This window comes from Pinus tabuliformis, chromosome 8 (genome assembly GCF_031772625.1).
Source record: "Pinus tabuliformis cultivar Carrire ecotype Pingquan chromosome 8, CPIR1, whole genome shotgun sequence".
In the NCBI taxonomy this organism is placed as follows: domain Eukaryota; kingdom Viridiplantae; phylum Streptophyta; class Pinopsida; order Pinales; family Pinaceae; genus Pinus; species Pinus tabuliformis.
In genome coordinates, this window is record NC_142294.1 from 2,060,424,107 (window position 1) to 2,060,712,464 (window position 288,358).

Consider the following 288,358-nt stretch of genomic DNA (forward strand, 5'->3'; position numbering starts at 1 on the left):
TCATCCACCTATTAGCAACCAATAGTCTACTTAGGAGGATCAAATGAAGCATGGGGGGCATGTACCTTTGCAGGTTATGTTTAGGGGACATTAAAACTTATCTCATGCATAGTTTTCCTCTGTTTCAAGCTTGTTCAAAAATGAAACCACTCCTCAAGCTTTCAAAAAATAAAAATGAAAGCTCTCAAGAATGTTTTTTCTTTGTTTCAAGCTTGTGTAAAAATGAAACCCAATTGGAGTCCATTTTGGTTATTCTTTTCGTGCTTGTAAAACATATGAAAATGTCGATTTCTTTTTGTCTTTTCCTACTCATTATTTAAATTGAAATTTGGTGATATGAGTACATTTTTTATCACTTTTTTCAACTCGTTAAAAAATTACGAAAAAGTGAAACAAGGAGTCCTCTTTACGCCCTTTTCAGACTCCCGAAAAACGAAAAGATCGTCAAGTACTTGACTGTTTGAACTCGTAAAAGTAAATGAAAAATCATATATTTAGTATAAATTTACCCATTTTACGAGCTGAACTAGACTATTTACGAAAAAGGTATACGTTGACTAATCATGGTCAATAGAGTTCTATCCTGCATTATTTTACCCTTTTTCGGGCTTGAGGGACTCAATTTACGAAAAAAGGACAATGTATAGTTTACTTATGTTTTACTCCAGACTCCCTAAAATTGAAAACCACCGAGCTTTACTTTCTCTAGGCTCTTTAAAATTTACGTTGAAAGAACTGAACGAGCTTTATTTTTTTGTCTTTTCAAACTCTTTAAACATGAAAATGACATCGACTTACCCATTCACTGGACTTGTAAAATCTAAGCAGTGCAGGACTCATTAAGCATGACGAGACCGAACCATTGATTCTTAGGGTTCGTTAAAAATACTTCGAAGGACTCATCCAAAGGATGAGCTTACAGGACAAGCATATGTTATCCTCCTCAAGCTTGTAAAAGATACAAAGGTACTTGCTAGTAATCGTGGGGGGAAACTGGGAAAGAACCTTGTTCTTTTTTATAAAAGGCAGTATGTCACTCATGAACATGACAACCCATCATTTTTTGTGTCTGGGTTGGGAAATTTGTTTGCCTCTCAGTTGACCATACCTCATTGAAAGTATTCAGTTGGTTTGGGTATTATTTTTTAGTTAAATGTTTCCAAGTCATCATGTCGTGTCTCTGATATGTTCAAGAGAATTCCAACCTCAGTAAAATTACTTTTCCATTCATAGCCTTCAGTTGTGTTATCCATCCCTGAGTCAGTCATGGATTACTCTAAATTTTTGTTCTTCAAAACTTGACATGAGTTTCGTTTCGTAGGTCCTCCTGTGACGGGTCACTTCCTATCGACTTCAGCTCATTATCTAAGAAGTTGATCTAGGAGCCTTCAGTATTTTGAAGCTTGCATGCCTTAATGGCAAGTTTCTCTCCTTCAACGATAGGTTCTCATCATTGACCTTGGATTGAATGATTCTACGAGTGTTTGACATCAACACATCTATTCGCACTTCATAGATTGTACTGGAAGTACCTTGAGAGCCATTGTCAGTGTTGGTGGTTTCTCTCACACTAGTTAACGGTTCACATCATTGACCGACAATTAAGTGGTTTCTACCATGTTCGACTACGATACATTCACTCGCATGGCTAGATTTGTACTACGGATCGAGATATGGGGATCAAGACCATGGATCTAGTTTCATCCATCCAGGTTCTGTGGAGTTATTAAATATTCATGATTGCAAGCATAGATCCATTGATGGTTGCATCCATATTATGTCTTCTGTTGATATGGATCTTCAGATATATTTTTGTATTAGTTCTTCGAGACATTTATGTTCTTAGTATGGGAATGCCTACCTCAGCGATGATTATATATTGCATTGTAACATTTGATTGATTGTTTTAGGTCTTCGACTGCAGTATCTAACCCAAAACTTGGCATGATAAAGTGCTTCAGTCATCAAACATCTCTTTTGACTTTGCACTTTAGGGGGCAATCTGTTACACGTCATTTTGTCGCATTAGGAAAATGACCATTGGTTTGGATCTTTTGCTATCCATAAATGTGTTCCAAAGTATTCCCCTACAAAGTTAGAATCCAAACAATCCTAAAGAAAGTGGAATTCCTGGATCCCAAGGCTCAAAACCCTGTTTTTGGCTTCCTACACAGTTCTCTAGTCAATCTATGTGCATACACAAAAAATTCCATTAGAAATTGTGCATAAGTGCACTCTATCTTACACTATGACCTGCGCACATGACTTAACGGATGTAAAAATAAAAAGTAATGTCTAGAAGAATTGTTAGTCGAATCTATCCCAACTAACCAACTTCGAATGGATGTCTATTCATCCTTGATCCCTCCCATCATGGAGCTACTCCCTTTCTTTTTGGAACCCCTATCCCACCAATAGTAGATCTCATCCCTTGGGAAATAGATCCCAAAATTCCCCTTGACCTATAAATCTAACCCAGTCCTGAGGATTGAGGAGGAATGTTGGAAGTAAGCTTATGTTGTAGAAATAACGTTGGAAGGCTATTCATTCAAAGAGAGGGTTGGATATTGTGGGAAGGGACTTGCAACATCAAGGCTTCAATATTGTATGTAACGATCGAAAGTCGTATATGCAATGGAAATATTTAAAATACTTCATATACAAAGATATACATCGTAGGATAATAATTGTAAATTGTATACTGTATAAAAGAATTGATGTAGGATGATTACAAATGAGAATGAAGGTATTGTACATATAACCAGGTAAGTACCCTTTCACAAACAGGCATGTCTCTAAGACATGCCTTTTCATTATTAACTAACTAACCATTAGTTAATTTACTTATTATTTATTATTATATTTATATTATTATGATTATTATTTATTATCTATTTTTATCTACTTTTACATAATTTATGTTCATAACATTATCTTCTCCTTCAAAAAGCTTTGTCCTCAAAGCTTACTGATGAAGGATCAGATCTCATCTATCGTTCAGAACGTATTCTTATTTCTAAGTTTTTATCTTTGTTTATACAAGACAATATGATGTTCTGAGCGATAGACAGAATTGTCATACTGAAAACAGATCAAACCATCCTAAATTAATCTTCTGGGAATCTTCTAATCCTTGGAGATGTGTGGTGAATAGTTATCGTATGACTGGCTTGATTTCACTTCAATATTCTTCGGAACATAAGTTTGTTGATGTTCTACGTGATATAGATTTGTAGATTGATTAAGGTATCTACTCTTGTGATTTAGATGTAGATAAGGAATTTTTCTTGTTTGAATTTCCTTAAGCGTTTTATGGGAGTTTCCTGATTTCCATCAGGAATTGTTGTTGTTGACTTAACTAATGAATCCTTATTTGGGATGTCCTTTGTTTGAACGACAACCTCTAAGTACATTTTTACTTCAATAGGGTTTGGAATTGTCTGAACTGTGAGATTAGTGGTATTGATGTTTGTTTCTTCAGTTTGGACTACTACATCTAGAGATTTTGATGCTTCCTTTGCAACAAGTTCTTTGAATATATTCGTCAATGATTTCTTTCCCTGATTCAGCTTGTTTCGTTTCTTCACCCTCGCTATTGGCTTCCTCTGCATAACTTTTATTTAGACATTATGTAACTTCTGCACATGATTTTTCTAATCGCTGAAATGCTTCTTGAATTTTACTAAATTGCTCAACGCATTCAGGACGTAAACATAATGGCCTATTGTGCAGTGAAGATGATTCAAAGACTTGCATGATTATATTGTGCGCCATGGCTCTGATACCATTGAAGCATCAAAATTGATAGCTTGTTGGCTTGAATTATAAAAATACACAAGAGGTATTTGTAATAATAATTTATTATATATAAAATGTATAAGTGATTTATTTGCATCCTTAAGTTTTTTAATCTATTTGAGCAGATTTTGATTATGATTTTTATAACGTAAGCATTCCTCATTCTCTGGGTCAACTTTATTTTGGCCTTCACGATTCTCGTTTTTTGAACACTTGATTTATTCTACTAATGTTTGGTTAAGGCTCTTTAAACGTATATTTTCTTCTTCGTGTTCTAATAAAAGCTCCTTGAGTTCCTTCTTTGTTTCTTTAGCTTTCTTGACTTGTTTGAATAGTTTTTCTTGGTGATCTCTGAGGCGCGAAATTTCTTTTTCTTTGTCTTTGCTGTAGATGACTTCTTTCTTCTTTGATATAGATTTTTCGTTATCTTGAAACATCAAGTCTGAGATATCTTTAAGGTATTCTAATGAAGTAGTAATGGCGCCTAAAGAAAGGACCCATCTCCTATCGAGTAAGTCAGCCGCCTTCAAGATAGATCATTTCCAATGATTTGATTGATTTTGAAATTTTACTTTCTATGTCTCGAAACATGACCATCTTCCCTTTATAAGGAAATTTCAAAACTTGTTTCTTCATGTTTAACATGAATGTACCCAACTCCTTAAACCAGGGTTGAATGAGTATGATGTTAGTCTTTTTATCCATCATTACAACATGAAATTGAGATATGTAGTCATAATGACCTATTGTCACTTGTAGATCACTAATTTTATAGTCTTTTTGGTCAAAAATATTTTTCTTTACACCAATGCTTAGCTCTGGAATTAATCGTTGATTTGTCAAGTTCATGTTGATATGATTTTTATCGTTGTTTGTGTTGATGGCAACATTAAATTCTCTTCCTTGGATAATTCCTTTTAATGTAATTACTCTATGATCTGTAACTGAAAGACCATTATAGGAAAACCTTTTTTCTTTCGTCATTTTAGAATTGAGCTCCATCATTTATTTTTCAATGATTGATCCCATTTGTTTTGTCGCAATGAAATTAGGGTTGATAAAGTAACCCTTTTTTTATAAACCTTTAAAACTTTTAATTTTATTTCTCTTTTTTTTTAATGATAATTATTTTGCTTCCTTTTACTTCAAAATATAATAAGTCCCTCTTAATTACCCTTTTAACATAGAGAATATTATCTTATAACTCTTCAATTAATAATGTATCCCTCTTATTGCCTTTTTATTTATTTTTAATAACTATCCTTTATAACTTTAATATATGGATCTTTCAAGTAACCTTTTATAATAATACCCACTTCGTACTTATATATTTTTTCATGAACTTTTCTTTAAAATACCCCTTTATAATATAATATTTCTCTTTATATATCATTTTTTTATAATCTTTTCTTTTTCTTTTTGAAAAGTTACAACCCTAGTGTAAAATTGCTATTCACTTCTTTGGGGTATAATATAAAATATATGTCCACTTATGTGCTTTTGACTCGGTTAATTTTCTCCACATAAAAACTTACCATTCACATAAAGAAATTTTGTATTCATTTTGGTTTTCTTTTACCTTGAAAATATCATGGGCAATTACCATGGGTTTCTAAAATCACAAGCTTGTAAACCACTTAATGAAGAATCAAGATAATAATATCTACTCTTCCTTCTCTTACGTATAGTTTTATAGATATTTGGAAAGATTCTCATTTAACTTTATCATACACTTTTTATCAATAATGTAGAACCTTTATATATATATGAATGTTCTCCTTCAAAATTTACACAAGACTATATATATATCCTTTTTTTAATAATATATTTTCATATGAATTTTTTTCTTTAATTTTTTTTTTAACATTTATATGTATTCTTTTTCCCTTTTTTTTCTTTGACTATCTTTTTTTTCTTTATTTTTTTTGTTTAATGGCCAAAGGCCTCTGATGAATTAGCGACGGAGAAACTCCCAAAAGTGTAGCGAAACGCTTCAAATTCGACAACAAAAATGTTGACGAAACCTGGATGGCCAAGGGCCTGGATCGTAGAGCGTAACTCTCTGCAGCGATGGAGCGACTAGAGGATCGAATTGCTCTGATACCAATGTAACGACCCAAGTCGTACGCAGTGGAAATATTTAAAATACTTCATAGGCAAAAACATCCATCATATGATAGTAATTGTAAATTGTATATTGTATAAAAGAATTGATGTAGGATGATTACAAATGAGAATGAGGGTCCTGTATATATAGTCAGGTAAGTACCCTTTCACAAACAGGCATGTCCCTAAGACATGCCTTTTCATTATTAACTAACTAACCATTAGTTAATTTACTTATTATTTATTATTATACTTATATTATTATGATTATTATTTATTATCTATTTTTACATAATTTATGTCCATAAAATTGTAAGTCTATTCTCCATTTTATTAATATAAAGACAATTGTTCTTTCTCAATTATGTCATTGTTGATACAATTTGTAGGATTCTTTGATCACCTACAGAGATTATTGTTATAGAAATATTTGGGCACTGCAACCCCCATCACATATGTCCATAAACCAAGGGCTTCTAAAACACTAAAAGTGATGTTTCATACCCTAAAGGAACAAGGTCAGCTGATTACATCATCTCCCAGAAGTTTTCCATGAAAAACTACTCAGAACTGGTCAAAACAGGACCATATAGACTACTCCAGGCATAGGGTGCGATGCATCTCACCTATTACACACGGGGGGTGCGATGCATACTGGAAATCCCTTCTGTAAGGTGCGATGAGCGAGAGCAGAGAAATGGCAAAAGCAGTTTGCTAGGTGGAAACCCAGAGAATATTCTAGAAACTGCTCATATGAGACTTGCCTCTCTGAATTTGCCCAAGGATGAGTAAAAGATCTAAAATCTCCAAGTGGAACCAAGAACTATCAGTGAAATGACACTAATCAAAATCCCAAAAGCTGACTCACTCTCCTATAAACATCTATATATGGATCCCTCATCCAAGAGATACAAAGGCTGGAATTTTGTAATTTGCAAGGAAATGTTGTTGGTTTCTCTTTGAAGACATTGTTGCGGGATCTTGCTTTGTATGAGGTGAAGAGGGCTTTCATGCTGGGAGGATGATGCTGGATCAGACAGCCTGGTTGTAATCCTCTCTTCTACTACTTCTATCAATAAAGCTATTTGAGCTTTTTTCCATATGTTTGTATATCTATGAATCTTGTATCTGTATAAGCATTTGTATGGTTGATGTGCATCTGATCCTACATTATTTATGGTTATAGATCTCTATGCTTTGATATTTTTCTGCCTTGACTCTACAGGTGTTCTTTGAAGCAGGACAAGCGAGAAAGGAGCAGCGAAAGCTCTATCAAAGGAGAGAGGAAACAAGCCAAGAGACTAGCGAAAGACTGAAGTTGGTACTCTCTGCTTCTCTCTCATCTATTTCTCATAGAGGAAAACGCAAGTAACTTTAGTTTGTTTGTTTCTAAGATAGCTACTCGTCTTAGTGGGACTAGCAGCTCTGAATGGCCACTAGTTTTCCTGATAACAAAATGGCGACTCCACCTCCAGCAAATAACCATTGTGATCGCATGACTATCAACTTTTGAATCTTGGTCATGTTCTTACCATCACCTCCACTCTTTTTTAGCCGATCATACGCCTCCATTTTATTGTTTACCCTTTTGAGGAACAGCTACAACGAGTGATTCTATTAGCCACCTTCATTACACTGTCGTGATTGAAAAATTTCCAAACCTTACCTGGAACCAGTGGCTATCCAAAAACATCACTCGTTCCTCAAAAAACGAGTCTCCTTTAAGATCTTTTCATCTGACTTGTAAAATATGAAAAGATTGTCGAGCAATTGGCCTCTCCAGCGCGTTAAAGAGATCGGAAGTGCCATCCCTCCTCTATATTTTAATCTTTTTGGACGCGAGGGATTATTACACAAAAATATCAAGCACTTGTCTTGTTCGGCTCGTTAAAACTATCGAAAAGTCATCCATTTTTTATTATTTTACAATTTTTCAGACTTAAGGGATTACATTACGAAAAATGACCACTGGAGTTTCCTTTCTGTTCCTTTTTAGACTCTCTAAAATTGAAAAGGACTGAGTTATCTTTGTCGTTAAATTTGTTAAAACAATAGCGACAAACATGTCCATGCAGACAACAGTGAGTTTCACTGTCGCTAGGCTCATTAAAACATAGCGACAGGTTTTCCTGAAGGGAAAATTATAGAACAATCATATGTTATCCTCCTCAACCTTGAAAAAATAAAGAGGTACTGGTCAGCAATGACTGGGGAAAAAGGGAAGAAAACTTGAATAGCTTCATTGGTAGCAGGTCGCTCTTGAACATGACACTTTCACTCTGTCACCATGATTGAGTCAGGTTGGGTTATTCCGTTCACCGGTCATATCACCATTAGTCCACCGTACCATCCATCTTGGGGTTAACGCTACCAATCCATTTCAGTGTCGTCGATATGTTCAAGAGAAGTCACTCAGATAATTCACCAACCTAGCTAACATCTCATCCGCTGCAATACCTTCACTTTCCATTTTTCATGACCGCCACCCTAAACCTTGTATCATCAGATCGTTTTCACCTCCACAAAATCATTTGCTCCGTTTCGTGTCGTAGATGTGGGATTCATTAAGGCCCTTCTATAACGGGTCGCTTCTTGTCGACATCAGCTCATTATCCAAGAAGTTGACTTAACGACAACCCTTTTTTAGTACTTTGAAGCTTGCATGCATCAATGGCAAGTTTCTCACTTCCGGCGACAGGTTTACATCAATGGCCTTCGACCGAAAGATTTTACGTGGTGTTCGACATCAACGCACATTCACACTACGTGAATTGTACTGCAGTACCTTGAGGGTCATTATCATTATCGGTGATTCCTCTCGCGCCTGTTAATAGCTTACATCATTGGTTGGTAATCAAGCTATGTCTTTCCATGTTTGACATCAGAACATATTTTCACATGGATCGACTTGTACTTCGGGCAAAGATTGAACGAGTTTGAAGACCCCAGATCTAGTTTCATCCATCCGGGCTGCGATACATTCAGGAAAATAAATACATCAAATGTACATCACAGCTGCACAAATAATCATCCAAACTAAAGGATGATGGCTCTACCAGAATCATCAATCTGACACACAGACGATTGTCTGTCTTATGTACATGAATATGAATTTATAAAGCTGAGCATGGGAATGCCCGCCTCAGCTAGATCATGAAAATGTTATGAAGATAATGTACTGTATTTTATCTTATTGCAGGTCACCTTCTAGTTCGAAAAACCTTGGATCCTCATTATAAAGCATTTCACCCGACATCAAAAGATTTACGACCTCATGCTTTAGGGGGCAACTGTTATAGACATATTTGGGCACTGCAACCCCAATCACATATGTCCATAAACCAAGGGCTTCTAAAACCCTAAAAGTGTTGTTTCATACCCTAAAGGAACAAGGTCAGATGATTACATCATCTCCCAAAAGTTCTCCATGAAAAACTACTCAGAACTGGTCAAAACTGGACCATACAGACTGCTCCATGCATAGGGTGCGATGCATCTCACCTATTACACACACAGGGTGCGATGCATACTGGAAAGCCCTTCTGTAGGGTGCGATGAGCGAGAGCGGACAAATGGCAGAAGTAGTTTGCTAGGTGGAAACCCAAAGAATCTTCTAGAAATTGCTCATATGACACTAGCCTCTCTGAATTCGCCCAGGGATGAATAAGAGATCTGAAATCTCCAAGTGGAACCAAGAACTATCAGTGAAATGACACTAATCAAAATCCCAGAAGCTGACTCACTCTCCTGTAAACATCTATATATGGATCCCTCATCCAAGAGATCCAAAGGCTGGAGTTTTGTAATTTGCAAGGAAGTGTTGTTGATTTCTCTTTGAAGACATTGTTGGGTGATCTTGCTTTGTATGAGGTGAAGAGGGCTTTCATGTTGGGAGGATGATGCTGGATCAGACAGCCTGGTTGTAATCCTCTCTTCTACTACTTCTATTAATAAATCTATTTGAGTTTTCCTCCATATGTTTGTATATCTCTGAATCTTGTATCTGTATATGCATTTGTATGGTTAATGTACATCTGATCCTACATTATTTATGGTTATAGATCTCTATGCTTTGATGATATTTTGCTGCCTTGACTCTATAGGTGTTCTTTGAAGTGGGACAAGCGAGAAAGAAGTAGCAAAAGCTCTATCAAAGGAGAGAGGAAACAAGCCAAGAGACTAGCGAAAGACTGAGGTTGGTACTCTCTGCTTCTCTCTCATCTATCTCTCATAAAGGAAAACGCAAATAACTTTAGTTTGTTTGTTTCTAAGATAGCTACCCGTCTTAGTGGGACTAGCAGCTCTGAATGGACACTAGTTTTCCCGATAACAAAAACGATTGCATATTGATGATTTTATGATATATGATTGAGTTAATTAGTTCATTTATCTCTTATGCTATATATTGGTGCTTTGATCTTGTGTATATTTATGTCTATGCAGATCTCCTTTAGGACATCATGGAGAAACTGTGGGAAGTGATGGGAAGATCTCTAAAGCATCGAGGAGAAGCAGATGGTCAAAAGCTCTGAATCGGGCCTTTCGATTAAATGGTAATTGACCTCTATCATAGTGTTTGTTTCAGTCAATCACAATCTAAAAAAAGGTAGCAGATCCTCGTTGTTTGTTACTAGATTTATCTGAGGTCTAGGGAGATTGCTCTTGTCCGCAAGAGGGATAAGTCCACATAACACCAGGGTTTCTGCCACCATTTAACAAGTTCTCGTACAGTAACTAACTGCCTGACTTCCATCTGACACAGTGCCATCATGCATTCGCCACTATTGTACGTTGCTCCCGCTCTTTTTCGGCAGCTTCAAGTCCTTGCTATACCATCTGACCAGTCTGACATTAAACTCACAAATCACTTTCATTACTATCATGCCTGAATAGACATATACGTTGCCACCATTTCAAAATAGTCATGACCTTTTAATTAATCAATCCTAGAATCGAAAGGTTATAAAGGTAGTATTTTGTTCAATCCCTATGGGGTCATCAAAGTTACATAATCTTGGGTTTACCCTAGATGGAATCACTAGGATTGTTCATTTTAAATATGAAGAAAAGTTTCTGACATTTTCTTACAAGAAGAAAAAAAACAACGATATAGGACATTACATTGAAACCAAATTAAGTGGCACCAGAATACATAAAAGATATCTCAAAGATAGTCCTTCAAGAAAGTCAGAAGTCAATGCAAAATATGTAGAATGAAATTGACAATATTATGACAAACAAAAAAAAAAACAAAGAAGTTTCTCGACTCAAGGACCACAAGGAGAAATTACCTATCCAAGTTAAGAAGCTTAAAAAAAAGTAGAACTTATCACGGAAGAAGCATCAAAGTCTTCAAACGAAATATTCCAAGTCGAAGAAAAATGTACGAATATTGATCCATTCAATATCACAACTCAAAAAGATGGCGAAGCAGTGGAAGTAAAAACATATGCAGATGTTGCAGTATAAACAACAAAAAATCCAAGTGAAAATTATGTAACCAAATCAACATCAGTACCTGAAATAAATGAGGAATTTGTCATGCACATGATAAGGGAAAATCAAATCATAAGAACTCCTTATCGACACCGAAATTATAAAAGCAAACATCTCTACCAGTTTGCAAATCCATATCATTCATACCAGACACAAGTGACATATATTCCAAATAATATTGATGCCACCATAATCCAGTCTTGTGATAACAACTCATCTCAAGTTTCCAATAACTATAAGATTCCACAAAAGATTGTTTTAAGATGGTTAGATTCCTTCTCAAAGCGACAATTTAGTTTATGAGGGCCCTATCATCTTGTATTGTCAAAGATGACAAATCAAAGAATTCTAAAAGATACAAATAAAAGAGGCAGATGACATGCCTTGTCAGCAATAAGCTTTGAGGACAAAGCTTTCTGAAGAGGATGAAAATGTTATGAATATAATTTATATAAAAATAATAATAATAATAATAATTAACACTGAAGAGGCATATCTAAGGGGACACGACAGTGCATGAAGGGGCACCTACCTAGGTATATAAGTGGGCATGAATTTGTAACAATCACATCTCATATCCCACATCAATTCATATATACATCATTCAGTATACATTCTTATACTCAATAGATGTCTTTGTGTACCAAGTGTTCTGAAGATTATTGTGAAGCACAAACTTTGTTTGTTATAGGTATTATAGTAGATCCATCGAAAATTTTAGTAAGATAACCACACCCAAGTTTAAACTATATGTCAAAGCCAAAGTTTTATTGAAATTCCACTGTCAAACTTCTTTTGAAACTATCAAAGAAAACTTATCCACAACACCAACTTTAAGAGGACTTAATGGTATTTACCATTTCACATCTCTACATATGCATCTGATACTATAGTTGGGGCATCATTAGGTCAAAAAGAAGATCTTAAAACCTATGCAATTTATTTTATTAGTTAAATTTGACCCCTGCTAAATTCATTTATGATGTCACTAAAAAAGAGATGTTAGCAGTTGTGTGTGCAATAAACAAGTTCCAACATTGTGCTACTGATTATGAAATCTTTATCCATAGATAATTCTGCTATCAAATATTTAATGAATAAACTTATTACTAATGGTAGGCTTTCACGATGGTTGTTATTGTTGCAAGAGTTCAATACCACTATCATTGATTTTCCCAGAAGGGGCAGTAAAATAATAGACTCTCTCTCCTTAACAACCTTGGTGAGATTGTTCCATTTTTTTATGATTTTTCATATGAATATCTATTTGTTATCTCAATTAAAACACCATAGTTTGCTAATGTGGCAATTTTTTTATCTTTAGGAAAATTACCACCTTATTTCACTTCAAAAGAGAAAAAGAAAGTAATTAAGCAAAGTGTTAGATATGGTTGGATTAATGGAAATGAATGTTTTCCACACAAGATTTGATTTCGTTATCATACGATGTGTTAGAGAAGATTAAATATTTCATATCCTTAAGGTTTGTCATAATGAACCTTGTGGGAATTTTGTAGACAAAAGAACTGCCTATGAAATCTTTAATCAAGACTACTATTGGTCATCCTTATTCAAAGATGCAAAGCCAATATGTTTGAATTTATGATAATTGTCAAAGCATGGGCCAAGTAATAGCATTTGATGAAATGCCCCTACAACCACAAGTTCTTCTAGAACCATTTGAAAAATAGGTTCTAGATTTTGTTGGACCAATCAACCCTAAATCAAAAGGGAAGAGGTACATTTTGGTTTGTATCACCTATGTTACCAAATGGGTAGAAGCTAAGGCATTAGCAAGAGCTTACGAGTAGTCAATGGTCAATTGTTTCTTCGAATACATCTTTGTCATATTTGGAATCTTTTGAGAGGTTGTCACTAACCAAGGAGCACAATTCACCTCCAAGTTGGTGCAAGAAGCAGTAGAGAAATATAAGATCAAGCACAGAAATACTCCTTATTACATGCAAGCCAACAACCGGTAAAGTCAACCAATAGGATTTTAGAAACAATCATGAGTAAGACAATACAATTACATAGAATGGACTAGGCGTATAAGCTTCCAGAAGCCTTGTGGGCATATAGAACCACTTGGAAAAGTGTTGTTAGTTTTACTCCTTATGAACTAGTATTTGGTAAGTAGTTTCTTCCTTAGATTTTTCTCTGTAGCCTTGAGTGCCTATTTCCTTTGATGGAGTTGTTGATTCCAATTTTTGTTTGTAGCCTTGAGTCTATTTCCTTTGATGGAGTTGTTGATTCCTTCCTTTTGGTTGCTTATTTTCCTCTTTGAGTTTTTTAATTTCTTTCATTAGAGCCAAATTTTATCTTGAGAATACTTCATTTTGTGCTTTGAAATTTTGAGGTGTACTTCCTAGAATTTCACCAAAGATTGTGATTTCCTTTAGCATAGGAAATAGAGTTGCTAATATTTAGCATAAGAACTCCATTGATGATTTGTTGTTGATAATCTTCTTGTCTTTGATAGGTAATGATGTTATTTTCTGATAGAGCCTTGGAGGAACTTATTATCTTTGATCAACCATCTACAAAATTCTTTAAGATGGACAAAATATTAAAGGTTAACATCCTTGAATGTGTAAAACCCACACAATTCATAGAGTGTAGAAGCTAAAACCCTTAAATGTGGTTTTGGTTGTCTACTTGCTAGTATGTTTGGGGTTAGTAACAATATTTGTATGCTTCCATCTCCTAGCGAGCTTTCTCAGTGGGTGATACCCTGCCTTGAGCCATTGGATTTCACATTGCCTAAATGCTCCTCTGCACTAAGTCTCTTTTGGATTTGGAAAAGAAAAAATAATGCTTTGTTTCATGTTGTTATAACATCTCATAAATTTTCTTTGTAGGACACAACAATCAAATGTTCCAACTTGCTAGTTCATATCACCATGCAAACAAGGAAGATACCACTAGATATGGAGCATCTCCAACATTTCAAATTTGGCATTGGGCCACATGTACCATGACCAAAGCGCTTCGTAAGCCGTTGGCTCATCTAGATTACCTATTCGACATGGGCCACCTTCTCGACCTAGCTCAACTAGGTCACAACACATCATGCCCTTCTTCAAGTGAAGGGTCAAGTTGGAGATTACTAGAAGTGCATCTGCAAAGTGAAAGTTGAACCACTGCATGATTAAAAACAATTCTCCATAATAGCACTTTGTATCTTAGAGAGCCTCAAACCCCTTTAAGTCACCCATTAATGGGTAGAACTCTATAGTTCTGGTTGAATCTAATCATTCAACCACTAAATAGGGAAAGACCTCAAAAAACCATGACCAGCCACCTTCTACAATGAGTTGGATTTAAACTAAATCTTTGTTTCAAGCATGTACATTTTTTCTTTATATTTCTTATAACCATCATTAAAACTTCATAATAAAGATCTTTAGAGTAAGCATGTACATTTTTTCTTTATATTTCTTATAACCATCCTTAAAACTTCAATTTAATAATAAATGATAGGTTAATAGTACATCCTTTTTTCTATGTTATAAGATGTCCATATTGCCAATTTAAATTTAATATTTTAATTCTATGTTATAATATGTACATATTATAACATTATATTAAATTCAAAAATAAAATAATTTTAAATACTAATTTTTACAATAAATATACAATCCATACTTTAACATATCGAATAATGTTGAAAATAATAAATAAAAAGTTTTACAAAATAAAAATTTTAATGTATTTCTCAACAAATTTACTGAAAATTTCTTCCTCGAAATTTTTATTAAGATTAATTAAAACATTACCTTACCTTCTCTAATCAAAAGTTAGAAGTTGCTCAAGGATCATGTAAAAATATAACCATCTAAATACAACACAAATTTTGAAATGTAACTGTTAAAGGGCACTGAACAATTACTCTCTTCGTCCAAATAAAGAGTACAATGTCATTAAAGTGAGATCGTATGGGATGAATTATACCGTGTGATATTCATATCTACAATAATAGTGAATAAATAACAAATATTTAAATCAATGCTGAAAAAGTATAGTATTGAAAAAACTACTTTCTCATTACAAATTTAAAATTTTGAAACATTCGGGTGCATAAATTTATTTTAAGTTGTTAAATAATTTGTATTATTATTTTTTCATCAAAACAGTTATGAGATTATTTAGAGATTATTTAGTAAAGCTCGTTTATACAGATTTTTTCACAATTTTCACCGAATAAAACATATCTCCAGAAATTTAATCCCGCCACAACCAAAAACATAATATATATCTCTACCTGTTGAGGTCAACTCATAATATTATTCAAACATTATATATATCTCTACCTGTTGAGGTCAACTCATAATATTATTCAAACATTATATATTTTACTTATTTTTAAGTATAAAATACTAACTCTATTTTCATTTATTATTCTCTTCATTTCTCGAATTTTAGAAGTTACGTCTCCTTCATATCAATTTGCTTTAGTTGAATAGAAAAGATATATCATCCCAACAACCCTTCACTTTATACCCAAGTTAAGATATCTCCCAACAACCCTTCACTTTATACCCAAGTTATACCCAAGTTAAGATATCTCATCCCAACAACCCTTCACTTTATACCCAAGTTATTTGAATTAGAATAACTAAAAATTGATAAATTAGTTAAATATCTAATTTAAAATCCACATTATATGTAAATTAAAACTGAAATCAATCCAAGATTGAACATTGAATAAGCCACTAGTTTATAATTGCTTTCTATTAAATTTGCTAACTTATCTCATTGAACAGGCGCATTATGTACTAAAAATACATTTAGAATTTTGGCAGAAAAGCCGCCAAATTGGATTTCAGCTATGCCCATCTTTTTCAAGAAAAATACTTCATTTCATTATTCTTGGAGGGAGGAGAACCCTCCATAATGGACGCCCACATTATATAATTGGTTGCAGGTCTATAAATCGTATCTGCTTACACAAAACCGATTACGGTGCTCTCTATATATGGTTTAGGTTGCCATATATGCTTCTCGCAGTGACAAGTCACCTTGAGAGGAAATTGAATTGTTCACAAATCACAACATGAACTCCTAGCTAGAAAATTGGCACTCTACCTTTATTTCCTTATGGTCAACATTCAGTAGAAATTAATGAATTTTCCTTGGGATTTACAGCGACTTTATATGCCTATTAGGGGTGGAAACGTGTGAAACTTGGAAATCTGCAAAAACACATACAGCACCATAGAGCTGAAACCCATGGAAGGGTTCTGCTCCAAAGAATGGACCTAACTAAAACCTTATGATACATGGGTACCTGCCTCGAAAGCCACTCTGTTGAGAGCACCAAAATGGTTAGTATAAAGAAGGAAGCTCGTTAACTGCTCAAGAGTCGAATGCAATTTCCCACAAAAATATATCACAAGAGTTTGCTCGTACGACGCTTTGAAGAGCCTCCTGGAAAAAGCTTCATTATCCACCCCAATACTCTCTCAACTACCTGTGAGCACAATGTCTTAGAATTAGAACATAAGTAGATATCTATCAAAATCGGTGTTAGAACAGGCATGTCTATGAGACTCAAAACCATTGTATGTACAAAGAAAACAAACTTTCTCAAACATCATGCTTGCAGGTGCTTGTGATTTTTATAAGCAAATGAAAATAAGCTAACACTCACTTGAACAGAAGCTCGCTATAGCTGTGCATGAGGTTAATATGGTAAGTTAGCAGTAAATAAAACATTTCAACTTTCCTAAGGACTTGAACCCAATTACATTTCTTAAATCAACAACGCCATGGATAAAGAACAGCACTACTTTTCAAGTTAAATAAAGTCTCAACAATGAAAAATGAGTTAGCCAGACTATGCAATTCAATGAGTGGAGGATAGGTATCCGATCATAGGAATTAATGACTTAGGCACAAACCTGGTACCTATGATTCTGACAAAATCCAGTACAAAGCTGCCAATTGCACATTGAAGGTGCTTATTTTGTCAAAAAAGAATGATTGAATGCAATAAGTCCACAATAATTCTATTCCTTTTATACCCTCCACAATATATCATGCCTCACATCGCAACTAACAATCATCAAGAGACTCTAATAAGTTCTTGATAATATGTGTACATGTGTATATCAATGTCCAAGTCATACTCACTATTTTGACTACGTATGATTTGGACTTGTTATCCATTCACATACATGGGTAACCTTAGCAGAAATTTTCTCTCCTATGATGCAGCTTGACAGCCAGCAGCCCCTACCATGATCCACAGAGTTCTTCTAAGTCAAAATTCCATGAGGACCTAGAGTTTTGATGGAGGATATTGAGGCACTTTGAGGAGAGATGACCTTGAGGATGACTTGACACAGTTGATGATAACCTTCCCAGGCCTCAAGCCCTTGGGCATTGACTTTATAGGCTTGGACGTTGGCTTGAAAAGTGGGTGCACCCCTAAGATGACAAAACACCCCTAGGCTGGCATTGTACCTTCTTGATGGATGTTTCTATTATCTTGATGGTGATTGATTATTGTAGTGATCACTTGGGAACATTCTACCTGATGATGTCATGCCCTAGCTTGATGACATCACCCTAGCACTCTTTTTGTGCATGACATGGGGCTTGAGACAGCTTTTTGGTGATAAGGCTGCCTTTGGATGGAGAGACATGACTTATGAGATGAGATACACCCCATGAGCTATTCACTGCACCTTTTCATGGACAAACATGCATTTTTGATGATGACATCACCCTTGGAGGAGATTTTGTTCACACAAGTTTGCTCTAGAGGCTATTTTTCATGTTGTTTTTAAGGCTAAATTTGGGGGTCAACTTGATAACCTATCCACCTTGTAGCATGGATTTAAAAAAATTTGGGGCTTTTGCCCTAAATTTTGAGTTAAATGATAAATCACTTGGTTACTATAGTATAAACAAGGGAGCGACTTATCTCATTGTTCATGGTTACACTTGGATTTCTCTTGATTAGTGATTCTCCTCCCTTGTGCACTATGGAGGCCTAGTTCAGTGACTTCACTTGGGTGGAATTGTGATGTGATGTGATCTCTTTTCCTGGATGCTTATGGTGGATCTTGGATGATGCATGGAGAAGCAAGTGGAATACATGAACTTAACAATTGACAGCCATGATAAATATTTTATTAATAAATGAATAGATGATGTTTATATTTTGTGGGAGGCCCGGGCTATATAATGTTTTGTGTTGATTTGGGGTAGCATCGGATGTGCTCTAGCCACGAAATTTGGTGGAGAGGTTGGGGCACATGAGATTTCCAATACTCAGAAAGGGATTGGGCAGATTCTAAACAGATCAGGAGATATTAAAATAATTAATATTTTTAATGGAGTCTAAGTCTAAACTTAGGGAAAATAAAATATTAATGTGTATTAATATGAATCTGTGTTAGAGTGGTCCAAAAGACATGCATCAAGCCAAATCTAATCTTAGCCGTTGATTAAGGACTTAATCTCGGTCGTTGAGATGTCAACAGGGAAAGTATAAGAGGAGGCTTGAGGGTCACTTGGAGAGACACCAGAGTGATCAGTCATTCTATTCTCTAGAGCGTGGTTTGCTAAGAGAGATAGAATCAGTGATCAGGAGAGCAGGTGAGGGGCATTGAGTACAGAGTAGTTGTGGATAGATTCAGCAAAATATGTATTTTGATACCTTGTAGTAAACAGATTACAACTGAACAGACTGCAAAATTGTTCTTTGAACATGTATGGGTTCATTTTGGATTACCCACTTCCATTGTATCTGATCGAGACACCCGATTTGTGGGGAAGTTTTGGTCAAGTCTATGGGAACTGATGGACACCAAGTTGAAGAAAATCACAGCTTTTCATCCACAAACAGATGGCCAAACAAAAGTAGTAAATAGGACAGTGATCCAGTTACTAAGAGGATATTGCAGCAAACATCCTAAGCTTTGGGATGAACACTTGTGTTATGTGCAGCATGCTTACAACAGAGCCAAACACTCTTCTACACAGAGATCTCCTTTTGAGACCTGTTTTGGTTTCACACCAAGGTCTCCTTTGGATTTTGTCTTTGGTAAAGATACCATGGTTGATGGACACAGTGATGTGGACAAGGCAACTAGGTTCATTGAACAGATCCAGGCTAGGCATGACAAGCATCGGATGGAGCATAGTTTTCAAGTTGGAGACCAAGTCTGGTTGTATATCAGCAAGGACAAGATGCAAGGTGAAGGTAAAAAAGCTAAAGCCTATCAGGTATGGACCTTTTAGGATACTTGAGAAGATTGGGGAAAATGCTTTTCGCCTTGATTTACCAACTTACATGCACATCTACTCAGTCGTAAATGCAAATTGCTTGAGATTGTTTGAACCTTCAATGATTGAGGACCCTTAAGAGCAGAGTCAATTGCCTTCTATTGATGACCTGCTACCTGAATATCTTAATGAATTGCAGGAAGACACAGTGCTAAACAGGAAGGTGAGGACGACGCGCAGGGGAGATGTTGAATATCTCAGAATTGGGCTCAAAGGTTCAAAGCCTAGCAGCGCAAAGTGGATTAAGATTGGACAAGTGAGAAAGCAATATCCTCACTTAGTCGATGCTTGAAAACCAACTTTTGGTGGTCCAAAAGCTTTTTCAGTGGGAAGGTCGTGATCCGAATTGGATCCATAGAAGACTGTCAAAGAACCATGACAGTATCAGGTCGGAACAAATCTCTAAAGAATCCAAAAACAACGATCAAAAACACCCTGAACCAGTGGCAATGGCAGCCAGCGTGGAATGACGAGGACCTCGATCAAAGCGCGCTGACTGAGGCCCATGGAGACTGCGCAGGAGGTCAAAGTAGCCCCTGGGAGCCTCAGATCGGGAAAATAAGGAGGTTTTTGATGCGTGATTAGCACTTAGCTGGGCAAACAGGGTCGTGAAGGAGGAAGCGCGAGCACACGGACGCATGGGAAGCCGGAGAACCGTGGGCGGAAAAGGCAAAAAAGCACTAAACGTACAAAGGCAGGACCCGTGCTCTAGAAACCAACGGTATTGATCAGGGCGCCCTCAAACAGTAAGAGGTTTTGGACGAGAGCGGACCGATTCCATACATCGATCGTCATGTGGCAAGCAGAGGTGAGAGAAAACTGCCGTTGATCGCGCGCTAACGGTCGAGCAAGTAAACCGCGCGAAACGTGCGTATAACGTTGGATCTGGGGGAGCCAAATAGGATGGCTGAGATTGCGCCCGATGGAGGAAGCGGAATCAACGAAGGAATATGCTGCGTTTTAGAGGGATTTGGAATCCATTTGACTGCCACGGTGGAGGAAAGATTCATCCATGACGTAACTGAAGAAACAAACCGACGAAGCATGTTGGCGTTGTTTAGAGGAGGACATGTGGCCACTCCCTGAGCGCTGATGGTGACGCCTAACAAGGAACTCCAAGCGCAGCGATAAAAGGTGAATCGACAGAGGCGAAAGAGGAACCGAACAGGCATTGGAACGAATGGCTAAAAGCCATGAACAGGGACAAAATACATAGTTAGACAGTTACTGAGAGAGTCAGTCCGAGAGACGAAGACAGAGAGACCAGAATCCCGAGAGGAGGACGGAACACAGAGAACAGTGAAGCAAAGTAGAAGAGATAGAGGGCTGAGCTTACCAAAGGCAGCATCGAGCACCAGAGAGCTTGAAGATTCGAGCCATCCCATAGAGGATCTATCCGGGCTGAGCACCACATTGGGCTCTTGCCATTGAGGACCAGAAGGTCACAGAGCTGGTAGGAAGACGAAGAGTCTATGCACTCCAATGGCTTGGGGAATCCAAGAACCACCCTGCCAAGCAAAACCTGCTTCAGGAGAACTTATATTGAGTCCCTGTATTGTAATTCTCTGCTTAAGGCACAATAAAACAAGGCCACCACTGGGAGCTAGACCGGAGATGTAGCCCTGGAGAATAGGGTGAACTCCTTATTAATTTCTTGTGTCTTTGTGTTTGCTTACTGTATTTCTCTGTTGTCTTTCCATTTATTGTTTGTGTATTGGCAATCTGATCGATCCATTGTTTCAATAACACAGAACGCACACCATCACATGAATCTATAATACCTTTAAACAATAAATCTTTAACTGATGTCACCCATACGGTGAATATCAGATCAGCGGGAGAGAGCCTTTTGCAGGTTGAAGGAGCTACGAAGAGGAAGCCATGGCACCGTATGGAAGCTGGAGAAGGAGAATTTGGGCAATAAGGAGATGAGGACGCAGAGATGAAGAGAAGGAAAACAAAAATGCAGGCAGCAAAAAAAAAATTGGATTTTTCCATAGAGGAGAAAAATGCAGCAGAAAAAGAGATGCTCATCCTCTTTGTTCCTTTAAATTGTTGGCCTTGATGATAAGACCTAAGAGCAAGAGGAACATAGTGAAAGGGGTCATTGGTGGAAGGGATAGAAGGGGAATCTTGAATCTCAAATCATCATCCCCACTCTATTTCATGGCTTGTAAAATTTCCTTCTTCCTTGCAATTTCTTCTTGGATAGCCTTCTCCCTAGCCTTATTCTCCTCAAACTTCTCAAACTTGGCAAGGTATTCTGCCCTAACATGACCTATCACTTCCTTTGGTGCATCACATGGCTTTACTTGGCCTCTTATCCCAACGAAGTGTTGTTTCAACCTGAGAATACCCCCACCTCCAATAGCTTTATTGCAAAATTTGCATATCATTTTTCCATCAATCAAAGATTCAAATCACAGTGAGCCCATGCACTGTCCTTGGCTTTTGGAGTCACAATGGCTAGAATTATTTGAAATTTGCAAAGAAATATGCCAATTAAAAAAAAATTGCAGCTAAGAAAAATGGAAAACCTAAGATAAATTTGGGAAAAAATGGGCATATTTAGCCTACAAAATTTGATAGCATAGAACTAGAGATTTGATAACAATATAGCATAGAACACATAAAAAAATCAAATATATGGACAAAAGTGAAATATGGATTTTTCCAAGTGAAAATCCTTACCTGGAAATGCAAACTAGCTTCCTTAGCCTCCTCTTGAAGATGTCAACTCTACTAACAACTCCAAACTATCTCCAAAATAGCTCCAAGCCTCCAAGATGACTACTCCAGCAAAAACTCAACACTCTCCAAGCTCCCAATGAAACTCACAAAAACTCCAAATGAGATGTGTGAGGCAAATGAGAGGGGAGACCTCTTTTTATTAGCTTGGAGGGGGTGTTTTTGGAGTGAAACAACCCTTAGTTTCCATCCAAACCACCTCAGGAGCTTCAAAAAAACCGCTCGGTGGATCCGCAGTCGACGTGGCAATGAACCGGCCAGTTTACCCATAAACCAGCCGGTTCCATCATAAATCTGTCAATTAGGCCCAGTTTTTCTGAAGAAAAAAAGTTGGAACATGCCTCTAACCGGGTTTTTTGGCCGGTCTGGATGGAATAGGTGGTGAACCAGCCTATTTCACTGGTTTGCGGTTCAGACCGGCCGGCTTTTAATACTATTCTATAGATATTAATTTTAACATATTAGTATGGCATTTGACTTATGGCTTACAATTGCCATGATAACCTAGGCAAAAAATATACCACATAAGGGTTTCACTGGTTCAGTTAGGTGGGATTTTTATAGGATGGCAAGGGACAAAAAGATGGCTGGTTGATTAGAAAAGGTGAATAAACTAGGAATGATTTTTTGGGAAAAAGGTGGATATATATGTGTGCGATGAAGGGAGTGGACTTGGATGTACAATCCTATATTTTTAATATACAAGAAATCTAAGGATCATGGGGAAAACATAATTCAAAAGTGGAGAACATCAGCAAGGAATTTGCTTAAAGGGTGCAAATTTCAAAGTGAATATATGTTATGTATGGAAAGATGGATGTTCATTGGTTCCTATATTGTAGAAAACACTCTTCAAAGCACTCGCTCATGATGACTATATCTCAAGGACTACATATACCATGGAGGACATCATCCACTAGTGCATTCGTGATTTTAGTCATTGATGACTCTAATGAGGAGATTGTCTCTTGCTAACTATGCTTGTCCTCTACAGTCAGCTCCAGCACTTCTTGGCACCACATCTTTTGATCAGCTTCAAATGTCTTTATCAGATTTGTTTGGTTTTGTCCCTCTGGCATCTTCTTAGCACCATCATCCTCTCATTTTTTTGTGTAGCCAATCTTCACTCCTTATGTTTTTTTTATTAGCTTGAGTAAACTTTAATAGCTAGATATTTAGTCATCAGTTATGAGCTATGTTTTTCTGACTTTAGCTTCAATCTAGGAGCTACATTTACACTCCTGCATTGTAATCTAGTTTATCTATGTCCTTTTCAGTCCCACTGACCCACTTTTGTGGTCATTTATTGGACTAATAAATTATCATATCTTAACTTACAGAAATCTATCCTGAACATGAACTGTTATGTGAAATCTAGAACCTACCCATTCAAACAAAAAACCGACAAATATAATAATGTTAATCTAGGCATTGCGTTGTGAAGTTTTTACTTTCAAAGAGAATTTGTATTCAGGGTACCACTGACATGTTGCAAGCAGACCTTGATATGATCACAAAAATAAAAATGTGGTTTATAGTGTATACCTCATCCCCTTCATCCACGTACTCTATTTCTTCATGCATATTGTGAAAATTCCTTGGCCCTACCAAGTGACCTTCATGGGCCATGTTCTGAGATATCAGAAGCTCCAGTCTTTGAGTTTGGGCCTCCAATTTCTGAGAGAACTCCCGGTTTGAAGCCTGCATAATTAAGATTTGGATCAATAGAACAGCTATGTCTGATCATAGAAACAAACTTTTTCACAAACTCATAATTTTTCCACCCAAAAGTGATTGCAAAATTGCAAAATAAAATAATTATACAGGAACTCGTTCCATGTTTATGATGCAAAATAAGAAAACCAAAATAGCATTCCATAATGAAGCCCACTAAACTGCTCCATAATTGAACGAAGCCTTAAGATGTTCAAAAGCCATTATCTTTTAGAACTTGCTTCCCTGTCCTGATAAACAAGTCAACCACTTTTATTACATTACTTACCCTTAGCATGGCAGCTTCCGCTGATTCTACTCTTAGAGCCCTTGCAAGTGATTCTTTTTCCAAAGCCAACTGCATCCATATAACAACTTATTGAAATAAGAAAGTTCAAAAGCATTATTTTTTGTTGCAAGCTACTTAAATTAATAAGCTTTGGATGTTGCTTGAATAAAGGAAGTAATATCTTAATGTTTAAACTATAGAAGAACTAAACCAATTTCTTTTCTAGTTCTTTAATTTCATAAGATATGCAGTTTTGCACTCTCTTCTCGATTCTCAAACGTTGATAGCATGATCATGTCTCAATGTGAGTAATGTTTTTCTTAAGATGTAATGTGGTAGCTGCATCCTTGCATCGCCCACAAGACAATGCTATGGGTGAACTTTGAAGCCTTAAATTCCAAGCATCTGAAGGTTGCACTCACGTCCCCAAGTCCCCAATGGACTCTCCAACAGTTTGGGGACATTTCTAAGTGTCCAAAAGTCCCCGGAATGCGGGGACGCAGGGTACGTGAGCATTTTTGGGGGGGATGGGTCCCGTGCAACATATATATATATATATATATATATATATAGAGAGAGAGAGAGAGAGAGAGAGAAGATATGGTAGGGAAATGGAAAAGACTATATTTATCTTACCATATCTTATCCAGCATTTTCTGAAACTATGCTGTTTCTGTTTTCTCTCATACATATATAAGCAAGAAAATTCAGGAATTACCAGACATTGTGTATCACTGAGCAGTGCTTTCAAATATTGTTCTGACAATAATTATCAGGATTTCTCTCAAACATGCAAAGATAACAGCTGGAAATGTATTTTGGGAATCGAAAGGAACTAAAAAGGAAGACCTACCTTTTTCTGTATGCATACTAAGCCCAGTATTAGAAATTAGGATCAACACAACTTATATTACTGATCTCCAGGGGAAGTTTACTATCATGGTAAAAGGAAAATGACATTTGCCTCATCCAGGGAGAGCAAAATTTGTGTTGCTAGATGTTTTAAGCAAGTAGATGGTGAACAAATGACCTTTAAATTAAAAGTCTAGGAACAGAACAGGTACAATTTTTTCTAACTTGCACTAGATTTGCAAATCTGTAAGAGAAAATTAAACAATCAAACAAACAGCAAGAAAGCATGTCAAGATCTAGACATTAAGTATCAATAATAATACATTTTATGCTAACTGACCATAATACTTCCTTTAGGTATTTTGGGTTCTTCAAAAATTTGTCATGTTTTTGGGGCCAAAATATGTCTTTTTTTGGCCAGATACATTTCCTAAACCTTGAAACATTGAAGAAATCTGCTTGAAAGTTTGAAATGGCCTGGAAACGTCATTTCCAGAATATATCCTCAACTGCAACATAACCCCTCCACTCGAGTATCTGTCATGTTCAACAGTGTCTCAGGCACCTCTGACAGGCATTGCAGGTAACTAGTTTTACTGTTTACATACATTTCTGCATTGTTTTAGTCCTTTTTTACACAGGAGAATTCCTAAGCACTCCCTATTTCATTATTGATACTGGATGTACACTTGAGTCCCATTGACCTGTCTTTCGTCACTAGTGAACATTAATATAATTTCTTTCTATGTCTTCTTTCTTTCTGCATCCTCCATGAGGAGTATCATAAACCTAATATAGACAAGTTGATTATCTAAGCAAAATATCTAACCATACCTCTTCGATCAAAGAGTTGATGCTATCAACCATTCTCTTCTGATCACTGGGAATTGTAGTGGGCAGATGCAGCAGATCTGTTCTCTGGTCTGAATTCAGACTGTTTGTAGCTTCAGTAAAGGATGGCAAACTGAAGCTTGTGGAAGATGTGGCACCTCCTGATTGAGCATCTGACACTTCCTGAACATTAATAGATTGTAATAATGCTTCTGTTGTAGGTATTCTTGTGGGGACATCATCCTGTCTAGCCAAAAATAAGCCACCCATAGCTGGAAGATTTAATACTTCGATGCCTGCAAGAAGTTAGCAGTATTCAACATAGAATCAAAAGAACAAGGGTTCAGAAAGGATATTGAAATGATCCAAAAACCGTTTTCATCTTTACTTTGAAAATCCATTAGAAAGTTTTGAGAAAGAAAAGACACCTTGTGTACATTCACAGAAACAGGAGTAACAAAAACAAAATGAAACGTAAAGCAGAAGCCTACCAATATCTTCCGTTGAAGTACATGCATCCTTTAAATCTCTTGAATTTTTCGAATTTGAGTGTACATCAAAATTATCATTCACAGCTATCTTTCGAAGCTTAGACTGCAGTAACTTTTTCTCTGATGTCATATAAGTACTCACAAATTAATACTCATGTAGAAGACATCTCAATCAACTGATCAAAACATGAATTATCTTCAATAATAAAATGCAAAAAGGTTAAAAACTTCCAGTGCTTCAATGTGTATACCTTCCTGCAATGCATCAATAGTGGATCGTAAATCTGTGCGTTCCTTCTCCAGACTAGAACAATGTCGTCTGTGAGGTTAAAAGAACAAAATGTTTTCAATTAATTACAAAATGTTTTCAAAGAAAATGTTGGAATTATGGGTGTAATCTTCACATGTAGCAATAGCACAATCATGAATCAATAATGTATTTGTAATCATGGCTAAGGCCATCCCTTGAGAGAAGATTGAGGGTGTAAAAAATTCATCTCTCCCTGTGAGGATATTGATGGTGTCCTATATTCATCTCTCGAGAGAGGAGATTGATGGTGTGCAAATTTCATCCCTCCCTGTGAGGAGATTGATGGTGTAGTATTTTCATCTCTCCATGAGACGAGATTGATGGTGTATTCTTTTCATCTCTCCATGGGAGGAGATTGATGATGTATTGTTTTCATCTCTCCCTTTGTGAGGAGATTAATGGTATTTTCATCTCTCTTGTTGTGAGACCTGTGGTATGGTTGGGGAGTTTGATGGTGTGATCCCTTCCTTGAATATTCCAAGAGACCTATGATTTGGGCGGGAAGGATGAGTCATCTCTGTGAGATATTGGACTGTGTTATGGCCTCATGAACAATGTCGTTTGCTTTGATGCTATTAGCTTTCCTTATGTTAAGACTGATCTCTCCCTTTAGTGTTCCATGAGACCTCTAATATGGTTGGGGAGATTGATCGAGAGAAAGAGAGAATGAAAAGTACCACCCTGGCTAAGTAGCCAAGGTCGGTATTTTCATCATAAAAAGAAATTAGAAAAATTTGAATTTAATTTTGCCTCCTTAAAATGACAAATCGGCTCCACTAAAAGTCATGTCAGTTGGGCCCCTAGAGGCACCCATTCGACCCCCTATGATGACTATATATATGTGTGACAATTGCTCCTCATTTGGGCAATTTGTGGAGCATCTTTTCTCTCTGTTTTCTGCGAGCTACAGAAGGACAAGAAGGATGAAATAAGGAGGCTTGTCTATTAATATTGATCTGTTATCTGTTAGGAAATTTGTTTCTAGTCTCCCATACTGGAAAAACAACAAAATGGTTGCACTGTGATAGTACAAATGCTACAAGGAATTAGAGACTAGTAGTATATTGTTAGTATAATGTTTTTTCAGAAGCGCTTATGGAAGATATTGTCCGAAAAAAAATAAAATGAATGCTTTCAATGTTTATCAAGAGTTAAAACCTACAAACTAGACAATGAAGACAATGTATATCACTATTGAAATATTAGAATTCTATCAATTTGGGCTGAATAACTTCCAATCCCACAACAAAACAAACGTATTGAAATATTGAATAAGAATTAAATTTGATTAGATAATAATGTTCACTAAAACAAATATATAGAGCAAATAAAATAATAACTACATTGGAGTATTCTTATATTGAAGAAATACCTATTGGAAGTAAGGTCCCCATTTAACGTCTCAAGTTGTCTCTCCAACTTCAACTCATTTGATCTTAACCTGAGTGCCTGTCTAAGTCATTTCAAAGGTAAGCAATTACAATGTCCCAAAAACATCCCAGTAAGATGGAAAATAATTGCAGACTAAAACACTCACATATTCATCGCAAAGCATTTCAAACCTTCAAGAACAAGAGAGAAATATAAGACATAAATGCCCTGTTGTTTAAAATGTTAGTGTGATTAATTAACTAATGGTCATCTAGTACATATGTACTTACGTTATATTAACTTAATTGTAATGCACTGGGTTATTAATAAAGTACTTAGGTGATAGTTAAATAACAAAAAAAAGAGACGTTATGTAACCTCTCGCTGGCATCTCTCACGTATTGGAAAAAAAGAACATTTGAAGTATGGAATGATTTAAAAATAAATGATTCATATATTTTCTCTCGCCTATTTTCCCCATCTTTTCTTCTGTGTGTAACTATGATATAAAATAAGAAGGAAGACACCAATATTCAACAGAAATCCTGCAGTTATGGAATTTTATAAAGCAAATGTAAAATTTTCCATTCTAAAGTAGGTAATTCTGCATTGGTAGAAATCTAGTTGAGCCGAGAGGCTCACTCTACAATCCAGTATGAAGGTGATGTGTAAGTTTGTCCATGCTCAACTTGGAGTTGACACATGTACCTTAAAAAAAATTAAATGAAAAAACATTTTCGGCTATAATAAAAACATAAATGATTATACATATTTGCTTTGTTTTAATTAAAAGCATTATAAAACATTAATAATCATATTTTCATTGTGCTCACTTGATATTTCACTTTCACTCTTCAAGTAATAAATAAAATATTTCAATGTCTATGTTAAATAACATAAGTTTATTTAATTTTATATAATTTTACAGAGATAAAGCCACTAAAAAACAAATTATATTTCTCTTATAAATATTTCAATATAGAACTTTAACAAATTATTTGAATATCCATATTGACTAATATGTTTCAATATGAAGTCTATATATATATATATATATATATATATAGAGAGAGAGAGAGAGAGAGAGAGACAGTATATATGTGTGTGTGTGTGTTAATGCTTAAAGAAAAAATAATTAAAGGTATAATAATTTGGTTACTTCTTAATAAGAGGAAAATTTGTAGCTCATTTAATTTTTAATATAAAATATTAATAACAATAAATTATTCAAAAATACAATTTAAACAATGAAAAAATTCACATTATCTATATAGAAAAAGAGAAAACCACTATAGATCTATCTTAATCATGAATTTATCAAGCACTGAAAGGGATTAAAACTCTTTACGTGTAAATCTTTTTTCCAGTTTTGCATTCTAAAAAGAGGTTTGCATATGATGAGATTTGATCCCTCTCAGCTCTTGGTAGATCCATGGTTAAGATGGATCTATACTGGTACTTTAATTATCTCTCATCTCTTACATATTGAAAAGAAACATTTGAAGTATGGAATGATTAATAAGTATATTTTTTCTCTCACCTATTTTACCCATCTTTTCTTCTGTGTGTAACTCTGATATAAAATAGGAAGGAAGATACTAATATTCAACAGTAGTCCTGATGTTGTGGAATTTTATAAAATAAATGTAAAGAAAGTTCCATTCTAAAGGAGGTAATCCTACATTGGTAGAAATTAATTACAACCATTAGAAAGGAACCCATTCGATAAAGAATTACTTTCAGTTTCAACCCACTTGATAAATAATGTGTAATAATGCATAAACTCAACAAAATATTCCTATCAAGTCTCAGGCTCATATGTTGTTAAATTTCCAATACCAGTCCAGATTTATGTATACCTCAACAATTTTCATTCTCATAAAATTATTAAATAAAATTCTAAATTATTATGAAAAAATCCATTGGTATTTAACTTCTGAAATAAAATATTTGCAACGGAAAAATAAAATCAGAGAGATCAATCACATCACAACAGTAAGTATACACCCATAACAATTTTCCTTCATTAAATTCCTCGGTAAAATCTAGGCCTAGACACACAGACAAAAATACACAGAAAAGTGCGTTGTTGGAACCTATAACTCGGCCCAGGGAATTCATCCCACCAGAAAACCAGCTTTGTGAAGAATTCTTCCCTAGAGAAACTCAGCCTCCACCACCAACAAATCAACCCTCTCCTTTCCTCCCTGTATGACCCATGCTCACTCAAGAAAAATCGGCCCACTGGATAAAACGGCCTCTCCAAAACTCAGCCTCCTCTACGCTTTAGCTACTTAACCTCTCAATTTCCTAAACTCGGGCTCCTAGAAATACTCCCAAAATTTCCTTGCCCTATTCCTCTGATCTCTTCAATATCGCTGAGCCTTTCACTCTAGAGAAAATCACTTCCTCCATTTGTATGTCTTCACCTCTCCCTTAAGCTTATTTTATAACTTCATTAAGTCAAATCCAACCCTAATCTCCTAAGTGATTGACAGTCGAGATTACATCTCGCCTCACTTAAGATCAACAGTTGAGATCATATTTAATTCACTTAAATAATTTTATTATTTATCCTTAGTACTTTGGCTTAATAGTCCACAATAACTAATTGACTTTAATTAGTGTATTTTTCCTAAGTTAGACTTAAAAAGGAAGTCATAAATCACTTACTCAACCAAACGAGTACCTAAAGAGGCAATCAACTATCTCCTACATGCTAAGACACCAAGCTCATGTAGAAGACCTTTCAAAGTTACCAAGAACTTCAACACTCCCTCCTAGCAAGGAAGGGATTCTTCACCACCACCAGCTTGTCCTTATAAAACACGAACTTCCCTTTCACTGGAGGCTTGGTGAGAATATCTGCCACCTGCTCCTCTATGGAAATGTACTACAATCTCATAACACCTCTCTAGACCGTCTCTTATGAGGTGATATATGATGTCTATATGTTTGGATTTGTCATGAAACACAAGATTTTCAAAGAGCTTAATGCAACTCGAATTATCATAGTGAATCACAGCGGGATCCAACTCAAGACTAAATAACCCTATGAGCATCTTGCCAAGCCATATGGCTTGACACCTCGCCAGACGTTCTACCATATATTCTTCCTTTGCTAAGCTAAGTGCACTCGACTATTACTTCCTACTACACCACAAGATCACAGTTGATCCAAAGCTAAAATAACATCAAGACGTCGATTTTTGTCTACAACACTCCCATCCCAATCAGAATTTGTGTACCCCTGCAACTCTACTCCACCAACTCCAACGTATCTCAATCCAAAGTCCATTGTACCTTGCAGTTATCTCAGCACATGCATTGTTTCCACCAAGTGAACCTATCTTGGCTCCACCATGAGTTGGTTGAGAATGTTCACAGCAAAACAAATATTCGACCTAGTGTTGACCAAATACATCAAGGACCCAATCTACTACCTATACAATGTGGGATCCACCAAATCTCCCTTAGAAGCACTTAGCTTCTTCAAGTTGGTGACCATAGGTGTAGACATCGACCGAAATCCTCCATCCAAAATCTCCTTAGCATCTCAACTGCATACTTGCCCCGCCTTAGGAAAATCTCTCATTGCTGCTCCCACACCTCCAATCCCAAAAATTAATGCATCAAGCCAATGTCCTTCATCTCAAACTCCGAAGAAAGGTCCTCCTTACACATCCTTATGAGCTTCTTCGATCTCATCAAGAAGAGATCATCCACATAAAGGACCAATGTTGAAAATAGTGTAGCATGGTAGGTACTCCCACAAATCATGGGTATTTGACAAGGAGATTGTTAAGCCAACAAATCCAAAGGAGTTGAATGTTTGAAGAGTTTGATGCGAAGGCCAAGTTGATCATTCTTGATGGAGTTAAGGATCACCTAATACCTCATCTCACCAGGAAGAACATTGCACGTGATATGTGGAAGGCTCTTCAGGATTTGTTCTAGAATAAGAATGAGAACCGGTTGATGGTATTGAGAGAGAAGCTTAAGAGCACCAAGATGATGGATGGCAAGAATGTGGCTTCATATCTCACGAGGGTTTCTCAAGTTCGTGATGAGCTTGTTGCCATTGGTGATAACCTTCCAGAATTTGAATTAGTGAGGACTGCCTTGAAGTGATTCACCAAGGAATGGAAGCCATTTATCAAAGGAATAGTTGATCGAGACAAGTTGCTAGATTGGAACAAGTTATGGGAAGATTTCATCCAAGAGGAACTTTGGGACGAGGATCTTCATAAGAAGAATTTTGATGGAGAGAATTTGCTTCTCACTAGTAAGATGAATGGCAAAGGGAAGTTCGACAATGGCAAGAAGAAGGATTTGAGCAAAGTGAAGTGATTCCCTTGTGGCGAGTTTGGTCATTATGCAAGTAAGTGTTTGCGTCCAAAGGAAGGAGATAATGAAGAAAGAGATTGCAATGGCTGCTACATCTACAATTGAGCAGGATGATTTTGTGAGAAGGTTCAAAGAGGATTTTGCTCTAGTCTCTCATTTCCCTGAGGGCACCATCGATGAGGGTGCATGGTTCATTAATAGCGGAGCATCGAAACATATGACTGGATCGCAGAAAGTATTTGAGATCTAACTGAATGGGACTCTAAATTGTACATGGATGTTAGCGATAAGAATCAAAAGATTGTCAAAGGGTCAAGTGTGGTGCCATTCAGGATGGAGTTAGGAGGGTTGCTACAAGTTCAGGATGTATTGTGGGTACCGAAGCTCAAGTGCAGCATGTTGTCTGTCTTAGCGAGTGAGACTAAGGGGTTTGAAGTATTGTTCCAAGATGGAAAGTTGATGCTCAAGCCCAGAGGCTCCAACTCCATGGGAGCAGTTATTGGAGTTAAATAGAATGGTCTATACAAGTTGAAGAGCAAGCCTATAGATCAAGGGAAGAAGGAGGTTTTTGAGACTCAGAGGGAGTCAAGTGAGAGTCAGAGTTTGTAGAGTCAGAGGAAGATTTCACAACCCAAGAAGAGTGCATGGTTAGTAGGAATAAAGAAGACTTCTATAGTTGGCAAGAAGGAACCTTGGAATGGCTTGAAGGTCTATCAAGAGGAGGAGAAGTGAGAGGCTTCTAATGGCAGGGACACTTTCGAGGAGAGTGTTGTTCATATTGTAGGTTATGTAGCAATGATGGATGCCATGAATGGAGATTGTGTTCTTCATGAGTTACTTCTATTGAATGGAAGAAACTCCCTCACTAAGAGGGAGTGTTGAAAATAGTGTAGCTTGGGAGGTACTCCCACAAATCATGGGTACTTGATTTGTGAGGAGGTTACCCACAAAATGAAGGATTGTGGGAAAAGTACCTAAGTCTTGGTTTCTAACCCCAAGTGGGTGGGTTTAGGACAACAAAATATTTTTTATTAAGGATATTATCAATGTTCCACGGGGACTCGCCCCCCCCCTTAGGGGTCTAGTTTCCTCGCTCCCCCGCGCTCCGGGGACTTGGGGACGAGTAGGGGACGTTTCCCCACGCTCCCAAAATGGAGGAAATTCAGGGGGACGTGCCAGGGAAACGTTTCCCTTCCCTGAGGGGACGTTTCCCCACGCTCCCAAAAAAATGGCCTTGCTTATAGTTTATGATTTAATAGACCTAAAGTGGTACAAAGCTACTCATGTTCTGTATGGGGATAACGTCTTGTGCTGTCTTTTGGTTTCAACAAGCGTTATTTTAGAGGGTCAGTATCATGGAAATTTGTTGGACCATATAGCACGTACATGAATTTTCCCTTTTAAAACTTCTCCTTTTTTTCTCAAGTGATGGCTGGATTACAGTGGGGAGATAACTGGAGTGACAAGCAAAGAATATGAGACATTCAGTTTGTGTTTTTAATTTGCATGACATTTGACATACAAACTATGGAAGCAACACCTATGTCATGTGGGAAATAATTGGGTGGACTATAGACTAACATGCGTTTATTGCAAGCATGACAAAATACTATGGGCAGCAAGAAATCTCAGGAACTGTCATTATATATGAATTTATACAGTTACAAAATTTACACAGACCACAGTTGCTCAGCTTGAATTCTCAGGTCTGAAAATTATTTTCACCCCTGAAATACACTGCTAGTTTGAAGTTTGAACTGCATGGCATTGCTCTAATAAGGTAGACAAATTATCCATGCCATCGTTGGTCGCCCAAGTTGGTTTGCAGATGGTCATCCTGCAGTCAATGTCATTTGATAGTAAACTGTCAGAAACTCTTTCATGTGATCTTCTCATCTCTCCTGGAACTAAAACTCTTCTTTCGGCATATGGTGTACTGTCTATATTATATATAATATAACAAACTTTCTAGCTTTTGGATCCAATACAGCTGGACAACCCATTGTAGTTGCCCCTTCTACTGCCAATGCAGTGTTGCTGATCTGTTCATTTACCTTTTCACAGAATTCAGTGGCTACCTTATCAAGCTGAAGCTCTCCCTCTGTCTGACCAAAATCTAAATTAGAATTTGACCAAGCTGAATTAGAATTTTAAATTTATTATTTTATATGATATTATAAATTTGGATAATGTCAAATGATATTCATATCAATGATCATGCTTTAAAGCTTTTCAATTCAAACCAAATTGTCATAGTGGACTCAATTAATAAATTATATTTTATATTTATAAATTTTTAAGACCCTGACGCTCCCCCACGTTTCCTAAAAAATGGTAGGGAGCTTTTGCATAGGTCGCTCCTGCGCCCCCTCGCTCCCTCGCCCCCTCGTCCCGGAACCTTGGTGGAACATTGGATATTATTATTGTTTGAGTATGGAGGCTGAAGCCGATTGGGAGCCAAGTGACATGAAAAACAAGCTAAGAGGAGTCGTAGATCAGCAAGCGGAGGACGATTTTTCTGTGATTGTAAGAGGGTTCTATCCTATGAAGGAGGTCAAGTATCCTCCTAAGGTTTGGTTTGTTGGACAATGGAGAGAAGGTTGGACATTAGTATTTTTGTTTGCTATTTAGAAGGTATTTGTGGTCAAGTTTGCTCTGCCCTAGGAGGGGCCAAAGCCCGAGAAGGAGGACTCATACCTCATAATTTCTGAGCAGAAGTATAAAAGGAGGGCCACAAGTAGATCAGTGAAGGTTGTAGGTAGAAGACTATAGGCGCAGCCCATCTGAGATAAGTCGCGAGCAAGAAGAGGTGGGGGAGAGACGTCAAAGGCCTGTGGAGAGGCCAGCGAGGCAACGAAGAAGGGTTGTTGCTCATGTTAAGGGTTGTTGTTTTGAGAGAGAAGGGTTGTTGAGTTGTAATTGTGAAGTATGTTCAGTAATGGAGGTTTGAACATGTTTACAAGCTGATGTAAAGTACAATGACTAAATGAAGTGTCAACTATGAATCATTGTACATACAGGGCATAAAAGAAACTATTCCCTATGACATTTGTCGCCAAAGGACTGTTAGGATAGAAGTCAAAGGGATTTCATGTTTCATGGATAACAAGACTCAAAGGGTTGATTGAAAGGGAGCTCAACCAACAAGTAAGTTGTGAGTTTTTCCTTTGATTTGTTGGGTAGATTGAAGGTCTTACGAAGTAGACCTCAAGCCCTAGTTGCATATTGTGTATATTGTGTCGTGTATCAGGGTTTGTAAAGGGCCATGATCCCTGGTACAGGAGCCCTATGATTGTTTTTTGAAGGACTAATATAACAAGTTTTGGGCCAAATATTATTGTGTAATTTATTGTTTGATTGTTGTTATATTTCCGCCATGCAAAGTTGTTTTGGTTCAACACTGCTAGTGTCTTTGTGTGCTAAGTCTAGCCATACACCAAACCTAGGGTGTAAGGAATTTCAACAACCAAGATAAGGGGTTCACCCTCAACAAGTACATAATACAAGTTGGAGTTTGCTTCACTCTTGGTGAAACACAAACCAAGAAGATGTCCATCAATCTTGTCATACCATGCATGTGGAGCTTACTTCAGCTCATAAAGGGCCTTCTTCATCCTACATACATGATACTCTCTCCCATGCACCTAAAGCCTTGAGGTTACTCAATATACACCTCTTCCTCAATCACCCTATTGAGAAAGGCAGTCTTCACATCCATCTGATGTATCCTCCACTTCATCTACAAAGCAATAGAGATGACCGCCCTAATAGATGCATATCTAGCGACATGAGCATCCTCATAGTCCAGTCCCTCCATCTGGGAGAAACCTCTCACCACAAACCTTGCTTTGTACTTCTCGACACTACCATCAGCTACATGCCTGATTTTGAAAATCCATCAAGTGACCATTAACTCCTCATTAGGCACTGACACTATGTCCCACACATCACTCCTCATAATGGAGTTATAGTAACTCCACCATGGCAACCCTCCAGACTTACTCATCTACAGCCTCCTTAAAAGTGGGAGGCTCGAACTCACTGATGCTACTCGATAAGGCCAAATGGCTAGAAAATCTCACTAGTGGTCTACTCTGCTTGAAAGTGTTACTATGTGCCTCCACATGCTCCTCAACATCTATCAAGGTTTGTTTGACCCATCTCAGCCTCCTCCTAGTAAAGCTCAAAGGAACATCTCGCTCCTCCAGATCTACAAGTTGTGTCCCTTTTGCTAGTGTTGTTGGTCCCTGCTCAACCTTAGGAGCCTCTTGCTCTTGATCCTCTACCCCTGTTGGCTTCATATCATGAGAACTCCCAAAGGTGATGCCCTCCTTGAATATAACATCCCAACTAATGATGCTTGCTCTCATGATATGAAGCCCAAAGGGGTAGAGGATCAAGAGCAAAAGGCTCCTAAGGTGATGGCCTACTAGAATATAACTCCTTTGTCCTAGAATGTAGACCTTGTATGCCTTTGAGACCTCAATATAGCCAACAAAAATGCCCTTCTCTAATGAGGGCTCTAACTTGTCCTCTTCTCTATAGGAATGCAGACATAATCTAGACAGCCGAAGATATGCAGATGACGCACCTTCGGTCTCACTCTTGTAAACATCTCCTCAGGAGTCTTGTCCTCCAATATTCTATGAGGAATCATGTTCTACAAATAAATAATTGTATTGCAAGGCTCCGCTCACAAAAACGTAGGAAAGCCTTAACCATAGCTCATTGCCTTTGTTGCTCCCACTATGGTCTTGTTCTTCCTTTCGGCAACCCCATTCTATTGAAAGTTGTAAGGCCCTATCAGTTCCTTCTTGATACTCGCCTCCCTACAGAAAGCTCGAAACTCATTAAAGGTATACTCGCCCCAAATATCAGATCTTAATACCTTAATCTTCTTCCCAATCTGGTACTCCACAAGAGCTTTGAACTCTTGAAACCAATCAAAGACCTCACCCTTGGTCTTCAGGAAGTAGATCCAAGTTTTCTCGAAATAGTCACCTATGAATATCACAAAGTAGCTAGACCTTGTGATTGATTCCACTGACATAGGACCACATATATCTGAATGCACCAAGCCCAACATCCCCTTTGACCTAGTCTCACTATGAGGAAATGTTGCCTTGACATGCTTTCCAAGCGCACACCCTTTGCACACTCTCTCCCGCTCCACCCTAATATCTGGAAAACCTGTAACCACCCTTCGTAACACAGGAAGAGCCTTGTAGTGTAGGTGTCCATCCTCCTATGCCAAAGCTGACTCTAGCTATCACTCTGATGTACAAGAGCCTTCAACAGTTTCCCTCTCAATAGATATAGATGGTTCTCCCTACTCCCAATTACTCGACTTGTGTTGGGATCAACTCTTTTCAGCCTAACAGCTACTTCACCTCCCGTGAAGTTGACCTCTAGTCCTCTATCCTCCATGGCCAAAACTGAAAGGAGATTCTTTTCCAACCTTGGTACAAACATCACTTTGTTCACCTCAGTAATACCCCTGATTCCATCTGAAACTCAATGTTTCCAATGCCCTATATCGCATACTTGGCGTTGTCTCCACACTCCACATGTAAGTATCTAGGCTCTTTAGCCATGTTGGTGAAAATATCTCAAGATCTCATGATGTGACGACATGCTCCACTGTCCACAAACCACACCCCTCTCGTAACGATGCCAGAAAGGCATGACACAAAGGCAAAATTCTTCTCAAACTTCTCAGCCAACTCATCCATCTGTGTTGTGGTCCTCGTAGATATCTTTCCCTTGCCCTTCTTCCTATTTGGACATTGTCCAACAAAGTGTTTGAACTTGCAACATGCAAAACATTTCACTTTGTTCGTGTCCTTCTCCCTTTTACTTTGTGAAGATCCTCCTCCACCCTGGTTCTGCCTGGCCTTCCCTTTTCCCTTCATCACTTGCATAGCAAGAGCAATTTCCTCATCCCCACCACCACTCCTACATTGTCCACCAATTATTGAACTCTCCCAAATTTATTTCTGGATCAATTCATCCCACAACCGGCTCCAAACAAGAAGTTATTGTCTAGAAAGGATCCCCTCCACAAAGGTGGTCCATTACTTAGTGCATCCCTTCAAAGTGACCTTCACTAGTACTGAATCATTCACATCTTCTCTTGTTGAGATTTCAATAGGGCAATAAATATGTTAATTCTCTTTAACTTGATAACTGTTTGTGTTACCTTTTTCCTTATTATCTTTCTTCCTTATTATTACAGTGTGAAATACATCAAACAACTACCAACACAACAACAGCGACACAGTATATAGGTTGCAAGCCAGGGCCAAAACCCCTCCTCTTGAGGGGAAAACCTTAAATTTCTTCTCTTCTTATAGATCCTTTAATTGACGAATACCATGACTTAATGACTCAAACAAATACCCTCCAAGATCAAGATCAACTTGGCCTCCCGTTGCAATGACCCGGCCTTCCACTGTAGATCCAAAATTCTCTCTCTAGGCAACTATTGCAATTGTTGTTGCTCCTCTTAGAGACTTCGATATCCCTCATATAGTCTTCTCTTCCCTTTGCTTGCCTTTCCTTGAGACTTAGGGCTAATGAGATGCCCTAAGTGACCTTCGCTTGCCTTTCCTTCTCTCTTTCCTTCAAGATCGAACCAGAGATAGTTCCAGCGCAGAAACCCTAACTTTGACTTTCACAAGAGAGAGAGAACTAGCCCAAGTACTTTGACTTGTTCGACTTCCTCTTTGTACCTTCTTCTTCGACCTTTCTTCTTCCTCTTCTTCGCATAGAATAAGATGAGTGAGTGTGTCTAATGGAGGACGAGTTCCTCTCTATATATAGGCTCTTCCAAGGGTAGACATGGCTCTTCATGTAGGTCGACTTGACAGCTCCTTAGGCCGACTTGATCTTGGTTGTATTTTGACACTTTAAAGACAAAAAAATTTTTTTTCTTTACAAGATACAATGTGCCCATAGGGACTTCGATATAAGACAATGACTCTTAAACCTAGGACAAACCCTATAAGCACTCAATGGGTGCTTGACCTATAAAATAAAAGAACTTGAGCATGAATCCCATGCTCCAATAATAATTTCTTTTCATTTTAGTATTTACAAGAGTACATTTGATACTTATGAAGACTGAACCTAGTTACACATTTTTCAACACGCCCTCTTAACTATGGAGGTATTCATAAGAGGTACATGGTCGTTCTCAATCTGAAGAGATCTCCTAAAAAGAATCGGATTGGTAACCCATCTACCTAGCATCATTTAAACCAGCGTTTTTATATAGCAAGGCCTTGACTAACAGCTCTATCCACATGATCAAAGCACAATGCTGGCGAGACTAATGATTCATAAACACCATAACCATTGTCTCTCAAGGTACATACTCCACCCAGGTGTTCATCGAGTATGACCTTCCTTTGGACTATTCTTATCTTGGATAGCTAGTCCTCAAAGAATATCGGTCAAAGACTACTCTCTTCGTGAATGCCCTACCACATTCTCAAAGAGCATCGAATGCCAGATGGTTACCCAATCCTCCATTCTTTCTTCCCAAATAAAAACAATAATGTAGTGTCTATCTCTCCCTATCAATTAGGGAGGATATATCGACCAAACCAATCTCATCTCTTAAATATACAAGCTTCTTGTTTGGAAGTGACTTTGTCAATATGTCAGCTACCTGCTCATCAGTGAAGATATAATGTAGCTGCAGCACACCATTTTGTACTAGCTCTCGGATATAGTGATTACTTGTGGTTTATATGCTGTCTTTCCATGAAACACTGAATCTTCAAACAAACGTATACAGTTGGTGTTATCACAAAGTATCACTGTAGGGTTCATCGGTCCTTCAAACAGGTCAGATAACAGCTTCCTTAACCATATTGCTTCTCTGCTTACTTCACAGGTTGCAACATATTCAGCTTCAGCACTGCTCAAAGCAACTGTGTCTTGCTTTCTGCTCATCCATGAGACCATGGAGGATCCCAAACTAAAACATCCTCCCGTAGTGCTTCTTCCATCTTGCTCACTGCCTCCCCAATCGGAATCTGTATATCCAATCAATTGGGCATCATTCCTTCTATCATACTTTAGACACTAGTGGATGGTTCCTTGCAAATATCTCAAAATATGTTTTGCTGCTACCCAATGATCATGCTTCGGCTCCACTTGGAATTGACTGAGAACATTCACTACAAAGTATATGTCTGGTCGAGCATTCACCAAGTACATCAATGAGCCAGTGAGTTGCCTATACTTGGAAGAATCCACAGGGCTAGATTCAGAACTCCTTAGTCTCTTCAAGTTTGTGATCATTGGAGTAGTCATAAGTTTGCATGTTGATTTTTGGCTAGCATCAAATGTGCTCTAGCTCTGAAATTTTGTGGAGGGGCTAGAACACATGAGAGCTCCAAGACCTAGAAATCGTTTGGAGAAATTCCACCCGAAGTGCATGTTATTCAAATAATTAATTATTTTTAATGGTGCCTACATTAAAATTTAGGAAATCAAAATATTTAAAGTGAATTAATGTAAATATGGGTGAGAAGCTTCTAAGAGACAAGGATCAAGTCTAATTTAATCTTAGTCGTTGACTAGAGATTAGATCACGGTCGTTGATATTTCAACAGAAAAAAGTATAAATGAAGACTTGAAAGTCATTTGGAAACACACCAGGCAAATACTCCGTAACCCGAGGGAAGTTGATTTCAGAGGGAGAGTTGCAGGGTGAAGGAAGAGGAGGGTATCAACATCAGTCGGGACTGAGGAGGAGGGACCCAATGCATCAGAGGGACAGCGCAAAGGGGCAGCTCAGAGAGGTGGCGCAGCAAAGGACGTAGTCCTCACGCAGAGATGGCACGGAGGTGACGCAGTGGAGGCTGGAGGGTCTCTTGAGTGTCAGAATTTCTCCAGAGGTTGGAAGAAAAGTATCTCAGGTGTTTCCACAAAGGTTTCTCTATGTTCTGCAAATCATTCATTGTAAAGAGATTGTTGCTGAAGAATATTAATTGAACCCTCATCTGTTGCACTGGTTTTCCCGCATTGGGTTTTTCTAGGGACTATTGTCCAAAAACAATTGTGTTTATGTGATTGATTCTTGTGCTTGTATTTCACTATTTTTTTCTCTGTGCTATTATGTGACAACTGCAGTAGAATTTACTTTGATGTTTACTTAAGGGTTTTGTAATTAACTTATTGTGTAAAATAAGTAGGAGAAATAAATTAGTTACTGCAGTAGAATTTATGTTAGAAAAATTCACATTGCAGCCCATCATGTCAAACCTTTTCAATATCTCGATCATGTACTTTCGTTGACCCAAATAAACTTCATTAGGTCCTTGACATACTTCTAGTCCCAAACAATAATGCATCAGCCCAAGATCCTTCATGTCAAATTCTGTTGCTAGGTGCTTCTTACATTCTTCAATTCGACCTTCTCCACCTGTCAAGAGAAGATCATCTACATACAAAAGAATGATTACAAGTTCACTATCTACAACCTTAATGCAAAGGTTTGAATCAACAGATCTTTTTGTGAAGCCTATTCTTTGAAGTTATGCATCCATTCTAGCATACCATGCCCTTGGTGCTTGCTTGAGGCCACATAATGCTTTCTTTAGTCTACAAACATATGCCTTTCTATCTTTAAATTTGAATCCCAAGGGTTGCTCTATGTAGACTTCTTCATCTATTGTGCCATTTAAGAGCCCAGTCTTGACATCCATTTGGTGGATGTTCTATCCCATCGATGCTGCCAGAGAGACTACTGATCGAATCGTTGTATATCTTGTTGTTGGAGCAAATGTCTCTTCATAGTCGATGCCTTAAAGTTGAGAGAAGCCTCTAGCCACAAATCTTGCTTTATATTTATCTATACTTCCATTAGTTGCACGTTTGATCTTATAGATCCACTTGGAAGTAACCACAGATTTGTCTTCGGGCCTAGGTACGATCTCCCAGACTCCATTCTTCATTATAGATTGATACTCTTCATTCATGGCATCCTTCCATTCTTGATTATTTACAACCTTTTAAAAGGAGGATGGTTTTGCTTCTATCATTTTTGTCATGTATGTAGCATATCCAGAATATCTCTTGGGTTTCTTTCTCTCCCTAAATGAGCTTGTCGCTGCTCCATGACCTTCTGCATCAAGTAGTGTAGATTTCAACCAATTAGGTCTTTTCCTTGTTTAAGGGATGACCACAGGTTGAATAGGTTCACAAGGACCTTCTTCTTCATGGTCTAACTCTTCTTTCCCTTGGTCAACTTCTTCCTCAAATATCGGAAGTTCTTCATCATTAGAGACTATGGAAAGTTCCTTTGATTTCTTGAATGTTACGCTCTCATCAAATATGACATCACGACTAACTTCTATGTGATTTCCATCTTTCATGTAGATCCTATAAGCTTTTGATGAGTTGCTATACCCAACAAATGTTCCCTTCATGCCAAAAGGATCCAGCTTCTTTCTTTTGTCCTTTGGTATATGGATATATACAGGACATCCAAAGATCCAGAGATGATCTACGGATGGCTTCTTTCCAATGAACGCTTCCTTCGGAGTTTTGTTGTCTAGAGATTTGTGGGGACTTCGATTCTAAATGTAGACAGTTGTCTTTGTGGCTTCTCCCCACAAAAACTTAGGTAGATCCTGATCGTGTAACATTGCTTTTACACTTTCTTCAATGGATCTATTTTTTCTTTCTGCAACTCCATTTTGTTCGGGATTATATGGGACTAATAGCTCCCTCTTAATCCCAGACTCCTTATAGAATGTTATAATCTCTTTCGATATATATTCTCCTCCATTATCAGATCTTAGTATCTTGATTCTTCTTTCTGTAAGGTTCTCCACTTCATCTTTGAATTCTTGAAATTTTGTAAATATTTCGTCCTTGGTTTTCATTAAGTAAATGCAGGTCTTTCTTGGATGATCATCTATAAATGTGACATAATATAGATGACCTCCAAATGATTTAGGAGTCATATGACCACACACATCAGAGTGAATGAGATCCAAGATTTCTTTTGACCGTGAAGCACTACTTCCAAATGGTCTCTTCATATTCTTACCCAATGCACATCCCTTACAGACACCTTCATGATCCTCTTTCAGATTAGGATTTCCATCTACTATGGAACTTAGAGTTGGAAGGATTTTGAAATGTAGATGACCAAATCTTCGATGCCAAAGTTCACATGGGCTAATTTCAATGTGAACTAGGGCTTGGGCCATAGGAGATATCAGTCTGTAGAGTCTTCCTTCTCGAATGCCAATAACTTTGGCTTGATCTATATTTGAGTCATTTCCCCAAACAATGACCTTTCCATCGATGAAGGCTATTCTATCCCCATTATCTTCTAGACTTGAAATAGAAAGTAAATTCTTGTGCAAACTTGGAACAAATAGAATGTTGTTGAGGTGAATGTTGCTTCTGTCTTCCAGCTTTATGGAGGTTGATCTAATGCCTTTCACGAGATAGCTCTTGTTGTCTCCAAGTTCCACTGAATAAGCGGATTTTCCTTTTGATAAGGTCTTCAATCGATTGGAATGGCCAGTCATGTGCCTTGATGCACCATTGTCAATTACCCAAATGTCTTCATCTTGAAATGTGCCAGAGAGAGCCGAGAAGAGACCTTCATCCATTTATTTGATTGATACTTTCTTTGTAGAAAATAAGATATGTTGCACGAAACTTCTAGGAACCTGACGTTTCGGGACGTACTCGTACCCGAAACTCGACCGAAACTTTACCATTATTTAATCATCTATGAGAGTTAATATAGACTTGGTTTTCCTTCTAAATTGTCATCTATGGGTCTTGTTCCCTTTTTTCTTGAAAGATAATGTGTTATTCACTTAAATATATATATATATATATATATATAAACATATATGGTGTTTCAACCAATGTTTCCATTTTTGGGAGGTGACGTTTCTAAACGTACCCGTTTCGGAAACTTCGAAACGTTTCGACGTTTTGTGCAACTTATAAAATAAGAGATTCCATGCTTCCTTAATACCTTTCTTGAGATGGCTTGCAATATTCTTGATGAACTTCTTCACTGTAGAGGAGACCTTCATGATGCCCTTGGATAACCTTAGCTCTGATACCATGTTGAGAATTCAATAGGGCAGTAAATATGTTAATTCTCTTTAACTTGATAACTGTTTGTGTTAACTTTTTCCTTATTAGCTTTCTTCCTTATTATTACAGTGTGAAATACATCAAATAGCTACCAAAACAAAAAGATCAATGATACAGTATATAGGCTACAATCCAGGGCCAAAACCCCTCCTCTTGAGCGAAAAACCCTTAAATCTCTTCTCTTCTTATAGATTCTTCAATTGACGAATACCATGACCTAGTGACTCAGACAAATACCCTCCAAGATCAAGATCAACTCGGCCTCCTATTGCAATGACTTCGACCTTCCATTGTAGATCCGAAATTTTGTCTCCTGACAACTGTTGCAACTGTTGTTGCTCCTCTTAGAGACTTTGATCTCCCTCGTATAGCCTTATCTTCCCTTTGCTTGCATTTCCTTGAGACTTAGGGCTAATGAGATGCCCTAAGTGACCTTCACTTGCCTTTGCTTCTCTCTTTCCTTCAAGATCGAACCAGAGATAGTTCTAGGACAAAAACCCTAACTTCGACTTTCACAAGAGAGAAAGAACTAGCCCAAGTACTTTGACTTCTTCGACTTCCTCTTCGTACCTTCTTCTTCGACCTTTCTTCTTCCTCTTCTTCGCATAGAATGAGATGAGTGAGTGTATCTAATGGCGGACGAGTTCCTCTCTATATGTTGTAGGAATTTACAGGGTAAGTTCCACAGAAAGAATACCAAAAGGACACCGCTCACAACCAGATCTCAAATCAATACACCAGTATTTTTGACGTGGTTAAAACCCTCAGAGTGCAAGGAGGGAAACAGTCCACGGCCTGTCCCAACGTGGGTACTACAGGCAATTTATTAATCAAAGAATGAAAATTTACATAAGCTTCTCTCATGCACGGATTGCCCGAACAATGACCCTCCATGCGCTTTAAATAGAACTCATGGACCAATCGGGTGTCAAGCCACGGATCAAGTGTCGGTAATACCGAGGTGAGAGTGAACCGTCGGATCACTACATATCGTGACCGTCGGATTGTAAGTTACAAAATGTACAACGGTAAAGAAACACACTTTACCTAACTCTAACCTAACTCTATACTAGACCAAGTTGAACTTAACTATATCCTATGCGTCGGAATATCCTAACATCCCCCCTTAAGAACAACTTGGGATAGGATTGAAGGATTTACAAATATGACACAATAGGAGAAGGAAGGAGGCACTAGAGCCTATCCCCCCTTAGTGACAACTTCCTGAACTCCAAGCATATATCGAAGTTTAGTGAACTTCGCCTCTGTGAGAGCCTTTGTGAAGATGTCTGCAACCTGATCATCTGTTGGACAATATTGCACTTCAAGAACATGGTCATGAATGAGCTTTCTGATGAAGTGCATGTGTAGTTCAATGTGTTTGCTGCGCTGATGCTGGACTGGATCTTTGCATAGCTGAATGGCACTTTGATTATCACACCAAAGTGTGGTTGAATGCTGCTGCTCAAAGCCAAACTCTGATAGGATCTGACGAAGCCACAAGGCTTCCTTACTAGCTTCCACGGCACCACGATACTCTGCTTCTGCTGACGAAAGAGAAATGGCAGCCTGTTTCTTACAAGCCCATGTAATAGGTCCTGAACCAAGAGTGAAGACATAACCGGCAGTAGACTTCCGATCATCAGGGTCACCAGCCCAATCAGAATCAGTGAAACCAACTAACAGAGGAGCTGCTTTGGCACTGTAATGAATCCCAAACTGTACTGTACCTCGAACATAACGAAGTATTCTTTTAGCTGCTTTCCAATGACTTTCACGGGGGTTTTGCATAAAACGCGCAACAAGGCCAATAGCAAAGGAAAGATCAGGACGAGTATGGGTTAAATACAGGAGTTTTCCGACAAGTTGACGGTATAAGGTAGCATCAACTTCAGGAGAGGTACAAGAACTGAAAGTTTGACTCCAGACTGAAAGGGAGAAGGGGCTGGCTTACAGTCTTCCATGTGAAAATGACGAAGAATATCACAAGCATACTTGGACTGGGAAAGGAAAATACCCTCTTGGGATTGCAAGACTTGAAGACCGAGAAAATAGTGTAAATGTCCTAAGTCTGTCATTTCAAATTTCTTTTTAAGGCTGGACTTCACATGGTTTATAAGGTTGGGATCACTACCAGTAAGAATAAGATCATCAACATAAAGAACAAGGATGATAAGAGAGTTGCCCTCTTTCTTGGTGTAGACAGTATTGTCAGAATGACACCTAGAAAAGCCAGATTCTAAAAGAAAGCTATCCATTTTGGCATACCAAGCACGAGGAGCTTGCTTGAGGCCATAAAGGGATTTCTTAAGTCGACAAACAAGGCTGGAGTCTGTTTGTATGAAGCCAATGGGTTGTTCCATATAGATTTCTTCCTGCAAGTCCCCATGCAAGAAGGCAGATTTAACATCCATCTGATGGACTTCCCATTTTAAAGAGGCAGCAAGGGAAAGAACAAGGCGGATGGAGTTCATTTTGGCAACAGGAGAAAAGGTTTCAGTGTAGTCAATGCCTTCAACCTGTGAAAAGCCCTTAGCAACGAGACGAGCTTTATGTTTATCAACTTTCCCATCTGGTCCATACTTGGTTCTGTAAACCCATTTACATCTAACAAGTTTGCGTCCCTTTGGTAGAGGAACAAGATCCCATGTATCATTTGTCATCAATGAATGATATTCTTCATTCATAGCTGCTTCCCAATGTGAAAAATAATTGTTGAAGTAGCCGGCAAAGTGCGCGAATGTGCGGGAATGAAAAAAAAATCCGCCCCCACAAAATGGAGACTTGAACCCAAGACCTCTACTCTCTTAAAATAGCTTTGAACCAATTGATCTATACAAAAAATTTGAGAGAGAGAGAGAGAGGGGGGGGCCTCGGTTTGCGTGCTTGCCTTGAGAAAGCTCTTTTTCCCTACAAAACACAAAACACAAAACCCAACACGAATATGCAAAGAAAAACGAACCTTGCGGCTCGAAGTTAGCTTTAGCCAAAAAACTAGAAATTTTAAAAAAATTTCAAAGTTAGCTTTAGCCGAAAAACTAAATATTTTTCTCAATGTTTCTGATTTTCCGAGATCACACTAAGGTGCAGGGAAAAGAGCATACACATGAGAAAAATCCTTCCTTTCTGTTTCTGATTTGCCCAGATCGCACAGAGTCGCAGGGCAAAGAGCATACGCAGAAATGAAAGGTATAGATCTGGTTAAAAAAAAGGCTAAATAAACTGAGACCGAAATAAGCAGAGAGAAAATAACAGTAAACTGCAAAAAAAAACACTGTATACCTCCCGATCTGAAAAATGACGCAGCTAGGGCTACCGGAAACCTTTTCGCGTGAAACGAAAGGGGTTTCTCACTGGAACAGATGCTCCGAACGCAACAGAGCAGTCCTCTCGGCCCGAAAGCAGTCAGAAACAGCAGATCTAGGAAACGATAGCCGCATGCAGTTCTACCGGCTTCAGATTTGGATCACCAACGAACGCGGCCCTCAAATAGCTCTGATACCATGTAGGAATTTACAGGGTAAGTTCCACAGAAAGAATACCAAAAGGACACCGCTCACAACCAGATCTCAAATCAATACACCAGTATTTTTGACGTGGTTAAAACCCTCAGAGTGCAAGGAGGGAAACAGTCCACGGCCTGTCCCAACGTGGGTACTACAGGCAATTTATTAATCAAAGAATAAAAATTTACATAAGCTTCTCTCATGCACGGATTGCCCGAACAATGACCCTCCATGCGCTTTAAATAGAACTCATGGACCAATCGGGTGTCAAGCCACGGATCAAGTGTCGGTAATACCGAGGTGAGAGTGAACCGTCGGATCACTACATATCGTGACCGTCGGATTGTAAGTTACAAAATGTACAACGGTAAAGAAACACACTTTACCTAACTCTAACCTAGCTCTATACTAGACCAAGTTGAACTTAACTATATCCTATGTGTCGGAATATCCTAACATATGTAGGTTCTTCCAAGGGTAGACGTGGCTCTTCATGTAGGCCGACTTGACAGCTCCTTAGGCCGACTTGATCTTGGATGTATTTTGACACTTTAAAGACAAAAATATTTTTTTCTTTACAAGATACAATGTGCCCATAGGGTCTTTGATATATGACAATAATTCTTAAACCTGGGACAAACCCTATAAGCACTCAATGAGTTCTTGACCTATAAAATAAAAGAACTTGAGCATGAAACCCATGCTCCAATAATAATTTCTTTTCATTTTATTATTTACAAGTGTACATTTCATACTTATGAAGACCGAACCTAGTTACACATTTTTCAACATCTCCCACAGTTGACAATTTATCACGAGCTTGTTGGATCATGGTGAGATATGAAGTTACGGTCTCTAATCTGTTCATTCGCATGTTGTTCAACTTCTCTCGCAACACCTTTATCCTATTCTTATTTTTACTTTGATAAAGATTGGTTATGGTTTCCCAAATCTTACATGTGTCCTTCCATGTTATGTGAGGAATTATATGATCCCTCACACCATCCAAGATAATACCCATTGCTTTCACACCCTTCAAATTGTGCTCGGGTGCTTCGGCAGGGTCAGAAGGATCCTGGATCTTTGTGTTTGCAAAATCCCACAAACCATTCACTTTCAAAACAATAGTGATCTACTCCTTCCGTGGAATAAAATTAGCGACCCCATCCAACCTGTTGACCACTACGTGTCAACTACCCATAGCAAAAACCCCCCTTTTCTTCACAAAAGGGATAGCGCTTGATCGATATGTCCGTGCCATTCAATAGTCATCGTCGACTTGATCATATTATGTTGTGAACCCAGTCTGCATGTGTAAATTGTAAATAATCTTAGCAGATATGAGTCATGTATGTAAATTGCCTAGGTGGACCTAATTTTCTAGTGATAATCTACGTTCCATAAGGTTTTTTGTCTCACCGATCCATGATCGGCAGAGTTTTCCTTCAGCCTAACCCCAAAGCCGGAATGAATTTTGTCATTAGAATCTTAGGGGAATCCTAGTGCGTTGATCTGCTAGATTATAGTTGTGTCGCAGAACTGGGTGGTCTATGAGGGTCTATGTCAAATGGGTTTTCCCCCTTGAGATGTAAAATTGTAAAGGTCATGATGTAAAGTGTCTTGAGGGTTAGAGAATGTTTTAATCCCCTCCTAAGTCCTAAGTCCTAGGTCCTAGGAAATTTTTCCAAAGGCTAAGTTCGAGGATCCAAAAAATAAAAATTAAAGAAATTAAAAAAATTAAAAAATAGATAAAAATAATAATAAAATTAAATTAAAAAAATAAAATAAAATAAAATTTTAAAAATAAATAAATTAAAAAATAATAATAAGTCAAATTTTTGAATAAATAAATGCAGAATTTTAATTTTTTAATATATTAAAATGCATTTAAAAATTCGACGGATGAGATTAAAAGAAATATTGATCCTCATCAACTGTTGAGATTAGTTTGACATGGATCACTCGAACTAGTTGTTGGGAATTTTTCCTTTAAATAGGGTGTTAGGGGTCATTTGAGATCAGATTGGATCTGAGAGTCTGGTGCTAAAGAAAGCTCTCTTGTAGTCATTTTTTGTGCAATAAAGAAAGACTTTGGGGTTAAAAATCTTGCTGGTGTTACTCTTCTGGAAATGTTGTAAGATCTTTTATTCTTTCTGCATAATTTTATTTTCAGCTATTGATTTTAGCTTGATGAAGATTGATTCAGGCACAGGTATCTTGTCTGATCTCTAGGGTTTGAATGATAGTTTAGATTCTGAAATATAATGGCAGGTATCTCCATTTGATCTGGATTTCACTATCGTTTTTTCCCTCTATGTTAATGGTTGATTTTAAGTTGTGCAGGAAATCTTTTTTTTTAGATTACCGGGCGTTAGGGGAAGTTCTCTGCTGAACTAGCCAACTCCCAGATTGTGTTTTCTGAAAGAGCCCAGCCAGTTCTTGATTCTGGGCTTATCATTTGAAATTATTTTTTTGTATGAATGCATGCAGGGTTTTCTGAAGCACCTCACATTAAGTTTGAAATTCTAAAAATATAATTGTGGATTATTGACAAATCTGGCTACTAAAGAGCCTTAGATCTGTAAATACTGTAAATTCGTAGCTGGTTTGTAGGGTTTTATTTTTAATCCTTGCATATATTTTCTGGGTTTTTGTTTTCCATTTGCAGGTTGCAGGTCTGAGAAGAAATTTTTTGTGTGTGAAGCTAGATCTGGCCCCAGAAAATAGCCTTTGCAGGTGCATCTTTTTTGCAATCCAGGGTTTTAAATTTTTATCTGGAGAAAAGTCTGCAGGGATTTCATAAATAAATCTGAGACAATTTAATCTAGAGAATTTGGAGGGTTTTTTGGTCCCTTTTTCTGCTGCTGCCTGGAGTCTTCAATTTTCGGAGAAATTTCGAAATTTTTTAAAGGGTTTTCACTATCCAAACCCTCACGCAGCTGCATGTTGTTTTTATTTCTCTACGCTGCCTCCTCACTCCCTGCATACGAAACCCATTCTCTCCTCATCCCCTGCGTCCTCTGCTCCCGTGGCTCCATCTGCTGCTCGTTCCTCCTCCTTCACGCAGCTTCATCGTAGTCTCTTCTCCTCTCACCGCAGCAGCCTCCTCCACGTCCAGCCTGCAAAAAACATAAAAATAAAATCAAAAAATTGAAACCCTCAGTTCACCCGCAGCCCCATCTCTAAGCTGCCATCTCCTTTCCGCCTGCATAACCCTCAGCAAATCCACGCTGCCAGAAATTTGTAACCGTCTCTCTCTGCCTGCACGCTGGTTGCTCCATACTTCTGCCACAAAACATTGCCACAGCTCCCTACGTGCATTTCTCTTTCACGTGCTGCTCACCTTCGAATGCCAGAGCTCCATTTTGTTGTTGTCGAAGACCTGCGATCACCATTTTTTATGCGTGGGTAAAAGTTAGTATAGATTAGAACGTATCTGAGATTTTAATTTAGCGTACTTTCTTTGTTCAGATTAGATTTTAATTTAGCGTACTTTCTTTGTTCAGATTAGATTTTAATTTATTTATTTTTAGTTAGATTTTAGTTTTATTTTATTTTGATTTTAATTTCAGAACTTTACAATTTCATAAAAAAATAATAATAATAATAAATTAATAAACCATAAAAATCGATTTTCATTTTTTGTTATATTTTTTGCGTTTTATTTAGTTTAGATTTCGTATAGTTAAGGTTTAGATTAGATTTTAGGTTTTTTTATTTAGATTTTAAATTTTAGTTTTAGATTGGTTTAGTTTTGTTCAAATTTTGACTTTAAAAATAACAAAATAAATAAATATATTCAAAAAAAAATCATAATTTTTTTTTATAGAAAGTCCCAAAAAATTATAAAAGTTTTAATCATTAGTTTTGTTTTAGAGTTTTGTATAGTTACGTTTACATTTAGTTTTGTTTTTTTTTAATGAAAAAAAATCATAAAAACTAAAAAAATATATAAAAAAATAAAAATCATAAATGTTTGAAAAAATAAAAAGATTTTTGATTTGTTCTTTTTTCAGTTTAACTTTTGAATTTTTTAAGTTTTATTTAGTTTAGGACTTAGTTTTTTTTAGAGTTAGATATTTTTCTTTGTTCATTTTTTGTTTCATTTATAAAAAATATATATATATATATAAAATCAAAAGGTTCCTTTTAAAATTTTAGATTAGATATTAGATTTAATTTAGTTTTATTGCATTTTTAGTTAAAAAAAATAAAAAATTTTTGAAAAAGCTTAAAAAAAAATTGAAAATTTCATTTTTGGCGATTTTTGCAGTGTTTATGTTCCATTTCTCTATAGCTAAATGCACTTAAATGTTTAGTTAAAGTTAGCTATGTGAGAGTGGTAACTGATCAGCGTTTAAATTTTATGATCATTTAAAGCATTTAATTTTTCTTTAAGTTTAATTGCTGGATCACCGTTAAAGCATTGTGAATTTACTGGATATCTTGCATCGCTCGGGTTATTTGATGATAAATGATTGCTCTACATGGTTTATATTTCTGCAACATTTAGTAAATAATCATTTAATCATTAACTCCATAAGGCACTGGTCTATTAACTTAATAAAATCAATTAAGTGCTTGTTTCCCCTCGTGTCTCCCAACCCAACTGTTTCACAATTGGTCATTTATTTTCCCATAGGGTCTACCCCCCTTAGCCGCGGGAGACAGGCTTAAACGGAGAGATCGAGGATCAGAGTGATAGCCCCCGATCTGAGTGTTGTCGTGACAATCTGTGCGACAACACAACCTATATTCACATCTCAAGCTCATTGATGACATTTCACAAATCGACCTTGGCCACAAAACCCTAACTGCAAAATAAAAAATTATGCTCCCATAAAAAGGAACAACGTGTTGTTGTAAAACCCTTGTGATCTCAGATCTCTCCCTCAAAGACTTTATAGCTTTGATACCATGTTAAACTTCCAACACCAATCTAGATTTATTTATACCTCAACAATTTTTATTCCCAGAAAATTATTAAATAAAATTATGAATTGTTGTGAAAATAAAATCATTGGTATTTAACTTTTGAAATAAAATATTTGCAATAGAAAAATAAAATCAGATAGATCAAACACACCACAACAATAATTATACACACACAACAATTTTCCCTCATTAAAATTCTCGAGAAAATCAAGGCCTAGACCCATAGAGAAAAATACACAGAAAAATGCATTGATGGAACCAATAACTCAGCCCCTACTGGAAAACTCAGCCAAGGAATTCCGCCCACCAGAAAATAGACCCTAGAGAATTTGGCCCTAGAGAAACTCAACCTCCACCACTAGCAAATTGGTTGTCTTCTTTCCTCCTTGTACGACCCCTGCGCACTCAAGAAAAATCAGCCTCTCCAAAACATAGCCTCCTCTACACTTCAACTGCTTGGCCTCTCAATTTCCTGAACTCGACCTCTTGAAAATACTCCCAAAATTTGCCTACACTCTTCCTCCCTTCTCTTTATCTAGTTTATCCTCTTGCTCTGGAAAAGAATGCTTCCTCCACTACTATGTCTTCGCCCCTTCCTTAAGCTTATTTTACAACTTAATTAAGCCAAATCCTTAACCCTAATCTCCTAAGTGATTGACAGTTGAGATTACATCTCACCTCACTTGATATCAACGATTGAAATCATATCAAAGTCACTTAAATAATTTTATTATTTATCCTTAGTACTCTGGCTTAATAGTCCACAATAATTAATTGACTTCAATTATTGTACTTTTCCTAAGTTAGACTTATGAAAAGAAGTCATAAATCACTTACTCCACCAAGCAAGCACTTAAAGAAACAATCAACCATATCCTACATGCTAAGACACCAAGCACATGTAGAAGACCTTTCAAAGCTACCAAGAACTTCAACATTAACTCAAACCCCACTGGAAAACTCGGCCAAGGAATTCTGTCGGCCAGAAAATAGACCTCTTGAAGAATTCGGCCTTGGAGAAACTCAACCTCCACCACTAACAAATTGGACATCTCCTTTCCTCCTCGTACGACCCTTGCACACTTAAGAAACTTTGGCCCAATACATAAATCGACCTCTCCAAAATTCATCCTCCTTTGCACTTCAACTACTTGACCTCTCAATTTCCTGAACTCTACCTCCCGAAAATACTTCCAAAATTTCCCTACACTCTTCCTCCCTTCTCTTCAGTTTAGTTGAGCCACCTGCTATAGAGAAAAAGGCTTCCTCCACTTCTATGTCTTCACCCTTCCTCAGGTTTATTTTATAACTTCATTAAGCCAAATCCCTAACCCTAATCTCCTAAGTGATTGACGGTTGAGATTAGATCTCACATCACTTGAGATCAATGATTGAGATCATATCTAAGTCACTTAAATAATTTTATTATTTACCCTTAGTACTTTGGCATAATAGCCCACAATAATTAATTGACTTCAATTATTGTACTTTTACTAAGTTAGACTTAGGAAAAGAAGTCATAAATCACCTACTCCACCAAGCAAGCACCTAAAGAGACAATCAACCATCTCCTACATGCTAAGACACCAACCTCATGTAGAAAACCTTTCCAAGCTACCAAGAACTTCAACATATGTCAGGCTTTAGCTTATTGCAGTATTTCTATAGAGTCTCAAGCTAATATGTCAGCCTTTTTAGCTTATGTAGGCTGGGACTTTCCTAGCATTCCTGTGGTCCACATGTAATTATCTTGAATCCTCACATATTTATTTGTTCTCTGATGTAATACATAAAGCATTTACCTAAAAACTATTGTTATTATAATGATTCATAAATATTAGACATTATTTATCAAATGGATTGAAACTTGAAAGTAATTCGTTTAGACAGTATCCTTCATTGATTGCTGAAAATTTTGTTCAATATTTACAGTGTGTAAAAGTTCATGTTCGAGAAAATAAGCATCTGTTGTTCTTAACTATTCTATCAACAACACTGTAGCTATTATTCCCGACTGCCAATAAGAGTAAAACCATTCAAAAATAAGCAAATTAGATAACAATATCCAATTTCAAATATATTCAAACCATTCAAAAAGAACCAGGAAAAGGTACATGGAAATAAAAATCACAGAAATACATCCAAAACGGCAAGTAATTACCTTTTCTTCTAAACTAATGACTTCAGAAGCAAGCATCTTTGCCCGCTCATCTGCAGCACTGCATTCAAGATGGGCATTTTCGGACTCCATTTTCAGCGTATTGAAAACCAACTGTTCCATGCCATAAAGATTTAGATCCAGCTAAACATGAGAACCTAGGGTACAACTACCTTATACTGAAAACACACTACACAATTAAGTTACAGCCTATCCAATTAGCGGTGGTGCACTTTCATTTAGACATAAAATTAGACAAAACAAAGGTCAGATTACAATTTCCCAAAAAGAAAAATCAGTGCAAACAACTGTGGCCTTAAAACTGCATGAAACACTGGAATTTACTAGCATAGCAATGTCACACATCCAAATGGTGACAATTGCAGTTGTGATTTTATTTGTTATTTGCAGCGGCAAATAAACTGCACTGAATTTTTTATTAGTTATAAATAATAAGAATAATTTCCAGATGCTGCAATAGAATTAAAAATTTCACAGGACCCCATGTCCACATTTCACTAAGATGGACAAATGCTCATGCATGGCACCAGTTGACTACATTGCTTAATAGGTCATATTATATGACTTCTTCCCATGTTATGATGATGAAACATGCCAAGGAGGATGAAATGCAACGTACCTAGAGATGATAGTATGGAATACCTATATAGCTACCCAAGGGGATAATGAATGGAATCTGGCTATAATAATGAGTAGTTGGGATGAACAACTTGGAATACTCATGAGAAAGTATAAATACACATGAGAATCATTGTATTGGAGGTGTGTTAGATTGTATTATCTTGTAGTAAACATGCATTATGGACTGATTCCTTCTATAGGAGTAATTGATGATGTTACCCCGCCTTAAAATTTGTTCCCTCTATATTCTTATGTTGTTCATGGTGAATCTTTTGGATATCTTTGGTGTTCAAGGGTTTATCTTCTAAGTTTTATGGTTTATTCTCTCTTATGTCTATCAAGGTTTACTACCATATCTCTCTTTTTACTACTTTTAGGATAGAAAATTTCTGATGTCAATTTCTAGTTTGTAGGAAGTACCTCCAACATTGTATGGAAAAAAATACTGAAGTAGTGAGCCACTACTGTGGACATGGTTTCCGAGGTGCAAGCCACAGTTAGTGTTGCTTGTAATGTTTTTTGTGCCATTTTAATATAAAGATGGCTAGCTTACAAAAAAGAATAGTGCATAAATGTAATGGAAACCTTATAAAAAGAGTAGGCTCCTCCCAGAAAAAGGTTAACGAGGGGAGCCAAAAGTGGTAGCTATAATTAAGTATAATCTTTAAGCCTCGTCAAAATATTTGAGACTATTATCTCTATTTTTAGCTTTTGATTGATGAATAGTATTTTGAAGTTGTTTCTGTTTCAGATAACATATTCATGCAACTCATGTCTGCCATTAGTATGGGACACACATAATCTACACCCACTTTGTAGACTGACGTTCCATTTTTAGTGACTTTTAAGGATTTGTAACCTCAATTTAGATGCAACTCTATTGAAGAGACTTGAAAGCATTCTATATTACACAAATGGCATCAATATAATCCCAACTATTGACTCAATATTTTGATGCCACTATGCCCTGGCCTTCCTCTAAGCTAAGCCACCAAGTTCGAGTTCATTTTCAAGTTTGGAAACCCTGAAGTTAACAAAAATCAGTGAAAAAATATGTAATAAAATTCAACATTAAGTTTGGAATAGTATAAAATTCAAAATTTTCAAAATTGAAGATTATTTATAATAAAATTCAATGTCCTAGAAGTTTGAGGCTATAACTATAATAAACTCAATTCAACCTAATAAAATATAAAATAAAAAGTATAATAAAAATATAACAAATTCAAGAAATATAGAGATTTAGGAATGCTGCGCTATGTAATGTTTTTAAGCATAGAAATAAAATTCTAAAGGAAACCAAGTAATCCCTTATCCTTTTTTTTCTTAAGGTCCAATGGACTAAAGTCGGTCTTAGTAGCATGTTATTGATCATCATCATCATAATAACAAATTCTATGTGAGAAAAATATATAATAGAAATATCATAATTCAATGTAATAGAAAAATATATGTATTGAAGTTGAGTGTCAACACTGTTACTCTAGTTGTTTCCATCGAAGTCTGTGAATAGCCTCAAAATTTGTACCCACCATTGGACTATGATTGGAGTTTGTAAGTTGACATCACCTGTTGAGGTATGTAAGAGCGTATAGCCACCACCAGATTATGATTACAGTTCGGAAGTTGTGACTCGAGAGAAGTCACTGACCAAGGTACATCGAAGAGGGTGGGACTTTAGAGAGTAATTAGAGCCGAAGGAATGATCAAACGGATGAACCAGGGTTTACATTAAGGGTTTTTATTTCAAGATCTTAACCTTCAAAACATTTCAAACTTCAGCGAACCTGACTGAAGGAAAACTTGAAAGAATTAGTTTGAAATTACTTGAGATTCAGAGAATTTCAAATTTGAGCCTTGAAATTCACTGAACACAATGACTTGTCCTACCAATTGTTTCTCCCAAGAATATCTGAAATGTTCATCATCTACACCGGCAACACAAGGCTCCTACCATCACAAGATGAGCAAGCTGATATGATGTTCTCAACCCATCATTTGCAAATTTTATTCTAGAACTAACCAAGCACGAAGAGTCAAATAATATTGCAAGTATAACCGTAAAATATTTGCAATCACATAAAGAGAATCAAGCCATGGAGAGTAGTGCATCTTTGGGTGCCAGGTTTAACTTCATGCAAACGTAAAGTCTTCTAACATATTGTAAAGGTGTCAAATGTCCACTGTCAACCCACATGGTTCCAGTTCACTGACTAATTCTTGTAAAACATTGTACATATAATATAACGTACTATATAAAAAGACCAGGCTCCTTGTGTATAGGGGAGAGTTGGAAGATTCTAACTGTGAAGAGTATCATGAGCTTAGTTCAAAATTTTCAAAGCTGTTTATGACAATCTACATATATGGTGCTTGAACTCCTATGCATGCTTATAAGTTATGATGCTTCAGTTTTTGCAAGGCTAATTTACTACAAATGTTTGATCAACTGGATCACAAATACAACAGATATTCTTTGTTCGAACACTGCAAAATTTCAGGTTAGGAGAATTTGGCAGAAAACAGCAGGTTATTTTCTAACTTTCGTGATGCTCATTTACTAACGGCCGGGGCATAAACTAATCCTATTGGAGCATAGAAAAAAACCTAATCCTTTATATTTAACCATTGAAAACTTAACAAAATCATGAAATATCATGGAATATACAAAACACATAAAACATTCAAAATCAACGACCAGAACCATGTAACTAAAGCTTACCAGCTGAGCCCTGATCTCCTCTTGCTTCTTTTCCAAATCAGCTTTCAATTGATTGACAACAGCACCCTGTCACATCCTATCAAAGTATTAAAAGAATGTTATCACAGGCATCTTATTTGCAAGTTCATTTGGTTAAGTAGACTGTAGGACTCCAAGAATCATTTTAATATCATCATCAGAGTCCAGTAACTACTGCATAGAATACAACTAGACTCCACAGAGATTCTCCCAGTTTCCTCAAAGATTAAGGCCAAACTAATACTGCACACAAGTAAGAACTGTGAGAAGACGTTCAAGATATAAGCACAATACAGGTTACATGTAATTATTTTCACACCAGCCTTTAGAACATGAATGTAAATAAAAAATTAGTTCATTATGGACATTTCCCAGCACTAGTTGACATGTGTGTACTATGGAACTGTACAATGATATCTTTAACAAACCCTAACCCAAGAAGAATAAATAGCAGAAATGTAACAGCGTGTGCCCCTATGCAAAAGAATGAATGAATTCACCTATGATTGCAAAAGAGGTGATCGGGGTGTATTTATATAAATCACTTAAGGTTTAGGACACTAGCTCTCAAAATAAGACTAGGTCGTCCATCAAATAAAATACAATAAAGTGTAGTAATGGGTGTAACAACACACAACTACTCATTGGTCATCCCATTAAGGGCCTAAACTACACGGATTGTGGGCTGCCATATGGCCACCAATGAATATTACACATGATCATCTTGTTGAGTGACAAGCTTCTACCAAATAAAGCCATGAGATGTGAGAAATGAATAGAAGTTGTCAACAAAGTGTCTATCCCCATGATCAGTTCTGATAGATTTGATTCTATGATCGCAATGATTTTCCACCAAGTATTTAAATTCCTTGAACTTCTTGAGGGCTTCATCCTTGGATTGAATAATATATCCAAAGCAAGCAAGAAAAAACGTCAGTGAAGTTAAGGAGATATTTAGCCCCACCAAGAGAGTGGTTATAAACCCCCTGATATCACTATGAGCCAGCTCAAGAGGACAAGGAGCTTGCCCTGCTTAACTTCTGAAAAAGGAATCATCATGATGTTCTCCCAACACACATTCTTCATAGACACCATTGGGTAGTTGAATTCGTGGGAAGGCAATCCACAATCCATGGATGGATAATGTGACACAAAGTCCCAAAGTTGGTATAACCCAAGCATTGATGCTATAGTTTGTTGGTGACATTAATATTGGCAACCACTGCAGAGAATCCACTTCATTTTGAAGTGGATTAAAATTTCCCCAACTTATGACTAGAGATTCAACCAGTGTTCCGCAGGGACACACCCCCCAAGGTGGGGATTACGCCCCATCACTCCCCCATGTTCCCGAGACGGGGAAACGTTTCCCCACATACCCTTTTTGGGGAAACGTCAGGGGAAAAGTTTCCCCAGTGACGGAACATGTTTCCCTTGTAGGGGGGCAGGGGGACGCAAGGGGGATGCAAGGGGGACGAAGGGAGGCAAGCGGGATGTAGGGAGACGCTGATTTTGTACATTACCGCCAAGGATCCTTTGAATGGAAAAAATTTTCGAAAAGGTGATGATTTATGACAAGGGAAGCCTAGTATATGTCCATATTTCCCTACTAGTATTATGCAATTCATGGTGATGTTAAATTCTTAAAGTAAAAGGATGAATTTCATCCTTTTACTTAAATTTTTAACATTATCATGAAATGACTCATGATGTTTGAGAGTGGTTCTGACCTCACTGGATTTCATACGAAGAAAATAGAATTTTATATCTCACTCAAAATCCAAACTTGACAGTTTTTCAAGATTTCAAGATTGGGGGAATTGCAACACTCCATTGGACTTTGTCATGTACGAGGGTATGGAACTAGTATTTAATCAAGAGCATCAAGCCCTCTATGTACCTTGATGTTAGTGGCATTGGTTGTCGAACTCCTCTATCATGAGCCAACTAAAAAAATACCCATCACTCAAACAAAATCTTGACTTAACATTCTATAGCTTTTCTATCTTATTTTAATGCTTAGAGGGTGATATTGATGATGAAGATCCCAATATAGGCAATGATTTTGATGACATGTAGGTATTTGTTGCAGCATGATTTTTTTTTATGCTAGAGGCGATGTGGAACTTGTTTGTTGATGTATTTTTGGTTTAGAGATGGATTGCACTCAATACTATTTTGATTATGTGCACCCTTACATGTTATATAAATGAGAACTTTTGCTTATTTGTGTATAAATGGTTTGGATTCATATGAATGCACATGAATATAGATGTTTTTCTTTAAAATTTGAATATTTTGTGCGTTTTTGGTTGACCACTTTTTTGGTCCAGTTTTTTTACCGATTCCAACCTAGTTCTGACCGGTTCTCGGTTTGGGGTGTCTACTGATTCGATGGCCAGTCCGGTTATGATAACAATGTGTTATAATATAATTCATATAAAAATAATAAATATAAATATAAATATAATAATAATTAATTAACTAATATTTAGTTAGTTAGTAATGAAGAGGCATGTCTTAGAGACATAACAATTCATGAAAGGGCACCTGCCTAGGGTATATAAGCAAACCCTCATTCTCATTTGTAATCATCTCATATCTTCAATCAATTCAATATACATGTCTTACAATGGACATTTACGTCTTTGAAGTATTTTTAAGATTTTCGCTGCGTATACGACTTTTGGTCGTTACACAATGTTTTAGACTTCAACATATTGTTATACGATGAATTTATTTTTAGATGTGCATTGCATAATTTCTTTTATCAAATGATGAATTTAATTTAGATGTACCTTGCAAAATGCCAAATTATGAAATTAGATGGAACATTGCATAAGTTCAAATGATGGATTCATTTTAATTTTAGATGTACATTGCATAAACAATTCATAATAGTCTAATATAAAATGATTAATTTCAATTTAGATGTAGATTTAATAATTATTAAGATTTACTATTTAGTTATTGGCATATTGTTGGGATTTTATTTTTTATTTTTATACATTAAATTTTTAATAATTTTATAATTTTTATGACTTTGATGTCCCCCGTGTTTCCCCGAAATTTCCTTAAATTTTGGGGTTGCTTATATCCATCCCCCCATGTGTGTATCCCCACTCTCGTGCTTCCCCATGCCAGAAACTCAGTGGAACATTGGATTCAATGCAATAATCAGAAGCAATCATCTTAAAATAATAATTTACATTGATAACCCATCTATCTAGCTAAGACTCCACAGTTTTGTTGTTGTGGATAATATGATAAATAAAAAGATGCTTTGGTTGTTCTATTACCATGAAGAGTCATTTGACGTTGGACCATCCATACATCACACATTACTAGCACTACCCTAACAAAAATATGCAGTAGGTGTTAAATGAAAAATAATGGGATTAAGGGCGAGGCAGGAGCGGGAGGGGTATTATATAACCATGACAGTAAAAACGTATCACAATTTGCTTGGGGTCTCAGCACAGCAACCAACAATAATAAAGAATATCTCACATTATGGAAAGGATTGGAAATGGCCATCGAAAACAAAATCACATATCTATCAGTATTTGGACATTGGCCACGAAGGTGAATGGTCTCGACTTTTGGCCCTTTCCCTTAATACTTAATGGTCATTAATTAATTTAAATATTTGATTAATTATTAATATTATTATTTAATTAATATTTTTATGAATATTTTATTCATAACATTACCACCCCCTTTAAACATGATTTGTCCTCAGAGCATAACAAGAAGGGTTTTCTTTAGTTGAACACACTGTTATGGAATGGCATCTTTTACTTTGACTTTGTTTGTGCCTTGTGAGTTGGTGAAGTCCTCATGTGTATTTGCACCTTCCTTGAAGCTGGAAGCGTTAACACCATATAATTTATAATGTCGTCCTTGCCAGTTAAACTCCATGAATTGTTCTTCAAGGTTTGTAGTATAGCTTCCTAATTGTATTAACCATTCTGCACCTAGCACTATATCCATTTCTTTGAGTGGTAGGGCAAATAAATCTGTTTGTAGCTCTAGTTCTTGTATTTGGATTGAAACCTTATGACATTCTCCTATCTCTTCGAACTTTTGCTCAATGGCAACAGTCATGGTCAAGTCCTTGCTTGGGCATACAAAAATATCAAGTTGTTTAGCAAGATCAATGTTTATACAATTGTGAGTACTGCCAAAATCTACAAGTATATTGACATTTCTGCCTCTTATGATCCCTTTAAGCTTTAGGGTTTCAACTTTCAAGGTATAATCTCCTCATCATGTATGTTGGTGATGTAGTAAGCTTAGTGTTCTTTCTTCTTGGAGACTAATTTCTCTGCTTTCAAAGGTGTGGTGGAAGGTATTTTGCAGTCGCTTTTTGTTTTGGTTTTTTGAAGAATTGCTTCCTTCATCATGATTTTATTGGACACATGAGATTGCAGCTAATGATGCTTCTTGTGATGGTTCTTCAGAATCTGAATTCTCATTGTGCATTATAGTGATTTCTTCATTAGGTTCTTGTACTTCAACTTGCCTTCCATCTACTATCTTATAGTAACATAAGGACATGTCTTCACATTTATGTCCTGGTGTCCAATTTTCTCCACACTTGCGACAATTATTTTTCTTCTTTATCCATTTTTCTGACTCATTACTTGAAGTATCTGACTCTTTCTCAACTTCATAAGTATATTAAGACATCTATGTCCTAACGTCCATTTGTCACCACAATACCTACATTTGTTTGTCTCCTTTTTACCTGGGTATTGTTGTTGGTTTTCGTCTTCCTTGAATGATGCCATGTTGAGCTTATGTTTTTGTTCAATAATTTTTGTTGCATGTCTGGCGTCTTCAATAGTTTGGGGTTTGTATAATTTCAATTTCGTACAAATATAACCTTTAAGTCCATAACTATACATTTTAAGTAGTTGTTCATTAGTAAATCCTCTTTGTCTTGTAGCCAATATTTCCCATTCATGGGTATACTCGCTTATAGACCCTTTTTGCTTGAGATGAACAAATTTTTCATAGACATCATCTTCTTCTTCGTCGAAAAAATCTACAAAAGTCTTCCAATGAAAGGAACGAGTGTCACATTTGCCAAACCACAATATGAACCAATCATATGCCTCTACTTCTAAATTGTTGGAAGTCATCATGATTTTCTCACATTCACCTAATGGTGGGATGGATTCAAAAATGGTTTCCATTTTAATAACCCAAACAATAGCACCTTCATGATCTTTACCGTCGTACTTGGGGAGCTCCTTTTTAATTTTTTGATAGTCTTTTTCTGGAAATTTTGTATAGTACTGGCTACATGAGAAGTGTATTTGCGGAATTTGCGGAATTTCATGATTTGGGGGATCTTCGCTATCTAGAGTTTTGGGGCTTTGTGTTGGTTCTAAGGCAATTAAGGGGTTTATAAAAAATGATTTCATTGTTCCTATTAATTGATCCATTCTTTCCTCTTGTTCCTTAACTTTACAGGTTGCTTCACGTTTGTCTTCATCCCTCAACTTTAAGAATGCCTGTCAGTGATAATCAAAATCTTTTTTCTTGATTCTACATCCCTTGCAACATTTTTCAATGTTGTCTGTCTTCTTTATATCAGTTGTTAGTTCCTCTTGAGTTTCAATCATATTCGTTTGCCCTTCCCCTAGCTTTATTTGTCTTTTTCCGACATTGTCAAGGCGATGACACACTTTATCAAGTTCTTCTCGATATTTGGTAATGTCGGCTTCATCATTATTCCCCATCTTGGATTTGTTTTTCTTCGAGCAGGACGAAAAACAATGGACGAACATTATCGAGATGTTGGAAGACAGTGGTGAGGGGTCAGACGACGGTGAGAGATCAAACAGTGACCAAGCAAAAAAAATGTGGCACAGAGCAAGCTCTGGCCACGATTCGTGATGGTTCACGGTAACACTACGCGTGGACGAGTGTGGACAGTAAGTTTGCAGGGAATAGGGCGGTGGATAGGCAACAATAGTGAGAACGATGTATATGGAGTCGATTTGGATGTGTATATGGAGTCGGTTTGGACGGGGTCAGAGTGTGAAACGGTGATTGGCAATGGAGTGTAAACTGAGACGTGTATAAACAAGGCGGTAGTAATAGCAAGATGATATGGATGATGGCACACGAACAAATGAACAATGCTCAAAATGCAGAGAACGCAGTAGATGATGCAGTTGTGGAATAAAATGATTGTTTGTGTAGTTGATCCGAACTTAAACAGGAACACAACAAATTACAGATATAACCATAAATACAGAGATGCAGCAGAAATAACACTTCATTTCATTAATATCAAATACTAAAATAAGCTTACAAACAAAATGGAAATAAACTAGCTCGAGCGATGGTGGCTTATCTTTGAGAAGAGATGTGGCGGCTACATGCTCTCAACTATGTTAGAATGAGGCTTAAGGACCTATTTATTATTGAACAACAAGGGAAAACCCTAAACAACCAAAACCCTAACCCCAGGAGATGGAACGCCAAGAGTTTGTGGGCCCCGTTGGAGTTAGTTGGGCAGCCAATTTCCCGAGGTCGTAACTTGGTCATATTATCTTTGTTTGGCGCGTGTGATACCTTGTTGGAAAATCTCTCCGAGTACTACAGGATTTGCAGAAGGCCCCTACCTATGGCTACGAGACTGCTGCGGACCTCAATAAAACGTCGTTTAGGGGGTCAAAACTGCTCAAAATAGTAAATGTTGCAATAAATAAGGAAACAGATGAAACCGACTAGAGGTCTAGGTGGAATACGGGGGTGACCACCAATATCCACCTGGATCAGTCCTCCCTCCTTAGCAATCAATGGTCCCCATTGCATGCAAAGCCTCCATGAGGTTAGGAATTTTTGGCGAGTGTTCTTGATCTGCACGTCCATGATCTAATCAGTTGTGGCATGTTCCATGCAATCTGGGTTTAGCTATGTTGGTGTTAGTTGTTCTGCAATGTCGGATGTGTCCAACAATGGTGGAAAGTATGGCCAAAGGTGGTCTACATTGAACACTGGGTGTAGACCAAGGAACAGTGGAACACAAAGCTCGAAGGCATTGTCCCCTATAGCCTTGGTGATGGGGTATGGCCCATATCGGAGCGGGCGAAGCTTACAATGGGGTCCAACGAGGCGCTCCTTCTACAAATGTAGCCAAACTTTGTCATCCACCTGGAACTTGTGTGACACCCAATGTTGATCATGGCGTTGTTTATACTTAGCATTAGCTTTATCCAATATATCATGGACCTGTTGGCGAATGTGTTGAACTCACTCAATGAAGTTAGCCCTATCGGCTTCAGACTGGATGTGATCTGAATCTGCCTGAGTAGCTACAAATGGTATGGCCACATCAATAAGAAATAATGGTCGAAACCCCAGCCTTACCTGAAAGGGGTTGTGGCCCGTTGAGCTATGGAGAGTTCTTTTGTAGCTTTGTTCGACATAGGGGAGGCTTTCATCCCATGTGAATGGATGCTTCGAGTTGTGCATGTGCAGAATGTGTACGATCATCATGTTGATGACCTCTATTTGGCTATCAATTTGGGGGTGAAAAATCGTGGACTTAGTAAGTTTGGTATCCAACATCGACTAGAGACTTAATCAAAATGCACTTAGGAATCCGTTTTCCCGATTTGAGATAATGGACTGTGGGATCCCAAAGTGTCCCCACACTCGCTCAAAGAAGAGCTTAGCAGTGGTCTCTATTGTGATACTCTTCTTGCGGGCTGCCATAATGGCCATCTTAGAGAATTTGTCCACAACAACAAAAATGCAGTCGTTGTTGTGCTTAATAGAAGGAAGGCCCGACATGTAATCTATGGAGATGGATTCCCAAGGTCGACTAGGAGTAGGGAGAGGAGTATATAGGCCTTGCTTTTTGATGGTTGGTTTGGCAATGGCACAGGCAGTGCAATATCTAATGTATTTCCCAACATCTTGACGAAGGTTCAGCCAATAAAAATACTTCTGCAATACTACCACTGTTTTCTCTACTCCGAAACGTCCAACAACCCCACTGTATTGTGCCTCCCAAATCATCTTGGCACGCTCGCTTGAAGGAACACAAATGTGTCCCAGGTGGCATAACAGTGCATCTTGGAGGTGAAAATTTGGAACTTTCTTACCTTCCAGGAGTGTCTGGTATGTGTTGCCGAATTCTGGATCGCTCTTGTAAAGATGTGGCCACCCCGAAGTCTCGTGCCCACAGGAGTCAAGCACAGTGATCAGCGCCATGACTGGTGGTCGGCTGAGGCAATTTGCAACATTATTGGTGTTGCCCTTCTTGTACTTAATGTTCAAATGGAATTGTTGCAAGTATGTGGACCATTTCTGATGGCGATCGTTCTGCAACTTCCCTTGTGTCTATATGAACTACAGGGGTCGGTGGTCTGTGTGGATGATCGTTTCCTTCCCCAAAATGTAATGCTTCCATTGACGACAGGTTTGCACAATGGAATATATTTCTTTGTCATAGGTAGGATACTTTCAGACTGTGTCTGAAAATGTTTCACTATGGTAAGCCACAGGATGCCCCTACTGAGTAAGAATTGCACCAATAGCATTGTTGGAGGCATTTGTGTCAATCTCAAATGGTTGTTGCAGGGCTAGTAATGTGAGCACTGGTGCAGAGCAGAGGCGATGCTTCAACTCAGCAAATGCCTTCTATTGGGTTTCGGACCAAAATAACTTTGTTTTCGCTCTGCCCTTAGTGACTTGACATAAAGGCCTAGTGATATGAGAGAAGCCCAACACGAACCTACAATAGAAATTGGCAAGACCCAGAAAGTTGCAGAGCTCTGTTAGAGTGGTTGGGGCTGGCCAATCCCGAATGAATTGTATCTCAGTTGGGTCCACATGCACACCTTGCTCATCAATGTACCCCAGATATTGAACCTGGGTCATGCCAAAAGTACATTTCTCCAAATTGGCACACAGCTTGTGTTGTCGTAGGGTTTGATGGACCCGTCGAATATCGTGGAGGTGCTCTTCGCAACTCTGGCTAAAGATCAACATGTCATCTAAATACACCATCACGAATACATTGGTGAAGGGTCGCAAGATGTCATACATCAATCTCATGAAAGTTGTGGGGGCATTCGTCAACCCAAAAGGCATGAACAACCATTTGAAAAGGCCCTTCTTGGATTTGAAGGCAGTCTTCCACACATCAGAGGGTTCAATAGGCACCTGGTGATAACTAGACTTCAAGTCAATCTTGCTAAAATATTTTGCCCCCTTGAGCTGGTCAAGAAGGTCATCAATCTGTGGGATTGGGTACCTATTCCAGACAATGATCTTGTTCAGCGTCCGAAAGTCAATATAGAGTCTCCAGGTCTCGTCGTTCTTCTGTACCAATACAATCGGGCTCCCATAGGGTGATGAGCTTGGCCTGAGGTGCCCTTTCTGCAACAACTCCTGAATCTACCTCTTGATCTCATCATTCTCCAAAACAAAGCGTCAGTACATTGGTCCATTGTGTAGTGGCGCACCCAAGGTCAGATCGATGGAGTGCTTGACCTAACAGTGCAGAGGTACCGCAGTAGGTAAGGCAAAAATGTCCCTGTACTCCTCCACAACCTTGTCCATATGTTGTTGATGTGCGAAGGAGCCCTGTCTAGAAGTCATGGCCACAATCTTCTTCTTGCCCGGAGGGTGAATCATAAGGAAAACAAATTTTCTGGTTTGTGAAATGATCCTACTATATTACTTTGCAGAGATCAAGGAGATGGCAGTAGGCAAGGCTACTCATGTATCCTGTACAACTTATTTCCCAAAGTAATAATTATAGAGCAAGGTCTAGACTCATATACAGCATGCCGCTTCCACAAGTATGGTTGTCCTAATAATACATCACAAGCTTCAAGAGGAGCAACATCGAATAGTACCTCATCCATGAAGGGCTTGATGCTATAGGGAAGGCGGCACAGTTGACTGACGCGGAGATTTCGTCCTTGGTGAAGCCACCCAATGGTGTACGGCTACGAATGTGTTGTAGTCAATAGGCCCAGCGGCTTCACGACCTCTGCTGAAATGAAGTTCTTTTGGCTCCCGCTGTCGACAATGAACTGCAGCAGAGAACCCTTCACCCACATCTGTGAGTGGAAGTGGCATTCCCCCTCCTCTAGATCTTCAAGCTCATTCTTCTGGATCTTGGTGGTGGCCATTGTGGCACTGGGCTCTGCATTAATGATCTACTTCCCTTTGTCATTCCTTTTGTTGAGTTTTGACTCAGAGTCAGAACATGCGTCTGATTCAGAAGCCTTCAACTCGGCCACTAGTGACTACTTGGCCCGACACTCACTTGTGTTGTGAGTGGAGATCTTATGGAACTCACACCATTTTCCCGTGTCCTTCTTTGTATTCGTGGTGTTGTTCTTTGCTTGTAGCTTCGACGGGTTGTCCTGGGTCGCCCCGCCTTGGGTTTGTCCTTTGCTTTGCAGTTTGGGGGCGCCTTTCCAAAGTCTTGCTTCTTCTGTTTAAACCTCTGCTCAATCTTGACAGTGTATCGGTACGTCGTGTCGAGCAAGTAGATGTCCAAGAACTCCATCTCGTCCTGGATGTACCTATGTAGGCAGTGGCAGTACTTGAGTACCAAATGTTGCTCAGAATGCTTGATACCTAACTTTGTGCGAAGGGCATGAAAAACACTGGTAAACTCTGACACGTCTTAGTCCCTTTCCTACCGCAGCGTGGTCCACTTTATGTATTTATCTTCATAACCCCCGACAAGGTAGTACTACTCCTTGACGGCGTCCAAGAACGAATTCCAAGTGGGTGCAGTTGAAAATAGTGAGGGCGTATTTTCGTCCTTCTTCTCATGAAGAGAAAAATATCCTTCTAGCATATTTAACCATTTATCTACAACATCCGCATCTACCTGACCTTCAAATATGGGGATGTCAAAGTTAAATTGTACCTTAAAGGGTGTGGCGCTTCCAAAGTGGCTACTGGAAGGAGATGCGTCGCCTTTGCGTAGCCACTGAAGGATCTGGACAAAGTTGTCCATCATCGCATTCCTTTGTTGCTCGAGAGCTTCTTCAAGCAAGATTTTGAAAGGATCTCCTGCCCCCTCGTCTTTCTTCTCTTCCGCCATGAGAGGTCGTCGAGATTTGCAAGACTAGTCTTGCAAAGGTTTGTCCAATTTGAACCCTAACTCCTTATATCCTGACCTCGTTGCGGACATGCAAAGAAAAACAGAGAAAGAGTAGACTGCTCTGATACCACTAATCTGAACTTAAACAGGAACGCAACAAATTACAGATATAACCATAAATACAGAGATGCAACAAAAATAACACTTCATTTCATTAATATCAAATACTGAAATAAACTTACAAACAGAATGGAAATAAACTAGCTCAGGCGATGGTAGCTTATCTCTAAGAAGAGATGTGGAGGCTACATGCCTTTCAAATCTGTTACAATGAGGCTCAAGGGCCTATTTATTATTAAACAAGGAAAAATCCTAAACAACCAAAACCCTAACCCCAAGAGATAGAACGCCAAGAGTTTGTGGGTTGAGTTGGGGTTAGTTGGGCAGCCAACTTCCTGGGGTCGTAACTTGGTCATATTATCTCCATTTGGCGCAGTCGATTCCTTAAGCCAAAAAAGGCTCCATTATAGCACAAGGAAGTTTGGAAATGGACAATAGCCTTAGATTCGCCCCAATTCCCTAATGATAATTGAAGGTTTGAATATTAGTCAGATTAGAAGGGGCGCATTCCTTCCCCTTTGTATTTGTTTCGGATTAGAAGGGACGCATTCCTTACCCTTTGTATTTGTTCTAATGAGCTCTTCGAGAAGTAATCATTGGATACATGAACAATACTTGCAAAGGAAACCTTGTGGATATGAAACATGGTCAGCTCTCTTCATATTTTTTTGTTATGTGGTTTGAATCCAAAATATGTTGGGTCTCGAAATCCAGCGGCTTGATTATTTCGTAATGCCATCTTTGGGGAAGGATCACTGACCTTCTCAAATTCAAGGATAAGGGCAGTTCTAACAAGTAATGGAGTTCGTTCTCCCTTCTTGCAGCAGCCCTGGTTAAAGGAGAAATGTTGTCGCCTTCATGTAAACTAGCGGTTTGGACATTGAATGGAGAGGCATGCTTGTAGATGTCATTAATGAATCAATTCCTCAATGATTCACTAGGGAGGTAGACCTTCTTGCTCCTCGATAACAGTGCCAAAATGTTACCGCTCAAACTAGCAGGGGGTCCTAGAGGGGCACTTGCTAGGTTAAGAGCAACAATGAAGCTAAAGCCCACTATCACCACAGCTAAAGCTTCCTACTCTTTACGAACTTTCACCAATGGGAGGAGACTCGATATATAGAGAATCACTTATGAAGGATAGATCAACTAAGATGGATGTGAAGTGATCTCGGGGACCCTTTCCTAGGGGAGGCTCAAGAATGGGACTTGCTTGCTTCTTAAGCAAGGTACAAGGCTTTCTAGGAGAAGGGGATGAGGATTTAAGGGCTAGGTTTAAGGAGTGTGAATTGTAAAGGAGCTTCCAAAACCCTAAAATCCTTGTTGAACTTGGTTTCCCAAGTGGTTTTTGAAGAGTTGACTTTGACAAGGTATGGGACCACACAGGACCAAGTGGACCCAAGTTAGGTCAAGAGGAAAGAGTTTAGCAACCAATGATAGATTTGAACTACACAAGGAGTTGAAGGGGATCAAAGAATTGATTTTTACTCAAAGGTTCAAAATGATCCCTATGAGGGACTATGGAAACTTAGGGCAAAAATCAATCTCAGGGCTAGGGCTTGGGGTATCTTACAACCCCCCATTGAAATTCCCTCATATTTGGAGAAGGCCTAGGAGAGACACCAGAGCAGTAGAGGCCAAGAGAGCTAAGTTTTTCTATGGGTGGTTTGTCAGGAAAATGATGCCCTAGGAGCCATAATGTGGCTAAACCTAGAATAAAGGCGAGGTGTAGAAAAATGGTTCTTTAAGTGGTCACTTTATGGTAGACTAGTGCCTAATCCTTTGGGGAGATTGGAGTCAAGAAGAATATGAAGATGGACTTCGTTTCTAGGTCAAGGAGGGTTCAAGGACAACTTGTCATTAGGGCAAAAGAGAGTGACCTCAAAGCTTTTAAACTTCGTTTTGCAAGGTAAGATGGCTTGTCAAGATAAATTCAACCACAAAATTAACCCTAGAAGAATTCGTTCAACATACATGGCCCACACATAGAGATATGCTATATAGAGACATGATTCCACAATTTCGCAGTAAATGCATGCAGCAACTAGCTGTAGTATAGCAAAAATTTTATCATCAATGTATGTGACAAAGTAAAGAGTATATAGCATTAAATTTGTACTTACATGTAAGAGAATAATCCAACAACCAATAAACTTGCCAATCAAGAAGCTCCAAGATAAGAAAAGATAATCCATACATCAAAATTCATCCATGCTCCAAAATTTCGTCCACCAAGAAGGAATAACAAAAATCTCAAGAGAGGTACAACTCCAAACCAAGTGATGATCAGAAATGAACTCTCATCATTTGTATTTATACGCCTCTAAGGAGTTCAATTTAGATACTTGAGCCTACATTAGCCCCTAAAATAAAAATATTGTGCAAATAACCAACTTTTGGTGACAAGCCCACCAAACTAGCTCATAAACAAAATAACAAGCCTCTCAAGAGGTCGAATGATCAATAATACATGTCGTTGGGCTCTCTAGAAAACCTAATAAAGTCCACAAGTGTTGTAATGATGAATAAGACTCCCAAAAGTAATGGACAAGGGGTTGGCCTCTTGTTCTCCACATAATAAACATGTGGTGCTCCCAATGGGTGTGAAGGCACACAAGGGGCCTCATGGGTCTCCAAGTAAGTCGAAAATGCATGTAGATCATCTGTAAGGGCTCAGATGATGGTGTAAGTGATACCACATCATAATACAAGTCCTGGGTCATCTGCCAAGTGCATGGTACAACTGTGGGCCGGCTGGGCAAAGGTGAACCAGGTGCATCTTCGTCCAATAGGTGAATCTCGAGCAATCTCTAAACATCTTTGGGGATCCATGGAGAGATGTCTACTGTTGTGGAGGCCCATGGCTCTCAACACACACCGTACATGTGTCAATGCAGCGCTCTGGAGGGTTAGGACCCTGTATAGGGAGACCAAACCCAAAATGGAGGCCACCTGCAATCCTGCATAAGATCCAATGCGTCCCCTAGACTTCCAGTACAATAAGTCATCAAGGAAATCAAGTAGAAGAGCTTACAAACCATGGACAACTAGTGGGGACTTCATAATGGCATGCCCTTCCATAATGGGCTTTGGCATTTGCTAATGTCTCCAAGCTCCAAATGGGGTTAACCAAGTATCTTATTAGGTGGCTTTTACTTCTAAAGGGGATAGTATGTCCAAGGTACATCCTTTAAAGGGTGGTGGCATGTGATAAAGAGATGAATGGAGTAGGGAATGAAAGGGGCAGCCCTGGGTCACATGTTGGGGTACAAGGGTAGCTAATACAAGGGGAGCCCACATTTAGGTATATAATGTGTAGGAGGGGGCAATCGTGGTACATGAGGTGCCCCGGCCTTGATTTTTCCACCCTTCTATGCCTTTTGCTTTTTATGGTTTTCTTTAATTGATTGTTTGGGGCTCAAGGGGTAAGAGCATGATGTGTGAGATATAGCAGTGGATAACCCCTTAAGATAAGGTCGGCCATAGCCCACCAGCGGTTGGGACAATCGTGGGTTCCTAAATGATAAAAGAGGTTCATCTAGGGCCTGTACGAACCAGGGTGATGGCCATGATGATAGGGTAGAGCTCATGTATTGGCTTTTGCCCACGTGCTAAATGTGTTTGTCAAGGATACCTTTTGCATTTTGTGGTACATCTTCCTATTGGATGTGGCCAATTATGCTTTTACTTTTCTTTTCAGCTGCATCAACCTCTGGGGCATCATTCAAGGCCCGATCCAAAGTGTGAGGAAGGGAAGGGGGCAGGCTAACCCTATGTGGACCCAGTGGAGGAATGTGGACCCAGGTGAGAGAAATGATAAATGGGGTCATAATTAGTGGAAGGGGAGTGATATATGTGGATGAGGGAGTGGGACCACGCAACCAAAATCAAGGTTTCCCATGTAGTACCATCCCTAAAGCCCATGGGTCAGTAAAAGAGATCCCACGGGACTAGGGTCCAAGGTTAACATCCAAAAGAGGTCTAGGGGACAAAAGCACAGACCTAGCCCACTCTTTCCACTAAATCCCCCCCATTAATCCATGCCCATAAGTGTCCATGATAAGAAAACCGCGATACTCAATTATCAAATGACAAGGCATACCTTTAGATTCGGGAGGTACACCTTCAAACATACAATCATAACAGATGGATAAGGGACCACATCGCTGGCTTAGGTGGCGAAGAAATGGCAAACGAGCTAGTTGGTTGTTATGAATATAATTTATATAAAGATAAAATATAAATGAATGAATAATAATCATAATTAATGAATGATTAGTTAATGAAGAGGCATGTCTCCAAAAGACATGACCATTCATGAAGGGACACCTGCCTAGGTATATAAGCAGGTACTCACTGCAACATTTCTTATCCTTGTACATTTTCATATATATTAATAAAATATTATTTGCAAAATACATTTATGTATTTCACATTTTAAATCAACAAGCTACGGTTTTGTTGCTTCAGTGGTATCAGATCTATGCAAACCTTTGGATGTTATCAGTTGCACAATATGCCATTGCATTTACGTCCTAAAATCATTGAGCAGTTAGTAAAATTGAAGAAGCATTTCAGCAATTACAAAAATCATGTTCAGGAGTTACGGCGTGTCTAAAGAAAAGCTATGCAAAAATCCATAATAAGGAAGACGATTGTGATGGTGAAGAAACGAAACAAGGTGAAGCAGGAGAAGAAGATTTTGATCAGAATGATGATAATGAAAATGAAGAGGTAATAGATAATGATGAATATGAAAATGATATTGACCAAGATGAAGATCCAATAATTTTTGATGTAGAAGTAGAAGTGAAGAAGATTTCAGACTCTATAGTACACAATGGAAAAGCGAGTATAGTGGATGCTACTAATGACAAGACAATAATAAAAATGCATATGGCTACTACAACTGTTGTTGGAGCCACTAACAAAAGCGTAAAACTAGATTTTGACTTAAATGATGGTTTTTCTATGGAAAACACAAATCAAGATGATGCAGCAGCTTCTGTTGTATCTATGTTGTTGATTTAGGGTAGCATCGGATGTGCTATAGCAACGAAATTTGGCAGAGAGGTTGGGGCACCTAAGATCTCCAATGCCCAGAAAGAATTTGGGCAGATTCTAAACAAATCAAGAGATATTAAAATAATTAATATTTTTAATGGAGTCCCTAAGTCTAAACTTAGGGAAAATAAAATATTAATGTGTATTAATATAAATCTGTGTTAGAATGGTCCAGAAGACATGGATCAAGCCAGATCTAATCTTAGCCGTTGATAAGGGACTTAATCTCGACCGTTGAGATGTCAATAGAAAAAGTATAAGAGAAGGCATGAGAGGCACTTGGAGAAGATACTAAGGGAGACCAGTCAGTTCAATTTCTGGAGCGGGGTTTGCTGAGAAATTGCACCAGGGTTCTAGAGAGAAGTCAGGAGGCAGCAAGTACGAAACAGAGAAACAAGAGATCAGCACAGAAGAGGCAGACGCAGAGCCAGAGGAAGCCACGCAGAGCCAACAGAGACTGCGCAGAGCCAGAAGGGCATGCGTCATCCACGCAGAGGCCCAAAGAGGCTGCGCAGAGCCTCAGCAAGCTGACGCAAAGGGTTTCAGGGTGTAGCAGAGGTCAGTGGGGCCTACGCTGGGTTTAGAAAATTGTTGAATAATAAAATCGTCCCTTGCTGCATTGGTTTTCCCACATTGGGTTTTTCTAGGGACATTAGTCCAAAATAACTGTGTCAATGTGTGCATATGTTTGTTTCTGTATTACGGTGTGATATCTGCAGCAATATTTATTTTAATGTTTGTTGAAGTAATTTCATGAATAACTTATGATGAAATAAGTAGGAAAAGTAAATCATTCGTTGCAGCGATAGAATTTTGACATGGGATTAGAGGAAGTAATCAAAGACATAAAGGGAAAATCAATTATGGGTCGAGACCACGATGCAGAGGCATCCACCTCTAGGGACTCACGCAGATTTTCAAAAGATTGCACAAGAGAGAGAGATTTTGATTTCTCTATGTTGGCTTCCAGGTTGGAAGAAGAAGTGGCGTGAATGACTAGTGCTGCATCATTAGAAGTATGGTATATAAATAGTGGAGCCTCATGGCATATAACGGGAATCAAGGAGTGTTTGTCAGAATATCGAGAAGAGAAGATGAACTTTCAGATCACCATGGGGAACAAGGCAAAGTGTACTCCAATAGGAAAGAGTACCATAGTTTTTTAAACAGAATCGACAGAGTGGTTACGTGCCACAAATGTGTTGCATGTGCCAGGATTGGGGATGAACTTACTTTCCGTGTCACAACTACAAGGCAAGGGCTATGACGTCTACTTCATCAAGGAAAAGATATACGTCAAACACCCGAGCTGGAAAAAGAAAGTGCAAATCGGCATCAAAAGTAATCGGTTGTACAGATTACAACTAGAATCTCCAATGGCACTAATAAGCAATGATGGGAACAAAGACTTGAATGAACTATGGCACAGGAGGATGGGTCACTTGCACCATGGAGCTCTGAGAATTCTCAGGAGCACTATAACAGGAGTTCCGGATCTGAGTACGGAACGAGATGATGTATGCAGGGGATGCGCTCTAAGAAAGTATGCCAAGGCAGCGTTTCCTAGGAGCAACCACAGGGCCAAGAGTGTACTAAGATTGATACACTCAGATATCTGCGGACCTATGTCCATCAAAGCTCTCAGCAGTGCCGAGTATTTCCTTACCTTCATTGATGACCACTCGAGGAAAACTTGGATCTATTTTGTAAAAACCAAGGATGAGGTTTTCTGTCGATTCAAGGAGTTCAAGGCTCTAGTGGAAAATCTAACAAGTAAGAAAATAAAAGTCTTGCGCTCAGATAGAGGTGGAGAATATGTCGATAAGGACTTCATTGATTATTGTGCTAAGGAGGGCATCAGAAGAGAGTGGACAGCTCCCAACAATCCGAAGCATGGGGCGGCAGAAAGGAAAAACAAGACTATTGTAGAAGCAGCTAGGGGGCCATGTTGTATGTTCAGGATATGCCAAAATTCTTGTGGGCAGAAGCATGCAACACAGTTGTCTACGTTCAGAACAGGACTCCTCACCAGGCATTGGGCAAGATTACTCCAGAGGAAGTCTTCACTGGGAAGACACCTGAAGTCAGTTATTTCAGGATATTTGGGAGTTTGGCATATTGTCACATACCCAAAGAAAAGAGGAAGAAGCTGGATCAGACTGCAGAAAAGGGGTATCTAGCAGGATATAGCGAGAACGCTAAGGCATACAGGATCTATCTTCCAGGAAGCAAGAAGGTAGTAGTACAACGAGATGTAAAGTTCATGGAGGACAGAGCGTTTAGAAGAACTCGCGAAATGCTTTCCAAGGAGCAGTCAAAAGAGGATCCGTTGGTCATGCCTCTTCAACTAACGAAAGTGAAGAATCCTTCCTCAGGTTAGGAAGATTCTCAGGATGAGGAAGAGGAGCAAACAGAAGCACCTATTGGCAGAGGAAGAACCAGCAGAGAACTTCGTCAAATTCTGCGTGATGCAGAGAACTTCATCGGAGAGCCAAGGAACAGTAAAAGGGAGCGAAAACAGCCAAATAGGTATCAGGTGTTAGTAGCTCAAGATGGAGAGCCTGCCAACTTCAAGGAGGCAGCTCAGCGTCAAGTCTAGCTAGATGTGATGGTGGAGGAGTATAACTCCATAATGGTAAACGATGTCTGGGAGGTGGTGTCAAGGCCTCAAGACAGATCTGTGGTAGGTTCAAGATGGATCTACAAGATCAAATATGTTGCAGACGGCAGTATTGAAAAATACAAGGCCAAGTTTGTGGCTAACGAGTATGCTCAAAAGGAAGGGATTGACTATGTGGAAACCTTCACCCTGGTAGCCAAGTATACATCTATTAGGACCGTGATATCTCTTACAGCGCAGATGGGATGGGAGATCCATTAGATGGATGTCAAGACGACATTTCTAAACGGGTTAATAGAAGAAGTATACATTGAACAACCAGAAGGCATTGAAACTCATGAGAAGAAGTCTCATGTATGCAGACTGAAGAAAGCCTTGTATGCGCTGAAGTGGGCACCAAGAGTGTGGTATGGTCGAATAGATGGCTACTTGCAAAAGATGGGGTTTGTCAAGAGTGACGCGGATCCTAATCTCTACTATCTGATGGTAGAGAGCGAGCCACTTATCTTAGTATTATATGTGGATGATCTCTCCCTGACAGGATCATTGAAGACTACAAGAAGAATCTAGCCACAAAGTTCAATACGAAGGATTTGGGACGAATGCATTATTTCCTAGGGTTGGAAGTTTGGCAGCAGAAAGGAGAAATCTTCCTTGGGCAAGGAAGGTACGCTACAGAAATCCTGAAAAGGTTCGGGATGGGAGACTGTAGACCTATGGCTATGCCAATGATCACCAACTGGAAGACGATTGATGCATCAGAAGACGAGGATGTCAATCCCACCCTATACGGACAGCTCATAGGGTCCCTGATGTATCTAGTCAATACCAGGCCAGATATTTGCTACGTTGTCAACACCAATGTTGCACGAAGTGGGGATGAAGCGGGGACGCGAAAACGTCATTTTCCAAAAATCTAGGAAGCGAAGCGTCTGATATATATATATATTTATTTATTTATTTATATTTTTTTGCATTTATACTCAAAACAAACATCCCAAATACCAAATTAGTTGTAGAAGACATGAAAACATGCATTTTTTGCATAAATCAAGATAGATATAACATCCATTGTACATTAAAGATTAATTATTCGAGCATCAACCATCTAGAATCTAGATTCTTCTCCTCTTGTCTAGCCTTTGCCTCTACCTCGATTGTCTAGAGATATTAGTCAACGTTGCCCAATTTTGATCAAACTAGCTAATTCAAGACTTAAAATATGGTAGAAAAAGCTTAACATGCTTGATCGATGATTTTGACTTGATTGAAAGGTAATTTTTTGCTAAGGGCGTGCCGCGTGACAAAGGAGTTCAAAAATTAACACCACCAACACTAGGGTACATATAGGGCTTGGTGCTCTTGATTAAATGCTAATCGTATACCTTCATACTTGATATAATCTAATGAAATGCCACAATCCCATTGATCCTGAATTCCTAAAAACTGTTAAGTCTGCTGAATTTTGAATAGGATATGAAATTCTATTTTCTCCATATGAAGTCCAATGAGGCTGGAACCACTCTCAAACATCCTGAGTCATTTCATGGTAATGTTAAAAATTTAAGTATAATGATGAAAATGAAAAATAAAAGAGAATGTCACTTTTACTTTAAGAATTTAACATTAACATGAGGGAGCATCTGCTATATTTATATTTCTTTTTGCCTTCATTCCTCACCCTAACCCAAGGTGGACCCACCCCCAACAAGCAAACTCACCTAAAATTAAACAAACAAAAAAATGATTTTCTAAACGTTTTTCCGGAAGCGTACACTTCACCCTCCGAAGCACCACGCTTCACACTGCCGAAGCGTCGTACGAAGCGCGCTTCGAAGGAAAGCTTCCAAAATTTCCTGGAAGCGTCCAAAACAGGCGGAAGCGCGCTTCCGTCGAAGCTTCCTAGACGCTTCCGCACAGGACACGCTTCTGGGCTTGGAACCAGGGGGCGCTTCATGCAACATTGGTCAACACCCTCAGTCAGTTCATGGTGGAACCAAAGAGGGCTCACTAAGCAGCAGCCAAGCATGTTCTCAGGTATTTACAGGGAAACGTTGATTATGTGCTCTTGTACAACAAGGGGAAGAATATCAGGTTGAGTGGATTCACTAATGCAGATTGGGCAGGGAGTTCAGTGGAACAGAAAGTACCTCTGGTACTATTTCAACATTGGATTAGGGATAACCTCCTAGTGCAGTACGAAACAGAAGTCTGTGGCTCTAAGCTCGTCTGAGGCAGAATATATGGCAACAAGAACAACTTCGTGTGAGGACATATGGCTTAGAAAACTGTTGGTAAACCTATTCAGAAGAAATATAAAGGCGACCAAGATCATGTGTGATAATCAGAGTTGCATCAAACTCTCTAAGAATCCAATATTTCATGATAGGTCAAAGCATATTGATATCCGGTGTCACTTTGTCAGAGATTGTGTCCAACGAGAAGCTATACAGCTGAGCTACACTCCTACAGGGGTACAAGTGGCAGATATCCTCACGGAGGCCCTTGGAAAGTCAAAATTTGACTACTTCAGGGAAAATATGGGGAAGGTAAAGAACTCCTTTTAGAAATAGTGTGTTAGCAGCACAAATGAAGAGGGAGTTGCAGTGCAGATGCAGTGTTGGGAGAAAGGACCAACAGCAGCACAGATGCAGAGGGAGTTACAGTGCATATGCAGTGTTCAGAGAAAGGACCAACAACAGCACAGATGCAGAGGAAGTTGCAATGCGGACGCAGTGTTGGGAGAAAGGACCAGCAGCAGCACGGATGCAGAGGGAGTTGTCGTATAGATGCAGCAGTGGCAGTGGCAGAGTCATGGGCAACAGTACAGGAGGCAGCAGTGCAGAGGATGTTGGGCAGGAAGGCCTAGCATCAGCACAGGTACCAATGCCGAATGATCATAGTAATACTCAGTGAGGAGTATTGCTAGAGCACAGTCCTCGCTAAGAGGGAGTGTTGATTTGGGGTAGCATCGGATGTGCTCTAGCCACGAAATTTGGTGGAGAGGTTGGGGCACATAAGATCTCCAATACCCAAAAAGGGTTTGGGCAGATTCTAAACAGATCAGGAGATATTAAAATAATTAATATTTTTAATGGAGTCCCTAAGTCTAAACTTAGGGAAAATAAAATATTAATGTGTATTAATATGAATCTGTGTTAGAATGGTCCAAAAGACATGGATCAAGCCAGATCTAATCTTAGTCATTGATTAGGGGCTTAATCTCAACCGTTGAGATGTCAACAGAAAAAGTATAAGAGGCGACTTGAGGGGCACTTGGAGAAGATACTGAGGGAGACCAGTCACTGCAATTTCTGGAGCAGGGTTTGCTGAGGAATTGAACCAGTGGTCTGGAGAGGAGTCAGGAGGCAGAAGTACGAAACAGAGAGACGGGAGATCGGCACAGAAGAGGCAAACGTAGAGCCAGAGGAAGCCACGCTGAGGCAACAAAAAATACGCAGAGCTAGAAGGGCCTGCGTTATCCACGCAGAGGCTGCAAGAGTGACGCAGAGGCCTAGAGAGGTTGCGCAGAGCCTCAGTAGACAGACGCAGAGGGTTTCAGGCTGTAGCAGAGGTCAGTAGGGCCTACGCTGGGTTCAGAAAAGTGTTGGAAGTTTTTCTATCTGTGGGTAAGCCAGTTTCGCACCCTGTTGTACAAGAAAATTGTTGAATAACAAAATCCTCCCTTGCTGCACCAGTTTTCCCACATTGGGTTTTGCCGGGGACATTAGTCCAAAATAACTGTGTCAATGTCTGCATATGTTTGTTTCTGTATTAAGGTGTGATATCTGTAGCAGTATTTATTTAAATGTTTGTTGAAGTAATTTCATGAATAACTTATAATGAAATCAGTAGGAAAAGTAAATCAGTCGTTGCAGTGATAGAATTTTCACATATGCTTATTTCTAGTGCTTCAGATACCCTTATATCAAAATCCGGTGGGTTAGCAATGCCAATTGCAGTGGCTACTAAAGCAAAGGCGACTTTCATACCTCCAGTCAGTCCTTTACGAAGTACGAGAGAGTGAAGCGAACAAAGTTCCTTCTACAAATTAATTACACCAGAAGACTTGGAATATAAAGATATCCATGATGATACAAATATTATATATTAAATGTCTGAATAAAAATATGATTACAATTGAGAATGAGAGTCTTGTATATATAGCCAGGTAAGTACCCTTTCACGAACAAGCATGTCCCTAAGACATGCCTTTTCATTGTTAACTAACTAATCATTAATTAATTATTTATCGTTTATTATATTTACATTTATTATGAATTATGAATTATATTCATAACATAGTCTTTCCCTTTAAAAAGCTTTGTCCTCAAAGCTCACTGATGAAAGACTTGATCCCTTTTCCTTCTTCGAATGTCTTCTCGTCTCGGCATTGTCAACTTCATTGATACTAGTTGATATGATCCTCTAAGTGACAAACAAAATTGTCGCACGGAGAAGGGATCAAACCAACCTAGATTGATCTTCTGTGAAATCAATTTGATTGATGAATAGTTATCATAAGACTATATTCTGCAAAATTCAGTATCCTTGGGAACATAATTTTGTTGTTTATTTTCTGAATGATACTGGTATGTAGCTTGATTGGAAGGTCTACTCTTGTGATTTGGATGTTGATACATATCTCCTTTGGTTTGGCTTTCCTCTATCATATTAGTGGTTGATCCCTGATTTTCTTTAGGCACAGTTTTTGTTAAGTTGGCGACTGAATCATCATTTGGAATGTCCATTGTTTGGATTGTATCTTTTGCATATGTTTTAACTTCTCTAGACTCATCTTCTTCCTTGCTTGTGATATTGACTGGATCAGTGTTTATTCCCTTGTCTTCAACTTGGACTAAGACAATTGATGACTTCAATACTTCACCTTGAAGTTGTTCTAACTTGTCATTCAACGATATTTTGTCATTTTTAAATTTTTTTATTTGCATAAGTAGGGTTTGGTTATGATTTCTTAAACGTACAAGCTCATCATTTTCTGAATTACCGACTTTATTCTTAGTAGCTTCATCATCTTTTAGACTTTTGATTTGTTCTAACAATCTCTGATTAAGGCTTTTAAAACGTAAATTTTCCTCCTTTCTTTGATAGACTTTCGTTTAATTTTTTGTCAAAACCCTCCCTCTTTTTCTTGTTCTAACTTGTGCTTCTTAGTTTTACACTTTTTGACTTGTGCAAGAAGTTTCTCATTGTGGTTTCTTAGATGCAAAATGTCTTCGTTGTATTTTGTTGATTTTGCATGACCCCGCTCTGTGAGATCTTTACATCTCTTCTCTGAGGATTCACTCTTTTGTTGAAGTTTCATGACCTCTTCCTTTAATAGTTTTATTTGCATTTGCTCATTTTCTTGATGTTCTTCTATATTAAATAGTCTTCCACACCTTAGACAATTAAAATTGCAATTTTTTTGAATATATGTATATCCAATTACGTTTAGACAAGATGGACATTTAGTCCAAAATAGTGATTCTTGTGTGGAACCAATTTTGACTTCTTCTTTTTTTAATCTTCTATTATTTTTTTTAGATTTTTCTTTCAATATAATTGTTTAACTCTCTTTTTATATAATTTCTTCTTTTTATTTCTGACTTTATATATAGCTCTCTTCCTTTTTTTTACATATATCACTTTTTTTAAATGACTTTCGGTTTTTTTAATATAATTTTTTTTCCTAATATAGTTTTTTTTTGTTATATTTTTTTCTAACTTAATTAATTTATAGGATCCAAATAATTAGTTTAACTAACTTACATATATATATATATATATATATATATATATATATATATAATCTTTAACTATAAACCTTGAATCGATTTTTTTAAACAGTGTGATGTTAGGCCTAATTATGAAACTAGCATACGTTGAGTGGATTCTGGAGGACAGAACGTTGACTGGATTACGACGAAGGGCACGAAAATTGGCAGTCATGACTGGACTACAACAGACGGCCAGAACAGGGCAATGGTTGTGCAGTCAGAACCGGGGTTACAGTCAGAAACAATGAACGGGCAGACAGGGATGAGCAAGTGACAAGGACGCGAGTTGTGCAGCAGTGGAAGGGTGCGGCCTAGGTGCAATGGACAGTAGTTTCGAGCGAATGTAACATCATGCAGCGGCGAGGGAATTTGACCAGATGCGTGGACAGTGAAGGAGTGGTTTGGACTAGACAGACTTACGCAGCAAAGTGACAGTGTTTGCCAGCGGTGACGGAACAATGGACAGCAGGAAGCCATAGGGTTTTAGTCACAGCGGGGGTGGCATTGGCTGGGACGTTGATGTAGAGCAAAAACGTTGTGGACGTTAGGTGGACGCTGCGGCTATGCAGCGGTGGCTTGCAGAGCCGCGTAAAACCGCGTACAACCTTGTGTGCTTGCATCAAGGTGTAAAAACAATGTGTAATAGCGTCGACATGAATTGAGCTAGGGCGTAGAACGAAATCCGTTGTAGGGGCAACGACGGCGGAGGGTCAAGTTGTCGAGGCCTTGTCTCTTTATTTATTTATTTATTTATTTGGCCAAGGGCCGAACAACAACTGCGGAATGGAGAAGCTCCCACTTCGTAGCGAAACGCTTGAGTCTTGACGTCAACAATGTCGACGACAAGTTGGTGGCCAAAGGCCTAGTGGTCAGCCAAACGTGGCTCTGATACCAAATGAAGTGAACAAAGTTCCTTCTACAAATAATTACTCCAGAAGACTTGGAATATAAAGATATCCATGAGGATACAAATATTATATATTAAATGTCTGAATAGGAATATGATTACAATTGAGAATGAGGGTCCTGTATATATAGCCAGGTAAGTACCCTTTCACGAACAAGCATGTCTCTAAGACATGAGGATACAAATATTATATATTAAATGTCTGAATAGGAATATGATTACAATTGAGAATGAAGGTCCTATATATATAGCCAGGTAAGTACCCTTTCACGAACAAGCATGTCTCTAAGACATGCCTTTTCATTGTTAACTAACTAATCATTAATTAATTATTTATCGTTTATTATAGTTATATTTATATTTGCATTTATTATGAATTATGAATTATATTCATAACAGAGAGCTAGGCTATAAAGGATCTACGGCAACAAGTGCCTTTCGGCCAGCTGAACCTCGAAGAGCTCCCGAGAGGCAACATGTTACTTCTGAAGGTCCATACTTGGATGTTGCAACCAGTGTGACTGCTGGTGTAAGTGACATTCAGAGTCGTCCACATTTAGATATTGATCTTAATGTGCCTGATGAAGGAGTAGTGGAAGATGCTTTGATGACTTTGTTTCCTCTCAATTTTTTCCACGTGTGACAAGTTCAGAGCTCGCTACTGTAAGTGGTCATAATTTTGTGTTTTCATCAAGGGAACTGTCTACTGGTAGTGGGTATGCTAGTGATGGAAAGCCACATTTGGATTTAAATCGTCTCGAGGGATATTGCACATTAGAATAGAAGAGAAGAGCATATCAGAGATGGAGGAGGAGGTGGAATGGAGATGGAACAAACACGAGCAGGCGTTGGAGCGATGCCACTAAGCCATGGCCTGACTACCTCGAGCCCTTTGACAGAGAGCAATACCACCATTACAGAGAACGCCAATCATATGGAAGTTCTTTCTTATCCAGAGAAAAATCTTTGATCCATAGACTGGAAGGTAGGGTCTTATATGATGAGAAAGAAGTGTCTTTATATCCCAATCCTACTCTTTTTCTTGAAGCTATCAAGCAAGAGGTGGAGAGTTTTGATGTTGGAGATCTTGAAGCATCTCCTAGAAGGCACACTTCTTCGATTAAGAAAAAGGGCACATACAGTGACAAGAAATCACCCCAGTTTGAGGACAGGCTTGAAACTGGTACATAGTCACTACATCCTTTTTTGAAGACGGTAAAACAAGAAGTAGATGAAATCTCAGATAGTGGATAAACAACCTTTGCACGCTTTGCATCAATCCTTGACTCTTCTTTGCAAGGCTTCATATCATTTCCAGATCTTATTCTGCAATTTGAGAATACTTGTCAAAGGTTTCTGAGCTACTTGGGAAAGAAGCCATTGGGAGGCATCGAGTTATAGAAGATAGATTCATGAGACAAAAGGCTCAAATGTTACTACATGAACAAAAGGCATGCTCAGATGTTACTAGATGAACAAGAGGCTTGTGACTTGGTCATGACAGATCACACAACACAGCTATGCCTTTGAATTGTTCAATCATTGGAAGATCTTGCATCTAAGATCGCTGATTTTGACAAGAAGGTAAAAAGATGGTATGTTGGTTCTTAACTTCACAAGTTAGGTATCTGGCATCAAACATAGCAGCTATTAAGAAAAAGGTCTCGCAGTTCAATGCTTGTCTACTGTTTGGGAGAATCCTTATACTTCCGTCGTCCAAGCCATAGCCCAACGACTGGCTAACAACCCAATCTGCCGTCCAAGTCGCTGCCCACACACCTTCCTATCAATTCTCACCCGTTGTTTGGTGTTATTGCAAGTCAATACGATTCCAACCACTGTTTGGGAGAGTCGTGACTATAGTTAATATATAATATATATATAACTCAACTACATAAAAATGAATTATATAATTATAAAATAAAATATAATTATATAACTATAACATCTTAACTATATAAAGTTTAATTATATAATTATAAAATAAACTAGCATACCCCCAAAGTGGGGGAATGAAACGTCGAAGAGAATACAAGCTTCATATATGTGTGTGGGGTTCACATACGCCAAAGATAGGTGACCACTACATCCACACATATTTGCCACCCAAAGGGATCACTTTTTGTCGGCTCAATCACCCGCAAGGCTGTCGAGATAATTGAACCTGTGATCTCTCAATAGTAAAGGTGTTTTAATGATAGGGACTTGACCAATTGAGATAACCCTCTGCCACCCGAAGGGACCACTCTTTGTCGGCTCAATCACCCCCGAGACTTTCGAGATAATTGACCCTGTGACCTCTCAATAGTAAAGGTGCTTTAATGACGAGGACTTGAACAATTGAGATAACCCTTGTGGCTACAAGGTTGATATGTTACAATAGAAAAATAACTTGTTATTTTTTTAACCAATGAATATAAGTGAAAAATAACTATAAATTGCAAAAAAATTGTTCCCTCAAAAACATATTTGATAAATACAATAAGACAATTAAAATTAGAGAATGTTTTTTACTACCCTAAATTAAATGTTATAACCACTAAAATTTATAATATACTCAAACTATTTATCTATTAATCCATTTCTCTTACAAAATTAATAAGAAAGAGAACATATAAATCATTTCACTTTGCATACCCATTCATCTCATCACTAAATTGTTAAAATATTCAAAACTTAAATTTAGTATAACAGATTTACTATTCATTCAAAGGTCTTTAACACACTATTTAGGATAGAGTATGGATAAATTACCTCCACTCCATTCTTCAATGCTACCATCCACTCTATGTTATATAATCAAATAAGTTGATGGGGAGTTTTAGTATACCATTATTTATGTTGTGAGTATTCAAAGTTAGCATTACATCATATTTTTGCATTTTCTTTAATAAGATTAATAGTAATAAACAAAAGGAATAATTTGCATAGGTAAACCCCCTTTGTGAAGTTCTAAACTAATAGTGTTCATCAAAGTTCCAAATTAATAGTGTTCCTCAAATCTAGGAAAATAACTTTTAATACATTCAATGAGATAAGTGATTTTTTACTAAGCATGAATTTATATTTTTAACATGATTTTCTAACTTGAACTTATATTTAGTAATTATATATGGCCTCACTATGCATCCATTTTTTATAAGCTTAAGTGACTCGCATGTGTTTACAAGACATCTTAGGAAGGATATATTATCATATAAATGTCTCATATATATATATATATATATATATATATATATATATATCATTTTAGAGTTTTCATAGTCATTCAATTTTGTTTTTCTTAATCACATTGTATCATCTTGAAAATTAAAATTAGATTAATTTTCTAATAGTTATGTTTCTTTTTTCTTTTTCACGATTAGTTATTTGAAGGGAGAGTTGAGAAATGTTTTATTTAATTTGATATTTTTAAATTATAATTACACAAAAATTTATCTAAAAAGAAAGTTGAGAAATGTTTTATTTATCTTTTCACAATTAGTTATTTCAAAGGCGCGTTGAGAAATGTTTTCTTTATTTAATTAATTTTCAATTTTCAATTTTTTTGATTTAAAATATTATGAATTCTAATATTCTATATAAATTTATTATTATTATTATTATTATTATTTGTTTAATTAAAAAAACATATAATATTGTATAAATAAAAATTATATATAAATAGAATCAATATTTTTCTCATTCAAATTGATTGTTATTTTCTTCTATCTTATTTATAATATAATCTTTCATTTACCAAAAATAATAATAATCCACTGATTATAACAGGTTCTCAAATTTATGGAAATGATTGGTAAATGCAAATAGACATCAAAACATTTATCCAGTGTTCCACAAGGTCGCGTCCCCCCATCCAGTGTTCCACAGGGTCAAGTTACCTAGCTCCCTCATGCTCCAGGGACTTGGGGATGACTAAGGGTCATTTCCCCACGCTCCCAAAAAAAAGGTACGCGAGGAATCTCGAGAGGGGTTGTTTCCTCTAAATTTGGGGTTGAATCCTCAAAAGGGGGTCGTACGGTCGTCTAACGTTGTTTCCTTAGACAAAATTCGACCTTTTTTTTAAATCATAAATTTATAATTTTATTATAATATATGTTTAACGTTGCTTGAAGGGTTTTAAGTTTTATTTCATCCTTATGTCACCGATTGTTGAACCGTTGTTGGACGAGTCCCATAGTGCCGACAAGTTCACTGTTCCATAATCATTGTGCCATCTCTGTCAACGAGTTCCATTGTGCCAACGTCGGACAAGTTCATTGTGTCGACTCCAATCCAATTGTGTTGATGCCCATCCATTGTCCATCACACCTCTAGAGTCTTCAACATTGTCATCGTCGTCCATCACACGCTCAGTTCCCATTGCCGCCGTGACCACACTGCCCACTGCCGATGTGACCACAGTGCACATCGCACCTCTGGAGTCTGCCGCCTGACCACAGTGCACACTGTGACTCCAAGTGCATAGTAAGTAACTCAGCACGCTAGCGGCTAACCTGTCACTATTCTTTTTTTAATTTCCTTTTGTAAATTTTTAGATTTTTTATTTTTTTTTTAATTTTCATTGTTCAGTGTTGTTGACTATGTGTATTATATTTTTTTGTAAATTTTGAACTTTCCTAATTTTCAGACTTTCAGTCGTTGTTGACTGTGTAATATCATATATGTATAGTGTTAGTATTACATAGTTAACAACGACTGTTGACTGTGTAAATTTGTATTTTAATTTTTTTTATTTTCATTGTGTACCAGTATGCATACGCCATAAAACTTTTATTAAAAATAAAATTTAAATTTAAACAGTAAACCCTTCTTGCAGGTTGCAACATATAAGTTACATTGAACTTACAACTATGAGTTATTTTGGGAATAGTGGGAACACTAACAGTGACAACAACTACAGTGATAGTGAGTAACATGATCCACAAGAAGAAATAGAAATTGAAAGCAGTCACAGGGGGGCGAGAACATGGTGTAGATTCTAAAGGCCCACCAACAGATCTAGAAAAAATTGCAAAGGGGAAATTTAATCCTCTAAAACCACTTCTAATCTGTGTAACCAGACTTCCAAAAAAAGTTCCAAAAGTTGGTGGTGTCTCACGTGATTGAGTCTGCAATATTTGTGAGAATCACTTTGTTGGCAGTTATACTAGGGTGAAGCAACATATTTTGGCTATTACAGGTAAAGGAGTCAATGTGTGTCCCTCAAAGAACATGAATTCAACTCAAAGAGAGCAACTTTGGAGGCTAGAAAGGGCAGCCTCTGGAAAAGGATTATTTTCTAGCAGAAATGTTGATCCATGCACAAATATGCCTCCATCCAGTGCTTTGTCAAAAAAGACAAAGGGTTCTATTGGTGCATCTCGTTCTTGTGCAATGGGTGCTATAGTGTCTAGGATGTACAATGTTCTAGATCGAGATGACACAGATGATGCAATTGGCAAATTTCATTTTGCTAATGGAATTCCCTTCCATGTTGTTTGCTCTCCTTATTACAAGGAAATGGTCCAAGCAATTGCAAGACTAGGACCTTCATATGTACCACCCAGAAAACATAAGCTAAGAACAACAATTTTAGATAAACAAGTGTCCAAAATTAATGTGCAAAAAGAGAGAACGAGACAAACATGGTTGAGGTTTGGTTGCTCTATTGTTATGGATGGATGGACTGACATCTGAAAACGCCCACTAATCAACATCATACTGACATATTCAGAAGGTCCATTCTTTCTTAAAGTTGTTGATTGTTCTGGAAAGCGCAAGAATGCATCTTTCCAATTTGAGCTTCTTCGAGAAGCTATAAAGGATGCTAGGCCTAATAATGTTGTGCAGGTTGTGACAGATGCAACAGCAGTTTGTAGATCAGCTGGGTTATTGATTCAAAGCAGGTATCAACATATTTTTTGGACTCCTTGTTGTGTGCATGCACTCAATAACGCACTAAAGGATATTGGCAAGATTAAGTGGATACCAGACTTGGTGACAGTTGCTAGAGACGTGCAAATGTTTATCTGCAACCACTACACCTCCTTTGTTAAATTTAGGATCACATGTTCTTTTCATACAAGACCCTCACATGAGTGTCTCTCCACGACTCCAAGTCGTTCTCGGAAGGTCAAGAACTTGACCTTCCCTAGGGGCTTTGTCAGAATATCAGCGACCTGCTCATCAGTCCCAATGTGATGGAGCCTTATTGCTCCTTGTTGTACCATATCCCGGATAAAGCAGTCCCTGATATCTATATGCTTGGAGCAATCATGAAACACGGGATTCTCTGATAATCGGATCCCACTTTGGTTGCACAGAGGATCACGGTGGTATCCTGCACATGTCCAAACACCTCACTGAAGAGCTTCCTCAACCAAACAGCTTGACAGCAAATCCATAGAAATACTTTCCCACTTCCGCTCTAGAATAAGGAGAGGCTGGAGCAACGCAGCCATATGTGTGTGCTCCCCTTTATTCCTCTTACAGGTACTACACTCTTGCACGTGTCTCAAGATGTCCCCCTTGAGGCCCCTCCAAGTGAATCACTCCCTGATAGTCGATAAGTTTTAAGGAACCCTGGATGTCCTGCCATAGGTGAATCATGGCCTACCTGCGTGATCTTCTCCCATAATTGTAATCTTAGCACCAAGTAAATCATGTTCTTATAAAATATCACCTCATTCATCACCCTATACCTGTCATCCCCAAATAAGCCATCCAAAATCTCGCATGCTTGTTGGTTCTTGGAGTACTCCACTAAAAGTTGTGCCCCCCCAATCTTGGGTGATGTCCAGATATAATTTGTCGCGGGCATCTTGGAAAGTGTGTCTACCACTACATTATGCTTCCCCTTGACATACTCTATCTCAAAATCATATGCTTGGATCTTGCTGACCCACTTCCGCTACCTATCATTAAGTTCCTTATGCTCCAAGAAGAATCTGAAACTGTTATGATCTATTTTCACTTTGAACCTGTTAACCACCGAATATTGTTAGAATTTAGCCAATGCATGCATTATGGCAAGCATCTCCTTGTCAGATATACAGTACATCCTCTCATACTCCTGAAATTTCCGACTCTCAAATGTTATGGGGTGTCCTCCCTACATCAATACTGCCCCAATGCCCTCCCCTGAGGCATCACACTCCAGTACAAAGGGCTATGAAAAATCCAATAGTGTCAAGACTGCACAGGAACTCATCACTACCTTAAGGCATTCAAAAGCTTCCTGCACAACATCTATCTACTCAAATGCACTCCTTTTTGTGAGATTTGTGTGGGGTGCTGCCAGTGGTGAAAATCCCTTCACAAATCGTCAATAGTAGATGCAGAGACCCGGGAATCCTAGCAATTTTGTCACGTTCCTAAGGGTAGGCCAATCCAAAATGGCCTGGATCTTCTCCTAATGTACCTGCACTCCATCCACTCCAATCACATAGCCCAAGTGCAACATCTTTGTCAAGCTAAACTCGCACTTGGACACCTTGGCATACAACTGTTGTTCCTCCAAGTGTTGTAAATGCTCCTCCCATGTCCGGTTGTATATTAGGATGTCGTCAAAGAACACCAGTACGCATATGCGCAATTGCTTGCAGAGCACGTGGTTCATGCAAGACTAGAAGGTAGTTGGAGCGTTGGTTAGCCCAAAGGGCATAACCAGGAACTTGAAATGCCCATAGTGGCACCCAATCACTATGTTGGGGATATCCTGCTCTCTCACACGAATCTGATGGTACCTTGAACGCAAGTCGATCTTAGAGAAGTACTTGGCTCCTCTCAGCTCATCCATCTGTTCATCAATACGCGAGATGGGATACTTGTTCTTCAGCATCCTCTTTTTCATGGCCCTGAAGTCAATACACATGCGTAAAGTTTCATCCTTCTTCACCAGCACCACTGAAGAAGTAAAGGGGATGTTTGTAGGGGTGATGATGATAGCTTTGACGCCCTTCTCCAACTCAATCTTGTGCTCAAAACCTCTGTCTGGGGGGCGGCCCGGTGGAATGTCTCCAAAGACCGCCTGGTGCCTCTCCAACACTGCAAGGATATCTGCGTGTCGCTGTCACGCCCAAGTCCTTGTATTTGAAGTCCTGAGCTCCACCACCCATGTTATCTCCCCATGTCGCAATTTTGCCTCCATCCAGTTGGCTGATATTGTCTGTGGTGGATAAGAGTGCATGCCCCTCAACACAACCAGCTACCCATCAGGGCCCATAAACTCTATCTCCAATGCCCCGTAATCTGTAGTGACATGCCCAAGAGAGTACAACCATTGGACACCCATCACAACATTGGTATCTTGCATGTTCATCACAAAAGAAGTGGTTGGTCACTAAATAGTTCCCCATAGTCAAGGTCATCTTGGGGACTTATCTGGTACACTGCATGGTCTAGTTTTCTGGTACCAGTACTAAAAAAAAGCTCAAACGGTTGTGTAGGTAGCGCGTTTTTCTCTGCCATCTATGCATTAATGAAGTTGTGGATGGCCCCACTGTCTACCAACACAGACACACGTTGCCCATGAATAGTGCCTCTAGTCCACAATGTCAAATATCTCAAAACCCCTGTGAGCTAACCAATGATACCTCATGTGGGGATTGTTAAACTCGTGGCTCCTCCTAAACCTAGGGGCTCATCCTCTCCTCTAACTGCCTCATGCTCGGCCTCCTCTTCTGCTTTCTATCCGAGAACACCTCTATATAATGGGCCTTGCCCTTCATACATCTGTGGCCTGGGGCCCATGGCTCCTGACAGGTGAAGCAAAGCTTCCTCCTCTAGAGGTTCCTCCTGGTCTCATCATCAACTTGCCCTTGTCCTATCAACTCCCTCTATGGAGGCCTAGTGTCCTTACCCCTCTGAGGAAAGGTATATTTGGGAGGTGTTGGTGCTCTAGTCTTAGGGATTGCATCTAGCATGTCTCTAGTCTGGGTAATAGCGTCCTACAAAGATACGGGCTTATTAGCCCTCACCAAGCCACGCAATGGTTTTTCCAACCCCGCAATGAATAGCATAATCAGCCTTGCCTTCGAAATATTAGAAACCATCACAACCAATCTCTGGAACTCTACCACGTACGCCTCAGCACTACTTGTCTACCTTAGATTTGCTAACTCTTGGAAGTGCAACTTTGGGTCCTTGTTAAAGATCTCTATGAGCATCCTCGTGAACTCTATGTAAGAGGTGATGGTGGCATGTCCTAGCGTAATCAACCTGTGGTACCACCACTCCTACGCATCTCCATCCAAGTGCAAGGTGGCGAACCTGATTGCATTTACCTATTGCATGGGGTTCAGTTGCAAGTAAGTATCCAACTTTTGTACCCACGCCCCATCTAAACTCTTGGCTGACCCATCATAGTTGGGAAGTGCAATCTTTGTTGTAATCACGATTGTCGTTACACCAAAACCCACAGGTGTTAGTAAATGAACACATCGCCAGAGTTAACGCATCCACGAGAGGCGGTTAAGCACATGTCGCAAAACACACAAGGAGCGTTGGTTTATCCAATGTCCAATAATCTCCCCCCCTCCCCCGCCACGAGCCGGGTGTGATTCAAACTCGAGACCTTTGGCTCTGATACCACTTGTTGGAATCATGATTGTTGTTACACCAAAACCCACAAGTATTAGTAAACAAACGCATCGCTAGAGTTAACGGATCCACGAGAGGTGATTAAGCACATGTCGCGACACACACGGGGAGTGTTGGTTTATCCAATGTCCAACAATCTTCCCCGCCATCTTCTGTGTATCCTGGTTTTGTTGGCTCCCTCTATATTATGGTCTGGATCTGGTTCTATGTTTCTCCTGCAAATATATGATAAAGCAAATATACCGAAAAATAACAAGATAGAAATAGAAATGCTTCTTTATTGATCAAACCCTTGAGGTAGAGCAACACCATACAATCACTCCTTAAGGAAGGAGAACACTCCACCAGCCATATGCTTGTCAATACAATATTCCTTGACACCTCTCAATGAGGAGTCTCTAGCCTCTATATAAGATTCATACATACAATACCATGGGTCATTACCATGGTTCTCTCAATACCATGGGCTTATCACATTATTGCTAACAACTTGTGGTCCCTTACATGATGCAAGTTAACCACTTTATTTATTAACTATGGCCCATCTCATTATTACATTATTCCCTTGGGTACCTCCCTCTGTACCCCATACTATCACCCCTAGGTATACTCCACATGTACTTGCAGTAATATGGTGAAGGGTGTGGCCATGAGTCTCATTCATTAGATGACTATGGCATTGTTCTTGTAGCGAGTTGAATCTACAAGTTTACAAAGCAAGAAGGAATACATTTCTTTATTAGTTGATAAGTAATCTTGATGATGTAAAATTTTTAGCTACATACAGAGTGTTATTAACCCAATTAATTATTTCATGTTACTTATTCATGGCAAACAAATTCTTCTGCGGGAAATAAATAATAACATAAGCAGCACCAATCACAAAAATAAATTACAGGAAATATACGAGAAACCAATCACACAATTTACACCAAAGTTTTTGGACAAAAAACGTCTATGGAAAAACCCCAATGTGGGGAAAACTAGTTTTTTAGATCTGAGGGGTTTTATTAATTTCTTCAGCAAAACTGCTATTGAGAAAATACACAAACAGCTTCCCTGACATTGGCAAAGCTCCGGCAATATTTTTATCACCACCTCTACACCTTTAAACAAATCAAACTGAAAAACTTCATTGTCTACCTCTGTAGATCAACTCGGCCCTTCCTGCAATTTGCACTCCCTTCTTGCAATCGCACTAGATAAGTGGGAACGCACTACTCTTCTCAGAAATTCACACTGCCTCAAGGAAATCGATCTAGCAAGTTATACTACCTCCACTAACTCGCGCAAGCCACTCACACTACCTCCAGCAATTTGCACTGGCAATTGACAAATCAATTTAGACCTCTGGCAACTTGCACTAGTAAACTAGCAAACTCGCACTTCCAAACTCGAAATACTTCTGCAGTAATAATTCAGCCCTGTTAAACTCCCTCTAAAACTCAGAAAATAAAGAATAATCCAGGAAATATCTCTCCTCGATCACTGATGGGGAAACCCTCTGGTGCCTTCTGAAAATCACTCACTCGCTGTGCCTCCAGTGTTGCCCATCGGTTCCCTTTATAGTCTCTCATTCACTTTCCCTAAGTTGGACTTGGGAAATTAAAAAACCACTAATTGACATAATTAAAGATATTTTCCCTAGGTGAAACTTAGGAAAATTACTTGGGCTTGGAGATAATTAATTCCTCCATGTTCTTAGTCTCAACGACACCACTTAAGACCATAGTTTTCAAAACCATTTTAAAAAACCGGTTACCGGTCTAATCGGCCGGTTAGCAAGGCCGCCGGTCTAGACCGGCCAAAAAACCCGGTTGGAAGGCCCCCTTCGCCCAGTTTTTGCCCTAACCGGTGGAAAACCGGCCGGTTTAGGACGGAACCGGCCGGTTTGTATCAAACCGGCCGGTTTTAGGCATGCTCTTCAAACGAAACAGTTTACTGATCATATAAAATACCACTGGTGACTGGTTAGAAGGCTGTCAAGGTTTACAAGATGTACATGCAGTTCTACAGTTCTATGATGAATATGAGGCCTGATCTACATCAACAGTATGTGTCTGCAAAGTAAAACATATGAAGCAATCACTGAATTTGCTATCAGTGATTTTTCATTCTTGTAGACTGTCCGTGGACCGGTATAGGTCTGCAGAAAATCAGAACTATTGGTCTCAGTATATCTTGAAGTTTGAACTTGAAGACTCATTATAGATTAATCAGGGACTGTAAGGTATCCTTAAATCCTTAAGGACAACGATGAACAGTCTTCAATCATGCCAAATGAAATAGTGCTAAAGCAAGAAGAAATGACAAGAAGTACAATATGGATTGTGGCTCAAAGCAAGTCATAGCCACATATAAGAAATGTGAGATCTTTACTCATATACTGAAAGACTGAAGTGTGGAAATATTATACTGTGAATCTTGCATTGCATATGATTACTGATGGGTATTTGAAGAACTGTATCTGTGATGCTCACCCTTGAAATAGAAAATGGACCACTTTCACTAGCATGCCTTTGGAGAAAGCACATTGTGGTAAAGGGAGTTCTATCACAGTGGAAATGAGACCAAGTACTTCTTCAGTTGAAACTTGAGAAATCAAAGGTCCTCCCTTGAAAAGGTCAAATCTTTTGCAGCAGGCCAAAGACATAAAGGACATGTTGGATTGAAGATTGATGCCATATGCATTTACTACTATGAACACTTAGGTTCTGAAATCTAATGCTAAGGCCTGAATAATGAAGATCATTATTTGCACAAAATGTTGCTACAGAGATTTGGAAGCAGTGATGGACTTCATCACATGAGCAAAGGCTCTAGGGTTTTGACATTTGGGTGTGAAAAAGGAACTTCTGAAATTGGAAGGACTGTAGGCCAATGGCCTCATAGCTTGCACCATTGTTTTTGGACTTTATAGGCCATTTAGAGCCTCATTTCTTATGTATTTTGCTATTTTGTCGATGATATGTATTGCACTCAGTGCCATTTTGATATATTCACCTTTACATGGTATATAAATGAGCAAACTTTGCATATTTTGTCTCTATTGGCTTGGAATCATGGTTTTACATCTTAAAAATAGTTTTGTTTCATTAAAAATTAATTATTTAATGTTTTTTTAAAAACCGGTTCGTTTAGACCAAACCAGTCCCGGTTAGACCGGTTCCGGTCCGTAAACCGGTTCATTAGGTGGACCGGTCCGGTCACCGGTTCCGGTTTTAAAAACCATGCTTAAGACTACAACACTTATCCAAGCTACAAAATCTAACATATGACAAAGATGAAGGCATTGGAGGAAATATACCACAGAAGCAGCCTCTTTCCAGTGAGATATTTTGGCAGTTCTGTGATCTGGTTATTATAAGCAGAAAGCCCAAGTTGAACCTTGTCTAGTATGTCTAATATCAACATGAAGTAAAGCCTAAAACTTGTATTGACTGATTAAACATGCCAAAATCACCTTTCTCATTTTGAATTTTTTTCTTCTAGCCAATCCCCTGATTCATGGGGTTACCCTCATTCCTCACTCGGTATTTCTTTTAGCAGATTTAGGTTAAGGAGAGCCAACATTGAAATTCTCCTTGCTAATCCTGTCAAACAGGGAATGCTCATTCAAATGCCTTGGGTGGATCGGAAACTAAATCAAAAAGGTGTTGTTTTGACTTTTTATGGTCCATACTTGCATGCAAAGAAAAAGGCAAAAAAGAGAAAGTTGTTGTTGTCAAAGAAAGCAGGAAACATAAAGTCAGAATTACCTTATGCTAAATTTGATCAAGCAGAACGGGATTAGTTTGACTTGCTCTACATTATTGGAGTATTGATTAGTTCACAAGAGAACTCATGGAGATATTTAAGCACTTCATTGAAGTAGGAAACGTACTAGCAGGCATAAAAGCAGTGAATTAGGGTTCTAAACAACAGCAAGAGATGCTTAATCCAGTGCTGGCATGATGTGGCAGTAGTGACTTGTTCGTTAGTAAAAAATCACCCAGCAGTATGGAGAGGTCGATTTAAGCAATCAGAAAAAGGAAAGTTTTTCCAAACAGAAAGAAAAGCCATTAGAAGGCAAGGAATAGGTAGTCAAACAGAAATGGAAAAAACTATTCCAAAAGCAAAAAAATGGGTCATATTTAGCTTGCATGCAGAGCTTTTGCCTTAATCTACGCTTTATTTCCTCCTTTTTTCCAGCAGTTAGAGTGACATGCTTTAGAGGAGATGAGAGTTCAATATATTCAGAGTTTAGAAGTAGAGGAAGGGTTAGACAGTTTCTTTCTTGGGACTGTTTCGTCACGAAGGACAGCTTCTCACTCTTCCACTTATCAGACCTAGGCCACTACCTTCAGTACAAGCAAGGAGATCAATGGCAACCTGTCACTATGACTCACTATGATGCAAATAATCTCTTGGGTAACATGTAATGTAATACAACTATGATTTGTTCTAGTTCTATGAATCTTTTGGCTGTTGTTGATTAAATTATTTTTTGCAGCATTATAGTAGTCCACTGTGCATTTACTTTGAATTCTTCTCGCTTAAGGTGCACATTCTCTCATTCATTTACATTCATTTTGTTTTGACCTCTATCTCTAGAATTTGATATCAACCACTTACGAACATTATTTGAAAGTTACCCTCATTCTTCATTGTTTATAGACGGCCCAAAAGGAAGTCCTTTGTGGGATGATCATCTTGGAATTTTTACAGAATTTTAGGTTAGATGGTAGTATATGTCCCTTAGGAACACCCACCTGAGAGTGGAAAAGCACCATGCCAAAAAGAGAAGCCAATCTACCTGTGCACATTTGCATGATAACAGCGTCATGGGTGGAATGACACTGAAAATAAGCATGGCTAGTTGCCAACAGAGAAATGGGTGAATAGAGATTCGAGAAGAATTAAACATAAGCATGAGGAAGTAAGAACAGGAAAAACATGAAGTCATTCATAGGCGAAAACAATGAAGTAAAAAGCTCTAAAAATACATTAGCTGCCAAGTAGAAATATCCAAAACAGCAGTAAAACTCACATGCAGATAGCTGAACAGACTGCACTGCTCTTAATTTGCAACATGAATATCAAATAGCAAAACCATTTCTTGTGCTTTTTAGACTTCTATGTTGCATATTTTTGTGCATGGTTTTAATGTTCTCTCGCATATAAACTTTTACAACTGTATCAACCCAGCAAACACAACTTTAATATGGTTTGCATACAAGAGCCATTATCTATTGCCTAATTATTACCTGCTGATTGAAGGCATCTGTGAGAGACGAATTTTCCTGAGCCAATGATTCAGCCAATGTTCTTGAGGCATCAAGCGCTCGTTGCAAGGCAAATTTCTCCTGTGTCAAATCTTCGATATGCTGTAATTCATAAAATCAAACAAGAAATATTGAAGCATGAGCAAGATACGACAATATCATGCTTGAACTTTTTATTTCTTTAAATCCAAAATATCTTCGTAATCATAACATAAACAAACATTGGAGATAAAGTAAAGCATCCAACAGCATCAACATATACGTTTGGTTCTTCCAACATTCAGAATATTTATAACAAATTTATTAAGCAATAAAAAAGTGCAGCAGTGAAACAAACAGGACATGCAAGCTTGAAACAATAGTATATGAATGTGAATGTGCAGGCACACACACAAAAGGTTGGCTGGCTGCTGCTATCCAACACCAGCCTACTTCCTGTGACGTGCATTAGCCCAGTAAAAAAAATGTTCATACTAAAAATGTTATGATGGGAAGAAACAAATGCAGGCCAAAATGAAGCTATTAAAATATTTTTATAAGCTGTGAAGCCCATGGAAGCCAACATTAGAAACAAAGAAAGTTTTTATCATCTGGTCATTAATTACATGGGTCTGCCTCTTGCTAACATATTAACATACCTACAAGTTCAAAACCCATGAAACCCCGAAAAACTTGTTCCAGATTTATTCCTTTGCCAACCCTGCAAGGGCCTCTTCGTAGGCTGTCGTCAAGGTAATAACCCCCGGCTTCCATTCTGAGGAAGAAACCGTTGTTAGGAGATCATCATCCTTGGGTTATTGTGTTTCATTCTTCTTGGATGCTTGTTCATGTTAAAGTTCTTTTCTTTTTGTGGAAGAAATGCACTGAACATCTATTTAATGATAGAGATAGCCTTCACAAATTTCTTGTGGTATAATGGTGCACTAGTTTGTCTGAGCCTGTTAGATTCCAGATGGAAATGGCCCATTTAAATTGATCACTGGATTCCTGGGGGTTGACCCACTGCCAGGTATTTCCCCTGTCAAGTGAGCACACTCTCACATTCACGATGACAGGGATCACCACAGCAGGCCGATGCTATTTAGCGGTTTGGACTTATGTTTATTTGCAGCTGTATGTAAAGAGTGTTTTGCCACAAGCCAACCTGTTGTCGCACAAAATGTCTAGGCACCGCAACAACGGCTGAGATCGGGGGCTTTCACCCTGATCCCCAATCTCTCTGTTTAAGTTGTCTCCCAACAACGAGCTAAGGGGGCTAGACCCTTTGGAAATGGAAAGGAGGAGAACTAGTTGGGAAGTTAGAACCAACCAGTTCGGGAGACACATTCAAGCGACCAAGCACTTGTTTGAGATTTAACAAGACTTATAGGATTCAATTAGATTTAAACAATTGATATCAATGCCTTATGGAGTCAACTATCTTGCTAGGAAATTTAGGACCAAATAATTGATTAAAAGTTGTTGCTTGGATGAGTAACTATCTTATATGAAGTGCACATCCTAAAGCTAATGAGGGATGCAGGAATCTTGGTAAATTTTAGTTAATTGTCTATCTAAGTTTTAACCCTTTGATCCTTTCTATATTGAGTCTGATTTCGTAGTAAGTGGCAGAGAGAAGATAAGGTGAAGCACACTAAAGTGTGATTAACGATACCTCTCTTGTAAATCTAACATACTCGGTGTCTCTTGCATTGCAAAGAGTTGTGTCTCTAACGACTACAAGGTCACCGTTTTAAGTACTATTAACAGCAGGCTTCTCAAGCAAAGATGGATGGGTAACTATTTTTCTATCAACCAAGCTTATATTTGAAAATTTTAATTATGCAGGACTAACTTAATATGCAAATGCACAAGATGATTAGAAGCGAGCTGAAGCTAAATCAAGGATTGAAAGCGCTTATGCCACAATCTATATGTGAGTTATATGTCAAAGCCCTTAATCGCCAAAATGAATATTCAATTCACTAGACTGAAAGAAAAAAACTTTTCAGCGATATGCTTAAAAAAATAAAATCACAATATAATGCCCAATTAAATCACAAGCTTATCACTTCAATTTATTTAGATTCTTTCCAATGCAATTATAGCTCAAAAAGAATAAAAACCTCTTCGCAATTCTTTAATATCAATGCCAATTATATAGATGCTTAGAAATACTCGGTTTAGGAAACAAAATATATGCAATTTATCACAATTCCGTGAAAGAGTACTTATAAATTACTTGAAAAAAATCTCAAAAAAAATTAATATGCAATAAATATCCAATAATTCAAGTAATTAAACCACGCTTAGAGTTATTTAAATGATGAGCAATCTCAATAGATGCCAAGCACAAACAACCCAATGTTCGTGATTATAAAACCTAAGCACTTAAATTCCGAAAATTAATTACCATGAAGAACCATGAAACTCAAATGCTAAACACTTCAAACAATTCCGGATTTAAAATAATCTTTTTAAGCGACCCAAATCCAAAAAAAAATCTTGTTTTCCTATAGTCAAATTTTAGAGATAATTTTTAAAAATATTTAAATGTGCCTTGACTATAGAAAAATTTTAAATTTTTCCCACAAAAATTTCCCTTCTAAAATTTGAAGTCCCAAACCCTTGACACAAAAAACCCCAAAAAAGAACTTTAGATTTAAAAATTTATATTATTCCTTTGGCAAATTTAATGTGACAAGGTTTATGAGTAAAATTTTAATGTGCCAAATGTGAAAATCAAAAAGGTTTAATTTAATTTTCAATAGGCCAAGGGCCACATAGCAATTTTTATTCGAATTTTTGAAACCTTAAGATTTTATTTAGATTAAATTCTTTTCAAAAAAAATTACACCCACACTAAAAAAAATGAATATCGAAATTTTAATCTTTTTCTTTTGTTTGAAAAAAAACAAAGTCAAAAATCAAAAAATTCAAAATTCAAAAAAACCAAAAATGAATGCGATTTAAAAAAAATGATTTATTTTATTTCATGAATCTTAACCCTAGGGAAAAGTTGAAACATAATACAAAGGGAAATTGAAAAAGGGAGACAAGAAGGAGTTTTGCAGGGATGTGAATGGAGGAAGGGAGAAGGAGTTGGATGCTTAGAGAAGAAGTCGACGTAGGGGGCAGCAGGTAGATAAGAAGGCAGCAGATAAAGAAACAAGGGTTGCGAGTTGGGAGCGTGAGGGAGAAAAAACGCAGGAAGAGGGACGAGACTAGGGTTGCGGATAAGAAATCACGACAGGGCAATGGAGGCGGAGGGAGAAAGGGGCGCAGATCTGAGGAGGGGACGCACAGAGGAAATGGAGCAACAAGAAGATGAACACGGAAGGAAGGACGCAGCAACGAAAGAGGGGATCAAAGCACGCGGAGAGGATGAGCTAGGGTTAGGAGGATAAAGAACTATGATTTGAGGGAGCAGAGAAGGAAAAACGCAAAGGTTTGCAGAGAAGAAAAAATGTCAAATTTTTGCACAGAGAGGAGAAAAAACACAACAGAAAAGAGCAGCAATTTCCGAAGGGCTTCAAAGCAGCAAATGGAAGCCCAAGAACCTCAAAATAAATCCTAGAAACTTTATATATTAAACCGATATATTCTTGCTTCAAATTTCCTCTGAGAAAAACTTATGAAGTCCTCAAATCTAAATTTGAAACCCCTTAAAAACAAAATTTGAATAATCTTCCTTGCTAATTTTTTTCTGAGGCCAAATCTTGCTCTGCAGGGTTTACATCTGGGGCCAAATTAAATTTTTCTTTCAGATCTGCACCTCCAAAATAGAAAACAAAAAAAAAATATCCAGATCCTAATATATACAAAAAACAAATAAAAACCCCAATACCCAAATAAATAAATAAATCTCAGATCTATATAAAATATCTACAGATCTATGCATATGAGTTGCGGATTTGTAAGATCTAAGGAGTATGAGTCTGACTCCGCTCCCAGATCTTAAGATCTAAGGCTGCTCTTACTAGCCAAATCTGTCAAAGTTTCCACAAAAATATTTAAAAGAATTTGCTTTTTAGAGAGGTACTAGCCCAAAAACACCCTGTAGAAAAAATTAATCGTTAGATAAATCCTAAAGTTTATATGAGGTAGGTTCTTCAAAAAATGTGTTGAGAATTGGCTAGTCCAACTGAGGACTATCCCCAAACGCTCAATGAAAAACTGAAAGTTCTTCTGCAAACACTAGATCAACCATCAAACCAAGTAGAGAAATAGAATAACAATAAAATTCCGAAGAAATATAGATACTTGCTAATTCAATCAAAATTGAAAATGTTACCCTAGATCCAACAAACTAAATAAGATATTTGTATTCAGATTATTCTAAGTGAACTATTGATTGATAGTTTTCACATTATATTAAGAAGTAATTAAAACAATGTTACCATAAATTCATGAAAAGAAACACCACCACAATTTGAAACCCAAAAGACTATTGCATTTATTCCAAAAAATAGCCAAGAGAGCTTTAGAGCTTAGTACATGATTCAAAGATCGAATGAAAAAGCAGACTAACACTGACCTCTAATTTATAGATAAAATCTCCAACAGCTAGTTGGCTTGATCTCTGTCAAATTAATCTCGATCGTTCATAAAACTTTAATTAATCTTTAATCATCACCATCGAAATTATTTATTTTTTGAGAAAATCGAATTTTTCATTTAATTGATTTTTAATTAACTCAAAATTAATTATTTTGAGTTAATTTCTTCAAAAAAATGACTTAGACTTAACCACCAAGGCCCAAGGGTTCCAAAATTTCTTGATTTCTTCAATAATCCCTTGGCCAGGGACCTTCAAAAATTAACTTCTTTAAAACCCACGAATATCACCTTTCAAGAATTTAATTTTACATATGACACAAAATTAATTAAATTTTTGGCTTAGGATTTAATTTAATATTGCCAGAAAATTTAATTAATTGACTTATGAGGGGATTAATAATTTTTCCAACTCTCTAATATTTAGCCATGGTGTCTAATTATTTGGGACCATGCACTAAATATTTTTTACATCAAGATATTTCAATGAAGAGGGAACACTCGTTTGTTATAGACCATCAAAAATCTACCCAATTCTGCAACTCAAAATATGATCTACTAGACTAAGTAATTTGTAATAAAATAATCTAGCCAACTAGCTAGGATTATTCCCAAATTACCTTTACAAGGACTCGATAAAAAACACTAGGACTCACTTAATATATTGACGACAAAATCCACCCTAGCTTTGGGGTGAGGTTGGAGGGAAAAACCCAGCCGATCATTTGTGTCTGAAGACACAGATGAATCAGTGAGACAAAAAACCTCCTTGGGTAGAAATCATCACCAAAAATACTATGCTTACCTAGGTTGTTACATACATGATGGTCTTACTAAGATCATTTACATTATAACCATGCAAAATGGGTTTACATCTTTAACAAATTGTCGACTGATGATGAAATCTGAATGATGTGAACACTTGAACATGATAGATCCTTTTTGCGAAAAAAAAGGGTGTACTGCTATGGGGTCATTGACCCATAGTGGTCACCACAACCCACTTCTTAAATTTTGTCAAGACTCTGTTGGTGCTTGTGTAGGCTGCATATCCAGCCCACTTTATCTCGTATAAAATCTCTGTACATATTGTTTTATTAATAGTAATAGCGAACATTATGTCAAATAATATATATGTATGCAACATCTATACAAAAGCATAAGTGGAAAAGCAAAAATGTGGTGGTCTGAGGAGGTAAAAACTGAGGTAAATATGAATCAAGTGGAAAATGAGGATTTCATATACTACTCTACTGGTCCACTAGAATGACCTGACAGAAAGAACATGTTCCTTTCATTGTTAGGGACACATTTGGAGATCTCTTAGTAAGTTTTATCATCCTCCAAAAGTCAGAATCTTTGCATATTTGAGTGAAAGTAATATGGTTTTTTTCAGCCCCGACCCCTGACCACTATAATGGACATAAGGGGAATGAGAACCTATCCAATAAGACTTAATCATGGACCCCATGCTATGATCAGCTCAATGTGACAATGGAAAAATACTAGATAGTATGGCCTCTGTTACCACCCACTTGTACCATCATAAAGTCACCTCCCTATGGTATTCCACCATGCAATGATCATCTCCCAAAGGATAGAGGTTCCAAGCTATTAAAAGAAACTGCATTGTGATTGCAAGATTAGGGTTTATGAGAAGTAAGCACAACGTGCATAGGAGAAAGACACGGGTGGTAAATTTAAGGAAAAGTTAAAACTTGTGTTGGATGAGGGCATTTTCTTGAAATTTTGCTCTAGTGGGTAAGCTACATGGTCATTTTGTCTCAAGATTTCAATGTGCCAATGGAATCAAAATCATTGGGTGACAATTCTAGGGTACATAGGGTACACATTCCTTTAATTTATTTATGAAAAGGTGGATAACTATTGTGTTCAAAACAAGCAAAAATCTAGAGATTATTCAACAATAGGGCTAATTCTACAGTAATACTCAATTGTCCTTAAAATTGTGGTTGCCTTGTTTTGACCCTCAAAGGGATAGTGTAAATACACAAGTTGAATGGGTAAAGCTTCTTGGTTTGCCTATTAAATTGTGGCAAGAGAAAGTCTTCATATTGATCAAGAATGTGCCAAGGCATTTTGAGTGGAGATGAAAGATCCAAAGCTAGTTCTTCCAATTTTATGGATAAGATCTGTATGGAAATAGCTTTCAGACATGGTTTACGCTTTTTTACATGGTTTACTTGTGACTACAAATATTGCTTTTGGTCAATGGTACATCACTAAACTTTTGGACTATAAAAGGCCCCTTTCAAATGCAATGCTTGTCATCAATATACACTTGAAAAAGGATTGTGCAATGGGATTCTTCGAAGTGTGTTGGAATGGGTCAAAAGTGTTAATTTTTCTCATACCAAATCTGGTTTATTTTACTTCAACAATTTTTTAAAACCCCATAAAATATTTATCTCAAATATTTTTTTAATTGTAAAAAAATTAATACAATAGTATATTAACTTAAAAAACGCAGCAGAAATAAAATGAAGAAATCAATCACACTACAACAACAAATTTACACCCAACACAATCTTCCTTCATTAAATTTCTAGGGAAAATGTTGGGTTAGACCCACAGAGAATACATAAAAAACACAGTTGTTGGGCATCTAAAAAATTGGCCTCACTCAGAAAATCGACCTCAAAGAATTCAGCCTCAAAAAATCGACCCACTTGAAGCAAATCAACCTTGGAGAACTAGCGTGTCACTAGAAAATCGACCTCCCTTTCTCCCAGTCTCACACAGCCGCTTCACACTAGCGAAATTGACCTTTTTGAATAATTAGGCCTCCTCCACAATTCAGCCCTCTTCTTCAACAACTCGACCTCCTTCTTTCCTAAACTTAGCCTCCTTGAATTTTTCCCGAAATTTCCTGTTGCATTTCTCACATCTCCTCAGTCTAGTTCAACCTATCGCTCTAGAGAAAATTGCTTCCTCCACTTGTCTCTTCACCTCTCCCTTGGGCTTATTTTATAGTTTTATTAAGCCAAAATTCCTAAAGCTAATCTCTTTAGTGAGTAATCCGAAAATTTGTGGTGATGGTGGTGTTCTTCAAATTGATGACAGCCACTATTTCCACATTAAAATAGGACTGGGAAAGGGCACAAAAAACTAACTTATGGCCCTCAAGCTCTTACTGATATTTGCTCATGAACAGAACATACTCTCTTCAAATTTTTGGGGACTCGCATCTGATTATAAATTGGATAAGAGGCATAAACAGATGCCACAACCTAAGACTTCTACCAATGGTAAATGATATAAAACATCTAAAATCCATTTTCTCTTTTTTCTTTGCTTCCAACATCTACAAGGAGCACAACATCACAGCATACACACTCTTTAAAGATGGTATTCTAATGGCTCGCATGGCATGGTTGATCATAAGGTACCACAATGTAGGAATTTACAGGGTAAGTTCCTCAGACAGAACACCAAAGGACACCGCTCACATACAGATCACAGATCAATACACCATTAGTTTGACGTGGTTAAAACCCTCAAAGAGGGAAACAGTCCACGGCCTGAGCCAACGCGGCCACTTCAGGCAATATATTAATAAAAAGAATGAAAATTTACATAAGCTTCTCTCATGAACGGTTAACCTACAAATGACCCTCCATGCTCTTTAAATAGAGATCAAGGACCAATCGGTTGTTAAGCCACGGATCAAGTATCAGTAATACCGAGGAGAGAGTGAACCATCAGATCACTACATATCATGACCGTCGGATTGCAAGTTACAAAATGTACATAGTAAAGAAACACACTTTACCTAACTCTATACTAGACCAAGTTATACTTAACTATTTCCTATGTGTTGGAATATCTTAACACACAAGGGCGAGGCACATGAATTCTATCATCATCCTTTTATTGAGGAAGACATCTCAAATTAGAAGGCTCAGCAAAATACTTTTATTGACTTTTTGCTTTTTTTATCACACTACATCTACAACACAGTGAAAATAGGTTGTCCAAACTCGGCATAGCCTAGCTTATATTTATTGTATTTATATCATATGCATTTTCTCTAAGGCCTATACTTCAACACCCTCCATAGCTGAACTCTACATTTTTTATGAAGCATACTTGTATATATCAGCAGAAATAGTTGTTTCCGCCATCACATGAATACATGCATGAAATGTATCAAAAAAATATAAGTTTATTTTCTCTCGATTTTCCATCTAGGTGTTTTCTCTCCATCTCGGAGAGAAAACCCATCTCGTAAATGTGTTCTTAAAAAGTGGATACAATCAACATCAAGTTATCAAGGCTATGAATAAAGCTAGCAAAGAAACTTATCACAAAAACAAAAATTTGGATAACTACATTGGCAAAGTTAGACTTCCCTATGTTCTTGGGACCACTAACAAAATTGCACATATATTAAATAAACATAGAACCATGACGACCTTTAAACCTTTGAATACCATCTGCAACTGCCTAAATTCTGTTAAAGATCCCATTGACCCTAAAAGCCATAAAGGTGTTTATTTAATTCCATGTTCTTGTGGAATTCCATATGTTGGGGGCACTGGCCGATCCATCAATACTCGTATCCTAGAACACTCTGTTGATATAAAACACAATCGATCAAAGAACTCCGCATTTGCAGAACATTCTGACAAAACCAAACATCATATTTGCATTGAGAATACTCGCATCCTAGCCAAAATTGATCACTACTTCCACAGAAAATTTAGAGAGGCCATTGAAATCAATAAACATCCTAATAACCTCAAAGGGATGAAGGATGGGCGAAAATTGGATCCCCACACTAACATCTCAATCCACATCTTCCCGAATTACCTAAACCTAGGTCTCATTTTTTAATTAATTCTCTCCCTAGGTTTAATTAATGTTTAATATTGCTTTCACAAAATATACATCTAATCATTAGTAAGATACTAATTATTCAATATTTTTATTATTAATAACTTGTTAATTAATCTTTAATTCAAAAAATACATTAATAACTATTTTAAATATGTTAAATATATTATCTATTCTTGAAATAAGATGAATACATTAAATATATCAACAGATAAATTATCATTGCTAATATATTTAACAATTATATTAATCCTTCTTTAAAATCCATATTTATTATTATTTAATGCATATTAATTTAAATAACATAATCAATCAATGTACATCACTTTCATAAATAAAAAAATCAAAAATCAAAAATAAATTTAAAAAAATAAATAAATAAATCATTGTCGTTCATTTTTCTAAAAACCATGAAACTTTACCTATTTATTAATTACTAGGGTTTTATCAGTTTTCCTCAATCCTTTGTATCCTAAAGATGAACCACAATTGTGGGTTCGAAACATCGATCTCTAAATCAACATGAATGCAATGGATCCGGAAAATCAATTGGAACAATACAAATAATATAAATAATAATAGTCATAAATAATGATTAATTAACTAGTAATTAGTATTGAAGAGGCATGTCTCTATGTACATGACTGTTGAAATTTGGTACCGGAGGACAGGTGGTTCCCTAAGGCTTTGATCTTTGGCCTAGGGAAAAGTGTCCAAAAGAATTTAATTTTTCTCCTAAAGTGACTTTACAATTTTTATAAAGTTAAATCTAATTTAAAAGTGACTTTAAGTGATAAAGTTACTAACGTCTAATTTTAAAGTGACTTTTATAAAGTCAATGAAAAATTAGAAAGGAAAAGTGACTTTGAAAATAAATGACTAAGTGGGTCTTTATTAAAGTGGGGTGAATTAAAAAATAGAAAGTGAGATTTAAATGAGCATTTAATCTCAGCCATAGATCTCAATCTATTTCAGCCATTGGATTTAGGGATCACCCAAAAGTCACTTAGGGTTAGATTAAAGGAGGAAAAGGTCATTCATTCTTTCATGAGCAGATTGGGAAAAGGAGAGCAAGAGAGCAAGAGAGATTTCTGAGCAAGGAGGAGAAGGAGACAGCAACTTGGCACACATTCCAAGGCAACAGTTGAGCAGATTTGTACAGCTGATTCAGCACACAGTAAAAGGCAGATTTTGGCACAATTTTCGAGGAGTGGTTTGCACAAAAATCGAGCAGTTTGCTGGTTTTTCTGCACGCAAAACGAGGACCATACAGTGCATTTATTGCAGGCCGTACAGCGCATTTATTGCAATCCGTACAGCGCATTTATTGTTGGTCGTACATCATTTATTGCTGTCCTATTTGCTATAATTTCCAGATTGCTGTGAGGCACGGGAAAAGAGATAAATTGTAAATTTGCTTGCTGATTTTTTTTGCTGAATATTTCTCACTGTAAAAAAAGGCAATTTTCAGAAATAAAGAAGAGTTCTCGAACTGGTTTTCCTCAAGAGTTGTAGTGGGTTTTTCCAGGGTCACCTTGACCAAAAATATATGTGTTTAAATGTGTTTTAATGGCTGTTTGTCACTGCTGAATTTTATTTCTGCATTTTCCAGCATTCTGTAAAATTTCCAGAATTTGTGTTTTCAGCAAAAATTTATTTTTTCAGTGTTAAATGTATGGATATGGGAATGGGCATTTAACTATATGGGAGAAATAAGGTGAAACTGAAAACCGGGGTGGGAAAACAGAAATTTCTACAATTATTAATAACTTGTTAATTAATCTTTAATTCAAAAAATACATTAATAACTATTTTAAATATGTTAAATATATTATCTATTCTTGAAATAAGATGAATACATTAAATATATCAACAGATAAATTATCATTGCTAATATATTTAACAATTATATTAATCCTTCTTTAAAATCCATATTTATTATTATTTTTCATATTAATTTAAATAACATAATCAATCAATGTACATCACTTTCATAAAAAAAAAATATATAAATAAATAAATAAATCAAAAATAAATTTAAAAAAATAAATAAATAAATCATTGTCGTTCATTTTGCTAAAAACCATGAAACTTTACCTATTTATTAATTACTAGGGTTTGATCAGTTTTCCTCAATCCTTTGTATCCTAAAGATGAACCACAATTGTGGGTTTGAAACATCGATCTCTAAATCAACATGAATGCAATGGATCCGGAAAATCAATTGGAACAATACAAATAATATAAATAATAATAGTCATAAATAATGATTAATTAACTAGTAATTAGTATTGAAGAGGCATGTCTCTATGTACATGACCATTTGTGAAAGGGTACATGCCTAGCTATATATACAAGACCCTCAGTTGTAATCAAAACATCTCATATATTTTATACATTTTTTATATAACATACATTTGTCCTATAATGGATATTTACATATACCAAATCTTTTGGGTATTCTATTACATACACGAACTTTGTTTGTGACATTGGCATCAGAGTTGGTTGATCCTCTAAACACTAAAAAATTGCACAGAGCTAGTCGAATCCAAGTCTTTGGTCTTCGAAATTCATCAACCTTGTTGTCGTTGAAGCATTTCGTGACACAGTTTTGGAGATTCTCCATTCTACCCATAAGTCTTTAACCATAAAGGAATAATTAAAGATTTAAAAAAAAGATACATATATATATAATTAAAAGAAGAGGAAAAAACAAAATATCAAGAAAAAATCCATAAAATAGTAAAATAAAATGGAAAAAAGAAGCAAAAAAAAATGTATAAAAAAAGAGTCAAAAATGTAAATATAAATTAAAAATATATTCAAAAAAAATTAAAAGAAAGGTGAAAATATAAAATCATAAAAAATAAAATAAAAATAATAAAATTTAAAAAAAACAAAACAAAACAACTCACTTGGCTCGTCTCGCCATCATCTGGTTGCCCAATCCGTTGTCGTTGCCCACAATCGACCACATCTATCTGCAGCACAACCTCCATTCACAAAGTCAAATCCATATATCCGTACGCACTTCGCAACCTTCCATACAGGCATCTGCAAGTATGCCACTGTGATTGCTTTGTTTCCAAACCAACCCTGTCAGCCACACTTCCTCGACCAAGTTGTCGTTGCTCGCCCATTCACAGACCCTCGTCGTCGGCTGCAGCGTCAATCGCCACTCGAAGCACCAAACACCATCGTCTGTGGTCCTCCGCCCTCGAAGCATCGAACACCACCATGATAGCCCACATGTTGCTCGCCTCTCATTTCAGCCACAGCGCCACACTCACTCCTCGTTTCCACCTTCGACCGCTGACACCATTGTCAACCTCTTCTCCCTTAACTACATTGCCATACCACTTGTTAACTAGCCAACTGTCGTTAGTCAATAGACGCCTTTGTTCATCCCTATTCCGCTGACGTCACTGTTGGTTGTTCCCCACCATCGACAGGTCAACTACCATTTTCGTTCAATCGACCTCTGTATGATTTTACTTGTCCTCCCAGAGCATCGAAACCATTGGTCCTAGAGTTTTTAATTAATAAGGTATAATAATAATATATACAAAGGGAAATTAAAAAAAATATATTATTAAAAGAATATATAAATAAAAGTAAAATAGTAACAATGAATAAAAAAGGGACTTATTATATTTTAATAAAGTGGTGATTCACAAGAAGAATATATAAACCCTTCGATCAAAGTATTATTGACGAATACAAAAAGGAGTCAACCTCGGAAGCAAAAAGAATGGAGTCTAATTTGGAAATAAAGGAAGAAAGATTTCCAGAAACTTCATTAACTTATGCTCTCGTGCTATTTAGAATTAAAAGGACTCTTGTAGGAAAAGATATTACTATTTCTCTCTCTCCCACCGAAGAAGAAAATTATATAAACCCTAACCTTGCTAACCAATTGGTGATTCCAAAGTCAAATGTAATCGAAAAGTTAGACAATTAGGATATAAAACAATATGACATAACCAATTTATAGTTATACATTGGCGATGACACATTTATATCACAATGTTCAATTTGATCCCTATGGAGCCATCAAGGTGACATTATTTTGGGTCCACCCTAGATGGAAACTCTAGGGTCTTTCATCCTAAATACAAAAAAAAAAAGATTTGACATTTTCATACAAAAATAAAAAAAATAACACTATAAGATGTCACATTGAAACCAAATTCAGTAACACCAGAAGACACACAAGATATTTCAAAAGTACTTTTTCAAGAAGGTAAAAAGGTACTACAAAATATGCAAAGAGAAGTTGACAAAATCACCACTAACAAGAATGAAGAACTTTATCAGCTTAAAGACCATAGTGAAAAATTATTAACGCAAATTAAGAAGCTTAAGAAGGATAAGAAGTCGCTAAAAGACAGGTTCGAACAACATACTCAAGAGGAAGTATTGAAGTCTCCAGTTGTAATAGTCCAAGTTGAAGATAAAGGAACGAATACCGATCCAATCAATATCACAACTCAAGAAGAGGATAAACCAGTTGAAGTGAAGACGTACTTAGAAGTTGCAGTTCAGACAATGAAAATTCCAAATGAAGATTTTGTAACCAAGTCAACAACAATAGTGCCTAAGGTAAATCAGGAAGTTGACACAAACAAGACAAGGGGAAATCAGAGCACATGAACTCCTTATCTACACCCAAATCATAAAAGTAGACATCTCAGACAATCTACAAATCTATATCATTCAAACCAAAGACAAGTGAATTGTGCTCCAAAGAAAGTTGATGTCTCCACAATTTTCTTCTGATAAAAAGTCATCTGAAATATCCAGTAACTGCAAGATTTCACAGATGATTGATTTAGGATGGCCAAATCCCTTCTCAATTCAACAATTTTGTTTCACTCCAAGGATCTTATCATCTTGTATCAACGAAGATGATAGATCAAAGAATTCCAAAAGATGCGAGTAGATTACAAAGACCTTAACAAATGATATGTCTTATCAACAATAAGCTGAGGACAAAGCTTTTTGAAGAGGAGGGCAATGTTATGAATAAAATATATATAAATAATAATAGTCATAAATAATGATAAATTAACTTGCAATTAGTATTGAAGAGGCATGTCTCTATGGACATGAACGTTCATGAAAGGGTACCTACCTAGCTATATATATGAGACCCTCAATTGTAATCAAAACATCTAATATCTTTTGTACATTTTTATATAACATATCTTTGTCCTATAATGGATATTTACATGTACCAAATCTTCTGGGTATTCTACTATGTATACGAACTTTGTTTGTAACAACCTACAACTCCAAAAATTATTCACCTTTCTCTTTGTTTTTCAATGAAAATCGGGCATTTAGGCCTCTATTTGGATTGTTGTCCAAACAGCAATCCATTTTCCCAAGAAAGACCAATTTCACTTGGTCATCCCTTAGTAAAATATCATAGAAATCTAACCTTTTAAACTTAGAAATTTTGTTTTTATTATGGTAGTGACTTTAAGTAGTTTAGATCATTTTTGAGAATTTTCTAAACTATCTTGCTGATCTCTTGTAGACTTGTGACAGTCCAAGAGGAGGATTGTTGGTGACTTGTGCTAAATTTTTTAAGATTGGAGCACCAAAAAGACCACCATTGGACAGTTAATTTTAAAACTATTATTTGTACCTCAAATCCCCTTTAAAAGGCTTTATTCACCCAAAGATCCTCCAAGGAAGACATTGTAATTTTGTTAAAGAAGTTTCTCCTTTGGGTTTGCCAAAAGATCCTTTGCAACAAGTCTAAATTTTCTCTTAACTCGCAACCTTTGATTGTATCCCTTTGAAAGAATCATATTGGAAGCTCTTTCTCTAAATCATTTCTTCAAATCCCTTTTCCAAAAGGGATCCATTATAAACGATTTGTCTCCATCCCTCATTTTATAAGGGGGATCTAATAAAAAAATCATTTTTCTTGGGAGTTAGGAGATCCTTCCCCTAAGCATCCCCCTTTCCCATTTGGGGAAGCCTCTCTTGTGGTGCTTGAATGATTTTCATTTCTGATTGAACTAAGTAGTGTAGCATAATCATCATTAGAGTAGTTGGGCTAAATTAGCACTTCGTGCAATCTACTCTAACTTGCAATTTACTTGTCTCTTTCATTTGCCTCCTAGTTTAGCCATTCTTCTTTGCACTTCAAGCAATTTTATAGATTTGATTTAAATCTTTCAAATTTGTCTTTGCAATAATCAATTTACCTCTAGTTTTACTGGTTGAAGTGGTAACTTAGGGACACTCTTCCCCCTAAGTCTTCTTATTCTGAGATTGAGGCCCTGGAGAGGATAAGACCTAGGGAAAGAGTTCAATTGAAACTTATTCAATTTGCAACTAACTAATTGGCGCTAACTTAACTTTAAAATAAACCATGATTACATTCCAACACAATTCATCTTGCAGCATCGGTCCTTGGAGTTTCATCTCATTTGCTTTCTAAGTTTACAAAGCTTGTCTATATTTTTTGATGCAATTGTCATTACTTCAAGTACATACATTTCGTTTAACGAAACATATTGTTCCTTTCAAGCATTTACAATTAGGCATCTATTTCCAAGCATTACTTTCAAAGTTACCTTTTTCACTTGGAATATTTACTTTTGGCAAGTATTTGATATTTGGCACTGGTCCATCTTGTCATTATTGCAATATCTCTACTTGTGGATGGTTATTCTTAATATGATGCTTTAAATTCATTTGTTGCAATTTATATATTGATTTAATTTGGATGTATATTTGATCATTATTTTTTAACTCATAGAACCTAACTTATCTAGCATAGATTTTTAAGCCTTGGTTATTTTTGTAGGGTCCAACCCCTTGGCTTCACTAGGAGTTAGCCTAGACGGAGGAGTTGAGATTTGAGTGACAGCGACTCAACTCAAAACTTGCCCCTAAAGTCACCCCAAGTGGATTGACAGAATTTGCTCCATGATAATCTCAAGTCTGGATTGACATGGGAAAGGAGCTTGTTAGGCCTGCCATCATGAGATTTGCAACTCACTTCCTCAAGTGTCAATCTCTCATTTCCCAAGCATAGAACTTGCACAAAATGTTTTATGGTGATGTTTGAAATGTATATTGATGGGTTTGCACACAAGATGGAAAAGACACCAAAAAGAAAGTTTTTGACAACACTTTTTGGAAAAAGGCATCAAAGGTTGTGAAAATTGGCAAGCCCCTTTATTAGGGTGTTGTAATTGGTGGATGGATAAAAATTAGCCATGGGCTACATCTATGAGGCTATGGGTCAAACAAAGGAGCATATACGAGCAACATAAAAGGATAGAGTAGGTAAGTATGGGCCTATTGTTGAATTTTCCTTATACCCCAAATCTAGTCTATGTCTAGACTTAATCATAAACACAATGAAGGTACTCAACTAAAATCACTTTGCATAGCGGAAATATAACAGTAGTGAAATTAATTAAGTACACAAATTTATATGGTCCAAATATCGACCTTTATTATTCCATTAATAAAAGAATCATTAGGGCTCTCGTACCAGGGATCATGGCTCTTTAGATCTCGGACGCAACTAGTATACATAGTATACAAAACTTAGAGCTTGAGATATTCCATCAGATCTACAATTTAACCAAAAATATCAAATGCAAACTTGAGCTAGTGCTTTTAGCTCAAGGTCCTTGGATTGTTGTTGTCCTTGGCAACCAGTCCTTCTGCAACTATGCTACAACTTCTCGATTTGCTAGATCTGCTTCTTTAGATCACAGATCTAACTTTCTTCTTGTAATTTGACCCACCAACAATCATATTTGACTTTCTTCTTGCAAATCTGAACATCCAACACTCAGATCTGACTTTATTCCTACAGATTTGACCTTCCAACACTCAAATTTGACTTTCTTCCTGCAAAGTTGACTTTCTTCCTTCCAATATAACCTTCCCACACTCAAATCTGACTTTCTTCTTGTAGATCTGACCTTCCAGCACTTAGATTTGACTTTCTTCTTGCAAATCTGACCTTCCAGCACACAGATCTGACTTTCTTCTTGCGGATCTAACCTTCCAAAATTGTGGCTAGATCCTCCTACTCAGCCTCCTTGTCCCTTTCGGCAGCGGCTCCTTTAGCAGACCAAATCATGGGGAAACTTGGCCTCCTTGCTACTGCAACTCCTCTAAGTCAAATTTGCAACGGGGTCCTTTAGCCTCTCTCTCTCCACAAGTGGAAGTCCTTCTCCACTTGTGTGTCTAGCCTTTCCTTTAGCGTCCTATTTATAGTTTTCCTTTAGGTTATTTGGGGAACCCTTAGTCCTTTAAGGTTTTACCCACTCAACCATTTAATAATTCAATTTTTAACTTAGCTCCCAAACCCACAACTTTGGGTCCAAAACCCCAAACACTTGGGTACTTTTCCTAACCATCTTATTTTTGGTGAGTTTTCTCCTCTCCAAAATACCTTTCAAGCTACACAAATTTCAACACTCCCTCTTAGTGAGGAAGGTATTTCCATCACACTTTGAAATCTCAAACTCCATGACTTTCCTTGCATACCAATGACCGTCCTCGCATGAGTCATGGCTTTTTCTTGTGTAGTCATATATGTCCTCGCATGTGCCACGTCTTCTTTTGTACTTGGCCAAACTTTATCTTGCATGGTGCATGACTGTCCTTGCATGCAGCATGACTTTTCCTTGCACCACCATGTGTTCTTAGGGTTGAAAACTCTACTCTCTTGCTCAAACCAGAATATTTAGACTTCCATTGGGCGGTTGACGTTCCTTTGCAATCTCCCTCTGAATCTAGACTCCTTCTGAGCCTACACAACCTCCACTCGCTCCCTCTACGTTCCTATGCACACTCTGATGCACGTGCTCTTCAAAGTAGCTCTGATACCATGTTGAATTTTCCTTATACCCCAGATCTGGTCTATGTCTATACTTGATCATAAACACACTAAAGGTACTCAACTAAAAGCACTTTGCGCAGCAAAAATATAACAACAGTGAAATCAATTAAGTACACAAATTTATATGGCCCAAATCTCGACCTTTATTAGTCCATTAATAAAAGAATCATTAGGGCTCTCGTACCAGGGATCATGGCCCTTTAGATCTCTGATACAACTAGTATACATAGTATACAAAACTTAGGGCTTGAGATCTATTCCATCAAATCTACAATCTACCCAAAAAAATCAAATGCATACTTGAGCTAGTGCCTTTAGCTCAAGGTCCTTGTATTGTTGTTGTCCTTAGCAACCGGTCCTTTCGCAACCATGCTACAGCTTCTCGATCTACTAAATCTGCTTCTTCAGATCATAGACTTGACTTTCTTCTTGCAGATCTGACCTTCTTCTTGTTGATCTGACCATCCAACACTCATATCTGACTTTCTTCCTACAAATCTGACCTTCCAACACTCAAATCTGACTTTCTTCTTGCAAATCTAACCTTCTAACACTCAGATCTGACTTTCTTCTTGTAGATCTGACCTTCCAACACTCATATGACTTTCTTCTTGCAAATCTAACCTTCCAGCACTGCAGCTAGATCCTCCTACTCGGCCTCCTTCTCCCTTTCAACAATGGCTCGTTTAGCTTACCAAATCATGGAGAAACTTGGCCTCCTTGCTATTGTGGCTCCTCTAAGGAAAATTTGCGGCTAGGTCATTTAGCCTCCCTCTCTCCACAAGTGAAAGTCCTTCTCCACTTGTGTTTAATAATTAATTTGTTAAATTAGGTCCCAAACCCACAATTTTGGGTCCAAAACCCCAACCATTTGGGTACTTTGCCCAACCAACTTATTTTTAGTGACTTTTCTCCACTCGGAAATACCTTCCGGGCTACCCAAATTTCAACACCTATCTGGGAGATCATTAATAATAGATGGAGCAATCAACTCCATCACCCTATACATGCAGTCGTGCATTTCTTCAACCCAAAGTATCATTACAAAAGAGTGGATAGGAGAATATCATACTAAAATTTAAAGATAAGTTGTATAAGCACTTGGAGTGCATAGTCCTTGATGAGTCCAAGGCTCAAGCAGCTAGAAATACATTGACAAATTAGTTTCACTAGGGCCACAAGTAGCATTGGCATAAACTTGCAAAGATGTGGACCAACCAAGTAAATAATTCCAATTTTCTTAGACTTCAATTGTTTAAAACTCAAACTGTAAATACTTGATTTTTTATCCAAACTTGTTGAAATTTTGATGTTCTATGTTGTTACAATCACTTAAACCCAAAACTTCTTTATGCTGCAACATAAGTTAAGTAATTGTAGATAGAAAATAAACCATATGCACAATGAAATATAACCAAGAACACAATGAGACACAAAGAAGTTAGGTCAATGTCCAAGGCAAAACCCACAAGCGGAAAACCCAACTAGATTCTCTTCTATTAGAAATCAATTGTTTAGTAGAGATACAAAGTACAATGAGAGAACGAAGAAGTTCATCCAAATCTAAATAATATCTTTGATAGCAGTAGTTGATGCAAACATTGAATCACTTTGGCTCTCCAATATCTGCTCTTACTCTCCAAGTTTCTCTCTCTCACAATCTCCTTCAAGTCTCTCCAACTCTCTCTCTAGTTCGAATTCACAATGCACAAGTAAGTGAGGTGACATTATATGAGACTCATATATATAGGAGGGTCAATGAATCATTGACATAAAGGAGGAGCAATATGCATGCCTTTAGGAGGAGTTACATATGTCAAACTAGGATTGTAACTTATTCCATAAAGAAGAGGAGCAATGTTGCACGAAGCGGGAGCGAAGCGGAAGCGTTTTTTGGAAGCGGGGACGCCGAAGCGTCATTTTCCAAAAATCTAGGAAGCGAAGCGTCCGCGGAAGCGTCTGCTATATATATATATATATATATATATATTTTATATTTTTTTTCATTTATACTCAAAACAAACATCCCAAATACCAAATTAATTGTAGAAGACATGAAAACATGCATATTTTTGCATAAATCAAGATAGATATAACATCCATTGTACATTAAAGATCTAGAATCTAGATTCTTCTCCTCTTGTCTAGCCTTTGCCTCTACCTCGATTGTCTAGGGATATTAGTCAACATTGCCCAATTTTGATCAAACTACCTAATTCAAGACTTAAAATATGGTAGAAAAAGCTTAACATGTTTGATCGATGATTTTGACTTGATTGAAAGGTAATTTTTTGCTAAGGGCGTGCCGCGTGACAAAGGAGTTCAACAATTAACACCACCAACACCAGGGTACATATAGGGCTTGGTGCTCTTGATTAAATGCTAATCGCATACCTTCATACTTGATATAATCTAATGAAATGCCACAATCCCATTGATCCTGAATACCTGAAAACTGTTAAGTCTGCTGAATTTTGAATAGGATATGAAATTCTATTTTCTCCATATGAAGTCCAATGAGGCTGGAACCACTCTCAAACATTCTGAGTCATTTCATGGTAATGTTAAAAATTTAAGTAAAAGGATGAAAATGAAAAATAAAGGAGAATGTCACTTTTACTTTAAGAATTTAACATTACCATGAGGGAGCATCTGCTATATTTATATTTTTTTTTTGCTTTCATTTGTCACCCTAACCCAAGGTGGACCCACCCCCAACAAGCAAACTCACCTAAAATTTAAAAAAAAATTGAAAAAAAAAACGATTTTCTAAATGCTTTTTCGGAAGCTTTTCTGGAAGCGTACGGAAGCGTCTGGGAAGCGCCTGGGAAGCGTCTGGGAAGCGTCGTACGAAGTGCGCTTCGGCGCTTCGGAAGCGCCAGCGCTTCCGAATTTCCAGGAAGCGTCTAAAAATTTCGGAAACGCGCTTCCGAATTTCGGAAGCGCGCTTCCGACCAAGCTTCCTAGGCGCTTCCGTACGGGACGCGCTTCGGGGCTTGGAACCGGGGGGGGGGGGGGGGGGGGCGCTTCGTGCAACACTGAAGAGGAGTGTAACTTATGCATTTAGGAGAGAAGTGTAACTTATGCATTAAAGAGGTGTAAGAGGAATCTTTTTATGACGAGTCATTAAAGTGTGTAAGAGAGTGTAAGAGGTGTGTAAGAGCATTAAAGAGAGAGGAATGACTCCATTAAGAGAGAGAGTAATGTGTGCATTAATTGAGGGGAGTTACATATGACATGATTGAGTCTCATAATTGAGAGACTTGAATGTATTTTTAATAATAATAATAATATTGATGATTAAGTCGAAACTGAACTATTAGGATTGATTGAGGTTTTCCATCAACAATGCTTGATGGCAAATTGATGCAAGGTGATTTACTATTTTTGGAAAGTCATAATTGAGACTTTCTATTTTTAGGAATTCTACTTTTAGACTTTCTATTTTTTAGAAATTCTATTTTTAGAAATTCTATTTTAGATGTTCCACTTTTAGAAATTCTATTTTTATAAAGTCATCCTTGAGCTGCCAATTTTCAACAAAACTCAATCTAAATTCTTGAATAGTGAACTAACTTTTCTCCACCTTAGATTCACATTGGTGGGATCATTTTGCAAGCGATGTGGACCAACTAGGTATGCAATCCCAGAAAAAGAAAAAAATTAAGTTCAATTGTTTAAAACTCAAACTATAAATACTTGATTTTTTTACCAAACTCACAATCTAAATTGTTGAACAGCGAAATAACTTAAGTCTTTGTCTTTTCAACACATTGGTGGGAGTCATTTGGTAACAAATGTCCTCAATTTGCCAAAAAAAATGTAGTTAGAGTCCTCAACCAAACTTATAGTGCTTTTGGGTATGAGCACTTCACATCTGTTACCAAGCTCCATATGTAGGTCGTTGTGCTCCTTAGCCATACTAGTGAAGAGGTCACAAGATCCCGTCATATGACGAGATGCTCCATTATCCATGAACCACACCCTTCGTGTAATAGTGCCAAAAAGACAAGACATCAATGAAAGCTCCTTTTCGAACTTATAGGCTAACTCATCCATTTTCGCAAGATGCGGCCATAGGTGCCTTCCCATTGCCCTTCTTCTTGTTTGGGACATTGACATATATAGTGTCCATATTTGTGACATACAAAACACGTAACTTTGTTAGTTTCCTTCTTATCAACCTATGAAGATGCTCCTCCACTTGGGTTCTATTTAACCTTCACCTTGCCCGGCAAGAGCAAGGTTCTCCTCATCTGCACTCTTACATTGTCCACCAAACAATGATTCCACCCAAATCTCGTTTTAAGTGAAGTTGTCCCATAGCCTGTTCCAATCGAGAAGCTTGTCATGTGCTAGAATCCTTGTCACAAAGGTAGCCCATTGTTTGGAAAACCCACTCAAGGCTATCTTAACAAGCTCATCCTCTAACATAACTTCCCCAATAAATACAAGTTCATCTCAAACTTGCCAAATCCTAGTGAGGTATGATGTGACTATGTCTAATCTGTTCATCTTGGTGTTTCTCAACTTCTCTCAACACCATCTTTCAGTTTTGGTTATCACTTTGGTATAACTTTATCAATTTTTTCCACATCTCACAAGCAATCTTCTTTCCTGATAGGTGAGGAATCACATGATCCTTCAAAGCATCCAAAATGGTGTGTCTAGCTTTCACTTCCTTCAAATTTTGAGCAGCCTATGTTGTAGCATCCAAAGGAGGTTGTATATCGGTATCAACAAACTCTCCTTCCATGGACTGAAATTAGATGCTCATTCCAACCAGTCTTCAAATCTCAACTCAATAGATGTCATTTTTCTCAAATCAAACCTTTAGCCACAAAACCTTGATGTTGAAAATAAAAATTTGTTGTTATAACCCTTGTGCTATTGATCCTCCCTTCTTCAATGTTTGTAGTGCTCAGTTACCATGTTAAATTTGAAATATCAGTTTCAGATTTTTGTTTCTTTGCACCCTAAGTTGCACTGAAACAGATACGGGAACAGATACAGAAACGGGGTTTGAAATGAATACCGGAAAATTTTCAAGAACTATGGATACAATATGGCAAGGAAACTGCATATATATATATATATACGACAGAATAGAACTTTCATATTACCATTCATCTTTTAAAATCTAGATTCTATATTTAAAAATACATAATCATCATCATGAAATCCACATAAACAAATCATCATCATCAATTCAACATAAACATTGTCATCATCATTAGTGATTATCATAACATTCAACATATCATCAAGTTTCTGTTTCCAATTTCAATCATCAACATCATCACCAAAATTAATAATGCTATATGCACACTACATAGTGTAAATTACAAACTGAACTATGACTGGTAGTCTATTGTCATATGACATATTATGGTATTCAATATTCATTGTTCAAAAATTTAAAACATCATCATATATTACATTTACATATCATCAAATATGTTTTCATAAGTTCATACATGTAATTAAAATCCACATCATCATTTGGACCCTCTCCATGAGTGGGAGCATTGCTGCCATGTCCACTTGAAGATGCAATTATTGGTGCCTCCTTATATCAAACAAAGTCATATGAGAATGGCATCCAACGTCATATTCAAGTCAAGAAACTCTGAAAACGGATCCAAAACCTTTAAAAATGCCTGAAACATTTCAGAATAAGATTTTGTGTTTCCAAAAAATGGAAACGTTTCAGAAATAGGATCCTGCATTTCCAAAAAACTGAAACGTTTCCGTGTCATTTCCATGTCATTTCCGTGCTGTATCGTACCCGTTTCCATTTCTGAAACACCGAACGGCGTTTCTGTGTTTTTGGAGGGATGTTTCCTGTAACTTAGTTTGCACCTACTTTATCCCCAAAAAATATTTTACCAGGCAAATTAATTTTCTACAGTAAATAAATCTAAAAACTACAAAAAAGAAACTCTAGTACTTTTAACTCGAAAATTTTGCAGCAGAAATGTTCAGAAAAACGGTGACTAAAAAACTATTAAATTTGTCCCAAACAAATTCTCCTTCATTAAATTTTCTCTGGAAAATTCACAACTCCCCTCCATAGGGAAAATGGCCCTCAGAAATATACAGAAAAACAGCAATAACAGAACCTAGAAAAAGCCCATTGGACAGCCCAAGAGAAATTCAGCCTAAGGAAATTCAACCCTCCTAAAATAAACTCGGCCTTGGCAAACCTCCACTTCCACTTGTGCATTTCAGCCCACACATTTACAACCTATGCACTGGGAAAAAGCAGCTTCCCTTGCTCCACATGGCCCTTGGCTAGAAACTCAGCCTTGCCCCACAAATTCCATCTGCACAAAAAACTCTGCCCTCTATTCCAAGATCTCAGCCTCTCTCTCCTAGAACTTGGCCTTGACCAATTTCCCTTCCAAAAAACCCTTGTTGTCCCTTGCTGCTCACTTTCTGATTTTTTCAACCTGTCACAAACCTGCAGTAAGCTCATGAAAATCTATTGGAATCTCTCCAAAATAATTGTATCTTCATCCACTCCCTTAGGCTTCTTAGTTCTTATATAATTTTAAAATGAGCAAAATCCCTAACTCTCAATCTCCAAAGTGATAGATGGCTAGGATTAAATCCTAACCCACTTAGATCAATGGCTAAGATTATATCTAAGTCACTTGGATAATTAAATATTTATCCTTCGAAATTTGCCCAATTAGCCAACATTAATCAATTAAATTAATTGATGTGATTTTCATAAGACTTGGGAAATAAATCATATTAGTTGCTTCTCTTGAACAACCACCTAAAGAGAACTTCTTCTCCTACATGCTAGACAGAAGCCTACGCAGAAGACTTTCTGAAGCTACAAAATCAACAAAAACTTCACATAAGTTAAAAAAGCAACCTGTTTGCACCAAAGTATCCTAAGGAGATCTGTGAGCAACTTCTCCACACCTAGACACTTAGGCCTGTGAAAAATTACTTGCCCAAGCTACAAATATCAACACCAAGTTGGTAGTCCAACGGGTTAGTCGAACCCAAATACACCTTAATTGAGTTACCAACCAACCTCCAAAAAACTATGTTACCGGATCCGGTAGGCCAAAGGGCTAGATCCGCGGATCGCCGAATCAGAGACGGATTCGGATCCAGATACGAGGAGATACGCCCCCAACATTGGGGGATGTGTTAAGTTGTCAGACGTCAGCGCAAACATCGGAATGAAAAAATATGCAGACGAGTTAATGGATAACCCGATAATATGTGTCAATAAATTAATTATTCAACTAGCGTCCGTGAAACTGGATAATTCAACGTCAACTAAAATGAAAAAAAAACCAAAAAAGGGAATAATAAATCATTATTGGGTTAAGAAATGAATTATTAACGGGTGTCAGCGAAACTAGAAAATTGAGCGTCAACCAAAATGAAAAAAATCAAAAGTGCAAATAATAAATTATTTTAGTTTGCCGCTAGTTACTTTTTCCTTATTATAAGCTTGCTTTAATGCATATATGGTAAGCCACCAAACATTTATTTAGATATTTTAATTAAATTTTAAATTTTTTTGAAGTGTAGAAAAGTAACTTTTATAAATTAAGTTTCATAACCATTTAATAAATATAATAACTATGAATTAAAGTTTAAATATTTATAAACGATGTATTAATTTTAATATTATTAAATTAATATTTTTTTAAAAATATTATATAAAAATATATATATATTTAAAATTTAAATATTTTTATATAATTAAATTATATTTATAAATGATACATTAATTTTGTTTAAATTAATAATTTTTCTTAAATATTATATATATATATATATTAATTTTGTTTAAATTAATAATTTTTCTTAAATATTATATATATATATATATATATATATATTTTAAATATTTTTATATAATTAAATTATATTTATTAATGATACATTAATTTTGATATTATCCTAGTAATAATTATTTTGATAAGTACTAAAATTATATATTTAAAAAAATGTGTTTCTATTTTTATTTTTTATATAAATTTAAATTTAATAATTATAAAATATTTTATATTTGTTTATATTTGCCGTTTCCTTGTCACATCCGGATCCTGGCTTTTCAAAAAGTTGGCGTATCCGTATCCGAATCCAGATCCGTATCCGTATCCGGATCCGAATCCTGGTAACTTAGCCAAAAAATGAGTTTAATCACAGATTTCAACGGTTCTTCCAAAGGTGCAATCAATGCAGTTTATTGTTAGATGCTAATAGTTGCATTCATCCTTTCAGTAATTTTAGGATTTAGAAGTCAATGTTTAGAAGTAGCTGATAATTTTTAATTAAATACTTAACAGGACTTGGCTTATCTATGGCAGCTGATGATAGAATAATGTTGGCTATGACAATATTTAAGTTTGTTGATTGCAGTTATTATAAGTGACATGACTGCTTCTAAATCTAATCAATGAATGCTAATCTGAATTATTAATGTTTCATCATATATACACACACACATATATATATATAGAGAGAGAGAGAGATCCTTTGAGTTATTTTAGGATTTATAGCACAATCGAGGATAGAATAATGTTGAAAAAAATGCATTTGTTAATTGCGATTAATATACGTGACATGAAGGCTTCTAAATCTAATTGAGGAATGGTAATCTGAATTATTAATGTCTAATGTTTTCACACAAACATATATATATATATTCGAAAAATAAATTTCCCTCACCCTCCTCTGTATTCAGCATTCAAAGTGAGGAAGCTGGTGGCATCCATATCCTCATCAGGAGCTAAGTTGCATTGAAATGGATACAGGAATGGATATGGATGCTACCAACTTCCTTACTCTGAGGGAAATTTATTTTTCGTATTTATGTGTGTTTTATCTGTTTCCACTTCTAATCCGTATCCATTCCTGTATCCATTTCACTGCAACTTAGCTCCTGATGAATTATAGCAACATGAATAACAATGTGCCTTGTCAGTTTCTCTAGACACTTGGGGGTTTCTTCTTTATAGGAAAGGCCTGCAATAAACAAAATATTGCTAAGAATGTAAGTGCAACATAAAGAAGATACAACAGATGTAGTTGCAAAACATTTCATGGCTAACAGGTTTGCATTTAATGTCTCTAGTTCTCCTTATTACAAAGAAAAGGTGAGGAATACCATAGTTTTGGGACTCAGAAATATAACCCCTAGTTATGATAAAATAAGAACAACATTGTTAGAGAGTAGAGGTATCAAGGATGCAAGGGCTAATGAAGGACCTTAAACAATCTCAGGTTTTGCCAAGGTGTTTAACTGTCATGGATCCTCAGACATAGATTCAACAAAATCCTTGTTGAATATTAATGTTGCCTCTCCAATAGGGCCTTACTTCTCAAGGGAAATTGAGTATATAGACAATATGAGGGATGTATTATTCCAATTTGAGTTAAGGAAGGATACAATTAAAGAGATCAGTCCTTCAAATGTAGGTGGGTTATCACACATGCAACACCAGTTTGTAACAGGACTGATGATTCTAACCCAGTATCAATACATATTTTGAACTCCTTGATGTATGGATGCTCCAAACAATGCACTCAAAGACATTGAAATTCCTTGAATTGCACTCATTATTTTAGATGCAAGATGCACAAATATTCATTTGCAAACACCGTGCCCATATGGTTATTTATAGAATGCATGCAGAAAAGCAGAGCTTGAAACCAACAGATTCAAGATATGCCAAATATTTCATTCTTTTTCTTTTTCAGGGCAGCTGGAGTGGGAGTGGGGCACTGATTATAGAAACTTACAGGTATTCCTTTAACAAAGATGCTGCACTATAGAGGGCATATCTATGCCATCAAAATAACCCAGGACTTGCAAGTTGCACCTGGACTCATCCTTCATTCTTCCTTATTGTATGATAAGCCATCTTATTTCTTTAGATCCATAAAAAAGTTAAAACATATTTTTCATGGGTTCTTAATTGCATAATTATCAATTACAAAAATCTAAACAAACGAACCATATAAAAATCTGAAAATATATATATATATATATATATATATATATTCAGCATTAGACAATCACATATTAAAAAAGCCAAACAGTTGAGAACTACCTGTTCAAGTGCTGCAAAATCATCATTCTTTTGGGATGAAGAAATCTCAAACTGACCGAGCACCCTATCATTCATTCCTAGTTTTTCAGAACCTCCCTGTTTGTCATAACTCATCTCAGCAATACTCCCCACTTCTGCATTGTTTGATTTTTCCAAAGATTTTTCTGACCCAGGCACTGAAGTTTGCACCATAGGAGAATGTGTAGATGGAGTAATAGAATCAAGAAAAGATGGGCGAGATCGATGACTGCCTAAACTTGGTTTATCTGCTGAAAATAGAGTTGGACTAGGTCGAAATCTAGAGTTAGAATATAACTACACACCACCAGAATCTTGATTCCGTGACTGATTATTGCTGCTACTGTCAGAGAAATGGAAGTTTCTGCCTTCAAACAAGTCTTTTGACCCTTTACTGAGTGTTCCATTGCTAAAATCAATGGACTCATTAGAGAATTGCTTACTACTAAATGTGGGCTCAGTCAAACTGCTCATGTGAGAACCTGTATTGTAAAACATAATATGCTTTCAATCACCCACATAAACAATTTATTATAGGGTTACCAATTCTAGAATTATATCTGAAAAAAGACAAGATTAGCAATGAAGAAGTCATCAGAAACCTCAAAGAACAAGTGCTGCAAGTGAGCTTACCGTTACGTGTGTCTGTCTGACTCTTTGTAACAGCATCATCAGCAAAAAGTGATAAACTCGAGCGTGCTGGCAGTTGGGATATTTCACTGTACTGAACATTCTCCTGTGCATCTCTGGAAAAGAAATTGGAGGAAACCTGTGCTTCAGTTGGAAGCTTATTCACCAAATCATTCATGCTTCCATTCATTTCAGGTATCGCAATGCCTCTAAAATTTTCCTCTTGTGATAAAAAATAACCATCCTTAGTAGTTGGCCATCCGTAGTCTGGTGTATGGGGATGGGAATTACTCAGTTCCACTTCAACTTTAGCTGGCTCATTACCTGCAATTTTAGTTTCATGTTTCTTTATCAGTTCTGATATATTTTCTGAAGATGATCTTCTCCAACTGTTTATATGGGGTTCTTGTTTCTTTGCAACTCGTGAAATATTTTCTGAGGATGGTATTCTTGAAATGTTTACATAGCCAGAGCCTGACTCAAATGAAGAAGCAGAATCCTGCCTTTTGGATTCTCTGGTATCTTTATGTGATGGCTGCAGCCTGCTATTGTAAATTTCATCTGACACATTGCTCAAAGTGGCAATTTCTGTGTTTATTGGCTCTGCTGCTGAAACTTTGACTTCAATATTTTCCTTGACAAATATTTCAGGTACCCCTACTTCATTAGAGGGGACCACTGGTACATGCAAGGCAGAAGTTGTAAATGGTGAGGGTTGGACAACAGAGCTGTTACTATCTTTACCAGTATTCTTCTCAGGAGCACTTCCATTTAATACATGTGCATGTGCACTCAGACTTCCAACAGATTGCTGCTCAGTCTGATTATTTTTAAGCCCAAATAAATGTGACTGTTCATTCAAAGAAGAAGAATCCTTCTTATCTCTCTCTTCAACTTTCTTCTTACGGAATTCCTCCAGCTGCAAGTCATGAGAATGAGAAATTACTCAAATTAAAATACCTAAGAATAAAACCTATGCAACAGAATGGACTATTATTGTGTATTTTCCAACAGAAGAGTGCATGGCAATATGGCCCAAAACATATTAACAGATGGCCCTTAATAGGAGCCCAAGGCTGTATTACTTATTTGAGGTTCCACATTTACATTTAAAAGGAGAACAAAACATATTCAATCTGATACTTGTGAAGTAGCTTTTCCCTTGTACTGAATAGATGTTTATTATTTAACAACAAACAGGAGAGTACTTGTACTCCTGACAACATAATCATGCCTCAAATCATTTCATACTGGGAAAAACTTTATTTCAGCAGGTCCTGCCGATGCTTTAGCCTCAAAATATATAAGCAATTATAGTTTTGAAAAGAAAGGAAACGAAGAAAATAACTTCACCTTTGTTGGAAAATGTAACTAGGTTCAGTCTTCATAATGTCTTATGTAATCATGATTTTATGTATTTGATGGAAAGAAAAAGAAAAAAAATATGCATACATACATACATATATATATATATAATATTATTATTATTATTTATATCATGGGTTTCATGCTCTAGGTCAGTTTGTTTTAGGTCAAGCACCCATTGTGTGCTTCTAGGGCTTTGTCATTGAGTCAAAGAAGTCAAGGAATCATTGTAATATGTAAAAGACCCTATTGGGCATCATGTATCAAGTCAAAGGAATTTATGTAAGTCAATTTGTGTCATAATGACCCTCCAAGATCAAGTTGGTCTAGCCATCAACAAGTGGGCCTTCAAGAGAGGGCAAGTTGGCCTCATGATCACAATTCAGCTCCAAGGAAAGCATGTATATAAGATGGTATTCAAGCTCACTAAAAGGCATCCAAGAAGCTCGTTGAAGAGAAAGAAAGAGAACAAGAAGAAGAGAGAAGAAGCAGAGAAACAAAGGAAGGAAAAACGAAGTTTTCAAGGACTGTTTTTGGACTACATATTCTCACACGTGCAAAAAAGTCTAGGGCAACATTTGTTGCAGAAAATTACAGTCATCAAAGGAGCCAAAATCAGGTGCCCAAAAGATCAAGTTTTCAGGCCGAGTTGTCAAGGAAAAAAGGCTCTCCAAGCGTAGCAAGAAAGAGACAATTTCACCATCTTTTCCCACATGTGCCAATTTAGGGTTTCTGCAGTTAAGCCGAAATTGCAGGCCCGAATTTTTAAAGTTGAAGCAGTTTTGACGCAGGCTGACTTGGGTTGACTTTGAGAAGAAGAAAATTCATCTGAGAGGTTGACTTCGTATTGGAGTCGTCTTTGTCTTGGGTCTTAGGTCATGGAATTAGTCATTTGAAGATTCTATAAGAAGAGAAGAATTCTTGTGGGTTTTCCTCTCAAAGGGAGAAGTTTTGGCCCTGGCTAACAGCCAAAATTTTGTGTCCTCTTGTTCTATTGATATTCATAGTTTGGTAGTTGTTTGATGATAAAGAACACCATAATAATCAAGCAAAGAAGAAGCTAACTACAAGTATATCAAGTTAAGTAAAAGAACATCACAAGCAGTTATCAAAGTAAAGAGAAATCACCCTAATCTAGCTGCCCTTGATTTCTCAACATGGTATCAGAGCTAAGGTGACAACAAGAAGAGGCAGCTTGAAGATCATTCAATTGAAGAAGGATACATAATGGCCAAGCACAAGAAGAGCACCAAGAAAATCAAATCATCAAAAGAAGCATCAAGGACATCTAAAGACCCTATCATATTGAAGGAAGAAAAACTCGTGGAAGAAGACCTCAAGGACCCTACCTCCATTCAAAGAAAGAAGAATGTTACACTTATTCTTGGAAGCCTCCACATTCTACATTATCAACCTAAGGAATCAAGAAGAGCAATTCATCATCATCTAAGTCATAGTGATCTCCCTCTGATTGAAGAAAGGATCACATATCAAAGTATCAAACTTCTTTGAACGAAGAGGAACATCTCTCCTCATAAAGAAGCACTGTCATTCTTGAAGAAGGAAGACATCATCAAGAAAGCATCTAGTGGAAGACACCATCAAGGAGGTATCTTCATTTAACAAGTACTTTATATTTTATGTCTCAATCTACAAACAAAATGACTTCTTTCTGAAAGGAAAAAAATAAACTGTTTGGAAACTCGAACTACCTTGCATGGAAAAAGAGAATAGATTTAATTCTCATGGAGAATGAAATAATTGAATATGTCAAGGGCTCAATCACCAAACCACCTCAAAAGCAATCTCAAGCACTATCAAAGTACATGAAAGGAGAAATAAGGGCTCAAAGAATCTTCATTGAATCAATAAAAGATTCTTTCATCCCCTATGTATTAAAGTTAAAGACATCTAAAGAGATCTACGAAAAGTTGGTAGAGTTGTTTTCTGTAAGTACCGCAGGAAAAATAATATCATTAAGAACCGAACTATACAAGATGAAAGTATCAAGAGAAGAAGTGGTAGCTTCATATCTCATGAAGGTATCTCAAATTAGTGATCAACTACAAGAACTTGGGGAACTATGTCAGATCCGGAGAAGACCACTCTAGTATTCAATGCATTACCAGATGAATGGGGCAACTTTTGTATCAAGCATATATGGAAAGAAGAAAACCACCCCATTCAGTGATCTATGGTCACTATGTAAGATTGAAGAAAGCAGATTAAAGGCAAAGAATGATGTTGGATCAAATGAACAAACACAAGCATATGCAGCAATGACAAGGAGGAAAGGGAAATTTGGAAAGTTTGAACCTCGAAAGAAGTTTCAAAATAAAATTGATATGTCTAAAATCCAGTGTTATGAATATGGGCACTTCAAAAGGAATTGTCCTAAACTCAAGAAGGGCAACAAGAAAAAGAAAGAAAGAAATGAAGCCCATGTGACTGAAGAAGTAGAAGACAAAGAAGACAAAGAAGGAAGAGGTGAAAGAACTCTACTATTAAAAGATCTTTCACATACATTTATTTTCTTTTTTTTCAGTATATCGAAGTTAGCAAGTCATGCTAGGAAGCATTACAGTCATGATAAGATGCATCATTCTTGAAGCATGAAAAAGGATATGATTGACGCAGTCACCTTACATGATAAAAAGTAAGTAGCTCACGGCATCATCATTAGAAGCATGTAAGGATAGCCGGAATAAAAGTTTGAATGGTTAAAGCAAGTCATCTAGCAAGATAGAAAGATAGATCATTATACATCATCATCACTAGAAAGAAACATTTGCAGAATCAAGGATCACTAAGATCCTCGATTGGAATCTTTGTTAGAAGATTCACCTCTACTTAGAAGAAGCAAGTAGTGTACGCTCCACCTAGTGTGGGATCCACAGTTTAGAAGGAAGAAGGTATGGCAACATAGAAGTGCAGCATGACTAGTTGAAGCATTTTCATCTTCAAGAAAGGAAAGGGAAGTTGCTGAAGGAAGCCTAGATGATCACATGAAGGAAGAGGTATACATATATTTGTTAACTTTGATAGATGGATAAAATCATGTCATCACTTGATTGTAGATAGAATGGTTAGAATGCTCTATATTATAAGCATGATTGAAGAAGAAAGGGACTCTTCCTTATGAATGATACATGAAGGCATGAATACTATGTGCCTTGAACTCTTCTACATGACGACAAGATAAAATCAACATTATGACCTCATGAACAATATGGGGTGGTGGACAACCATGGTTCCTATAATGAAGGAACTATGTATTGAGATCACAAGGAAGCAGTATATGATGAAGCTGGAAGAAGATTTCGTAAAGATGAAATCACTTGAGATAAGATAAGTAATCAACATCTGATAACAAAAAGGATTAACTATGACATCCCCATGGAGAAGGTATGAAGACCCTGATATGTATGATGGAGAAGAAGATCCTTGATAATAAATGTCTTGGAGATTGATTTGTATGATATGCAGGATGTTGATGTTGCAAAAGATGATATTATGACAAAAGGCCATCATGAAAAAGGTAATTATATTTCTGAAGTTCACTTTTTGATTTTGAAAGCAAGCATTTGGTTGGGTAGAAACAGGGGCTACCGAAGGAGGGCTACAACTAAAATACATAGACTTGGATGGAAAATCCTGGAAGGAACATGACTTGGAAAAGGTAGCGGTATGAAGGATAGCCAATTGATGACAAAGAAGGTCACTTCTTGATGAAGAGAAGAATGACATGACTATTGGTTCAACACTATATTTCGTTGAAAGGAAGTGATGTGCAAGATGATCGATGCCCTACGAAGAAGTTCTGGAAGAAGATGGCTCCATAATGAAGAAGTTGAAGTTCATCCATGACATGATGATGCAAAAAGAAGGAGCCTTACAAGCAGCTGATAATACCATGATCTCCACCGAAGAGCAGATAATTGTTGTTGGAATCAAGTCCCTCCTTAAGAGGGAGCTTGGGTATATTCCTTTTATAGGAACGAGTAGATCATCCCAAGTTGAGAGGGAGAGATAGACACATCATTCTTGTCTTCATGTCATGAAGAAAGCATGGAGGATTGGGTTAGCATCTAATACTGATTCTGATACTCTTTGATGATGAGGTAGGGCATCCAATAGGCAAGGGTAGTCGAAGAAAACATTCCATGAGGATGTGTAAATACAAGATGGGAATGATCCTAAAAGGACATACCTTGAACATCTAAATGGGGTGTGTACCTTGAGAGACAATGATGAAGGTGTCTATAAATCATTTATCTCCCAAGCATTGTACTCTAATCTAGTGGAGAGATAGAGTTGTCAGTCAAGGCCTTGCTATATGACATGTTGGTTGATATGATGAGATGCATTGATATAAGCTGATAAGATAGCTTATAAGATGGCTTACCAATCCGACTCTTCTTATGAGAATTCTCCAGTATGAAAATGACAATGTACCACATATGTATTATGAATGCCTCCCTAATAAAGAGGGAGTGTTGGAAAAAGTAACTAGGTTTGGTCTTCATGATGTCTTATGTAATCAAGATTTTATGTATTTGATGTAAAAAAATATATATGTATATTATTATTATTATTTTATAGCATGGGTTTCATGCTCTAGGTCAATTTGTTTTAGGTCAAGCATCCACCGTGTGCTTCTAGGGCTTTGTCATTGAGTCAAAGAAGTCGAAGAGTCATTGTAATATGTAAAAGACCCTATTGGGCATCATCTATTAAGTCAAAGGAATTTATGTAAATCAATTTGTATCATAAAGACCCTCCAAGATCAAGTCGACTTTTAAGAGAGGACAATTCGACCTCATGATGACAATTCAGCTCCAAGGAAAGCATATATATAAGATGGTATTTGACATCACTAAAAGGCATCCAAGAAGCTCGTTGAAGAAAAAGAAAGAGACCAAGAAGGAGAGCGAAGAAGAAGAGAAACAAAGGAAGGAAGAACGAAGTTTTCAAGGACTGTTTTTGGACTACATATTCTCACACGTGCAAAATGTCTAGGGCATCATTTGTTGCAGAAAAATACAGTCATCAAAGGAGCTGAAATCAAGTGCCTAAAAGATCAAGTTTGCAGGCCAAGTTGTCAAGGAAAAAAAGGCTCTCCAAGCAAAGCAAGAAAGAGACATTTTTCACCATCTTTTCCCACACATGCCAATTTAGGGTTTCTATAGTTAAGCCGAAATTGCAGTCAAGGAATTGCAAGTCCAAATTTTTGAAGTTGAAGCAATTCTGAAGCAAGTTGACTTGGGTTGACTTTGAGAAGAAGAAGAAGATTCATCTAAGGAGAGGTTGACTCGGTCTTGGAGGAGTCTTTGTCTTGGGTCTTAGGTCTTGGAATTCGTCATTTGAAGATTCTACAAGAAGAGAAGAATTCTTGTGGGTTTTCCTCTCAAAGGAAGAGGTTTTGGCCCTGGCTAGCAGCATATATATTGTATCCTCTTGTTCTCTTGATCTTCATAGTTTGGTAGTTGTTTGATGATAAAGAACGCCATAATAATCAAGCAAAGAAGAAGCTAAATACAAGTATATCAAGTTAAGGAAAAGAACATCACAAGTAGTTATCAAAGTAAAGAGAAATCACCCTGCACCCTTGATTTCTCAACAGTCTTCACTATAGATTTGAGTAGGGACAAACTTGGCAAAATAATGCATTCAGTGCTAATTTCTAGTAAATTAATTCATTGAAGTAGTGCTAATTTCCAAGGCATGTTTTCTAAGATATTAAGCAATCGATTAAAAGGCACTTGAGAGACTCTACCATCAACAAAATGGATCTTAAGTTTTAACATAGAAGCAAACTGGATTATATTCCAATGAAGATATTTATAGAGTAGATGTTGCTAACTTGCCAGTAAGCCCTAACAATGATAGTTTTGGAACACATTTCACATCACAATAAAAATGAGTAGACACTCGTATAAGTAGGAATTCATTTTCTTTAGTGCATGCAAAAGTGAACTATTGGGCTTTTACCAATCACACCCCTTAGAAAAGAAGTGATTTGGAGACTTCCCCATGTCACAGAGGCCACTAAAAATGAAACCATGAGCAGGGGAAGTACCCTATGCAGACCTCCCAGACAAATGGGTGCCTAATAAGTAAGCATGGAATCGTGGTATGGGCCTAAGCTTCACCAGCTCAGGGTCAGTCATTAATAATAGAAGTTTGATGCTTAACATATTTGCAATAAAGAATTTACTAAAGACTATCCAGTGCCAATGCAAACCATCATGAATACTACATTCCAAAACAAATGTCATTGTTGTTATGGAACCAACTAAAACTAGAAAGAAATGATCTAGACAATATAAGAATAAAGAGAAATTTCCATTGACAAAATAGCAACATCCATGTCTATTGTTAAGACAAGTTAAGGCAACATTAAGTTGATTTACTATTTCTACAGTAAATACAATATGTAAGATGTTACACTTGGCTTGTCAGATATTTTCAACATGTATGTTAAAATATCAATCGACTTCTCTAGTCTAGAATTCTTAGAGTTTATTTTGAAGGGGCCTGTTAATATTAAAGAAGAAGCAAGTGAAAGTTTTGCATCAAGGCAATTCAGCCAAATATGGCACATTTTCGATCTATCCATCAGAACCAAAATTGACCTTGTAGACCCATTTATAGCAAACAATATTCATGCTCTTGACTAAGGGGACCGATTCCCAATTTTGATTCCTTATCAAGGCATCATACTCCATAGGCATGGTTGCCTCCCATTCAAAGCAATTTTTGGAAAATATATTAGTAGTGACATCTTCATCCCTATCTACCTTGGTAAGAAGGGCCTGTAGTGCAGGAGGTTTCTGATGATGTTCTAGTTCACCTTTTGGTGGAAGAAAATTAACAAATTCCAAAAATGTTGATGTCACCCACTTGGTCAAAGGGTTTGGCCTAGCTGGAGAAAGAGGCGTTGGTCAAAGGGATTGGCATAGCTAGAGAAAGAGGCATTGAAGCCAAGAAATGGATCAAAAGGTCTTCCTCAAGATTCTTAAATTGCTCGGCAACAGGATCCAAATGAGTCATCAATAAGATCCTCATCATCAACATCTAGTTTTCCAATCATTATATGAGGAGAACTTGAGAAAACACTTGTAGGATTAAAAGGAGGATCAACATCATAATGTGAAGGAGAAAGATAAATTGAAACATGTTCAGAATCATCTATAAGATGTAATGAAAAAGCTCTTGGTGGACCCTAAGTAGGAACTTCATCAAAGATAACATCTCTACATTTAGTCACCTTGTGAATTGAAGGATCATATGGATGATATTCTTTGGAAACTTAATTATAACCCACCAAAATGCAACAGTGACTTTTAGGGTCCAATTTTTCATTATATTGTTTATTACCTACAAGAAAGAGTGGAGAGAGATCATTACAAAATGTATTTATAGACAATACATTCAAGTCATTTAAGTAGAACTACCCTACAAGCTCAAACCCAAGATGGCCTTTTATGCAAAGAATTTCATGGAGATGAGGGATGACCTCATTACTAAACTAGCCAACACATGTTGCCAATGGATGCAAAGATTCAATATTTCTCTTGGGAAATTCAAGATCAGTTCATTCTCGCTTCAAGTGGAAGGCCTAGGTGTTAAAAAGGCTAGCAAGGCTATATCGTGCAAAAACACACATGTAAAAAAAAGAATACCATAGTTGCAGACCAAGGGACAAAAGGAGCATGGGGAATTAGGACCAATGTTGCACTAATCATTATCGGGATATTATTGACGCGGGGAAAAATTGGAAAAAATTGCGAAAAAATCGGTAAAAATTAGGAAAAAATCGTAACATACAAAAATATTCTTTTTTTGCAATTTTTTTAATATCTAAAGCATCTACAACATGCCTACGGGGCTTTAGATTGACGATGAATGGGTGCGCTATTAAGGCACTCCTTGCAATAGGTCACCAGTTCAAATCCCCGTCGGTACTTAGGTTAGTCTTAACTAGAAAAGAAAAAAAAAAATAATAATAAAAAATAAAATAAAATAAATAAATAAATAAATACATTAACACATAAATATGATAAGAGAACTAATATATAAGATGTTTAATATCATTTCTAGTGCCACATGACACATAACAGTGAACCATGTCCTGAATAGTAAGTCCTAACTCATGACTCCCAACTCAGCCTCAAAATATCAACAAAAAATATGATAATGTATCTCATATCATGAGTCATAATGTCATATACAATGAAATGAACCAAATAACTAAAGTCTAATACTACTGATTTCCTTTGCCCCTCTAGATGTAGATGTCGATGGAGTTGGCAGTAGACTCTACTATGCTCTAGGAGGTACTGGAGGTAGACCACTTCCTCTACTTGTGACGGGGGTAGCTTGGGTCACCTCTTCCTCCTCATATTAATAATAATAATAATAATAACAACAACAACAACAAAAAATCCACGATTTTTCATAAAAATCAGCAAAAAAAAACCCCGATTTTATCTTCTTTTTGAAAAAATCGCAATAAAACGATTTTATGGCGATTTTTTTGCGCTTAGTGCAACACTGATTAGGACTACACAAATGGCGCACTACGACTGCACAAACAAAAAAAATAAAGTGGATTGATATTACAATATATTATAATATTAGAATATATTGTTATAAAAGTAAAGAGGCACACAAACATATAAAGGGGTGTTACCCCCATTCAGTGGGATATGGATCAGAAGGGACAGGTGTCCTTGTGTGAGCCGTAGAGGGTCCCTGGAGACCCCTAAGGGCATCAAGAAATCCTGGAAGCCACGGGGCTCTAAGAAATCCTTGGCCTACCCGAGTTGGACAACTTGGAGGTAGTAGCACAACCCAAGGCAATGCACGTGCAGAGAAGGGGGTGCGCTTCTTGGGTGTGGAGGCTAATGGTGGATGTGAGCCTGTTGGTTGGAGGCTGCAAGCGTTTGGTACCTTGGCCCTGTTCGCATTAAGTACAAAAGTCTACCCAACTTGGGTAGTCGTTGCCATAGTGAAGTCATGCCCCTAGCTAGAGGGTGACCGACTGCTAATCTATGGTTGGGTGGTATGTTCGAGGCCTACAACTAGTCGGCAAATTTTCACAGATAAGTGTCTGAAACTCATTTTATGCATGCCTACGATTTATGTTTTATGTTTATGTTATGTATATGTATCATTTATGATTATGGCATCATTATCTATGGTCGTGGCATCACCCCTAGTTGGGCGACTAGGGGATGTTACAATTTTACTCTGCAAAGACAAAGGAGTTTTTCATTTTCTGGTGCCTCGTCTATTACAAGATCTAAGGTTGGTATTATTTCCTTTTTAGTGAGTCCCAAAATTCCCTCTCCATCTTCTGCAAATATCAAGAACAATAGTCCTTCGCGTTATTCATGAGGGTAATTATTGAACTACGGATTTTCTTCACTTGAACCACCACCAACACCGAATATTGCGAGGAAAATCGCCTCCTCATGGGTGCTTCAAGCAAGATGCACCAAGAGGCAAGCAAAGGAGCAGTGCCACCATAGCTTCTACATATGTGAGATCACAAGGTAATGTTTGACCTTTGCCCACAAGCCCCATGTGACAATGTCATGTTCAAACCCTACACAAATCTTCCGATCACAACAAAGATTCCTTTTCCCCTGTGTTTTCTTCCAAATATTGGCATAGGGTAGCCTCTTCTAAGGAGCATGATACTCCATAGACCTACTCTTCTAGCGCCTTTAATTTATTCAAATAGTTTTCCATCAATAATTTAGTTGCTTTAGCCTTGAGTGGTAAGAGAGATCCACTCGCTATTAGTAAACTTGAAGGGTAGAGGATCTCCTTGTTAAATGGTGCTGGCAAAATGAGACCTTGTGCACTCTCGCCAAATATCTTCAGTTGGGACATTCTTCCAAGCTTTGAAACTCTTGACAAGAATTCTTTCTTCTTTATGGTTCTCGGCTTAGTATCTTACTACAAGATGACTTACTTTAAATTTTAGGTCTTAAAGATCATGGATTAGATCTGCTTTTATAAAAATTGCATTTCCACTCCCATTATTTATTGACGCTAATGTGCCTAGCAATCCCCTTGACCTAATTATGATCTCATTAAACATTAATAAACTTATCTCATCTAGAGATATGAGCCCATGCACTTGATCCAAAAATTCTAAAATGTGAAATTGAGTGTTCGTTTCCATACCATTTCTCATAAAGGATCAAACCCTGAACAACACAAGAATTCATTGAACCATCTCTGTAAAATTTCAGTTTTTTGGTTCAACTACTCCATTTTGGATGTGGATCGTATAGAACAATGTTATGCCAACAAATGACACAAGATTTGAGAAATGCTTGAAAACCACCACTAGCATATTCTCCTTTGCAAGCTCCTAATACATTTAATTGTCTTCTACTTTGATTTTTCGTTGATGATTTGAATTCCTCAAACACTTCATCCTTGGATTGAATGGTGTATATCCAAAGGAAGTGGGAGAAATCATCAACAAATGTAATGAACCACTTAGCTCCCCAAAGAGAAAAAGTGGCCATAGTCTCATAAATGTCACCATAAGCCAACTTGATCAATTTAGAGGCTTGCTTCACTTGTTCTCAAGGACTCTTTATAGTGTTCCCTAACATTCACACAAACCACAATGTGGTTCAACATGTAATAGATCCTCGGCCATCTACAACAATTCATATGTCTTAAAGACCCAAGCTTGTATGTTCCAAACATTGAAGCCATAAAATGTTGGTGACTTTGATGTTAATTACCACAGGTGGGACTACTTGCAAATCGATTCCAAACACCAAAACTCATCCCAATTAATTCATCACAATAACGATTAACCTGATGTAACCACTTCAAAACCATCATCTATGTCCTTTATAGTCCATCAATCTAGCCAAAATTCTACCTTTTTGTTGGAATGTGTTATGCGATAAACAAAAAGAAGATTGGGTCCAACTCCTAGAACATGAAGGATTTTTCCAAACTTGTCATGTCAGTGAAGACCTCACCACATCCTGAAACTAGTAAAGTTAGCTATCACCAATGATCACTTTCTCTTTGTCGTGTTGCTATCGATGATCATAAAGGAAGTGTCAATGCTTGGTCAAATGCTTAGTAACTCCAAAGCCAACATCCATTCCTATGAAGTATGGGAGGAACAATATGTGAAGTGCACAACCAAATGTGCCTATAAAATGTGTCCATCAAGTTCAACAACAACACAAAGAAGAAGCCTCCTTAGGAACAAAATGAAGCCTTCTAAAGTGCACCTTGATAAACCCAAGAGAAAAAGAGGTATCAACTTCTTCAAGAAAAAACAACAAAAAAACTTGCAATAGAATACCACTTGTTACAAAACAAAGAAAGGAAGAAAGTGTTGACTTTGAAGGATAATTAAAACCTCAAAAACCTAGAAAAATAAGTGTTGGCTATGAAAGAGGGCTTCCTAGGAAACCTTAGAAAAAGTGGCATTGACCTTGACTGAGGATTTAAGCCCTATGAAAAGAGATGATCCCAAAAACCCTAGTTCCACAATCATAAAAAAGTTATATCAATTATTGATTTGAGTAAGTGAGATTCATACCCACTCTAATACCATGTTGAGATTCGCAAGAGTTGGAAAGTGAATCAAAAGGGACCAATGCAAACCAAAATTCTGCAACAAAGAGAAACAAAAACCAACAATAGGGCAATGCAACAATTGAAGAGATGTCAAACAAGGAGCTCAACCCAAAAAAATAAAAATCAACCCAAGAACAAGTACACTAAAGAGAGAAAAAAACACAAAAATAGAGATAAGTGCAACATTTAATTATGCCCTCAGAAAAATCACTATCATTGAGAATGAATGAATCACTTGAATGATTAAAATAAAATAAAGTGGGGTGTTTAAACACAACTCAAGAGGCAGGTCACGTTTCCTAATATGGTTTTGAACCTATGTGTACAAGGTCAATCATAACCAAACCTACAAATAAAATAATGATATAATAACGTTGGTCATGGTTGTGAGTGGAAATTACACTATTTTCAACAAAAGATAAAATTAGAATAGATATGATAAGATAGTTTTATTAATGCCCAACAAATGACCACAAATGGGTCAATGGGGCTAAAATAGTACATCTAGTGTAACTACTAAGTGAGAATGCAAAAGAAACTCCTAGATCAATGCTAAAAGCAAAAAGATAAAGATCTGAGTATCGAGCTAAAATCCAAATGTCTCGCTAAGAGAGAATGTGAGACAAGGTGCAAGTATAAAAAAGATCCAAGAACCAAGAAAAATCTTCGTACTAAACAAAAGAGAGAATGTCAATGCATCCTAGAGCCTATTTCTTAGGACAAGTGAGGGGGCCAACAAACAAGTTTCCTATCGGATTCAACAATGACTGGGAAAAGGCCAATGCACTAACAAATAATACCATCTAAGGAGTGACCGAGTTTGAAGAGGCCTAGCTACATGATCCACAACACAGGAGCAAGAAAGCCCAAATGTAGGGGTGGCCTTTGCACTCACTTTGCATCTCACACTATTGTACCTAGAAATCACCTGTTTATGGTCATTAGATGGACACTAATAAAATTATATTATCTTATTTTATCTAAAATGATAATATCCAAGGTCGTGGGGAAGAAACTCACGATGAAAACCTAGCTACCCAATTGAATTTGGCGAGTAAAGCATTGGGAAAGGAGGGGAGACTCTAGGACATCCTAGCATTGATCCATCTATTTGTTTGTTGGTGTACACCCTATGTCTGAGAGCGACATCTCCTCTTAGGTGTCAAGGGGGTAGGTCGACCTCCCAAGGGGAATTGAGATCTAACTAATATACAATCTGAAGTATCATGGATATATCCCTATCTCTTGTTGTCCCCATCACATAAGACAACCGATAAGTATGAGGTGATCCTCCTGAGAGACTCCATCTGGGTCGAGACACACAAAGATAGAGATCTATGTCCAAACTCTCTCTCATGAAGAGACCAAGACATCCTTGGTCAATGTATTGAAAAAGTGGAAAAGAAGCTCCACAAGTCCTAAAATAGGCAATATTATCTCCTTCTAATCACATAGTAGATGGGACATCAGAATAATGAGATGGCCCTCCATTTCATACTCTTGTAACTCGCATAGCTAGCACCTTGTCTACCTACGAGATGTGGTGATTTATCTCAACTTGGAGTATGTGGGAAACCAAGGACGATCTTGTGTGCATGCATCCAATGTTTGTGTGTATGGAAGCCAGACAATAAGGCCATCTCTCAACACAAGGAGTGCTTAAAACAAAAAGTCATTTTCAAGGCAATACCCTTCAAAGGTGTGATCCACATGACTTTGATATAGTCTATAAACTTCCTCTCTAATTTTCCAATTCATGTCCTTAAACGACATGAAGTGACATACACATTAAGGGAATACATGAGAAACAGAAGATGATCTAAAGAGATGGCCAAAAACTACAATAACTAAGCAACCTCTCAATCCAACATCAGGCATACCCTAGGGTGTTGACCGAGTTAATGGATTTGAAAGAACAAAGTGTTAGATAGGGATACCAATCCTTCTTAAGGCAAAGTCCCCAAAGATCTGAACTCTATAAAGGAACAAGACCAATATGAAGATGGCTTAAAGGCAAAGAGACTAACCCCCAAACTCTGGTTGATCAATGGGTTACAAACCAATCTACTTACATCAAATAATGTGCCTAAGGAAGAAGGCCTAGACTCTCTCTATCTTAGCCCAATCAGCATAACAACTTGGTCCACAAACCTCAAAACCATAAAGGATCATGGGTTTGATAATCACATCCAAGAGATGCACCATGGACAAGATATCCTAGAAATGGTTATGAAAGCATTGTCTCTCATAAAGGACAAGGAAGCCATATCCCTTGTTAAGCCAACACTAGAGGGCATGTTGCAAGCTAAAACATGACCTCATGCACTGAACCCCCAAGTATGTATTTTCCATAATTATCTCAATCTCTACCCCAAAATGTAAAGAAGGTAATCGAAGATAACACAATTTAGTGCATTAAAGATCACAACCTTGGTTTTACCCAGGTTAATTGTCAACTATCAAAAATTGCAGAAGCTGGACAGCAATCGATTTGTCTCTATAGGCCATCAAGCAAGGAAGCTAAAAGGATCAGATCATCATAAACTAAGCAAAGATTTAAACATGTGGTGTAGGTGGCAACCCTGACAATCCTAAATATTCTCCCTAATAAAAAGACTCCAACTCATCGCTATACATCACAAAGAAAGTCAATGAGAAGGGTTACTCCTGCTTGACCCCAATGGTGCTCTGGATAAAATCATCAAGGTCATGCACTATATAGAGACAACCAACAACCGACCCATAGAGTCTTGTGATGGCAAACAAAAGGGTCTTTGAAATGCCAAGGTAAGGGGATGAGAATCGAGATAGCATCCAACAAATGTCCAGATTACAGAGTACATCAACAGCACTGCTCAGTACGTAAGTGGCAATACATGGTGTGAGTGCTAACGCCACTCTTATCAAAACCTAGAACAAAGCTAATCTTATTAGAGAAGTTGATAAAATATAAGATAGGATTAGATAACCAGTTGCCACCAATGTTGCTGGGCATTTGACTAGTTCCATGCCATCAGGTAGGCAATTTAGATCCCCTTGGATTAGGCGCATTAGTCTACACCAACACATTCACTAGAGATGCCCACAAATTAGGTGCAGTATGAAGTTAGAAAACCCCAAGTTAGGGAAAAGGTTGCATTAGAAAAATCCCAAGTTGGAGAAAAGCCTGCATTAGGAAAATCCCAAGTTGGATAAAAGTTTGCCAGTAGCTATAAGCTGCAGATTTATATATGAATTGGAACTAAAAGTTAGGAAGGTTTGGGGCTGCTGGAGGCAAGGAATATGTCCTCTAATGTTAATCCGTTTATTGTAAAAGCTGATTTTAGAATCAATCCTCATTAGCTCCGATACTATGACTATTGAATATATGATATATGCCCCTGTTTAACAATTTTCTGTTGCGAATTCTTCTGGCAGCTGTCACATCAATGATATTAGAATCTGATCAAATTTTATTTGAAGATTTGTGTTCAGGTTCCCAAAACAGTTGCCCAGCATTTCCCCTTATTTCCTGGGTTTCCTTAGAGATTGCCCCAAAGATTCCAACAGTTCTGGACCTCAAGCCGTACCCTTCTTCAAATACTCGATTCCTATTGTTTCTCATTTTGGAATTCCGATACTTCAGGACACACAGATAATTTCTGAGCAGGCAACCATATACACGTTGCCACAAGTTCACAATACAAGTAAACTGCTATTACATTTGCAAAAATTATATTTGTTCAAAGCCAATTCAACCAAATAAACAGCATTTCGTCTTCCGTGCTGTATATCGCCATAGATCAAGCAGTCGAATAAAGACTAGAGTTAGGCATAATACAAGTAAATTGCTATTACAGAAAATTTCAGAATCTTTAATTGCCCGAATTCATGGACTGGAACCTACCCGACGTCTGCCAGCTTCAAGGTGATCCTTCCGGGAAATGGCAGGAGATGGTGCGACCTGCGACGAGGCCATCGAAGATAATCCGCCCGCTCCTTAGGGATGATGCCCGGACTGCCCTGTTTCTCTGCATTCAATAAAGTGTCTACAAAGCTTTCTGGCCGACAACCGCCCTCACCAATATGCTCAGCACAGCTTCTCTGTAAAACAAACCTTGTAAACCGCCAAACCCTACAGCTTTGTGGCTCTCAACAACCCTTGATAAACAGCGATGCTTGTTGTGCAAGTCCAGATCAGCCTTCTTACCATATTAAAATATCTTAACACCACAATGCGCCCTGAAACCATAAAAACCTCCTCAAAACTTGGCGGATCGGACTAATACCCCATGAGAATTTAAATAGCAGGTACAGGTATCAAGTCCTGTAAATTGTATCGAACTTTTGGTTCAACAAATCTCCGATAGAAGAAGAGAGCTTCCCCCACAAAAATATAAACTCAGATGCGCCTGAACATCGAAATTTCAAGAAAAAATACCCGATCGGGCAAATTTCCCATGCAAAAACCTAAAACTAAGGGTACAAAATAAGTTTCCCAATCGTGTTGCCTCACAGGATCGGAAAACCTTGATATTTATTTTTTTAAAAGCTACAATACACTGTTTCCTATAGCTCTGCCTTCACTCTGCCTCAATTCCGCGAGAAGAGCCCTTAATTGGACCGAAGAATCCCAGCGCTTCGCTATATACACAAAATAGCTTGAATCTGCTCCCAAAAAAATCGAAAATCGCTTAAATAACTTGCAGAAACCTCGGAATTTTCGCCGAGAGATAGATGTCTATCTCCCATGAAGCCGAACAGAACTGGATCTGAGGGCATTACAATCCAAAATCTGGAAAAATGGAAGCATTCATATCATTTCCCTGCAATGTTTTTTTTTGGTGTTTTTTTTATTCTGCTCGCCACTGATGGGGTGCTTTGCGTTTGCCCGCCCCTCAATGGCCCATCGAACATGCCGCCATAACTGACACGTGTGTAGAGAAAATAAACCCTACGCCATTTACATGTTTAGCTTGATTGGAGTGACGTGGGAACAGCGAGTCATATAAACCCGTTAACTTTTTAATTAGGAAGATTTTTGGAAAAAATCATATTTTTAATATTTGATTTATGCTTTTGGAACCAGTGAGTGTGGTTCATTTTCAAGGCAAAATGAAGAGACAGATCTTATTTAACCTTATTTTGAGATTTGTCTCTTTATCTTGTCCTGAGGATGAACCACACTCGTTCAAAACTCGTTGACCAAATATTGGAAATGTGATTTTTTCCGAAAATCTTCATAAATTAACATGTTATGGATCACACAGGGTTGAATTTGATTAATCGGTTTATTGTCAACGGAGGTCCTTTAATTTAGTGTTTTCAGAGGTTTTATGTAATTATAATTATAAATTTAAAATTGGCCCAATAGGTTGAATTGTGGTGAGGTGTAAATTTTATGTGAGTGATTTTCATTATTTAAATTGCAGTTTTATATATACATACATATACATATATATATATATATATATATATATATATATATATATATATATAATTTAATCCTTGATGGGATGGCCAACTAGGCTAACGAAGTTACGTGTGGGTATTTATGACTATCACTTTGTGGTTGGTGTGAGCAACGACCTCCTCGTCCTCTTATGGCATCTTGTGTACGGGGGGCATCATTGTTGTTTATGCAAAACCTCCATCAACCTCGAAGCAAGCAATAAGAGGCGATCGTCAAAGGTTTATAGAGGGTAGTGTGGTCTTCTACCAGGTAGTTTGGGCATGGTATCATTTTGGAGAGAGCAGCTCGAGTTCTAGGCATGGGAATAAACAGTATAGAAGGCACCTTGTCTTGGAAAGGTCGAGACTTCGTTGTTGGCATCCCCTCCCCAACCTTTCGAGTCAGTAACTTGGGTAATTTCCTTGTTAGTGTGTGGTCTCTGGTTTTTTTGAGCGGACGAGGATTTGGGCCTCGGGTTCTGAAGCTCATTCAAAGGTCTCGGTATGGGTGGGTGGGTTCTCCTCTACATCAGGGTAGAATTTGGCTTATCGTCCTCAGTAATTCTTTCTCGAAGTTCTGCAAGGTTAAGCGGTTTCCATGACACAAGTTTGTTAGAGTTCGAGTGGTCTAGTCAGTTGATATGATTAAGAAACTTAGTTTTGTTGTGCTAAAATTCCCTTCAGAATATATTAAATATGCTTGAGGATTTGTGAGATTGTTTGCAAGTTAAAACATGGGTTTTTGAGCGTTTTTATGTAATTTTTATGTGCAAATTAACATAAACAAATGATTGAACAGCAGCAAATGACAAACATAAACATCACCATAAATAGTATCACAGCATCGCATGATGAAGTATTTCACCCCTCCTAGGTTACATCTCATTGGTCCAGCTTCTAATGGCTTGACCTTATCTATTATGCTAAAAATGTGAATACATCAATTTAAAATGCTCTAAATGCTCTGAAACATGTTCCAATGGCTCCAGAATGCCCAAAAATGCTTGTGTAGCCTTATGCTCATGATTTGGTCAAAAACTGAAGAAGTTATGGCATTTCCCCATCTTCTGCTAATTGCACTGCAAAGTCCCCAAAATCTCGCATCATCCTACAATTTTGCTGAAAACCGGGGAAAATTGTAGGACAGTTAAAATGCCCGCTAACGCTTAAGTTCCGAAAATTGTGACCACGTGGGGGGCCATGTGCCCGTGGCTAAGGCCAACGGCCCACCCCCGCCGGCCGGACCCCCACTCCTCCTTTGCAGTGATCACATGCGCGGTTATGTCCATGGGCTGGCCCAACCTCCAAACTCCGCACCAATAAACTTTAAATAAACCACAAAGTCATATATGGTTAAGTGACAATGTATATGGTGCACTGGTATCGACTTTGGATTAGAGTTGGGAGGTTGTGGGTTCAACCCCCGCTGCCCCCTCTCTGACTATAACAAAGTTTTTGGTGGCCTCCCGTGCTACCACGTGGCGACATCTTGTTGGGCCACATGTCCAACCAATCAAAACCGCATAATTTCGACCAATAGATGAATGCCACTTGTCACATGGTGATTCGTCAAGGAGCCCATTGACCAAGTCAACCACCACATACCCTACCTAGTCAGCGCCATGTCAGCGGTATGGATTATTGACTAGCCTGTCCATTTTTTTAAATTCCTCTGTTTGGGAAAGTGAACAGAACTCGTTTCTGGAATCATATGGAGTCTGTTTAGCGTGAAACAAGATGCGGCAGATTCAGGATGATGAGCACTACACAATCATCCAAGTTCCACACCAATCCAACAACTTTGAATTTTGAGCTATTTTTCATCACCTGTTCATTCCTCCCCACTGGAAGCTTTTTAGACCCCAAAAGATCACTTTCAGTTGTCGAGTAGGTGAGGGTACAATTCTCTTACCTTTCCAATCTCAATCCATTTGGCCTTTGAAGGATTTGTTCCCTTGAGTCCCCCTCGAAGGTAATCCACATTCCCTCGTTTTGAAGGCCTTCTTCTTCTGTCAAGTATGGTGTCTTATTGTAGCTCATCAAGGTATTTCGGAGAAAAATTCTCTATGGAAGGAATTTGGACATTTTCTCTTTGATCTTCAATCAACGGAGACTCATACAACCTTAAGTTCTCGACATTAACAACAACATCAATTTGCATATATGAAGACAAATCCAACCTAAGGCATTATTACCAATCTTTTCCAAAATTCTGAATGGATAATTGGTTTTAGCTTTTTACCTTCTCCTTGAAGCCTCTCTTTGCTAACGTGAAGCTAAATTTCATCATCGACTTGGAACTTGTGATCTACACAATGCTTCTCGTGCCTTGCTTTATACTTGCCTTGACTCTTTCTAAGTTGTTCTTGCACTCTTTGGTGTACCAATTGGATTTGTTCAATGAACCTTCTTGTTTTGTCTATGTCACTATGACCATCAATAGCAACATCTTTATGTGTAGATAGATTGTGTCGGAGTTGTGTTCGCCGAGATTGCCTTGGAAAGGGACTGGTCACTCGTGTGAGAAAAGCCTGCAAAAGCCTTCATCGTCGCCATTGTATTCGCTCCCACAACTCTGTTAGTGGCTCTCATGTAAATGACATGTTAAGTTCATAAAGATTTTATTATTATCATAACTCTAAGTCTTATAATTGATTTTAGATTGTACCTGAATGCTCTTGAAATCAACTTAAAACAAGTCATCGTTGCATTTTTGCTATAACTTTGATTCTCGATTTTTTTTTTTTCAGATTATGAAATTTACAAAGATATGAGGAGATATGGAGAAGTACCTCACATAAAAAAAGCATACTTAGGTTTGATATACTTTTGGAGATATGACCTGTGGAAATTAGGGTTTCTAAATAGTCCTTAAATAATCTTCAAACAAGTCAACTTGGCATTTTTGTTATAATTTCTTTTCTAAAACTTTTTAGATTGTGAATTTGTAGAGATATGGGGAGACATATAGAAGTACGTATGGTAAAACTTTTACAATGGGATGTGCAAAATTGATTGCGTGGCATGCTACACAAGTTCATGCTTGGGAATAACCCAAAAACAACAAGATTTGGAAGAGTGACCTTAAATTTCATTTGGAAATGCAAATTTTAGTTGGATTCGGCAAAGGCAAAAGTAGTGAGAAAATCCAATGAAGGCGGAAGCAATGAGCAAACCTAGTGAAGGTGATGTGAATGTTATCATGTTTTAACGAAGTCATATGCATTAAACAAGAGTTATAATAGAGTTTTGTTGCTTAAACAAAGAGATTGGTGTCTCTTGCTAAGTTGGTGCTTACAGAGAATTATAAAAAGAAGTTTTGTGGTTTTCTCCCAAAAGGGTTTTCATGTAAAACTTGTGTTCCATGATTTGTAGCTAATAGATCTCATATGCGATTAGTTTCTTATGGTTTTTAATTTTTTAAGTAAAAAATGTCTTATATTGATTCACCCCCCCCCCCCCCCCTCTAAATACAAGTGTGTGCTCAACAAACCAGAGCCAACCCACACGTTAGATGAAAGAATTATTTTCCCAACAATGGGTTTATCAAAAGAACTATGTAAGACATGGCTGAGCATGAATGCCCCTTGGGACAATGTAACCTCCACAATTGGCTCTCACTCTCAATCCCTCCCTGTGAGATTTGAATACGAGACTTAATGGGGACTAAACTAAAACATATCTTAAATTTGAAATAAACCCTTATATCTATATATATATATATATATATATATATATATATATATATATATATGCACTAACTAGTATCCCTCAAAATGGATGTTCCATAATGACATTGTTGCATATTTATATATCCCCTAGCGTTGTGTTGTTATTACTCAATGTGTTATGGAAAATTCATGAGCTAGTAAAGATAGAGAAGTAAAATACTTTAAAATGCATAATTTATTGTGTGATTTAGCGCCTTTCAAATGTCAAAAACAAACTAAATGTTTATTAAAAACCCCCAAAAAAAAATAAAAATTGAAAGAATTATTAATAAATAAGTGATAAAGCGTATGTAAATTTTCAAAAATTGTATATTCATGATCGAGGAATCCATCACCTATATAGATCTACACACAGGAGGTCGTCCATTCTATATATCTCCATACTCTATTATTATAGAATAACATTAAACTCATATCAATTTATGAGAGCTTTTTTAATAACCTCAAGCATGTCTTAGGTTTGTGTCAAATGTCTATCTAGGATGGAATGAATCATCTAGCCTATGAGATGAAAGCTTATTTAAAAGGCCCCATTTATCATTGCATCCAAGCAATCTCGATTTTGTAGATATAGATGCAATAATTGCAAAAGAAATTCATTGTTATCTATATTCATTGTATCATCTTTTATGGCAAATAACAACTACATTTCAATTGTTGAATAATTTTTTTTATATGACTAAATTTAACTATGGTACAAAAAATGAAAATAATAAGGAGATTTTTTGTGCATGGTTTACATACCTTCCATTAATACTATGAGAAGTCAAGCAAAAGTGTCGCATGCAAAATTACTTTTAAATGCTACATTATATTTTGCAATGAGATGGACATAGATTAAATGAATTTCATCAACTTTATTATTATTTAACAAAATTACATCCTTTTCTTTATTCACATTAAAAACAATAGTTCAACTACCCCAACTTGCTTAAAATTGGATCCAACTTGAGTGGTTGTAGGATGGAGTGCTAATATCTTTACATAAATTCTATTTATATAAATGACATGTTAAGCTCATAAAATGTTTATTATTATCATAACTCCAAGTCTTATAATTGATGTGGCTTTTGGAATTTTTTTTATTGTGTAGGAAAAAAACTTACATAACAATATGAAATTGAACAAGTTAAATAAATCATGTATTAATCAAATTGCCCCCCAAAAAATAGATATTGTTTCACTATTATATTCTTTGGTTTCTTTTACCAAAATTCTATTCATGCAAATATCATGTTAAATTCAAAAAGATTTTATTATTATCACAAATCTAAGTTTTATAATTGCGTGGCTTTTGGAATTTTTTTGTTATCCAGAGAAAAAATTATATAACAATATGAAATTAAATAAGTCAAATAAATTATCCATTAATCAACAAAATAGTATTTTTCACCGGCGCAATACAATTTCAAGCAAAAATATGATTTTTTATTATTTAAAATACATTTATGAATGCATAAATTGGTTCAATGCCTTGAAAAACCAATACAAATTAAACAACTTAAACTCAAGTTTTAAAAAACTCCACCAAATTTTATTAAAATTAACCAAAATAAATATTATAAATTTTATCTATAAATAATAAATTATATTATGCCAATATATATACTTTACCATAAATATATTTATTCTTTATAAATTTTTATTTTTTTCTTTTAATTAATATATATTAATAAATAAATCATTTTCTCACAATATTATAAACGATTATAATATAATATTTTAAAATAATCTAATTTAATTTAAAAAATCATACATCCATCATCATAACTGAGAGATGTTGTAATAGAAATCCTATATTAAATGGTATTACAACTATCAAAAGGATAGTCAAGTAATCTTCTATTTGGTTTGGTTTATATAATTAATAGCATATTTTTAAAATAGAGGAAGGGAATATTGAAGAGGAAGATGATAATTTTTTATTATAGTTAAATTTTTTATTATATGTAAATGTATTGAATATAAAATTAACAATTTATTTAAAATAGTGTTGCACCGTAGGTTAGTGTTTGTTACTAAAGTTAGAAATTATGTTGTAGAAAAAATTACATAAAACATTATAACATGTATTGGTTAATGTTAAATTAATAGTGGATAATACACAATTCAAATTTTATAGTCTTTTTTTGGAAGAAATTAATAAATTAAGATGTGAAGTGGATAAATTAATTGTTTGTTTAGGCACAAGGACTTGTATAAATTTTGGTGGGTAGTAACCACTAGTAGGTCTACATATTTAAAATTTTACTCCAACATAATTGCTAAGCAAAACATAAATAGTGGTGGGAAGTTATTTACATATTATTCCCAATGCAAAGACTTGCGTAAATTGTGTTGGAAAGTAAGTGATGGTAAAAATGGTCTTTGGATAGACCTTGAATGTTAAGGCACTCCAAGATGTTAAGTCACCCATTCAATTATTTGCCCATATTTGGGTGTTATTCTTGGACATGACCATGATGTAGCCTCACCGTTGTCAAACTAAAAAGAAATGATGGTAAATATGTTATTTACACAAGTATGAACAAAATCACGCATAATTTTTTAAGAACTTGAGTTTAAGTTGTTAATCTTTAGAATTTGAGTGCCCCTAGGGGGGTTTTAGGGTGTTGAATCCATTTATGCATTCAAAAATGCATTTTAAACAACAAAAAATCATGTTCTTTTTGAAATTGTTTTGTCGGATTAAAAAGTCTATTTTGTTGCTGAATCCATTTATGCATTCAAAAATGCATTTTAAACAACAAAAAATTACATTCTTTTTTGAAATTGTTTTATCGAATTAAAAAGTCTATTTTGTCTATAAGTTAGACTACGACATAAAATTATCATTACACAAATATTTAAAAATCATGCATGAATATCACAACCATATCCAAAAAATTATAGTATAAATTCCAAAAATTATGGAATAAAATATATGAAGCAATTATCTACATGGCATTATATTGTGCAAAGACTACAATAAGATATTCAAATTATGGTTTTATTTATATTGAAGAAATATATAATTTTCAAAGTTAAACGTTATAAATTGCAGCGATCAATGTTAAACTAATGGTAGTCAACGGGCAAATGGATTGGTAGAGGGACTAATAAGGTCAATGTATGTCATGTGACAAAATGTGGTCGTGTCAATGTAATTTAGATTTGAGCAAATATGCACTCTAGATATAACTAGTTGTGTGAACTCTAAATCAAACTTAATTTTTTTTTCTTAAAGCATTGATAAATAGTTTAAATAATCATGAAAACCAATAACAAGGTGCATTTGGAAAGATAAACTATGTGTAATCCACTACTATGATAATGTATTTATAACATATCAAATGTATTGCATGTGAAAATTCGAAATCAGAATCCTATTGCAACAACTGGAAATTATTCTCCTAATTGTTAATTTAATTTAACAATTTATTTGTTGTTTGCTACGACAAATACTCAATAAATCACAATGCAATCTACACAAATAAATTGCGGAAGAATAAAATGTTGGATGAAATGCTACCACACACACACATAAAAATAACACAGTTATTTTTGGACAAAATTCCCCAGAAAAACCCAACTTGGGAAAACCACTGCAACAATTGAGGTTTTATTATTATGCAGCAATGAGAAATTATGAGTACAACTAGATGTCGAAATTTCACAATCTTACAGAGAAAAATATTGGCAAAAATCTAGTGAGGAATTTTCCTCACACCACAGGCAAACACTCAGCACGACTTGCCTTCAGAAATTCGGCTCTCTGACCCTCTACATCAACCTTTGTGCAGCCTGCTGGACGTCTAGCCTCAGACTAGTCTTTGATGAAGTCGTTTTGCCTTCTGCTGACTGGAAAGATGCTTCTCCGACACTATGGGACTCCTTCTTGGCCTTTGGAACTGAAGACGTCTTTCCCTCTCTGCAAATCGAACTTGCCTCTATATGTTGTTGCGTTGGCCCAGTGTCAACCTCTATGTGGCTCTTCTGCCTCTCTGCAAATGTACTCATTGGATCTGGAATGCCTCCTCCAGCCTCACTGTCTCTGCCCCTCTCTCACTGTTTCGATCTCTATCTCTCTAGAAAATGACTGTTGTTACTTAGGAAATCGATCTACCAATAAGTCAAACTACTTAAGTGGATTCTCCATCACCACATTGACCTCCTCTTATAATCCTTTTAGGGCACAAATACCAAGATTAAAACATAATCGATGGCTAGGATCATCTCTAGATCGATTCATGTGAGTTTCTAGATGATTCTCGCCTTGACTTAATTAATACTGATTAATTAACCATATTCCATAAGTTTAGACTTAAGAAATATTTAAAAACTGGTTAATAATCTAATTAAGTCATTTCTAGGCAGAATTTCTAGAAACGATTTATGTGTTTTAGAACTCTCATGTATTCTATCCTCTCCACAAAATTTCATGGCTAGAACACATATGATGCTACAAAAACTAACACTCCCTTTTAGCAAGGAATGTGTTCTAGCGCTACTGCACACCCTGTAGCAGCACCCTGTCTCTGTATCATCTTCTGCCACACTGCTAATGTCTGGCCATATTGCGCAACTCTGATATACGTTGCATCTGCACTACAACTCCCCCTCATATGTTGTTGTTGCAATTGCAACATCTGCAACTGAAAAGCATCCAAAATACTAAATTAATTGTGATTGATAATCCTTGACTGCTACTAGCATCTACATTGTCATTGAAGAATCTACATTGTTGTTGACTCTGCATTGTGCCAACTGCATTGCTGCCAACTCTGCACCACGCACCCTAGCATCTGACTGTTACTGGTCGCAATACATGCTTTTGAAACCAACTTCATTGTGTATATTTCATCGTTTTGAATCCAACGCAACTTGAACGGCCAGAATCTGACTTTGTATGAAGAAGTTATGAAAAGTTCAGGTCCAAGCTGGGCAAAAAGGCAAAGGTCAACTAGTCAAAGTCAAAGCTCAAGGTTCCGACAGTCAATAGTCAACTCATGGTTCCGGCGGTCAAGGTTCTAGGCTCATGGTTCCAGTGGATACGTGGTATCTCCAAGTTGTGACAAGTATCGTCACATGGTTGGTTGATTTTGGACCAATCTTGAGGCGACGTGTGTCCCTATCGGAGGGCGACACATGGCCTCGTAAAACAAGGTTCTAGGCTCATGGTTCCAGTGGATACATGGTATCTCCAAGTTGTGACAAGTATCATCACATGGTTGGTTGATTTTGGACCAATCTTTAGGCGACATGTGTCCCTATCGGAGGGCGACACATGGCCTCGTAAAAGGGATCAAAATTTGTTTAACGTAAAAATGGATTGGATGGGATTCAATCTCGCGACTTCTCAAAAACAAATCTAATGCCTTAGCATTATGCTACGAAGGTGGTTCTAGTTATAAACTCTGGTGCAGATTTATTTAAAGGATATACGTTAAATGTTTGGCATAAAAAAAAGGCAGAGCCTGCCATTGTTGGCGGCTTCGCTATATCTAACCTCCGCCATACCTCTACTCCAATTATCATATCCAACCTCCCACCAAATTCAATGTCATCCACAACAAGTCATATATTATGAATCGGGCGTTAATACATGGCAACGTAATAAATCATGGTGGATACATAATATTGTTTCGAGGGATAAGGTTTATTAATGTAATATGGTTATGGAGGGATACAGTTTGCTTTTGTAAGGATAAGTGGGAGTGGAATGTGGATATGATGATAAACCATATCATATAAAAAGCTATTTTTATTATTATGCAATGTATTGTATCACACCACCAGGATGGGGAGGTTAGGATTTGATACCTCGACTTCTCACATTTTATTATAAAAGTTTGCCATTGCACCATAAGAGTTACAAGTTGACATTTTTTTTTGCAGCAAAAGGAGGTTTTATGCAGTGACAGACCAACGAGACAATGAAACTTTGGAGAGGCATTCCGGGCAAACTAGGAAGTCTTTTTCAAATCTGAAAGTTGGAACAAGATCCATAAACAGAGCAGAACACATCAGAGTTAGTTTGGATTGTAGTTAAATCAATTTTATATGTACTTCTGATGGATTTTGAAATCTTTGAATAAAAGGGCCTCCCCAATAAAGACCGAGCCCGGAGAGGTAGGTTTGAAGATAACCAAACTTCGTTATCAACATGTTGGTGTCATTTCTCTTGTGTACTTCATTATTGATGTTTATTTTGCTGCAATTTTCCTTTCAAGTTTCCTATGATAGTTAAATTGAGCTCTTTTTAATGGTGGTTTTTAATTACATGCATACACTTTTAAAAATTTAATAAACCAATATCAATTTCGATAAGAATTTAGATCATCTGCTCAACAAAAAATCTGAGTTGCTCCCTCTGCATTTGGAATCACTCGATCTGAGGATCAATTTTTTTTGCCCCTCACTCAGAAAAATCGTACCCCACAAGTAATTCGGTCTTTTGGCAGAACGACTATGCAGCTCTTGGGAATTTCAACCCGTTGCCCAAAAAGAGTAGCGAAATTCCTTTTCTTTTCACCTCTGAGCTCTCTCGATGATCAACTCCACTCTGATACCATGTGAAAATTCCAAACCGAAATCCTATTGCAACAACTGAAAATTATTCTCCTAATTGTTAATTTAATTTAACTATCTATTTGTTGTTTGTTACGACAAATACTAAATAAATCACACTGCAATCTACACAAATAAAACTACAGAAGAATAAAATGTTTGAAGAAATTCTAGCACACACACATAAAAATAACACAATTATTTTTGGACAAAATTCCCTAGAAAAAATCCAACTTGGGAAAATCGGTGCAACAGTTGAGGGTTTTGTTATTATGCAGCAGTGAGAAATTCTGAGTAGAACTGGATGCCGAAATATCGCAATCCTACAGAGAAAAACACTTGCAAAAATCTAGTGAGAAATTTTCCTCACCCCACAGGTAAAATCTCTTCATGACTTGCCTTTAGAAATTCAACCCACTGACCCTTTACGTCAGCCTTTGCGTTGCTTTGTGCAACGTGTTGGACGTCCAACCTCATACTGGTCTCTGATGAAGTTTTTATGCCTTTTGATAACTAGAAAGATGCTTCTCTGAAACTCTGAGACTCCCTCCTGGCCTTTGGAACTCGATATGTCTTTCCCTCTTTGCAAATCGAACTTGTCTCTAAAGGTTGTTGCGCGGGCTCAACATCAGCCTCTTTGTGGCTCTTTTGCCTCTCTGCAAATGTGCTCGTTGAATCTGGAATGTCTCCTCCAACCTCATTGTCTCTGCCCTTCTTTCACTACTTCGATCTTTGGCGCTCTCTCTGGCAACTCACTGCTGCTACTTATGAAATCGATCTGCCAATAAATCAAACTTTTCAAGTGTATTCTCCATCACCACATCGACCTTCTCTTATAAACATATGTTGGAGCACCAATGACAAAGATTAAAGCATAATCGATGGCTAGGATCGTCTCTAGATCGATTTGTGTGAGTTTCTAGATGCTTCTCGCATTGACTTAATTAATATTAATTAATTTACCATATTCCATAAGTTTAAACTTAGGAAATATTTAAAAATTGACTAATAATCTAATTAAGTCATTTATAGGGGGGATTTCCAGAAATTGTTTATGAGTTTTGGAGATCTCACGTATTTTAGTCTCTCCACAACATTTTGTGACTAGAACACATCCGATATTTCAAAAACTGACATTGCAAAATTGTTTACCTACCAAATGTATTTGTTTGCAATGTTGAACTTTTAATTTCTTCTATTTTGTATTTTACATTTTATTGTACTTTGCACTTCTACCATATTTATGATAATATAAATCTAATGGTTTTCTAGTGTTTCATTTACATTATATTTTAACTAATAAAATCTTCATAATTATCATATTTTAAGTTTGTTAATAAAAATGATTCTAATCAAATCGATTATACACATGCATTCTATAAATTATAAAATTAAATCAATTATTACCTCCATAATTATCAATAAGTAATAGATAGATGGTATATATTTACTCATATTTATCTTTGATAAAATATTCACAAAATATTTTTAATAATAATTGAAATAGATAATTAAGATTTATTTCAAAAATAATTATGACTTTTTAAAAATATTATAAAATAAAATATAATTAATTAATTATAATATTTTATAATAACTAATAATATATTTTTAAAAAATTAAACAAATATTTAAATACTTATATTACATATGAGACATAAAATTTGCTTGTTATTTTTCGTGGGATTTTTATTCTATTTTAAAAGCATTCTTGTTTGCAATTTTTAATGTTTATTTTTGTCGTTTTGAATTACAATTTTTAGTTAGAAATTTAATAAAAACTATGATTGGGACAGTAACACACACTATAAAATTGTTTAAATGTAACAACAACCAGAGTGGATGATTATACATTTTTTTAAATTCTGCATTCACTTTTTAGGCTCCAAATAAGTATTTTCTGCATTTAAAAATAAGAATCGTTGACACTTAATTTTTAAAATTAAGTAAATTAATATAAATATTGCAAATAACAAAAATAAGTGTTAGATGACTAAAAGACATTAAAATATAAAATCTAATAACCTCCCTACATATTCATATTATATTTTAATAAAATTCAATTCATTAAAATATAAAATCCAATAGTCTCCCTATATATATATTCATATTCTATCTTAATAAAATTCAATTCAATTCATTTCATAAAGTTGCTTCTTGGCCTAACATAATATGAGCCAACTCCCAATTCGCAGAGTTACTTCGTCTATTGAATGCTCTGTCAACTTAATATTGAACGCTTTCCTCGTGAGTTTGTTGTGCATGGTGGATGAACGCTTTCCCTTTCATTGTCTGTTTGTTGTGCAATTGATTTTATATATGAGTTAAGTTTTTTTCAGGAGGACTTATGGTCATATTAAAAATGGTGGATTCATATATGCGTTGGAATTGTATTATATTACCCCATATATATATTATTATAAAGGAAAGAGAGTACGTTGATATTTTCGAAGAATATATGTTATATGGGATATTGTTTATGTGAATATCATATGTTTTTTTATAGCTATGAAGTTGTATGGAGGAATATTGAGAGCTTACATTTTTAGTTGAAGATATTTTTTGAACACATTTAACTATTTTGATTACAAAGACTTGTATTTACTATAATTATTTTGGGCACAAATATATTTTTATGATGTATTGACTAATTTCCATTGTGGGAGTGGTTCTCTCTAGCAAACGGAACTATCATGAGTGGTCCTGGAAGATAAAACACACTTTTATTTTCCATGGGTTGTGGAAAGGAATTTGTGAAGGAGAAGGAGACAATGCACCGGAAAAGCCCACTTCAGTTAAGGAACTTGCCATTTGGGAAAATAAGAACAACACGGCTTGTGCCTTGATTGTAGCATTAGTAAATGAAGAGGTGAGTCGACATATTTCTCCATTTTCAAATGCCTTTCAAGCCCTAAAGAAGTTGAAGGAATTGTATGACTCACACTTTGAACTTGAAGTTGTTTAATCTTGAGTTGAAAAATGATGACCCTCTTGCCTTAGCATTAGAAGTAAGATCCATTATGCATGACATAAAATCCAATGGATTTGAAATAGATATTCCTCTCATAGCTTATTTCAAAGCACTATATCCCACATATTCATAATATCTTGAGTCATTGCAACCAAGTGACAACCTTAAGGAAATTACCTTTGACTCCTTTAAGAAGAAGTTTGTTGAAAGAGAGAAGGCTTTTGGAAAGAAGACAACTCCTCAGTCTTCTGAAGAAGTTATGTGTCTTACACAAAAGGAGAAGAATCATGCACACGATTCTTCTAGATGAAGAGGTTGTCGAAGATGAAAAGGAAGGAGGAATTTTAGAGTCAAGGGGGGTTGACAGTTCCAAGGAAAAAAGTCTGATCTTCATTGCATACAATGCAATCGAGATGGACATAATGCATCCACATGTAAGCTGCATTTGGGAAAAAATTGAGTAGGAAATAAATGAAGTAAAAGGTAAAGCACTTGAATCCGCTTATTATGTCGTGGCACATTGCAACATTGGAGCAACTAAAGACTTTTTCAATGCTTCACTTGCTTCATGGAAGGATGATTGGTTGCTTGATTCTGTTATATACCTAGGGGGGATAATATGGGGTACCAAGGGAGGTACCCAAGGTAATAATGTAATAATGGGAGGGGCCATAGTAATAAATAAGGTGGTTAACCCATATCATGTAAGGGACCACAAGTAGTTAATAATAATGTATTGGGCCCATGGTATTAGTTGATGGTATGAGGGAACCATGGTAATGACCCATGGTATTGTATGTATGAGGCCTATATAGAGGCTAGAGACTCCACATGGAGAGATAGTAAAAGATTATTGTATGAACATGCATATGGCTTGTGGAGTGTTCTCCTTCCTTAAGGAGTGAATGTATGGTGTTGCCCTACCTTAAGGGTTTGATCAATAAAGTGAATCATTTCTATCTATATTCATATCTTGTTATTTCTTGGGTTAATTCTATTATCATAATATCTTTAGGTTAGATCTCCAACAAGTGGTATCAGAGCTGTTATATACCTAGGGGGGATAATATGGGGTACCAAGGGAGGTACCCAAGGTAATAATGTAATAATGGGAGGGGCCATAGTAATAAATAAGGTGGTTAACCCATATCATGTAAGGGACCACAAGTAGTTAATAATAATGTAATGGGCCCATGGTATTAGTTGATGGTATGAGGGAACCATGGTAATGACCCATGGTATTGTATGTATGAAGCCTATATAGAGGCTAGAGACTCCACATGGAGAGATAGTAAAGGATTATTGTATGAACAGGCATATGGCTTGTGGAGTGTTCTCCTTCCTTAAGGAGTGAATGTATGGTGTTGCCCTAAATAAAGAAGCATTTCTATCTATTTCTCTCTTATTGTTTATGGGTTTATTGCTATTATCTTATATTTATGGGTTAGATCTACAACAAGAGGTATCAGAGCACTTTCTTGGGCACAAAAGTGGAGAATTTTTTATTTTTTATTTTATTTATTTTTTTGTAGGGATTTTTGGGTGGCGAGTTGCAGATCAGATCTATACGTTTTGGTGCAAGATCTGCAAAATCTATTTGCAGATCTGTATTCTTTGTGAAAAAATAGCCGATTTCAAAAAAAAAAATCGGTTGAATCGGAGTCCGGATGAAGGAGATATCGCTGATCTAAAAATCAGTGGGGTTGCAGACAATTTTTCAAGACAACGAGTTTGCGGCACAGATCTGGACGTCCTGGTGCAAGATCTACAAAATCTAATTGTAGATCTGGAATATTTGTGAAAAAATACCTAATTTCAAAAAAAAAAATCAGTCGAATCGGAGTCCGGATGAGGGAGATATCGCTGATTTAAAATCAGCTATTTTTTCAGAAATTTTGGGTGACGGCGGGAAAGTAGTAGCGCAGATATAAAATTTTAGTGTCTGAATCAGGATTTCTATCACATGGGCAGATGCAGAATGGTTGTTCCATTTCCAAAAACAGGTTATAATAGGGATTCTAAGCAATATTGACGGAATTGTGACCATTTCAAATTTTCGCCAATATTTTTTGTGATGGCGGGCCTAGATCAGAGTTTGAGGGACTTGTATAAATTTGATGGCTCTCATCCAGCTAGATGGCTAGCACAAATGGAGAAATATTTGGCTCGCGTCTATGATAATGAGACTCAGCTTATGGTGGGAAGCATGTACTTGGACAATGAAATACGACAATGGTGGCAAGAGCATCAACGTTCCAATGGAAGGTTTTTGACTTGGGATGCTTTCAAAAAAGCTCTTATAGAGCGCTTTGACCGTAAATCTAATCTTGTGGATAAGCTCACACAGACAGACACACAGCCTAGCAAAGATTTTATTTTTACAGGAAAGAAGGAAACCAAGGAACCAAAAGGGTTATTTTTTGCTGGTATCTCTTTATTGCAGGTTCATGGATTGATTCAAAAGGAGAAAATCATTGTGTCTATAAATCTGAGTTGCAAGCAAAATATCATAAATGTCAATTTGGCAAAAAAATTGCAAGTTCCAACAAAACACATTGAAAATATACAGATTGATAATGAGGATGTTCAAGTGTATAAGGATTTGAAGATTTCTATGGATAAGTATGTGTTGCATGGTGATTTTTATGCTTCAGAGACAGATAATATGGATGTTGTTTTGGGATACCCGTGGATGGAATCAGTGGGTACTATAAATATTAATGTGCAGAAGAAATTCCTGAAGCTCTGGTATAAAAAGAAGAAAATTACATTACAGGATATTTCCATCAATAAACAGGTAGAGTCCACGGAGGTTGACGCAGAAGATGTTCTAGGGAATGACATATCAGATGATGAGCAGTTGATGGTCGACAATCAAACACAAACAGAGGCTGAAGCCGAAAAGGTAATAGGTGCTCACACATTTGATGAGGGTTCAGTGGTTGAAGTCATACAGGAAAAGAAGACACCACAATGGGCACCACAGCAGGGTGAACTAAAGAAAAAGACATCGTGGGTTAAAACTTCAACATATCATCACCCACATCACCCCGCAAGACAACAACCAACAAGATGGCAACCAATTAGCCGCAAGGACAACAACCCCCGTATGACGGATAGCAAGGAACGATGATCCACCTACTACACACAGAAGAGCTGCCACGGTCAACTTCCATCTCAAGCGAGCGAGGCACCAGCGAGATCGAGGGTTCACCTTTCTCTTGGATGGCTAGATGCACGTTCATGGTACCAATGGACTACTCTTTTGAGTAGATCTTATTATTTGTGTTCTTCCCATGTTTCGGGAACGAAACATGCTTAGGGGTGTGGAATGTTATATACCTAGGGGGGATAATATGGGGTACCAAGGGAGGTACCCAAGGTAATAATGTAATAATGGGAGGGGCCATAGTAATAAATAAGGTGGTTAACCCATATCATGTAAGGGACCACAAGTAGTTAATAATAATGTAATGGGCCCATGGTATTAGTTGATGGTATGAGGGAACCATGGTAATGACCCATGGTATTGTATGTATGAGGCCTATATAGAGGCTAGAGACTCCACATGGAGAGATAGTAAAAGATTATTGTATGAACAGGCATATGGCTTGTGGAGTGTTCTCCTTCCTTAAGGAGTGAATGTATGGTGTTGCCCTAAATAAAGAAGCATTTCTATCTATTTCTCTCTTATTGTTTATAGGTTTATTGCTATTATCTTATATTTCTGGGTTAGATCTATAACAGATTCAGGAGAAACTTGTCACGTGAATTTCGGGAGAGATTTCTTTAAAGAATTCATGACAATGTTGATGGAGTAATATACTTTTCATACAAGTCAAAACTCAAGCTATCAGGGCTTGGCACCATCGGCTCAAAGTGCCTGGTCTTCTAGACTTTATTCGACATGATGTTCTATACCTCCCAAAGCTAAGGAGAAACTTTTTGTCTTTGGTCCACATCCATTGGCAAGGACACTCCATTCATATATTTGATGGCAAGGTCAAGGTTAGAAAAGCATTAGATCACTCACTTATCATGACACAGATAGAAGAAGAAAGACTTGTAAAGCTGCAAGGAACCTCTGTTCATGCACAAACTTCTCATACAATTCTCACTATGATGAAGGTACATTTCCATCAAGTCTTTTATGGCATGCTACATTTGGTCACTTGAACTATGACAACCTTAGTTTGTTGAAGAAAAATGGTGTTACTGGTTTGCCTACAATTCTTAGGAAACTTAAGCAGTGTGATGCTTGTATCTTAGGAAAGCACAACAAACAGTGTTTTCATGATTCTCATTCCAGAGCACATAGAAAACTTGAACTCATTCATTCTGATTTATGTGTCCCAATGCCTATTCCTTCTGCAAATGGTAATAAATATATGATGACATTTATTGATGACTACACCAAAATGTGTTGGGTTTATCTATTGAAGAACAAATATGATGTTTTTGAAACATTCAAGAACTTTCATGCATGGATTAAAAATGGTGCACAATCTCATGTTGGCTTTATTCACACTGATAATGGAAAAAAATACACTTCAAATGAATTTGAAAACTATCTTCGCCAACATGGGATCAAACATCAAACAATCCTGCCTTATAATCCCCAACATAATGGAGTATCTGAAAGAATGAACAAGACAATCTTAAATATGGTGCATTCCATGATGTTTTTCAAGAATGTTAAATTGATGTTTTGGGATGATACAGTTCTATGTGTTGTGCATATAAAGAATAAGTGTCCAACTAATGTTATAAAAAACACTCCCTATGAAATGTGGTATAGCCACATTCCTTCGGTGAGGCGTCTGAGGGTTTTTGGTTCCACATGTTATGCCTTGATACCTAAGGAACATAGAAACAAACTCCATGCAAGGAGTCGTAAGTGTGTCTTCTTGGGGTACTCAAATACCTCCAAAGCATACCGTCTCTATGATGAAGTGAATAAGAATTTTATAATATCTAGATATGTGATCTTTCTTGAATCTTCCAAGATTGACAATGTTGTTGAGCGGCAACTTGATCACTTGGATAGATTCAAACATGCAAATATTTTCAAGAGTTTGATAATGAGATTCCACATCTCGAAGGGGGGGTTCCTGTAATGGATCAATTTGTGGAATCTTCTTCTGAAGCACTCTCTCCCCCACATGAAGCTCCAACCACTGATCCACATGATACTTTAAGTGATGTGATTGACAAAATTGGGAGACTAAATCTTGATTCAACCTAACTCAATCAACTAAACAGCCTAGGCCATCTTAGAAAGGTACTCCAAAAATGGTTGACAAAGACACTTTAAAGTGTTCGTCCTGATGAGGTTGGAAAGACAGGAACAAGAAGCTCAACCAGACAGAATGGAGGTGGCGTAAACAATCTTGATTCACCGGTTGATATGGATGTTTCTTATGATTGTGAACTGAATTTGTCTACAGATTTTGAAACAACTTCCTTCAAAGAAGTTGTTTCCCATGATGAATGGAAAGAAATGATGTAGAAATAATATGATGCTTTGATAAAGAATGACACATGGAATCTGGTTGATCCTCTATCGGGAACCAAACCAATTTGCTGCAAGTGGGTCTTCAAAAACAAGTATAAAGCAAATGGCTCACTTGACAAGTATAAAGCTAGCTTGTGGCAGAATGTTTTGCACATAAGGAAGGTGTCGACTATGAAGAGACTTTTTCCCCCACAACAAAACGTGATACCATTCGGACATTGTTTGCCTTGGCAACTCAGAATGGTTGTAAAGTTCATCAAATGGATGTAAAAACTGCTTTCTTGAATGGAGATCTGAAAGAGAATGTTTTTATGTCCCAACGAGAAGGATTAGTTGTGAAGGGCCAGGAGCACAAAGTATGCAAGCTTGTAAAATCCTTGTATGGCCTCAAGCAATCATCACAAGCCTAGTATGCGAAGTTAACTAGGCATCTTTTGAAACTCGATTTCAAACATTATGATCTTGATGATGCAACTTTGTTGTCAAGAAAGTTGGAAAAACAATTGTATATCTTGTGGTGTATGTAGATGATCTTCTAATGACGGGGAACAATGAGAGCGACATTGCATCCATAAAGAAATATCCGAGGAAAGGTTTTGAAATGACAGATTTGGGATATGTTCACTACTGTCTTGGTATTAAAGTAACTCAACGTTAGAAGTTTATATTCCTCTCTCAGAAGAAGTACATCGGAGATATATTGAACAAGTTTGGCATGACTGAGTGCAATCCTTTGACTACTCCAATGGAACAAAACTTAAAGCTCACATTCATTGAAGGAAAATAATTTGAGGATGCAACGAAGTATAGACAACTCGCAGGAAGTCTCAACTACCTTACTACTACCAAACCACACATTTCATTTGTTGTTGGAATCCTCTCCAGGTTTATGCAAAAGCCTTGTGAGGATCACTGATATGCTACAAAAAGGAGTTCTAAAATACTTGAAGGGAACTCAAGACTTTGGATTCAAGTATACACAGGTGGGTGACTTTAGCTGGATTGGATACTTTGATTCAGACTTCGATGGAGATAAACAAACTGGGGTATCTACTTCAAGTTATGTTATGAGTCTTGGATCAGGAGTTGTCTCCTAGAGGTCATGCAAAAATCAGTTCCAGCAGATTCCAGAATTGAAGCAGAATATGTGGCAACAATTAAAGCAACAAAGGAAATTGTGTGGCTTAGGAAAATTCTGGAAGATTTGCAGGAGAAACAAGTGCATTCAACTCCTCTTTTGATTGATAACACTTATGCAATAAAGTTGGCCAAGAACCCAAAGTTCCATGATTGAACAAAGCACATCAATACAAAATATCATTTGATTCGACATCATGTTGAGGCCAAAACAATCCACCTACGACATTGTTCCACAAATGAGCAGATTGCAGACATATTCACCAAAGCGCTCAAAAGGGAAAAGTTTGAAAGATTTAGAATGATGTTTGGACTCACAGACATCCCTTTAGATTAAGGGGGGGAATATTGGCACCTAATCTTTGGGATTAGTGTAGGTTTTAACCCTGTACAAAAATTACCTGCATACAAATTCTGAAACACAAAAAGGAAACAATGCGAGAGCATAACACATAAAACACATATACACAGAGATTTTCCCCTGGATCCCAAAACCGGAACTACCAGCTTGATTTTTCCTAATGTTCCTTTCAATGTTATAATACATATTTATACATACCGAATCATCCAATACCATGGACCGAAAACCATCACGTCCAAAAAACATGTGCGAAAATCATGCACAAAACCATAGGTGGGTCCGCCCAACCTAACATAGGGTCCAAAACCAAAATTTTATGGGGCGCTACCCCAGACCCCATAAAGCGGGGTTACGGGTACCCCTCAAACCCCCTGTGACCCCCCTTCTAACCCCCCGGTTAACTACGTGGGCTAGTCATGGAAAGAATATAACACAACCCAACATTTTCCCACTTGTTGTTTTCTTTCCACAAGGGGCCACAAGAGAGCTTAGTCATTTTTTCAGCCCCGAAACACCCATTGTCTCTCTACACTAAGAGAACTTCTCAGAGCTCATAGATTTTGTCAATGCATCTGCAGTATTCTTCAAAGTGTCCACCTTTACCAGCAACACCTTTTTGTCTTCTATCATATCCCTCACAAAGTGATACTGAACATCAATGTGCTTTGTCTTTGAATGATATGCGGGGTTCTTTGCCAAGAAAATTGCACTTTTGTTGTCACAATCTATCCTTATAGCTCCCTGTACTAACCCCATACTTGAACACAATCTCTGCAACCAAACTGCTTCCTTGCTTGCATGAGTGGCTGCCATGTATTCTGCCTCTGTAGTTGATAGTGGCACTACAGATTGTTTCTTACTCATCCAACTGACTGCACCTCCAAATAGGTTAAACACATACCCACTTGTAGATCTTCTCTGATCCAGATCTCCAGCCCAGTCAGCATCAACAAAACCATGAATATCCAACATTCTGTCCAATCCTGGTCTTCCTTGGTAGCACAAACCATAATCACTAGTGCCACCTGAAAACCCGCTTCACTGCTATCCAGTGCTCCTTCCCTAGTTTTGACATAAACCTACTCAATACTCCCACTGCATGTGGAATCTCTGGTCTAGTACAGATTGCATACATCAGGCTACCGACTGCACTTGCATATGGAACACGGGACATGTCCTCTTCCTCTTCTTGTGTCTTGGGACACTGTTTAGCAGATAACCTCACACCTATAGGAATAGGAGCCTTCACCGGTTTAGTATCCTGCATACTGCATATTAAACCTTTGGAATATTGTCTCGACATACTTCTCTAGTTTAGCCAAAGCTTCCTCTTTGTCCGATCTCTTTTAATTTTCATGCCCAAAATATAGTTTGCAGCACCAAGATCTTTCATGTCGAATTTGGAGGACAAATGGGTCTTTAAATCCTGGATAATTTCTTTGTCATTTCCAACCAACAACATATCATCCACATACAAGACCAAATAAATAACACGGTCACCAATTAATTTAAAATACACACAGTGATCTGCTTTGCTTCTGGTGAAGCCAAGTCCCCGTATAAATGTATCAAATCTGATACCACATCCTTGGTGACTGTTTTAACCCATATAGAGACTTCTTTAACTTGCATACCAGTTCTTTCTTACCCTTCACCGCAAAGCCTTCAGGTTGCTTCATGTAGATTTCCTCTTCCAGATCCCTATGAAGAAATGTTGTCTTCACATCCATCTGTTCTACCTCAAAATCAAAAGTAGCAGCAACAGATAAAAGTAATCTAATAGAAGTTACCTTGGCAACAAGAGAAAAAATATCACCAAAATCAATTCCTGGCACCTGGGAATAACCTTTTGCTACCAACCAAGCTTTGTATTTCTCCACCTTTCCTTCTGCATTTGTCTTCTTCTTGAACACCCATTTGCTGCCAATGGGTTTCCTTCCAGCCGGCAACTCCACCAGATCCCAAGCCTCATTTTTGTGCAAATATGTTGTTTCATCTACCATGGCCTCTTTCTAGAGTTTTCCATCCTCTGAATCTACTGCTTCCTTCACAGTTCTGGGATCATCATTAGTAACAGACAAAGCAAAATTTGAATAGAAAGCAGATGGACTATACCTTTTTGGCCGCCTTCTTTCTCGAACTGATCTTCTCACACTCGGAGTTTGTGGCTCTTAATCTTCTGATTCCTCCTCTACTATAGAGTCTGATTCTTCCTCCTTTAGCTCAAACTCTATCTTCTCAGGTTCCTTAGGTTGGACTTCGTATTTAATAACATCTTTCACCTCTCTGAACACCACATCTCGGCTGTACACAAGCTTCCTTGTTACTAGGTTCCAAAGCTTATAACCCTTTAAACCATCCTTATACCCAATAAAGATGCACTTTTCAGATTTACTATCCAACTTGGTTCTTTTCTCCTTTGGAACATGTACATATGCATCACATCCAAATATCCTCAGATGTGAAAGAGAGGGTTTCTTACCAGTACATACCTCTTGTGGAGTCTTATCCTCCAACGTTGATGAAGGTGACCTGTTGACCAGGTAACATGCAATATCCACCGCCTTTGCCCAGAATTCTTGTCCTAACCTGGCACGACTGAGCATGCTTCTTGCCCTTTCCATCAACGTCTTGTTCATTCTTTCTGCAACTCCATTTTGCCGAGGTGTATATGGAGTAGTCTTCTGCTGTGCTATACCACACTTCTTACAAAATTCTTCAAATTCCTTGCTGCAAAACTCTCCACCATTATCTGTCCTCAGCACCTTTATCTTCTTCTCTGTCCGATTTTCCACGAGAGCCTTAAATTCTTTAAACCTGTTAAAGACTTCAGATTTCTTCTTAAGGAAATATATCCATGTATTCCTTGAGAAGTCATTTATAAATGATACATAGTACACAGACTTACCCAGTGATGGAACCTTCACAGGTCCAAACACATCACCGTGCACAAGCTCTAATATTTGTTTCACCCTCTTACTACCAGAGGGGAAACTCACCCAATTTTGCTTCCCATATACACAATTTTCACAGAAATCAAAATCCAGAGAGCTATTACTCATACCTTCTACCATACCTTTACCATGAAGTATTCAAAGGCCCTTCTCTCCAATATGTCCAAGCCTTTGATGCCACAGCTTGGTCTTCTCTCCAGAGACCACTAGATTTTCTGCTCCACTTTCAGGAACCACAGAACTATTTCACCCATCAATAACAGTACTACCTTGCAACTTGTATAGAGTTCCAATCCAAACTCCCCGCATCAATACCAGTGCTCCCCGAACCATTTTGCAGGTATCCTTCTCGAACACTGTTTTTACACCTACATCATCCAGCCTGCTTACAAAAATCAGATTTCTGGCTAATGCAGAAATATGCAGAACACCCGGAAGTGTTCTAACCCTTCCACCTTGCAACTTCAACTTTACTTTTCTGCGACCAACGATTCTAGCCTTCCTATCATCCCCCAAGAAGACATCACCACCATCATATTTCTCATACTCACAGAACCACTCTCTATAGGGAGTGAAGTGAAAGGATGCACCTGAGTCAATCAACCATGCCTCATGATCTACATGTGTATTTGAAGAAACCAAGTACACATCCCCACCTTCATCTGAGGTGGTTTTCACCTCTGCATAAGGAGCATCATCAGATCCCTTTCCTTTATCAGGAGCTTTAGATTTACAGTACCTTTTGTAGTGCCCTTCCTTTCTGCATTTCCAGCACACCACCTTTACAGGTTTTCCTGGAGACTTAGATCTCCCTCTAGATTTAGATCTCCCACTCGATGACTTATTTTTGTTTCTGTTCTGGGACCGTCCTCGTACAGACAAGGCATCACCATTCTGGCTCTCCATATTTTTCCGTCTCATCTCCTCCATCAGCAAGGTTGAGACTATTTCATCAAACTGCAAGGCAGTTGCATTGCTACCTATTGCAATAACTAGACTATCCCATGAATCTGGTAGAGAACACAACAAACCGATGCACTTATCTTCATCTGAAATTTTAATATCAACAGATGCTAGCTGACTTACCACAGTATTAAATGCATTCAGATGCTCTGTCACCAAGTCTCAACTTATACAGCTTTTTCCATAGGAACAGTTTATTCACCAGAGACTTAGATTGGTATAAAGTCCCTAACTTGTCCCACAAAGCCTTTGTCGTAGCTTCCCCTGATACATCCAGCAATACTGAATCTGAGACACACAATCGTATTGTGCTTTTTGCCTTCCGATCCAACTTCTTCCATTCTTCATCAGACACTCCCGTTGGTTTAGTACCTGGATCTACCACGATCCACTGATCTTTATCCACCAACAGATCCTCCATCTTGAGTTTCCACAACTCAAAACTCTGACCATTAAATTTCCCAATCTCTATCTTTCCACTCTTCGCCATCTTCTTTCACAACTAGAATCGATCTCGCAGATCTCCCACTGAATAGGGTCTACCACAGGCCCGAGTGAAACCCCTCAACAACAAAGGCGTCCCCTTGAAGCCAAAACAACTCCGATACCAAATGTAGGTTTTAACCCTATACATAAATTACCTGCATACAAATTCTAAAACACAAAAAGGAAACAATACAAGAGCATAACACATAAAACACATATACACAGAGGTTTTCCCCTGCATCCCAAAACTGGGACTACCAGCTTGATTTTTCGTTATGTTCTTTTCAATGTTATAATACATATTTATACATGCCGAAGCATCCAATACCATGGACTGAAAACCATCGCGTCCAAAAAACATGTGCGATAATCATGCAAAAAACCATAGGTGGGTCTGCCCAACCTAACATAGGGTCCAAAACCAAAATTTTCTGGGGCGCTGCCCCGGACCCCATAAAGTGGGGTTACAGGTACCCCTCAAACCCCTTGTGACCCCCCCTCTCACCCCCCGGTTAACTACGTGGGCTAGTCATGGAAAGAATTTAACACAACCCAACAATTAGGTAAATCGATGTAAATATTGTAAATAGTAAAAATAAAAGGGAGTTGGAATACGAAGAGAGATTGGGAGATGAAACCTAGTAGTCTCCCTCTCCATGTATATATTCATGTTCTATCTTAATGAAATTCAATTCAATTTGTGGAGTTACCTCCTCGCCTGACAAGAATACAAGTAGCTCTGCTAGAGAAAAATGAGATAGCTTTCCTCAAATAGAAAAATGGGAAAGGGTCCAACAAGAAACTTTAGATTTCATATAGACCTAAAACTACTTAATACAATGGGAATGAAACATGATTCAAGGTGAAAATATAATGAAAAATTCAATTGCTTCTACAAACTCAAATGGTTGGGTTGTTTCTCATCTTGAGACATTGACTATGCAAATAAACAATCAAAAATATATAATAATAAAAATGCCTTGCTTAAGGTATTAGTTGTAATGTTTAAAGCGAAAACATTCACCACAGATTTAATCTCTTTTATTATATATTCAACATTTAAATTTAATTCCTTAAAAGGTGTTCGTCTAATTAATTTATGAGAAATATTGTATTTATTTAATTAATTTTAAATTTATAGTTAAAAAAATTAGTATAATTTTTAGTAATTTATTATTATTATTTTAATTAAAAAGAAACATGTAACATTGTATAAATAAAGATTACAATAATAATTATATATAAATAAAATAAATATTTTTCTATTCAAATTGATTATTTTTTTCATCTATATTATTTATAATTTAATCTCTCACTTAATAAAAAAATAAATATTTTATTATTTATTTATTTTTAAATTTATAATTTAAATTTTTATTTAAAAGATTATGAATTTTAGTAATCTATATAAATTTAGGTTAATATTAATATTAATATTATTTCATTTAAATATTTGTTTACATATAACATGGTATAAATAATAATTAGAATAACAATTATATATAAAAAATAATTATTTTATCATTCAAATTGATTATCTTTTTCATCTATCTTATTTATAATTTAATTTCTTACTTAATAAAATAAATAAATGATAAACTTACTATAACATGTTTTGAAATCTATGGAAAAACATATATGCATCAATTTATGATGGGCATCGAAAAATTTACCTCATAATATATCTCAAATTGCAAAAACTAAAAAAAATATATATATATATATCATAAAAATAACTAAATTATGACTTTATTTTAAAATATTTATTAAAATAGATTAATATAAAATTAATACATTAAAAAAAATATATATGTAACAAGATTGGTTCTTAACTTGTAAATATATTTTGTTATAATACTTTGGGTAATGATATGACTCATCAATATCACATGCCCAAAAAAACCATAGTTCATTTTATATATTTATAACTCTAACAACTATAAGCCTTTGATATGAAATCCTGCCCCGTATGGACCACCAATCCTTGAATAATGGTAATGTGATATGTTGGTTTGACAACTAAATTATGATTGTTTTTCCAGTGTTATATATATATTTTGATCCATATTATTATCAAATAGAATTTTCGAAATAATCACATAGTTGTTTCGGAGTCGACTTTTCGAACCATCTATTGTGGTTCATCCTCAGGTTATTTGTGGTTAAAAATATTATTAATTGTTATATATATATATAACCTTTGGTCTTGAAAATTTTATTTTTAATTGAAAAATGACATCATAAAATATAGAGAAGAATTAAAAAGATGTAAAACTAACACAACCATATTAATAAATGTTGTTGATCAAGGCCTATAGACACATATGAAACACATATATGAATTATAAATAATATTAAGAATTAATCTTATTATCAATAACATTAATATAAGAAATATAAGGACCACATTAATAATAATTAATATTGTATTATTAATACTATAATAATTGATATTATATTATTATATTAAATATAATAATAATAATTAAAAAATATTCAAAATATTCAAAATCATTTAATAAATTATATTAATAATTATTTAATAAATAATGAAGAAGGAATTATGAAATAAACATTTAAAAACTAAAGAGAATTTTATAACCAGCCTAGATTTATTTAAACTCTGAATTGATCAAGTGTTGAGAGGGATCTAGTTTTAAGGTGGAATTTTTTTATTTTTTTATTTGTTTTAGTGCAAATTAAAATTTAAGGAAAAATTTACACCTCAAGAAATTTGATCCCTCTTTAATAAATCCAAAATTAGAATAGATTTATACTAGTTTAAAAATATATATAATATGATCCATTTTCAGCCACAATTTCCTGTTCCCCTCATTCTAAAATGGTTTAAAATTATGTATAATATGGTCCCACCTCACTGCCCTTTGCACTCGCAAAACTTTTTCTAGTTATGTTAATGAAATACCATCAGATGGTCCTCATTAGACCGAGGTGCAATTTGTTACTTTCTAAAAAGCATAAACACATGACAAGGATGTTACATTGAGTCGTGCTAGCAGTTAACAATCTAGGTAGTTGAATTTTTTTTTAATATAAATCATTAATGAAAAACAGGAAAGCGTATACCAGACATACGAAACAAACCCACAGTTTGAGATGTTCGAATCAATGTGCATGAATAACTGATGAAATTGAAATTCAATTATTTATTTTTATAAGATTATAGGAGTGTTGATCAAAACAATGTCAACTTTTGGTGAGGATGCTATGACTTGATAAACATACCTTGAATGTAACAAGCTTATAATCAAAGTCAAAGATCATTTTTACTACATCCTGGAGTTTACATCTTCTACTGACCTGACGAGTTAGGTGGGTTACTCTTCTATGCCCATTTAGCAAGCAATTTAACAGAGTTGGGTGGATTATCGTCTTTTTCCCTTTTAGTAAGCAAATTTAGGGTAAATATTTACTTAGTCAAAGCAGTTTCAATTGTATGAAAGACATACTGATAATGGATATTAATGATTGAATATAATCCGACGAGAATCTATCATAATTCCATAGTAGAGAAAATCGAAAGTACAAAAGTCACCCAGAAAAAATAGACTATAGCCAAAATTGCAAGCTAAGCATTATCAACAACATCCTGGATTGTTGATCTTCAGACATATAAAATATACATACAGGAAAAAATATAGGGAGAAAAACTGAATGGGAAACTGAATCAAATACGTAATAAGAACACACAAAAGTTACGTGGTAAAACCTTGACAATGTTTCAAGGAAATCTCCACGAGGCAAAAAGAATTTAGACATTTGTCAAAAGGAAAGAAGAACATAGCTAACATTCAATGCTATGAGCATTACATGAAAGATTGTCTTAAGTCTAAGAAGGGAAATATCGAGAAAGATAGAGAAGAAGCCCATTTCACCGAAGAAATGGAGGAACTTGAAAAGAAGTACATTAGAAGCAAGAGCTCATGACATCACCATAGGAAAATATGAAGGATATAGCTCTTGGGAACCTCATTGGAAACTTACAGAAAGGAAGAAGTCATCGAGGACAAGGCTCATGATACATCAAATGGTAATATCTGCTGGATAGGGATATGCAAGATCCTCAAGATTCTCTCATGGACTCTTCATCGGAAGGCTCACCGATCTAAAAAGGAAGCAAGTGTTTCATCAGGAATTCCTACATGTGGAATTCATGGGATGATGGTATGATGACATAAGAGATGAAGTAGATCAAGGGGTTGAAGCTCTTTTCAATCAAGAAAGATGTTGAAAGAAGCCTAGATGACCTAAAGGTAAATGAGGTATGTATGCTTGTATTCAATACTATAATGTCATGTCGTATGGTTGCAGGTAACATGCATCATTACTTCTATCTTGAGAATCATGAGGAAAATGATCTCCTCCTCTGAAAGGATGCAGGAAAGCATAAGTCACACTAGATGAAATCAACATAATATGTCCTTATTTGAAGTATGAGGTGGTTGACTACAATTGACAAAATCTGATTGGAAGCTCTTGGGAATGAAATGTGTGAAGAAATAAAGGAAGAGAACATAGACTATGCAATCATGGTAAAGGCATTCAACATTCAGAATACCAAGAAGATTTGACTAGGAAATTTCCCGGAAAGATATGAAAATTCTGATGGCAGCCTGGAAAAGATGGAGACCCTTGACAATGGAAATCTGTGGGAAATATGTCAACATGTATGCAGGATGTTAATGCACACTGGAAGATGTCACGATGAAAGATCATCACGAAGGTAAACTTGATTTAAGTGTTCATTTCTTATATTTGAACAAATATCTGGATGGTTTTATGCAAGACTTCCTAGGGAAGAATTGTGGATGTCTTCCAAGAGGACCATATAGAAGGATGTAAGATCCTCCGAAAATATGAAGAAGGCAACATGACATGAAGCAAGGCTAGATGAAGACTAATGGATCAATTTCTAATGAAAGGAATAATGACATGACATACTGATATGAAATAGAGCAGATTAGTAATGTTGTGCTAATTCCCCATTCAGAATAAAACCTAAGATGCTTATCATTTTCTTATCAAGTACTTAAGGATTCAATACTTTTTCTTAATTAACAGATTCCCATGAGAATTTCTTATGCAAATGTTATAAAACAATTTAACATAAAAATATATGATGAACAACAGCAAAATACCAACAAAGAACATCAACATACAACACACAACAAGCACATGATAAAGGAGTTCACCCCTCCTAGGCTACGTCTCCTTGTTCCAGCTTCCAATGGCTTAGGCCTCTCTATTATGATCAAATTACAACAAAAATGTGTTTACAATGCTCAAATGCCTCTGAAAACTATCTTTATGAGTTCAAAATACTAAAATATGGCTATGTAGCCTCTTTTTGCATCCAATTTGGATAAGAATTGAAGAAGTTATGACTTCTCCCAGTTCTTCCACTATTTGTTCCACAAAATGCTCCAAAACTGACCAAAAACCCCATTTTCGCTCCAAAATCTGCTAATGGAGCGAGAAATTCGTCATTCAGTGGGTTATATCCTGTCGATCGTATCCAAATCGCAATCGGCAAGTTCTGCAAGCTCCCAACACAACAAAAATTTGTGATTGCAGATCCGTCGGGGATAATTAACTGCAACATATATAATCCCGCATCCGGAACCTCCAACTCATCGTAATCGGCGAAGTTCAATGGCCGAATATCTTGTTAACATGAGAACATTGCGATTGTGGTATCACAGATGATCCGGATTTAAACAGGAACGCAACAAATTACAGAGATAACCATATACACAAATATGCAGCGGAAATAATACTTCATTTCATTAATGGAAAATACTGAAATATGCTTACAACCAGAAATGGAAATAAACCAGCTAGGGCGATGGTAGCTTATCTCTGAGAAGAGATGTGGTGGCTACATGCCTCTGAACTGTGTTACAATGAGGCTCGAAGGCCTATTTATTGTTGAGAAACAATGGAAAACCCTTAACATTCCAAAACCTAACCCTAGGAGATGAAACGCCAAATTGTGGGCCCCGTTTGGGTAAATTGGTACATCAACTTCCTGGGGTCGTAACTTTGGCATACGATCTTCGTTTGACGTGTACAATAGCTCGTTAGAAAGATCTATCTGAGCACTACCACTTTGGGAAGGGCAACATCTGTCCATGGATTGATGTTGCCCCCAGATTTCCCAAAAAACGTCGTTTAGGGCCTCAAAACGGCTCCAGAAGTTCAGGACCCAAAAAACTGCTAAAAATAGTAAGTTGTGCTACAATTAAGGAAACTGAAAATGCTGAGAGAAACAATGGTGGGGGTCCAGGTGGACTTGGCAGGTGGCCACCAATATCCACCTGGATCATTCCTCCCCCCTTAGGAAGTAATGGTCCCCATTGCGTTGAGTTCCTCCATGAGATGAGGAAACTTTTGCTGAACTTGTTCCCTCGTGAGCCACTTGCCCTGCTGAAGGAGTTGGCCTGCTTTGACAACTCGATACAATTGGATATTCTGTTGGCGAGTGTTCTTGATCTGTGTGTCCATGATCTGATCAGTTGCAGCTTGTTCCATGCAATCTGGATTTAATTCTGTGGGTTTGAGCTGTTCTGCAATGTCGGATGTGTCTAGCAATGGTGGAAAGTATGGCCGAAGGCGGTCCACATTGAACACTGGGTGCAGGCCAAGGAATGGGGTAATGCTGAGCTCAAATGCATTGTCTCCCATAGCCTTAGTAATGGTGTAAGGACCATATCGGAGTGGTCTCAATTTCCGATAGGCTCCAATAAGGCGTTCCTTTTGCAAATGCAACCAGACTTTGTCGCCCACCTGAAACTTGTGTGGCACCCGATGTTGATCATGTCGCTGCTTGTACTTGGCATTTGATTTCTCCAGAATGTCATGGACCTGCTGGCGAATATGTTGGATGCGCTCAATGAAGCTGGTGGCCTTATTTGTTTCGGACTGGACATGAGCTGAATTTATGTGAGTAGCTGCAAGTGGCATGGCCACATCAATGGGGCATAGTGGCTGGAATCCCAAACCCACCTGAAAAGGGCTATGGCCAGTGGAGCTGTGAAGAGCTCGATTGTAGCTGTGTTGAACATAGGGGAGGCTCTCGTCCCATGTGCGTGGATGCTTTGAGTTATACATGCACAGAATGTGCACAATCATCCTATTGACAACCTCTGTCTGGCCATCAGTTTGAGGATGGAAGGCTGTGGACTTCATGAGTTTGGTGTCCAGCATTGACCAGAGACTGGACCAAAATGTGCTGAGAAACCGACTGTCCCGATCTGAGATGATAGACTGTGGGATCCCAAAGTGCACCCACACTCGTTCAAAGAAGAGTTTAGCAGTGGCTTCTGCTGTGATATTCTTCTTGCAGGCCGCCATAATGGCCATCTTCGAGAACCTGTCGACGACCACAAAAACATAGTCATTTCCATGCTTAGTGGAAGGAAGGCCTGACATGTAATCCATGGAGATGGATTCCCAAGGTCGACTAGGGGTAGGCAACGGGGTATAGAGGCCGTGCTTCTTAATGGTCGGTTTGGCAATGGCACAGGCAGTACATGATCTGATGTACTTCCCAACATCTTGTCGAAGATTCGGACAATAGAAATAATTTTGCAGTACTGCCACTGTTTTCTCGACCCCAAAATGCCCAGCAGCCCGACTGTAGTGTGCTTCCCAAATCATCTTGGCACGCTCGCTTGAAGGAACACAAAGGTGACCCAGGTGGCATAATAGGGCATCCTAGAGGTGAAAATCTGGAACATGCCGACCCTCCAAGAGTGTCTGGTATGTGTGGTCGAATTCTGGGTCGCTTTTGTAGAGAAGTGGCCAATTAGAAGTTTCGTGCCCATAAGAGTTGAGCACGGTGGTTAACGCCATGATCGGTGGTCGACTGAGGCAATCTGCAACATTATTGGTGTTGCCCTTCTTATACTTGATATTCAAGTGGAACTGTTGCAGGTATGTAGACCACTTCTGATGGCGATCATTCTACAATTTCCCTTGGGTCTGTATGAACTGCAGGGGTCGGTGGTCTGTGTGGATGACCGTTTCCTTCCCCAAAATGTAATGCTTCCATTGTCGGCAGGCCTGTACAATGGAATACATCTCTTTATCATAAGTGGGGTACTTCCGGACCGTGTCTGAAAGTGTTTCACTGTGATATGCCATCGGATGTCCATGTTGAGTAAGGACTGCCCCAATAACATAGTCAGAGGCATCTGTCTCGACCTCAAATGGTTGTTGTAAATCTGGTAACGCGAGCACTGGTGCCGTGCAGAGGCGATCCTTCAACTCCATGAATGCCTTCTGTTGAGATTCAGACCAAAAGAATTTTGCTTTCGCCCCTCCCTTGGTGACTTGACTCAAGGGCCAAGTAATATGAGAAAACCCCAACACGAACTTGCGGTAGAAGTTGGCAAGACCTAGAAAGCTGCAGAGCTCTGTTAGAGTGGTTGGAGATGGCCAATCTCGAATGACTTGGATCTTGGCTGGATCGACATGCACCCCTTGTTCATCAATGATGTATCCCAGATACTGAACCTGGGTCATGCCAAAAGTGCATTTCTCCAAATTGGCACATAGCTTGTGTTGCCGCAGTGTTTGGAGAACCTGTTGGATGTGGTGGAGGTGCTCTTTCCAACTCTGGCTGAAGATCAGAATGTCATCCAAGTATACTACTACAAAGGAGTTGGTGAATGGCCGCAATATGTCATCCATTAGCCTCATGAAGGTTGCAGGAGCATTCGTCAATCCGAAAGGCATAACCAACCATTCGAAAAGGCCCTCCTTGGATTTGAAGGCAGTTTTCCACACATCAGAGGATTCAATTGGTACCTGGTGATATCCTGACTTCAGATCGATCTTGCTGAAATATTTCGCCCCCTTTAGTTGGTCTACGAGGTCATCAATCCGCGAGATCGGGTACCTATTACGGACAGTGATCTTGTTCAGCGCCCGATAGTCAATACAGAGTCTCCACGTCCCATCCTTCTTCTGTACCAACACGATCGGGCTCCCACAAGGCAATGAACTCGGTCGGATGTGACCTTTCTGTAGGAGCTCCTGAATCTGCCTCTTGATTTCATTGTTCTCCAGAACAGAGCGCCGATAAATTGGTCCATTGGGTAGCGGCGCACCTGGGATCAGATCGATGGAGTGCTTGACCTGACAGTGCAGAGGAACCCCTGCAGGGGAGGTGAAGATGTCCTCGTACTCCTCCACAACCTTGTCCATCTGTAGTTGTCGTGCATAGGGACCCCGTCTGGAGGCCGCGACCACCGTCTTCTTCTTTCCTTGAGGGCGTATCATCAGGAAAACAATTTTCCTTGTTTTGGAAATGATCTTACTGCATTTTTTTGCAGTAATCAAAGAGATGGCGGTAGGTGGTGCTACCTCTGGTATCCTGTACAACTTATTTCCCAATGTAATAATAACAGCACGGGGCCTTGATTCATACACAACATGTCGCTTCCACAAGTATGGTTGTCCTAATAATACATCACAAACTTCAAGGGGAGCAATGTCACACAATAACCCATCTGTGAAGGGCTTGATGTTGTATGGAAGGCGACACTGCTGGCTCATGCGAAGATCTCGTCCTTGGTGAAGCCACCCAATGGTGTATGGTTGTGGATGTGCTGTGGTCGGTAAGCCCAACCGCTTCACAACCTCTGCCGAAATGAGGTTCTTTTGACTCCCGCTACCAACAATGAACTGTATTGGGGAGCCCTTTACCTACATCTGGGAGTGGAAGAGACGCTCCTCCTCCTCTGGATCTTTGGGTTCATTTTTCTGGATCTTGGCGGTAGCAACAGTGGCGTTGGGATCTGCATCAATGATCTGCTTCCCTTTGTCATTCCCCTTATCGGGTTCTGACTTAGAGTCGGAACATGCATCTGATTCTGAAACCTTTAGCTCAGCCACCAGTGATTGCTTGGCCCGACACTCACTTGTGTTGTGAGTGGAGCTCTTATGGAACTCACACCATTTTCCAGTGTCTTTTTTCGGCTTCGCGACGCTGTTCTTTGCTTGTAGCTTCGGCGGGTTGTCTTGGGCTGTATCGCCTTGGCTTTGTCCTTTGTTCTGTGGTTTAGGGACACCTTTCCCCTGCTTTGGATTCACAGATCCAAAATCTTGCTTCTTTTGTTTAAACTTCTGCTCGACCTTGACAGCATATCGGTATGCTACGCCGAGCGAGGAGATGTTTAGGAATTATATTTCTTCCTGGATGTACTTGTGCAGGCAGCCACGGTATTTGAGTATCAAATGTTGCTCTGAATCCTTGATACCCAACTTTGTACGAAGGGTATGGAAAAGATCCCGACCTTGTTGGGGACATGCAAAGAAAAACAGAGAAAAAGTAGACCGCTCTGATAACACTGATCCGGATTTAAACAGGAACGCAACAAATTACAGAGATAACCATATACACAAAGATGCAGCGGAAATAATACTTCATTTCATTAATGGAAAATACTGAAATATGCTTACAACTAGAAATGGAAATAAACCAGCTATGGCGATGGTAGCTTATCTCTGAGAAGAGATGTGGTGGCTACATGCCTCTGAACTGTGTTACAATGAGGCTCGAAGGCCTATTTATTGTTGAGAAACAATGGAAAACCCTTAACATTCCAAAACCTAACCCTAGGAGATGAAACGCCAAACTGTGGGCCCCGTTTGGGTAAATTGGTACATCAACTTCCCAGGGTCGTAACTTTGGCATACGATGTCCATTTGACGCGTACAATAGCTCGTTAGAAAGATCTATCCGACCATTACCACTTTGGGAAGGGCAACATTAGTCCATAGACCCATGTTGCCCCCATATTTCCCAAAATACGTCATTTAGGGCCTCAAAACGGCTCCAGAAGTTCAGGACCTGAAAAACTGCTAAAAATAGTAAGTTGTGCTACAATTAAGGAAACTGAAAATGCTGAGAGAAACAATGGTGGGGGTCCAGGTGGACTTGGCAGGTGGCCACCAATATCCAACTGGATCAGCAGACCCGCTAGGGTATTAAAATGTGATATATAAAATTCCCACATCCGGGTCTTATTGCAATCAGTAATTGGCTGCAGATACATAACTAATGCGATATGACAAACCTTCCGGGACGTTAAACTGTAACACATAAAAGTATCGCGTCCGACAGTCTTACTGCAATCAGAACTTTACCAGTGGTAACAACATAACAACATGGTGTTTGGTGCAATTTGCGGGGGTCGGTTCTTAACCTGCGCCTATTTTTTTCCCAATATGCGATATGCGGGACCTAGTGGCAACCTCCCACTTGGCGCTTCCCCATTCGATGGGACCCTTTCCATGTCATCCAATCTTGCCACATTGAGAAGTCAAACTTGACCTTTGACTTGCTCTATATTCTAGATACGAACTCAGATTTAAGTGTTGTTCGAACCATTGGATTCAGAATGATGAGCCCTTTAATCTAAAGTTGAGTTTGACAATATTCTAACACTTTTATTTTTGAGCATAATTATGAGTACTTGATCACTCCTCCCCATTAGAAGCCTTTTAGACCCCAAAATATTTAGATCTAGTTATTGAACAGATGAGGGTATTGTTCCCTTACCTTCCCCACTCAATCCATTTTTCCTTTGATGGATGTGTACCTTTGAGACCCACCCGAAGATAATCAATACTTCCCCTTTTAGTTGTCCTTGCCGTTCTGTCAAGTATAGTGTCTTGCTGAAGCACATCAAGGAATTCTAGAGAAAAGTCTTAAATAAATGGAATTTGAACATTCTCTCCTTGATATTCAATCAAAGGAGGTTCATACAATCTTAAATTTTCAACATTAACAATGGAATAGATTTGCATATATGAAAGCAAATCAAGCTTGAAAACATTACTACCAATCTTTTCCAGAATTTTAAATGGACCATAATGAATTGGTTTATGCTTTTTACCTTCACCTTGAAGCCTTTCCTTGCTAATGTATAGCCAAAATTCGTCACCTACTTGAAACTGATGATCCACAAAATGCTTATCATGCCTTGCCTTATGCTTGCCTTGACTCTTTTCTAGTTGTTCTTGAATTGTTTCATGAATCAACTGAATTTGCTAAATGAATTTCTTTGCTATGTCTATGTCACTATGTCCATCGACAACTACACCTTTCTCAAAGATGAAATCCAAAGGCAATTTAGGAAAATAACCAAGACATGCTTCAAAAGGTGAAGTTAGAGTAGAAGAGTGTTTTGCTCAGTTGTAAGCATGTTGAATATAATGCAACTGTTCATCCTACAACTTAGGATGTTTATTGCAATGTCCTCTTAGCAAATGAATAACTGTCATGTTAACCACTTCAGTTTGACCATCTGTTTGCGGATGGAAGGATATACTTTTCTTCAACTTGGTGTCCATCAAGTTCCATAAACTTGTTCACACCTAATCTTCAACGGTTGGGTAAACAGGAACGTGAACAATCATCAAGAAGATGAACTGATCCGTCCATTTTATGTATATAAACAATAGTTATCTAATGAAATAGTAAGTTAGTTTTCTACTGCCCATTTTGGAGTTACCCTGGCCTGACATGGTATCAGAGCGCAGGTCCCAGATTCCTTGTAACTCCCATCTCTGTTCTGAGCGCTCCTCTGTCCTGAGCGCTGCTCAGTCCTGAGCGCTGCTCAGTCCTGAGCGCTGCTCTGTTCTGAGCGCTGCATCCGTCCAGAGTGTTATTAATTCTCTGCGCATCATTGATTGTCTGCGCCTCATTGATTCTCTGCGCATCATTGATTGTCTGCGCCTCATTGATTCTCTGCGCATCCGTTTTGCTGCCTCTCCACACCGTATACCTTGCTGCCATTGCGCACAGTTATCTTTTGACATTCATAACCTTTACAAAAATCCATCAGGAAGTTTAACAATTTACGATATTCCCCGCAGCAATCTTGAATCGTTAAAACTTACAGCTGATTCCTGAAGGCAATTTCGAGTTCCTCGTGACCGAATCATATCATTCCCACGGCATTTGCCTCTTCCAGCCTTTCGAGCTCGCTCATATTAGGGGGAATTAGCGCCATATACACAAACGGATTGGCTTTCCCTCCACATCCGAAGCGCTTAACCATATGCTGCTTCACCAACATTCTGAGAGCCTTGCATTACGTTGAATCCCGCTGCCTCGAAAACCCTCTCTGGTTAATACTTCCTTGCTCCACAAGCGCTTGTGTGAAGAGCCAGCAGCATATGGAGAGCTGGTGTCCATTGGAGGGCTTGGGCAAGGCGTGAATGGGAAGTTGAGTGCAGCGATTGCAGACATTTTGGAGTCCAAACTATCAGTGGACAAGTCACGCTTTTATATCAAGTTTTATGACGTGGAGGGATCCTACTTTGGTTTCAGAGGCTCCACATTTTAGAAATTTGCGTGGCGGAAGGTTCCGGCTCTAGAGAATTTCATATAATCATAGATGGTTGATGCAAAATAGCTCACATGGACTGGACATGGAAAGCATTTATAAGTTTCATAACATTTTTAGCATAGCTTATTTAGTCCACGTTGCATCTTGTTATAAATAATGTTTCATATACTCAGAAACTTTTGCACCAGATTCATATTGCAAGACTTGTGAAATGAATAGAAGTGGCATTCGTAGATGGTTTTCGAAAGGCTCAGTAGTAAATGTCTTATTAGATAGCCAATTTAAAAATATGGCGACATGAGAGCACTGTAATTTATTTGAGAGCAGTTCGGATTCTGTTTGTCATCACTCACGACCGTAAGGATATGGTATGGTAAATGATTTGGAATTGTGCGTTTTATTCCATGCGAGTGTGAATGTCCAAATGGTAATGCTGTGAGTCAAGTATTGTGCAGTTTATGTAAGCAGTCTTTCAAAGCAGTCAAAGTATTGTGCAGTTTTCAAAGGGTTTATTTATCATTCAGAGTATTGCGTTGTTCTTCAAAGTATTTATATATATCAATCAAAGTGTTTGATATTACGCAATTTATTACACAGTTTTCTTTTGAATGATAATGCTACATTGAAAAGTTATCATTTCAATGCTGATGCTTCTAGCAAACATTAGAGGGATTTGAAGGCTGTAACGTAAGGAAAGTTTTTTTTATGAGCAGAGACATTTTTTTTTACAGAATGCATGGTGAGCTCCAGTATTGTAGCAATAATGCTACAACTCCTGGGGCTTCCTGTCTCTCATTTTATCAACCCGGTAGTTCGTACAAACTTGGAAGCGACGGTGCTATATGCACAAGTACTAGCTCTTGTCGCAGCTGTCACTTGGTCAGCTGGCACAAGTCCGCTAAGGCTCAAGCCAACTTCTATAGGCTCTCAGAAGAAGCTTGCTAATTGATGGACGAAAGCTAATCTCGAAGGAAAGCTACTCTACTTGACAAAAATGAACTGAAAGCAAATCAAAGCATGTAAACCTAGGAAACCCTAATTTAACTAGTCTGACCTCTACAATGCAAGGAATGTAAATGCAACTTCTACCAATGCTGTCACTACCTCTAATAACTGAAAATGCATGGATCTAAACTACTTGCATCATGAAAGTTATGTTTTTGTATTTTTCTTTTAAGTGTGTGGAGTGATGGTGATCTTGTGCTAACTAGGGTTTGGTTGTGCAGATGGGATGGAGAAGGAAGGAAAGCGTGGGATAGGTTGGGGAGGCTAGGAGAGGTCCCTAGGGATCCTTAGCACCCATCCACAGAGGTTCCTCGCATTCAGATGCTCAGCAACCGAGAGAGTGGCCTCCTACAGGATGGCTGTGGAGAATCCTACAGGATACTCTGTTTTCTACAGGATGTCTACAAATGGCTACAGGATGACCTATCGTGAGTGTTTGGAGTGATGGAGGGATGATGAAATGGTAGAGGGAGATGTGTAAGGTAGGAATGAGGCTGGTGATGGCTTTAGAAGTGGAAGAATAGGATGGGAAGTGAGTGTAGGGAGTAGGTTGAAAGGTAAAGGGCTATGTCAACGAAAAGCTAGAGAATGGAAGTACGTGAGGAGTGAAAGACTTTGTGAGATAATAGAGCGGAGCAGGGGTCAAAGAGATGTCTGCATGCGTGATCAAGATGGAGGGCAAAGTGATGGAACGAGAGAGAGCAGTGTAAGTGAAACAAATGCTTATGACTGTCACTCAACCAAAAATGCATCAACCTAAACTACCTATGCTTGTAAATTCAATGAGCAGCAATCTAAACGTGAAGGAGAATGTGCATGAAGCTGTGGTAAGGGAGTGTGGTGCAGGTGTGAATCATGTGGAAGCATCTAACATAACGTGACTGTGTTTGCAACAACCATGGAATAAAGTAATGCGTATTTTTGGTGGTTAATCATGGACTTCACTCCAATCCCAGATGAGACGGCAGTGAGCCTTAACAACCTTTTTGTTGGAGCTCCAATCGATTGTATCTATCCTCTGCTACACTAAGCAAGTGGAAACAAATTCACCATAAGCAATCTCCTATCTAACTCATGAAAAAGACCAACTCAACAATCTGTAATTCGAATTGCATGTGTAAATGAAAAGCTCAAAGTGCTGAAATGAAATGGAAACAACACTACAGCAGAGGGGATCTATGGCTCTCAGGTTGGGCCCTAACTTGAGAGCTATAGTCTCCTTAAGAAAAACTCAGAACTAGATCAGAATCTGCCTTCTTTATTCATAATCTGATATCATGCCAAATTGGCTTACAAAAAGGAACGAAAACTGAGCTGTGCTCCAAAATTACAATAGCAATACGAGAGTTTCAACAACCTATCTAAGGCTAAGGCCTCCATACTTATACAAAAATGATGATCCAACAAGTGTCCTTCATTTTAGGAGCTCGGCTGTCCAACTAGAGTTTAACTGCTGATCCTGTAGGATGGTCATAATTGCTGTTCCTGTAGAGCAGTTTATAACTGTTGTTCCTGTAGAACAGCTGGCTGCTTTCTAAGCTCGGAGGGGAGATGGATTAGAGCTCGGAGTTCTTGATGGGAATCACGAGGGATGTCCCTAGAACCGTGGACATCCTCTCCCAAAACCCACAGTGCCACCTCGTTGTCTCCTTATCTCCTTTTTCGTTGTCTTTTGCTCCCTTTTAATGCCAAAACCTGGAATCATAATGCATTAGTCACGTAGAGAGAGTGCCTACCCTTCTTCCTACAAACAACATGAATAAACTAAGAAATGCATGCATAAGCAATAAAAATGAATGGTTTGAGCAAGTAGAATAGGCCAAAATGAGCCCGAATTGTACCAAAATTGGGGCTCATCATCACCCCCCAGCTGAACCATTTGCTCATCCTTGAGCAACTTAGTCAAGATCCTCATCCTTCATGGCTTGCACTGCTCCCCTCACATCCCAAGCTTCTGTGGTGATGTCTTCTTGGTCGATATGAAACCCTGCTGTGTTTTCTACTTTTTCCCATTATGCCTGGTCATCCTTTTCTGTACTTCCTTCGACCAATCCTAGCAGCAATGGAGGGCTGAGTTTAAGGCCAATCCAGCTGGCCTGAAGTCTTTGCATGGATCTCTTGTAAAGGTCCACTCTTGCCAATGCTTCCCTCATTCTGGTCGGGGTATGGTACTCCCGGATCTTCAAACTATGTGCCAAGGCATGCCACCTATGTGCACAAGCCTCGGCAGCAGTTTCCCCCAATAATCTGTTCATGTCCTCAAAGTGGGCTATTGCTTGGGCTTGCTGGTCCATAAATTTCAAGGAAGCTGTGGGATCATTGGATAACTGCTGGCGGGCTGAGATGAGGGCAACCAGATCCTCTAGTTCTGCCCGAATGTACAGTGGCTCCCTCACTTCTCGGCTCATGACCGATTTTTCTTCAGTGGCCCTCTGATCCTCATGATTCAGCCACGAAGCAAACGCCATCAACTGTAGATCGCCCAAGGCGATATTGGGATCCCAAGAGACTTCATTGGGCAAAACCAGATTGTGGATGTAGAATTCTGCTAGCTTGGCTTTGTCCTCTGCTGAGCTAGTACTGCATATTTCAGCGAATTGCTGTGGGTTATGGATCTGCTCAATACCTCTTTGTGCTAGTGTGTTTATCTGGAACTGTAGCCACTGATCCTTTAAGTACAACCCATAAGACTTTGCAGGATGTCTGCACTGCAGGGCCTCCATGGCCCAACTGGCCATGCAAGCCAATTGTGTTTCCTTTTGTTGCAGCTGTTCCTTTAAGGCCTGCACTTCAATTCTTATCTGCTGTTCTTCTTCCTGTAGAAGTGTCTTTGGCTCTTCAAGATTGGTGGTCAGCTCCTTCTTGCCTTCTTGTTCATTTGTGATGCCCTTGGAGGATGTTTCTGCCCCTGCCTTGAGTTCTTGTAGCTGCAACCTTAACTTCTGGTTTTCTTCCTGTAGAAGTGCCCGCTGGCAACTAGCCACATGTTTGGCCATGGTGAACTCGCTCCTGACTTCCCTGAGCTGATCTTGTAGAGGGCCTATGTCGCCCACCCCCTTTGATTTGGCAATTTGCATCCATGTATGGGAGCGAACTCTTTCTTTCTCTAATTCAAAGAATAGGGGTACAGTAAATTTTTGTGGGATGATCTTGCCCGCCTCCAAGAAGGTATAATATGAATTCAGATTGGGCGAAGGGCTAGGTTCGGGTATATGTTCTCTTGCTGTTTCTTCAGGTAGTTCTGCCTCATCCGCCCCTGGTGATGAGGGTCCTCGGGCACAATCTAGCCGATTAGATTTTGCCTCTTCCTCTTTCCTTTTGGCTTAGGTGGCGTACTGAGGCCAGCTAATACAGCCGCTGCCTCTCGGGCTAAAACATCCACCTTCTGCTCCTCAGATTTTGGTTTTGCATGGCTTCCTGTAGAAGCCTGTTTTTGCACTTTTGTGCTTCCTGTAGAAGCTGTTATCGGGCTTCCTGTAGAAGCCTTGGTCTTCTTTCCTGTCGTGGCAGGCGTCTTTACATCTACTTGCTTTGCTGTAGGGGTTTGATCCTTTTGTTTGCTTGTGGGTGCTGAAGGGGTAATTGGGCTAACATGGCCTGCCCCAACTTTGTCTCTTCTGCTTTTTGACCGTATTTCTCTTGTTGACGGGATGGGGGAGTCAGCTTTTTCTTCAGCCTCCTTTTCTTCAGCCACCGCTTCCTTGTCTTCACTGCTGGAGGAGCCACTATCTTCGATCAACATTTTAATGTCCCCATCTCGTGTTAGATTCCTAAATGACTCCCAGGAGAGGGGAACTTTATATGAGTGCAGTGCATCCTCCACAAGCAATTTTATTAACCCATGATGGGCTATCTGATCAGGGATGCCCTGTCTTAGCTTTGTAGCACACTCCATTAGGGACTGCAGGAGATAATAAGGGATGCTTAGTTTTTGCTCTACAGGAAGGTCAATTCCGTGCCTTAACTCAGTGAGGAGCCGGAAGTGATATGCATACACGATACTGAACCGGCCTTCACAAGTAATATATTTCATAATTTGCAGACTGACTTCGTTCCATGGTGGTGACAGGCTGGTCCTCCTCACCCCGTTTTTATCCTCAGAGAATTCTTCCTCAGGTGTGAAAAACTCCTTCTTTTCTTGCTGGCTCCACTTCCGCTCTTCTTTATCCCACGGCAGACCCATGGGCAGTTCTGTGATTTGACTTATATGCTCTGGGGTGAGTTGGAGGCTGAGGCCTCTGAAGCTTACCGTGGCCAGTGTCAGGGATTTAGGCTCCAAGGCCTGCAAGAATTCCTCGGCTACTTCATCATCGTAGCCTTGTAGCTTATCACAAAAAGGCATCCATTGTGCCCTGGTAAAGAGATCTACCACTGCTGGATTTCTCCTTAATTTGGCGGAATCTGTGGGTTCTCGCCTGATAAATCCACCCGGCATGATGCACAATTTTCTTACCCGGAGGTGGTGATGGTGGAAGAGAGTTTGGTTTCGGAGATAGAGTGCAGAACAATGCGTATAACCCACAAAAATTTTTACAACACAGTCTAACCACGCAACAATCCTGTAGAATTGCAGTATGGGCACACAGACAACAATTGATCTACTTTCTCCTTTACCCTGACAGTAACTGACAATCCTACCACCTTAAATGAGCAATTGCATGAGAGGTCCAGTGTTACCTCGTTACTCGGCCACCTTTTTTCGTGAACACCCGCGTTCCTGTAGAAGACTGCGTCCTGTAGGACTGCGTTCCTGTAGGAACTGTTCCTGTAGGAGCAGTGTGCAAACTTCGGGGAGGACTGCAATTGGACTGCGGTTGAGGTGCGCTTCGCTGGTGTTCAGTCGGCCGAAAGCTTGGCGTATCAACATGCAGAGGTATTCAGAAGAGTTACTCACGTTCTGAAGTGGAGGTGGATGGATATACGCGCACAATCTAGCCGATTAGATTTTGAATCGGCGTAGCTCGTGGCGCGGAGGGTGAGCTGTCCCCGCCGGACCGTTGGGTGACGTCGCCCATCATTCGCCTGCACATTCCCTTGCTGTCGCATTCATTCCCACAGATCTGCCGCCGCCCTTTTCGGTTAAACTCGTTTTTTGGTTGACGGGACTGATCTTCACGTGCGTGCTGCGTGTGTCCTTTGTCGTGGCTGCCACCTCATCATCTTACTACCCCTTCACTAGCCAACGTGGCCAGTCAACTGGCCTTACGGCCGCTCAACCATTCATTTCTACGCCATGCAAACAAATCAAAGCAATACTCATGCGATTTGATGGAAGGAAGGATTAGAACACTTACCTGCGCGCGTCTGCATATGATTTTCAGGTTTTTGGACGACGGATCTACCTGCTGCATGTGGCTTACACAGTCCCGGAGGCTCGTGGTTACAGGATGCTGGCGCTGTGGTGGATGTTCTGGTTGCATGCGCCCGCATTTTGCTTGCAGATGGCTGGGCGATGAATGGCATCCACTCCTGCAGGTTTGACTGCTACAGGATTCCCGCGGGAGCCTTGCAACAGTCTCACCTCCTTGGGTGCATGCTACTTGATAATGGAGATGACCTGCTAATCGCGCTCCCGAAGCTTCTGATGCTCGTCATGGACATGGTATGAGCTCTCGGTGTTCATTTTTCTCTGACAACTGATTTTTCCACGAGAACTCATTGATCTGGTTTGCTGGTGCAGGGATCTCTGTTGCATGGTGACGAGGATGGTGGAGCAAGATATCAGCGTCGTGCATGGGCCCAAAAGAGGCTTGCATGCGTCCACACCAACCCGTAGTCATCAGATCTGCTCGTGCAACGCATTCTGGCTCGTTCTGAGCTTCTACAGGAAGTTTCCTGTAGAAGTGCAGAGCTTCCTGTAGACAGGCAGCTCTTCCTGTAGAAATTTTCACTTTCCTGTAGAAAATCGCACCTTCCTGTAGAAAATCTGTGTCTTCCTGTAGAAGACTCAGTTTATAATAGAAGTGCTCATACCTTGAAGAACGTAGGCATTCTTGGAGGAGGTGCTGGTGAGGTGTCCTGGCTGCATGATAAGGACTTCTGGCTTTGAATTGAGAGGCTTCCTCTTCGCCTTAGAACACCTGCAATCTGCATGCAAATTTCACATGATGACTTATTGATTTTTTTTTTCTTTTTGGTTTTTTTTTCTTTTTTTTTTGAAAGATAGCAGGGGCGCCTCAATGAGGTTTTCACCCCTACCACCTGCCTTAAGCGCCTCAGAGAGGTTTTCACTCAAGGATCTTCATCTCTTTTTCTTTTTTTTTCTTTTTCTCTTTTTTTTTGAAAGATAGCAGGGGCGCCTCAATGAGGTTTTCACCCCTACCACCTGCCTTGGGCGCCTCAGAGAGGTTTTCACCCAAGGATCTTTATTATTTATTTTTCTCTTTTTTCTTTTTCTTTTTTTTTTTTTTTTTTAGATGCTTCAGGGTGTGCCCAAAGCAGGGGCAGGACCCTTCTCTATGACCAATACTGCCTTCTCCATTGTTTTGATGAACTCTTGTCTTGAGGGAGGCTTCCTGTAGATCTTCAATCGATGCCCATTGACAAGCATGGGAATGGCTTCCTCATCAATGGTTCGAATGAGGACAGATCCATTGTCATGACACTTTTCCACTGAATATGGTCCTAGCCATCTGGTTCTCAACTTCCCCTTGAAATCTTTGTATCTGGAATCATACAACAAAGCCCAATCTCCCGGCTGAAATTGCTTGTCATGGAGATGTTGGTCATGCCACACCTTCCTCTGAAGTTGAACCACTTATGAGTGAAGGAGGGCCTGCATGCGGTGCTCATCCAGTCCATTCAGCTGCAATAACCTTTCTTGCTGTGCATGGCTGAGATCTAGGTCCAGCTGAGCTGCCATCCTCAAAGTGTTATACTCAAACTCAATGGACAGCAAAGCTTTCTTCCCATAGACCAGCTCATAAGGTGTGAAGCCGGTGGTGGTCTTCCAAGTGGTGTTGTAAGCCCATGTGGCTTCAACCAGGCGATCTGCCCAGTCCTTTCTGCTGCTGCTCACCACTTTAGTCAAGATCCCTTCTAGTGCTCTATTGGTGACCTCCACCTGCCCATTTGCTTGAGGATGATAGGGAGTGGAGGTTCTATGCTTGATCTTGTGATGAGCTAGGAGATCTTCAACCAAGTGGGAGGTGAATTGGCTCCCTTGGTCGGTGACCAGCTCTCTTGGATAGCCAAACTTATAGAAGATGTTCTCTCTCAAGAACTCGGCCACTTTTTCTTCTGTTGCTGCTTTGATGGCTTTGGTCTCTGCCCACTTCGTCAGGTAGTCAGTGCACACAATGATGTAGGATCTTTGCCTCGAAGAGGGATTGATTGGACCCACAAAGTCCATGCCCCACTTCTCAAATGGCTCAAGAGTCACTTGAGGTTGGAGAGGCATCTCATCCCTTTGGGTCAGTTTCCCCATTCTTTGGCATTGGTCACACTGGCTGACATATCTTCTGACATCTTGATGCAGTGTGGGCCAATAGTAGCCTGCCTGCAGGATCTTGAAGGCAGTTCTCTTTGCTGCAAAATGTCCTCCACAAGGCCCATCATGACAGGTGAGGAGGATGTCAAAGACTTCCTCTTCCCTTACACAACGCCTTAAGATCTGATCGGGGCCAAGCTTGAACAGATTGCCCCCAATCCATGTAAATGAGGCACTCTTTCTGATGATTTTGCTCTTCTCTTTTGAAGAGAGGTGCGGAGGGAACTGAGTTGAAACAAGGTAGTTTGCTATATCAGCAAACCATGGAGAGAGTACTGATATAGAAAATAGATGCTCATCAGGCATCTGGTCATCCACCGTCCCATCTTCCCCTGCAGACAAATCCAATCTAGACAAGAAGTCAGCAACAACATTTTCTCTCCCTGGTTTATCAACAATGGTTAGATCAAACTGCTGCAATAAAAGTAACCATCTAATAATACGAGCATTCACATCTGGTTTATTCATCAAATATCTAATAGCAGCATGGTCAGTATGTACAAAAGTCTGGTAACCGGTAATATAATGTCGGAACTTGTTCAGTGCATGGACCACAGCTAAGAATTCCTTCTCGGTTACAGTGTAATTCAGCTCTGCTTTGGACAAGTTTTTGCTAACGAAGTAAATGGCATATGGAAGTTTTTGCTCAACTTGTCCTAAGGCTGCACCTATGGCTTTGTTTGAGGCATCAGTGTGGATGTGGAAAGGTAGGGCCCAGTTTGGACCTCTCAAGATTGGTGCTGACACCAACTTGTCCTTTAACTCATTCAAACTCTTCTGACAATCGTCAGTCCACTTAAACTCCACATCTTTTGCCAACAGACCAAACAATGGTGAGGCTAACTTGCTGAAGTCATTAATGAATCTCCGGTAGTATCCTGCTAATCCCAAGAAACTCCGGACATCCCTTACTTTTTGAGGAGGTGGAACCCTCTTGATGAGAGCAATTTTGTTAGGATCCACCTGCAATCCTTGGGAAGAAATAGTATGGCCTAGCACGGTCCCCTCAGTCATTAGGAATTCACATTTTTCAGGACTAAGGGACAAGTTCATCTCGGTGCACTTGGTTAGGACCTTTCCCAAGTTGGTCAATGCTTTCTGGAAGTTGGCCCCATAAGGAGTAAAGTCATCCATGTATATTTCCACTGCATCATGGACCAACTCCGAGAAGATGCTCAAGACAGCTCTCTGAAAAGTAGCAGGAGCATTGCATAGCCCAAAGGGAAGGACTCTGTAGGCAAAGGTACCCAAAGGACAAGTGAAGGTGGTCTTATCTTGGTCTTCCGGGCTGGTTTGGATTTGATTGTACCCGCTAAACCCATCCAGGAAAGAGAAGAACTTCTTTCCTGCCAGTCCATCCAACACTTGATCTATGAAGGGTAGGGGGAAATGGTCTTTCTTGGTAGCTTTGTTCAGCTCACGGTAATCTACACAGATCCTCCACTTCCCATTCTTCTTGGGAACCAACACTAGAGGGGACACCCATTCACTATCTGAGATGGGGTAGATGAATCCGGCATCCAACAGTTTTTGCAACTCTTCCTTGACAATGTCCTTAAGGGCTGGATTCATTCTCCTCTGGGGTTGCCTAACTGGTTTACAATCCTCTTTGATGTATATATGATGGGTACAGAATGAGGGATGGACTCCTTTCATCTCCTTATAGCTCCAAGCAAAGGCATCTAAGTGGCTGGCCAATAGGCTACACAACTCCTTCTCCTGGGAAGGAGATAGGGAGGAGCTGATCTTTAATGCTCTCTCAGGGCCGAACTCCACACTTTTGACTCTGGGAGTGACAGGGCCAGTTGTACAAAGGTCCACTGAGGTGCTAGCTTGGGCATCCTCCACCAACTTCTCTAAAGATAGTGCACTGGAAGGTGGATTCTGGATCAGGGTCTCAATCAAATCATCCTCGGTAGGAGGGTCTCTTCTAGTGGTGTCTAGGGTGCACAGAGGTGCATAGTACACCTCGTCTTCCTCTCCTTCCTCTAACCAGAGTGGTAAATCATGCTCTAAAGAAGGTTGGGCAGGAGGGTATAGGACTAGCTGCTTGGACATGGGACCATTTTTGATGGTCATGTTTCCTCCCCGACAACTTATGTAAGCATCTGCAGTAGCTAACCAAGGCCTTCCCAAGATGAGAGGATATCCAGTAAGCTTGGCCTTTGGTTGCAGAACCAGGAAGTCTGCAGGGTATTCCCAAGAATCAATAGAGACCAAGACATCCTCCACAATCCCTTTGGGAGTCACGGTGGAGCGATTTGCTAATTGCAGTACTGTCGAGGTCTTTCTCAAGGAACCATGAAGATTGAGTTTAAGCATGGTATCCCTGGTCATCACATTGATGGCTGCCCCCAGATCAATCAAGGTGTGGGGGATAATGGTGCCATTGATGTGAACATCTACTACAGGGCTTCCAGGATCTAGGTACTTTGGGCAGATGACTTGTCCTAGCATAAGGTCAGACAACTGTCCTATGACATTGATAGTTGAGGCATCTTTCTTCCGTCTGCCTGGGTGTTTGAAACACTTCTCCTTAACCAGCTTGTTATATATAGGCACATCCTTGATGGCTTGGAGAAGTGGGATTTTTACACACAACTGCTTGAGCTCACCCAAAAGCTCATCTTCTTCTGGGTTAGGTTGTGTGGTGGCTGTTAGTCTCTCAGGAAAGGGTGGAATAGGCTTTGGTTCACTCTCCTGATGGTTTTCCTCATCCTCTGGGGGAGGAGGTTGGCGATCTGGAAGAGTCTTTCCAGATCTAAGATTGATCTCCTGGATCTCCACAACATAGGTAGGGCATGAGGTCTCCCCAGTATATACCTGCTGAGCCTGTCTATTGTTGGGGTTCGGGTTCGGTTGAGTAGGCATCTGAGGTTGCCTTGGAGGAGCAGGAGGTAAAGGCTGAGGTTGAACTGGTGGTGGAGGCAAAATGGCAGGAGGAGTGTTGTATTGGGGCCTCCACCCCGACTGAGGAGCACTCCATTGAGGCTGCGACTGGGTATGTGCGTGATATGGATGAGAAGGAGGTTGAGTAGGATACTGAGGTGGATAAGACCATGGAGGAGGCATGTACCATGAAGGATGAGCAGGGGGACCCCAGGGAGGCATAGGAGTTGACTGGTTGGGGTTGTAATAAGCTTGAGATGCCCCTTGCATCCCCTGCTGATAAGGTCTAGATCCTTGAGGCCTCCGTTGGTTGATGAAGTAGAGAGGTTCAGTGGGGGCTTCGGTTCCTTGGTACATGGCTTTAAACCCAGGTAAGGTTGGACACTGATTTGTTGGGTGGTCCTCCTCACAAACGAAACACACTTCAACCGAATGCAATGGACATTCGTTCTTAGGGTGTCTTCTGGTGCACCTAGGACAGAAGACAGCCAAGGCTCTCTCAGCTTCTTCTTTCTTCTGCTGGATCCTGAATGTGTCCAGCTGCATGGCAATGGTCTGTCTCACCTCACTCTTAAGATCTTCTAATTGGTTTGTAAAATCATGTTTGGAGAAAGGGACACCAGTGGAGAGGAGATTTCCTCTACCTCGTTTTCTAGCTGCCCTGGAATGATTTCGAAACACGGTCCTGATGTCCTCATAAGGCAGTTGGTAAATGTCCCCCCCAGCTAACATGTGAAGGGTGTCTAAGAGATCTTCAGGGACTCCTCGGAGTAGAACCAACTTGAGGGATTCAGGGTCAAGTGTGCACCTGGCCCGTTTATAGCTAAGTTGGAACCTCTCCTCGTAATCCTCTAAAGACTCATCATTCCCCATGGTCATTCGAAAGATCTCTCCCTTAGTTTCCTTGGACCTACAATAATCCCTATACTTGGTATTGAAGGCTTGCTGCATCTGAGCCCAAGTAGCGATGCTATTCCCAGGTAATCCCATGAACCAGCGTAGGGCTGCATCCTCAAGAGTAGAAGGGAAAAGCTTCAGCTTTTGCTCATCTTCAGTATAGTCATAGGTTCTACAAAGGACATCAAACTCAAACAAGAAGGTATCAGGATCCTCAGTGGTCAGTCCATGGAAGTGAGGCAAGGCGGAGGGGCTAATGTTTTTCATTTTCATATCTCCATTGGTCTCTCGGATGGGGAAAGCTCCTTCTATTCTCTTATCTTCTCTCCTATTATTAGCCATGGCTACAGATGGAGTGGTCTCTAACTCTTCTTCTTCTATAGGGTCTTGGTATATCTCCGGATGTTCACCTATAGGTTCCTCTGGGTCACTGTCACCAAAGAAGAGAGAAGGGTGACTCAGTGATGTGGTGGGGGTGTTTGGTAGGAATTTGCCTGATCTATCTCGGTTCCTACGAGGCATGAAATGGAAAGGACTTTTCTTTCTTCTTTTTTTGAGTGCTTTTGCTTTTTCTTTGGTACCTGCAAAACTGAAACAAAGTGATCTACAACTAACTATATTGCTCAAATGAAATTGCAAAATTGGAAAGCGAATCTAGGAAAGCAAGAAAAATTACTCTAGGAAAGCAAGAAATATTAATCTAGGAAAGCAGGAAATGCTAATCTAGAAAAGCAGGAAATGCTAATCTAGGAAAGCAGGAAATGCTAAGCTACTTTTGCAAAATGGAAATGAAATAAACTACTGAGCAGAAGTAAGAGTATGGAGGTAGAAGAAAAGCAACAATTACTAATACTCTGACGCTTCCTCGGCAATGGCGCCAAAAAGATGGTGAGCTCCAGTATTGTAGCAATAATGCTACAACTCCTGGGGCTTCCTGTCTCTCATTTTATCAACTCGGTAGTTCGTACAAACTTGGAAGCGACGGTGCTATATGCACAAGTACTAGCTCTTGTCGCAGCTGTCACTTGGTCAGCTGGCACAAGTCCGCTAGGGCTCAAGCCAACTTCTATAGGCTCTCAGAAGAAGCTTGCTAATTGATGGACGAAAGCTAATCTCGAAGGAAAGCTACTCTACTTGACAAAAATGAACTGAAAGCAAATCAAAGCATGTAAACCTAGGAAACCCTAATTTAACTAGTCTGACCTCTACAATGCAAGGAATGTAAATGCAACTTCTACCAATGCTGTCACTACCTCTAATAACTGAAAATGCATGGATCTAAACTACTTGCATCATGAAAATTATGTTTTTGTATCTTTCTTTTAAGTGTGTGGAGTGATGGTGATCTTGTGCTAACTAGGGTTTGGTTGTGCAGATGGGATGGAGAAGGAAGGAAAGCGTGGGATAGGTTGGGGAGGCTAGGAGAGGTCCCTAGGGATCCTTAGCACCCATCCACAGAGGTTCCTCGCATTCAGATGCTCAGCAACCGAGAGAGTGGCCTCCTACAGGATGGCTGTGGAGAATCCTACAGGATACTCTGTTTTCTACAGGATGTCTACAAATGGCTACAGGATGACCTACCGTGAGTGTTTGGAGTGATGGAGGGATGATGAAATGGTAGAGGGAGATGTGTAAGGTAGGAATGAGGCTGGTGATGGCTTTAGAAGTGGAAGAATAGGATGGGAAGTGAGTGTAGGGAGTAGGTTGAAAGGTAAAGGGCTATGTCAACGAAAGGCTAGAGAATGGAAGTACGTGAGGAGTGAAAGACTTTGTGAGATAACAGAGCGGAGCAGGGGTCAAAGAGATGTCTGCATGCATGATCAAGATGGAGGGCAAAGTGATGGAACGAGAGAGAGCAGTGTAAGTGAAACAAATGCTTATGACTGTCACTCAACCAAAAATGCATCAACCTAAACTACCTATGCTTGTAAATTCAATGAGCAGCAATCTAAACGTGAAGGAGAATGTGCATGAAGCTGTGGTAAGGGAGTGTGGTGCAGGTGTGAATCATGTGGAAGCATCTAACATAACGTGACTGTGTTTGCAGCAACCATGGAATAAAGAAATGCGTATTTTTGGTGGTTAATCATGGACTTCACTCCAATCCCAGATGAGACGGCAGTGAGCCTTAACAACCTTTTTGTTGGAGCTCCAATCGATTATATCTATCCTCTGCTACACTAAGCAAGTGGAAACAAATTCACCATAAGCAATCTCCTATCTAACTCATGAAAAAGACCAACTCAACAATCTGTAATTCGAATTGCATGTGTAAATGAAAAGCTCAAAGTGCTGAAATGAAATGGAAACAACACTACAACAGAGGGGATCTATGGCTCTCAGGTTGGGCCCTAACCTGAGAGCTATAGTCTCCTTAAGAAAAACTCAGAACTAGATCAGAATCTGCCTTCTTTATTCATAATCTGATATCATGCCAAATTGGCTTACAAAAAGGAACGAAAACTGAGCTGTGCTCCAAAATTACAATAGCAATACGAGAGTTTCAACAACCTATCTAAGGCTAAGGCCTCCATACTTATACAAAAACGATGATCCAACAAGTGTCCTTCATTTTAGGAGCTCGGCTGTCCAACTAGAGTTTAACTGCTGATCCTGTAGGATGGTCATAATTGCTGTTCCTGTAGAGCAGTTTATAACTGCTGTTCCTGTAGAACAGCTGGCTGCTTTCTAAGCTCGGAGGGGAGATGGATTAGAGCTCGGAGTTCTTGATGGGAATCACGAGGGATGTCCCTAGAACCGTGGACATCCTCTCCCAAAACCCACAGTGCCACCTCGTTGTCTCCTTATCTCCTTTTTCGTTGTTTTTTGCTCCCTTTTAATGCCAAAACCTGGAATCATAATGCATTAGTCACGTAGAGAGAGTGCCTACCCTTCTTCCTACAAACAACATGAATAAACTAAGAAATGCATGCATAAGCAATAAAAGTGAATGGTTTGAGCAAGTAGAATAGGCCAAAATGAGCCCGAATTGTACCGAAATTGGGGCTCATCATCACCCCCCAGCTGAACCATTTGCTCATCCTTGAGCAACTTAGTCAAGATCCTCATCCTTCATGGCTTGCACTGCTCCCCTCACATCCCAAGCTTCTGTGGTGATGTCTTCTTGGTCGATATGAAACCCTGCTGTGTTTTCTACTTTTTCCCATTGTGCCTGGTCATCCTTTTCTGTACTTCCTTCGACCAATCCTAGCAGCAATGGAGGGCTGAGTTTAAGGCCAATCCAGCTGGCCTGAAGTCTTTGCATGGATCTCTTGTAAAGGTCCACTCTTGCCAATGCTTCCCTCATTCTGGTCGGGGTATGGTACTCCCGGATCTTCAAACTATGTGCCAAGGCATGCCACCTACGTGCACAAGCCTAGGCAGCAGTTTCCCCCAATAATCTGTTCATGTCCTCAAAGAGGGCTATTGCTTGGGCTTGCTGGTCCATAAATTTCAAGGAAGCTGTGGGATCATTGGATAACTGCTGGCGGGCTGAGATGAGGGCAACCGGATCCTCTGGTTCTGCCCGAATGTACAGTGGCTCCCTCACTTCTCGGCTCATGACCGATTTTTCTTCAGTGGCCCTCTGATCCTCATGATTCAGCCATGAAGCAAACGCCATCAACTGTAGATCGCCCAAGGCGATATTGGGATCCCAAGAGACTTCATTGGGCAAAACCAGATTGTGGATGTAGAATTCTGCTAGCTTGGCTTTGTCCTCTGCTGAGCTAGTACTGCATATTTCAGCGAATTGCTGTGGGTTATGGATCTGCTCACTACCTCTTTGTGCTAGTGTGTTTATCTGGAACTGTAGCCACTGATCCTTCAAGTACAACCCATAAGACTTTGCAGGATGTCTGCACTGCAGGGCCTCCATGGCCCAACTGGCCATGCAAGCCAATTGTGTTTCCTTTTGTTGCAGCTGTTCCTTTAAGGCCTGCACTTCAATTCTTATTTGCTATTCTTCTTCCTGTAGAAGTGTCTTTGGCTCTTCAAGATTGGTGGTCAGCTCCTTCTTGCCTTCTTGTTCATTTGTGATGCCCTTGGAGGATGTTTCTGCCCCTGCCTTGAGTTCTTGTAGCTGCAACCTTAACTTCTGGTTTTCTTCCTGTAGAAGTGCCTGCTGGCAACTAGCCACATGTTTGGCCATGGTGAACTCGCTCCTGACTTCCCTGAGCTGATCTTGTAGAGGGCCTATGTCCCCCACCCCCTTTGATTTGGCAATTTGCATCCATGTATGGGAGCGAACTCTTTCTTTCTCTAATTCAAAGAATAGGGGTACAGTAAATTTTTGTGGGATGATCTTGCCCGCCTCCAAGAAGGTATAATATGAATTCAGATTGGGCGAAGGGCTAGGTTCGGGTATATGTTCTCTTGCTATTTCTTCAGGTAGTTCTGCCTCATCCGCCCCTGGTGATGAGGGTCCTCCTTCTTCTCTTTGTTCGGTTTCCTGTAGTCGAGCCAAGGTATCCTGTAGGACGTTTTCAGCTTCCTGTAGCCTGGTTTTCTCGTCCAACAGGTCCACTCGGTCTTGCCATGTGCTCTTCTTCGGACTTCCCTTTTCGTAGGTAACTGTGACCTTTGAGGGGGATTTTTCTTTGGGAGAATCAGGGGTGTCCTTAATGACAATTGGGCTGCTGGACTGCTTCTGTGGCTTCCCTGTTTTTATCCGAACACTTCTCCGTGCTTTGAAGTAGAGAGGGGGGTCCCTCTTCCTCTTTCCTTTTGGCTTAGGTGGCGTACTGAGGCCAGCTAATACAGCCGCTGCCTCTCGGGCTAAAACATCCACCTTCTGCTCCTCAGATTTTGGTTTTGCATGGCTTCCTGTAGAAGCTGTTATCGGGCTTCCTGTAGAAGCCTTGGTCTTTGCTTTTGGGCTTCCTGTAGAAGCCTTGGTCTTCTTTCCTGTCGTGGCAGGCGTCTTTACATCTACTTGCTTTGCTGTAGGGGTTTGATCCTTTTGTTTGCTTGTGGGTGCTGAAGGGGTAATTGGGCTGACATGGCCTGCCCCAACTTTGTCTCTTCTGCTTTTTGACCGTATTTCTCTTGCTGACGGGATGGGGGAGTCAGCTTTTTCTTCAGCCTCCTTTTCTTCAGCCACCGCTTCCTTGTCTTCACTGCTGGAGGAGCCACTATCTTCGATCAACATTTTAATGTCCCCATCTCGTGTTAGATTCCTAAATGACTCCCAGGAGAGGGGAACTTTATATGAGTGCAGTGCATCCTCCACAAGCAATTTTATTAACCCATGATGGGCTATCTGATCAGGGATGCCCTGTCTTAGCTTTGTAGCACACTCCATTAGGGACTGCAGGAGATAATAAGGGATGCTTAGTTTTTGCTCTATAGGAAGGTCAATTCCGTGCCTTAACTCAGTGAGGAGCTGGAAGTGATATGCATACACGATACTGAACCGGCCTTCACAAGTAATATATTTCATAATTTGCAGACTGACTTCGTTCCATGGTGGTGACAGGCTGGTCCTCCTCACCCCGTTTTTATCCTCAGAGAATTCTTCCTCAGGTGTGAAAAACTCCTTCTTTGCTTGCTGGCTCCACTTCCGCTCTTCTTTATCCCACGGCAGACCCATGGGCAGTTCTGTGATTCGACTTATATGCTCTGGGGTGAGTTGGAGGCTGAGGCCTCTGAAGCTTACCGTGGCCAGTGTCAGGGATTTAGGCTTCAAGGCCTGCAAGAATTCCTCGGCTACTTCATCATCGTAGCCTTGTAGCTTATCACAAAAAGGCATCCATTGTGCCCTGGTAAAGAGATCTACCACTGCTAGATTTCTCCTTAATTTGGCGGAATCTGTGGGATCTCGCCTGATAAATCCACCCGGCATGATGCACAATTTTCTTACCCGGAGGTGGTGATGGTGGAAGAGAGTTTGGTTTCTGAGATAGAGTGCAGAACAATGCGTATAACCCACAAAAAATTTTACAACACAGTCTAACCACGCAAAAATCCTGTAGAATTGCAGTATGGGCACACAGACAGCAATTGATCTACTTTCTCCTTTACCCTGACAGTAACTGACAATCCTACCACCTTAAATGAGCAATTGCATGAGAGGTCCAGTGTTACCTCGTTACTCGGCCACCTTTTTTCGTGAACACCCGCGTTCCTATAGAAGACTGCGTCCTGTAGGACTGCGTTCCTGTAGGAACTGTTCCTGTAGGAGCAGCGTGCGAACTTCGGGGAGGACTGCAATTGGACTGCGGTTGAGGTGCACTTCGCTGGTGTTCAGTCGGCCGAAAGCTTGGCGTATCAACATGTAGAGGTATTCAGAAGAGTTACTCACGTTCTGAAGTGGAGGTGGATGGATATACGCGCACAATCTAGCCGATTAGATTTTGAATCGGCGCAGCTCGTGGCGCGGAGGGTGAGCTGTCCCCGCCGGACCGTTGGGTGACGTCGCCCATCATTCGCCTGCACATTCCCTTGCTGCCGCATTCATTCCCACAGATCTGCCGCCGCCCTTTTCGGTTAAACTCGTTTTTTGGTTGACGGGACTGATCTTCACGTGCGTGCTGCGTGTGTCCTTTGTCGTGGCTGCCACCTCATCATCTTACTACCCCTTCACTAGCCAACGTGGCCAGTCAACTGGCCTTACGGCCGCTCAACCATTCATTTCTACGCCATGCAAACAAATCAAAGCAATACTCATGCGATTTGATGGAAGGAAGGATTAGAACACTTACCTGCGCGCGTCTGCATATGATTTTCAGGTTTTTGGACGACGGATCTACCTGCTGCATGTGGCTTACACAGTCCCGGAGGCTCGTGGTTACAGGATGCTGGCGCTGTGGTGGACGTTCTGGTTGCATGCGCCCGCGTTTTGCTTGCAGATGGCTGGGCGATGAATGGCATCCACTCCTGCAGGTTTGACTGCTACAGGATTCCCGCGGGAGCCTTGCAACAGTCTCACCTCCTTGGGTGCATGCTACTTGATAATGGAGATGACCTGCTAATCGCGCTCCTGAAGCTTCTGATGCTCGTCATGGACATGGTATGAGCTCTCGGTGTTCATTTTTCTCTGACAACTGATTTTTCCACGAGAACTCATTGATCTGGTTTGCTGGTGCAGGGATCTCTGTTGCATGGTGACGAGGATGGTGGAGCAAGATATCAGCGTCGTGCATGGGCCCAAAAGAGGCTTGCATGCGTCCACACCAACCTGTAGTCATCAGATCTGCTCGTGCAACGCATTCTGGCTCGTTATGAGCTTCTACAGGAAGTTTCCTGTAGAAGTGCAGAGCTTCCTGTAGACAGGCATCTATTCCTGTAGAAATTTTCACTTTCCTGTAGAAAATCGCACCTTCCTGTAGAAAATCTGTGTCTTCCTGTAGAAGACTCAGTTTATAATAGAAGTGCTCATACCTTGAAGAACGTAGGCATTCTTGGAGGAGGTGCTGGTGAGGTGTCCTGGCTGCATGATAAGGACTTTTGGCTTTGAATTGAGAGGCTTCCTCTTCGCCTTAGAACACCTGCAATCTGCATGCAAATTTCACATGATGACTTATTGATTTTTTTTTTTCTTTTTTTTTGAAAGATAGCAGGGGCGCCTCAATGAGGTTTTCACCCCTACCACCTGCCTTAAGCGCCTCAGAGAGGTTTTCACTCAAGGATCTTCATCTCTTTTTCTTTTTTTTCTTGTTCTCTTTTTCTCTTTTTTTTTGAAAGATAGCAGGGGCGCCTCAATGAGGTTTTCACCCCTACCACCTGCCTTGGGTGCCTCAGAGAGGTTTTCACCCAAGGATCTTTATTATTTATTTTTCTCTTTTTTTTTTCTTTTTTTTTAGATGCTTGAGGGTGTGCCCAAAGCAGGGGCAGGACCCTTCTCTATGACCAATACTGCCTTCTCGATTGTTTTGATGAACTCTTGTCTTGAGGGAGGCTTCCTGTAGATCTTCAATCGATGCCCATTGACAAGCATGGGAATGGCTTCCTCATCAATGGTTCGAATGAGGACAGATCCATTGTCATGACACTTTTCCACTGAATATGGTCCTAGCCATCTGGTTCTCAACTTCCCCTTGAAATCTTTGTATCTGGAATCATACAACAAAGCCCAATCTCCCGGCTGAAATTGCTTGTCATGGAGATGTTGGTCATGCCACACCTTCCTCTGAAGTTGAACCACTTCTGAGTGAAGGAGGGCCTGCATGCGGTGCTCATCCAGTCCATTCAGCTGCAATAACCTTTCTTGCTGTGCATGGCTGAGATCTAGGTCCAGCTAAGCTGCCATCCTCAAAGTGTTATACTCAAACTCAATGGACAACAAAGCTTTCTTCCCATAGACCAGCTCATAAGGTGTGAAGCCGGTGGTGGTCTTCCAAGTGGTGTTGTAAGCCCATGTGGCTTCAACCAGGCGATCTGCCCAGTCCTTTCTGCTGCTGCTCACCACTTTAGTCAAGATCCCTTATAGTGCTCTATTGGTGACCTCCACCTGCCCATTTGCTTGAGGATGATAGGGAGTGGAGGTTCTATGCTTGATCTTGTGATGAGCTAGGAGATCTTCAACCAAGTGGGAGGTGAATTGGCTCCCTTGATCGGTGACCAGCTCTCTTGGATAGCCAAACTTATAGAAGATGTTCTCTCTCAAGAACTCGGCCACTTTTTCTTCTGTTGCTGCTTTGATGGCTTTGGTCTCTGCCCACTTCGTCAGGTAGTCAGTGCACACAATGATGTAGGATCTTTGCCTCGAAGAGGGATTGATTGGACCCACAAAGTCCATGCCCCACTTCTCAAATGGCTCAAGAGTCACTTGAGGTTGGAGAGGCATCTCATCCCTTTGGGTCGGTTTCCCCATTCTTTGGCATTGGTCACACTGGCTGACATATCTTCTGACATCTTGATGCAGTGTGGGCCAATAGTAGCCTGCCTGCAGGATCTTGAAGGCAGTTCTCTTTGCTGCAAAATGTCCTCCACAAGGCCCATCATGACAGGTGAGGAGGATGTCAAAGACTTCCTCTTCCCTTACACAACGCCTTAAGATCTGATCGGGGCCAAGCTTGAACAGATTGCCCCCAATCCATGTAAATGAGGCACTCTTTCTGATGATTTTGCTCTTCTCTTTTGAAGAGAGGTGCGGAGGGAACTGAGCTGAAACAAGGTAGTTTGCTATATCAGTAAACCATGGAGAGAGTACTGATATAGCAAACAGATGCTCATCAGGCATCTGGTCATCCACCGTCCCATCTTCCCCTGCAGACAAATCCAATCTAGACAAGAAGTCAGCAACAACATTTTCTCTCCCTGGTTTATCAACAATGGTTAGATCAAACTGCTGCAATAAAAGTAACCATCTAATAATACGAGCATTCACATCTGGTTTATTCATCAAATATCTAATAGCAGCATGGTCAGTATGTACAAAAGTCTGGTAACCGTAATATAATGTCGGAACTTGTTCAGTGCATGGACCACAGCTAAGAATTCCTTCTCGGTTACAGTGTAATTCAGCTCTGCTTTGGACAAGTTTTTGCTAACGAAGTAAATGGCATATGGAAGTTTTTGCTCAACTTGTCCTAAGGCTGCACCTATGGCTTTGTTTGAGGCATCAGTGTGGATGTGGAAAGGTAGGGCCCAGTTTGGACCTCTCAAGATTGGTGCTGACACCAACTTGTCCTTTAACTCATTCAAACTCTTCTGACAATCGTCAGTCCACTTAAACTCCACATCTTTTGCCAACAGACCAAACAATGGTGAGGCTAACTTGCTGAAGTCCTTAATGAATCTCCGGTAGTATCCTGCTAATCCCAAGAAACTCCGGACATCCCTTACTTTTTGAGGAGGTGGAACCCTCTTGATGAGAGCAATTTTGTTAGGATCCACCTGCAATCCTTGGGAAGAAATAGTATGGCCTAGCACGGTCCCCTCAGTCATTAGGAATTCACATTTTTCAGGACTAAGGGACAAGTTCATCTCGGTGCACTTGGTTAGGACCTTTCCCAAGTTGGTCAATGCTTCCTGGAAGTTGGCCCCATAAGGAGTAAAGTCATCCATGTATATTTCCACTGCATCATGGACCAACTCCGAGAAGATGCTCAAGACAGCTCTCTGAAAAGTAGCAGGAGCATTGCATAGCCCAAAGGGAAGGACTCTGTAGGCAAAGGTACCCCAAGGACAAGTGAAGGTGGTCTTATCTTGGTCTTCCGGGCTGATTTGGATTTGATTGTACCCGCTAAACCCATCCAGGAAAGAGAAGAACTTCTTTCCTGCCAGTCCATCCAACACTTGATCTATGAAGGGTAGGGGGAAATGGTCTTTCTTGGTAGCTTTGTTCAGCTCACGGTAATCTACACAGATCCTCCACTTCCCATTCTTCTTGGGAACCAACACTAGAGGGGACACCCATTCACTATCTGAGATGGGGTAGATGAATCCGGCATCCAACAGTTTTTGCAACTCTTCCTTGACAATGTCCTTAAGGGCTGGATTCATTCTCCTCTGGGGTTGCCTAACTGGTTTACAATCCTCTTTGATGTATATATGATGGGTACAGACCGAGGGATGGACTCCTTTCATCTCCTTATAGCTCCAAGCAAAGGCATCTAAGTGGCTGGCCAATAGGCTACACAACTCCTTCTCCTGGGAAGGAGATAGGGAGGAGCTGATCTTTAATGCTCTCTCAGGGCCGAACTCCACACTTTTGACTCTGGGAGTGACAGGGCCGGTTGTACAAAGGTCCACTGAGGTGCTAGCTTGGGCATCCTCCACCAACTTCTCTAAAGATAGTGCACTGGAAGGTGGATTCTGGATCAGGGTCTCAATCAAATCATCCTCGGTAGGAGGGTCTCTTCTAGTGGTGTCTAGGGTGCACAAAGGTGCAGAGTACACCTCGTCTTCCTCTCCTTCCTCCAACCAGAGTGGTAAATCATGCTCTAAAGAAGGTTGGGCAGGAGGGTATAGGACTAGCTGCTTGGACATGGGACCATTTTTGATGGTCATGTTTCCTGCCCGACAACTTATGTAAGCATCTGCAGTAGCTAACCAAGGCCTTCCCAAGATGAGAGGATATCCAGTAAGCTTGGCCTTTGGTTGCAGAACCAGGAAGTCTGCAGGGTATTCCCAAGAATCAATAGAGACCAAGACATCCTCCACAATCCCTTCGGGAGTCACGGTGGAGCGATCTGCTAATTGCAGTACTGTCGAGGTCTTCCTCAAGGAACCCTGAAGATTGAGTTTAAGCATGGTATCCCTGGTCATCACATTGATGGCTGCCCCCAGATCAATCAAGGTGTGGGGGATAATGGTGCCATTGATGTGAACATCTACTACAGGGCTTCCAGGATCTAGGTACTTTGGGCAGATGACTTGTCCTAGCATAAGGTCAGACAGCTGTCCTATGACATTGATAGTTGAGGCATCTTTCTTCCGTCTGCCTGGGTGTTTGAAACACTTCTCCTTAACCAGCTTGTTATATATAGGCACATCCTTGATGGCTTGGAGAAGTGGGATTTTTACACACAACTGCTTGAGCTCACCCAAAAGCTCATCTTCTTCTGGGTTAGGTTGTGTGGTGGCTGTTAGTCTCTCAGGAAAGGGTGGAATAGGCTTTGGTTCACTCTCCTGATGGTTTTCCTCATCCTCTGGGGGAGGAGCTTGGCGATCTGGAAGAGTCTTTCCAGATCTAAGATTGATCTCCTGGATCTCCACAGCATAGGTAGGGCATGAGGTCTCCCCAGTATATACCTGCTGAGCCTGTCTATTGTTGGGGTTCGGGTTCGGTTGAGCAGGCATCTGAGGTTGCCTTGGAGGAGCAGGAGGTAAAGGCTGAGGTTGAACTGGTGGTGGAGGCAAAATGGCAGGAGGAGTGTTGTATTGGGGCCTCCACCCCAACTGAGGAGCACTCCATTGAGGCTGCGACTGGGTATGTGAGTGATATGGATGAGAAGGAGGTTGAGTAGGATACTGAGGTGGATAAGACCATGGAGGAGGCATGGACCATGAAGGATGAGCAGGGGGACCCCAGAGAGGCATAAGAGTTGACTGGTTGGGGTTGTAATAAGCTTGAGATGCCCCTTGCATCCCCTGCTGATAAGGTCTAGATCCTTGAGGCCTCCGTTGGTTGATGAAGTAGAGAGGTTCAGTGGGGGCTTCGGTTCCTTGGTACATGGCTTTAAACCCAGGTAAGGTTGGACACTGATTTGTTGGGTGGTCCTCCTCACAAACGAAACACACTTCAACCGAATGCAATGGACATTCGTTCTTAGGGTGTCTTCTGGTGCACCTAGGACAGAAGACAGCCAAGGCTCTCTCAGCTTCTTCTTTCTTCTGCTGGATCCTGAATGTGTCCAGCTGCATGGCAATGGTCTGTCTCACCTCACTCTTAAGATCTTCTAATTGGTTTGTAAAATCATGTTTGGAGAAAGGGACACCAGTGGAGAGGAGATTTCCTCTACCTCGTTTTCTAGCTGCCCTGGAATGATTTCGAAACACAGTCCTGATGTCCTCATAAGGCAGTTGGTAAATGTCCCCCCCAGCTAACATGTGAAGGGTGTCTAAGAGATCTTCAGGGACTCCTCGGAGTAGAACCAACTTGAGGGATTCAGGGTCAAGTGTGCACCTGGCCCGTTTATAGCTAAGTTGGAACCTCTCCTCGTAATCCTCTAAAGACTCATCATTCCCCATGGTCATTCGAAAGATCTCTCCCTTAGTTTCCTTGGACCTACAATAATCCCTATACTTGGTATTGAAGGCTTGCTGCATCTGAGCCCAAGTAGCGATGCTATTCCCAGGTAATCCCATGAACCAGCGTAGGGCTGCATCCTTAAGAGTAGAAGGGAAAAGCTTCAGCTTTTGCTCATCTTCAGTATAGTCATAGGTTCTACAAAGGACAGCAAACTCAAACAAGAAGGTATCAGGATCCTCAGTGGTCAGTCCATGGAAGTGAGGCAAGGCGGAGGGGCTAATGTTTTTCATTTTCATATCTCCATTGGTCTCTCGGATGGGGAAAGCTCCTTCTATTCTCTCATCTTCTCTCCTATTATCAGCCATGGCTACAGATGGAGTGGTCTCTAACTCTTCTTCTTCTATAGGGTCTTGGTATATCTCCGGATGTTCACCTATAGGTTCCTCTGGGTCACTGTCACCAAAGAAGAGAGAAGGGTGACTCAGTGATGTGGTGGGGGTGTTTGGTAGGAATTTGCCTGATCTATCTCGGTTCCTACGAGGCATGAAATGGAAAGGAATTTTCTTTCTTTCTTTTTTGAGTGCTTTTGCTTTTTCTTTGGTACCTGCAAAACTGAAACAAAGTGATCTACAACTAACTATATTGCTCAAATGAAATTGCAAAATTGGAAAGCTAATCTAGGAAAGCAAGAAAAATTACTCTAGGAAAGCAAGAAATATTAATCTAGGAAAGCAGGAAATGCTAATCTAGGAAAGCAGGAAATGCTAATCTAGGAAAGCAGGAAATGCTAAGCTACTTTTGCAAAATGGAAATGAAATAAACTACTGAGCAGAAGTAAGAGTATGGAGGTAGAAGAAAAGCAACAATTACTAATACTCTGACGCTTCCCTGGCAACGGCGCCAAAAAGATGGTGAGCTCCAGTATTGTAGCAATAATGCTACAACTCCTGGGGCTTCCTGTCTCTCATTTTATCAACCCGGTAGTTCGTACAAACTTGGAAGCGACGATGCTATATGCACAAGTACTAGCTCTTGTCGCAGCTGTCACTTGGTCAGTTGGCACAAGTCCGCTAGGGCTCAAGCCAACTTCTATGGGCTCTCAGAAGAAGCTTGCTAATTGATGGACGAAAGCTAATCTCGAAGGAAAGCTACTCTACTTGACAAAAATGAACTGAAAGCAAATCAAAGCATGTAAACCTAGGAAACCCTAATTTAACTAGTCTGACCTCTACAATGCAAGGAATGTAAATGCAACTTCTACCAATTCTGTCACTACCTCTAATAACTGAAAATGGATGGATCTAAACTACTTGCATCATGAAAGTTATGTTTTTGTATCTTTCTTTTAAGTGTGTGGAGTGATGGTGATCTTGTGCTAACTAGGGTTTGGTTGTGCAGATGGGATGGAGAAGGAAGGAAAGCGTGGGATAGGTTGGGGAGGCTAGGAGAGGTCCCTAGGGATCCTTAGCACCCATCCACAGAGGTTCCTCGCATTCAGATGCTCAGCAACCGAGAGAGTGGCCTCCTACAGGATGGCTGTGGAGAATCCTACAGGATACTCTGTTTTCTACAGGATGTCTACAAATGGCTACAGGATGACCTACCGTGAGTGTTTGGAGTGATGGAGGGATGATGAAATGGTAGAGGGAGATGTGTAAGGTAGGAATGAGGCTGGTGATGGCTTTAGAAGTGGAAGAGTAGGATGGGAAGTGAGTGTAGGGAGTAGGTTGAAAGGTAAAGGGCTATGTCAACGAAAAGCTAGAGAATGGAAGTACGTGAGGAGTGAAAGACTTTGTGAGATAACAGAGCGGAGCAGGGGTCAAAGAGATGTCTGCATGCGTGATCAAGATGGAGGGCAAAGTGATGGAACGAGAGAGAGCAGTGTAAGTGAAACAAATGCTTATGACTGTCACTCAACCAAAAATGCATCAACCTAAACTACCTATGCTTGTAAATTCAATGAGCAACAATCTAAACGTGAAGGAGAATGTGCATGAAGCTGTGGTAAGGGAGTGTGGTGCAGGTGTGAATCATGTGGAAGCATCTAACATAACGTGACTGTGTTTGCAGCAACCATGGAATAAAGTAAATGCGTATTTTTGGTGGTTAATCATGGACTTCACTCTAATCCCAGATGAGACGGCAGTGAGCCTTAACAACCTTTTTGTTGGAGCTCCAATCGATTATATCTATCCTCTGCTACACTAAGCAAGTGGAAACAAATTCACCATAAGCAATCTCCTATCTAACTCATGAAAAAGACCAACTCAACAATCTGTAATTCGAATTGCATGTGTAAATGAAAAGCTCAAAGTGCTGAAATGAAATGGAAACAACACTACAGCAGAGGGGATCTATGGCTCTCAGGTTGGGCCCTAACCTGAGAGCTATAGTCTCCTTAAGAAAAACTCAGAACTAGATCAGAATCTGCCTTCTTTATTCATAATATGATATCATGCCAAATTGGCTTACAAAAAGGAACGAAAACTGAGCTGTGCTCCAAAATTACAATAGCAACACGAGAGTTTCAACAACCTATCTAAGGCTAAGGCCTCCATACTTATACAAAAACGATGATCCAACAAGTGTCCTTCATTTTAGGAGCTCGGCTGTCCAACTAGAGTTTAACTGCTGATCCTGTAGGATGGTCATAATTGCTGTTCCTGTAGAGCAATTTATAACTGTTGTTCCTGTAGAACAGCTGGCTGCTTTCTAAGCTCGGAGGGGAGATGGATTAGAGCTCGGAGTTATTGATGGGAATCACGAGGGATGTCCCTAGAACCGTGGACATCCTCTCCCAAAACCCGCAGTGCCACCTCGTTGTCTCCTTATCTCCTTTTTCGTTGTCTTTTGCTCCCTTTTAATGCCAAAACCTGGAATCATAATGCATTAGTCACGTAGAGAGAGTGCCTACCCTTCTTCCTACAAACAACATGAATAAACTAAGAAATGCATGCATAAGCAATAAAAATGAATGGTTTGAGCAAGTAGAATAGGCCAAAATGAGCCCGAATTGTACCAAAATTGGGGCTCATCAATGCATTCATCATCTCTATGGTCGGAATAGTTCTCACTGGCAAGGAGAACTATTCTGAATGGTCTCGGATGGTAAAACACACCCTCATCTACAATGAGTTGTGGAAAGGAGTGTGTGTCAGAGAAGAAGACAAAGACCCTGTGCAGCCTACATCAGATAAAGAACTTGTCATTTGGGAAAACAAGAACAGCAAAGCCTATGCATTGATCGTAGCATCTGTAAATGAAGAAGTAAGTCGTCATATTTCATCCTATTCCACTGCCTTTGAAGCTTTACAAAAGCTGAAAGAACTCTATGATTCACATTCTGCACTTGAAGTTGTTCAGCTCATGATTAAACTCTTCACTCTTGAACTGAAAAATAATGATCCTCTTACTCTTGCATTTGAAATAAAGTCTATAATGCATGATATTAAATCCACTAAGGTTGAGCTGGATATCTCTCTTATTGCCTTTCTCAAAGCACTCTATCCTACCTACTCCAATTATCTTGAGTCATTACAAGCAAATGGAAATCTTAAAGATATAACCTTTGACTCTCTTGTGAAAAAGTTTGCTGAAAGAGAGAAAGCCTTTGGAAAGAAGACAGTCCCTGAATCTTCTGAAGAGACTATTTGCCTTGCTCATAAAGAAAAGCATCCTGCTCAAGATTCTACAAGAGGAAGAGGTGGACGAAGAGGAAGAGGAAGATACTTCAGAGGCAGGGGGGCAGACATTCTCAAGGAGAAAAGGCAGATCTGCATATCATTCGCTGCAAACGAAATGGATCACATGATGCTTCTACATGCAAGCTACCATGGGACAAAATTGAGCAGAGAAGAAACCAGCAGAAAGGTAAAACTGATGACACAGACAAAGGTAAAGCACCTGAATCCGCTCACTATATTGAGGCACAATGTAACATTGGAGTAAATGAAGATTTGTTTAATGCTTCACTTGCTTCTTCGAAAAATGATTGGTTGCTTGATTCAGGAGCAACCTGTCATATGACTCATAGGAAAGATTTTTTTGAAGATTTCACTGACAATGTTGATGGAGCGGTATACTTTGCAGATCAGTCAAAAATCAAGCCATCAGGGCTTGGCACAATCAGGCTTAAACTGCGTGGTCTTCCAGACTTTCTTCTGGATCATGTTCTATATCTCCCACAACTCAAGAGAAACTTGCTGTCCTTGGTCCACATCCGCTAGCAAGGTCACTCCATTCATATGTTTGATGGAAAGCTTGAGGTAAGAAAGGCATATGACCACTCACTTGTCATGAGGGGAATAGAAGAAGAAAGACTTCTTAAACTGCAAGGAACCTCTGCTCATGCACAACATTTCTCATATATTTCTCATCATGAAGAAGGTACACTTCCGTCAAGTTTATTATGGCATGCTAGATTTGGACATTTAAACTATGATAGTCTCCGCTTGTTGAAGAAAAATGGTGTTGCTGGTTTGCCTACAATTCCTAGAAAACATAAGCAATGTGATGCTTGCATTCTAGGAAAGCATAGCAAACAGCCTTTTCATGATTCACATTCAAGAGCACATAGGAAGCTTGAACTCATTCATTCAGAGTTATGTGGTCCAATGCCTGTTCCTTCTGCAAATGGAAATAAATATATCATGACATTTATTGATGATTACACCAAAATGTGTTGGGTTTATTTATTGAAGAACAAATCTGATGCTTTTCAAACATTCAAGAATTTTCGTAAGTGGATTGAAAATGATGCACAATCTCATATTGGGTCTATTCGCACTGATAATGGAAAAGAATATACATCAAATGAATTTGAAAACTATCTTCGCCAACATGGGATCAAACATCAAACAACTGTACCTTATAATCCCCAACAGAATGGTGTAGCAGAAAGAATGAATAGAACAATCTTGAATATGGTACGATCCATGCTTTTCTTCAAAAATGTAAAGATAATGTTTTGGGCTGATGCTGTTCTATGTGCTGCATATATAAAGAATAGATGTCCATCTAGTGCTATAAGAAACAAGACTCCTTATGAATTGTGGTATGGACATGTTCCTTCGGTAAAACATCTCAAGATTTTTGGTTCCACCTGTTATGCTTTAATACCAAAGGTACATAGAAACAAACTTGGTGCTAAAAGTTGTAAGTGTATCTTCCTGGGGTATTCAAACACCTCTAAAGCATACCGTCTCTATGATGAAGTAAATAAAAAGTTTGTTGTATCTAGAGATGTCATTTTTCTTGAATCATCCAAATCTGACAGTGTTGTTGAGCGGCAACTTGATCGCTTGGATAGATTCACAAAAACGAAATCATTTCAAGAGTTTGATAATCAGATTCCACATCATGAAGGGGGGATTCCTATACTAGATCAACATGTGGAATCTTCTTCTGAAGAACAATCTCCCTTGCATGAAACTCCAACACCGGATGATCCTTTAAGTGATGTAATTGATAGAATTGGGAGACTCAATCTTGGTTCAGTCCCAACTCAATCAACAGAGCAGCCTGGACCATCTCAGAAAGGTCCCCCAAAGTTGCTGACAAAGACACTTGAAAGTGTTCATCCTGATGAAATTGGAAAAACAGGAACCAGAAATACAAACCGACAAGATGGAGGTGATGTAGATAACTCTAATTCACCTGTTGATATGGATGTTACTTATGATTGTGAATTGAACTTGTCTACAGATTTTGAACCAACTTCCTTCAAAGAAGCTACTTCTCATGATGAATGGAAAGAAGCGATGCAGAAGGAGTATGATGCCCTCATAAAGAATGGCACTTGGAAGCTGGTTGATCCTCCATTTGGAACAAAACCAATTGGCTGCAAGTGGGTCTACAAGAACAAGTACAAAGCTGATGGCTCACTTGACAAGCACAAAGCTAGGCTTGTGGCAAAAGGTTTTGCACAGAAGGAAGGGGTCGATTATGAGGAAAATTTTGCCCCCACAACAAAATGGGCCACCATCCGGACACTCTTTTCACTAGCTGCCCAGAAGGTTGGAAAGTCCATCAAATGGATGTAAAAACTGCATTCTTGAATGGAGATCTAAAAGAGAATGTTTTTATGTCCCAACCTGAAGGATTTGCTGTGAAAGGACATGAACATAAAGTATGCAAAATTGTGAAGTCCTTGTATGGCCTCAAACAAGCACCACGAGCCTGGTATGAAAAACTAACTGAGCATCTTCTGAAACTCAACTTCAAACATTTTGATCTTGATGATGCAACTTTATTTGTCAAGAAAGTTGGCAAAACAGTTGTATATCTTGTGGTATATGTAGATGATTTTTTAATGACAGGGAACAATGAAAGCTATATTGCATCCATAAAGAAAGAATTAGGAAAAAGTTTTGAAATGACTGATTTGGGCTATGTTCATTACTATCTTAGCATTGAAGTAACCCAACATCCAAAATCCATATTTCTTTCTCAAAAGAAATACACTGGAGATTTGTTAAACAGATTTGGCATGACAGAGTGCAATCCTCTTTCTACTCCAATGGAACAAAACTTGAAGCTCACATCTATTGAAGGAAAGGAATTTGAGGATGCAACAAAGTATAGACAGCTTGTAGGAAGTCTCATCTACCTCACTACTACCAGACCAGACATTTCATTTGCTGTTGGAATCCTCTCCAGGTTTATGCAAAAGCCTTGTGAGGGACATTGGTCTGCTGCAAAAAGAATTCTAAGGTACTTGAAGGGAACTCAAAACCTTGGAATCAAGTATACACAGGTGGACGACTTCAGCTTGATTGGATACTCTGATTCAGACTTCGATGGAGACAAAGAAACTGGGGTATCTACTTCAGGATATGCTATGAGTCTTGGATCAGGAGCTGTCTCCTGGAGATCACGCAAACAATCAGTTCCAGCAGATTCCACAACAGAAGCAGAATACGTGGCAACAGCTGAAGCAACGAAAGAAATTGTGTGGCTCAGGAAAATTCTTGAAGATTTGCAGGTAAAATAAGTACAATCAACTCCACTCATGATTGATAACACCTCTGCAATAAAGTTGGCCAAGAACCCAAAGTTCCATGATCGTACTAAGCACATCAATACTAAATATCATCTGATCCGACATCATGTTGAGGCCAAAACAATCCATCTCCGTCATTGTTCCACAAATGAGCAAATTGCAGACATCTTCACCAAAGCGCTTGGAAGAGAAAAGCTTGAAAGTTTCAGAACGATGCTTGGACTCACCAACATCCCTTCAGATTAAGGGGGGGAATGTTCACACCTAATCTTCAACGGTTGGGTAAACAGGAACGTGAACAATCATCAAGAAGATGAACTGATCCGTCCATTTTATGTATATAAACAATAGTTATCTAATGAAATAGTAAGTCAGTTTTCTACTGTCCATTTTGGAGTTACCCTGGCCTGACAAAACTTGACCAAAAATTCCCAACAAATCGAGAGTCTCGATCACTTTCAATAGAAGTAGGCAATCCAAAATGAACCCATACATTTTGAAAGAAAAGTTGAGTTGTTTGTTCAGCTGTAATTTTCTTTTTACAAGGCATTGATATGCACATCTTGTTGAACCTATCCACAACTACATACAAATAATCATGAATTTTCCTTGACAGAGGAAGACCTCCTACAAAATCCATAGAAACACTTTCCCATGGTCGTGAAGGCACTGGAAATGATGTGTACACTCCTAGTTGCACACAATGAACAACCTCTGATAAAACGTGACACACTTTCGAGCATACGAGGCCAATAAAAATATATCTGAAGATTTGCCTTACTTACACCGAAATGTCCAGCAATAAGAGAAGTGTGCACTTCCCTTGTGACATTTACTCTCTCTCCTTGCGGAACACAATTTTTTCCCAAATGATACACAAGATTATCATGTACATGGTAGTCTAATTCCTCAACTTGGTGGCCTTGACTCAAGTTTAAATATACCTCTTGAAAGTCAGCATAGTGTGCATATTGTTCAACATAACTTTCAGACATAACAGAATGGCTCTTGAGTAGAATGGCTACATTAATAACTAGTCTAGAAAGCATATCAACAACTGTTATAAATATCTTTCTTGTACCTGATTACCAAGTGGAATTACTGTAAAATCCCCATCCAACGAAAGTGCCTTGACCATTGCAATTGAGTTTGAGATTGTAGATATTGCAGAGGTTGATGATCGGTGTGAATAATGGTTTCTTTTCCCATCAAGTAATACTTCCATTTCTTCACACTTTGTACCAATGCATAAAGCTCTTTATCATACGTAGGATAATTAATAAAAACACCATTAAAAATCTCATAATGAAATGAAATGGGCTTACCAGGCTGTAAAAGAACTACACACATGGCATAGTCACTTGCATATGTTTGTATTTCAAAGGGTTGTTTCAAGTCCATCAATGCTAAAACTAGGGCTGAACTGATATTTTGTTTCAAAGCATCAAATACTTTTTGTTGTTTGCCTCCCCACTAGAAGACAACCTTCATGCCGGTCAAATCATGTAGTGGAGCTACTATGGAAGAGAAGTTAACAATAAACTTCCTCCAATACTGCTTTGATCCCAGAGAACTCCTTACTTCTGTGACTGATATGGGTATTGGCCAATTCACAATGACCAAAACTTTAGAGGGGTCAATCTTCAACTCACCTCCTCCAACTATGTGGCCCAAATACACTAAAGACGTTTTCCCGAATTCACATTTAGACATCTTCAAAAATAACTATTCTTTTCTCATGATATCCAAAACTTTCCTCACATGCTTGACATGCTCTTCTCGTGATTTTCTTAATATAAAAATATCATCGAAATAGACAATTACAAACTCATCAAGAAATGATCTTAAAACATCATTCATAACTCTCATGAATGTAATTGGAGCATTGCAAAGACCGAAAGGCATAACTAGCCACTCAAACAATCCTTGTTTGGTTTTAAAAGCAGTCTTCCAAATATCCTCCTCAACTATTCTTACTTGATGATATCCACTTCTCAAGTCTAATTTAGCGAAATATTTTTCATTTTTCAACTCATCTAGCAAATCATCTATTTTGGGCAGTCGCTATCGATTCTTTATTGTAATCTTATTCAAAACTCGATAATCTACACGTATGTGCCAGGTGCCATCTTTCTTGGGTACCAATACAAATGGAGAACCACATGGCGAAGTCGAGGGATGAATTACACCTTTATCCAACAATTCCTGGACTTGTTTCTTAATTTCTAAACTTTCCAGAATTGACATTCGATACATACCGATGTTTGGGAGTGGACAGTCCTGCTGTAGCTGAATTTCGTGCCAAATTCCTCTTTTTGGTGGCAATCCTTTTGGTTCTTGAAACATGTCTCCATATTGATTGACCACATCAACCAATTCAACTTTCAACTTCATATCATAGTTTGCAAAGGATTCCTGCTCCTTGTCATTCTTCTACTTGATCACAAGGAGCACGAGACTCTTGCTAGAATTGACCAGTTGCTTCATTTCCCCTATGCTTGCTAAAGACAAACCAAGATTTATACGATGGGCTCTCACAATATACTCCACTTTGTCTTTGACAAATTATATTTTTTCTCAAATTGGTGGAAAACGACTTTCCTGTCATACAGATACGGGCTTCCCAACACAATCCCAAAAATATCCAATGGCACAACGTCTAGTTCGACTTCATCAATGAAATTGGCAGTGATTGCAAACATGAAAACACATTTCCGTGTGACTTGCAAATTTACATCCTTGGTTATCCAACCCAACAGATACTTATGAGGAGGCACGGTTCCAGATTCAATTTCTTGACCAGATCTGCAGAAATTAAATTTGCCTGAGATCCACTGTCAAACAACATATCAATATTGGCGTGTTTGGAAATAACTCTGATATGGAACAACTCAATTATGTTTTCCTCATTTGAAGCGTTATTGGAGTTATTTGCTATGTTGGTGCTTGCCACAACTTCCTCTTTGCTTGCTTTTTCCACGACTTTTCCCTTAGTGACTGTGGCTGCAATCTTGGTTTCATCTCCTGAGTCGGAACCCAAGTCTTGTTGTGCAATAACGTTTGTCCTTTGTTTCCCTTTATTGTTAAATTTCTTTGGTCTTAATTCTGGATGAAGCTTCTAGCAATGCGCTTCATCATGACCCTCCTTGGAACAATTCTTGCACACGGGTTTCTCCCCTTCTTTCTTAACATAATCATTTTTCTTTTGCTTTCCTTTAAATTTCTTCCCCTTTTCACCACTCTAAAATGGCTTCTTCTTACCTTCTTCTTGTACATTTTTCCCTCTTGCTTCAAAGTGTGTTGCTTGAGCACAGAACTCATCATGATTCAAGGGACTAAACATAAGAATGGTATGTCGAAGATAACTATGCAACCCTCCTATGTATTTCAGCAAAGTATCTTGTGACTGTAAGTCTACTCCTAGCATAAGAGCTCTTTTCCTAAACTCTTTAGTATACTCTTGTACATTTTGGTCTTTTAACTGTCTGAAATTTTGCCAACTCATGATATAATTTTGCATATGAGCTAAAGGGTAGAACTTCCTTTTTATAGCAACAATGAAATCATTCCAAGAAATAGGGATCTTACCATGTTTTTTTTATTATCTCATCTTGAGTCCTTTATTCCCACCATACAAGTGCTGCTCCCTCCATTCTCAATGAAGCCAACTAAATTTTGATATCATCCTCTTGAAGGTTATGAATTATACAATACACCTCCAACTGATGAATCCAGTTATCCAACTTCTTTGCATTAACGTCACAATTGTACATAGGTAACTCGAATTTAACATCAAGCTTTAGAAAAGGTGATTTACTAGTTGCTTTCGAAGAATGATGATGAGTGTGAGTATGGGTTGTAGTAGTGGAAGAGGGTGAAGATGCCTTCAAAGAAGAATATGAAGTAGATGGTGGAGATGGTGGAGGTTTGATTCCATTCCCATTACCTCCTTTTCCTTTATCTTATTTTCCATTACCTCCTCTTGAAGAGCCTTCTCCATTGGGAGGCTTGGAACTTTCTCCTTGCAACATGCTATTCCTCTCTTCATATAGGACCTTAACCATCTCTGTCATATCAAAGAAAGCCTTTCCAAATGTCTTCTCATCTTTTATCATGATAGGTTCTCCTTCATGAGACATGATCTCTGGAGACTCAACTGCAACTTCTACAACTTGAGGATGTACTGGTGTAGAAGACTTTTTCCCCTTGAGCCAACTATAGGGCTTTCAACCATATTCCCTTCTCCTCTTTTGAGTTTTAACCTTGTAAGCATGACATAAACTTGTAAACAATTAAATCCTTCTTTCACAAAGCAAATCTAGTAAGCAAAAACCAGTGCTCTGATACCAACTTGATCTGAAATGGAGCAGATTAATAATGTTGTGCTAATTCCCCATTCAGAATAAAACCCAAGATGCTTATCATTTGCTTATAAAGTACTTAAGGATTCAATACTTTTGCTTAATTAACTGATTCCCATGAGAGTTTCTTATGTAAATGTTATAAAACAATTTAACATAAAAATATATGCTGAACAACAACAAAATAACAACAAAGAACATCAAAATATAACACACAAGAAGCACATGATAAAATAGTTCACCCCTCATGGGCTATGTCTCCTTGGTCCAACTTCTAATGGATTCAGCCTCTCTATTATGCTCAGATTACAACAAAAGTGTGTTTACAATGCTCAAATGCCTCTGAAAACTGTCTCTATGAGTTCAGAATACAAAAAAATGGCTATCTAGCCTCTTTTTGCATCCAATTGGGATAAGAAATGAAGAAGTTATGACTTCTCCCAATTCTTCCACTATTTGTTCCACAAAATGCTCCAAAACTGACAAAAACCCCCATTTCCGCTCCAAAATCCGCTAATGGAACGAGAAATTCATCGTTCGACAGGCTATATCCTGTCGGCCATATCCAAATTGCAATTGACAAGTTCTGCGGGCTCCCAACACAACAAATTGTTGCGATTGTGAAATTTGAGACCGATTGGGGATAAATAATTGCAACATATATAATCCCGCGTTTGAAACCTCCCGGTCATCGCAATCGGCAAAGTTCAACGGATAAAGGTATTGTTAACATGGGAACACTATGATTGTGGTATTGAGGACATGTCGTGGTATTAAACTGTGATATATAAAATTCCCATGTCTCGGTCTTATCGCAATTGGCAATTGGCTGCGAGTACATAACCAGACCCATCGGGACGTTAAACTGTAACACATAAAAGTATTGCGTCCGACAGCCTTATCACAATCAAAACTTTACCAATGGTAACAACATAACAACAGGGTGTTTGGTGCGTGATCCAGATTTAAGCAGGAACGCAACAAATTACAGAGATAACCATAAATACAGAGATGCGATAACCATAAAAATAGAGATGCAGCGGAAATAATACTTCATTTCATTACTGTAAAATATTGAAATATGCTTACAAACAGAAATGGAAAGAAACCAGCTAGGGCGATGGTAGCTTATCTCTGAGAAGAGATGTGGCGGCTACATGCCTCTGAACTGTTCCGAACTGTATTACAATGAGGCTCGAAGGCCTATTTATTGTTGAGAAACAATGGAAAACCCTTCACATACCGAAACCTAACCCTAGAAGATGAAACGCCAAATTGTGGGCCCCGTTTGGGTAAATTGGTACATCAATTTCCCGGGGTCGTAACTTTGGCATACGATCTCCGTTTGACGCGTACGATAGCTCGTTAGAAAGATCTATCCGAGTACTACCACTTTGGGGGGCAGCAACATATGGCTCGGTCGCCCCAGAATTCCAAAAAAACGTCGTTTAGGGCCTCAAAACGGCTCCGGAAGTTCAGGACCCGAAAAACTGCTAAAAATAGTAAACTGTGCTACAATTAAGGAAACTGAAAATGCTGAGAAAGACAATGGTGGGGGTCCAGGTGGGCCTGGCAGGTGGCCACCAATATCCACCTGGATCATTCCTCCCCCCTTAGGAAGCATTGCGTTGAGTTCCTCCATCTGCTGAACTTGTCCTGCAATCTCTGATGTGTCCAGTGATGGTGGGAAGCATGGTCGACGATGGTCCACATTGAACATTTGGTGTAGGCGAAGGAATGGAGGAATGATGTGCTCCAAAGCATTGTTCCCCATAGCCTTGGTACCGCTGTAAGGACCATGTCGGTGTGGTCTGAGCTTCTGATGGGTTCTGGTAAGGCGTTCTTTCTGTCGATGCCACCAGACATCGTTGCCCACCTGAAACTTGTGTGGTACCCCTTTGGGTGAGGAGAAGTTGTTCCTGTGTTCTGTCATGACCGTATCCCTTTTCTGCTGCTGCTGCGTGGAGGAACCCTTTGCAGGGGTCATGGATGTAGCAACGATCTTCCCCTTATTTTGGGAGTGAACCAGACAGATGAATTTCCTGGTCTGTGATATGAGCTTGCTGCCTTTCTTGGTAGTGATCAAGGATGTGGCAGCAGGTGGGGCTACCTCTGGTATCCTGTATAATGAATTATTCAAAGAAATAATGACAGCACGAGGCCTTGACTCATACACAACATGTCGCCTCCATAAGTATGGCTGGCCTAATAGTACATCACAAACATCCAGAGGTGTAACATCACACAATACCTCGTCTGTGAAGGGTTTGATGCTGTAGGGAAGGCGGCACTGCTGGCGAACTTTCAGATCTCGTCCTTCATGAAGCCACCCGATACTGTATGGCTGTGGGTGTGGTGTAGTCGGTAGGCCCAACCGCTTCACGACCTCTGCTGAAACCAGGTTCTTTTGGCTACCACTATCGACAATGAATTGCAGCGGTGAACCCTTCACCCACATCTGTGAGTGGAAAAGACGCTCCCCCTCCTCTGGATCTTCGGGCTCGTTTTTCTTGATCTTGGCAGTGGCAACAGTGGCGCTGGGATCCGCATCAATGATCTGCTTCCCTTTGCCATTCCCCTTGTCGGGTTCTGGCTCAGGGTCAGAATATGCATCTGATTCGGAAGCCTTCAACTCGGCCACCAACGACTGCTTGGTCCGACACTCACTTGTGTTATGAGTGGGACTCTTGTGGAACTCACACCACTTTCCTGTGTCCTTTTTCGGTTTCGTGGTGTTGTTCTTTTCTTGTGGCTTCGACGGGCTATCTTGGGTCACCCCGCCTTGGCTTTGTCCTTTGGGCTTCGGATTTGTAGATCCAAAGTCTCGCTTCTTCTGTTTGAACTTTTGCTCGATTTTGACAGCGTATCGGTATGCTGTGCCGAGTGAGGAGATGTTCAAGAACACCATCTCTTCTTGGATGTATTTGTGCAGGCAGCCGCGGTATTTGAGTACCAGATGCAGCTCAGAATCTTTGATACCCAACTGTGTGCGAAGGGTACGAAAAATGTTTGTGAACTCCGGCACATCTTGGTCTCGTCCCTGTCGCAGTGTGGTCCATTTGATGTATTTGTCCTCATAGCTTCCGACAGGGTAGTACTGCTCTTTGATGGCATCCCGGAAGTCATTCCAAGTGGGTGCGGCTGAAAATAGTGAGCCTGTATTTTCATCCTTCTGCTCGCAGTAGGTTTCCCACCAGTCCTTGACGTGGGGGGCTGCTTTGAGAAGAGCAAAAACAATCTTTTCCCGACTTGAAAATTCATGAACAGAAAAATACCCATCTAGCAGATTTAACCATTTATCTACGGCATCTGCGTCTATTTGACCCTCGAATATGGGGATTTCAAAATTAACTTGTACCTTGAAGGGTGTGGCATTTCCAGAGTCGCTGTTGGAAGCCGATGCGTCGCCTCTGGGTAGCCGCTGAAGGATCTGCGCAAAGCTATCCATCATCGCGTTCCGTTGTCGCTCGAGGGCTTCTTCGAGCAAGATTTTGATAGGATCTCCTGCCCCCTCGTCTTTCTTCTCATCCGCCATGGGAGGCCGTCGGGATTTTCGAGGCCGGTCTTGCAAAGGTTCGACCAGTTCAAGCCCTAACTCCTTATATCCCGACCTCGTTGGGGACATGCAAAGAAAAACAGAGAAAAAGCAGACCGCTCTGATACCACTGATCCAGATTTGAGCAGGAACGCAACAAATTACAGAGATAACCATAAATACAGAGATGCGATAACCATAAAAATAGAGATGCAGCGGAAATAATACTTCATTTCATCACTGTAAAATATTGAAATATGCTTACAAACAGAAATGGAAAGAAACCAGCTAGGGCGATGGTAGCTTATCTCTGAGAAGAGATGTGGCGGCTACATGCCTCTGAACTGTTCCGAACTGTATTACAATGAGGCTCGAAGGCCTATTTATTGTTGAGAAACAATGGAAAACCCTTCACATACCGAAACCTAACCCTAGAAGATGAAACGCCAAATTGTGGGCCCCGTTTGGGTAAATTGGTACATCAATTTCCCGGGGTCGTAACTTTGGCATACGATCTCCGTTTGACGCGTACGATAGCTCGTTAGAAAGATCTATCCGAGTACTACCACTTTGGGGGGGGGGCAACAACATAGGCTCGGTCGCCCCAGAATTCCAAAAAAACGTCGTTTAGGGCCTCAAAACGGCTCCGGAAGTTCAGGACCCGAAAAACTGCTAAAAATAGTAAACTGTGCTACAATTAAGGAAACTGAAAATGCTGAGAAAGACAATGGTGGGGGTCCAGGTGGGCCTGGCAGGTGGCCACCAATATCCACCTGGATCATTCCTCCCCCCTTAGGAAGCATTGCGTTGAGTTCCTCCATCTGCTGAACTTGTCCTGCAATCTCTGATGTGTCCAGTGATGGTGGGAAGCATGGTCGACGATGGTCCACATTGAACATTTGGTGTAGGCGAAGGAATGGAGGAATGATGTGCTCCAAAGCATTGTTCCCCATAGCCTTGGTACTGCTGTAAGGACCATGTCGGTGTGGTCTGAGCTTCTGATGGGTTCTGGTAAGGCGTTCTTTCTGTCGATGCCACCAGACATTGTTGCCCACCTGAAACTTGTGTGGTACCCCTTTGGGTGAGGAGAAGTTGTTCCTGTGTTCTGTCATGACCGTATCCCTTTTCTGCTGCTGCTGCGTGGAGGAACCCTTTGCAGGGGTCATGGATGTAGCAACGATCTTCCCCTTATTTTGGGAGTGAACCAGACAGATGAATTTCCTGGTCTGTGATATGAGCTTGCTGCCTTTCTTGGTAGTGATCAAGGATGTGGCAGTAGGTGGGGCTACCTCTGGTATCCTGTATAATGAATTATTCAAAGAAATAATGACAGCACGAGGCCTTGACTCATACACAGCATGTCGCCTCCATAAGTATGGCTGGCCTAATAGTACATCACAAACATCCAGAGGTGTAACATCACACAATACCTCGTCTGTGAAGGGTTTGATGCTGTAGGGAAGGCGGCACTGCTGGCGAACTTTCAGATCTCGTCCTTCATGAAGCCACCCGATACTGTATGGCTGTGGGTGTGGTGTAGTCGGTAGGCCCAACCGCTTCACGACCTCTGCTGAAACCAGGTTCTTTTGGCTACCACTGTCGACAATGAATTGCAGCGGTGAACCCTTCACCCACATCTGTGAGTGGAAAAGACGCTCCCCCTCCTCTGGATCTTCGGGCTCGTTTTTCTTGATCTTGGCAGTGGCAACAGTGGCGCTGGGATCCGCATCAATGATCTGCTTCCCTTTGCCATTCCCCTTGTCGGGTTCTGGCTCAGGGTCAGAATATGCATCTGATTCGGAAGCCTTCAACTCGGCCACCAACGACTGCTTGGTCCGACACTCACTTGTGTTATGAGTGGGACTCTTGTGGAACTCACACCACTTTCCTGTGTCCTTCTTCGGTTTCGTGGTGTTGTTCTTTTCTTGTGGCTTCGACGGGTTATCTTGGGTCACCCCGCCTTGGCTTTGTCCTTTGGGCTTCGGATTTGTAGATCCAAAGTCTCGCTTCTTCTGTTTGAACTTTTGCTCGATTTTGACAGCGTATCGGTATGCTGTGCCGAGTGAGGAGATGTTCAAGAACACCATCTCTTCTTGGATGTATTTGTGCAGGCAGCCGCGGTATTTGAGTACCAGATGCAGCTCAGAATCTTTGATACCCAACTGTGTGCGAAGGGTATGAAAAATGTTTGTGAACTCCGGCACATCTTGGTCTCGTCCCTGTCGCAGTGTGGTCCATTTGATGTATTTGTCCTCATAGCTTCCGACAGGGTAGTACTGCTCTTTGATGGCATCCCGGAAGTCATTCCAAGTGGGTGCGGCTGAAAATAGTGAGCCTGTATTTTCATCCTTCTGCTCGCAGTAGGTTTCCCACCAGTCCTTGACGTGGGGGGCTGCTTTGAGAAGAGCAAAAACAATCTTTTCCCGACTTGAAAATTCATGAACAGAAAAATACCCATCTAGCAGATTTAACCATTTATCTACGGCATCTGCGTCTATTTGACCCTCGAATATGGGGATTTCAAAATTAACTTGTACCTTGAAGGGTGTGGCATTTCCAGAGTCGCTGTTGGAAGCCGATGCGTCGCCTCTGGGTAGCCGCTGAAGGATCTGCGCAAAGCTATCCATCATCGCGTTCCGTTGTCGCTCGAGGGCTTCTTCGAGCAAGATTTTGATAGGATCTCCTGCCCCCTCGTCTTTCTTCTCATCCGCCATGGGAGGCCGTCGGGATTTTCGAGGCCGGTCTTGCAAAGGTTCGACCAGTTCAAGCCCTAACTCCTTATATCCCGACCTCGTTGGGGACATGCAAAGAAAAACAGAGAAAAAGCAGACCGCTCTGATACCACTGATCCGGATTTAAGAAGGAACGCAACAAATTACAGAGATAACCATAAATACAGAGATGCGATAACCATAAAAATAGAGATGCAGCGGAAATAATACTTCATTTCATTACTGTAAAATATTGAAATATGCTTACAAACAGAAATGGAAAGAAACCAGCTAGGGCGATGGTAGCTTATCTCTGAGAAGAGATGTGGCGGCTACATGCCTCTGAACTGTTCCGAACTGTATTACAATGAGGCTCGAAGGCCTATTTATTGTTGAGAAACAATGGAAAACCCTTCACATACCGAAACCTAACCCTAGAAGATGAAACGCCAAATTGTGGGCCCCGTTTGGGTAAATTGGTACATCAATTTCCCGGGGTCGTAACTTTGGCATACGATCTCCGTTTGACGCGTACGATAGCTCGTTAGAAAGATCTATCCGAGTACTACCACTTTGGGGGGCAACATAGGCTCGGTCGCCCCAGAATTCCAAAAAAAACGTCGTTTAGGGCCTCAAAACGGCTCCGGAAGTTCAGGACCCGAAAAACTGCTAAAAATAGTAAACTGTGCTACAATTAAGGAAACTGAAAATGCTGAGAAAGACAATGGTGGGGGTCCAGGTGGACCTGGCAGGTGGCCACCAATATCCACCTGGATCATTCCTCCCCCCTTAGGAAGCATTGCGTTGAGTTCCTCCATCTGCTGAACTTGTCCTGCAATCTCTGATGTGTCCAGTGATGGTGGGAAGCATGGTCGACGATGGTCCACATTGAACATTTGGTGCAGGCGAAGGAATGGAGGAATGATGTGCTCCAAAGCATTGTTCCCCATAGCCTTGGTACTGCTGTAAGGACCATGTCGGTGTGGTCTGAGCTTCTGATGGGTTCTGGTAAGGCGTTCTTTCTGTCGATGCCACCAGACATTGTTGCCCACCTGAAACTTGTGTGGTACCCCTTTGGGTGAGGAGAAGTTGTTCCTGTGTTCTGTCATGACCGTATCCCTTTTCTGCTGCTGCTGCGTGGAGGAACCCTTTGCAGGGGTCATGGATGTAGCAACGATCTTCCCCTTATTTTGGGAGTGAACCAGACAGATGAATTTCCTGGTCTGTGATATGAGCTTGCTGCCTTTCTTGGTAGTGATCAAGGATGTGGCAGTAGGTGGGGCTACCTCTGGTATCCTGTATAATGAATTATTCAAAGAAATAATGACAGCACGAGGCCTTGACTCATACACAGCATGTCGCCTCCATAAGTATGGCTGGCCTAATAGTACATCACAAACATCCAGAGGTGTAACATCACACAATACCTCGTCTGTGAAGGGTTTGATGCTGTAGGGAAGGCGGCACTGCTGGCGAACTTTCAGATCTCGTCCTTCATGAAGCCACCCGATACTGTATGGCTGTGGGTGTGGTGTAGTCGGTAGGCCCAACCGCTTCACGACCTCTGCTGAAACCAGGTTCTTTTGGCTACCACTGTCGACAATGAATTGCAGCGGTGAACCCTTCACCCACATCTGTGAGTGGAAAAGACGCTCCCCCTCCTCTGGATCTTCGGGCTCATTTTTCTTGATCTTGGCAGTGGCAACAGTGGCGCTGGGATCCGCATCAATGATCTGCTTCCCTTTGCCATTCCCCTTGTCGGGTTCTGGCTCAGGGTCAGAATATGCATCTGATTCGGAAGCCTTCAACTCGGCCACCAACGACTGCTTGGTCCGACACTCACTTGTGTTATGAGTGGGACTCTTGTGGAACTCACACCACTTTCCTGTGTCCTTCTTCGGTTTCGTGGTGTTGTTCTTTTCTTGTGGCTTCGACGGGTTATCTTGGGTCACCCCGCCTTGGCTTTGTCCTTTGGGCTTCGGATTTGTAGATCCAAAGTCTCGCTTCTTCTGTTTGAACTTTTGCTCGATTTTGACAGCGTATCGGTATGCTGTGCCGAGTGAGGAGATGTTCAAGAACACCATCTCTTCTTGGATGTATTTGTGCAGGCAGCCGCGGTATTTGAGTACCAGATGCAGCTCAGAATCTTTGATACCCAACTGTGTGCGAAGGGTATGAAAAATGTTTGTGAACTCCGGCACATCTTGGTCTCGTCCCTGTCGCAGTGTGGTCCATTTGATGTATTTGTCCTCATAGCTTCCGACAGGGTAGTACTGCTCTTTGATGGCATCCCGGAAGTCATTCCAAGTGGGTGCGGCTGAAAATAGTGAGCCTGTATTTTCATCCTTCTGCTCGCAGTAGGTTTCCCACCAGTCCTTGACGTGGGGGGCTGCTTTGAGAAGAGCAAAAACAATCTTTTCCCGACTTGAAAATTCATGAACAGAAAAATACCCATCTAGCAGATTTAACCATTTATCTACGGCATCTGCGTCTATTTGACCCTCGAATATGGGGATTTCAAAATTAACTTGTACCTTGAAGGGTGTGGCATTTCCAGAGTCGCTGTTGGAAGCCGATGCGTCGCCTCTGGGTAGCCGCTGAAGGATCTGCGCAAAGCTATCCATCATCGCGTTCCGTTGTCGCTCGAGGGCTTCTTCGAGCAAGATTTTGATAGGATCTCCTGCCCCCTCGTCTTTCTTCTCATCCGCCATGGGAGGCCGTCGGGATTTTCGAGGCCGGTCTTGCAAAGGTTCGACCAGTTCAAGCCCTAACTCCTTATATCCCGACCTCGTTGGGGACATGCAAAGAAAAACAGAGAAAAAGCAGACCGCTCTGATACCACTGATCCGGATTTAAACAGGAACGCAACAAATTACAGAGATAACCATAAATACAGAGATGCGATAACCATAAAAATAGAGATGCAGCGGAAATAATACTTCATTTCATTACTGTAAAATATTGAAATATGCTTACAAACAGAAATGGAAAGAAACCAGCTAGGGCGATGGTAGCTTATCTCTGAGAAGAGATGTGGCGGCTACATGCCTCTGAACTGTAACTTACAATGAGGCTCGAAGGCCTATTTATTGTTGAGAAACAATGGAAAACCCTTCACATACCGAAACCTAACCCTAGAAGATGAAACGCCAAATTGTGGGCCCCGTTTGGGTAAATTGGTACATCAATTTCCCGGGGTCGTAACTTTGGCATACGATCTCCGTTTGACGCGTACGATAGCTCGTTAGAAAGATCTATCCGAGTACTACCACTTTGGGGGGCAACATAAGGCTCGGTCGCCCCAGAATTCCAAAAAAACGTCGTTTAGGGCCTCAAAACGGCTCCGGAAGTTCAGGACCCGAAAAACTGCTAAAAATAGTAAACTGTGCTACAATTAAGGAAACTGAAAATGCTGAGAAAGACAATGGTGGGGGTCCAGGTGGGCCTGGCAGGTGGCCACCAATATCCACCTGGATCATTCCTCCCCCCTTAGGAAGCATTGCGTTGAGTTCCTCCATCTGCTGAACTTGTCCTGCAATCTCTGATGTGTCCAGTGATGGTGGGAAGCATGGTCGACGATGGTCCACATTGAACATTTGGTGCAGGCGAAGGAATGGAGGAATGATGTGCTCCAAAGCATTGTTCCCCATAGCCTTGGTACTGCTGTAAGGACCATGTCGGTGTGGTCTGAGCTTCTGATGGGTTCTGGTAAGGCGTTCTTTCTGTCGATGCCACCAGACATTGTTGCCCACCTGAAACTTGTGTGGTACCCCTTTGGGTGAGGAGAAGTTGTTCCTGTGTTCTGTCATGACCGTATCCCTTTTCTGCTGCTGCTGCGTGGAGGAACCCTTTGCAGGGGTCATGGATGTAGCAACGATCTTCCCCTTATTTTGGGAGTGAACCAGACAGATGAATTTCCTGGTCTGTGATATGAGCTTGCTGCCTTTCTTGGTAGTGATCAAGGATGTGGCAGTAGGTGGGGCTACCTCTGGTATCCTGTATAATGAATTATTCAAAGAAATAATGACAGCACGAGGCCTTGACTCATACACAGCATGTCGCCTCCATAAGTATGGCTGGCCTAATAGTACATCACAAACATCCAGAGGTGTAACATCACACAATACCTCGTCTGTGAAGGGTTTGATGCTGTAGGGAAGGCGGCACTGCTGGCGAACTTTCAGATCTCGTCCTTCATGAAGCCACCCGATACTGTATGGCTGTGGGTGTGGTGTAGTCGGTAGGCCCAACCGCTTCACGACCTCTGCTGAAACCAGGTTCTTTTGGCTACCACTGTCGACAATGAATTGCAGCGGTGAACCCTTCACCCACATCTGTGAGTGGAAAAGACGCTCCCCCTCCTCTGGATCTTCGGGCTCATTTTTCTTGATCTTGGCAGTGGCAACAGTGGCGCTGGGATCCGCATCAATGATCTGCTTCCCTTTGCCATTCCCCTTGTCGGGTTCTGGCTCAGGGTCAGAATATGCATCTGATTCGGAAGCCTTCAACTCGGCCACCAACGACTGCTTGGTCCGACACTCACTTGTGTTATGAGTGGGACTCTTGTGGAACTCACACCACTTTCCTGTGTCCTTCTTCGGTTTCGTGGTGTTGTTCTTTTCTTGTGGCTTCGACGGGTTATCTTGGGTCACCCCGCCTTGGCTTTGTCCTTTGGGCTTCGGATTTGTAGATCCAAAGTCTCGCTTCTTCTGTTTGAACTTTTGCTCGATTTTGACAGCGTATCGGTATGCTGTGCCGAGTGAGGAGATGTTCAAGAACACCATCTCTTCTTGGATGTATTTGTGCAGGCAGCCGCGGTATTTGAGTACCAGATGCAGCTCAGAATCTTTGATACCCAACTGTGTGCGAAGGGTATGAAAAATGTTTGTGAACTCCGGCACATCTTGGTCTCGTCCCTGTCGCAGTGTGGTCCATTTGATGTATTTGTCCTCATAGCTTCCGACAGGGTAGTACTGCTCTTTGATGGCATCCCGGAAGTCATTCCAAGTGGGTGCGGCTGAAAATAGTGAGCCTGTATTTTCATCCTTCTGCTCGCAGTAGGTTTCCCACCAGTCCTTGACGTGGGGGGCTGCTTTGAGAAGAGCAAAAACAATCTTTTCCCGACTTGAAAATTCATGAACAGAAAAATACCCATCTAGCAGATTTAACCATTTATCTACGGCATCTGCGTCTATTTGACCCTCGAATATGGGGATTTCAAAATTAACTTGTACCTTGAAGGGTGTGGCATTTCCAGAGTCGCTGTTGGAAGCCGATGCGTCGCCTCTGGGTAGCCGCTGAAGGATCTGCGCAAAGCTATCCATCATCGCGTTCCGTTGTCGCTCGAGGGCTTCTTCGAGCAAGATTTTGATAGGATCTCCTGCCCCCTCGTCTTTCTTCTCATCCGCCATGGGAGGCCGTCGGGATTTTCGAGGCCGGTCTTGCAAAGGTTCGACCAGTTCAAGCCCTAACTCCTTATATCCCGACCTCGTTGGGGACATGCAAAGAAAAACAGAGAAAAAGCAGACCGCTCTGATACCACTGATCCGGATTTAAACAGGAACGCAACAAATTACAGAGATAACCATAAATACAGAGATGCGATAACCATAAAAATAGAGATGCAGCGGAAATAATACTTCATTTCATTACTGTAAAATATTGAAATATGCTTACAAACAGAAATGGAAAGAAACCAGCTAGGGCGATGGTAGCTTATCTCTGAGAAGAGATGTGGCGGCTACATGCCTCTGAACTGTATTACAATGAGGCTCGAAGGCCTATTTATTGTTGAGAAACAATGGAAAACCCTTCACATACCGAAACCTAACCCTAGAAGATGAAACGCCAAATTGTGGGCCCCGTTTGGGTAAATTGGTACATCAATTTCCCGGGGTCGTAACTTTGGCATACGATCTCCGTTTGACGCGTACGATAGCTCGTTAGAAAGATCTATCCGAGTACTACCACTTTGGGGGGCCAACATAGGGCTCGGTCGCCCCAGAATTCCAAAAAAACGTCGTTTAGGGCCTCAAAACGGCTCCGGAAGTTCAGGACCCGAAAAACTGCTAAAAATAGTAAACTGTGCTACAATTAAGGAAACTGAAAATGCTGAGAAAGACAATGGTGGGGGTCCAGGTGGGCCTGGCAGGTGGCCACCAATATCCACCTGGATCATTCCTCCCCCCTTAGGAAGCATTGCGTTGAGTTCCTCCATCTGCTGAACTTGTCCTGCAATCTCTGATGTGTCCAGTGATGGTGGGAAGCATGGTCGACGATGGTCCACATTGAACATTTGGTGCAGGCGAAGGAATGGAGGAATGATGTGCTCCAAAGCATTGTTCCCCATAGCCTTGGTACTGCTGTAAGGACCATGTCGGTGTGGTCTGAGCTTCTGATGGGTTCTGGTAAGGCGTTCTTTCTGTCGATGCCACCAGACATTGTTGCCCACCTGAAACTTGTGTGGTACCCCTTTGGGTGAGGAGAAGTTGTTCCTGTGTTCTGTCATGACCGTATCCCTTTTCTGCTGCTGCTGCGTGGAGGAACCCTTTGCAGGGGTCATGGATGTAGCAACGATCTTCCCCTTATTTTGGGAGTGAACCAGACAGATGAATTTCCTGGTCTGTGATATGAGCTTGCTGCCTTTCTTGGTAGTGATCAAGGATGTGGCAGTAGGTGGGGCTACCTCTGGTATCCTGTATAATGAATTATTCAAAGAAATAATGACAGCACGAGGCCTTGACTCATACACAGCATGTCGCCTCCATAAGTATGGCTGGCCTAATAGTACATCACAAACATCCAGAGGTGTAACATCACACAATACCTCGTCTGTGAAGGGTTTGATGCTGTAGGGAAGGCGGCACTGCTGGCGAACTTTCAGATCTCGTCCTTCATGAAGCCACCCGATACTGTATGGCTGTGGGTGTGGTGTAGTCGGTAGGCCCAACCGCTTCACGACCTCTGCTGAAACCAGGTTCTTTTGGCTACCACTGTCGACAATGAATTGCAGCGGTGAACCCTTCACCCACATCTGTGAGTGGAAAAGACGCTCCCCCTCCTCTGGATCTTCGGGCTCATTTTTCTTGATCTTGGCAGTGGCAACAGTGGCGCTGGGATCCGCATCAATGATCTGCTTCCCTTTGCCATTCCCCTTGTCGGGTTCTGGCTCAGGGTCAGAATATGCATCTGATTCGGAAGCCTTCAACTCGGCCACCAACGACTGCTTGGTCCGACACTCACTTGTGTTATGAGTGGGACTCTTGTGGAACTCACACCACTTTCCTGTGTCCTTCTTCGGTTTCGTGGTGTTGTTCTTTTCTTGTGGCTTCGACGGGTTATCTTGGGTCACCCCGCCTTGGCTTTGTCCTTTGGGCTTCGGATTTGTAGATCCAAAGTCTCGCTTCTTCTGTTTGAACTTTTGCTCGATTTTGACAGCGTATCGGTATGCTGTGCCGAGTGAGGAGATGTTCAAGAACACCATCTCTTCTTGGATGTATTTGTGCAGGCAGCCGCGGTATTTGAGTACCAGATGCAGCTCAGAATCTTTGATACCCAACTGTGTGCGAAGGGTATGAAAAATGTTTGTGAACTCCGGCACATCTTGGTCTCGTCCCTGTCGCAGTGTGGTCCATTTGATGTATTTGTCCTCATAGCTTCCGACAGGGTAGTACTGCTCTTTGATGGCATCCCGGAAGTCATTCCAAGTGGGTGCGGCTGAAAATAGTGAGCCTGTATTTTCATCCTTCTGCTCGCAGTAGGTTTCCCACCAGTCCTTGACGTGGGGGGCTGCTTTGAGAAGAGCAAAAACAATCTTTTCCCGACTTGAAAATTCATGAACAGAAAAATACCCATCTAGCAGATTTAACCATTTATCTACGGCATCTGCGTCTATTTGACCCTCGAATATGGGGATTTCAAAATTAACTTGTACCTTGAAGGGTGTGGCATTTCCAGAGTCGCTGTTGGAAGCCGATGCGTCGCCTCTGGGTAGCCGCTGAAGGATCTGCGCAAAGCTATCCATCATCGCGTTCCGTTGTCGCTCGAGGGCTTCTTCGAGCAAGATTTTGATAGGATCTCCTGCCCCCTCGTCTTTCTTCTCATCCGCCATGGGAGGCCGTCGGGATTTTCGAGGCCGGTCTTGCAAAGGTTCGACCAGTTCAAGCCCTAACTCCTTATATCCCGACCTCGTTGGGGACATGCAAAGAAAAACAGAGAAAAAGCAGACCGCTCTGATACCACTGATCCGGATTTAAACAGGAACGCAACAAATTACAGAGATAACCATAAATACAGAGATGCGATAACCATAAAAATAGAGATGCAGCGGAAATAATACTTCATTTCATTACTGTAAAATATTGAAATATGCTTACAAACAGAAATGGAAAGAAACCAGCTAGGGCGATGGTAGCTTATCTCTGAGAAGAGATGTGGCGGCTACATGCCTCTGAACTGTATTACAATGAGGCTCGAAGGCCTATTTATTGTTGAGAAACAATGGAAAACCCTTCACATACCGAAACCTAACCCTAGAAGATGAAACGCCAAATTGTGGGCCCCGTTTGGGTAAATTGGTACATCAATTTCCCGGGGTCGTAACTTTGGCATACGATCTCCGTTTGACGCGTACGATAGCTCGTTAGAAAGATCTATCCGAGTACTACCACTTTGGGGGGCAACAACTAGGGCTCGGTCGCCCCAGAATTCCAAAAAAACGTCGTTTAGGGCCTCAAAACGGCTCCGGAAGTTCAGGACCCGAAAAACTGCTAAAAATAGTAAACTGTGCTACAATTAAGGAAACTGAAAATGCTGAGAAAGACAATGGTGGGGGTCCAGGTGGGCCTGGCAGGTGGCCACCAATATCCACCTGGATCATTCCTCCCCCCTTAGGAAGCATTGCGTTGAGTTCCTCCATCTGCTGAACTTGTCCTGCAATCTCTGATGTGTCCAGTGATGGTGGGAAGCATGGTCGACGATGGTCCACATTGAACATTTGGTGCAGGCGAAGGAATGGAGGAATGATGTGCTCCAAAGCATTGTTCCCCATAGCCTTGGTACTGCTGTAAGGACCATGTCGGTGTGGTCTGAGCTTCTGATGGGTTCTGGTAAGGCGTTCTTTCTGTCGATGCCACCAGACATTGTTGCCCACCTGAAACTTGTGTGGTACCCCTTTGGGTGAGGAGAAGTTGTTCCTGTGTTCTGTCATGACCGTATCCCTTTTCTGCTGCTGCTGCGTGGAGGAACCCTTTGCAGGGGTCATGGATGTAGCAACGATCTTCCCCTTATTTTGGGAGTGAACCAGACAGATGAATTTCCTGGTCTGTGATATGAGCTTGCTGCCTTTCTTGGTAGTGATCAAGGATGTGGCAGTAGGTGGGGCTACCTCTGGTATCCTGTATAATGAATTATTCAAAGAAATAATGACAGCACGAGGCCTTGACTCATACACAGCATGTCGCCTCCATAAGTATGGCTGGCCTAATAGTACATCACAAACATCCAGAGGTGTAACATCACACAATACCTCGTCTGTGAAGGGTTTGATGCTGTAGGGAAGGCGGCACTGCTGGCGAACTTTCAGATCTCGTCCTTCATGAAGCCACCCGATACTGTATGGCTGTGGGTGTGGTGTAGTCGGTAGGCCCAACCGCTTCACGACCTCTGCTGAAACCAGGTTCTTTTGGCTACCACTGTCGACAATGAATTGCAGCGGTGAACCCTTCACCCACATCTGTGAGTGGAAAAGACGCTCCCCCTCCTCTGGATCTTCGGGCTCATTTTTCTTGATCTTGGCAGTGGCAACAGTGGCGCTGGGATCCGCATCAATGATCTGCTTCCCTTTGCCATTCCCCTTGTCGGGTTCTGGCTCAGGGTCAGAATATGCATCTGATTCGGAAGCCTTCAACTCGGCCACCAACGACTGCTTGGTCCGACACTCACTTGTGTTATGAGTGGGACTCTTGTGGAACTCACACCACTTTCCTGTGTCCTTCTTCGGTTTCGTGGTGTTGTTCTTTTCTTGTGGCTTCGACGGGTATCTTGGGTCACCCCGCCTTGGCTTTGTCCTTTGGGCTTCGGATTTGTAGATCCAAAGTCTCGCTTCTTCTGTTTGAACTTTTGCTCGATTTTGACAGCGTATCGGTATGCTGTGCCGAGTGAGGAGATGTTCAAGAACACCATCTCTTCTTGGATGTATTTGTGCAGGCAGCCGCGGTATTTGAGTACCAGATGCAGCTCAGAATCTTTGATACCCAACTGTGTGCGAAGGGTATGAAAAATGTTTGTGAACTCCGGCACATCTTGGTCTCGTCCCTGTCGCAGTGTGGTCCATTTGATGTATTTGTCCTCATAGCTTCCGACAGGGTAGTACTGCTCTTTGATGGCATCCCGGAAGTCATTCCAAGTGGGTGCGGCTGAAAATAGTGAGCCTGTATTTTCATCCTTCTGCTCGCAGTAGGTTTCCCACCAGTCCTTGACGTGGGGGGCTGCTTTGAGAAGAGCAAAAACAATCTTTTCCCGACTTGAAAATTCATGAACAGAAAAATACCCATCTAGCAGATTTAACCATTTATCTACGGCATCTGCGTCTATTTGACCCTCGAATATGGGGATTTCAAAATTAACTTGTACCTTGAAGGGTGTGGCATTTCCAGAGTCGCTGTTGGAAGCCGATGCGTCGCCTCTGGGTAGCCGCTGAAGGATCTGCGCAAAGCTATCCATCATCGCGTTCCGTTGTCGCTCGAGGGCTTCTTCGAGCAAGATTTTGATAGGATCTCCTGCCCCCTCGTCTTTCTTCTCATCCGCCATGGGAGGCCGTCGGGATTTTCGAGGCCGGTCTTGCAAAGGTTCGACCAGTTCAAGCCCTAACTCCTTATATCCCGACCTCGTTGGGGACATGCAAAGAAAAACAGAGAAAAAGCAGACCGCTCTGATACCACTGATCCAGATTTAAGCAGGAACGCAACAAATTACAGAGATAACCATAAATACAGAGATGCGATAACCATAAAAATAGAGATGCAGCGGAAATAATACTTCATTTCATTACTGTAAAATATTGAAATATGCTTACAAACAGAAATGGAAAGAAACCAGCTAGGGCGATGGTAGCTTATCTCTGAGAAGAGATGTGGCGGCTACATGCCTCTGAACTGTATTACAATGAGGCTCGAAGGCCTATTTATTGTTGAGAAACAATGGAAAACCCTTCACATACCGAAACCTAACCCTAGAAGATGAAACGCCAAATTGTGGGCCCCGTTTGGGTAAATTGGTACATCAATTTCCCGGGGTCGTAACTTTGGCATACGATAGCTCGTTAGAAAGATCTATCCGAGTACTACCACTTTGGGGGGGGCAACAACATAGGGCTCGGTCGCCCCAGAATTCCAAAAAAACGTCGTTTAGGGCCTCAAAACGGCTCCGGAAGTTCAGGACCCGAAAAACTGCTAAAAATAGTAAACTGTGCTACAATTAAGGAAACTGAAAATGCTGAGAAAGACAATGGTGGGGGTCCAGGTGGGCCTGGCAGGTGGCCACCAATATCCACCTGGATCATTCCTCCCCCCTTAGGAAGCATTGCGTTGAGTTCCTCCATCTGCTGAACTTGTCCTGCAATCTCTGATGTGTCCAGTGATGGTGGGAAGCATGGTCGACGATGGTCCACATTGAACATTTGGTGTAGGCGAAGGAATGGAGGAATGATGTGCTCCAAAGCATTGTTCCCCATAGCCTTGGTACTGCTGTAAGGACCATGTCGGTGTGGTCTGAGCTTCTGATGGGTTCTGGTAAGGCGTTCTTTCTGTCGATGCCACCAGACATTGTTGCCCACCTGAAACTTGTGTGGTACCCCTTTGGGTGAGGAGAAGTTGTTCCTGTGTTCTGTCATGACCGTATCCCTTTTCTGCTGCTGCTGCGTGGAGGAACCCTTTGCAGGGGTCATGGATGTAGCAACGATCTTCCCCTTATTTTGGGAGTGAACCAGACAGATGAATTTCCTGGTCTGTGATATGAGCTTGCTGCCTTTCTTGGTAGTGATCAAGGATGTGGCAGTAGGTGGGGCTACCTCTGGTATCCTGTATAATGAATTATTCAAAGAAATAATGACAGCACGAGGCCTTGACTCATACACAGCATGTCGCCTCCATAAGTATGGCTGGCCTAATAGTACATCACAAACATCCAGAGGTGTAACATCACACAATACCTCGTCTGTGAAGGGTTTGATGCTGTAGGGAAGGCGGCACTGCTGGCGAACTTTCAGATCTCGTCCTTCATGAAGCCACCCGATACTGTATGGCTGTGGGTGTGGTGTAGTCGGTAGGCCCAACCGCTTCACGACCTCTGCTGAAACCAGGTTCTTTTGGCTACCACTGTCGACAATGAATTGCAGCGGTGAACCCTTCACCCACATCTGTGAGTGGAAAAGACGCTCCCCCTCCTCTGGATCTTCGGGCTCGTTTTTCTTGATCTTGGCAGTGGCAACAGTGGCGCTGGGATCCGCATCAATGATCTGCTTCCCTTTGCCATTCCCCTTGTCGGGTTCTGGCTCAGGGTCAGAATATGCATCTGATTCGGAAGCCTTCAACTCGGCCACCAACGACTGCTTGGTCCGACACTCACTTGTGTTATGAGTGGGACTCTTGTGGAACTCACACCACTTTCCTGTGTCCTTCTTCGGTTTCGTGGTGTTGTTCTTTTCTTGTGGCTTCGACGGGTTATCTTGGGTCACCCCGCCTTGGCTTTGTCCTTTGGGCTTCGGATTTGTAGATCCAAAGTCTCGCTTCTTCTGTTTGAACTTTTGCTCGATTTTGACAGCGTATCGGTATGCTGTGCCGAGTGAGGAGATGTTCAAGAACACCATCTCTTCTTGGATGTATTTGTGCAGGCAGCCGCGGTATTTGAGTACCAGATGCAGCTCAGAATCTTTGATACCCAACTGTGTGCGAAGGGTATGAAAAATGTTTGTGAACTCCGGCACATCTTGGTCTCGTCCCTGTCGCAGTGTGGTCCATTTGATGTATTTGTCCTCATAGCTTCCGACAGGGTAGTACTGCTCTTTGATGGCATCCCGGAAGTCATTCCAAGTGGGTGCGGCTGAAAATAGTGAGCCTGTATTTTCATCCTTCTGCTCGCAGTAGGTTTCCCACCAGTCCTTGACGTGGGGGGCTGCTTTGAGAAGAGCAAAAACAATCTTTTCCCGACTTGAAAATTCATGAACAGAAAAATACCCATCTAGCAGATTTAACCATTTATCTACGGCATCTGCGTCTATTTGACCCTCGAATATGGGGATTTCAAAATTAACTTGTACCTTGAAGGGTGTGGCATTTCCAGAGTCGCTGTTGGAAGCCGATGCGTCGCCTCTGGGTAGCCGCTGAAGGATCTGCGCAAAGCTATCCATCATCGCGTTCCGTTGTCGCTCGAGGGCTTCTTCGAGCAAGATTTTGATAGGATCTCCTGCCCCCTCGTCTTTCTTCTCATCCGCCATGGGAGGCCGTCGGGATTTTCGAGGCCGGTCTTGCAAAGGTTCGACCAGTTCAAGCCCTAACTCCTTATATCCCGACCTCGTTGGGGACATGCAAAGAAAAACAGAGAAAAAGCAGACCGCTCTGATACCACTGATCCAGATTTGAGCAGGAACGCAACAAATTACAGAGATAACCATAAATACAGAGATGCGATAACCATAAAAATAGAGATGCAGCGGAAATAATACTTCATTTCATCACTGTAAAATATTGAAATATGCTTACAAACAGAAATGGAAAGAAACCAGCTAGGGCGATGGTAGCTTATCTCTGAGAAGAGATGTGGCGGCTACATGCCTCTGAACTGTATTACAATGAGGCTCGAAGGCCTATTTATTGTTGAGAAACAATGGAAAACCCTTCACATACCGAAACCTAACCCTAGAAGATGAAACGCCAAATTGTGGGCCCCGTTTGGGTAAATTGGTACATCAATTTCCCGGGGTCGTAACTTTGGCATACGATCTCCGTTTGACGCGTACGATAGCTCGTTAGAAAGATCTATCCGAGTACTACCACTTTGGGGGGGGCAACAACATAGGGCTCGGTCGCCCCAGAATTCCAAAAAAACGTCGTTTAGGGCCTCAAAACGGCTCCGGAAGTTCAGGACCCGAAAAACTGTTAAAAATAGTAAACTGTGCTACAATTAAGGAAACTGAAAATGCTGAGAAAGACAATGGTGGGGGTCCAGGTGGGCCTGGCAGGTGGCCACCAATATCCACCTGGATCATTCCTCCCCCCTTAGGAAGCATTGCGTTGAGTTCCTCCATCTGCTGAACTTGTCCTGCAATCTCTGATGTGTCCAGTGATGGTGGGAAGCATGGTCGACGATGGTCCACATTGAACATTTGGTGTAGGCGAAGGAATGGAGGAATGATGTGCTCCAAAGCATTGTTCCCCATAGCCTTGGTACCGCTGTAAGGACCATGTCGGTGTGGTCTGAGCTTCTGATGGGTTCTGGTAAGGCGTTCTTTCTGTCGATGCCACCAGACATTGTTGCCCACCTGAAACTTGTGTGGTACCCCTTTGGGTGAGGAGAAGTTGTTCCTGTGTTCTGTCATGACCGTATCCCTTTTCTGCTGCTGCTGCGTGGAGGAACCCTTTGCAGGGGTCATGGATGTAGCAACGATCTTCCCCTTATTTTGGGAGTGAACCAGACAGATGAATTTCCTGGTCTGTGATATGAGCTTGCTGCCTTTCTTGGTAGTGATCAAGGATGTGGCAGCAGGTGGGGCTACCTCTGGTATCCTGTATAATGAATTATTCAAAGAAATAATGACAGCACGAGGCCTTGACTCATACACAGCATGTCGCCTCCATAAGTATGGCTGGCCTAATAGTACATCACAAACATCCAGAGGTGTAACATCACACAATACCTCGTCTGTGAAGGGTTTGATGCTGTAGGGAAGGCGGCACTGCTGGCGAACTTTCAGATCTCGTCCTTCATGAAGCCACCCGATACTGTATGGCTGTGGGTGTGGTGTAGTCGGTAGGCCCAACCGCTTCACGACCTCTACTGAAACCAGGTTCTTTTGGCTACCACTATCGACAATGAATTGCAGCGGTGAACCCTTCACCCACATCTGTGAGTGGAAAAGACGCTCCCCCTCCTCTGGATCTTCGGGCTCGTTTTTCTTGATCTTGGCAGTGGCAACAGTGGCGCTGGGATCCGCATCAATGATCTGCTTCCCTTTGCCATTCCCCTTGTCGGGTTCTGGCTCAGGGTCAGAATATGCATCTGATTCGGAAGCCTTCAACTCGGCCACCAACGACTGCTTGGTCCGACACTCACTTGTGTTATGAGTGGGACTCTTGTGGAACTCACACCACTTTCCTGTGTCCTTCTTCGGTTTCATGGTGTTGTTCTTTTCTTGTGGCTTCGACGGGCTATCTTGGGTCACCCCGCCTTGGCTTTGTCCTTTGGGCTTCGGATTTGTAGATCCAAAGTCTCGCTTCTTCTGTTTGAACTTTTGCTCGATTTTGACAGCGTATCGGTATGCTGTGCCGAGTGAGGAGATGTTCAAGAACACCATCTCTTCTTGGATGTATTTGTGCAGGCAGTCGCGGTATTTGAGTACCAGATGCAGCTCAGAATCTTTGATACCCAACTGTGTGCGAAGGGTACGAAAAATGTTTGTGAACTCCGGCACATCTTGGTCTCGTCCCTGTCGCAGTGTGGTCCATTTGATGTATTTGTCCTCATAGCTTCCGACAGGGTAGTACTGCTCTTTGATGGCATCCCGGAAGTCATTCCAAGTGGGTGCGGCTGAAAATAGTGAGCCTGTATTTTCATCCTTCTGCTCGCAGTAGGTTTCCCACCAGTCCTTGACGTGGGGGGCTGCTTTGAGAAGAGCAAAAACAATCTTTTCCCGACTTGAAAATTCATGAACAAAAAAATACCCATCTAGCAGATTTAACCATTTATCTACGGCATCTGCGTCTATTTGACCCTCGAATATGGGGATTTCAAAATTAACTTGTACCTTGAAGGGTGTGGCATTTCCAGAGTCGCTGTTGGAAGCCGATGCGTCGCCTCTGGGTAGCCGCTGAAGGATCTGCGCAAAGCTATCCATCATCGCGTTCCGTTGTCGCTCGAGGGCTTCTTCGAGCAAGATTTTGATAGGATCTCCTGCCCCCTCGTCTTTCTTCTCATCCGCCATGGGAGGCCGTTGGGATTTTCGAGGCCGGTCTTGCAAAGGTTCGACCAGTTCAAGCCCTAACTCCTTATATCCCGACCTCGTTGGGGACATGCAAAGAAAAACAGAGAAAAAGCAGACCGCTCTGATACCACTGATCCAGATTTGAGCAGGAACGCAACAAATTACAGAGATAACCATAAATACAGAGATGCGATAACCATAAAAATAGAGATGCATCGGAAATAATACTTCATTTCATCACTGTAAAATATTGAAATATGCTTACAAACAGAAATGGAAAGAAACCAGCTAGGGCGATGGTAGCTTATCTCTGAGAAGAGATGTGGCGGCTACATGCCTCTGAACTGTTCCGAACTGTATTACAATGAGGCTCGAAGGCCTATTTATTGTTGAGAAACAATGGAAAACCCTTCACATACCGAAAGCTAACCCTAGAAGATGAAACGCCAAATTGTGGGCCCCGTTTGGGTAAATTGGTACATCAATTTCCCGGGGTCGTAACTTTGGCATACGATCTCCGTTTGACGCGTACGATAGCTCGTTAGAAAGATCTATCCGAGTACTACCACTTTGGGGGGGGGCAACAACATAGGGCTCGGTCGCCCCAGAATTCCAAAAAAACGTCGTTTAGGGCCTCAAAACGGCTCCGGAAGTTCAGGACCCGAAAAACTGCTAAAAATAGTAAACTGTGCTACAATTAAGGAAACTGAAAATGCTGAGAAAGACAATGGTGGGGGTCCAGGTGGGCCTGGCAGGTGGCCACCAATATCCACCTGGATCAGTGCGATTTGCAGGGGCCAGTTCTTAACCCGCACCTCTTTTTTCCCAATATGCGATATGCAGGACCTAGTGGAAACCTGCCACTTGGCGCTTCCCCATTCGCTGGGACCCTTGCCATGTCATCCAATCCTGCCACATAGACAAGTCAAACTTGAACTTTTACTTGCTCTATCTTTTGCATACGAACTCGGATTTGAGTGTTGTTCACACCATTGGATTCAGAATGACGAGCCCTTCAATCTGAAGCTAAGTTTGACAATATTCTGACACTTTAATTTTTGAGCATAATTCTGAGCACCTGATCACATACCCATGGATGAAAGTGATGGATGGTTTGTGCCCTATGAAGAAACCATAAAATATGAATATTCATTGACAAAGAAATTCATGGCATAAAAGGAAGGAGTTCTTCAAGCAACTAGTTGAGGAGATGTTGTAGGTCCTTAATTAAGAGGGAACCTGAAAACAAGTTTCTTACTTGGAAGAAACTTGGAAATTCCTAAGCCAAGAGGGAGCTCAGGTACATTCCTTATGTAGGCATGAGTACATTCCTTTATTGGAATAGTTATGCCCTCCCTAATTGAGAGGTAGAGATAGACACATTATTCTTGTCTTCACTTAGGAAGATATAAAAGAGGATTGGGTAAACATCTGGCATTTGATAATAGTAGTCGCAGAGGACGAATATTTTTTGAGGATTGGCTATCAAGATAAGAATAGTCCAAAGTAGGTCATACTTTGTGAACACCCGGGTGGAGTATGTACCTTGAGAGATAATGATTATGGTATCTATAAATCATTGGTCTCACCAACATTGTGCTTTGATCACATGGATAGAGCTGTTAGTCAAGGATTTTCTATGTGACAATGCCAGTTAAATATGATGCTAGGCAAATGGGTTACCAATATGATTCTTCTTATGAGAAATTCTTTAGATTGAGAATGACCAAGTACCATTATGAATACCTCCCTAGTTAATAGGGATTGTTGAAAAGTGTAACTAGGTTCGGTCTTCATGATGACATGTAATTATGATCTTTGTAAATGATGAAAAGAAGAAAATAAAACTATTTTTGTAATGCCTTGCTTCGTGGGTTTCATGAGCAAGAGTTTTTATATTAGATGGCTCCCTTTTAGAGCCTTAGGATTAGCCATTAAAGACAATGTCATGAGTCTATAATCCCTCCAAGACAAGCACATGATTATCCTCTTCAAGTTGGCTTCAAATTGAAATAGAAGACTCAATTCTGATTATCCTCTTCAAGTTGGCTTCAAATTGAAATAGAAGACTCAATTCGGTTCACTCAAATAAGAGATGCAATTGTTCAAGATACACATGTCGGCTTATTTATGGAGGACCAACCACTATATATAGGTATGAAGGATTTTCGTATTTACAAGGTCAACAATTCGATATATCTCTGAGATTTTCGGTGGTCAAGGCAAAGACAAGTTTATATGGAACTCAGATGCAACTCCGAGTTAATGTTTTGTCATTATATACATCGTAAAGAAAATTTAGATTTATCTATTTCTTGTACATTTTCTTATCTTCTTCAACTGTTATGGTTATAAAAAAAATGTCGTGGCACAATTATTCCGAGTTTCAGAAAGTCTTCTGCTAGTGTATGGTTATGTGTGGAATTGTGTTAGTTATCAATGTTAAGATCAAATTCATGTCAAATTCAAAATATCTTGAAGAATTTGGTGATTTTTCAAGAGAGTTGTGATATATATTCCCAAGTCCACGATTGGCTATTGGGAATGAGACATCAAAGTTTGTGGTTGGTTGGTTGGAGCAACAACAACTGTTAAGAGCCGAGAAAGTTGGATGAAACTATCGATTGGAGAAGGAGTGCGCCGCCTCTTGAAAGGCTCGGATGCAACGCATCCTCTTTGACCGTGACTGGATACGTAGAAAGAGCCACATAGAGCAAAGGATTCCGCAAGGTGAGTTATGCTCTTTGTAGCCGTTGCATAGGAGGGAGCGTTGATCCAACGCTAATCTCCATATGACCAATCTCAGATCTTAAAAAGGAAATTCAATGACCCTCTATTTTCATAATTAAAAGTCTATGCCCCTAGTCATAAATCCAATGCAATGGTATTTGTATGCAAATCTTCGATACTTGCATGTTGAATCTGAAGAAATTGAAGAATTGTTTAAATGCCACAATGTAAATTTAGATGCCAGGAGTGGGTCGGCGTGTTATATAACCTCTGATTTTAAAAAATATGAATTATAAATTGTGATGTCTATGTGATGTTGGTAAAGTTTGAAGCAACATGAAGTTTTGTTATGTGAAGAATATAGTGATTTTTTTATGATTCTATCTATATCGCAGTGGTTTTTTGTTTTTGTTTTTTTGCTTGTTTGTTTGTTTGTTTGTGTTTGTGTTTGTTTTTGTTTTTGTTTTTTGTTTTTTGTTTTTTGTTTATATGGACAAGCATCCCAAAAACTTGTTTTTGATGACCTTAATGAATCTATCGATCCATGAGGTGAATAAGAAGTTGATTGCAGAGGGAGGAATTCTCGTCTGCACGTTTGGTGAAAGGTTTTTTTGTTTGCAGTGAGCGAAAGTGGATTGATTGAATGTTTAGTAACTGTCCAACCGTCTAGTGGACGAGAAAGCTGCATGTTGACAGTCTATTATGCAAAGAATCCTGGAGCCTCAATGTCAATTGAATGGGAGAGGTGTTATACAATGATCAAAAGAGAATATTGGTTGCAGCGGAAGCAGAGGGGTGCGGTTCTACAATCTGACAAACAACAAGGCAAAAAGACGGTGTTTATTTGTGTTTGATTCTCACTCCACGTTGTTGTAGATGCTTGTGGATGCTATGCACGAAAAGAGAGTCAAGAGCCATCGTTGAAGTTGCTTAACTGTGCATGGCGATTCTTTTGCAGATGCCGATGCACAAGACCGATTGTGTTAACCTTGGAGCAAAGAGGTAATTTCGTACTTTGAAGTTGAAAAGAGTTAAATATAATATCATATGGTTGATTTGTTGCGATAGAGGATTCAGCAAGAATAAACAACTATAAACACATTTAATTAGTTGTTTATTGGATATTGCTTTCTGAATTTTTTTGAGAAGGATTGGATTCACCAACCATAGGGACATCAATTACAGGGACTAAGGAGTGTGACCATACGAATGAATAATTAAATGCCTTTGCAATGCAAATTGGTTGATGTGTGTGGAAGTAGTGGAAAATAAGTTTTTTTTAAGGGGTGTTTATTCTCAACTTTTGATTTTGATTTTGTTGAAGTTTAAATCACAAATTTATTTATTTATTTTAAGAAGAAAAAGACATTGGTTTATATATATGTACCGGTACAATATTTAGAAAATTTCACACATCTAGAAATCCCAGATCTGGAGAGTATGGTTTATCATCCCAATCTAAAAACATCAGTATCAATTGACTGTATATGTAGTGTAACATATATAAAACCCATAACAAAGTCGATGAGGCATCCATGATGAAATATCCAAAATATAAATAGTTTTTAGGAACATGCCAGACCCAATATAATTGCTAAAAGTAAAAAATATCAAAAAGTAAATAAAATGAAATCAGTTCCTTGGGAGCAATAAGGTGCCCGCCTCAATTAGTACATTGTTCTCCAAAAGGTGGTAGTGTATCGAGTCCATGGTTTGATAGAGCATCATCAACAATATTTCTTTCTCTAAGAATGTGCTGGAAAGAAATGTTTTGGAAGGATTGTTTTAGATTCTTTATATGGTTTGGCCAGCTTGCAAGGTGTGGAAGGGAAAGTATAGAAATGCCAATCATACCATAAATGAGAGCCTTAGAATCCCCAAATATGTGAATAATAATAAGATTTATGTGTTTTGAAAACCACATAAGTCCCCACAAAGCTAAATTTTATGCTCTTATGTTTGTATTGTTTCCACCGGACTAGAAAATCTTGTAACGCTTCTCGTGGCTTAGTCTCAACCACGCTCCACAACCACACACACTTGCTTGTGCCACACCGTCGAAGTAGCCTGGTGGGAAAGAGATGTTGGGTGGGATATGCATGTAACTCATGTCTTTAACCTTAGGATGTTTCTTCCCTTGGGTATCCATCCATGTCACAATGTTGGAGACTATTCTGTGTGTGTTAAGTGACTTACTATAAAAAATGATAACATTCTTGGCTTTCCATATTTCCCATAATACAAAAAAAAATTGATTGTTGCTATAAAATTCTCGTACTCCACCAAAGCTAGCATTGTTCAATCAAGAGGTGAGCATGAAGAGGGAAATTTAAGTAATTAGAGATCCAAAACCATACATGAGTAGCTTAGTTTCTCCGTCTCAGAAGAAACCTTGCATAGGATACACCATCTTGGTCCAGGTATGCCTCTCTTTTTAAAATTTTCCCATGTCAATGTTTTATCTTTCCAGACTAGCCGAGTATATATGATGATATTGTAAGGGACCTGCAATTTCCATAATTTCTAGAACCAACTCTTGTTTTGCAGTGCTAATTGATTGCATAGTATGAACTGATAAGTATCTACTACTACGATAAAACCTTTGTGGAACATTCCTTCCCACGTTATATGATCACCTTCCTCTGTCCTACATAAACCCGCTCTGCTAATTGTTGTGATATAGTTCTCCCAACCTTCTTCTAGTTGACATGTCAGGCCAATGTCGACCGCATTCATCCAAATAGGGAACCTTCCCCTCCAGTATTGTATGACTTGCGCCGAGTAGAGGATTCCCTGAATATGTAGTATATCAATGAGATCCAATGAGAGGCCATTATCCGGCCAACCCCCATAATGTTATCTCTCCCAATGATAATACTACTACTAGTGCCAAAAGACCAGCAAACGTGTTTGAGGAACCAATATTTTATCTTGTTCAAGATTAACGAAATATATGAGCCAATTGTATTTCCAATGTGACCATCCCGGATCCAGTCCTCAACTTCTCTATTACCAAGATATTTAGCCCGAATGATATCTTGCCAGGTACTCTCACATAAAAAATCACACCATAATGACTTGATTAGAAGAGCCCATCCGAATATTTTCACATCTAATATCGCCCAACCTCCAAATTGTTTTGGAATTGTGATCAACTCCCATTTGATCAAATGAAATTTTCGATGGTCCCTAGTGCCTTCCCAGATGAAATTGGCCATAATTCTGTGAATTTTGGCAATGATAGCAGCGGGAAGGAAGTATAAGTGAGTCCAGTAAACCGATATCTATTGTAGGATAGATTGTACCAAGGTGACCCTCCCTCCCATAGAGAGCCATCTATGTGCCCAACCAAGACGTTTCGTGCAAAAATGGTCAACAATCCATAACTAATCATCATTCCTATAGTTGTTTGGCTTGATCCTGAATCCCAAATAAGTAAGGCCCTCGCATATAGACAAATACATTAGCAATGTATTCAATTTATGCTCGATCCCCACCTGCATATAAAATAAGTGATTTTTCTTCATTTACCTGTAGACTTGATGTCGCTCCAAATCTGTGGAAAATATGGTGTAGTGCATTCCATTGTGGTATGAATATCATCCCAAATGTAAGTATATCATCTACGAAAAAAATCTGTGATACTTCAGCGCCCCTACCCAGTTTTAAGCCATAGAAAATATCCATGGATCAAGCTTCTCTGATCTTGTGACTGAGTCCATCCATAACAAGAATAAATAGGAGGGATGATAGGGATAAACCCTATCGTAAACCCCTCCTAACACCAAAAAAAATGGTGGGATAACCATTGATAAGAATAACAAATTGGATCGAGGTCACACAATCCATGATCCATTCTATGTTATACATTTCCAGTCCGATCCTTGACAGAGTAGGAGAAAGGCCCAATCTATGCAATCATAAGCTTTCTGCAGGTCCACCTTCATAAAAATCGCCTCCATTTTCCTCACGTGGATGGAGTGGAGGCATTCATGTGCTGTAGCCATATTGCTCTTTAGAGATGTGTGTAGAGAGGGTCGACTTTAGGCGCTCCATAATAATCTTCAAAATCACTTTGTAGGTGATATTACAAAGTGAGATGGATCTGAATTCCATGAACGTTTCCAACTCATATTTCTTTAGAATGAGAGAAATGAATGTGGAATTAATCACTCCAGATATATTGCCATTTTTTTGAGAAGCTTCAACCACATTCAATAGTTCCATACCCACAAGTTCAAAGAAATGAAGAAAAAATTCAATGCTCCAACCATTTGGACCAGGACACTTATCTCTTGCAAATGATTTGAAGACCTTATGTAGTTCGTCCATATCAATAGGCATGTACTTATGTTGATTTTGTGCTAAATCAAACATGGTAGGATAATAGTCCATACCCCACATTTGATCTTCTATATGGGTTCCATTTCATGCATTGTAGAAAGATTCAAAATATTGAACAACCTCCATCTTTATCATTGAGTTAGTGTGCACCAAAGTGTCATTTTTCCCTCGAATGTGCCATATGGTTTTTATGTTTCTTCTACGATTGACATACCTATGGAAACTTTTTGTGTTTCGGTCTCTCTCTTTTAGCCATAGTGTCCGACTCTTCAAATGCCAAGTGACCTCTTGTATATGCAAAATTTCCCTTTTATGTTCCCCCAACTCCTTCAATTTTTCAATAAGTTATGGGGAAGAGTTCCCCTTGTCCATAATCTTACCAAGGCGTTCAATCTCTACCGCAATATTTTGTAAATCCTTGCACATAGCTTTTTTCTTTGTCCGCTCCCAAATGCGAACCTTACTGTTTAAGGACTGCAATTTATTTTGGATGATAAGCATAGGTGATGAACCTGACATCAATTGCATCAAATTCTAGGTGGAATTGACCAGGGCATTTGAAATCCTCGCCCTCTAGCCATATCCGATTAAATTTAAAAGGGATTCCCAATTGTACTAACTCAAACCTCCACTGTAATATGATGGGAAGATGATCAAATATATATGTTTGTTGAACCCTGGAGTGGAGAAAACCCAATCGTTCCAATAAGTTTTCATGAACCAGAAAACAGTCTAATTTTTTTCCAATATGGTGTTCCCCAGATCTGCCATTATGCCATGTGGGAGACAGTGGGGAGGGCATGATGTCCATCAAATTGTTTGCATAAAATAGTTGTTGAAGTCTGTCTTCTAGAGGGTCACTCTTGCAAGTAAACCCCAACATTCATCCATAGACAGAGTAGTGTTGAAATCACCAGCAACAATTAGTGAACCAATCTTTAATAAGTCGCAGGCCTCTAGTTGATCCCAGAAAGATGCTCTGTCTCGATATGGGGCATATAAATTTAGTATATGAATACATTATGCATGACCGCGAAAATGTCTAGTTAGTAAAAAATTGAAAAAACATTTGAAATCACACAAAGATGCCCAACGGGGATCCCAAAGTGCTGCCATCTCGCCAGAAAGGCCCTTAGACTCAACCGCCACCATATACTAGTCTGAGAGCATACATCTGAAATATTCATGGACTTTGTACGAAGCCGTCATTATTTCATGTAAAAGTATGATACAAGGGTGAACTGAGGAAAAGAGTTGTCTGAGGGAGAGAAACTTATTGGAATCCCCCATAGCCCGTAAGTTTAAATAAAGACACATCATCATGGAGCACGGTTTGCAAGCTCATTTGCTCTAAGGGCCTGAGGATCAAAGGAAGTCCTTATGGGAATATCATGAAGTTCAAAGGAATCCTGGAAGGAAATGGTTTTCAACTTCGAGAGGTCGCAAATATGTCTGCTACCCCTGCCCCCCCTTATGACAGATAATGATATTGAGGGTAAAATTTGGGCTAATGGAGAGAGCCACTAATTCCAAAGCAGCGTTAACAAGAAGGAATTGAATGTCACTGCCATTAAAGTTCTTAGGGGAAGATAACAGAGTGTGTTCATCTTGAGTGGGAAGGGAGGAAGGAGGCTGAGACGTGTAAGGGGAAGCATCCAAAGGGACAATTTGGAGGGGGCCATCATTATGACCAAACATCGTAGGGGGATCAACAAAATTTCTGTGCATATCAATATTGCAGGGATTTACGGGGAAGGGGGGAGATTCCAAGGATTGAGGAGGCAGGGAAGGGACGAGCCATGGGGATGATGGAGGGGGTCCATCAGCCCAGGGAGAGGGGAAATGTGCAGGGGAGGAGAGTGGGAGAGCGAAGTATATGAATAGCAATGATCTAAATTCTTAAGAGAAGACAAAGGGTCAGATACATTACCCGAGTTTGAGCCATTGGGTGCTATGTTATGGTTTAGGTTGTACTTCCTTTGTCCTCTCCCTCGTCCACCATCGCCATCTGCCAGACAGAGTTACTGAGGACAACAAGCCATAAGATGTCTAGTATTATGGCAGATAAGACACCAGAAGGGAATTCCCCAATAATCCAACCTTTGGTGGATGTGGATCTGCTCCCATGCCAAGTCGATGTGTGACGAAATTCCACTAGATAAACCCATTTTGATCAATATCCAAGGCACCCTTTTATCTCGCGGTCCCAAACATCAAGGGTCCACATATATGAAGTGATCGATTGTGTTTCCAATCTCCATCAATACCCTTCTGGTCCAGAATTCGATGGGCAAGCCAGGGAGCTTAACCCATATCATCTTGTTCTTTGACGTGTCTCTAAGGGGATTGAAATCGATATACCATCTGTGGAGAAAAAGAAAACTTCATCCCCGCACCTAGGGAGCCTTGAGAATCCTCTCCAAGTCCTCCTGGTGTAAAAAATGAAATTTATAGGAGGAGTTAATGTGTTTGATGATGGTGGGAGTGTAACCAAGTAAAATCTTCCACTGAGTTGAAACCCAGTCACGTACCTTCTTTTCCTATAAGTCAGAGAAAAACCAGCGGCCTATAAGTGCACGTTTTTGCAGGTTGGCAACACAACCTAGTAATACATCGTATCCGAAACTCAAAAGTTTCGTCTGTTGTTGCCGCCCCAATTGCTTTTTCCCTGTGCTTCTTCTTTGCATGCAGTCGCAAGTCAGAAGGCCTCAAATGATGTTCCTATTCATTTGCATGTCGAGCACATGGCGGGGTGGCGTTAGCTGTTGAATCATGTTGAGGAGCCAAAGGATCTAAGTGGCATGCCACCTGTATGGTTTTAATATATTCTAGTTTGGCATCCAAAGTAGCCTGGATTTAAGCCTCATGATCTATTGAACTAGGTTGTCATTGATGTCAATATGGAAATATTCTGGATACTAGAGGATGACATGAAGCCAAGGGGATGCAGAGCAGATTCATGAAGAGACAGGAGCAAAGGCCATCAGGATAGCCGAGCCATATATATATATATCATATATATATATGCAAAAACAGACATATATGCAAGGAGGTGGTCTTTGAAAGACACTGCCAAGCCAAGAGGAGTAGATGGAGACAAGAGGAGCAGACAGAGCCACCAAGCCATCGGAGAGCCATGTCAAAGCAAGAGGAACGCTGCCTGTAAAACAGGCATATCGGAGCAAATGGAGCAAATGGACCGAGAGGAGCAGATGGAGCAAGAGGAGCCAAGAGGAGCAATATATATAGAGCCATCGGTATATGCCAAAGAGGAGGTGCACACAGAGCCATCGGAGGAGCTACAGGAGCAAACAGAATGGACCGAGAGGAGCAGATGGAGCAAGAGGAGCCAAGAGGAGCCATATATATATTACAAACAAATAGGGCTATCGGAGTCATGTGATTGAAGCCTTGGGAGTCATTTCCTTTTTATACAGACTCCTTAAATCATTTTACAAGTGCTATATTGAATATCTCTGTTTACACAGAGAATTCAAAATATTTCCCCTTAGGTGGGACAGTGGCGGAGTTGAAAGAATATTAATTTTGGTCCAAACCCGGCATCGGAGGAGAGGCCTCGGAACCGCCGAAGTGTATGCTCCGAAATCTCGGAGCCGAAGTATTATGAAGTGCATCGGATAAGGATTTCGGGTCCGAAATCAATATCGCATCGGAGGAGTGGAGCCTTTCGCAATCACCGAAGTGTATGCTCCGACAGACCGGAGCCGAACCATTATAAAGGGGAGCATAAAGTAATATCAGGTCCGCAAAGGCCTTTGGGACAGTTAAGTGTAAGCTCCGACTGTCCGGAGCTGAAATATTATAAAACAGAGCCTAAAGGAGCATCGGGTCCGCAGACCCATTACATTGCAAATCTGCCGATAGGGAACTGCCGATAGGCCGGACTCGAAATCTCTTTAGAAGGGAGCTTAAAGGAGTATCGGGTCCACAGACCCATTACATTGCAAATCTGCCGATAGGGAACTGCCGATAGGCCAAACCCGAAATCTCTTTAGAAGGGAGCTTAAAGGAGAGTCGGGCCCGCAGACCCTTTGTATTACAAAGTCGCCGAGGTGAACTCGCCGAATTGACGGAGCGGAAATTTGAATAGGCTGGATCATAAAAGGGTGTCGGGTCCGTTGCATCGGTGGAGGCTGTTCTATTGTTTACAGCGAACGTTGATGTTCATCGGACCCGAAACAATATTAAAGGGAGTCTAAAGCCATATGAGGTCTGCACCTCATCGGAGGTCGGAGTAAAGGGATTTATTGTGATCGCCGAAATTCGGACCCGCCGATAACTATAAAGGCAGGCGGATAAGATTTGAAATCCGCGAATGATCATTTGAGCGGATTTACATGGGTTCCTGTGTAGTAATGTAGATGTGACCGAAATCTTTATAAAGGGGTTTTATAATGTTTCCCATATGTCTATAAGTGTGGCGGGTTGATTAAAGCGCTCGGTGATGGTTGATTAGAGGCTCGGTTGGTGGCTTTCGATGGTTGATTATAAAGCACCGATAAAAAGGTGGCTCTGATTCTAAGTAAGTCCAAGGTTTATAGAAGGCACATAGCCTAAGGAAAGCTTTCGATAGACATAAAAGCGGTGATAAAAGGGTGGCTCCGATTCTTAAGTATGGAGGCAAAAATACTGTAAGGAACAGTCCCGATAGCTTGAGAAACCAAATCATGGCGATTATGATTATGATAAGGACGTGGCTGTCCGATAAAAAATGCCATCCCTGTGTATGCCCACAATTATTGGCAAAGCAGCGCTGTTACAAGTTTTTGAACTTGTGTTCTCTACGGATGACTCGATCCTTGCTCATTGATTCAACGTGTCCTGTGAAAATGAATGGACAGAGGAAGCTACAGCGACAAACAAGCCAACAAGTGAGGAAGCTGAAGCAGGCGAGAAGGAAGCCGAAGAGCCAGCGAGAAAGAGGAATCGAATGGACAAAGACAGGTATGCATAAAACAGTAAATAGAGGACTGCATGTGTGTGATGGTTGTTGAAAACAAACCAGAATATGAGGTAGCAGAAGCAGCAGAGGTGGTGGAGCATTGTTTGAATTTGCTAGTGAACACTGCTGCAGCTGTTGAACACTGTTGGAGCTGTTGTGGGGGTGAAGAACCAGAGTGTGAGGTAGTAAAAGCAGCGGAGGCTGTAGAGGCTACAGAAGCAGCGGAGGTTATAGAGGCAGCAGCAGCAGAAAAGGATATTGGAGACTATGCGTGGGCAGTGTGCAGAGCTGTGAAGAGTCATCCATAAGAAGACATGGTTGTCATTGATACTGTAGTTTGGAGACTACAATGAAGCTGTAAATAGAAAGAACTCAACAAAGAAGAGTTCTGAGAGCAGAAGGATTGGAGTCCTTGGGGTTGGAGCCTTAAAAGTGAGAAGGATGGGAGTCCTTGAGGCTGGTGCCTCAGAAGTGAGATTGGATTGGAGTCCTTGGGGTTAGTGCCTCAAAAGCAGGAAGGATTGAAGTCCTTGGGAGTTGGTGCTCTTAAGTCCAAGATTGGTGTCTTGGGAAAATAGAGTTGGTGCTCTGGAGGTTGGAGCCTCACCAAAGTCCAAGTTGGAGCTTGGCAACCGATTGTGACCATCTATATATTGTATTTATTTTACTGCACAGTTATATTAATAAAAGCATTTATTCTTGCTGTTCATATTGTGTTCTGAATATATATGTTTTAACTGGTAAAACAATAGTGGGAAAAAGAAATACTGATTCACCCCCCCTCTCAGTATTTCCAACATGATCAAATATGTCTATGTTTTAAACACGTCCATATAATCCATGAAACAAACCACCAACTAGGATAGGAGACAACCAACTTAGCAATGTATAAATAAAGAAACATAACCGAAAGTAGTTCAATAGAGTAACATACCCTCAACACAACCCCACATATAAACACGTTAGTAGTGGCTAGTGGCTCAAGGAGTAATAGTAAATGGGAGTAAATGAGGTTGTCACGCCAAGGTCCTCGACGAGTGTCCCACCGAACCGGAAAACCCATCAAATGATTAAAAAAAAGCAATATCACCTATGGGAAAGAACCCAGATACATTCACGTCGCCACTTCCAGTTATTAACACCGTCAAAAGGATAGTTAAGTAATCTTCTACATGGTTTATATATATTACTAGCATACTTTAAAAGTAAAGGAAGGGAATATTGAGGGGAAGGGAACATTCAATAGGAAGAAGTTAATTTTTTATTATGGTTAATTTTTTTACTATATGTAAATGTATTGAATGTAAAATTAATAATTCATTTAAAAAAGTGTTGCACGGTAGGTTAGTGTCTGCCACTCAAGTTAGAAATTATGTTGTAGAAAAAATTGCATAAAACATTATAACATGCATTGGTCAATGTTAAATTAATAGTGGATAATACCCAAATCAAATCCTACAGTCTTCCTTTGGGAGGAACTAATAAATTGAGATGTGAAGTGGATAAATTAATTATTTGTTGAGGCACAAGGACCTTGCATAAATTTTGTTGGTTAGTAACCACTAGTAAGCCTATATATTTACAATTTTACTCCAACCTAAGTGCTAAGAAAAACATAAATAATAGTGGGAAGTAACTCCTAGTAAGTTTATTTATTTACATCTTATTCCCAATGCAAAGGCTTGCTTAAAATATGGTGGAAGGTAAGTGATGGTAAATATGGTCCTTGGATAGAGGGTGTTTGTTAAGGCACTCCTAGATGTTAAGTCACCCATTCAATTCCCCACCCTTATTTGGGTGTTATTCTTGACATGACCATGATGTAGCCTCACCATTGTCAAAATTTAAGAAAATAAAATAATAAAAAAATTGATGGTAAATATGTCATTTACACACATATGAACAAATACCCACATATATTTTTTAGAACTTGAGTTTGTGTTGTTAATTTGTAGAATTCAAGTGCCCCAAGGGGGCTTTTAGGGTAGTTAATCCATTTATGCATTCAAAAATGCATTTATTATTATTATTATTATTATTATTTTTTGACTAGTGGAATCGGCAACGGCGGTGGTATCGTACTCGCGTTACATGGGGTCAAATCCCACCGACTACCACTCTAACCTCTAGGAGGAACCGCCTAGCCCGCAAGAACGACCCTCAGGTAAGAAGATATTCGAACTCGTGACCTGCACAGTGGCACAGACAACTTAACGGATCGTCCGCTAGCCACGAGACCAAACCTCTGCAGGCAAAAGGTGAGCGGGCTTGGCCTAGGCAAGTCACTCCTCGCGACTAGTCAACGCCCTCACTCAGGTTTGAGCACAAGACCTCACCGTCTTTACGAGTCCGACTTTACCAACCAGCCGCCTCCGCCAACCTTAAAGGTGAGCGGGCTTGGCCCAGGCAAGTCACTCCTCGCGACTAGTCAACGCCCTCGCTCAGGTTTGAGCACAAGACCTCACCGTCTTTATGAGTCCGACTTTACCAACCAGCCGCCTCCGCCAACCTTAAAGGTGAGCGGGCTTGGCCCAGGCAAGTCACTCCTCGCGACTAGTCAATGCCCTCGCTCAGGTTTGAGCACAAGACCTCACTGTCTTTACAAGTTTGACTTTACCAACCAACTGCCTCGGCCGAACTTTCATTCAAAAATGCATTTTAAACAACAACAAAAACACATTTTTTTTAAATTGTTTTGTGAGATTAAAATGTCTATTATGTCTATAAGTTACACTATGACATAAAAAATCACTACACAAATATTTAAAAATCATGCATGAATATCACAACCATATCCAAAAAATTATGGTATAAATTCCAAAAATTATGGAATAAAATATGTGAGGCTGTTATCCACATGGCATTATATTGTGCAAAGGTTGCACTAAGATATTTAGGTTATGGTTGTATTATATTGAAGAAATATTTCATTTTCAAAGTTAAAGGTCAACGGGCAAATTGATTGGTAGAGGGACTAATAAGGTCAATGTTTGTGATGTGACAAAAAGCGACCATGTCAATGGAATTTAGATTTGAGTAAATTTGCACTCTAGATATAACTAGCTGTGTAAACTCTAAATTGAACTTAAGTTTTTTCTTAAAGCCTTGCTAAATGGTTTAAATAGTTATGCAAACGTAATCCACTACTATGATAACATATCAAATGTATTGCAAACTTGTTTACCTACGAAATGTATTTCTTTGCCATGTTGAACTTTTAATTTCTTTTATTTTGTATTTCACATTTAATTGTACTTCACATTTCTATCCTACTTATGGTACTCAATATCAATCTAATGGTTTTCGAGTGTTTCATTTACATTAGATTTTAACTAACAAAACCTTCATAATTATCATATTTTAACTTTGTTAATAAAAATGATTCAAATCAAACCAAGTATACATGTGCATTCCATAAATTACAAAATTAAATCAATTATTACATTCATAATTATCAATAAGTAATGGATGGATGGTAGATATTTAACAATATTTATCTTTTATAGAATATTCACAAAATATTTTTAGTAGTAATTGATATAGATGATTGAGATTTATTTAAAAAATAGTTATAACATTTTTTTATTTCTAAATTAATTTTAAAATATTATAAAAATAAAATAAAATAAAATATAGATAAAATTTTTTTGTAATGCTTGGCAGGACCATCCATTTTCTATTATATGTATAAGGCAAATCTACACCACACAGTTTTACCAGGTGGCCTCAACTTGCCCTGAGGGGAAATCGAGTCTGTTGGCCACTGATCAACATTATATGCCATCCAAAAACAAAATTGTTTCAGTCTTGCTAGCAAGGCTAGGTAAGTTTCAGTCTCATATCCAAATACTGTATAACTATGACAACTGACATAAACAACTGGAAATTTAAATGCTATTTGCATAAACAAAAACTAAGCATAGGGAAACTAATATTTCTTGAGATTATGCTCCTCAAAGTCTGAGGCTAGAGGGGTAGGATCTTCAGCAGTTGCTTCTGGCATTCCATATAGCTCCACGATGCAAGGGATGTGACAGTGAATACAGTCCATCCTAATGTCTTGTTTGTGCAACTGAAATAGGACTTTATCCTTATTTATTTATTTATTTTTTATTTTATGTAATTTGGTAGGCCCTGCATTGTAATTGCCATCCCCACAGAAATTTGCTCCATTGCTTTACCAAGCAGACTTTTCATCAGGAAATACAGATACAGGGTGTGTTTGAATTGCGTAATTCTACCTCGTGTATTCCCCGGGTCAGGAACCATCGTCCTCCAGACTTCTATCTCATCATCTGGTTCCATTTCGTGTTTTATCTGATCTTCCCAGTCATCAATCAGCTTACGGATACCCTCATCTGTTTCATCCTTGTATGCCGCGGCTGCCTCTGCTATGAAGTGCTCAACAGGCTTGTGGCCCCTACGGCCTTTCGTCTTGCTTGGTCTTTTAGCTGCCCGGGGGTCCGGGCCCTTGCTGCCACGACCACGTCCACATTTTGTTGGAGCCATGCCCTGTTCCTTTGTGCCCTGTAGACATTCCAACATCGTTAGCTTCATCGTTCCATTCACCTCAGCCCGACGTGACTACTCATGCCTTGCTTCTCTGCCCTGCCTAGCCTGCGATGGGTTAAGGTATCCTTATGCCCACAAGTGGCCAGGGGAATTGGGTTCCGAGCAAGGTTCACCCAACTTTTCACCATGCCTCTCCCCCTTACCAAGGTGCAGTGGTTGGTCATCCCCTTGCGGCCGTAGCCAGGCCTTCAGACCCATCTGGAGCCAAGCGTTGCAAGTGTTGTCATACCTGCATGCCCCTCCCTCTGCCAGCAATTTCCTGCCCAGGTTCTGCTCGCCCCTCTGCCACTCATGCCACCCGGGGTCCCTAACTGCAATCTCACTACCCTGCATATCCAAATGCCAGGGTTCGCTCAACAAATTGCCCACACTGCTAGTGTCCCATCCCCCTGCCTGTAGCTCTTCCTTGCCTCGCTCGGCTACACTCAGCCCCCCGACGTGACTTGCCCTTTAGTCCCAATACCCCCGGTCTGAGCATACAGGTAGGGTCCTGTATCTCGGCCCAACTCCGTATTGTTCATGCCAATGCCAAAACTTTTGCTTGAAAGCAATATAAATACGACACAGAGCCGAGCCATGGCCCCCCCTTGCCTCCCCTGGTTTCTCCTTGGCTGAGCTAAGCCCCATTGGGGCAACCTCTCGCCTCTCCCTCCCCCCCAGTGGAACTCCCACCAGCGTATGGAATTATCACATGAACCCGACCAAAAGATATGAATTAAACCAGGGTGAGACTAGACTACATACCAGAGAGCCGTCGCGAGCCCGCAGACGTAGTTTCTCTGCCTCTCTTCCGCTATGCACTGCCTTCCATCTCCACTACACAATTCATCTGCCTAGCATGTCTAAGACCCTTCCCATCACCACCACCCTTCCTTATTCTTCCCTCTGCCACCTTGCCAACCCACCTCCCATGCATTCAAGGCGAAGGACACGACACTCCCTACCTTGAGCATGCGAAGGATGGCTGTAATAATCGCGACTGTACTAACCATGTCACCTCAACCCTGTCACCTTTGACACACTCCCTTATTTTGATTGGGAGAAAATAAAATATAGATAATTAATTGTAAAGTAATTCTTAATTATAAAATTTTATAATAACTAATAATATCTTTTAAAATAATTAAACAAATATTTAAATAACTATGTTATATGTGAGATATAAAATCTGCTTGTTATATTTAGTGGGATTTTTATTCTATTTTCAAAACATTATTATTTACCATTTTTATAAATTTTATTGTCTTTTCAATCAACCTCCTCATCATTAAACAATGCAAAGAGGTTACCATTCTTCTCCTATATATATTAGAAGTTAAAAATTTAATAAAAACTATAATAAGAGGAGAATAACTCACATTGTAAAATTGCATAAATGTAACAACAACCACCAAAGTGGATGATTATATATTCTTTATCCTGCATCCACTTCTTAAGCTCCAAATAAGTATTTTCTGCATCTAAAAATTAAGAATAAAACAGGTAGCTATGTGGAAGAAAAACGAGATAGCTTTTAGAAAAGGGTCCACCAAAAAACTCAGATTTAGCAAAGACATAAAACCACTTAATACAATGAAAATGAAACATCACTCAAGGTTAGCTTTTAGAAAAGGGTCCACCAAAAAACTCAGATTTAGCAAAGACATAAAACCACTTAATACAATGAAAATGAAACATCACTCAAGGTGAAAATATCGTGAAAAATTCAGTTACTTCTGGAAAAGCAGATGGTTGGGACCTGGGTTTTTCTAATCTTCAGATATTGATTACACAAATAAACAATCAAAATTATTTAAAAAAAAGCATTGCTTGCAATGTTTAAAGCGAAAACATTCTCCACGAATTTAATCTCTTTTATTATATATTTAACATTTAAATTTAATTCCTTAAAAGGTTTTTATCTGAGAGAAATATTTATTTATTTAATTAATTTTAAAATTATAATTAAAAAAATATTTAAAATATTATAAATTTTAGTAATTTATATAAATTTATTATTATTATTATTTTAGCTAAAAGAAACATATAATATTGTATAAATAACCATTACAATAAAAATTATATATAAATAAAATAAATATTTTCATATTTAAATGGATCGTTTTTTTCATTATCTTATTTATAATGTAATCTTTCAATTAACAAAAAAAAGATATTTTATTTATTTATTTATTTTTAAATTTATAATTAAAAAAAATTTAAAAGATTATAAATTTTAGTAATTTATATAAATTTAGTTTATTATTATTATTATTATTTCACTTAAATATTTGTTTAATTAGAAGAAATATATAGCATTATATAAATAATAAATAACAATTACAATAAGAATTGTATATATAAAAAAAATATTTTCCTATTCAAATTGATTACCTTTTTCGTCTATCTTATTTAACAAAAAAATAATTAAATAATAAACTTATTATAACATGTTTTGAAATTTATGGAAAATGGTTCATAAAGCATATATGCATCAATTCATGATAGGTATCAAAACATTTACCTCATGATACATCTCACGTTGCAAATATTGGAAAAAAAAATAACTAAGTTATAACTTTATTTTAAATTATTATCATTATTTTAATTAAAAAATGAATTAATATATAATTAGTATATTAAAAATACATACATATAGCAAAAATTACATGTAATAGATGCTTTGCAGCATATGTATCATTGGCCCTTGGCCATCTTTGTGTGTGTCAGTAAAAAATAGAGCTCTGTTTTACCAAAAATGGTGCTGGTATATCTATCTTAATTCACCACGCAGGGTGATCACAAAAGAGTCTCATAAATATATATCATATCTGATATCTACAAAAAAACATTCACCACGCAGGGCGATGTCCATACTATAAGGTCTGTAAATGAAAAACATACTGAAATATATACAATATATAATCTGAGTAGGTTCCAAAAAATAGGATTTAGGGACTCTCCGCCCTATGATATGTCTGATCAGTATATGGCCTATGATAGTATCGGTACTCATCTGTACCCCTTTGTTCCTGTATCATCCACTGTCCTCCGGGTAGTATCGTGGTCTCCTTGGAAAGCCTGTCAGCACTGCAGTTATGTTCCTTGTAAATATGATGGCAAGAGATAGAATTAAACTGTGCTTTGAAAATGTTCACTTCATCCAAAATATTACTGAGAGGGTGTGCATGACAAGTAGTAATATTATTGAACCAATTTACAATAATTTTTGAGTCTCCATAAATTTGTAGATCGATGCAATCATGACCAAGTGAAAAGTGCAGTAAATGGAGAAGAGTGATAAGTTCTGCATAATTATTTGTCCCTTCTCCAAGCCCCATATTAACCTTAAAATAGTGATGTTCAGATAGGTATTGTAAAAATCCTCCCCCACATCCTTGATTTTGAGCAGCACCATCAAAAAAAGCCCAAGGTGTATTTTCGTCTATGGGGGCGGGAGCAAGTGGTCTCCTAGGGCGAGCTCTGATGGGATTAGGTAGTTCGTGATATGCTGAGATGATCTTGGTGGAGATATTATGCCATCTAGCTATAGCTTCATCAAATATTATTCGATTTCGTGTCAGCCAGATGTGCCAGCATATGAGGAGAGAGAGACATATCTGCTTTGTTCCATGATGCGCAATACACCAACAATCCCAGACATGGTTTTCTCTCCCTCCCATCTGCCAGACAGTTGAATCGAGGAGGAGACAGTCTGCCAGAGGTTGATCAGTGATTCACAGTTAAGAAAGAGATGTTATGTTGATTTGGTTGATTTTTTACATAGGACACACCAGTGTGGTCCGTGAAAGGCACGATGAGATAAGGATTCCCCCGTGGGGACCTTGTTGTTGAGCACACACCAGAAGAAGAGTTTAGTTCTCGGAGGGGAGCTAAGCTTCCGAATTCTCTTCCACCAATCAAGAGCCTGCTCCGGTTGTCTGTAAGATATTAGTCCGAGGTAACCAACCTTTGGGGAATATACACCATTCTCCGCAAGACACCAAACAAGTTCATCAGGTCCCTCCTTAATCTTGATGTGGGATTCACTCAAAGTTGTTGTGTAGGTTTGTTATGCTTGGTGCCAATGAGGAGGGATGTTGAGCCGATGGGTGGATTTCCATCCTTGTGCAAAAATGGTGGAGATCCTTTGATCTACGATGTGAGCTATGACACTTATATCTTGTTGGTTGAGGTGCAGAATTAACTCTCTCAGCAGATGGAACCTACCTCCCCCCCAGTCCAGGGATCCAGTTCGATGCGCGCTTTTGTTCCATTGTTTATCCTCCAGGCTAGATTGTTATGAATGATAGGTAGGGAGTGGAGAAGAGCCTTCCAGACTGTTGATATACCTATCCTTGGCCAGCTAGGCAGGCGTACCCAATCCATGATCGGGAGAGGCTAAATATATTTATGATAAGTGACTGAGGTCCAGAGGTTCTGCCCAGTTAGCAGAGTCCAACCCATTTTTGCAGCCAGTGCTTGAGCAAACAGAGCTAAATCCTTTAATCCCCAGCCTCCCCATTTTTTGGGCAAGGCAATCTTATTCCAGCTGACCCAAGCAAATATCTTCTTATCTTGTTATCCATTCCATAGGTATCTGCTGCAAATCTGTTGAAGACGGGCAAGGATGCTCCTGGGGATCCATGCCAAGGCCATCCAGAAAACAGGCGTGGCCTCCAAAACTGTTTTGATAAGTACTAGTCTACCTGCTCTGGATAAGAATCTATGGCACCAATTTGTGAGCCTTTTTTCCAGCTTGATGACCAGCCAGATCCAATCTGCAATTTTTTGGTTGAAGGGTTTAATCCAAAATCCCAGATATTTAAAACCACGACCAAGTGGAAGAATACAGTAAGGAAAGTGTTGCTAAGCAAATCGAAACTCATGGATGGATGTGTGGGCTAAAGTAATAGTGGATTTCCCATGGTTAGCCAGCATACCAGTAGCCTTAGAGAAGAGGGAAAGAACATTTGAGAAAGAGGCTGTGTCTTTGATACTGCCATCAAGAAAAATGAGGACATCATCCACAAAAAGAAGGTGAGTGAGGTAACAGAGATCGTTTATTTTGAGACCACAAAGTCTGCCATCCCTTTTTTCCTGTGCTAGGAGCCAGCTGAGGCCTTCCATGACAATCAGGAAGAGTAAGGGGGAGAGGTGGAAGCCTTTTCTGAGTCCCCTTTTGGCATGAAAGAAATGAGAGGCCGATCCATTGATGAGTACACTGAATGATGGAGTAGAGATGCATGACATGATCCAGGTGGTGAAAGCATGAGGGAAGCCAAGGTGAATGAGAAGCATCTTGATGTAAAGCCAGCTAACTCGATTAAAAGCTTTTGCCAGATCGATCTTTAAGATGATACCTTTTAACTTTTTAGACCGGATCGAGTGTATGGCCTCATGGGTCGTATCGATGGCTTCATGTATTTGTCGATGCTCAAGGAAGGCGAATTGTTTAGATGATATATGATGTGAGAGAATAGGTCTAATCCGATTAGCAATGATCTTTGCTATGATCTTGTAAAGATAGTTGCAGAGGGAGATGGGCTGAAAATCATTAAAGGATGAAGGGGAGTCAGACTTGGGAATGAGAGCAATGAAGGTGGAGTTGATGTCTTCATATAGTTTACTAGAGGTCCTGCATTCTTCCACAACTTTTAATAGATCTTGCCCCAAGAGTTCATAAAAGTCGAGATAAAATTCGATCGACCACCCATCAGGCCCAGGGATTTTGTCTTTTTTAAACCATTTCAGGGTCCCTTCAACCTCACCAGGTGTTACAGGAGAGTTGAGCTCTTCTGCCGCATCATCATCCACAAATCGAGGAAAGTAGCCAGCAACATTGATGACGTCTGCTAGGTTTGACCCTTGTGGGGTTTTGTAGAGATTCTGGAAGTGAGAGGTACCTAGGTGGGAGAGTTTATTGAAGGTGTCTGCCACGCCCCCATCAGGTAGGGGAAAATTCCATATAGTGTTAGATACCTTTCTTTTGTTGGCATAGTTTTGGAATTTTTTATTATTATCATCTCCTGCTTGTAGCCAGATAGCCCTACTCTTAATTCGTCAGGTTTCCTCACTTTCCTTCAATATCCTTTCCTTCTGTTTCTCTAGCTCTATCAGGTGAGATTTTTTGCTTGCTGATGAAAATCCCAGGTTACGATCAATTGATAGTGCATTCAGTTCAGTCTCAATCTGTGATATAGTGTGGTCTTCCCTCTGATTTTCTCTTTGGCCCAAGTAATGGAGAGGTGCTTGAGCTGGGTCAGATTGTGACAGAATCCCTCTGCAAGGGATCTATGTCTCAAGATGGGATTTGCCTTCCAGAAGTCAGAGACCAATTTGATGTATCCAAGGTCTTGAAGCCAAATATGATTAAATTTGTAGGGAGGTCTGGGCTTAGGATGGGGGCCAAGGATCTCTAAGAATATGGGAGAGTGGTCCAAGATACCTCCGGAGCCCACCCATTGTTTGTATCGATGCAACTGATGCAGTAGAGGTACCTTAATAAAAAATTGATCTAACCTTCTAGCAAGAGCTGCTTCCTCCACCCTTCTGTTCCTCCAAGTCGGAAGGGGCTTGTTCATGGGGACATCTACAAGATTGTGCTGTTCCAGTAGATTCATTATGTATCTTGAGAGTGTGTCCACTTGATCTTGGGAACCCCAAGATTCCCCGAATCATATGGAGAAATTAAGGTCTCCCCCCAGGACCAAATGATCGGGAGAGGAGATCGAGAGATTGAGAAAGTGCTGCCAAAAGTTCTCCCTCTGATGACAGGGACCATAAATGTTGATGACCCGAAGATTCAGGCCAAGCTCCACCGAGAAGATGTCCAATCCAATAAACCCCGATCCTCCCCAGGATGCTAATACCTTAATGGTGCGAGGATTATGCCCTATGGCTAATCCCCAGAGCATCCCATAGCATCAAGGGAGTAGAAGTTCCAGCCAGGTTTTAAGGAGGCTAAAGATCTAGATATGAGTTCAGCATCTCCCAGGGTTTCTTGCAGCATGATTATGTCTATAGGTTTGGCTTCAAATAACCTACGCAGGGCTAGTTTTTTTGGAGGCACTAGATGGATAGTTGACAACGGAATGTGGCACAAGCATTTATTAGAATGGTTTCAGCTGAAATTTAAAAATGCATTTAAGATTGACTGTGTTTGTTTGTGGTTTGTTTAAATTTGTTGATTTTAAAAGGAATGGCTATAAATTAACACTTTAAGGCTATTCTTGAATTGCAAAGTTGATAAAACTTAAAGCCTCATTGAATTGCGAAGAAATGAAATTTTCCTAAAGGTTTCCCCTAACACCAGCCATATGGAGGTGTTTCATTTCAACAACCCAAGGAAAACTGCATGTTTCTACTTAGCGTATGCATTTTCTTCATTGGATCTCTGATTTCTATAGTAAACCTGATAAAAATAACAATGTTTGTGTTAAAATAAAACCCACTAGTTAGCTCTACGAAAGAGAGTCTGAACCAGGAGAGTTTGGCTCTGCAGAATGCTCTACATTGTTCATCAACATTACACATTAAATAGAATACATGGTTTTAGGGAAGTTAGAACAACATCCTAAGAAATAGAAACTAATTCCTATCCTGAGGCTACGTGAACCAACTCTACCTATTCTAGGATATTCTCCATTATCTTCAACACTCCCCCTTAATGGAGAATGGGTTCACATATATGCCTAACGTCTCCCTAAACATTTGAAATTTTACTTTTCCAAGAGGCTTAGTGAAAATGTCCACAACATTCTCACATGTGTTACAATATTCCAGATGGATTTCTTTAGATTGCACTTTCTCCCTTAAAAAAATGAAATTGAGTATCAATATGTTTCATGTTTTTGTGAAACACTGGATTGTTGGCCAGCTTGATTAAACTTTGATTGTCGCATCTGATTGTTGTTGCGACTGTCTGTTCTTCCCCAACATCCTGGAGAAGTCTCCACAACCAAACCGCCTCGCACATTGCTGCACACATGGCTTGATACTCTGCTTCTGCTGAGGACAAGGAGACTGTGTTCTGCTTCTTGCTGCTCCAAGTGATCACCCCAGATCCAAGATTGAATGCATAACCTGTTATAGATCTGCGATCATCTACATTTCCTGCCCAATCTGAATCTGCAAATCCTGCCAATCTAACATCAAAAGAGTCAGTGTAAATAATTCCATAATCTATAGTACCTTGTAGATACCTCAAAACATTCTTCGCTGCATTCCAATGGCTTTCAAGTGGCTTAGACATAAATTGGCTTAACACGTTGACTGCATAAGCCAAATCAGGTCTAGTGGTGGTTAGGTAGATCAAACTCCCAACCAGCTGTCTGTAAAGTGTTGCATCCGCCGCTTTTGAGCCATCCTCACACTGCAATTTGATGTTCTATTGCAATGGTACCGATGTCAGCTTACACTGATCCATTCTAAACTTTTCTAATAGGCCTTTGACATACTTTGCTTGAGACAGAAATGTTTGACCTGAATCTCTCCAGATCTCGAGACCTAAACAGTATCCGAGTTCACCAAGATGCTTCATCTCAAACATTTGTGACATCTGCTGCTTGATTTCATCAATTAGATATATAGCATTACTTGCAATTATCAAATCATCTACATATAATGAAATTAGAACTATGCACCCTTGTTCATCTTTCATGGTGTAAAGATTAGGGTCATTCTTGCTTCTATTGTGGCCAACTTGTAGAAAAAATGAATCAATTTTCTCATACCACGACTTGGGAGCTTGTTTTAGTCCACATAGTGCTTTCTTCAACCTACAAACTAAATGTTCTCTTCCCTTCTAGACAAACCCTTCCGGTTGCTCTAAATAAACCTCTTCTTTCAGTTCTCCATTCAGAAATGCAGACTTTACATCTAGTTGGTGCATCATCCAATGTTTCTTGGTAGCTAAAGCAATTAACATTCAAATGGTATTCAATTTAGCTACAGGGGTGAAGGTTTCTTCATAATCTATCCCTTCTCTTTATGTGTACCCCTTTGCAACCAACCTAGCTTTTAGTTTTTCTATAGTTCCATCTGCATTAATTTTCGGTTTATATAACCATTTGCATCCTATGACTTGTTTTCCTGTAGGGAGTTCTACCAATTCCCAAGTGTTGTTTCTGATTATTGAATCATATTCCTGTGAATCCATGGCTATTTTCCATTCATTATTTTCATTTGCTTCTTTATAACTAGACAATTCAACCACATTCATCATACTAGTTATAAAAGAATTTTCCTTATATCTTGCAAGCATTTGAACTTTCCTACCTGATCTCCTGAGTGGTGGGGTGGTGGTTTCAAACCTTATTTCTTCCTGTTGTTGTTGTTGTTGTTGTTCATCCTTTGCCTTTGTTTGCTGCTGACCATGATTGTTCTCTACTTCTTCTTCCTCAAAATATGGAATGTCCCTTCCGTCATAGTGCTCATCAATTTCTTCATTATCCTGCTCATGGAATTTAACCTCTCTACTAACAAAGATCTTGTGAGTAGAGGGATTAAATAATGTGTATGCTTTATATGACGAACAATACCCTATAAAAGTACATCTGATGGCTTTTGAGTCTAATTTCTTTCTATCTTCCTTTGGCATGTGGGCAAATGCTTTACATCCAAATATTATTAAGTGTTTTACTGCAGGCTTATATCCATATAAAGCTTCAAAAGGAGTTTTAAACTCAAGACTTCTTGTAGGACTTCTATTTTTTTAAATAAACCGTAGTATTCACTGCTTCAGCCCAAAAACCATTTGAAAGATTCTTACCTTTAAGCATACTTCTAGCACATTCCACCAGAGTTCTGTTCTTCCTTTCTGTTACTCCATTCTGCTGTGGAGTATGGGGTACTGTAAACTGCTGCAAAATTCCATGATCTTCACAATATCTGATGAGTTCATCTTTCCTGTATTCTCCCCCTTGATCAGAGTAGAGAATTTTTATCTATTTCCCTGTTTGTCTTTCAATCATATTTTTAAACTGCTTAAAGTATTCAAATGTATGACTCTTCTTACTTAAGAAATACACCCAAGAAAACTTCGTACAATCATCAATAAATAGTAGGAAATACACTGCACCTCCTAATGATTTTGTCTGCATGGGACCACAAAGGTCTGTGTGCACTAACTCCAGTATATCCCTCTGTTTCTTTTCTACTCTAACTAGGAATTATTCTCTATGCATTTTTTCTAAAGTACAAGCATCGCAATCATTACGTACTTTCTTTAGCATAGGAAGATATCTTACCATTTCTTTCCTCTATAGTAACAACAAATCATTGTAATTGATGTGGCCGAATCTCTGGTGCCAAAGCTCTTCTGTAGTCAGGCTCGCTGCTGTCAATGCTCGAACCGGTGTAGGTCTCACATCCAACTTGTACAGTCCTCCTGTTCAGATTCCTATAGCAATTGTCTTCATTCCATCTAGAAGATCCTTAATGTAAAAATTATATTTTAAAAATTCAACTTTCAAATCTTGATCTGTAATCATTGATACAGAAATCAAGTTCTTTGTTATGCCAGACACATACATTACATTGTAAATTTGTTTAATATTACCATCAGGTAGAATGACAGAAACTTTCCCACATCCTTTGATTTGATGACTTCTGTCATCTCCTAGGTAAATCTATGTGCCTTCGTTGATCTCTTTAAAATCTTCCAGCCAGTGCTTGTTCCCTGTCATGTGCGTTGACGCTCCTGAATCTACATACCAGATGTCTGCATCAACATTTTCATCACAATCTGCCATGAACAACCTCAAATTCTGCACCTGATCACCATTCGCGAGATGACCTTGTTGTGGGGAAAAATGCCTATGCAGGACGATCCTATCCACCTAAGGTGTGACAGTGCCTTAGCAACAAACAGAGACAGCTATTCTGATATTTCTTCCTTTATGAATTAAGAATGAAGAGAGATAGATGGACTAACCGATGTCTTCCGTTTGTCCCTTGATCCGGTCTCTCTTCTCTTGGAGGATTCCCAACTACTTGCCTTCTCGCTCGCCCAACTTCAAGAGGTTTCTGCAAGATCACAAGAAGAGAACACTACACAAGACATGGATTCATATTCATAACTAGTTCAGGATTAGAAATAAACTAAACATACTAATGCAATCATACATCAAGAATACATCAGCATATAGGAGAAACCAAGATAGCTTTATTGATGAATAACAAGGTTCAGGAAGAGATACAACCCAGAGGGCTCCAATCCAGCATCTCCTTCCCAGCAAATGGAATTCCTATCTTCACCCCCTTCAAAGCATTAAGCACCCAATGATTCCAATCTCAAACCAACAGCAATTCTTTGCAATAACAAAATTCCAGCCTCTAGATCTCATGGAGGTGAGATCCATATATAGATGTTTGGAGAGAGGATGAGTCAGCTTGAGATGTGACTAGTGTCCTCTCCCTCTGTCAGTTCTTGAGTCCACTTGGAGGTTCTTGCTTCCACTTGGAGATTTGGAACCTCTTACTCATCACCAGTCGAATTCCCTGAGGCAAGTGTCATTTTGGAAGCTTCCTGGGTTTTGACACCTTGAGAAATGAGCCTGCCACATGTCCACTCTCGTTCAGCGCAGGTAGCCAGTGTTCCAGTGTTCCAGTGTTGGCTTTGACATTCAGCGCAAACAGCTAGTGTAGCCACTGAAATGATCCTGATTTGACTTGTTTTGAGTAGTTTTTGGCGGAGAACTTCTGTGAATTGCTGTGGTTTGTTAGCCTTGTTCCTCTAGGGGTAGGAACAACATGTTTAGGGACTTTGGATCCCTTAGATTATGGACATTTCATGCTCAATGTTGTAAGGCACAAAAATGTCTATAACAGTTGCCCCTAAAGTATGAGGCTGTTTATCGGGTGAAATGCTTTATCAGGGGGATCCGAAGTTCATCCAATGCTGGGAGGAGACCTGTAATACAATACATTATTTTTCATACTACTTTCATGATCTAGCTGAGGCGGGCATTCCCATGCTCAGATTTATAAATTCATTTTTATGTACATAGAACAGACAATCGTCTGATGGTAGACTGATAATTTTGATGAAATTATCATCCTTTGAGTAGGATGATTATCTGCTGCAATGATGTACATGTCAATGTCTTTATCTTTCCTGAATATATATCGCAGCCCGGATGGATGAAACTAGATCCTGGGTCTTCAAACTCGTTCGATCTTCACTCTAAGTACAAGTCGATCCATGTGAGAATTGTTCTGAAGTCGAACATGGAAAGACATCGCTTGATTACCGGTCAATGATGTAAACCGTTAACAAGCGCGAGAGGAATCACCGATAATGATGATGACCCTCAAGGTACTGCAGTACAATTCACGTGGTGTGAATAAAGGACTTGGCGTCGAACACCACGCAAAATCTTTCGGTCGAAGGTCATTGATGTATACCTGTCGCCAGAAGTGAGAAACTTGCCATTGAGGCATGCAAGCTTCAAAGTACTGAAAGGGTTGTTCCTAGATCAACTTCTTGGATAATGAGCTGATGTCGACAAGAAGCAATCCGTCAAAGGAGGGCCTTAATGAATCCCACATCAGTGACACGGAACGGAGCTAATGATTTTAATGGAGGTGAAAACGATCTGTGACATATGATTCAGGGTGGCGGTCATGAAAGGATGAAGGATAATGTATGGCAGTGGATGGGACACGGTTGACTTTTCTGAACGACTTCTCTTGAACATATGGCGACACTGATGCGATGGATTGGTAGCATTACCCCAAATATGGATGGTATGGCGAGACCATGGATGTGACCGGTGAATGAAACAACCCAACCCGATTGTGGTACGGAGGAAAAGTGTCATGTTCAAGAGCGACTTGCTACCATCAAAGTTTTCTTTAGTTTCTCCCAATTTTTCCCCAGTCATTGCTGACCAGTACCTCTTTATTTTTGTCAAGCTTGAAGAGGATAACATATGCTTGTTCTATAACCTGCCCTTCGGGCAAGCCCATCGCTATGTTTTAACGAGCCTAGCGATAGTGAAACTCGTTCTCGTCTAAAGACAAGTTTGTCGCTATTTAATGATTTTAACGAGTCTAACGACAAAGATAACTCGGTCCTTTTCATTTTTAGAGAGTCTGAAAAGGTACATAAAGTTAACTCCAAAAGTCCTTTTTCGTCATCTAATCCCTTAAGTCCGAAAAAGTATAAAACAATACAGAAGGGATGAGTTTTCGATAGTTTTAACGAACCGAACAAAACAAGCGCTCGATCTTTTTGTGCAATAATCCCTCAGGTCCAAAAAGATTAAAATCTAGAGGAGGGATAGCTCTTCCGGTCACTTTAACGAGCTGGAAGGCCAAAACTCGGCAATCTTTTCATATTTTACGAGTCAGATGAAAAGAGCTTAAAGAAGACTCGTCTTTTGAGGAACGAGTGATAAACAGGGTTAGCAGCTGATTCCAGGTACAGGTTGGAATTTTCCAATCACGGCAGTGCCACAAGGATGGCTAGGTGAAATCACTCTTCGCAGCTGTTCCTCAAAATGGGTAAACAATCATATGGAGGTGAACGATCGGCCAAATGAAAAGTGGAGGTGACGGTGCAAACACGACCAAGGCTTTAATGGCTAATGATATTACGTTCACAGTGGTTATTTACCGGGATAGTTCATTTTTTAACGAGCTTAAACGCGGGTGGAAACATTTGCTCGATCTTATGTTTATTTTTTAACGAGCATGAACTATGTGCTAAAACTGCTCGGATCTTGCGTTTATTTTTTAACGAGCATGAACTGTGTGCTAAAACTGCTCGTGATAAGTTTGCATGCCCCCAGCATAATAACGCAAATCGAGGTGCATGCCCCCCAAGCTTCATTGCATTCAATTCGGTGGTTGGAATGAAGGTTTACCTTTGAGACTCGGAAAGGGGATTTGTTTCATTTTTTAATGAGGTTGACACAGTAAAAGAACTATCCTCATGACTCCTTGTTTCATTTTTTAACGAGGTTGACACGAGATAAGAACCGTCCTCGGAGCCCATTGTATTTATAGTATTTCTATTAGGGCGATGATCCATGCTGACAAAATGTTTAGGAATCTTCCGAATCCATTAGATATAGAAGATTTCATATTGTAGGTTTCCACTAAGGCTACTTCCGCCAGATTACTCGCAGGCGGTAGGTCAAAAGTACCCATTAAGGCAGGGTCTTTTAGGAGACCTACTCCAATATTTTGAAGCGAATGATTGCTTCCATGGATCGTTGGAGTGCTTCCCGTAACTTGTGAACTGTCGTGGAGGAAAGTTTGTTGGTCGACGACTGTAATTCCTCCTTGAAAGGGAAATGCAATCTTCCTGAAGTAGGTCGACACAACTGCAGCCATGGCATATATCCAGGGCCTTCCTAGTAGGATGTTGTAATCGAGGTTTCCATCGATTACTTCAACATCAACTTCTACTGTTTTGCCCCCTAGTTCAACTTGCAAGTTACTTAAAATCCCGTATGGAGTGTATGATCGTCCATCAAATGCTTTTAACGTCGTTGACGATTTCGACAAGGGTGGTGAGCCTAAATTTTTCCAGCAACTCATCGACATAAGACATGTAGATGCCCCCTCATCAATAATTGTTCGATGAACAGTTTTGTTGAGGGCTTTCACTTGAATAAGGAAAGCTAGTTGAGTTGGTAACTGAGGGTCATATTCTTTATGATCAAAGGCCACAAGATTGGAATCCATTGGGCCAATCCCACCTATTGCTGATAATAAAGCTTGCTCTTGGGAGGGGAAATTTTGCGGTACCTCAAGTGTCGACATAGCGGACGGCGATTGGGCCAGGTCCTCTACTATATTATAATTCTGTGCTACTTTGGCACGAGGATTAAATGTCGATTTGTGTACTACTCCCTTTGGCAACTTTATCATTGGTTCAGGAATGATGGGTGGCACAACTTTGGTTAAAGTTGTCATCGAACTACTAGGTTGTTCATTAGCCTTGTTATTCGACAGTCGTGGATTCCCGTAATCTTTATTCCTTGTCAAAGCATCATTTTGCTGCCTTGAGACAGAAAACATAAGCACTTGGGATCGGGAAGCATTTTGATTAGCAACTAGTTTGGTTCCCGGGCTTGGAAACGGATCAATCAATACTGCTGGGGTTTTTGAACTCTTAAAGAGTTTCTTAACTTCAGCTATATGTGGACAATCTGCTGTCCAATGATCCTCATCGCATATATGACACCCCGCAGGGGGTTTCCTTTTTCTCCCTTTCTTTTTCTTCTTGCCCCCTGGTTGCTTCAGTTGTTTGCCCTTGTCGGTCGACATGACATTTACTTCCGAGGCAAGAAGTTCCTCATTTGCATTTTGACTAGAAATCTTACAAGCCTTTTTAGATGTAGCCTTTGTCGATTTCGTATCTGTTTTGCCAATCACGCCATCGCCGGCGTGAGAGTCATTGTTTGATTTAGGAGGAGGAGGAATTGAGAATTCCGGTTTAGGGGCGTAAGGTATTTTGTCGTAGAGCGTGCCAGACTGAGTATAGACCAAGTCCAGATATTGCGCACGAGCGATGACTTGCTCTTCTGTTACGACTCCCCCTTTTGCCACATCTTCCGTGATTGTAGGAAGTAAGGATTTGATAAACTATTCAGCTAATAGCTGATCGGGAACGTACGTTTTCACCATCCTACGACGACGTCGCCACTCATGTATATGATCAGATATGTGAGTGGCCGTTGTCTGTTTGAAGTTGGTTAGGAGTTCCGTTCCCGTTTCATACCTTATCGGTAATTGAAAATGGGTTAAGAAAGTCGTGGCTAAGGTACTGAAATTGTCGAACGAAGCTCTAGGCAATTCAATATACCATTTTTCCGCTGGACCCGTTAACGTCCTCTGAAAAAGGCGAAGTCTTATCGAATCATCATTCAGGGTGTTTGATGAACACCACAGATGGAATGTCATCACATGATTCGACGGATCTTCACCCGGATTTCCATTAAATTTAGGAATATCTGACGGAAGTTTATGCAGAATCGCTGGCCACCAAGGGGCATAAGCAATTGGATCATTCGTCAGCCGGTTTAGATCTGGTAATTCTAGAGTTGCTACAAAGGGCAACTGTTGATTCAGGTTAGGCGAAGCATACCCAGGATAAGATGGAATCGCCTGAGCAGTGGGTCTTTGCATACTAGCATAATCTTGGCAACTTTGACAAGGTTGATGGGCATAACCACTATAATATGGTTGCCCATTACTTACAAAGACTTGTTGCTCAGGTCCTTGATATGATTGCTGGAATGGCGGTTGTTGAGATTGAACCAGCCCTGGTTGTTGGACCATTTGCTGTTGTCCAATACTGGATGATTGACCGAGATGAGGATTCATAGTACTTGTCTGAGCCTGAGTCGCTCCAGATAAGGAGGCACTAACCTGAGGTTGTGATTGAGTCGTTGAGACAAGAGGCTGTTGTATTGCAACCTGAGAAACTTGGGGTTGACATACAACAGGTAGCGCTTGTACTTGCGACGCAATCACCATACCAGGTATAGTGGGAATATTTGACACAGGGTGGACTGGTTGCATTGAATATGCAACCCTTGGTTGCTGAGGCAGTATTGGTACCCAACCGCTGGATGTAATTCCAGTTTGACCTGAACTTTGTTGTAAACTCCCATATGGTTGTTCTCCGGGAGGGAACAATGAAAAGGCATACTGCCCTCCATATGGTGGCAATCTAGTACTTAAAGGGCAGATTAGCCTTTGAAGACACATTGGATCAATTTGTTGAGTTTCAACATAAGAAATACCAGATGATAATCCGGATGAAGAAATAGGAACTAACCATGTCGTCGAAGCAGTCCCTGATGGGACTCCGGCTTGTTGTTGACAATTTGCCGGGACAGATGGTATACCATCGAACATCGTTGGGGTAGCAGCAGGAGGCTCTGCCGTTGCTGTGTCGGATGACACAGTCCTGGATGTTGACGGTTGTTCAGACATATCTAGTCTATCCAAAAGATTTTCTAGCGATTCTACAAGAACTTACGATGAAAAGAGACTAACTTCGAAGATCAACGAGGGAATGGTGATGATTATTCCGTTTAAAATAAATTTTAATGACGCTTTAGACACAACTTGATTTTTCAATTTTAAAGAGTCGAGAAAAAGCTAAAGATGACTCTAGTCTCCTTCGATGTTTTAACGAGCCCGAAGTGACAAATGCTCGGATGGACTTTTTCCGTTATAGAGTCTGAAAAAGGCCAAAAGGAACTGCTCTGGAGTTCTAGGTAGAGGGTGTGCCAAACTTTTCGCAAAACCGCAGAATACTTTTTAAGGTACGGGCGGTCGATCTTCCTGAATGCTGTGTTCAGTGCATTGCGATCAGTAGGGCGGCCGACACGGCTTCCTAAGGATAAAGGTTTTATGCCTATAGGGGTCTCCCAATATATACGCGACGATACGTGGGAGCACAATCCGTACTGGCGCTATCGTCCCTCAGGAGGAACCACCCACCATCAACGAGATCGACAGTCACCAGGCTTTACGACGGCGGAACACGTCTCTAGCCTAGACCTCTATGTTGTGCGTTATGTTGCAAAGCGTTGTTAAGTTCATTCAATTTATTTTAGGTTGATCTTTTTAAAGTTTGCCTTTCAAGGTTCACCACGAGATGTATGATACAATTCCTAAATGCAGTCTAAAGATGATAAGCAAGCTTTATATCTTTTCAACTTTGAAAATCCTAGCTACTAAGGGAAAAGAAAGACACCATCTTTTCTCAAAGAGCAATCAGCACACTCTAATGCACTTTTCCTAAATCAAGCATGCAAACTATCAAGATGCAAATGCACAATGCAGGTGTTTGTTTTCCGCTTTCTTAGTGTTGATGCCTACAAAGGAAAGCTTTTTGCACAACTTTGAATTTGCTTTTAAATGACAAATACAAACAAGTCTACTTTTTCAAAATCAGAAAGGGTAGAAGAGATTACAACACTTAACGATTTTCGAAATAAATACTTGTTTCGACACTTAAAAGAGACAAACTCAAACCAATAAGCAAAAGAAAATGTATAATCAATCTGCAAACAGCCAATGAACTCTCTTCTAAGATCACAATCAACAGATCTGAATCAAGGGTTACAGGATGACTATTTCACTCATGCAAAGGAAAACTGTAAATGATGCCACAAACACATAAAAACACTCACAGTCTTTTTGTACAAAGGAGGCGGAATGTAAGCAGAGAAAATGAGTTATCAGACTGGTACCTATGCTGGTTACAGGCTGCAAAAATCAGATATCAAAACAAGGCAAAACAGAGCAGAGAACCCCAGCTGCACAAGTACAAACTGGTTCAGCGCAACCTCAACACAGGGGTTTTGACATTCAGCGCAGGTAGCCTTCACGGGACCTGCGTTGAAATGCAGAATCCCTTCACTGGGTCTGCGCTGAAGGAGAAACTCTCGTTTCCCACAGGTTCTGGGTCACAGATTGCTATTTAATTCACTGTTTTAGGCCAAATAAAAGCAACAAGCAAGGTATAATCAAAGGGATGCTTTGAAGGGTACTAAGATCTATCACAAAGGATCATCAAATAATTTGTGGATCCATTGTTCAGATCATAGACAAGTCCAGTGATTGGATCAAAGCAGCAACTGTCTACTTTGCATCCGGGAAAAACAGATGCAGTTCGATTGTTGTTGTCAAGTCTATGAAGCAAACAATGATGGAAACACAAATAAAATGACTAAACAAATCTCCCCAGTGGAGTCGCCAATTTGTTGTGGGGAAAAATGCCTATGCAGGACGATCCTATCCACCTAAGGTGTGACAGTGCCTTAGCAACAAACAGAGACAGCTATTCTGATATTTCTTCCTTTATGAATTAAGAATGAAGAGAGATAGATGGACTAACCGATGTCTTCCGTTTGTCCCTCAATCCGGTCTCTCTTCTCTTGGAGGATTCCCAGCTACTTGCCTTCTCGCTCGCCCAGCTTCAAGAGGTTTCTGCAAGATCACAAGAAGAGAACACTACAAAAGACATGGATTCATATTCATAACTAGTTCAGGATTAGAAATAAACTAAACATACTAATGCAATCATACATCAAGAATACATCAGCATATAGGAGAAACCAAGATAGCTTTATTGATGAATAACAAGGTTCAGGAAGAGATACAACCCAGAGGGCTCCAATCCAGCATCTCCTTCCCAGCAAATGGAATTCCTATCTTCACCCCCTTCAAAGCATTAAGCACCCAATGATTCCAATCTCAAACCAACAGCAATTCTTTGCAATAACAAAATTCCAGCCTCTAGATCTCATGGAGGTGAGATCCATATATAGATGTTTGGAGAGAGGATGAGTCAGCTTGAGATGTGACTAGTGTCCTCTCCCTCTGTCAGTTCTTGAGTCCACTTGGAGGTTCTTGCTTCCACTTGGAGATTTGGAACCTCTTACTCATCACCAGTCGAATTCCCTGAGGCAAGTGTCATTTTGGAAGCTTCCTGGGTTTTGACACCTTGAGAAATGAGCCTGCCACATGTCCACTCTCGTTCAGCACAGGTAACCAGTGTTGGCTTTGACATTCAGCGCAAACAGCTAGTGTAGCCACTGAAATGATCCTGATTTGACTTGTTTTGAGTAGTTTATGGTGGAGAACTTCTGTGAATTGCTGTGGTTTGTTAGCCTTGTTCCTCAAGGGGTAGGAACAACATGTTTAGGGACTTTGGATCCCTTAGATTATGGACATTTCATGCTCAATGCTGTAAGGCACAAAAATGTCTATAACAGACCTGCATGTCTCTTTAGCTTATGTTGTTCTTCATGATACTTCTTTTTCCTACACTCCCTAGCAATATGACCCAATTTTCCGCAATAAAAACATTTAGTTTCAGAGTAGTTTTTTATTCAAGTGCATACCTTGGGTCAGATTTGGCCGTTTATGTGAACTTGCTCCGTTTTGATGTTGTGGACCTCCTTTCCCTTTGTAGAAGTTTTTCCTTGCCACCAGTGCAAGATCGCGATCTCCTCCCTTCTTTCTGCATCAGTATACCTGTTAGCTCTTCAAAATGCGGGATCTTTTCTCTGGAATTGATTCCAGTGATGAACATCTGATAATCATCAGTGACACCATTCATTATAATGGTCACAAGATCTGTATCATCCATTGTATGACCAATATCTGATAATTTGGTTTTCAGATCCTTGATCCTTGCTACGAATGAAGCAATTGTTTCATTCTCCTCCATCTTCATGGACAGAATCTTACTCTTGAGGAACAGAAGACGATTTGAATTTCTGATCTCGTACAATTCCTTTAGAATTCCCCAGATCTTGTTAGCTGACTTACCTTCTCTGATGTGTGGTATAATACAGTCTTTCACTTACATCTTTAACATTGTCCTTGCTCTGCTTTCTCATTTCTCCCAATATGGGACTGATGCTGATCCGGCCGTGGGCCTAGGCTCATCCCCATTCACAATCGTCCAAGCACTCCGCGCTTCTAGCAGAGTCTGCATATTAAACTTCAAATTTGAATAATTGGAACCATCGAGCTTGTTATGCTCATTCATGCATGCTTCAAATATGTTGTTATTCATCTTGGCGATTTGGGAAAAAAATTTCGACTAGTAAAAGATGTTAAATTTACCCCAAATCTGTGACAGACACAGATCACTATTGTTTGATCTCGCAACACACGCGCATATCACTGTGGCTTTCTTCTCAGCCTCCAGACAACCTCCTGTTGTCAGTACAACCTTGTTCCTGGCTTGCCCACTCAGCTTCTCTGACAGCTACAGCCTTGTTCTTGGCTCCCTCATGCAGTTTCTTTGATTTACACGATCGTCGCAGATATACGCCCAATATCCGAGACTGCCGCAGATATTCATCAATTTTCTTAGACATCATCACAAATATATGCCCAATATCCGAGACTATTGTAGTTTTACATCAATTTTCTGAGACCGTTGCAGCTGTACACTGAAAAACTAAGACGATCGAAAAATAAAAATTTCGAGAAGTGTAATAGTGCTATCGTCGCGACTATCCACTCAAAACCTGCGACGATTTCGGTTCAAAGAACCACCAACCAACCAGAATACAAGTTCCTCAGCCCTGACGCTCTAATACCATGATAAAAATAACAATGTTTGTATTAAAATAAAACCCACTGGTCAGCTCTATGAAAAAGAGTCTGAACCAGGAGAGTCTGGCTCTGCAGAATGCTCTACATTGTTCATCAACATTACACATTTAATAGAAAACATGGTTTTAGGGAAGTTAGAACAACATCCTAAGAAATAGAAACTAATTCCTATCCTGAGGCTACGTGAACCAACTCTACCTATTCTAGGATATTCTCCATTATCTTCAACAAAACCTTCACCATGGCCTCTTTCAGACACCTATTAAAAAGGCTTCTATAAGTGGAGATCCAAAACTCTTTCACACAATTTTTTTGTTCTGTCAGCATTCTCGAAGAAATAGTAAGTTGTAATCATAGTGGTGGCTGACATTGACATAGCAGCCCATCCGACTCCTAAGCCTTTATAACAAGCAACCCATCCACCTTCCTTCACTAGATTTCTAAAGGTCTGTGTAATAGTGGGTTTTATATTTTCTTCTCCTTTAAGGATTTGCAACCTCATTTTGATAGTGTCAAGCGAAGTTGTCACAAAGGTAACAACTCCCCTTATCATTAGTGCACTAAATCCTTGAACTGTGACCACCATTTTCGTAACAGGGGTAGTGAATTCTTCCTCCTATTTCACTCCTCCAGTGAATAACTCCTGGTGGGTCTGCCCAAAGGAGCCATACACTAGCTGACCCAAACTGGGACGCCTAACCCTAAAGGACCCCAAGAGAATTGAACCACGCCTCATGATAGAGGACCAAAAGGCTTCAAACAACTAAGCTACTCATCAGGGCTATGCCACCTCAATAATTAGTTTGAAATTTGAAGCAAGCCCCAAGTACCTAATACCATTAGCTTCTTCCTAATCACAGCTACATGAGTCCAAACCAACTATGCTTCCACCACAACAATCAACCCAACAATAGCCTTGGTAACTGCTACTACTTCAAGATCATAAAATCCCAGTTGTATCGTAATAGTGCCTACAACACTCTCGGTGATTTATAGGTCATCTATATATAGCATATTTGGGATAAGGAGCTAGGGAGAAAGAAAAAATACTATATTGAAGTGTTTAATCCCACTCATAATCATCAACAAAAAACGTACATAGAGGCCAATATTTCTTGGAGAACCAAAATTCTTATTGCTCAGTTAAGGAATAATTCTCATCAACTCTATTGTGAAACAGGGCACTGGAAAAGGCCAAAAGAAGTGTGGGAGGAAAGAGTATGTATTTTTTGTTCTTCCGGAAAAGTGGAAACAAAAAAGAATTTCATATTAGAATGCAAGGCCTTCAAAGACAACAAGGAAAGTTATGCAGATCTTCTGGTAGCTAGCTTTTGGGATAATCTATTTAGCGAGGGCTTTTTCGAGAAACTTGAAGTGTTTATTATGAGGCTTCACAGGAAAAGGGCTGAATACATCAACCAAATGAAGAAGCAATCTGTCCCATAGGCTATCTTTAGCTTCGTGGACGTTAAAATAATTTTCTTTCTTTCTTTATTTTCAATGAGGGACAAAAACCACAGTAGAGACCACAAAAGCCCTCATGCCGAAGTATGCTCGCTCCCACACTGCAACAAGAAACTTGCATTTGGGAACCTTTTGTCTGGTTTTAAGAAATACTATAGAGTATCAGGTTGGAGAGACCCCTGAGAAAAACATCGCTCCCAGAAAGAAAAACTTGGACTTTTCAAGCATTTGCAGATCAATATCTTCTCGATGATGAATATCCAGCCCAAATTCCTGAGAATTTTTCAAACCCATTATTGCATCCCTGAATCACTAACCAAAAATGTAAGAGCTTTGTCTTACATGTACTTTGGCCTCTCTATCAAAATTATGTTAGAAAACTAATCCTCGGGACTAGGTTTGTGTTATGGTGAGTGGTTTATATGTACATTATGTACATCATTCTTTGAGATCATTTAATATACGTTTGAATTTGGTTACCAATTTTATTATCTAAAAGTGGTATCTGAGCGGGTTGTTCTGCTTTGTTGATTGAATTGTGACACTAGTTTTGTGGTCATCCAATCTTTTTGTTGTTGAATAAGGACGCGTTGTTGCCAGTGGATTTCCCTTCTCACATATAAGAGGACGTGTGACTATCCGAGACAGTTCCAATTGAAGCAAAGAATTCATTGCAAGTGAAGAGGTTTTCACTAGAGGTACATTGGAGGTGGAGTTAATGTTTTATCATTATAGACATCGTAAAGAAAATTAAGATTTATCTATTTCTTGTACATTCTCTTATCTTCTTCAACTGTTATGGTTATAAAAAAAATTGACGGGGAAAAATTATCCCGATTTTCAAAGAGTCTTCTGCTAGTGTTATGGTTATGCATGGAATTGTGTTAGTTATCAATGTTAAGATTAAATTCATGTTAGATTCAAAATATCTTGAAGAATTCAGTGCTTTTTCAAGAGAGTTGTGATATATCTTCCCAAGTCTACGGTTGGTCGTTGGGAATGAGACATCAAAGTTTGCAGTTGGTTGGTTGGAGCAGCTGCGACTGTTAATAGCGAGACAGTTTGGATCAAACTGCCAATTGGAGAAGGAGTGCGACGCCTCTTGAAAGGCTCGGATTCAACGACTACCTTTTGTACTATTACTGGGTACATAGAAAGAGCCACATGGAGAAAAGGATTCCGCAGGGTGAGTTATGCTCTTTGTAGCCGTTGTGTAGGAGGGAGCATTTATCCAACGTTGATCTCTGTTGGGTCCCTATAATACTAGTGATTACCCCATTACTATTGTAGTTATACCCCTTATTTATATTGTTGTGCCCCCATTGCCCCCATATTGTTATTAATGTGCCCATAGAATCCCTCTATTGTTATTTTTGTGGCTTTATATTATTATTGTTAGGTCGGCTGGATTATATTGTGACTCCTTAGACTCCTATATATAGAAAGGAGGTTTTGTCATTTGTATCATCCAAGAATTGTTCATTTATGTAATGTAAAGGAGGTTGCCCCCTCGAAGAGGCTGAATTCTAAGGCGTTGATCTATCTTTTCTATCTTTTCTTGAGCTGGTTTCATAACATTTGGTATCAGAGCTTTGGATTCTAGGGTTTCGCTGCTCCAAACAGGTCATCGTGGAATTTTGCTATAACTTTTTTCTGTGATGTTTCAGAAGTCGCAAAAAAAACCCATTTGAGAAGAAATCGCACTGAACCTTGGGTCCGAATTTCAGAGCTTTTCGCGCGATATTTTCGGAGATATGATCTGAGGAAGTTGGTCTTTTTGCAGACTCCTGAATTACACTCAAAACAGGTGACCTGGGGAAAATCGTCATAACTTTCTTTCTGAGCATCGGATTGAAATTTCGTAAGAAGGTACAGAAAGAGGACGAACTGTAGTTTTCTTTTATATATTCTTTAGAGTCAAAGGTTGAAACAGTGACACGTGGCACTTCATACAAGTTCGCTCTACTGAACTAGTCTATAATCAGGTCACTGCGGGAGATTGTGCATAACTCTTTCTTGGAGAATCCAATTTGGATCAGACTAGTGGCATTGGAAAGAGGACATAGAAGGCTACTACAGGTCACAATTTCAGAACTGGATGATTCGAAATTACAGAGATACATCAGATTCAATATCAGGCTTCTACAAAGTAAAAAAGGTGTGTAGTTTTAATTTTTTTTAATTTTTGCATAAGCTTGGTTTGAAGGAATTCAAAGGGCATAGTAAAGCATTATTATCGGTAACTGATGCCCCGAGGAAAGAAAATGCAAACACCTAGTAAGGAACCTGAAAGCTCTAGCATGACTCATGAAGAAGAGGAAGAAATGCTACATGATATATCAAAATTACAAGAACAAGTGCAACAAATGTCACGCTGACAGATTTGAGGACAGATTTGAAGACAGACATGGCAGATTTGAAGACAGATTTGACAAATTTTCTACAAGAAATACTTACTAATGGTGAAAAGGCTGTAAAGGAAACTCATGATGTGAACAAAAGAAATGTTAATCATGATTCCATAGACTCTAATGTTGGATCGAAGACCCACCATATTCCAAAAATCGATATGAGGAAGTTTGATGGCAAGGATCCCGCCACATGGATATTACAGATGGAGCAGTTCTTCGATCTCAATAATGTGCAAAACACACAAAAGGTACGTATGGCAACTTTATATTTGGAACCAAATCAGTTTGTATGGTATCAATGGCTTTGCTCTCGTAAACAATTTATCACTTGGGCAATTTTTACGGAAGAATTGATAGCACATTATGAGGATACAAAAAGCAACACTTTTTTTAGCCAATTGATAAGTCTCAAACAAAAGGGTTCAATAATGGAGCACATTGAGGAGTTCCAAAAATTGAACATAAGGGTAAAAGATATTCCAGAGGAGCATAGGATTGATGTGTTCATAGGGTCTTTAAAGGATAATATCCAACATGATGTTCGCCTTTGGGAACCTGATTCATTAGAGAAGGCATTCAGGTTAGCAAGAAAAATGGAAAGCAAAATTATGGCAACCAGGAAGCATACCACTCACAACTATAAAGACGGAAGTGTTGTTGCCCCTAGTCTTCCACAACCTATAAGGTTGACACCACAACAATTGGAAGAAAAAAGAGCAAAAGGGCTTTGTTACAGTTGTGATAGCAAATACACTAAAGGTCATAAGTGTGCTGAGAAGAAATTATTCTACATAGATTGTGAAGAGGAAGAAGAAAAGGAGCAAGAAAGGTCAAAAGAAGAGGATATACTCCAGGAACAAAGCCTAGATGAAGAAAAAATAAATCCGACCATATCTTGTAATGCATTGGCGGGAATTACCACTCCTCAAACCATCAAGATAGAAGGACAAATCAAGAAGAAAAAGGTAATAGTGTTGATTGATTCAGGAAGCACCCACAATTTTATTCATTGTAGGGTAGCAAAAGAATTGAATTGCTTCCTATATCCAGCACCAGAGTGTCAAGTGATGATTGCAAATGGAGGAACAATAAATTGCTCTGGAAAGTGCCATAATATCAAGCTATCCATGGGAGAATATGTATTGACTAGCCCAATGCTTTCCATTCCAATGGGAGGTGCTGATGTTGTACTAGGAGTCCAATGGCTACAATCCTTGGGTACAATAGCTTTTAATTTTCAAGAACTTTTCATCAAATTTTCTACGGAAGGAAAGGAAGTTGAATTAAGGGGTATTGCAGGGAAACCAGGAAAGATAATCAGCTCTAATGGTATGACAAAGCTTCTAAAAAAGGAGCAAAGAGGTGTAATTGCACAATTATGTTCGCTAGATGTTTCCACATTGGAATCATCTATTTCTCCAGATCTCCAAAAAGTCCTGGACAATCATTCCAAGGTATTTGAGACTCCCAAAGGTCTCCCACCTATGCGTGATCATGATCATGCTATTCATCTGATTCCAGGAAGTGTTCCTCCAAACATCAGGCCGTACAGATATCCCTATGTCCAAAAAAGTGAAATTGAACGTATGGTTGCAGAAATGCTAGAGGCTGGTATAATTCAACCGAGTCAAAGTTCTTTCTCTGCTCCAGTAGTATTGGTGCACAAGAAGGATGGATCATGGCGCATGTGTCCGGATTATAGGGAGCTCAACAAGCTCACTATTAAAGATAAGTTCCCCATTCCTGTCATTGATGAATTACTGGATGAATTGCATGGATCAATTTACTTCACCAAGTTGGATCTTCGTTCAGGATATCATCAAATCAGAATGAAGATTGAAGACATTCCGAAAACGGCATTTAGAACTCATGAGGGTCATTATGAATTTTTGGTCATGCCTTTTGGCCTTACCAATGCACCTTCAACATTTCAAGGTTTGATGAATTCAATTTTCAAACCATTCCTTAGAAAATTTGTGTTAGTATTTTTTGATGATATACTAATCTACAACAAGTCTTGGAAGGATCATGTTGAACATGTTGACAGGGTGCTACAACTATTGGAGGAGAAACAATTATATGCAAAAAGATCCAAATGTTTCTTTGGAGTCCAGGAGGTGGAATATTTGGGTCATATTGTATCTCATGAAGGAGTTAAGGTAGACCCTAGCAAAATTAAAGCCATTAAGGAATGGAAAATCCCCACATCCATAAAGCATCTGCGAGGATTTCTTGGGTTGACAGGGTATTATCGCAAGTTTGTTAAGAATTATGGGAGAATAGCAGCACCTCTAACAACATTATTGAAGAAAGATGCATTTTCATGGACTCCGGAAGCAACAAAGGCCTTTGAACATCTTAAAGAGGCAATGTGCCAAGCACCGGTCTTAGCTACACCGGACTTCACAAAAACCTTTATTGTGGAATGTGATGCTTCAGGAAATGGAATTGGTGCTGTTCTAATGCAAGATGAAAGACCCATTGCTTTTGAAAGTCGTCCAATCAAGGGAAAGTTTTTAAGCAAAGCTATTTATGAGAAGGAAATGTTGGCAATACTCCATGCACTTAAGAAATGGCGACCCTACCTAATGGGAAGACACTTCAAGGTAAAAACGGATCATGATAGCCTTAAATACTTTTTAGAACAAAGATTATCCTCTGAAGAGCAACAAAAGTGGGTCACAAAGATGTTGGGTTATGACTTTGAAATCATCTACAAAAAAGGGAAGCAAAATGTGGTGGCAGATGCACTCTCAAGAAAGGATGAGGATGTGGAAGCATTGTTGTGCGCCATTTCTATTATCCAACCAGATTGGATAAATGAAGCAAGGGAGGAATGGAAGAATGACGAAGAAGTGTGGGCACTTATTCGAAAGCTACAACAAGATTCCAGTACGTCTGATACATTTAGCTGGAAAAATGATTCGTTATGGTACAAAGATCGCTTATACCTCTGTAAGAATTCCCAGCTAAAACAAAAGATTCTTATGGAATTGCACACTTCTCCCTTAGGAGGGCACTCAGGATTTTTAAAAACTTACCACAGGGTTAAGAAGGAATTTTTTTGGGATGGCCTTAAATCAGATATTCAAAAGTTTGTGGCAGAATGTTTGGTTTGCCAACAAAATAAAGTTGAAACAATTAAGACACCGGGTCTATTACAACCTTTATCCATTCCAAGCCAACGTTGGGAGGAGGTTTCAATGGATTTTATCACAGGTTTACCCAAGTCTGAGGGAAAGAGTGTCATCATGGTGGTAGTTGACAGACTTACCAAGTATGCACACTTTTGTGCATTATCACATCCATTTAAAGCCAGTACAGTTTCTACTGCATTTATGGAAACAATTCAAAA

The 288,358-nt window shown here is 39.4% G+C and overlaps 2 protein-coding genes across 2 annotated transcripts; both read right to left on the reverse strand.

Moving 5' to 3' along the window:
- Positions 1-16,240: 16,240 nt before the first annotated feature.
- LOC149244733 (protein BLISTER-like) lies at positions 16,241-127,776 on the reverse strand. Its single transcript, XM_089374979.1, has 11 exons — positions 127,585-127,776; positions 99,193-99,312; positions 58,758-58,823; positions 55,397-55,507; positions 28,305-28,381; positions 26,874-26,941; positions 26,623-26,742; positions 26,135-26,427; positions 24,449-24,517; positions 23,992-24,147; positions 16,241-16,873 (listed from the first exon to the last, which is right to left on the reverse strand). Exons 1-11 carry the CDS (start codon positions 127,774-127,776, stop codon positions 16,793-16,795), a joined length of 1,353 nt encoding a protein of 450 aa, XP_089231105.1. The 3' UTR covers positions 16,241-16,792.
- LOC149244734 (uncharacterized) lies at positions 127,650-146,112 on the reverse strand. The gene is made up of 3 exons (XM_089374980.1): positions 145,118-146,112; positions 128,236-129,151; positions 127,650-128,084 (listed from the first exon to the last, which is right to left on the reverse strand). The coding sequence occupies exons 1-3, from the start codon at positions 145,187-145,189 to the stop codon at positions 127,900-127,902; spliced, it is 1,173 nt and encodes a 390-aa protein (XP_089231106.1). The 5' UTR covers positions 145,190-146,112; the 3' UTR covers positions 127,650-127,899.
- Positions 146,113-288,358: the final 142,246 nt, after the last annotated feature.

Excerpts from the sequence above, each read along its gene's own strand:
- LOC149244733 (XM_089374979.1), bottom strand. The coding sequence starts at position 127,776 with ATGGTGCAAACTTCAGTGCCTGGGTCAGAAAAATCTTTGGAAAAATCA. Across the intron at positions 55,508-58,757 it reads AGGAGATCAGGGCTCAGCTG|TTGGTTTTCAATACGCTGAA; the intron begins GTAAGCTTTAGT and ends GGCATGGAACAG. Across the intron at positions 26,428-26,622 it reads TACTTCAACGGAAGATATTG|GCATCGAAGTATTAAATCTT; the intron begins GTAGGCTTCTGC and ends AACTTCTTGCAG.
- LOC149244734 (XM_089374980.1), bottom strand. The coding sequence starts at position 145,189 with ATGGCCTCGTCGCAGGTCGCACCATCTCCTGCCATTTCCCGGAAGGAT. Across the intron at positions 129,152-145,117 it reads TTGAAGCTGGCAGACGTCGG|CTGGAGGAATTCCGTAAGAA; the intron begins GTAGGTTCCAGT and ends CATGACTTGCAG. Across the intron at positions 128,085-128,235 it reads TCAGACAGACACACGTAACG|GTTCTCACATGAGCAGTTTG; the intron begins GTAAGCTCACTT and ends TTTACAATACAG.